Below are 288,358 nucleotides of genomic sequence, written 5' to 3' on the forward strand. Positions count from 1 at the left end.
AAGGCTGGATTTAAGGTTTCCACACTCCGGTAGTGACAGCCCCGAGAGTTGTCTGGATTTGTTCTCTAGTGCCGCCTTCTGGCTGATCACTTCTGGAAAAACAAAGTCACCCTTAAACAGGTGACAACATGTAAAGGATTAACTGGCTTTCCAAAAAATGCATGGAGAATTCCTGCTTGCAGCTTAACTCACACCAAGGATATGGCAAGAATGGGAGAGAGCCCTGTCAGGGTCGTGTAAGCCCCACCACCACAATCAGCCAGGAGAGCTGTTCTGTTGCTGCCTATGGGAGACGTGGTTTTCTCTACCAGACTAAACAGGTCTGTTTCAGCAGTGACTCAAGGACTCAGCTCTGTGGTATTTATGAGGTAACATTTGCTCTGTGGAATATGGCTGTTTGTATTTTGTCCAAGCTGTGTCAAGTACAAAAAATAATGGAACTGTAAAAAACGTTGTTAGAAGTATGCCTCTGATTAAAGAGTATCTAGTAGGTATTGTCATCGCCAAAGTAACAGCAGAGTTTTGTCATTGATACCTTTTTCTGAAGGATAGAGATTATGGGATCTACACTTTATGGTGGCATCGGATTTGTTACTCAGAATACCTCTGGAGAGAACATAAACATGACCGCTTTACACTGTTGGAACGTAACTAGGATGAACATTTTAGGGGCTGGGATGTTGGGTCCAAGGCCAGTTTGGGACTGAAGGCCGGAGCTCTCTGACAGAGCAGCAAGGGCTTAGGATCAGTCTGGAGCTATTATTCTTATGAAATGCAACCTCCGCGACCCCCAGAAGTCCCTAAAGCCCAGCCGAAAGATGGCAAGGGAGCAAATCCCTTGCTGACACGGCACCCTCTCCTGGGCGCATAACCGGAGCCCCTGCAGCCAGGAGGCGGGAAGAGCAGGCCACGCCGCCCTGCGGCAGTAAGGACACCCAAGAGGGCCGGCGGGCAGCACGGCGACCCTTTATTCCTCTAATTTCTTGAGCTGCTCCTGGGAAGGCTGCCCCGGCACGTCGGCTGCTCGCCTCACCCCGCTGAGACCAGCGGGAGGCCGGCGCCCTGCCCCCCGCCGGGCGCGAAGCCGGACGGAACATGGCGGGTCCCTCCAGCACCCGCTTCCCCGCCTTTCCCCGCGCAGCCGCGCATGCGCGGCTGTCGGCACCGAGGCCGTATCCCTCCGCCGCGCCCCTCTGCCGGGGTATTTGTTAATAAGGTAATCCCCGCGCCCCGCGGTAAGTGCCGCGGGCCCCTCCGACGGCTGCCCGCGGGCGGCACGCGCCGCCTCGCGCCCGGGCGCGCGGCTGTCGGCGGGTCAGCACCTCACAGCGCGGCACAGCGCCCCTCCCCTCTGCCCGCCGTGTCCCTCCGCCAGGCGCAGCGGGGACTTTTGTGTGGGGCTTTTGGGCGCCGATGAGCGGCGGCCTCCGGTGTCCCGGGTTGTTGTCGCGGCGGCGGCGGCCGGGCCGGCAGCACGGTAAGCCCCCATCTCCGCTCCCTGTCTCTCCCTCACCCCCTGGGCCGGCCAAGCTTTTCCAGGTCAGTCTGCGCCTTTGTATAGGGCCCTGTTACCGGATGTGGAAGTTGATCTCTTCGCTGGTAAAAAATAATTCCACTTCCCCCGGAACCCGGCGCCGCGGCTCCCTCCGCAGCGCCCAGCCCAGCCAGGATTTCCTGTTGGGGAGAGCGGGCGCGCTGGCCGGCCTTCCGGGGACCCCGCCGCGCGGGGGGCGCGGGCAGCGCCGGCGGCGGCCTGGGCCGTGGCGGCGGCCTGGGCGGCCTGCGGGGCGCGGCCTGCGGGGCAGGGGCTGCTCTGGGGTCGGGGGCCGCCGCGCGGCCGGTGGGGTGGTGATGTTGCGGGGACAGGTCATCTCGGGGCCCAGGTGCCCGCGGCGGTCCCACGCCCGCGGCTGCCGCACTGGCCCGGGCGAGCGCGACGCGCCGAGCGAGGGACCCAGGCGCTGAGGGGCAGAGTGGGCTGAGGGGCAGAGCGGGGCCTGGCTCGTCCCGCCGATATCTCTGCCGGACAGCCCGGCTTGGGTCGCGTAGGGGCAGTCCCGCGCCTCGTGTGGGGCCGGTGGCCGGTTCTTATGGCGGCCCGAGGCGGCTGAGCTGCGTGACGGTGTTTGGCGCCAAAGGTGCCTTGAGAGGAGCTGCGGTGGGAGCGCAGCGCTTCCCTTCTCTGCAGTGTCCCTGCCCGGAGCCTGTAACTCGTGCTTTGGGCTCTTAATAAAGCGTGTGATCGGAGCCCAAACGTGGGATAAAATGTGTTAGTTTGGACTGCAGTTTTTCTCTCCTAGTAGTCCCAGAGTTGGTGGGACACTGGCTGATAGCATGTCAGTGAAACCTCCTGTAGGAAGTCGTCTGTGTTTAGCGTTTCTAACTTAAAGCAGTTGCATGTTGTTCTTGCATGTTGCTAAGGTAGCTTTTATTTAATGGTAAAAGCTGCAATTTAGAGTTAAATGTTCTGAAATTTCTGAATGCAGTGTGCAGCACTTCAGATTGTTTTTTACATTTTTAATTATTCAGGACTTCTGAAGTATCAGACTAAGCAGTTTTGTTGAAGTGTGTATGCATGCTAATACTTGTAGTGGTACATAAATCTGCTGTTTAAACAAGGTTAAGAGCATACATGGCAGATCAGCATGTACACTAGATGTAGGCTCTTGTTCGTGACCCACTTTCTTTGCTGAAAGCAGTTTGTTTTCTCGGGTTTTTTTAGGCCTATGTGCCAGACAGAAACTGTCGAGGAAGGTTCCTCAACAAAACGGATGCTTTAATTAGAGGGACTGGTGCTTTTTGAGGTTATTTTCAAGTTTCAATTAATCTGAGACATACTCTGTATGGCTGTAGTACAGTTCAAAGGCTACATCATTAGACCTTAGATTCTTCATGTCAATCATAGCTGCTGTAACGTAACCTTTTTCGTATCTAGTGCCAAGCTTATCTCTGAAAGCTTTGTAGTTTGTTGGCAGTGCCAACCCAAACCTTGGCGGATGTCAGTGGTTCACCCTTGTTGCATAATAATATTCTTTAGATGTTGCATTCTGTTGCAGTTAATGGCCATGTTTATGCTCTCCTTTTTTAAGGATAAGACTTTTTACCCATCTGCATTATTTAATGGAGTTATGTTGCTGACGGATGCTAATTTAAATTAATGTATGAGCCTAATTGGAAGACAGACCTGCCTAAATACAGGCTTGACTATCTTAACCACTAAGCTATTCAACACTACATTTGCGTTCTTGATCTCTCTATTCAGATCAGGTATTCATCTGGTGCATATGTAGCCCAACATGAAGTTCATGTTGCTGTTTAAACACACTAGAGAGAATTTAATTACAAGCACAACACAGTCATAGAGGAAAGCTGAAAGCTATTAATATATTAATGTAGTTTCTATTATCATAATAGAAGTGTGGGTACTCTAAGCCTATGATATTGAGATTTAAAGTATGACATGCGAAATTATTGTTGAAATACATCTGGAAGGGTGTGATTCCCTTAAGAAACAATACAGGAACTTTCTGAGTTTTTCATGTGTAAGTCACCATAATCAGTATTAAATGATACATATAGTGAAATCATACCAAAGTTTTTAAGAGATCCTAGGACATGGAAGTACACCTAGGTTTAATGCAGACTTTCTGGTGCATTTTAAAGTTACGAAACTTTTAAATAAAAATAATTTTTATTCCAATTAAAAGTTTTTAATAGAAATAAAAACCTTTTTGAAGAGTTTTTCTGAGTTCAGGTATTCTGCTGTTGTATCAGGATGTAAAAACAAAACCACAAGTTGATCCTATTACTTCTAATAATGATCAAAACCGAGTGCTTGATTAAGGATTTAAATAGTTATTGCTAGCTATTTATACACTGTACTTCCAAAATATTTGTGACATTGATATGGATAGGCATATTAGTTAGAAATGGCTATTCTGAATTTCTGCTGGTACTATGCAATGCTGGGATCAGATGGCAGTGTTTCTGAAGGTCGGGTTTTGAGAAGCAGGTTAATCTTGTTGAAATAGGGGAAAGAAAAAGGCATTGGGAAAAGGGCATTTTTTTTTTTCAGATGTAATGAGTGTCTTCCAAGCTATCTTCCAAGTACACTTCTGCTGCATGCCACTTCAGTAGGGAAACCTGTTTAATTAGTATTTTATGAAAGTTTATCTTGGGTTTTTTAGGAATGATTGAAAATCTTATCACAGATACAGGGTTATGGAGTTTATCTTCTGGTAAATTGCAGTGCTGCAGTCCATGCTTTTCTAGCATAAGTGCATCTCTTAGGAGTGTGCCTTGGTAGGGGTACACTGGAGGCTGTGAGATTTCTGTATTGGCAGATGTTCTGCAACAACTGGTTTGTGTCTGTTGATTTTGAGCAGTTGTTCACCACTGCAGTGCTAGAAGGGGAATAGGGCTGAGTCCAGGATCTTTGAGGCAGGACACCAGACTGAAAGGTGCTGCAGTATTTTAAGCCAAACTTAATCTTCTTCCTTTGGACTGCAGACTCTGCTGCTCTATTGTCTTCAGGGTGTGGTGTGGTGTAGCCCAGGCTTCCCAAGCTGCATGTTTTCCAGCTCCTCTCCCTCCTTACAGAGCCCATTTAGCACACAGTTCCGCCTAAACTCCATTCAAACGCTGTTCTGTATCCCTCTGGTAACAGCATGTTGTTCAGAGTTTTAGAGAATGTATAAAACCTTAAATCTGAGATGAACATGAAGAAGCAGAATGATTTCCTAGGTGTAAAATAGCAATAATAATTTGATGTTTTATTTACCAGTTAATTGTGGCACGTAGGTAATGATACTGTGTAGAATGTGCTGCAGTAACAAAATGTGGAAGTTCAGGAGATGATTAATGCAAAGAAGTCCAAACCCAGCAGAAGGTCTTCCCTATTTTACTCATTTGCAGACAAACCCCATTGCTCACACAGTTGTGTAGGAGCTGCTAGAAGTCTGAAAACATAATCCAGTTGCCATACGAATAACTGTAACAGTCTCAGACTTTATTTCAGAGCCAGGGGTGGTTTTATTGTCTGAAAGAATCCTCTTACTTGTAATCATTATCCAGCTGTTGTGCTAGCCAAGCTTGATGGAGATGTCAGTTACTGAAGAGTACCTTCTAGCACAGTTCAGTGGAGTTGATTTGTAACACTTCATAGAGTAGCAGCAGTATATAACTAAGGGTGCTGCTTTGAAATAGAAATCTCATTTTAATTTTAAATGTATGTTATTGTACTATCTATAGTACTTTGCTTTTGATAGTATCACTGTGCTATTGTAGTGTTACTGAGTGATCTCAAGAGAGCAGCTGAAGAACTCCTCTGGAAAGGGAAGAAAGGGAAATTCTGACAATGGAGACCATGGTATGCCCCAGTACTAGCAGTGGAAGGGGAAGTGGGGTGGAAGGGCATGTTGTTACTCCAGGGTTTCTTGACCTTACAATACTGGTCCTTGGAATGGTCAGCCAGATAGAAATCAGCTTGAGGTTAAGTCCTCTTGAGAAATTTTGTGAATGCCAGTGCTCATTGGTTAAAAGTGACAAAATGAGCATGTATTCTGTTGGAAAGGCCTCTTCAGTTGCTGCTGTTAGTGAATTAGTGACACATAATGTGATTTTTATTTTTGAGTTCAGCAGTGTAATTTTGCTAAGTTTTAACTTTCTTCCACTAGATGGCCCAGGCATGCTTTCAAGTACCTGATGAGAACTTCATTTCTAAACCAAAGTTAAAATTCAGCATCACCAAACACACGTAAACTTCTGTGATGCTTTGTGCTTGTTTAAAATACACTTTATATCAACCAAGAGAGCATTGGTTAATGTAAATAATACATGGTAATGAAGGTTATGCCTGGTATGATCATCTGTGTCCCTCTTTTTCCTTGTTTAGAACTTTCCTTATTGCATGTAGTACAAAGCAGTTTAGTTTTGCATTGAGATGGAAACTGATGCACTGTTAGTCTGACAGTGTGTTCAACCACAGTGGTTCAGAGAGACTCTGATAAGGTGATTTTAGGCTGAAGTTTGTCCCTAACATCTCCTAGGAGTGAGGCTTGCATTTTGCAGAGTTGATTTTTTTGCTGCTTGATTTTGCTGTTTAGAGGTTTGGTAACAATTTTGCAGTTTATTTCTCCAGTAGAAATGTGGTCAGTGGGTTCTGAATAGGCGTAGTCATTAAATATATGGACTGTAATTTAATTCACCTGTTTGTTGTCTGTCATACATCATGTATAAGCTTGTGGTCAAGGCTGTTTTGTTGGTTAGTGGAGAAAGATAGATACACACAGAGGACAGCTCTTACCATGACTGTAAGTCAGACACGGGGATGAGGCTGAAGAAGCAGTGGGATGTGCATCCACAGGAATGTCCGAAACTCAACAGAACTGAGCCCAACACAGTATGAATCTATTAGGCCAGCTCTGGCTGGAAGATTGAATTAGGTGACCTTAAGAGGCCCCCTCCAGTCTCAGAAGTTCTGTAATTCCAAAAGGAGGCTTTATTCCTTTTGTCTACTGGTGTTTAAAACAAAATGAAACACAAGGAAAATAAATTGTCTTTCTGAATTAATTCCTAACTAAAGTATTTTGCATTAATTTCCAACTTTCCTTTTGCTTCTGAAGACCTTGATGTGGTGTTATTAGGCCACCAGAAGTGTGTGTGTTGTGTGCTCTTTCACTTCTTAAATTGCACCCCCTGTCTCCCCACCAAGAAAAAAAGCCAGCCATATAAAGGGAGTGCTATATTCCTTCTTTCATTGCTGCACTTGCCAAATACCCTCTCTGTGCTTTTGTTGTTTTATATCATTACTCCTAGTGTCTCCCTGGGATAGTAGGGATAGTAGATTTTCTTGTTTTCCTGTTTCTCTTTTGCTCTTTATGGAAAAGTCAGCTGTTCCTTCCTCTGCATCTGAATCTGTGCTCCCTTTTTCCTTCCTTTTCCCATTGTCAGTATTTGTCCTGGTCTGCCACCTTCCTGCTCCTCTTCCCTTTTCTTGCTGAAGACGAATCAACATGTCTGTGTGTACTAAAAGGATGAACATAAATGGAGTGTTAATTTTGGTGAGGGGATATTGCTGCCTGAAGTCAGTTCTGGAGACAGGTGATCTGCTTCTGTTCCTGGCTCCACTGATGTGTGTTGGAGTTCTGCATTTGCAGTATTTCCATCTTCCTTTCTTACTTATAAAGTCAGTAGCTTTCAACTTATGGAGCAATATACCACACAGGCTTTGCCAGTTGATCCAGGTGCAGAGAACTTGATTTTGTGATAGAAGTGTGTGTTGAACTGGATTTCTTTCTGAACTGATACACTGCAACTTTGTGTAGGAAATTGTAGTCGCATGTAGCTGCAAGGCCTTGCAACTGCTATTATTAGTAATACAGGCTTAACTTCACTTGTGACTGGAAACTAAACTGATGAAAGTAATTCCATTTTTAGCATCTTGGTAGTGGAAACCCTAGCTATAGGACTAGTTAATGATGTATTTTGGTTGGTAGCATGAGAAGATTATCTAAAGAATATATGAGAATTTTTCAGCTCATCTCAGTCATGTGTCAATCAAAATTTTGCACTTACAGTTTTTTGTAACCGTAGACAGTTGAAGCTGGTAGTAATGTTTGTTTTCAGGCAGACATTTTAGTTCATGTATCTGATATGTGTGGTACAATAATATAGGCTTATTGCATCATTTTTGTAGCTAAGGATACAGAAATTCTGGTTTAGTGTGAACAAAATGAAGTGATAGTGATGGGCAAGATGTCAGAAAAGTGTTGTGTTTCATAACTATCTAAATGCATTTACGTAGTGGTACCTCTTAAATGTGTAGGCATTTTGGATAAGTGATTGTAGTGCCTTTGGGCATGTGGCATAGCAGCCATGCTGTAATACGATTTGAAAGCTGGGCAGAGCTGCAGAAAGTTGCAGTATCAGGTGAGAACCTCTAAACCACTTTCTGCTGTAAACAGTATGTATCTGGTTCAGATAATTTAGTTTTACACAGCATTGCAGCTGCTGTGGTTATGTCCTTGTAATACGGACATCTTCACCCCAGTGTCTGTCTGACAAAAGTAATTCTAAAATCAAGCTGCTTATTGCAATCTGTAAAGCTTGTTCTCATGGCTGTAATACCAACCCCAGGTTTTGAACTTTTCAGAGTAGTTCAGAAATAATTAAAAAAAAACCAGTGGCATTTATGTACTAAAATGGCATTAATCTTTTTATTTTTTCTATATATTCATTTATGTCCTTCACTAGATGTCACTAGTAGATTTGGGAAAGAAACTTTTAGAAGCTGCACGAGCAGGTCAAGATGATGAAGTTCGCATTTTGATGGCAAATGGAGCACCTTTTACCACAGATTGGGTAAAGAAAACTTTTTCAGTGTTTGGTACATCTCACTTTTCCTCACCTGCAGAAGAAAATAGGATTATTACAATTAAGCATTTCCATTGCAAGCCTTTAGACTTTCTTCTTGGAATTATGCAGCTACCTCATGTAATGTCTAATCCAAAATTAAAGTTGTCTGTTTCTTCATATGACCTCCTACTGATCTTGGTAACAGACTGTGAATGAGCTCATTCTGGTGGCTTTTAAGATGAACTTTGGAATGGTTAATGAGAGAAAGCAGCAGTCATCCTCCTAGTTATTGTGTTTATGCATTTAGTATAGTAAGAAGTCTGAATTAAGAAAGCAGTCCCAACTACCTAAATAATGTGCAGCTGAGAGTTCCCTGATATAGGGGCTTTGAGTTGTCTTTTGGAGGTGCCTTTTTTTGAATAGGATATATAGGGAGGTCAGGTACCTAAAATTCTAGGGTGCTTGCAAGCCCCTAGGGGCCTTAAGCAACCAACTTTCAAGTTGACTCTGCTTTATGCTGGAGATTGGACTTAAGTGTCTTCCAGAGGTCCCTTCCAATGTTGCTATGGCCTGTTGGCCAACGCTGAAAATGGGGTTAGGCCCCTTGAAATACCACACCTCAGAAAGACAGAACACCATAGCACAGACCTCAAAAATTTGCTTCCAATGTGCAGGTTTTTTGTGTTGTGATTACTGGGGGCGGGGAGGAACTCACAGAAATTTAAGCTTTTTCTTCATACTCTGTAAAAGCCATGATAGCTTTTTTCTCTGAGAATGCAAGGGAAAATGGTTTTGAAGTGGTGCCCTAACACCCAAGTTTGATAGCTTCAGAACAGGAAGAAATCCTTCATACTGACATCTGTTAAAGCTCCACTTTTTCCATTATGTTACAGTTGGGAACATCTCCACTTCATTTAGCAGCACAGTATGGACACTACTCAACAACAGAAGTGTTGCTGCGAGCAGGTGTAAGTCGGGATGCCAGAACCAAAGTGGACAGAACTCCATTACATATGGCAGCATCAGAAGGCCATGCCAGCATAGTAGAAGTCTTACTTAAGGTAAAAAATGTTGAAACAAGGTCTGACACATGGATATTACAACAGTTTATGATCAAATATTTGCAATTTCCTTTTAGTCATGAAAACAACATTGGAATGATTCATATTTATACATGTGCATTAGAGCTTTGTTTTCCTGTTAAACTGTAATTTATTTTAGCATTAATATGATTTCAGGTGGATTATTTATTGCTGTGTCAAAGTAAGACTACCTCCTAATTTGGCATAGTGTGAATAACCACTTTTAGAACCAAGACATGTTGTGTTTTAGGAAGTCTTTAATCCTTTGAGGTGAATAATTTATTTGGTGATTAGATTGAAGTTGTTTTAAGAAATCTGTAAGTGTAAGATAACAAACAGAACGTTACTGACGGAGGAAGGCAGTTTTGGGCTTCATTATGTCACCAGCATTATGTAATTCAGATACTTCTAATGACAGTTCATGCAATGATCTTGTTTGTAGCATGGTGCTGATGTCAATGCGAAGGACATGCTCAAAATGACTGCACTTCACTGGGCTACTGAACATAACCACCAAGAAGTTGTAGAACTCTTAATAAAGTATGGAGCAGATGTTCATGCTCAGAGTAAATTTTGCAAAACGGCGTTAGATATTGCGGTAGACAACGGAAATGAAGACCTTGCAGAAATATTACAGGTAACTTTTGATTCATGATGGTAAGGGAACTTAAAGTACTTGTTTACAGATGTGAAAAACTAAGCTTTTAATCTGTGAAACCCTATATTGATTGGCAATGCTAAACTCAGTCTAGTTTGTGACATGGAAATGAGATTAATGTTAGTAAACATTAGTGACCAAAGAACATTTTTACCACCTACAAGTCAGGGATAAGTATCTTTTATTTTCGTAAATTTAAGTGTTGTAGTACGCAGAACTAGGTGGTATCTTCACAAGCAAGTTGTAAAACTTCCCACTCTGCCAATAAGTTTTGACTGTACCCTGGTGTTCATTTAGCTTTGTATAGGGGTATTGATTTCCTAACAATTGGAGATCAGGAGAGGAGACACAAGAGATGGCAATTTTTCCTGAATTAGAAAGACTAGGATTGAATAGTTGAAGTGATTTGGATTGGTCTTACAACAGATACTTCCATGAGGATGTGTGCTCCACATTAAAGGCAAATGAAGAGCTAAATATTACTGATAAAAGAATAGAAAGCAAATGAAAAATACCATTACACCACTGCATAAATTTGTGTTCCCCTACATCTTAAACTGTAAGAACTTCTACTCTTGTTCCTTTAGTCTCCTTTTCATGGCAGAAAGGATATAGTAAATTAAAGTCAATAATAAGTCAAAAAAACCACAACAAAACACCGAAAAGATGACTGCAATCTACAATCCATAGCAATTACTTAGCTTTCAGAGCTGATTTTCATGGCATGTAGCTGCCACAGCGGCCTCAGTTCTTCAGGCCTCTATTTTATACATGTGAGCTTTCGCATATCTACAAAAGGGCCTTGCCTTAATATGATCCTCTTTGTTCACAATAAATAAATGGTAAGGAGGAGAGGCAGTGTGTCATTATTCTCTTCCACTTCATCAGACTTTTTGTATTTAAATTTCAACCAGGAAAAAAAGTTTCTCATGTCGCATCCTGTGCTTGTGGAAGTACATGATGTGCATATATTGCATGAGTATAATGAGGGAGATCATCACTCTTTGAGTGGAATGTGCAATAATTCTAGTTCTTACAAGGTAAATAACTTCTTTGTACCTACCGTTGGAATGATCTTATTATGTTTGTTTCCTAGATTGCAATGCAGAACCAAATCAATACAAATCCAGAGAGTCCGGACACTGTGACGATACATGCAGCAACACCGCAGTTCATCATTGGACCTGGAGGGGTGGTGAACCTAACAGGTCTGGTATCTTCTGCAAATACATCAGATGGAACAGGTATTTAGATGTCTATAGGATAGGTACTGGGATTTTATACTTTAATCGGTTTTCACCATTTAGTGATAAGGCCTGAGGAAAAGCGGTGGTAAGAATAATTACCATGTTCTTCTTCAGTGTTTATGTGCTATAAATAAGCTAGCTGCTTAAAACAACAATCTTCACAGACATAAATTATCAGAAGTTGTATTTGCTTGAGAAACTTGCTGCAGAATAGCAGAATGTTGCTGAGAACAGTGTGTTAGCACTGGTTTTAAATTTGTCAGCTAACTTTTCTTTTTCCATCCCACCAGATGAAACAGGAGTGTCTGCTGTACAGTTTGGAAATTCATCAACGTCAGTATTAGCCACGTTGGCAGCTTTAGCAGAAGCATCAGCTCCACTGTCTAATTCTTCAGAAACGCCAGGTTAGAAAGCTTAAGTTATTTAACATCATTTAATAAATTAAAAGTACAGAACTTGCACTTTCGGTGATAGAGTTCATACAGAAATGAGGTTACAGCCTTCCTTTTTTCAGCATTAACAAAATTTTTCCTTTATTTTCACCTGGAAGGTGGCCAAATTTATACGTACAATTACTTCTCAATAAGATTTCTGACCACAGCTAGTATTTCTAGGCCTAATGTGAGTAGCATTCATCTTGCTGAAAGCAAGTAATTCAGGAGATTGAATTTAAGTCTTTTTCTACATGCAGTTTGGTTGCATTTGGTGGGAGAATGGGTTCTTTGAATGCTTTCTGTTAATTATTGGGAAATGTCTCCTAACATTGTGAATGCTTTGTCAACAGTTTTCTTAATCTTTCACCCAAAAGGCACAAGAATATTTGGTGATCTTAATGTGCAGTTGGCCCATCAGAGTATCTATGGGTCATCTTTTCAACATTAAGGCATTCTACTTGCATTTATAATACTATGCAGTGATGAGTATGTCCCACTTCAGGCTGGTACGCTTCAGTTAAACATAAGCCTAGCATTATTGTTCTTCTTAGGAAGAAGCAGCCTGCATCCTTCATTGCAGATGTATGCACACTACCTTATTCCATAAGGCCATGACAAGAAGCCAGAAAGGCACAAGGAATTCCATTGTCCCTGGTTGCCGAGTTTTGCATTCTTCTTTCTGATGAATTTCTCACTTCACTTCTGCCCCATGGATCTTTGCCAGTTACTGCTTTGTCTGAAAAAAATATATATCTGTACCCAGATTTCTGGCCTGACAGCTACATCCCAACATAAACCTGAGTTTTCATCTCAGAGTATTTTGAAGTCCTGCAGGATTTCTTCTAAATACAACTCTTCTGCTGCTTCTCAAAGCAGTACTATTCTCAAAGCAAGGAAGTACAGCTGTACTATTTTATGACATTTAAATATTGCAAGTGGGTGATCCAAAACCAGAGTGCAGTGTCTTTTATTATAGAAGAAGCTGTTGATGTTTTCAATTGATACATTTCAGTGAACCTGGGATCTAATTGTAGGAGAGAAACTCGAGAAAGGATTGCATGTTATTTTAGAGCATTAAATGTGTATCCAGGACTCAGTAGTAGGCTTTGGTAATGAACTGAGTGTAATGTTACAGTAAACCACTGAAGATAAAAACTATTAGAGAGGAGGCAGGAGGCAATGGACAGAAGGAATAAGCTTGAAGTCTTGATGCAGTAATTTCACACCTTCAATAACACAGTGTCCGTCATACCTAACCATCCTGTTTATTTTGGAGGTTCTGCTTTGATTTTTACGTAGATGTGGGTAGTCTTGCAGCATCTTACTGTGTAAATTATTTTCTGGGTTCTTACTCCTTTTATGGTTCATAAAGTGTAAAGAATACAAAACCAGTGTATAGTGACATCAGTAGTAAATGTCTTCAAGGTAAAAATAAAAGAAAAACAGCACCATGCACCTCCCTTTTCTTTGTGGTCATCTTGTTAACGAGTCATTTATAAATACTCTCAAAAATTGTAGCACTGAGAATTCTGGTTTTGGCTCTTACCTTGCATTTAGCATTCTTTACTTAAGACTGTATAAACTTGGACAAAGCACTTAGGTTCTGCTTTTTCTATTGTTTTTATGTAGGTTTTCCTCCTCTTTCACAGTTAACTTTACCCTGATCTCTTCCCTAGCTCCTCATGTCCTACAGTTAAAAACACATCAATTTTGTAAAACCAAAGAAAGGAAGGCCCTTCTCACTGGAGCTGAATAGACTCATGCTTTTTTTTTCGTTGTTACTCAAGTATATATGAGGCATGGATGTTATGCACAAATGTGGTGCATAATGTATGTATGGAACTCAGAGTTGGATTAGGAAAAAAACCTGATTTAAGATGTGTATTTGGAAAGCAGTAACTGGTGTGCTTACGTATGGAATTAGGCATATGCCTTGCTGCTTGTGAAGGTGTTCTCCCCATGTGCACACTGCAGCAGAAAATAATGCATATTAATTCAGAGATTCTTGAAAATAATTGTGTTGCATTCCTAAATGACTTCAGCTTTCCTTTGGCATGTGAAGCAGTATGGTAACTAATGATTATGTGGGTATGAAGGAGAACAAGGAAGGTATAAGGACTGTATTTAAGGGCACTTCTTTTTAGACAGAATGTTCATTTTTCTGTTAAGGTCTGAAGAAGTCCTGATAATGTTTCTTTCCACAACTAGAAGGCCGGTGCTGAGTTTGAAACTGGAAGAACAGGGCTGTTTGCCACAGCAGCTAGTATTAGCACTTGCAGCTTGGAAAGGCAGTGAGTGGTCTTTCTTACTGCTGAGCCTGTATGTGGAAGTCAGATCAAGTTCAATACAACACCCCTTATTTATGTAGGACTTACTGTTTTGGTTTACTGAGTAAACACTCTGTGGATATTTAGGCAGCGCTATAGGACAGTAATCTCTGAACATAAAGGACTTCAGAAGACAATGACTGCAGTCATTATTTGAACTACAGAGTGATTTTTTTTGTGTGTGTGTGTGTTATACTGTAATTAACTTAAAAGATGAAAGCTTCAAGATTTCATCTACCTTCTCTCATCTTGAGCATCACAACACAGTCTATAGGATTTTATTTTCATCTCTGTAGACAGAAAGCATTCTAATGTCTGTCATTTAAATCAAAGGCTTTTCTTGTACCCTGACAAATTGAAAATAAAATACAGAGTTAGTGTGCTTGAGTTTCTTTGATTGTGCTACTAGTCATCTTGCTCTTTTGTCTTGGTATCTCATTGCTTTAAAAAAATAAGAGTGGTAGTGTGAGACCTCAGTTAGTGTATAGTGCAAGTGTGGTATGTGTTGTAGTTCTAAATGCAGCCTTACCCTTACCTTACCATGATGTATAGATGTAATGTAAAACTGTGAGAGTTCACTGCTTTTTTTGACACTCATTGTCAAATAATGAATTAGAAATGCCTACTTGAGCTGGAATTTTTTATGTTGATTTTTACATATAAAAATACATACATACAATGTTTATTTTTCTACTTAAGCTCTATCTTTCTCCTTCAAAGGTGTAAAAATGTCAACTCTGCAGAACTTTTCCTTTAGTGCTGTTTCATATTTTGTATAACAAATAAAGTTGTGTTTGTGTTTGAAGTACCCAGGTAGGACAGACAAAACTTTAAGATTCTCTAAAGATCCTTCAGTCTGTTACAGTCTTGAAGACTGTTACGGTAAGCAGAGAAGTCAGGGCTGGGTTCTGAGGTACACCTGGCAGGTCGCTGGTTGAGGAGTAGTTTCAAGCTAGTATTTAAAGTTTGTTTGGTTTATTCTGCCGTTAGTGTAAATTAGTCCAGCTTGTGTACAATGCTGAAGTTAATTGTGTTCTTAAAAAACAACTGTTGTTCTTGCTGTGGTGTTAACACTGAGCCCAAACCATCAGTTTTGAGTGGGGTGTATCTATCAGGAAACATACTAAATAAAAGAACTACTATATTGAGCAAGGTAAACCAGGACAGAGTTCCATGTATATTTCAAAATATTAGTGCCTTATGTTGCCTGGTGAAAGATTTTATTTATTTATTTATTTATTTATTTTTATTAACAGTATAATGTCTTTTAAAATTTTATGCCACTCAGTGCATTATTACAATTTTTTTTTTCTTCTGCTGTAGTTAAATGCATTTGAAATCATATAGTTTAATAAATTGACTTAATTCCTTTACTAATCTGTTGATAGTTGTGGCCACAGAAGAAGTTGTGACTGCAGAGTCTGTGGATGGTGCTATTCAGCAAGTTGTCAGTTCTGGAGGTCAGCAAGTTATTACCATAGTGACAGATGGCATTCAGCTTGGTAATCTGCATTCAATTCCAACCAGTGGAATAGGGCAACCAATCATTGTGACCATGCCAGATGGACAGCAAGGTGGGTGGAAACATGTACAATTTCAGCTTGAGCAACTGTTTTAGTTATAGTTATGATAATGAATTGTTAGGTGCAAATAGTTTGGGTAATTTTGTGTAAGTATAAATTTAAAAACATTGAGTTCTTATACTGCAAAATGCTCAGACATATGAGCTACTGCAGTTCAGTGAGTTACATGTCGGCTGAGTGCATTAGGAGAAAGAATAGAAGAATTATTAATTGTATGGAAGGGAAACGGTACGTTGAAGGGAAAAGTGATAACTACTTGCTTTCAGTAGGCTGGATTCTTGCAGACTTGTTATGAAGGCTAGAAGATGGAGTAAAACAATAGTCTTCTTCCAATACGTAGTTGCTTTGCCAGAAAGACAGGGAGGTGAGGCTTGGAAGTAGAAATCTGGTGCTTCAGGCAAGCTGTGCAAGTCCTATGGAGTGCGTTCTTAACAGAACAAAAGCCAAGTCTGACATGCTTGAGGTCTTAGAGGAGCAGTGGCAGAACCAGTGGAACCAGAGTGACACAAATAGTCCTGTTGGGCCATATGTTTGTGGAAGCTGCTAGTGTCATAAGTGCTGTTTTGTGACGTGTATGTTTTGGGTGGTTTCTTTTAAAGATGTTCTGCCACTGCTATTTAGACAAAAGTTATTCCTTCTCCAGTTTCTTCATGAGGACTCCCAGTGTGGAGTTTGAAGAGCTGTACCCAGAGGACAAGTTATTTGGTTCACAGTCTTGTCTGAACAAGTACAGCTAGTTACCAGAAAGCATGAATGTGTGTAGGTAGTAACTGAAGTGACAGTTACAACATTTATTTGCTAGATGGTTGCATGTCTATATTAAGAGTATGAATTTCTTTAGATCCCTTTTCCTTTAAGGTTAATAACTACTGGATTTTCAGATTACCTAAGGTGTTCTAATCAATCAAAATCAAAAGCCAGTTTTGTATTCAGTATTTGCTTAAGTAACATAAAGATTGTCTGATTTATATGTTAGAGAATTGACAGGCTGGTAACAGCTGCAATTCACTTCCATGTTTGTTTGCTCTGTGAAAAATGGCAATAATACTCCAGAGTGACAACTAACTATTGTAGACCTCAATAGCGAAGAATTTTAAAGTTCTTCAGTAGCATACAAGCAGCCAAAGTTTTTAGTAAATTCTCCTCGTAAAGACTTCGTAGTGCACTTTATTATATAGTTGTGTTTTCAAAGGGAAAAGTCTCTGCATTTTATTGCTGTTAATAAAATTTTATATAGTGCAAATATTGTTTGAAGCAAATGTGTTTATATGTACAAATGTTTTCAGTATTAACAGTTCCAGCAACAGACATTGCTGAAGAAACTGTGATAAGCGAAGAACCACCAGTGAAGAGACAGTGCATTGAGATTGTTGAAAATCGTGTGGAGTCTACAGAAATAGAAGTAAGGAGTATATTGCGTGATATGTGTTAACCAGAGTATTCAGCACTGAATATCTGGTTGTGGGGTTTTGTGTTGTTCTAGAGTTTAATTTTGTGTTACCAGAGACTGAAGTGTGTGAAACAATAACTTGTTCTGTCTTCCAGGTTACTGGAATTCATCTTTTACAAAGTTGTTAAAAGAATGTAGGAGAGCTGTTTGCTTCATCCTCTGGTTGTGCACATGAAAGTGTCACTTCTTTAAATATATGATAACTTAATTTTTTGTTTTTCCTTTAAGATCACCAGCTACTTTTTAAAACGAGGTACCAGTATATTGAGTAACTTGGCATTTTCTGTTAGTGAATGAGAGTACTGTACCCACATCTTTCTGTTATGACCACGTGCTTGTCGTGGTTGTGAGATCTTATTTTTTACAAGGTTTCCTTTCCATTCATTATATCTAAATAACTGTTACTGGAAATGTGAAACAGTAAGATTCTGCGTTTGTCAGTTTGTATCTGCTCCTCACCCCCTCCCCCCCTTTTTTTTTTTTTTTTTAGTCTGGAGCTGTTTACACATCTTTGCCCTATCCTGTTGTGGTTTTGTTTGATTTTAATTATAGTGTGAGACACTTAACACCACTGAGAGCTCTTTTTATATATGAGAAATAGATGTAGCTGTTTGATTTTAAATTGTAGCCTTTTTATATTAGCCACAATAGGTCAACCATCTCATTCCTTCTTCTGTTACTTGTTACTGTGCTGACCAGCTTTGGTCAAAAGTTCATGAAAATTGCTGTTTGCCTTGTCTAGGCTGTAAGTTCTCATTTTGTCAACTCCATGATACTTCATTTATCAAAGACTGTATTCTCTGTCTTTTGTTCACATTACTGAATTGTGCCTATTTGAATTTTTTTTTTTATTGTACAGTATGTGCTATGTTATTCATATCTAATAACAATAATTACCACCTTTCATCACTTGCTTTCCCTGTCCCTAAGTTGTCACATCAAATACTTCTGGGGTTTGCAGCTTTGTGGTCATTACAGATTATCATGGCAGTTGAAAGTTTCTTGCTGCATTTTTTAAAATGTATGACTGTTACAATAAAAGTGTTTCTTTTGTTCACACTTTTAAACATTTGCCTGAATTATTCATAGAGGAAATTACATTTCCTTAAGTATTTTAATAATTCTGTTAGGTGAAAGAAAAAATCCTAGATTGGTTAAGTAATAAATTGACCTGTTCCTAATCGCACATAGTTGGTGTAACAGTACAAATAATTCTTTTAAGGGCATTGCCAGTTTTAGTTGTATGTTTTAAACACGTTTCTCAAATACTGCAAGAAGTTGGTTTAAATTAGTTACTTTCTTTGTTACTTTTAAGTGCAAGTTTTGATGACAGATTTTGTCCCTGCCTATACTCCATCCCTGGCAGTGTTCAAGATCAGGTTGGATGGAGTCTTGGGTGACATGGTTTAGTGTGTGGTGTCCCCGCCTATGGCAGGAGGGTTGGAACCAGATGATCTTAAGGTCCTTTCCAACCCTAAGCATTCTATGATTCTATACAATTGGAAATGCAGATGCAGACCTTGGCCTCTGTTTGGAGGCAAGTTGTGGTTCACAGGGGTATGATGCTCCCTCAGTTTGGTAACAGGGGCATTAAAGAGGTGCACATAAAGTCAGTTCACTTCAAACTTCTTCATCCTAGAAGGTGTTAGATAGTTGAATTTGGCGGGAGTAGGACCCCTCTGCTCATTAAAATATTTTTTTTAATGCAGAAAACCTTTATTGTTTGGTTTCCAGTGATTTATTCACTTATTTCATTATAAAGAGTTGATACAAGTCTAAGAGCGCTTTCTTCAGCTATTTTAATTTCATGGCATGTGAACAGTTAACTGTAATTAAGTTGAACATCATCCCATTCATGTCAGGTGACAAACTTCCCTGTGAAAGTATTGTGAATGACTAAAGCTGTCCTTGTGATCTTTTATTTTTCTCTTCTGCGTCTGTTAAGTTCAAACATTTCAGCTTATTTTGAAGGGTGATGGCAATTTTCCTGATCAGTTTGATATTTTAAATATAGGGTGGCAGCAAAAAAACCCCTGTGGCACAGATACTGTTTTTCATTTTCACACATAAGTCATTAACATGCAGTGATTTTTATTTTCATTCTTGTATTTGACTTTTGTTGCATGCTGTGTTGCATTCTGTGTTGCATGCTTGAAAGGTCACACATTAGAACCAATCATTTCATTAGACTAAAAAAAAAAAAATCATAATTGTAGACTAATTATATTAGTGAATTCATGTCCCTGTTTGTTCTGTTGTTAAAAAGAATGCTTGGCTTGGTTATGTTAGTTATGGGTGTCCTTGTTGTCAATATATAGACTGTTAAGAAAAGTTACATGTGATGAAGAAAACTCTCTGATAAATTGGAAGATTTCTTAAGAGCACTCAGGGTCCTCTAATTTGTTTTTTACCCAAGTAGGTTTTTATACTGATACAAAAGAACTTCACATAATTAGAATGCTTTCTGGATTTGATTATATTAACAGACCAGATACAGTCTTCCCTATTCTAGATATCAAAGGAACCAATTTTCCCTGTTCGATCTGCTGTAGATCTGCATTGCTTCTCCAGAAGCATTGGTTTCTTTTCACTGCCTAGTTAGGCAGTATGCTTGGCCTCAGTTCCTTAGCTTGTTCTGTTGATGTTGGAGCAATGACTGTCTAAAAACTACACCTGTTGGTAGCAGGACTAATGTACATGCTTTGAATTGCTAGTATGTTTGGTAGATACTGGGTTTACCTTCTTGTCTCTGCCACTGAGACTTGTTATTTTAGGTATGGTGTCCGCCCCCTCTGTTTTTCTCTTCTGTGCGAAATACTTTTAGGTATGGTGTAAGAACCCCTTCGCTCCCAAGTGTTTGCAGTCTGCACGCACTCCAAATTTTCAGATGTGGAACTTCTTTTTCATATAAGTAAGATTAGAGGAGCTCTCATTTTATTAGCATATGCTCTGGATGAAACAAACCCCTCCTAGCTTCCTTTAGTTCTTAAAGCCCTGTGTAAAATCAAGTAGCATTTAATATGTTCTATATTATAGCTAGTCTTTATAACCTGTTAATAACATCTCTCCTTCACATGTCATTTTTGCTATACAGATGCTGCTGTTAGCAATGAACTGACCACCTATGTCATTATATTCCAGCACATTCAGCACAGCATGTGACTGCTAAATGTGACTGTGACAAGTACTGAGAACAGTAGCAAGTAGAAGGGAGGCAGAGTATTCTGTATTTTCAGGCTCTGACCATGAAAATCTGTGAGTGCAGCAAAGAGGTGAAGAATAGGGATGCTGTTATGTGGGAGTGGGGGGAGAAAATTGTAACAACTGTTTGAGGTATTAAATGGGAACATGGTACCAAAATGCTGGGAATAAGGTAAAAAGGCACCTTACTTTGACTGGGCCTCAATTTCTGATGAGAGTTTTGTTTTTCTGGGAAATAGCTTGCTTCTCTGACAAATTCCCTCCTGTGCATACTTAACAAGTACAGTGGAAAGAATGATTTGAAATCAAATACTACGTTACTCATAAAAGTATGATGCACTTTAATGAAATGGTATTTGGTTGAAGATCAAACCAGAACTATTTTCCAAGCAAATTGCGTTTTCAATTGGGCTCAGTGCAGCATCAAACAAAATGACAGAACCTACGTCACTGCAGATAGAAGTACATTCTCCTTAGTTCCTAAGGCAGCCTCATAGGAAATGGCATTTCCCATATTATTTTGCTTGGAAAACATTTTATAGCAATCCCCAACAAACTTGTATGCAGGATGGAGTCTTAAGTTCCTCCTTTTGAATTGAAAAAGCGCATCTAGCTAAGTGTCTGTTAATTCATAAAGAGGGGATATCCTTGGGGATGTAATTATACATCAGGATTGCATAGTATTAATCACTTCAGATCACTTCTTTTAGGGAACCTAGTTATGTGTGTATTTTGGTTAGTGGGCAGCTGTCACTTCCCAGTGCAAGCTTCTGTTAGGTAACAGTTTTTCGTTCTACTGTCTGACTGAAAGTACAACAGAACAGGACAATCCTGTTTGATTGGATTCCAATTTACAAGAGTAACAAAGGGAATTGAGTAACTGGACAAATGCTAATATATGATGTTATATTTAATCACTGCGCTTCCTCTTTTTATTTCACTCTTTTCCCATGAAGACTTGCTTGGTATCTTTGCAGCTAAAGAAACTTGGGTTTACTATGGTTCCACCTAAAGCCTTATTGTGGGGAGGTGTCTGGTGTGATAGTTCCTGTCTAATTTACACAGCAGTGCTCGGTTTGCCCGAGTAAGAACTGAACAGTTTCTACGTGATATCCTAACACTTGAGCTGCATGCAAATGCAAAGAATTTGCCATTTTAATGTGTATTTGATACATACTTGACAAAATATTGCTGGTTATGTTTCTAATAGGAAAGAGAAACTCTTCAGAAACAGCTGGATGAGGCAAACAGAGAAGCACAAAAATACCGTCAGCAGCTTCTAAAGAAAGAACAAGAAGCAGAGGCTTATCGGCAGAAGTTAGAGGCAATGACCCGCCTCCAGACTAATAAAGAAGCTGTTTAATAAAAGTGAACATACTGCAAAGCCTGTTACTTTCCAAAACCTGCAGTACAATCTTGAACTGTATGCTATATAGGTACAGACGCAGGATTACATGATAGAGAAGATGCTACAAGTTGATAACTGGACTTAAGCCGTGAGCTCTCATTAATTTCTTGTAACATAAAAACTCTGAATTTAGAAATTGTGAAAAGTATTTAAAATGAAATACTGTAAATAGTTGGTTTTTTTACAGTTTAAAAATGAGTTGATAAATCTTTTTGAAGGGATCCAGAAACACGAGAAGCCAATGTTTTTGTGAAATTTTTGATTTTAGTATGAATCTAACTTCTGAAAAACAGAACAGTTTTAAGGGTGATGTTGTTGATTTAAGCTGACAACTTGAAAATTATGTGACAAAATGATTTAACAGTTATTTCTACATGGTAACAACTTAAACTTCTCTGAATAAGACATTTCCAAGTGGAAATCTTTGTACAGCTTTAAGTAGTTGTCTCAGATTCTCTGAAAACCATTTTTGGTTGTTTTTTTTTTATTTTAGGTGGTGAAATTTTTATATTTAATTTCGGATATATCCAAGTAGATTTACATGTATATGAAGCTAATATTTTTTAAACTTTTCAGTTTGTACATATGCTGCATGTTTTTATAATTTCTACACATGCATCCTGCATAGGTATTTTTCAGCAAAGATGAGGAACATTATAAGGAAAATTATGAGGAAAATGTTTAGCTTATATGTCATTGGAAGTAAGCAGCCAGTTTAATTGTGGATGGTATATTTGTTGAAAGAATGTAATTTGTAATTAAAAACAAAAAAAATCTTAATTTACATACGAGATGTGATTTAAAACTTGGTAGTGGAGGCATCAAAACTTCACTTTGTGTCTTACAATTTTCATGCACAAGCTTTCAAAAGTTCAGTAATGCATAGGAAAGAATGTCTCCACTGGAACACAAATAGTAGTTCTTTTAGGATATTCCTATTGATCTCTTTTTCCCAATAGCCTTGAAATCATTTCAGTGATACCTTTTTTTCTAAATGGACTTTTGCATTTTAATTATGCAATTGGACAAGTAATTTTTTTATGTTATGATGCTCCTGTTACCCAGCATCATTGTTCTTCACTGTGATACTGTGTTTGTGTGTGTCTGTGCAGTGATCTATTATGGTTAGGATTTATATAGCACGTTACATCTTCAGAGCTTTGTAAAATCTTTTAAAGAGCCCTTACTGTACTGCCTGAGGCAGGTAAGTGAGAGTTCTTGTCTCAATTTTATAACTGATACAAGTGCAACACAGGGAGTGTTAAATGACTGGCCCAAGACCACATGGATCTGTGGCAAACCTGGGAATAGATCTCAGGAGTTCCTGGCTTCTAGTCCTGTGCTTAGACTGAGCTGCCTTAAGATTGTTCAGCGCTGTGTTACATTAAATTTTGAACTACTGTGCAGATTCCTTTTTTGTAAGATAAAACTCTTTGTGCTTTGCTTTATTGTTCCATGTTTCACTGCTTTTATGGAATTGTTTATATAAACTTAAGCAAAAAGTCTAGTTTACCTATACTGTACACAGAAAAATTACCCTTAAAACTGTACTCTGGCCTACTTTTTCTATTTTACAATTAAATATCTTTTCCACATATATCTATTGTAGAATCAGTTCCATTTCAATTGTTTTGTATGCACATCAAGGTCAAAGCTGTGCTGTGTCAGCATTCAGAAAAATAAGAAAAAACAGTTTTAGGATTAGAATGGACTTCAGAGGTAGGAGGGAGGTGTGGGGAAAGAATTGCATTACACAGTACTGAAGTAAAACCTTCCTTCTTCAAACTTTGATTTTGGTTTATAGAATTGGCAATTAGGAAAAAATCCTAAATATTCTAGTATTGGTAAAAATTTGGCAAGTTTGATCCCATTTGGAAAATTGGGATCAAATTATTGGCAAAGAATCAAAATATATAAAAAAGGGGGAAAGCTGTGGTGGTGGTTTTTAGAATTATTATTTTCAAGTATGTAATCCTGCTCAGCTGGTACTTGAAGCAAGCGTTATGCAGTGACTAACTGGAAATAGCTACCTTTTTTTTAAAAAACTCCATTATGTCACTAGCGAGTGCAGGAACCAGTTAGTCAAGTTAAATGCTGGTTAGGCATTGCTTCGATTGAATTATTCTATAATCAAAATAATGTTTGTGTCCTCACATCTCACAGACTTAACTGCAGTTTAATCTCTGTGAACTCTTCATAATGATAAGAATTCAGTGTTGGTCTGGGCAGTGATAGTGGTAATGTTCACCTCCAAATGGAGCTTTCCCACGGTTTCAATGGCACAGACCTTTGTAGCAAACAATGAAAAGAACCTTTTCTATTCATCCTGCTTCCTGTGAGCAAATATTCTATTCCTCATTGTCTGTAACAAAATCCTTCCAAGTGCAGGGTAGCTATAACAGAAACTTATCACCAGCAATATTTACCGTACCTGTAATTCATTATCACCTATTTTATTCTAGTTCCGAACAGGACCTGCTGTTTGTTCTCTTCTGCGCAGAACAAGAAACCAGCCTGATGAAACTATCGCCTTTGAGCAGAGGCATAGGGTATATGTCACATGGAGTATTTAATGTGTAGTTTAGCTCTGGAAACATTGTTAAAAGTAATGCTCCTTATTTGCTGTTCCAAATTGAAGTCATAAATGTAATTAGCTACCAGCTTTCCTTGAGCAGACATCCGCATATTGAAGTAATGCATTAGTTACTTGTAATGAGGTACAATCACGGTTTTTGAGAACTCTGAGCTCTTTTGACATCAGTCCTGTGCTTGATGCTAGCCCCTTATCACCTTCTTTGTTACCCTTTTAGGGAGCATTTAAAGTAAAGCCAAGAGAGGCTCATAAATTGATACTTAGCGTGGGGGCACTTTGTTATTTTTTCCCTAATGTTTCCAGAGAAATGTGAGATAAAGCAGATGAATATGCATACAGTATTTTTTTCCTGCACTACTTGCACTTCCTCTTTCAATGCTTTTTATCTTTCTTGTTTTAATTTCAGTATATTAATCTGATGAGCATGTATCAGCATCTTTGTCATATCTATGAAACAGTTCTGAGATATCTAATCACAGCAGAATCTAGGAAAGGTTTTCACACTGTTCTGTAGAAAGTATGCTGTGGAGAAATACGTAACAACTTCCTAGAATAATGAAAGTGTTTGGGCTACACTATAGTACATGAAGCAGAGAACCAAAGCTGCTCTGACTGCCAGTTCTCTTCCATGTGGTGAGAACAGAGAAACTGCTGCCACATATCAGACAAAGGGTCTGCCAAAGCAAAAGTCCTACAAAGGCAGCTATCCTGTCTCAAACAGGGCCAGCCCTAAGCAAGAGCACAGGGTATAGCAAAAATAGGATGAGCATGTATTGCACTACAGAATAATTTCTCTTTCTGGTGCTTAATCTATAAGTCCTACCTCTCTCTTTTCCCAGGGCTGCCTGATGTCAGTGTAGAGCAAGTGAGGTCCTTCTGGTGAAGATAAGTGCTCAACATTTGAGTCAAACCAGTGTCAAAGGTAGTGCTGCCAAAGAGGTCAGGATGTATTTTTGTGTTCTGAAACTGAAACAAGGGGGAATCTACATGGCTGTTCTTCCAAACTGAGAACAGTCTAGTTGGAGGACTTGGAGGAATTCTGGAGATACAAGGATAAATCCCAGTACATATATGAGAAAAGAAGCACAGTGGTGGAAGAGAAGGAGGCATTTTCCCAGTTCAGCAATCTAGGGTGGTACGAGTGGAGGAACATCACCCCGCAGTGTAACCTGGTCTGATCTGGAAGGGCAGGAAATCCACAGAGAGGATCATTGCTGCTTTGTATTGCAGTTCTGCAACTGGCAATAATTGCAATGCCTCTTCTCGCAGCAAGAGACTTGACAGCATAGGTGTCAAATGTGTTAGATGCTGGTGTCTTGTTTTAATGACTACTGTTAGCACAGGAGTTCGGTGTCCTAAAGTAACATGGATGCTTTTATTTGGTTTTGGAAGCTCTTAAGCTTTTTCTCTTCCTCAAGTCTGATGTTAATGTGTCATATATTCATGACATACATTACTGTGAGACTTCTGAAAGATTGTTTAAAAATGGGAATGGGTTAGCGCAGAGGCAGCTCCTCTTAGAGATACACTATCGTACACATCAAAAGAGCACAGATGAGAACATACAAGAGACTGTAAAAGCCCTTAGTTGGGAGGAGTTAGATAATAATCTGCCTACGTTAAACCTTTTCCAGAATGCATGAGTGTGAGAGATAAAGGGAGCTATAAAGGGTGAAGCAGTGAGCAGGGCACCAGACCAACTGCCCGCAGTACCTGAAAGGTTGTGGCCCAGGCTTGAAGAGGTGCTTTTAGAAGGAATCGGTATGGACCCTGAAGAGTACAGACGGAGAGGTGAGTGATCCTCTGTTCTTGGAAATGGATATCATTTGTTCACAGAGATCAGCTGTTGTAGGGCTGGGAGTGGTACCCAAAACTTATATGGGGCATATATATTTTTTATTTGTACACATGTCCTTGAGACTTAGATCTGCTGAGGCTGAGACAAAAATGCCCCCACAGCTGAGTAAATTGTGTCCCAGAGTTGAGTGTAAATTAATGGATTTAGAGTCAGTGGATAACTTAGGGTTTTTGCCCTTATATTTAAAATACTGTGGCACAGCTGCAAAGCTATGATTCTGAATAAACTTGTGATAAGGTGTTGCAGTGGCTCTTCTCTGGCTGACACCATGAAACCTCAGTGATACTGTACAGTTCTGGAGATGGGGAGCAAACGGTGGTACTAGGGCAGGAGGACATTGCCTAAGAGGTGGAGAAAAGGTGTGGAGTTGTCCAGCTCTTTTCAGGGGATGCAAAAGTGGGTATGTTGTAACGACAGGGAAGTATGGGGCATTATGAAACTAGCTTCTGTGAAATGCAGTTTCAGTTATTTTGTAGGCAAGAAAAATCTATCAGTAATCAAAGAAACCATACTTGTACCCTGATTGTATTTTGAAGGTACTTTTGAACTATTCAATGAGGAAACTGAAATAACCCTGTGAATCTTTTCTGTTCCCATGAAGCCTTTTCTAGAAGCTGTGTCCCTATGTTATTAGGTGGGACAAGCAGGATGTAGGAGGAAGATTAATTCCTGTGGCTATCTTGGAAGCAGGATTCCAAGCCATGTGTAATGCTAAGATTGCATGAACTACTAGTGCTACTAGTTAGTTTTCCCACAATTGAAACTCAGAACACGGGTTTGCCTTTTCCAGGGAAAGAGATGGTGGATTACATTTGCCAGTACTTGAGCAATGTGAGAGAGAGACGGGTGACTCCTGATGTGCAGCCAGGTTACATGAGAGCCCACTTGCCGGATGCTGCCCCAATGGACCCAGACAGCTGGGACAGCATCTTTGGAGATATAGAGAAGATTATTATGCCTGGGGTAAGAAATAAAGTATAATCATGACAGGAATAATCTATTACTACTTGGGGTGAACACCAAATCCTGGGAACACATAGGTTCTGCACAACACTTATCTAAACAAGTGAAGCACCCAAAATGTAGAATGTCTTGTAGATAATCCACAGAAGGATTCTGGCTCTTCTGTTGTGTTCCTATCTACAATTTTAGGGCATAGGCTGAATATATTTTTGAAGCATTTTATGTATTAAGAATAACTCATGCTTGTTTAGAAGGAAACAATGATTTTCTGACACTGGTGAGTTTAGCTTCACAAGGCCTGAACTGCATCATCTCAATTTCAGAGATGTGGAAGCTCAGGCACAGCAAGATGAAACATCTCTTGCCCAAGGTCATTACACAAGACATGACTCCTGCTCTTTGAATGTTAATGTCTCCTTCCTTTTGTACATAAATACTGCAGATTCTGCTAAGGGAGTTCATATAACTAATTAAATGGTTTATGTAAGAAGTATGTCTTAAATTTTTCTTTATAGATGCTTGCAGAAACTCGGTCTGATGTAGGAGAGGTGTTCACATTAAACGCGCTTATGCCAGTGTCCCACATACAGGCTCCTTCAGGTGTATAGAGTGGGCTATACAACTGTAAATTGCTGTGTGTAGCTAAAGGCAAGCTGCTTGACAAAGTGAGCAAGAGCAAGTTTGTTGCAAGGATTTCCCTTAAAGATAAATATTTTGATAAATATTTCAGCTGTTGTACCATGTTCAAAAGACCATTCTTTCCTGTTCAGAATCTGTCTGCCTGTTCAGTTCAGATAAATGCTTTTGCTATAATTTGGAATTTATCTAATAATGATACAGTGTTATCATTTGCTGATGCTGCACTCCTGTCAATATTATCTCTGTAGCTTTCTGCTAGCAGATGTAAAATTGCACATATATTGGACATGTTGCTGTGATCCTTTTCCATCACTTTAAACAGATGCTAAACACTACATCTTGTGCAGAATTTTGTGACATTCATACTTCTGAATAATTTTGTTCTAGGTAGTCCATTGGCAAAGTCCACACATGCATGCCTACTTTCCAGCTCTTACTTCCTGGCCTTCGCTCCTTGGAGATATGTTAGCTGATGCAATTAACTGCTTGGGATTCACATGGGTAATTTTGCTGTTGTTACTATTTTAAATATTCATCTCCTGTGTGTATGGTGCAGGAGCAGGTCATGGTCATTCTTTCTTGTTCTGTGAGTCAGTATAATTATTTACTTCAACAACTGTATGTTGTTTGCATAAATGAAAAATGTCACTTTAAAAAATTAAATGGAATATATAAGAGCAAATGTCACCTACTAGTAAGAGGTGAATGAAGAAAAGATATCACTAGAAATGTCTAGTTTCTAATTCTTTGTATATCCCACTGTAAGCCGTGTTTCTTGCCATCTAGTCTTGGTGCCGAGATTGTTACATAAGCACTGCAGGCAATGGAGCAGCCACCATCCACGACTGCAGGTTAGGTTGGGCTCTATTCCAGTTCTCATGTTCCCTTGAGAGAACACATTTCTTATTTTTCCTGTTCTGAAAATAGTTGTTTTGTGGCCTGTTCCAGAATATCTGAGCACTTTGTATCTTCCTGCAGCAGCTACATGATGCTATTTGGTTATGACTTAACATACCTCAGTAGCATTCTAAAGCTGTGGTGCAATTGTTCAGATTTTTAGATGTATGTCTCCATCTAAGAAAGCAGTAGAAACTCGTAAGCCTATAATAAATTGACTGTCATGTTCTCCATGTAGTTTTGATAGATTTCTGTTAAGTTTGCAATGTAAACCAATTATTTCATAAGTGGAAAGCTGGACGCTGCAGGACAGCTTTCACCTTTCTTTTGCTGCTCTTCAAAAAGTCTCCCTAAAAACGTATCAGTGCCCTTTCTTTTAGGGACCTAAGGCACATACTTGGGTGGTGAACTGCAGTTCCAGGGTTTTATCTCAAGTGGCTCATTGTAATTCTAATTTTTTTTAATGACTCTAAAATTATTGATATTCAGAAGCTCAGCACTGAGGTGATGCAGGTAATCTGAAGACAGCCTTTTAAGGAGGTTGCTGAGATACTCTGGTATTCCAAGAGAGCAACTGGTAATGAGCAAGGTAGCTGGAGCTCACCCTCAACTGCAACCTTAACATAGAGGTCTGTATTACAGAACTCACCAAACAACGTAACTTTTATTACAATAGTGTTGTGTTCTGCTAGGTGTGGGCCATAATATTACACAGCTGCTTATATATCCAGTGCTACAAAGCTTGTCATCTGCCTTTGTTGCATCTAGGTGAGATTTCTCCCAGGGCAATTAAAACATGTTAATAGAGTAAAGCACATATCACATTTTAATTACTAGCTAAGGGCTATCCTCCTGCTATGCTTGCAGGGGGAATTACAGCCTGATTTTCTTTTTATTTTATTTTTCTAGGCCTCCAGCCCAGCCTGTACAGAACTGGAAATGAATGTGATGGATTGGTTGGCTAAAATGCTGGGCCTTCCAGATAAATTCCTGCACCACCATCCCGACAGTGTGGGTGGAGGAGTATTACAGGTAGGAGGAATCAGAGATGACCTCATCATGTTTTGTTTTGTTTTCACTGAAGTGAATTTCCTTCTGGGTGATTGTTTTCCTGGAGGAAAAACCAAGGACATTTGCTCTATAGGTCTGATTAGAGGAATATACCAATTTGACACTGCTTTCCCAAATTTTAGTATTAAATATAGTAGATGATAGGAGTTGCTCTTGCTTTTAGTCCTTATTGTTACAGGCAAGGAGCAGGTGCTCTTGTGGCCTTAGTAATGCCAAATGAGAGTCAGATTTGTATCTTTCATACTGTTTCACATCAAATTAATCACTGAAGTGATCCTTCCATGGTTAGAGAAGGAATCTTTGTTACTGTCCTTCTGCCAGCAGTCCTTAGCCACACAAGATATTCTTTTTCTCATGTCTACTTTGTGTCTGAAAGTTGCAAGATCAAAGCCTGAATATTTACCTCCTTTCATAAGGCCTGAGCAAGTATCCCCTGGAATCAGTGTTGAGGGTTTGTATTGTTATAACGAGCTTTGCTCAGGTTTGTGATTTTTATGGAAGATACTACATTTTAGCTGTAGAAGAGCAAAACGCAAATGTGATTTATTTACTCCCCCCAGCTCAGTCCTGCATGATAAAAATGTACAGTAGTTAAAAGGTTTTGTTCTGTGTGGCTGGCCCAGAGAGCTGCTCATCACTAGTGACTTCCCATCACATCCCAGAAAAGTGGTAGTAGAAATAGAAGAGTGCGGGCAGCTGAGCACTTCAGTGACTTCAGTAAATCTCTGATAAAATAGCAATGAAGTGGCAGTATGTTGCAATAAATGAGCAATGTCTTTGCAGAGCACTGTGAGTGAATCAACCTTGGTTGCACTGCTAGCAGCAAGGAAAAACAGAATTCTGGAGATGAAGGTTTCTGAGCCAGACACTGATGAGTCCTCACTCAATTCTCGCCTCATCGCTTATGCATCTGATCAAGTAGGTTCTTAGGGTTACAAAGAAAACAAATTTGCTTCTGCTGCCTCACCCAGGTCATACAATGTGAACTTGCTTTTCTGTTCCAAGGGACGAACACATACAGGAATACTGTACAAGCCTGAATGAATCCCTCTAATGTTTTTTTCTGCAGATGGGGAAACGAAACCTGTGGGATAAGGTTTTGTAGAGTCCCAGCAGTTCTCAAGGCACTGTCTTATGTGACTCAGTTTTGCATTTCCTTCCTGTTTTTCACCAAGCCTTACTCCAGTAATGAGGTGCTAATCTCATGCTGCTTCAACTCATTCTGCTTCACATCCTCCTTCCACTCAGGGACAGGCACGCTCAGAGCATTACCTCAGTGCTGCTCCTGGTTGTGGCCTCCACTCTAGGCCTCTGTGCTTGTTTGTGGAGGAAGTATCTACACAGTACTGTGCTTCTGCCTGCAAACCTGTCCTTGGACTCTTGAACAGTTTCTTCCCCTGTGAAAACTGAAACAGGAGAGATGCTCATGCTGGTTCTTTATTGATATAACTAAAAGGGCTTTTTCTTGTGTGGGAGTAGTGCCAGAAGTAGGCATGCTTCAGGGTGTTTTAATTTTCTTATGGCAGGGTGAAAGGAATAAATTGAGATTGATCCATTTTTAGAGGCTCTTTTAAGATCTGAGTTTTGATAAGTGGCCCTCCAAAAGCAAGATGAGGATGCCTGTGATTACATTTTAGAGATAAGTACCCAAATAAATGGTGTGTATGCATTCCTTGGAATTACAGTGTATTATTTGTTTTAGTTACATGCAAGGAAGAAACTTTCAGACTTGTATTAATATGGATTATTATTATAATATCATCGTAAGGACCTTATCTCTGCTTTTCTTCCAACCACTGTCTTTTATAAGGCCATAATTTATCACAACTATTCAGCTTTACAGCTTGCTTTTTTACCTTTATTTTTTTTAAGGCACATTCTTCTGTAGAAAAGGCTGGCTTGATTTCTCTTGTGAAGATGAAATTTCTGCCTGTGGATGAGAACTTTTCCCTCAGAGGTGAAACTTTGAAGAAAGCCATTGCGGAAGACAGAAAGAAGGGCCTGGTGCCAGTCTTTGTATGTAAACTTTCTGCCTGGGGTACTGACAGTGTTGTATTCTTAATGTCAAGATAAAATTACATCTGAAACATTTCTTACTGTGTTAAAATACATTAGTGAAGGTTAAAATGTATACAAGAATTTCTATTTTATTGAACAAAAAAAAATCAATACAATTGCAGCTGTGACAGCCTCTCCACATTGAAAGTGTTGCATCCGTTTATTAAAAAAATACCAACTCAACAGGTTTGTTTTCTTCTAGGTTTGCGCAACGCTGGGTACAACTGGTGTCTGTGCTTTTGACAGTCTCTCAGAACTGGGGCCAATTTGTAAGTGGCTTTTTTTATTCCTGATTTTAACCTATATTAGCACAGAAGAATATGAGAATTTTTCATGCCAAAACCAATGACAGTAGAAATACTCATCAGCTGAGTTTTTCCGATATGTCTCAAAGATCAGTGAAGGCAATGCAAGACTTTGTAGCGATTTCTGGAAAATTTAGATTAAGATGTAAAAATACTTTCTGTTCAAGATGGATGAAATTTTCCAACTAATACATCTTTAATGTGGTTATTCATGGAACACAGGCTGTACAGTACAGAGTGCGGTACTGCTGTAGGATGGATACATAAATATTTAACATAGAAGGGAGTTTCAAAGGTAGTGTTTGGCAGGGTGTCCTTTGTAGCCACCAGTTCAATAGGTAATTTGTGGTTGCAGATTCTATTCCAGCATAAATCCTGACAAGACCCTGTGGCATTTCTTTCTATGGGTCAGAGCATGGCTTCTATCCCTGGGACCTTTTTGCTTGCCACTGTGTCTTTATTCTGGCTTTGTGGAACTGAGTTATGCTGGGGAATTTCACTTAGTAAAAAGGCAGGTAAGAGAAATCAAACATTAAAAAGCCTCACACGTATGTAATGGTGACTTGTTACAGAGTCCATCTGATTTCAGCATTATCCTGTATTTTGCAGTTCTGGATGCACAATTTTAGAGTAAAACCAGGTTGTTAATTGTTTGTCTTGCTCACTGTCAAGCCATCCACCCCCTGCAAGAAATTGCACCTAGTTTTCAGAGAGGAGAGATTAAGCATGCACTTTGATAACTTATGTCCTTGACATACCAATTCCAATTCCATTAGGTAATGCTGAGGGACTCTGGCTTCATATTGATGCTGCATATGCAGGAACAGCATTTGTATGTCCCGAATTCCGATTGTTCTTGAATGGAATTGAATATGCAGATTCCTTTACTTTCAACCCTTCTAAATGGATGATGGTTCATTTCGACTGCACTGGATTTTGGTGAGTAAAGGCAAAACACAAACACTACCAAAAGGATAGCATGCAAATTGCTCTTTCTCTGCATGATTTTTTTGCTAAATACAGTTCATTCTGCAATTGATAGGGTCAAGGATAAATACAAGTTACATCAAACCTTCAGTGTTAACCCTGTCTACCTCAGACATCCGAACTCAGGAGCGGCTGTTGATTTCATGGTAAGTTATTTGAGTTGATATTTTAAGTTGCATATAAAATGTTCAAACAAACTGCTAAATCCCTCACACGCTGGAGCATGCTTATCTTATAGCTGGTCTCATTACATAAAAGCATAAACCCAATTACACTGAGATCCTAATGCAGATTAAACAATAAAAGTGAGCTCTGGTATGAAAATTAATTATAAACCTGCTTTTAGATCTAGAGATCGAAGTACTTGATTTTTACAGATGGGAATACAGCTTTGCCTTTTGGGATAGAAGGGTCATTTCTGTGAATTGTGTTGCTGAAGTAATTCCTACTGATGGCATTTTAGCTAGGTTTCTTGTATGTCTGATAGGCAGTAATAGAGAGAGAAAGGAATAAGCAAACACCCAGACCCTGGAACAGCAGTAGAAAGAATTACATTTTTCTTTAGAATGAGGTATTCACAGGAGAGCTAAGAAGCATTTCTCCATCTTACAGGAGATTTCAGTAAGTAAACCAAAGGAATATTGTTTCTGCTATGATGTCACCCTAGTCCTGAAAAGATAATTGTTTTCTTGAAATCAATAGTGCTTTTCACTGGGGACTGTGGGTGTACATCAGTGGGTCCCTCTTGTAGGCCCTGCATGTAGTTGTGTAGCTCCGTAGGAGTATTCCTTTACATGCTCTGTCACTCTTTTCCATGCAGTAGCCGTTACTTCCTCTGGAAGAGTCTACCCCTGTATCAGCTCTCACTGTTTATAGTTGATTTGAGAGAACGTTCAGGGTGAAACTTAAAATACTCACAGGAACTGAAATGCACACTCAGTCCTACAGTGTAAACAGACACATCATAACTTGGTAATGCCCTTTAAAAAATAAGCAAAGGTGGTGTTATTAGCTAGTAATTAACTAAAAACTTGAAGCATATCTAGGCCTTAGATTAAGGGGAATACCCAAAATCTTATTTTGGCAAATAATTGAGAAATCTGTAGATGTAGTGTTTCTTTGATGGCTGTTTTCTAGGCTTGGCAGATTTTCAGTAATATGAAATTACTTGTGTCAAGACCCAAGTCTGAAAGAACAATGGTAGCAGTGTAAGGGATGCTCCTTTCTGTTGTTTCTGCAGTCATTGATACCTGTTGTGTTTTCACAGCACTGGCAAATTCCACTGAGTCGTCGATTTCGTTCTTTGAAGCTGTGGTTTGTGATTCGTTCATTTGGGGTGAAAAAGCTTCAAGATCATGTCCGACATGTATGTGAATTCACAATGGAAGCATAACTGTATTATGCTTATTTAGTGATAGCTAAATTGAATAAATTCAGTGATGCAAAGACGAGTAACAGGAATTCTCTCACACACAAAGCTTGCGTGTGAACACTAAATGTATGCTGGATTTACTCTTAAGTAATCTGTAAAGATTGACTGTGTAGACAAAACATTTCCTGTACCCTTCTGGAAAGCAATAGGCAATGAAAAGTGACTTGATAAGTCAGTGCCTTTTGCACATTACTGAGTACTGATCTGTAGAAGCTTTCTTTGAGGCAAAGTGGCAGCTGTTTGGGAGGCAGGTTGAGATGAATGGCTGAACCCATTGCTATGAAAATTTGCATGCTTAAGTCCTTGATGGAGTGTAAATACAAGGGGTCATATTGTGGATCAGCAGTTGCCACAAAAGGACTCTAATCTGAGAACACATTCTGTTTTCAAACCTTCTTCTAGAAAATTCCTGTGTGTAGTCCAGTTACTCTTGTTTCATTGTCAAGGGTTTGGGTAAATAGACTTTCAAATATTGTTGTCATTCTTCTGTTTGCTGCTACTCATAGTCTGGAATGGTATGTTCCAATAAGGAAAGGAATTTTTTAACTACTTAATTTATTGTCTACAGTGGGTTTGACAAACCAATACAGGACTACTTTTTTTCCTCAATTATAGGGTACTGAAACAGCCAAGTTCTTTGAATCCTTGGTTAAAAGTGATCCACTCTTTGAAATTCCTGCCAAAAGACATCTTGGACTGGTTGTATTTCGAATAAAGGTAAAGATAGGGCCTTTTGCATGTTTCTGAAATGAATTGACCATAGCTGATCTCTCCCCAGACATTAAGAACTATGAATAAACTTTCATGTAAGAATTTGTAATGCTGAATTCTTATGGAGATGTGTAGATGTCACTGGCAATTCTAATTATAGTTTGGTTTTTTTTCTTCTTATTCATATTTAAAACAGGGTCCCAACTGGCTGACAGAAAAACTCCTGAAAGAACTAAGCAGTTCTGGCAGGGTCTTCCTTATTCCAGCAACTATACATGACAAGTTCATCATTCGGTTTACTGTAACGTCTCAGTTCACAACCAGGGAAGATATTCTGCAAGACTGGAACATCATTCAACACACTGCAGCCCGGATCGTTAGCCAGAATTGTGGGTTGCATTGCATCAGTTCTGGTGATGGGACAGGAATCCCTAATATGATAGTTGAGCCTAGTTCAGATGCCATTAGTAATGCTTCTCAGCTTTCCCTAGATGGAGGAAAATACAAAACACCTTCCAGAAAAATAGTAGTTCAGCCTAAGAAGCTAGCAGCAAGTCCCAGTACATGTGTGATTAGTCAAGGGGATCCTCTAGATGACTGTTTTCCAGAAGATGCCCAGGATGTTACCAAACATAAGTTAACCTCTTTTTTATTCAGTTATTTATCTGTTCAAGGCAAGAAAAAGACAGCACGTTCCCTTAGCTGCAACAGTGTGCCAGTGACTGGTGGTCTTGAGCCATGTAACCCCAAAGCAGCAGCCACTGACAAGAAGGAGTCTCATGCAAATACCAGAATTCTTTCCAGGCTGCCTGAAGAGGTGATGATGTTCAAAAAAAGTGCCTTCAAAAAACTAATTAAGTTCTACAGTGTCCCAAGCTTTCCAGAGTGTAGCATTCAGTGTGGCCTTCAGCTGCCTTGTTGTCCTTTGCAAGCCATTGTTTAACAAGTGAAAGAGATTGGTCCTTAGGATTACTCCAGGTAGAAAGGGAACCAAAGTTTGCTTATTCATATGCAATACTACATGTTATTTTGTTCAATATGTAAGCATCAGCAGTGACCACTGAGAAAATTCCTGTGCTTTTACTGGTGGAAACTTCGTGTATTTATAGATTAAAATGTCAAATAAATCTTGTAGGCATATAATAATGAAACTCTCTGTTTTATAGACTGTGGTAAAGAAAATGCCAATTTCTGCCTTACCAATCCTGGTAATGAACAGTTTCTAGCTGGCAGGCTAGAACCATTCTAACCAAATATGCTGGCTTCAGTATGGGGTAAACTATGCAGTCCTGTATTTGCACTGTATTTTTAAATACCTTGACTTAAACCATTGAGAGGCTCTGTGTGTACAATGTCAGCATCAGTTCTGAACTGTGCAAAATGAAGGGTGCAACCTCTCAATGAGATTTTGCTGTATTAGGGCAATTTTAAAACATGCCAAGTTTAAAAACAGAGCAGCCCTGCTCCCCTCTCTGCTAATCAGTGACAGTGCACTGGTGTGCAAGAGCAGGGGCCTTTGCTAAGCACCTGTGGCCTCTCAGCATTACCTAAAGGCTGTAAAACACAAGGGCATGAGGAAAGAGACTAGGAATGATATTTCACCCTTTCTCATAACAGAAGAATTAAGAGGCATTACAGAAGAAAGGGTCTCTATGCAGCAAACAAACATTGCTACAACAGGCCAATGATTTACATGTGTTTCAAGAGTAATTAAAAATGGGGGCAGAAAAATCTGTGGAGGGCAGTTTTATACTGTTCAATCAGGAAGCATGATGATTGCTAGGAGGTTATTCTGGGAAAGCACTGCTGAGTGCTTGCTGCCTTCATAGTTGTTCCCAGACACCTACAATCACCCCATCTTGAAGGCAGCATACTCAGCCAGATAGTTTCAGTCTGACAGAGTACAACTATGCTCAAGTTATATAAGCAATGCATCTGGTTAACCAGAACAATTTCCATACCCTTAAACAACATCACCTGAACTCACAGTGGGGTATATTGAAGCATGTGTTACAAGGAGCAGTAAAATTTATTTTGCTAAATTTTTCTAGTAAGAACAGATTTATTTTATTCCATTCTGTAACCCTATTTGCCATTTTTTAAATCCTAGGGAAATCTAAGCCTCACTTTTTTATGAAGTGTCTGGCCTGACATCACTCTCTTTGCACCCAAAGGAAAATATATCTTAGCTCTTATAAATTGTTTTCATTCTGTGTATGTATTATTTGGTGCATGAAAAATAAGAGGACATCTCTGCTGCAATGGAGAAAAGTTAATGTAAGCATCTATGCAGACTTTTTTCAATTAGTTAATTTAGACAACTGTAAGTTTAATGGTCTTTTATAATGAGTTTTGTGGTTTTGACTGAGGGATGTAATTCTTACTAATGCAGTGGATCACCCTTTAATATAAATTATTTGTATAAAGATGTGTGACATTGTACCCACTTTCATATGCTTAGGTGCACAGTATTAACATTCACAGCATTAACAATACTTCTATACACAGTTGGAAGGTAGACAAGATTCAAAGCATGAAGGAGAGAAGAAGCCAGGCTAAGATACAAATAGAGTTGGTGAAGTTCTGCTTCTCACATTCACACTTTATTTCAGATACTGATAGTTGCTAATATTAATAAACAGGATTTCCTGGCAAGGTTACAATAGCAGATACTTTAAAAACTGAGTATTATAACACACAGGTTGTTTTGGTTTTTTTTTTTTTTTTTTTTACTTGCTCACAATTTGAGGTCATGGTTTTTTACTGAGTTATAAATGTCCTGGGTCATTTGTACATACAGGTTTTCTCCGTCATCTAGGAAATATAGGTGATTTTTGATGACTGCTGGATTGAAACTCTCCTCCATTAGTTGTACTTTACGGTACTTAAAAGTTGCTGTAAGTTCAATGGCACTCTAAAACACAAAATTACATCTCTACTTATCAATGCCAGCATATAATTGTGGGAAGTAGATTTCCTAAATTTAAAGGGAATCATATTTAAAGAAAATCCATACAGCACAGAAGTTGAAGCCTCAGTAATAGAGGTCTAAACTATCTGAATTCATCAGAAATAACCCGACTTTGGAATATGTGGGCTGGTAATTACTCTGAATGGTGCGGTAATTACTCTGAAAGTGCTGGGCCACAGACACATTAATGAAAGGCTTACCTTACTATTTGATTTGAAAGAGGCAGGAAAACACAACTTTTTAACTTTTAGTCAGACAGAATCAAGGGGTTTATCCAGAAATACTTAATTATGTTCTCAGATCAAAAAACAACAGATTTTTTTTCTCAGCAAAATGAAGAAAATGGCAGTTGGAGAGTGACAAAGACTGCACTTTATGTGGAATGGCAAGACAAACCACTGCCTTAACTGGTCAACTGTTTTGTTTGTAGAGCTCAAAAGTTTAAGGCTGATTAAACAGGCAGGCATGCTAGTATCTCTGTGTTAGTCCTCTTGAATCACCCCAGTGAATATGCAGCATTTCTCAAAGGAGCAATGTTTATTTTAAATAACTTGAGAAGTATGGTGGGAGTGACATTCTTGCAACATTTCCCTAATGTAAGTTAAACTTCAGTTTAGAATTTGGCTACTTACTCGCTGGTAGAATAAAAATATAAGGCCTTTGTCGCAAAAAACATTCTTGCAAGCTTTTGCTTGTGTGTGGATCTTTGTTTTGCACACAACAATCTGTAGAGGGAGCTACACTAAAGGGAGAACACACCCGTATTACTGTGCTGAAGGAATACAATAGGAAATCTATTTTCCAAGAGAATTTCCTGATTTCAAATGTTAAAATGTGACAGGTATCCTGTAATTGCTCATGCACCTTGATTTTTTTCAGGCTGAACTGAAACATCTGGGTGCAGTTGTACTTTCATATTGGTAAATGACAAGAGCAAGTGAGAGATAAAAGAAGCCTTTTTGAGAATTGCTAGTGTTAAGTAGGAAGTCCATAGTCCTCATAGAAAATAGAGGAAACACAATGCGGATGGACACACAAAAGCTACTTAGGCACATTGGTTTACCTTAATCCTTATAAAACGAGGTCTTGCATGTTTTGGAAGGTGGGTTTTAACGTGTCTGTAAGTACTTTCTGCATTAAATTCAGAGTTTTCCTTTAGTCGAATACATGCCATTCCTGTTCTGCCTTCATAACCTGAAGGAATAATGACAGCACAAAACTATACTTCATACATGAATCTGAACTTCAGACTAAGCTCTTCTGTTTTTGTTTTTTGCCTTCTAAGCCACTTTAGAAAACATTCTAACATATTTTCCTTTAGACATCTAAGTGATTAGATTTTCTTAAGGCTTCACCAGGCTAGATGCCAAACTGTTTTTAAAGCCTAGCATCAGAACTACAGATGGCAGATATTCTGAAAATCATCCATCTTTTGAAAGTCTTTGGAAAGACTCTGGAAAATCAGCTCTTGGTACTCTGAGGCAGAAGTCTGCCTGCAGCAGCATTTAACTGTGTGAGCTAATTTGCTTTACAATACATCATCGTAAACATGCTTATACTGACAAGCTCATCCATGCAGAAATAGGACAAAAAGTAATAATACCAAGTTTACCATTGTTTATTACCACATGAATGCTGCAAAAATCCAAGAACTTCAGATTTTTTTACTTGCCTAACTTCATACTGAGAGGGCTTCTTCTCTCCTGCTTTGGTGGTTGAGGGATGGGATGCCACTTAAACCACAAAACTCTTGGTATTCCCTTTTCTAGGATTACAGGTAATGCAAGAAGAAATAGTTAATATTCTTATACAAAGTTTTACATTACAACCATATGCATGCTTTCACGGAATTGCGTATGGGAGTAAGTGAAAACAGAAAGTAGAATCTAATCCTTACAGAAAAGCACAAACATAAGCTAATTTAAGATCAGGGTTTTTTCAGTTTGAGTTTTGTTTCTGTTTGCCTTTAACACCCTGTACTGCTGACACCTGGCATTCCAATTTGTTTAGTCAAAATCTAGAGTGTTGAATTAATGAGTTCTCTGGTGATAAATACTGTCACCCCCAGTTACCTTAATAAAGTACAAATATTTCTGTGCCATATAAAACAAAGAAACCCCAAACACAGTCCACCCAGTTCTTACACAAATATAAGAAGATAACCTTTTTTTTTAACTGTAAAGTTTTCATAATTGGTTATTAACAGCTCTTCTATGTGGGTGTTACAAGAGCATTGAGAATAACAGCATGTTTTCCTCATGTCCTAGAGTGTAATCTGAGAAATACATAAAGAACTCTAAACCATTTATGTTGTTAGCTTTCTTCTGAAATGTCTCTTAGGACAGATGTATGCTTATTTCTACCACAAAACAGCTGAAAATAAGAGTGATTTAAAGAGAGAGGCTTTTTAGATCAACAGGTATGGCAGAGACATACATGATTTAAAAAAAAGTATTTATTTGAATTAAATTCACTATTCTAATAGATCATCTTTTTTTATGAACAGTCTTTTTAAGCCTCAGAAACACTGGGCATTTCTGTTCTCATGTCTTCCACTTTTAGTAGAAGAAATAGCAAGTGGATCATAACATTAAAAGAATCACATAGGGAATAAATGGTGGATGTAGGAAGAGTGGTGTCTCTAACATGCCTTTCAATTCAAAAATTGTCACTCATTTGAGCCATGTTATGATGTACCATAGTCTAATATATATAAATAATAATATAATAATATAATATAATATAATAATATAATATATATAAATAGGAAATCTTTCTGGACAAGTGTGATACCTGTTAATTAATACTGTTAATGAGTTAATAATCAAGCTGTTACACCTGTTAACATCTGCTACCTTAGTTAATGGGGGCTCCAAAATTCTTCATCCTTCTCTTCCTTAGGCTACTCGAAGGGCATGCAACATACGATGTACCTAGTCCAAACCATTTGCACAACATGATGCTCAGGATTTCAGTCAAATCTAACCTTGTTTGTTTGATTTCAGATCCCAACATTACACTGTGAGAATTGGTTCCATTTTAACCATCCATCACAGTCCAGATGCAGTGAGGAGCTATACGGGAGTCCTGTCAATCTAGATGAGTTAGGAACATGGCCAGGAAGGTACCTCCAAAATACAGGAGACAGGAAAGTAAAGTTCTCTGTTCCCTCTTTTGGCTTCCAGTATTTCTGGGAGTCTGCCTTTAGCAGCAGTGCCTCTCAAATTAAAAAAAAAAAAAAAAAAAACAACCACCTGCCATAAGCGTTTAAAAAGTTAACAAAAGATTTCACACATTTCTGAGTAGAAAACAGGCAGCAAACGTCTCAGAACTTGCATTCCTTAAGATTGTTAAAGAAAGGTGAAAAAGGGAGAAAGCAATTTCTTCCATGCCATCTCACATGTTCTTGTATTCTCCTGGTAGTATTTGTCATACTACTTTAATATAAGCTTTGGCTATGTTTGGTTGGTTGGTTGTTTTGCTTTTTTTTTCTGATTAATATTGCATTTATTTAAATGATGTAATGTATCAATTGTAGCTTATGAAAAGTAAGTTGAAGTAAGGCCACCTATACCCTGCAGTTCCGTATATTTGTATTTTGTTAATGTATTTAAAAATTCTTTTGTTGAAATGTCAAGTATTTCACTCATACCTGAAACAGATACTCCATATACAATAACTTCCTGAACACAGTCAATTAGTCCTAAAACATCGTCAACTTCAGTTGTAGAAATATTTTCCCCTTTCCACCTAGAAAATAAGTAGTTGATAGTCATGATTTTTATGTGTATCACAAACAGAGACCTCCAGTGTTTTAATGTTGAACTTCACAATAGGCTGACCACTGAGCTTGAGATCAGAAAGCACTTTTGTGCTAAAACAAGGAACTTCTTATCAGAAGTAGTAAAAAACATGCCAAAAATTCAACAATGCATTCCAGATTATTCAGATCTCAGAAAAACTTCACACAGTTAGTTTGATCATGCTTAAAATGACTCTAACTAAATGTAACTTACATGTAACTCAGTTGGCACAAGGCAGCCTTATCCCGCAACCAAAAGATTCAGCAGGATTTAGGAACCAAATACTGCAGTTCAGTTTGCTTACTTTGAATGCAAAATAGACCAAAAGGCTGCTTAGTATATTCTTTAGCATTTCATGTGCTAGAGCTGGAGTAATTTACAAAGGGAGCAGGAACAGCTGTGTATTTCTGTAAACTGAAAATCAACTCCATGTTATCCAAAGCTTTGCATGGATGTTACACACTGGAGTGAATTCTATCTACACAAAATAAATTATAGTCTGTCCCCATCAAGCCTGGGATTTTACATTTTTTCATGGGTTTCTCTCTTACACTGCAGGTATTTTCCATGTCCCTGCAGTTCAGCAACTTAAACACTGGGTGCATTTATATAAAAATTGAATGTATGTGTATGCATCCCCCCTCTTCCCAGCTCAAGAGACTGCATAGGGAGAGTTGGCATAGGAGAGTATACCTATGGGGCAGATGCTTTTAACATAGCTGGTATATTCCTCAGCAGTGAGAATTTAACACCGTTGGTAACCTGTCAACCTTTTCTCTTATGCACAGAGAAGGTGAGCATTTCTGTCCTCACTCACAGTAATGACGACACATGTAAAAAAATGCAACAAAATCAAAAGTATCACAAGTACCTGGTTTAAACACAGGCTCGCCTGTGCCAATATACAGCCCCCTCCTATGAAAACTGGTATTAAAATATATCATAACAAATGTATTTTCATGTTTGCTTTCTCTATTGCCAATGGCAAAAAGTTTCAGCCACTGCTGGAAAAGAGAACTGCTTTCTATTTTGCAAATGTTTCTTTAGTGGCATGCTAAGTGCAAAGTCTTGAGAAGAATTAAATAGCTCCTCCTGAAAGTAAAGATCTGTACTCAAAAATGTCAGTGTGACCATTATTAATTAGACAAGTTATTAAAATCTATGTACACAGATGCTGAATTTCCCACTGTACTGTACCATTCTGTTAAGGTGTATTACAGTAGTATGTGATTTGTTACATATTTTCTAACTTGTATTTAAAAACTTGGCATCTTCCCAGATAGAAGTGATGTGAAGAGATGTAATTTAAAAAGTACATACTTTTCTGAAATTTTTAAGGAATTAACTTTTTACCTTTGGGCACTTTTATGCCATATCCATTTTTATCTCGGACTGGTTCGTCTTTCTCTACATCATATTTAATCAGTTCATAGCATAAGATTTTCTAGTGAAAATTTGCAAAATGTATACAAACATGAATATTCAATCTTTGAAAAGTAATTTCAGAATTATACTGCACAGTCATCTTTCTATTTAATAGGAGCCAAATTCATCACATTTCAACTGAATGTGTCGAGTCTAAATCTAGCTGAACTAGCAAGCAGAATCTGTGTTATCTAGCATGGGCAGCTATAGACTGTAATTGAGGAGAATCTTCTCCCTGAACAAACTCGTAACAGCCTTGGGTTCTTCCCAACTTGTCATACAAGTAGCGTGGTATATGCCCATGGCAATATACCAAACTTTGCTAAGAAGGACAAAATGCCATGTTTTGTTGTTATTCTTACCTTCTGCAGGCCGTTTACGCTTCCCACTACACCAATTTTTCCAGTGTAATTAACAAAAGAAATATTTCCTTCAGTTGATGCCTAAAATTCCAAAATATTAGTATTTCCGAATCTTCATACAAACTCACTCCAAACATCAGCCCTTATTCCATTTCCTATGGCAAGTCTGACTTTGTGATCCTGATCATTGTTTCTCTAGAAACAAGAAACAGTCATGAATTCACATTTCTTCTGAGTGAAGGCACAATTTCTACTTCTGGAAAACTTTGAAGGAAACTTTAGGAGTATTGAGCATATTCTGAAGCAAAATTTATGCAAAAATCATTACAGTTAAGCTAATGTTTTTGATGTGGAAATGGAAAAGAAGTTACTGAGCGAATTAGGCTATACATCTAACTGTAGTTAATGTGATTTGGATGAAGACAGAAACAAAAAATTCTATGCAAAAATCCAAAATGAAACTCAGGCACTATTAAACTATTTTGTTTGTAAGCCTTGTGGTGACCATCTGCAGAAGAGTCTAACCCTGAATTCAACAAAGTGTTTACAGGATTTAAATCCTGTAAAATGGTGTTTGGGTGGAAAAAGGAAATCTCTTCTACCATTGTAAGTGCAGGATTGAGCCTGCTTAAAATTCTATTGCCACATTTCATAGCACTTTGAATAGCGCTGTTATGTTTCTGTTTACACAGAGAAGTGATAACCAGTGAGGATGGCAGTCCATTTATGCCTTCTTTTTTGTTTGTATTTATCCTCAGCAATAGGAAGTACTGATCTCTTAATTCATAAACATATCTAATGTGCTAATGAGTAACAATAGACAGAATTTTAGTAAAAATATGGAAAGACTCATTTGTCTCATTTCCTGCCTTTTGCTTCAACTGTTTCTTTTATTACATAATTTAATCATATTTTAAGGCATGAAGAGTGTTTTAAAATATATATTGGCTTCTTGAAAAAAGTTAGTAGTATGCAATGAAATTTACAGACCTTGTTAGGGAAAGTTTTTGCTGGGCTTTTTCTTCCTCTTCCCCTTATGGTTAGATTAAGCATAATATAACAAATATTCACAGCAGTTTAATTAGCAAAGGAAATAAAAAGGCAGTTAATGTTACCTGTGGCATACTGCATAGATACTGAAGCACTTCCCCAATATACTGTATTACTGTCACATTATATTTTCTGCAATCATCCCAAAACTGGCTTGCTGAAAATCTGGCACGCAAAACAACAGTTGCACCTGCGTAAAAAAAAGTAAAACAAGTAAGAGATTGAACAATTCTTATTATATTGTAAGACCATATTGAATTTCTTAGCATAACATTAGAAAACCTGTAGAATTAGGGTTAGATAGCTTTTGAAAGTTCTTTCCTAAAATATACTGAAATACAATCCATGCTGAATGACTGGTTTAAGCTCTATTTCTATTCATCAGAAGTTAAAGGCTATTACTGGGGATGAAACCCAGTACTAATTTACCTTAAACTGTAAAAAAGCTGTCATGTAAGATAGCATTTGTCCAGGAGATGAAATAAAATCTGCACAGGGTTAAGATCTGTGTGAGTCATGTGACTGCAACCAAGAAACAAATGTCTCTTGACTTACAGAGTAGTCAACAAAGTAACAGAGACATGTATAACCAAGTATTTAATCTCAAAGTTTGGTAAGTAGGGAAAGGCTTACTGTATCTGTGATCATGAATTCGGCACAGTAACATCTTCATTCATATTAGTCAAGTGCATGGTACCTTTCATGATACATCCACGGACTCCAATGAGGAGAGCAGAGCTATGATAGAGTGGTAAAGTAGTATACACAATGTCTTCAGAGGTAACATTGCCAGCGTCAAACAAACCACAAGCTAGCATTATGCGTTCATGGTTAATCACTGCAGCTTTGGGAAGACCTGTTTAAAGTCAAGCAAAAAGATGTGTAACTTGAACAAAATCCACGACCAGTCAGTTGCACAAGACCTTAAGACAAGATTTCTCTCATTCACTGATGCAAGTGTTAATTCTAGAGGTATGCAGCTTGCATTTATGCAATACACTGGTGTTTAGCCTTAATACTAATACTATGGTACCTAGGAATAACAAGTAACTAGAGAGTGAGGAAATGAGGTTTGGAGAATCCAGTATGCTGAGCAAAGGAAACAGAAATGCTAAAACAGAGGTTAATCTCAAATCTTGCATCTCTTCTTGCATTACATATCTCCTTGCAGCTCCAAATCACCCTAGCTGAAACTGAAATTCATACTACTAAACCTCTTCTTGTTTTGCTATCAGATACAGTTGAACTAATTACTTGTTGGAACAAGTGCTAGAAGACAAAATGATGGTAGTGCTTGCCTATTCTGTAAGAACAGGTATGTCAGAGCCGTTAACAAGGGTGAAGCTCATTTGCCTTGTGCAGCCAAAATAGGACTTAAGATTTCTACTTCCTCCCTTCCAGTGGAGTTCCGGCTCTAAGAGGCTCAAAGACTAGTATAAAGGCATATGCTATTCTTCCTAATGAAGCTGTACGTTTGAGTGCCTTTGGGTTTTGTCTTCATCCTTGTCACCCAGTTTCTGCTGTGGCTCAGTGCTCTTAACACTAGATGCCTTTATGTAGAACAGGCTGCTGCTTCTATACCAGCTGCAGTTTTGTACAGGGGCCATGACTAGCTGTATTTCGTGGTGCCCTTGCTATTTTTGGTGCTCTTGACACCCAAAAACTTAATGGCCAGCATTTATAGGTCATGATCCAAGTTGGTTGGTGCCAAGACACTGGGCCAGTAGTGTCTCCAAGGATAAGATGTATCTGCTATCTCGTGACCTTACTGATATAAAACTTTCCTGTTTGATTAGCTTTTACTTAAGTCCCTCCCCCCAGATTTAGTGCTTAAAGTCAGCCTATATTCTATGTGATTTTGGTTTTAGTACAGGTATCAAATTTTCAGTTTCCTGGGAGGAATGAACGAGAGAAGGAATTAATGTAAAGTAATTCATTCTCTTTCCTTACTAAAAAAACACAATGTTGTGAGGAATGTATGGCCTGGTTTTGTGAACTTGCATTACCTGTAGTACCAGAAGTATAAATGTACATGGCAGGAGTTTTAAGGGTTACATCTAAACTCCAGGACAACGGAGTAGGTTCATCTGAGGCAGCATTTACTTTATCAAGAAAGCTCTCAACTCCCTCTGTAGCAGATGTCTTGCTTAAATAATAAACTTCAACATTTTCTTTCTTCAAGAATGGTAGTATTTCTTTAGTACTTAAGTAGAAAGTACTTAAGGAGAAAAAACTAGTATAAAAAATTTTGTATTATTCTGTGAACTATACATCACTGCATCAACCTCAAAATATCAGCACAGCTGGCCTGCCTTCTTCCATTCCACCCCTGCTCTCCAGCACTGCAGCGTAAAGCTAGATGGGAGGAGAGCTGGGCTCCTTTGACATCATCAGGCATGAAGTAGATAAAATAAGGCCTTTTATGCAAGTATCTAATGAGCTAGCACCTTTGCAATAAATAACCCCCAATAAACTTGCACTGAAATAAATCACCCTCCAATAAACTTTTAAATTCGTATTTTATTGTAGATACGAGTAACTTTAATAACATAGAAACTGTTTTAATGACTTAAGAATATTTCTTTTCAGAAACTTATTTGTTCAAGCATGTGATGGTGAAGTTCTTTAAGATCTTCTGTGTGGAGTAGCAAAATAAAGGATACAACTTAATAACGACAGAATTGAGGTCCAACAGAAAAGAGCTAGACTTCTTTCCTCTCATGATGTCTAGCAATCACTAATGCAGTCAAGAATGTAGTACCTTTTTATTAATTAAGCTCAATTTTTTCTGTTACTTTTTTTCCTCACAGCTGAAAGTTTTTTTAGAAAATCTGAGGCAAGGATGTTATAGAAGAAGGAAAAATACATTTCCTATTCTGCACAACAGCTTTTCCCACAAATGCTATCTCAAATACTGGTTAATTTTGAAACTTCAGAGATTGCACAGAATTTACTCTTGGCCAGAAATTTATCATAAAAGGACAAGATTTCATTTGAACTCAAGTTTTGGGGCATATAAAATACTTCAGAGAGATGAACTAGATTAATGAGTTCAACTATCTAAGCTGCAATGGAGTATATATTAATGCAGATGTTGTTAACTCTAGGCAGATAAAGCACATCTCTCACTTCCCCTATGGTCAGTCATTCATACCGTATGTATTCATATGCTGTATAAAGGACTGGGCATGAAATAAGGTCTCTGCTCTATACAGAACAGAATGCAGCACTTACACCATACTAATATGTCAAAAGTCTCTTCTATGGAAAAGGAACAGAGTTTGTCTACATGGGTTCATGTCTTTGTTTTTGAACTGAGACCTGCCAAAATCTTTTATATAGACTGCAATGCCCTTTATGTGTTTTAAGTCACTGTGCAGCTGCAGCAAGAAGCTTCTTCTGCATTACCTTGGTTATTTCTACTTTGGACATTTGTGTGAACATAACTGTGATTAACCTTGTTGATTCAGGGCTGGTTTATTTCTAGGTCTTTGTTACCCTCATCGAGCGGCTAACAAGGTATCAGAGCTCAAAGCCTGCACCTTGTAGCCCAAACCACGGTGCACTGTGCAAACCTTGTCCTTTACCCGGCCTGCAGCAACTTCTCAAACCCCTAAATCCACGTTCAGAGGACGGGACGCCATCAGAAAAACGTGTGCCGCTGCTCCAGCACCCTCTGGCACCGCGGGGAGCGACCGAAAACCCCGCGCAGCGCGGCTCTGCTCCGCTCCCGCCAGCGCTGTCCTCACCTGGTGCCGCCAGCAGCACGGTGGCCGCGCAGCAAGGAAGCAGCCCTGACGCTGGAGTTGAGGCACGCCACGGCGCAGCCCAACTTGGCCCAGCCCAGCCAGACTCAGACGTAAGCGGGCTGTTTGCCCACGAGGAGCGCCAGGCAGGCCGCAGCACCGCGCAACGCCCGCGCCTCCTGGCTGCTGCGCCGCTCCACCTGCTCGTAGGTGGACACCTCGTCAACCAGGAGCAGCAGCGGCTTGTGCTCCGTCCAGCAGTGTCTGGGCGGGCCGGCGGGCACGGGACTTGCGTGCCCTCTTTGCTACCCGCGCCATCGTGAGGGCGAAGCGCAGGTCCTGGAAGAGGTAGGGCCAGGAGCAGCAGCCCCGCCAGCGCCGTGCACAGCGCGGGCAGCGCGACCGTGACCATCGCGGTCATGGTGATGGTGATAACGATGACGCCGCCAGCGCCTCGCGCCGCGAGGGCTGAACGACCGACAGCCGCGCCTCGCGCCCGAGGCGGGACGGGGAGAGCCAACGGCCGCGCCTCGCGCCCAGGGCGGGAAGGAGCAACAGCCGGGCCCACCCCGCAGAGCGTCCTCAGAGCCCGCCTCACAAACCCGCTCACGCAGCGTGTCCTGACTGACCGCCCCTGGCCGATCTTTCCTCACCCGCTTCGGTGCCCCAGGCAGCCTGTCTCATTAGATGGCAGTCGCTCGCCACTGTAATTAGGGCGAATGCTCGCTGACTGTGGGGAATGGAAGTGCTGTAGGCGGTGCATGCTGAGGTGCAGTCGCAGCCTTCTGAGCTTTCTCCCTTCCTGCATGCCGTGCCAGTGGTTGGGCCCAGCGGTGTAGCAGAGGAGACGCAAGTTCAGGGTGTAAGGTAGGCGTCTTGAGTTACCATCAGGACAGAGGCTGAATGTGTGGAATACGGGCCACATGCACGTTCGCTTTTGGAGCTACAGTCACCAATAGCAAAGGCAGCCAAGCCTACAGTCAAGGTTCACACCGGGAGATATGTGGGATGAGGTTTTCTGGCAGATTCAGTGGTGAGCTGCCCTGGGAACATGTACCTCTTCTGGTACCAACCCTGGTGCTGTTCTTCACTAGGTGGTAAACAATACCCGGGCGAGTTGAAAACTTGGGGTGTGTCTTATGTTTTTCTTAGTTAAAACTTTTCAAATTTATTAGTATTCTAGATGCACAAAAGGAATTTACAGTCTCAGCCTTGGTCTTGCTCTTGTCTAAAGCTAAGAGACACAGTTACTCAGACAACCTTGAAGCAAACTCCAGGAATTTCATCTTTCTGACTGGACCACATGACGAGAACTCAGTGATTTCCTTGGTGAAGTTCAGGGAGCCATTACTGTGAATAAGGACTGCTTTTTCTTTGTTTTTTTGTTTGATTTTATGTTTTGCTAAGTGCCACCAAGGGGGCAGTTTTCTGGCCTTTTGTTCATGGTTTTCTGCTCCCCTTTTATGTCAGATCTGATACGTTTTCACCACAAGGTGATTTGATTCAGGTCATTGATCTGCCAGGAAACTTTCTTCCTTGCCGCAGGCTCTGTTTCCCCTGCCAGAGGCATTCCCTTTGCTTCAGTTACCTCTAACACAACACAAGTGCTGGTGTCCCAGTGGGGTGGGAGGGAGCAGAGCCGCCTTGTTAGTTAAGCTGTGGTCAGACCTCCTAGGCAGCTTCTGCCCCTGAAACTGGACCTGATGGATTGCAAGTGGCCAGCAGCCAGTGTTGCCTTTCCTGCCCACATCCTCCTGCTCATGTGCCAGAATTCATGGGACTGAGTGATGAGCTTGCTTCAGGGAGCTGCTGCAGGTGGAAATTAACTGATTACGTCTACTGTAAATTCTTACTATCATTAGACTTTAGCTTTGGGATAAATCAGAGGGGCTTTCACAGTTGTTTTGTAACAGAGCTGCTCTTTTTAACTGGTGCCTCAGGTTGGTTTGTTTTGAACAGTTTCTTCGCAGCTGGAAAAGCTGCAGAATATTTTTTAAAACTTGTTTATCTGATGGTAACTGCCCGGGAGAAGTATGAGATTAGTCACCCTACTGGCTACGTTCACAGCCAGTCTTTCCAAAGCATTGTGGAGCTGCCGTAACTAATTCCAGCCTCTTGCTCATAAGAGCCTGTAGCAATATTGTGCTGGGGACCTGCAACAGGCTTTCTGAGGAGGAGTTTTCTTACCTAATCTTTTGTTCTTCAGTTACATCTCTGACTACCCTGGAGAGCTAAGAGCTCCAGGTTAACTGATCATAAATGTGCCTCAGTGACCTTTGGCTGCTCGTTTTTCAGGACTAATTAAAAAAAAAAAAAAACAGCAAAACATCAACCAAACATGTAAAATTTCACACAAGTACTTGCTTTGCTGACCAGCTTTTTCACAATACATTGTTCTTCTAAGCTATTCCTTGAGATAAACGTTTTCCATTGTCCTCCTATTACAGTCTCCTCATAAAGGTTTTAAGCTGTACAAAGATTTCAGGTGAGCTAGCTAGCTTGCCGATCACCTAGCAATGGGGACTAGAATTCAACAGCTTAAACAGTAATTATTTCAGTATTGCTAGGCATTTGGATGGCCTCCAAATTGGAAGCAAACTACACTTCTTCAGTTTCTGTTATTTTCTCTACCATTTGCCAAGCCCCAGCTACCTATGTCTATAGCATTCCTTCTGATGCTTTAGATTTAGCACTAAATTTTATTTTTTTAAAGCCCTGTTAGGAATTAGTCAGCACTGCACACCAGGACAATGTGTTTTCCTCCAGTAATCCCAGAGGGTAAAGGTGTGTTAGTCTGCTGCTAGATACAGTTTTGTTTGTTCAAGTATTTCTCATTGCTATAGCAGTTTTAATAGGTATTTAACTGCTAATTTGTATGTTATTTGAGGTTAATATATCATTAAATGTGTCACATATGAGGTGGTGTGACTTTGAAGTGGCTGGTGCCCTTCTTTTTAAGTTATTTTTGTAAGGGAATTACTAATGTAGGTAGATTATTTTGTGCTTGACTGATGTTATGGACTGCCATATATTTTTACTCAAACAACTGTCACTTTGGCTGTAAATTGCAGTATGTAAGCTTCAGTATTTTCATTGAACCAAGTGTCAATTTAAATATTGTTAAGGACAAGGAATGCTTTTTTAATTGACTAGTTGGTTGCTGGATTTTGTAGTTCAGTAAACCCTATTTAATACCTTATCTTCCTTCTCCCCCCCCCCCCCCCCCCCCCCCCCCCCCGTTAGCTACTCTAAATGCAGAATTTTTGGAGAGAGCTGGTGGAGCTTCCTATGGTGGGTTGATTACAGGAGACGTGTGCTTGAGCCTGTGCTGCTAACAGGTTGAGGGCTTGGCCCGCCATGGGCAGTTGGCATTGCTGCCCTATGTTGGGTCTGTCTGTGGGACCTGGCTTTGCAGAAGGCCTCTTGCCAGTGCCTTCAGAGGCACTTGCCTTCAGGCCTTCAGAGCCTGCGCTGTCATGGGCTGTGTGGATTAAAAATGCTGCTTGCAGCAGCTTGCTGCGGTTCAGTGAATGCTCAGTTAATGAGTTTATGACTTCCCATGTATGCTCATTGCCGGTGTCCTCATTTCCAGCTTTCGGTCTCCTAACGCTTTGAGGAAGCACTTGAAAAAGCACACGCCTTTCTATAATAGCTCCATGATAGCTGACATTCATAGAACTCTTTGTTTTCTCAGCATCAATATCCTCCATGGGGATGGATCAAATGTCAAGGTGCCTGCAGAGGTCACAAGGGACTGTATTTCTTCTTGTGTAGAAGTGATTTTTTTGCTTCATTATGGGGCTATAATTCAAACTTATATAATTAGGTTATATAATAAACTTACATAAATGTAACTTGTATAATGAATGCCTAAGTATTTTGAAATAGAGGCTCCAAAATTAACAATCCAAAAATCAATTAATATTTTTAGCTAAGTACTACTAGCTTTTCCATTTCTTACTGTCACAACTGGAATCTGAGCCTAGTCTTCTGTTCCAGCCCCTGTGAATGATGCTCAGGCTTACCAGGAGTGTTAGTTGCTTAGTATTTGCAGGGTACAATGAGCTGTGATGTGGTGCTGATTATTTGCAGTAATCTGTCACTGTGGCAAGCAGTGCATAGGTTGTCCTTGATTTAACCTATGAAATCCTAATTGCTCAACACTTGCTTATACTCAGCTTTAGACACTAGAATATGTTTTAGTATTAGAAAATATAGTTAATGAGATTTATTCACTACTACCCTGTTTTCTTGGTTTCTTTCTCTGCTCTTTCCTTTGCTTCTGTTTTCAGTTCTTTGTAGGGAGCTTGTTGCTACAGTGCTTGTGTGCACTATCCACAGAGCAGAAGAGGAAGGAAAAAATAAAGCTAAACTTTGCCAGATGCTACAGAGTTCCTTAGACTTGGGAAAGAGACTTCTAATCTGCAAGTTCAGACACTCGAGGCTTTGCAGGATTTGCCAGCAGGCAGGCGTATCTTGCTTTGGTCCACGAGATGTCACCAGAGGGTAACAAGTAACTGGAAGTTTGTATTAAATTGGGTTTCAAGCTTGCTGTACTGTTAGCTAAGGGGAAGCTACATGGACAGGGAGCACTTGAAAGCACAGCACTCCTTATGATGGCTAGACGTAGAATGCTCCAGGCTACGCCACTTTCTGTGCACACATCCTCCTCACTTTTCTGTTCCATTTTCTACTTTTTTAATGGTTTGATGGGAGACCTTACTGTAGCGGTATAAAGCAGCATGCTGCATTCTAGCCAGCTGAAGTGACAACAGTTGTACCACAAGGCAACACTTACCTAATTACTGATGGATGGCAGACAGGTGGGATTCAGAGTGGGTGATTTGTGACTTAAGTGAACCTGTGTAACAGGTCAGCTGAATTTGTTCTTTTCTCACCTGTTTCACCTGACCCTTCCCACTAAAAGCCCCAACTGGGTATTTTTCAGGATTGCTAAATTAGTCTTCAGTTTCCAGTTTTAAGTGCCTTTCTGTCCCATCTTCAAATCCACAGCTGCTATAGTTGCTATTAAAGGATTATTTGCTATATTACATAGAATGGTTAGGGTTGGAAAGGACCTTAAGATCATCCAGTTCCAACCCCCGCAAGGCTGAAATCAGAAGAGACACGTTGTCCTGAATCTGATTTGGTACTGCCAAAAGTGGTGATTCTGTTGCTCTCACCTCCTTACATGGCCTCCTATCTCCTCCGTCTCCCTTGCTGTAGCTCTGGTGCTCTTCTAACATTTCAGTGATGAATTCAGCTCACTAAGCCAGCAGAAAACTGTATTTTGCTGGGTGAGTTCATCTGACTCATTGAGTAGAACTGGCTCCTCAAGGAGTCATATTAATACCGGTATTAGGATTAATGCAAAGGAAGGGATGAAGAGAGAATAGTCCTTGATCTCCCTTCCCTACATGCTACATGTAATTCTCCTTTCGGTTTTTTTCCCACTTGGGAAGGGGTACAAGGCAAAATAATTTTTATATACATAAGAACCAAGTTCATAGTCTATGGAGAGATAAATTGCTGAACCTACTCATGGCAGAGTTCAAGCCTTTCTGTTTTTGTCCTCCCTATCTGGCAGAGGTTCAGGAGATGAAGGTCAGTGAAATACATGCTCTGGCACCACTTAAACTGTGCTAACATCAGCAGTTTATTGGTATTTTTCCAGACCTTTCCCTACTTTCTGAGGGATGATGCTCACAAATTTGTAACGCATCAGGATTTCTAGAAGGTCAGCTAGGTGAGCTGGTCCAATCTGCAGCTGATTTGACAGCTTTGGTCACTGACATACTTTGCAATCACTAACCTCCAAAAATGTCTCCTTCACACTGAGTGAACTGCTCCTGTGACCCTGGAATTTCCAAGAAATCAAGGGTAAGGGTACCTTACTGTACTCTGCCACAAGCTCTTTTATGTTCCTTTATGTTAATTACATGGTTTTTAAAAGACAAAAATGGTACAACCTGGCTGGGAATAAACGTGCCATGACGTGTTAGACAAACAATATAGATAGTCCAGGTTTGTGTGCCATGCATAGAGGTACTACTAGTGTAGACATACACAAGATCTCTTACACTCCATGGAAGGTGAGTGGTGTGTTAGTAGGGGAGCATGAAATGAAAATACCATTACTATGTCTGCAATTAATAACTATGGATCTTAGCTACTCCTCCTTGCATATCATTACTTAGTACCTTAGCCTAGTGGCTAGAAGTGTAAGTGGTATTTTGAGAGGGGACTTGATTTTCAAAAGCCTAGTTGGAGATCCAACCATTTTACTGCAAAGCCAGAAGGCGTGTTAACATACATGTAGCACTTACAGCAGACTGTAAGTGCTGTCTTACCAGCAGCCTGTGTGGAAAACTGGTCTAGAAAGTGAGGGAAGGAAAGGGAACCTTTCCTCTGCTCTGCCTAAATTTATTAATTTGATCTGAAACCTCTTAATGAAATCTTTCCCTTTTAAGAAATGGGCATTTTATAACCAAGAGCTTGTTCTGCTAGAAAATTGCCTACCAAATCTCTGTACAATACTGTGTGTGTTTCCAGGCTATTCAAGTTAAAAATCTTAAACTACTTTGTATTGAGTGGGGAGCTTAGTCTTAGCTCTGCTCATTTATGATTGGCTAAAGAAATTCTAAGTGAAGCTGTGTGATTCGTAGTGAGACTCATCTTTATGTTGCAGAGGTGTTAGAAGCAACTGGTGTGAAATTCTAGGAACAAAATTGTAATGTTCCACAGCAACATGTGAGAGATTCCTGGAGTTGGATGGTAACTAGATTCTTGGCACTGAGCCCATCCTCATCTTCCTTGAGTGGACATGGCTGGGATTCATCAGAACAGATGTAAACTTCAAGATCAGGGAAGGGAGATGTCAAAGCTCAGGAATTACCTCATCTCCTAATACAGGAATTCCAAAGGGGGCCTTGCTCAGTTCTCTTTCATGGAGTTGATAAAATGTTTCCATCCCATAAATAGATTTTGAATTCTCGTAGTTCATTACAGACACACAGCCAAACTCATTCCAGAGCTATGCCAGCAGAAGTTAGCTCAGAGTTCAGATAGTTAGGTTAGTACAGGTACCTCAGTCACTGCAAGTCAGCTACTTGCTCTCTTTGTTGTGGGCTTGTTACCTGTCAAGAATTAAAGTGGCCAAGGGAAGACAAAAGCATAAGGATTAAGCAGAAAACTTAGCTGAGTCTTGACCTCAGGAGAATTTAAAATTGCTCTTTTCCACCAAATTTTGACTGTGCCATTTTTTATTTTTTTTTTATTTGTGATAGAAGAGTAAGTGACATCCATGTGTCCAAATCCAGTGTTGTTTTTTAACCAGTAGCTTTAGGCTTGAATCAGTTTCTGCATAAAACTTGTAGCAAATTTATGAAATCCTCTGAAGGAGACACTCAAAGCCCTACTTGTCTAATTTATATAAGCTATCAAAGCTTATACTTTGCAAACTTTTTAGAGGCTTTACAGTATGAGCAACATTCATAGATGCATCCAGCAAGAGCATCAAGTAATGGAATATGCTTATCGAAATACGCTTATCAAGGAACTGTGTTTTCTAAGAAAAAGGGCGTCGGGAGAGGCTTTATTCTTACAGCCTTATTTACTGAGCAGTAGCAAACCGAACAGACAAGATCTGCCATCTAGTCTAATCTAAGGGTACTCCAACCTCTTTCACATGAATAAACTGCATGCATATGCTAGAAAATAGTAACTAATTGCTTGTCTGTCAAAGGAAATATTCAAAAGCTCAGGAAACTGCACACAATGACTGAGGTTCTGTGGCTTATTTCTCTTGTCAGGAGTCTCTTCAAGGCATTCTGTGTTCCGTGTAGAAAGGAGAAGCAGGGGAAAGCTGGCTTTTGTAGCATTCTCTCTAAAGTAAACAGAGGTCTAATAACCTTGGTGCATTGGGCTGTCCTCTCCTGGAAGCTTGGAATGGATAAGAGATTATTGGAGAGTCAAGGATTCCTGTCTCTTCCAAGAAAGAAAACAAGTGGAACAAATGCTATGTATTGCCACAAAAATAATGCAAAACCCCTTCACATTAGGAAGCCAGCAGCTTACTTGCAGTTGCCACTCATGCAATGATTAAAAGAACCAGAATTTTTGAAACTGTTGTTCAGATGCATGTGATATAGTTGCAGTTTTAACTCCAGTGGGAGTGAGAAGAAAACTGGATGCAGTTGTTATTTCAGGGTCACAGCAAAGTTTTATTAATTATTTCTAGATATATTTTTCAAGAACGATGTGATGAGGTTTTCAAATTTTAAATGGGAATGTTCAAAAGGCTATGTCGCAAGAGCATGTATTTGAGATTCAAGAGATTTCAAATGTCCTGGAGCCATGAAGTTCACTTGGCAACCCTGAGAGAAAGTACTGTCACAGGACTGACCCTAGAAAATGTTGGCAGATCATGTTGCTGTATACATGGAAATACTGGTCTGAATGAAATCTATCCCACCAAGCGATGTGCCTTCTGCTGCATGAACATCTTGCATTTTTCAGTTGTCAGCACTGCACTGCCTCTGGAAATGACAGAGTATAAATGTCATGGATTATGATCACCAAATCCTTTGCCTTCATAGAACTTTCTTCAGCTCTGTCACCTTTCTATAATAGAAATGTAACATCTAAAAATAAACCAAATGTACGTTGGTACTCATGTTTATGTACATATACAGTGTAGCTAGTCTGAATGAGGATTTCTGCAAGCTCTATTAGGGAAAGAAATGAATTATTAAATCAGTCATTTCTATGATGTAACAAGATTTGTGAGTAGCCAGAAGGGCAGTGGAAAGTCCTGTCTTCCTGGAATCAACTGTATTTAGTCATCAAAGACTATTCTATTTGCTCAAAGTTCCAAACTGTTGGGTTTTTTTACTGCTTTTAAGCCAAAAGTTTTGTCTAACAGTTCTCTTGCCAGAGCTCTGGCACTGTGTTTGCCATTTCAATTGGAACTTCTGTCTCCTTGCTGGCCAGTGTCCTGCTCTTCATATGCATACAACTCTATTACCTGTACCGTTTCCTCTGCTCAGTTCCTGAACCTTGTTTTGGGTAGGGGTATATAACTGTGTTTCTCTACATCCTTCTAGTTTTCCAGCTACCTGGTTCCCAAAAAAGAAGTTAAATTATTTCCTACATTATCAGACATGCTTGAAATCTAGTGCAATGCATGTTAGTATTAATACGTTCTTTTGAATTACATATGTTGAAATGTATTTAATTGTATATGTGATTTTGCATTTTACAACGAAATTTTAAAGACATTTTAACAAAAAGCTATGAAGAGCAAAGTTTGCATAAACAGGAGAGGTTTTTTTCATCTTTTGATTTCTTAAAGACAAAGAAGGTTTTAGTCTTGCTTCCTGAGAATATGAGGCTAAATGACCATGAGTTGTGTATGTGTATATATGTCTGTGTCTGTTCCCTCCTTCCCCTCCCTGTAACTTGAACCTGTTGGCTGCTTTCAGACAAATTTGAGAAAGGATCATAGGTATCAATGGTATTAAGTTCCTACATGTTTCGTGATAATAGCTGGCTGGGTAGGAATGAAAAATACCCATTAAGTGCCCCAACCAGCAGAAAGGTTGCAGTGTACCATTACCATACATTACAAGTATGTCCATGTAATGGAGATTCCTTACAAATTCTGACCTCTGATTATGGTAAATACCATCCAGTTTATGATAATGATTTATCATTTACCAGATGAATTGCACAAAAAGAGAGTTTTACTTAGTTCTTGTACTCACAGGAATGTTTCATTCTGTAGTCAAAAGTCTGTTGTAGCATATTGCATCAAGTCTGACAAAGAATGTGTCAGCATGTCACACAGTGAAGATGTCCTGACAACAAAGAACAGAAAATCTTCCAAGAAATCTCCAGAGAGCTACAGGATTTGTCCTCCAATAACTATAAAAGATAAAATGGGCAGAAGCCATTTAGAGTTTGTCAGAAAGTTTAAAGTTTAAATCAGGTTTGGTGAGGCTGAGATTAGGGAGAAAGAATTTCCTGAAATTTTAATTAAAATTAAATGTCTGTCAAAGATTAAAATTAAATAAATTAAAATTAATGTCTGTCAAAGGACTTGAAAACAGCACTTTGTCAGTTCTTATTATATGTCACAAGTTGGAGTGAAATACTTTTTAAATTGTTTTAATTATATGTAACAAAATATTTTTACTGTTTTCAGAGTTCAGAGTTGACTACAAAACTATGAGCTTAAAGGAGAAATGAAAAAAATGTCATTTTAGTATTTTGAGGAACATTTATTCTTCCCAACTGGAACAGTCCAGACTTCTGAACTTCAGGAAGTCTGAAACTTGCTTTCTAAGAAGCATACTGGATTCTTCTATGTTGTTCCTGATAGCTAATAGATAAGGTTTGCTGTGCCAAATTCTTTTCTTGTGGGTACTGGGATTCAGCAAGCAGTATCCTTGACAAGGCACTAGAAGGAACTGAAATCTCTGACATTTTTACTGTTGAACAGAGCAGGTTTCTGTAAGTAAAGAAAAAGTAAGGGTAAGAAAAAATTGTTGAATATATGTAAATGTTATGACCAGCTCACACAGGTATCTTACACCAAATTGTTCTAATCAGTAACACAGCAGAAATACTGGAAAGAAGGGGTAAACTGCTCCTTGACCTTAAACATCATGTCCCTCAAGCACTTCAGGCATGCTGCTATACCACATTACAAATCTAAACAGCAGAAATTGAGGACTTCAATTCCTGAACAGATGAAAATTCACATTTAAACTGCAGTATAATCCCTTGAGACTTCTGTTTCTCTAGTAGAGAGAAAGTTAGAGTTAAAAAGTGTTAGAGAAAAAGATAAGTGAGGCTGAGATCCAGTACTGTCCTGAGACATAGCTGAGGTTTATACTTTGGTCTTCAGTGATCTTGTTGCCAAGGGTAGCTTCTCTCTAATGTGTATCTCCTGTTTCTTTTTCTAATTTTGTGGTTTTAAACTAGAATTTTACTTCTTAATATCTTAATCTCTAATGCTCTTGGGCCAGAACGTTGTTCTTCATTAACCACATTGCTTTAAATGTATTATCTGGTTATCAGAATTAGATGGTTTTTATATAAGCCTGCAAGGCACCTCATGTCACTCAAAAATGATGGATGGAATATTAAAAAAAAAAATGCATAGAAATCCATTAAAAAACCCCAGCAAATAACTTCCTAGTTAATCTTTGTAGGCCAGATCTCAATAGCAATGTGAAGCTCTTGTTCCTATTTCAAGTTAGAATTCCGTACTGAGGTGAGGTTTGCAGTGGAAGAAAATACCTTTACTAGATCAGCATATAATTTTGAAAATAACTGGCAAGCTTTTGGGCTTTTAGGGTGTTATAAAAATTCTAGCAATGATGTGTAATAACATTAATGATGTGATCTTTATAATAAGAGTTTTGATCCAAAGAGCTCAGCACCTTCTTAGTCAAACACATGTTTAAGTAACTTTCTCCTATTTGGATGAATGATCTTTGCTTTATGTATATTTGAATAATCAATACAGGTGCTGTATGATTTATGTCACTGTTAAAATGTACATTGGTAGATGAAGCCCCTTGTAGAAGAGGAAGAACAAAATACAAAGAGCTACGTAGTATACAAAAAGCAAGAGAACTCTCATTTTGATGCCAAAGAGGGAAGTGTGAAGAATGACACTTCTATGCACCATGAATGCAAAGTGGATGAAGTCCATATTGGGTGTTAAGGAATAAAAACATGTAAGCAGAAACATGTAAGTAAGTAACTGCTTTAAGGAGATGAATGAATTCTTTTTCCAAGTGACCCAGAAGATGGTCAAGTGATGAAAGAAGTGTAGGGATACCACTACAGTGCATTTTAGACAGGGCATTGATAGCATTGTAGGTATCAAGGCCCATGTGATGGCAACCTGGGGGTCAAATGACTGGTACTCAGTGAAGGCTGGAAGGAAAATACTATTTGCCATGAGTAAAGGTTTCAAGGTCAGACCACAAATGTGCGACTAGGTGTCCTGGGTTCAGCAGCAGCAGTTACTTTTCTTCCTTCTTAGTAGCTGGTGCAGCGCTGTGTTTTTGACTTTCAGCCTGGGGATAGTACTGATAAAACCGATGTTTTCAGTTGCTGGTCAGAACATTTACTCTGACCAAGGACTTTTTGGGTCTCGTGCTCTGCCAGGGAGGAGGGGAGGCCAGGAGGAAGCAGGCACAGGACACCTGGCCCAAACTAGCCAAAGAGGTATTCCATACCACAGCACGTCATGCCCGGGGATGTAACCGGGAGTAACCCGGAAGGGCATGCTCTCTGCCCTGTCGGGCTCGTTTTCGGTGGGTGGTACCGTGTTCTCTTCCCTTGTTATTTCTCTTGTCATTGTTGGTGGTGGTGGTAGCAGCGGTGGTTTGTGTTGTGCCTTGGTTGCTGGACTGTTTTTGCCTCAACAAGTGGGAGTTACATTCTTCCAATTCTCCTCCCCATCCCTACGGGGTGGGGTGGGGGGGAGTAGAAACTGAGTGGCTGATTTGTCGACTGGCTTAAACCACAACAGTAGGAAAACGAAAGAATTTCTGTTTTCACTGTACTTAAATGAAGATTGGCATATGTCCAGGAGGAGCCACCCCTGAGAAAGGAAAAACCAGACCCTTGAGATATGTTTTCACTGGAAAAAATGTAAGCAGAAAAAATGCAGTCCAGCAGAAAAATATAAAAAATGATGGAGCATTCAGCACAAAGCTCATTGCGAGGATGGCCAGGACAATTTTAGGGACCCTGTAAAGGATCAAACATAAGTAGTAAGTAGAAAAAGAAGTGTTGTGCAGAGTCAGAAAAACTATGTAAACTGAGTTGATAAAGAATGATCCAAAGGTCCAAAACTAGCTGATTAAGTTGAAAAGGACAGAGAAAGAAGCAAGACCTTTGGATTTAGCCACAAGCCAATCATTAATTTTTTTAGAAGGTCAGTGTGAGTAGACCTTAGCAAAATCAACTGAATCAAATAACAAACATTTGAGCAGGACTAGCTTAAACTTAGTTATTCGATATTATTATTAAATAAATGACATAAATTGGTAAGTAGGAAGTAAGTAGCATCAAGAAAACTCCCTTTAAAAACTAAAACCAGAAAGAATAAATCCTTGTATGCTTTTCAATATAAGAATAGTGTTTGAGGTAATTATGTTACAAATGAGTCTTAACAACCCAAGATGAGTGAGTTACAAAGAAGTTCTGCAGTCATCTGAAACAGGGTAAAGCATGCCTGATGTCATGATGCTTGATATCATGCCAACTAAAATAATTAACTTTTCTGAGAAGTATGTAAATTCATGAAGAGAGAATTCACACTGTCCTTTTTTCCCCTGGGAAGGTGCACTGCTTACCTGTGCCAAAAAGGTGAACTGCTGAATGATGAATTACCCAGTAGAATGAAACTTGCTTACTTGTATGGCTAAGGCGTGTTAAAACTGCACCTGATTTGCTGCAGTCTATGACCATAGCTTATGTTTTAATACATGTTACTACTAGTAATGTTTATTTCTTTCCTACTACAGATATGTCTGCGAGTTCACTAATACTACCTGCAATCTTACACATAGGAGTAATGTTAAATACCATGTCTATTCACAGCCATGCCCACTGTTTTAGCAACAGATAATAATGGAGTATTGAACAAGGCTGAAGAAATGCCAGGCACTGCATGGGTGATAAAGGCAGAACCAAAAATAATAAAATTGAAAGAAATATGCAAACTTTTACAACTTTAAACAGACTAACTCAGGAAAAAGTACTTTTTACTATGTCAGGTTTTTACTTTTGAAAGACAAAATCAAATTATTTCAAAGTGAACTTGTATGCAAAGCTGAGAAAATTCAAAATAATGTATCAGGGTAAGGGGGTGTATACGAAATATGAGTAGAGCTGGTAGCAAATATTTCTCATTGTGGACTTTAGTTCTGTTGAGATAGAAATATTTTTGAAGATACTTCTGTTGATTTTGGCATGGAAATGCTGCAGGGAGAAGTATAGGTCTGCTGGGAGGTGACTGGTTTAGGTTTTAAGATTACTTTTCATCATACTGCAATATGGATTTTGAGAAGGCAGAATCTGAAGTGTTTGGGTATCTTTGAAACACTCCTTCTGTAATTAAAATATTTCAGGTGAATCACAAAATCTTTAGGTTGTAGTCTAAAAATCTGAATTCTTAACATATGGATTATTGGAACATTTGGTAAAATGGAATCTGTGTACTGCAGGTTTCGTGAAGAATATGTGTATTTGATAACTAAAAATAACTGAATGATGCACTTGAGTACGCTTTTTAGAGAAGAATTGTAAACCTGACTGGAAATCTTCAAAATCAAATTGCTGCTAAAACGCCGCTGATGGGAATGAAATCCAGGTATGTTGAAAGAAGCCGTTGGAGATTGCCTCATCCAGCTACACCGTCCCGCCGGGGCCCCTTCCTCTCGAACCGAGTTACGCCAGCACCCCGGCCCGGGATGCCGTGCCGCTGGGCGTGCCCTTGCCCTTCCCCTTCCCGCCGGGGCCCCGCCGCCCGGCAGCAGCGCCCTAGCCTAGGCTCCGCGCAACTCCGCGCCCGCTCAGCCAATGGGCAATGCGGGGGGCGTGGCGGGCCGCGATAAAGGCTGCGGGCCGGGTGGGGGGCGCAGTTGCGCTGCCAGTTGGGTAGCGCGGAGCGGTGCGCAGTCCTGCCAGCAGGCATGCTGAGAGTGCGGTGCTTCCGCGGGGGAAGCCGCGGGGCCGAAGCGGCGCATTACATCGGCTCGCGGGTTGGTGCCGCGCAGATCCGCTGCCGGGCTCGGGGCAGGGTGGACAGTGGGGTTGAGGATGCGCTGTTGGGAGGAGGTCCTGTGTGATCTCTCCACACCGGCGGGTGCAGGCGTACGGGGATGCTCCGACAGGTGGGAGCGGGCGCGGGGCGGCTGCGGGCTTTGACTGGGGCTGACCCATGTATCCTCCCAGTTCAGAACAGTGTTTTGTGGCTCCAGTCGCCACTGTCAGTGCTGTGGGCCCTAATGTCATCACCCTTCTAAACTGAATGGATTTTAAATGGCAGATTGTCCCATAAGCATCTAGTAGGCTGTGAATAAATTGGAATGTCTGTAACAGTGTTTCTGTTAATGCTCCGAATAGTGCACATTGCTTTGGGATTACAGTGTAAGGCAGTTGTGGACTGAACCATTGCTTTGCCTTTCTTAAGGAAAACATAATGTTCATTTTTATTTTAAGCTTGGAAGAGTCTTTACAGGATGGGTGCAGCGATCTTTCCAGAGCACCCAGGCAGCTACCGCCTCCCAGAACACCTTTGCTGCTGATGACAACAAGGCTACTAGCCCTGTGCCTAAGGACTGTCTTGTTTGCTCATACAATGAATGGGACCCACTGGAAGAGGTCATTGTGGGAAGAGCTGAAAATGCTTGTGTCCCACCTTTTTCTGTGGAGGTTAAGGTAAATAAACCCAACCTTTAATAGAAAACAATGTGGGCTTTTATCTGTAAATCTGTTTAAGCTTTACAGTGCACACAGTGTGGTGTTTACTCTTAAAGACTCTTCATTCAAAGTAGTTGTTTACGTCTGTGCAACTTTACAGCATACCTCTGTATGTGTGCTGCTTCTTTCCACTTCCAACTGAATTAGCGGCTTTAGCAAGTCAGTAGTAGTGCAGTATGTGCAATCTGCTCCAGTAATAGAGCCTTAATGCTATCAAAATACACACTGTATTTTTTGAGATAGTTGGTAGGACTGCTGAAGGTTTAATTGGGCTCAAAATTCCCTAGGGTTACTACTTTAAAAAAAGTGTAGTTTTCTACTTAGTAGTTTGAAAAAGGTTGAGTTCTGTAACTGCAGACTAGCAGGATGTTGATAATGTTAATTATTTACCACAGCAAATGTTTAAAATATATAGCAACTATAGGGAGCTTCTTGTTAAAGAGAATCGTTTCCTTACAGCATACTCTTAAATTTCTTTCTGAAAAGAGTTTTTCTTAAATGCTGCTACAGTTTCTCAGGTGCTCTCAGACAGCTGTTTAAAAGGTGCATTGAGATTATTAAAACTCTTTTCTGTGTCCTGGCCACGGTACTTCTTGAAGTGTCTAAAATGAGTTTTACGTATGCAAACAAAGGGGCCTGAAATCTCAACCCTGAATTGGAATAAAATAGATTTCCCAGTCATATACCGTCTTCCTACTTATTCAGAAGGTAGGAAACATGAGTGGTGTGATGGTGTTAACTCTTTCTCTGTAGTAAATTTAAGATTATGCCATTGTATTTGTTCAACACAAGTGTCATTTCTCAGGTTTGGCAAAGAGCAGTACTAGAGGACATGTGGCAAAGAGGGGAGCTGTACCTCTTGTGAACTAATGAAATTCAAGTATGTCATGGCTGGCTCTGAAAATAAAGCTCTAGCTTTACTCCTTAGGACAAACTTGTCTCATTAGCAGAACAGGCTTCTATAGGAATGCTAGCAACTTTGCATGATCTGCATGTAGCCACTTTGTATGATCTGCATGTGACTTCTGAACAGCTGGCAAGTCTGAGGTGATCAAATTACCCAAGACCTCACTTAGAGAAAAGGAACAAATTCCTTCAGGAAGGGTGAATGAAGAATTCCTTCAGGAAGGATGCTGGATGAATGAGCAGGACTCTGGTAGAAGGAAGGCCTGACAACTTGCTCACCTGTTCCTGACCCCTTCTGCTACTGTTCCAGAAGGGCTCCATATGCACTTGTTCCTCTGTCATGTTAGTGTTAGCAGAGACCCATCAAAACTGCTGGCTTCATAGTTTATAAATCTGAATTAAGTACTTCCAACAATACACTGAACTGAAGGATCATTGTTTACTTAGATTATGTCTGGATTTTCTTAACCATGAGAACCAAGACTTTATTTTGAATTAGTTTGTAAGAAGACCGTTACAGGATTTCACAAGCAGAGGATTTAGGCCTGTAAATGTTGTACTTGCTTTAGTCCAACCCTGATGGGTGAATTTGTATCTCTTACATTTTCTAGACTTCTGCTATACCTGAAGTATGGCCCCTTCTAGCCAGCAAGGCATGTTGCCTGTAGTTAGGATGGCTTTAGAATCCCCCATGTCACCACTGTGACAGTAGCAAAGTGAGGTTTTAACAAGGTGACTACAAATTTTGGATGCTGAAGGTTGTTTTCATTTAAAAACATGTTTGCTACTCTTACTAAATAGCAGAGTCTATAGTGTTTGCTGTGTTTGTACAGGTCTAGTGTAATAAGGACCAAATCTTCCATGGCCACTTGGCAATACCAGCCACTAAATAACTGAAGTGTAATGTAGTCTCTTGGGTTTCATCTGTGATTTGATAAATAATGATGTTTTCTGTAGGGCTATGGCTAAGGAGGGGAAAAGGCTTCTAGAAATATTGACTACATTATAATAGTATTTCCATCAGTAGAAACAAGTAATATAAGCTACTGTTGCTTCTATATCAAAAAATATGAGGAAATGAAATATCCTGAAAATCCCATCTAAAAGTCCAATTTAACTTGTAAGCGCGAATGAAATGTGTACTTCTCCACACTCCAGAACGGCTTTCCCGTCTTTCCTGCTGTTCCTCAGAGGACTTTTTCTCTTGGGCATCATGCCACATGTACAGTCTGCTATTGGTACTAAGTCTGCCTGATAGTTCAATGAGCCTGCTTAGCACATACAGCTGAAATGAACTTTGTTATTTATGTGTGTATTTGTGCAGACATCAGCCATTCACAACTAGTCTTAACACCTGTATTTTTATAAGTTTAATGACTGGACACATACACATCATAAAACATCTGAATGAAACCTTGCCAATAGTGTGTATAAATAGTAGTAAAACAAAAAATAAAGACAGCAGAGTGCTACCAGGCTAGGATTCTCAACCAGGAATAATCAACCATTTATCTGAAGCACTGATGCTTTTCCTTCCCCCCTCCCCACCCCTACCCCTTTATTTTAGAAGTATCAGCTGGACCTTAACAATTCTTGGCAACTCTTCAGAATATTGCAGGAATCAAATATAAGGCACCCTATGACATGTTAGGAATGTAATGTGTGTAAAATAATGGAAAGTCAGTGAAAGAAGAATAAGAAACTTTGAACGTTAAGAATTGTCTTGCGCATCTGTTTCACTCTACCAAAATAACTGGTGCTTATTCTTTGTCACTTACCTGTCCTTTTGTTTTAGGCCAACACATATGAAAAGTATTGGGGATTTTATCAGAAATTTGGAGGCCAGAGCTTCCCCAAAGACCATTTAAAAAAAGCTATTGCTGAAATTGAAGAGATGTGCAATATTTTGAAAAGAGAAGGCGTCATTGTCAAGAGGCCTGATCCAATTGATTGGTCTGTGAAGTATAAAACACCTGATTTTGAGTCTACAGGTAAATGTTCTTCCCTTCTCGAAGGCCTTGTTTGTTTAGCTCATGTCTAACACATTTTGGATGTCATCAAGTCTGTCTGTCTTGTTGGAGCAGGGTTATTCCCAGTGCTAGATGAAGTCAGTGATGGCTTTGTGTAGCTATGACTTGGAAAATCTCCAGGGATGGAGATTTTGCCGCCTGGTTTGCTGACCCTTTAGTGCTTCATGGATTTGCTAATGAAAGATATTTTCCTGATGCCTAACCTGAACTTCCCACACCAGTATCTGTTCCTAGATTCCCTTGCAATGTTTTCACTGCCACTACCAAGAAGTGTTCGTCATGTTTAGTGACCCTGAAAGTAGCTTAGGATGTTATTGCTTTTTGTCCCCTACTTGCCATGTGAAATAAGCTGAGGTACCTCCACTACTTTTCCCAGGTCATGTGCTGTACAGCTCCCATGTATGTTGATAGCCCTTTGTTGGATCTGTCTTAAAACTATGAAGGTCAAAACTGTAGTTTTCCAGGAGGTTTGAATGTCTCTTTACTACTGACCACATTCCTCCTTGTGTAGCACCATATGGCTTTGGTTACTTGCAGCAAGTACTGGCTCATACTTGGCTTTCCGTCAAGTTTAGTCTCCAGGCTCCTTTCATGTCAGATGTCTTCTTATTAGGGAACAGGCACTGTTAATGAAAAGTCTAACAGGACTACTTCCTGCACTAGTTCTGTGTTCCATCAAATTTTTCTGTGCTATTACTTTTTAGAAGGATAGTATATAGAGAAATGAGGTCCACTTGGAAAACTTGCTATCCATCATCACCTTTTAGTCATCTGAGTAATTCATAAGCATTTGTCTAGTTTATTTCCATTAACCAATTATGAAGCGGAGGCTTGCAGATTGGGGGTGGCTTTCATCTAGCCATGAACTTGTGAGTGAGGCTTTGTAGCAAAAGTTGCACATATTTTGAACAAAAAAAATTACTTTGAAAACCTAATGAAGAATGTAAGGACCTCAAATTATGCACTGGTTTCCCTACTTTGCTACAGATGCTTTTTGCCATTCTCTTGGATAGAGGTAATAGCGAAAAGGAGGGTGAAATGTGAATAAGCTGAAAGAGCTGAGAAGAGCATATTTGTCTCAAAAAACTGATGGCCATTGTTCTTTCAGGTATGTACGCTGCCATGCCAAGAGACATCCTGTTGGTGGTGGGAAATGAAATCATTGAAGCACCTATGGCTTGGCGTGCTCGATTCTTTGAGTATAGAGCATATAGACGAATAATCAAAGATTATTTCAACCAGGGTGCTAAGTGGACAACTGCCCCCAAACCCACAATGGCAGATGAGCTCTACGATCAGGTATTGTTCTCATTTTGCTCCAGAAGTTCAGTTCTGGTTATATAGCATTTTGTTGATAGTTTCAATCTGCTATCTAGGTTTCAGAAGGCAGAGTGGGATACACACACACACACAAACAAATCTGAAAACGTGTGGGTTTTCTAGAGTATGCACACAGTCTGTAGCCTTTCCAGCTGAAACTGAGTGTGTGCAATTTGGGAATAAGAAACAGGAGGTTGTGTCTATTGAATTCAAGTCTGCTTTGAATTGTTTTGATAACTGGCTGTAACTTAGCACTACTAAGGAGGAAGGAATGTGATAAAGACATCACAGAGAGTACTTTAAAGAATTAAGATTCCCTGAGAATGTCCATGTGTCCTAAGTGTATTAGGAAATGGGAAAGAATATATATTTTGTCACACAAAAAAAACTTGTAATCTTTGTTCTGTATGATATTAGAATTGTGAAAGTTACATAAAAGAAATGATGGAGGATCTAAACAATATTTACCTTCCAAATATGTAATTAAATATTTCCTTAATTTTTTGCTATTGTCATAACTTTGACTCGAACAATTTTGGTAGTTTTCTATATTCCTCCAAATGCATTGGGACCTTGGTAAGAGCATCTGTAGTAAGTGAATTAAAAGTGTTTGTGGAATGATTATAACTTTCTGGGAACAGTGACATCTTATCAATGATGTGAAGAAGTCTGTTGAGCTACCTTAGAGTAATCTGTCAGTCTTAGAAAACTTCCAGAGCCTGTTCTAAAGCATGGAAACTACTTATCTGATAGCTTTTGTTTGTACTGGTTTTTTACACTTCATTTTTTCTTAATTGCATTGTTTCACTCTAAAATCTATTTAAATTCCTGAAGATCTACCTTCTGGTTTGAAGTAGTGCTCCATTCTACATGTGGGAAAAGGAGGGAAATGTTTTCTTGGGAAACAGCTTGCATACCAGTGTTTCTGCCACTGTGCAGTGATTTCTTGGAATGATGCTTTCACTCCACTGGCAATAAGTACTTTTGACCCAGAATATCATAGAGACAGTAGCTCTGAAGAGAGTTAACTTCTTGGTGTAACTCTTTACCACCTGTTCTCGAATGTACTTAAAACCTTTTACTTAAACTTCCACATTTATGCTTTTTTTTTTAAATTGTTTTATTCTAGTAATAAGTAAACCAAACCACACCAAAGGAACATTCTAGCTATCAATATAAACATATTTTCTTAATTTCAAAATATTTTTCAGTAGCAAATAGTTTGAAAACTTTCCCTTACCAACTCCAACCTAAAGTTGCTATTCCTTTTTCTATAACTAGGATTATCCAATCCGCTCTGTTGAAGACAGGCATAAACTTGCTGCTCAGGGAAAGTTTGTAACTACTGAATTTGAGCCATGTTTTGATGCTGCTGATTTCATTAGAGCTGGAAGAGATATCTTTGTACAAAGGAGCCAGGTAAACAGAGCTTTCTTCCAACAGTTTTGCTATCTGAATGATTGTTACTTGTACTTAGGTCTTTTTGGATTGCTGAACAGCGTTAAAATAAGAGTGTTGACAGAAGAAGCTGCTATTTGTAGAATGTCTGGTGTACAGGACTGCTTTACAGATAAACAGCTAAAGGCACAACCTTCTATTATTTTGACTTAAAATATTTATTTAAATAAAACTTCAGACAAACTAAGCTTGAATGCAGTTTTTCTAGCCCAGTGCAACTTACTTTGTCCTGTTTTCAGGTTACAAATTACATGGGCATTGAATGGATGAGACGACATCTTGCACCAGACTATAGGGTGCATGTAATCTCCTTTAAGGATCCTAACCCTATGCACATTGATGCCACTTTTAATATCATTGGACCCGGTCTTGTGCTTTCTAACCCAGACCGTCCCTGCCATCAGGTGAGGGTGTAGCAGAATGGAAAGTGTTTTGTTTTAAAAAATTAGTCAACTGGATTAGGTCCCTGATGCGTAATGGCTCATCCACACATTTATTTTGTATGCACTTGAATAATATTTAATTATTGAATTTAAATAGCACTCAGTTGCTCAGGAGCTTAGAGAGTATTTGCATCTTGACTTTAGAACTTTCTCAGCAGTGCAGTGACAGTTGTTCTCCCACAGTTTCCTGCTGTTTCAGAGGGGCGGGTGAAAGGGGGAAGCTTTTTAAAATTCTTTCAGGCCAGGCTGGCTGTTGAGTTTTTGGAATCGGAGCTCCACCTCGTGGTAACACTTGAGCTCTTCCAAGTATTCGCATAATGAATTTGAAAATTCTCCTCAGCCAAATAACCCTCCTCTTATTTTTAACTTAATTGTGTAGTTCTTAGGGACACAAATTAGTCCATACAATGACTTTGTTTTCTTCCTTTTGTTAAATAAATGACATTTTCTTATGAAACGTGATGCAAATATAATTTTATGTGCTGTTTCTGGTGTGTTTGTTTCTGTAAATGGCAATGTAATTCATAATCAATGGCTTTTACAGTCATATGGGAAGAAATAATAGAAAAAATAAAGAATTCAATACTTTTGGGCTGTTACTAATATCTTTACTTCACAAGCTCCAAACTGCATATGTTATCTTTTGTCTTTAACATATCTTAGTATAAAAAGTATAGAGAAAACCAGCAGAAAATGCTAGTGGTATGCAAAGTTTGAAAAGGCTTTAAAAAATGCTTGTATGAAAACTTGTATGAGTTTGTAGATGGAGCTTGAATGAGGGCAAGAGTAGTGGTGAACAGAGGGAAGGGGATGTCATGTATATTGAAGTAGCCTGAGAAAATGTGACATAGGTCGGAGGACATAATGTGATACTTCAAGACTCTAATTAAATTGCTCTTTCAGATTGAGCTCTTCAAGAAAGCAGGCTGGACTGTGATTCAACCCCCAGTGCCACTCATCCCAGATGGTATATTCACTCTGTCTTTTCTAACAATTCCAAGAGTATTCTTAATATAATATCAGGCAACATTGGTACAGTAGAAGGTTCATTCTCATGTGTTTAGATCACCCATTGTGGATGTCTTCTAAATGGCTGTCCATGAATGTCCTAATGCTGGATGAGAAACGTGTGATGGTGGATGCCAATGAGACATCAATTCAGAAGATGTTTGAAAATCTGGGTATGTCCTAACATATTTCAACATATATTAAACCAAAATTATTATGAGACCAGCTGTGTGCATCAGGATGAACAAAGGTTTTGCTTAAAGTAGTCAAAGCAGCTAACACTGGAAAAAGTATTCAAAGAATTGGATTAGCAAGTAAGAATCATTCAGTGATATCTCTCCTGAATACTTCAGTCATAGGAATATGTGCTTTTTACATCTTGTATCCCTACAGATTGCAGCAAATAAAGGTATGAATAGCAATTAAAGTTACTGCTAACATGCTTCTGAATGAGCTTTTTTAATGTAAAACTGTTCAGTTTGGTGGTCAAAATCTGTCTTGGAGAGGCTGAGTGTGCATATTGCTGAGTGATGTAGAGCTGGCTATCCCTCACTGCCAAAATGCTTCAGATTTTTCTAGTTTCAAACTCAGCGTACTTCAAACTGTCAAATTAAGACAACCCACTTATTTCTGCTCATTTATAGAGAATTTCAGTTCTGTGAGATGTAACCTCATGATAGGGTGGAATTTGTTTAGATATGCGGTGGTAAGAGAATAATAATTAAATATCAAACCTGAAAGTCTTATGCACTGCTCACTGCAAAGGCATGTAATAAACACTTAAAAAACTGAACTCATGCATTTAATCCAACTACTTCCACGATGCTGGGAGGGAAAGATGTAGGTAGATCTGCCTGTGGCTTATAGTTAGTAGGAAGGTGGCCAGGTTGCTTGGTGCTACTACTGCTTGCCAGCTGACTATTGCTGCTGGATAAGTACATGGTGATGTGAAACTTGACAGGATAGAAAGAAGACTGGTGGGTAGATGCGAAGTCAAGAAAAGTGAGGGAATCATTGTGTTATAGAGTAAAAGATAATACTCCGCAGTAGCAGAAGACTCCTTTAAAGGGACAAAAATGATGGGAAGGAGAGAATGATCCAAAGGTGGAAGATAGCAACTGTGAACCTAGAAGAAGGGTTGGTGCCATGGATGTGAGTGCACTTACTGAAGCTTCCCTCAAATCTGAGATGATTGCAGGTGAGAACTATGCAATCTAATGCTTTAATCTGTTTTTAAAGATTAGCAGTCCTTAGTGAATCCCTTAGCTTTCCAGTCTTAGGTTGTTTTAATTTTCTGCATGACCAAGGAGCTGAGGATTTATAAATGCTTGAAAGTATTTAAAAATAAGGTTATTGATGCTAATCATGACATATCTTTCATGCTTGAACATCACATTTTGTATCAGTTCTAGATAAACTTCTGTAGTCAGTAAGTTTCTAGGACTGAAATGGGTCTATTGGGAACAAAACTACTGCTGACCTATATGATGGATTCCACTGAGCTGCTCCTTAGCTCTTGTAAGTATCAAGAAGCAAAAAGGCAAGCTTAACAACAGAGAAGTCTTCTGATCCTAGTCCATCTGGCAGGACTTCATATAAGCTGAGCCACAGCTGAAATATCAGAGTAAAAAGAAGTGGGAGGAAGCTTAACCGAGGTAGTAAGTACAACAGACTCTTTTCCCTTTCATGGAAAAAGGGATTCAGAGCTCTGTATTTTGAATGCTGCTTTTCTTGAAAGGCACTTGAAAGAGCACATTCAGTGTCTGAACCATAAATGCTCAAACAGGTTAAAGTAAGTGTGCCTTGGTCATATATTGTAGCAAAATTTCAGCTAATTCTTCACATACTGAAAAACCTGAATTTATCTTTTTACTACTGGCACATCGTAACACCTCAAACACTGGCTGTCCTCCATGTGCTGTTATTCCTGAGGGTATCACTGGAATAAACAAGCCAGCCATGTTCCTAGCTTGTTCTCTGCCTCGAATTTGGGAAAATAAATTCTTAACAAAGGAGTAGGAAATACTTTCAGTACTTGCATCTAGCTATATGATCTGCTGAAGCATTTTCTAATGTTCTGATCAAAGCTTACCACATGCATTTGAGATTTTAACTTTAAAGTATGTGATGTATGTTTCTTGCAGGCATTTCTACAATTAAAGTGAATATCCGCCATGCCAATTCACTGGGAGGTGGTTTCCATTGCTGGACATGTGATATCCGCCGTCGTGGTACCCTGCAGTCTTATTTTGACTAGTTAGGAGCCACATTAGTAGCAATGGTTCAGCTTCTAAAATAGGTGTAGGAAATGAGCAAGTTAACAAAAGTGAAATTAAAATGACTGCATGAGCTTTAGTGCTTGATTCAGTGGTCTGCTAAATGATTTATTCTTACATACTCTTTCAGCAGTATAATTGAAGCTACTTCCATCAGTACAGGTTGTCTGGCTCCCTTTTTGAAAGACATCCTTCATCTTTTCATATTGGCTTTGAATGTAGAAACTCAACAAGATAGCTAAAAGGTCTCGCTAGAATAGCTTGGCCACTAATTTTGGACATCTACCTCTGTCTAGTTACTCTATCAAATAGGCAGCTTGAAATGTTAAACTTGAATGATCTTTTTTATCCATTTTAATCAGTCTAATATATTTGTGTGTAATGAAGTTAAAATAGATGCAACTGTACAGATCTCTTATGGAACCAAGTAATTTTATAATGTTTTTCATGTTAAGCCATACAGTTATTTACAGAGAATTTCCAGTATGAACTAACTTTTAAGATATGTTCACTTGCCATGTCCTCCTGCATTTTCTCTGATACATGTCATGCATTGAATACTTTTTTATATTGCTTTTTTTATTGGTGAAATTGGTTTTTATTTAACTTTTACGTGTAGAAATGACAGCTAATATTCTGCTTGTACAGGTTTCACCCTGAATTGTTTACATAACTTAAAAAAGCACAAAACAAAAAAACCCACTAGCAACACCCCTGTAACCCTAAACCTCTGACAATTTACAATCCCTTCGTCCTTCAACTGTAGCAGATACGGAAAGATGTATCAAACATGCCAGATGTTGGGAAGGAATTTGAGTATTGATCACTGAATATGTACTTTTTATGCTAATAAAGGTTTTTTTGCGTTCCCAACTTGTTGCCCTTCTGAAAATGAGTAAGCATGAAATGTCTGTCTGTGTACATGTTTGTAGAATACAGATGGAAATAAAGCATTTACAAGGATTTATTTTTTTTCTGTAAAACATATAACATCTTGCATATGGCTGAAAGCCTTACATATAGCCTTGTACTGTATTGCTCCTATAGTATGTTTCTGCTCCTGTTTTACACAGATGTGTGACTGGTAGGGGAAAGTAATGCTAACAGGTGTTTCTTACCAGAGTGTGGAGGAATCTGCTAAGTCATACAGTGCATAACATGCTTATATATAGCCATATGGCCCTATTTTAGACAGAGTTGGGTAGGACTAAATAGGTTGTACGTCAACAATCTAGAATGCTTTAAGCTATGCCAGACTGGAAGAACTAATTAGCTGCCAGCATTTGACCACATAGAGATGATCCCTCTTTTCCCTTTGAAATCAAGGCTCTTCAGACAATAAAAATTCATTTGCATCTTCCTATAACCAAGCTTTGCTTTCCAGTATTGCAGATGGAGCTGCACAGCAAGTCATCTTTCCTGTTGTTCTGCATGCTCTAGTGCTGAAATAATGTCTGTGTGTTTGTGCTTGGCATAATGTATCACAAGGTATAGCTGAAACCATTACAAACTCTGGCCAAACACAGATTAGTAGCAGGACCCATGCACCCCTCATACCTCCAGGATTAAGGAGAGTATATTTTCATATCCTGTAATATATGACCCCTACTTGACAGGGGGGTCGTGATTTTTATGAACATTACAAATGCTTTGCTTCATCTCAGTTTACTCTTCTGAAGCAATTGTGGTATAAGACCATCGCAACTTCTGTTTTTCTCCGTAAATTAACATGATTGACCCACAGTGATGGAAGTGCTGCATGTGCCATGACCTTAGTTTTCCCTTTCTCTGGAAAACACACTGCGTCTGCTGTGAAATGATTAATCATTTATTTCTTGTTCTTTAGAGCAATAGGAGAGGAAGAATTGGTGGGGACATCTGCCTGGTTATTCTGATAATAAAGGTGCAGTTCCTTAAAAAATAGCATAGACTGGAGATTTTTGACATCAGAGGGAAACACTCCAGACACATTTAGCTGCAGCATTAGGGTAATCTTAAGTTAATTCCCAACTAAAGTTTTTCAGTTACTACTGTTCATATGCTATTCTGATCCATAGTGTTGAATTGAGGCATGGGTATCCAATGGTGAACATGACTTGAAAACTGTAAAAAAGTTTGGGTAGTTCTATATACCCACATGGGAGAAATGCAGAAAGCCAATGGCCAAAAATCCAATGACGACTGTCGTTCACCCTTCGTCCCTTTGTGTTAAGGTTTTTTTAGCTTTTTCTGTTTTGTATGGATTCTCACCTCCCTGATTCTCAGGTTCTGTTGCTTGTGGGCTATTTCTTTTTAGGGATGTGATGCACTTCCATGGAACCATGTACTCTTTGAATCTACTCGACACTTGCGTATTTTTGTAGGGTTTTAAAGAAGGTGTAGTAATTATTAATTCGATGACAAATATACCAGCTCTACTGCTGGCACAAAGCTGTCTCTACAATAGGCCTGTCTCACTGCTTTTTTTTTTTTTATTTCTTCATTTTGGGAAGCTGAACTAACCCAACCAAATAAAAGTACTGACTAAGAAGTTTAGGCTTCTAGTTTAACAGGAAAGCAGTGCTTTTATTATGCTTTCCTATTTAGCCCATGACAAAAAGTAAATTTTGAAGTTTCTATTGTCATAGTTCAGCTTTAGCCTTCTTATCTGTAATACTCACTTGAAAAGCAGCCTCAAGAATTATTATCACTTTCCTTTCATAACCAGGAGTTTTGTTGGTTTACTTAGGTGAAGTTAATACACAGAGTAGCTGGAATTGGTTCCTTTCTGTACTCTTTTTGGCAAACTGCATTGTGCTTAAAAAAATCCGGGTATAGTCTTATTTTCCATTCATAAAAGAAATTCCATTTAGAAAAGGATATTATTCAGCACCAAATTTAAGTGCCAAAACTCTGGCTTTATAAACATTTCAGCCTTTTCCCAGCTTTTTTGCTTCTCTCTTATCAAATGTTCCTTTTTCATCTTAAACAGCTCACACAGTACCAAGTCTTTCAGTCTGGAAACCACCAGCATGCTTCTGAAGTTGTTAAGGGTTTTTTTTCTGTCAGTAATAGAAGTTCTTTTGCCTAATACATAGAGGTTTTTGAATGGTTTGGGAATAGGCTTGTCTCTTAAGTCACTTTTGCTTCAACAAGGAAGGCAGGGTAGTTGTTACATATGACTAGAGGCTCTGTCCAATTTCAGTAGCCATGTCAGCATACAAACCAGCAATACACACTATCAGAAATGCACTTACGCAAGGTATTGTTACTACCATTGCTTTGAGACAGAGGATCTGGTGGTGCAAATATTTTTTTCTCAAACCTGACTCCTTCCCTGACCTTGAGTTGGTCCATTAGCCAATCTGTTTCATGTAAGTTAAAAGGGAACAACAGTTAGGTACTCTGTGAAGTGTAGCAGTGATTAAACAGTAAGTGCTTGGAAACTGTTCCAGCCTACAAAAATGCTGGAGACTTTTTGGGAACCCTGTAGGATCCTGTCTAAGTCTCTTCCAGCACAAGACCAGGGAGGGCAAAATTTGTATCTCCACTGCAACCACCATTGGAGGGAGGATGAGAATTTATTCACAGATATGTTTACAAATGTCCCTGGGGTATGCATGTCTGTATTACCAAATCTGAAATTACCACGTCTCACAATTCCTTCTCTCTTATTAGTGTTATTTGGCAATATGAGTGTGCTGCTATAGGAGAGAATTTATGAAGTGGACAATGTAGTGATAAAAATTCAAAGGCAAATTTTAAAGCTCTAGTGGTCTGTCTTTATAGTGGAAGAGCTTGAAAAATGCTGATGAGAAGCAACATTTTCCCTAGTAATCCGTTCAAGAGGGAGAGACATTCAAGATGGAGAGACAGCAAAACCTTTAGAGGAATGATGAAGGGAATGTTATGGTATTGTTATGGTCAATAACATCACATAATATTAATACATATAATCTTCTGAGTTATTTTTATTCTTGCAGTGCATGTTACAGTTGATTTTGGTTAGACAAGACCCTGGAAATAGGAATCTACAGTGGGAAACAGAAGGGCTTGAGTTCTTCCTAATTATAAGCAATGTTTTGAGGCCAAATTACATGTGAGCAAGAGGATACTACTAGCCGGAGGAAGCAGGAATGATGGTGTTTGACCACCTCTGTTCCAGGCTTCAGTTTATATGTAAGTAAAGCAAATTAAAAGTGGGTTGGACTTTAATTCTCCCTTATTTGTTTTTCAGAGACTGAGAAGGCTCTAAATACTTTGCTGGGCAGAAGGTCAGCTTCAGCTTTCAAAATAGCACCATCAAAAGAAGCAGCAGAAATACAGACCTGACTGGGAAGCTTAAAATACTGCATCAGAGCCATAAGGAGAGGTGATAAATCTGTTGCCTGCTTTACAGAGTGTGTTTCAGGGTGCGGTCAGCTCATCTGCAGGGGATTAGCAAACCACTCCCTGGGCAGGGTTCCTGGAGAGCTGGTATTTCCTTTTTTTTTGCTCCCGAAACTCAGTTGTAGTATGCTCACCGTTTATGAGAAGGCAGTGTGTTTGTATAGATGCCTGTAATAAAGTTCTTTATGTCTATCTTTCAGATAGATACAATTTTTAAAGTACCAGCACCAAGCCAAAGAGGATGTGGAAAGAGGGTAAAAAAGTCTTTGAGGCAGGGATAGCCTCCTGCTGTAGTTCATGGGTGGGAACATCAAGTGCTGATATGATATGAAGGGGGCAGAATGGAAAGAATCGTTTTCTCTAGTCAGTTGCTTCAGGCTCTGTCTGTGCGAGCAGAAAATGTTTGTTTCTTGTTTCTGTATGTCATGAATGTTTCAGCTCTTAAAATACTCTTTTGTCTCTGTTTCATGGAACCATATGATTAATTACCCAAACTGCAAAGCTTGGTGGACAGTTCTGCAACTGCTATGTTAATCTGAAAAAGGCTGATGTCTACATGCCTCCATGTAAGATTAGTCTTGCTTTTGTCAAAAATTAGGCCCACTGTGGATATTTTTGTCTCTGGTTTTATACAGTGCTGGTGGAAGTCAGACTGTTGGATCCACAGATACTTCTGCTAGTCAAAGATGCTGCTACAGTTTAATTCCCTGTTCCAGCCTCCCAGACTGGCTGAGGCTCTTTATTCCTGCTTAGGAAAGAACCCAGTGTGTTTAGCTGCGCTGAAACTGTCAGAATACCCCTTGGCCTCTGGCATTTATCACTTCCCAAGAGGGTCTGCTGCTTTTTAATTAAGCTCAGAGTGCTCTCTGAGCTTAATTAAGCAGGCAGGAAGTAGCTTTATGATAATGAAAGATGTCCCAAGTTAGTGGTTCATTCATTAGTTTATAGCAAACTGTCACAATTTATGAGTTAATGAAGCCAGGTGTATGAATGAGGAACAGAACCTTCTAAACAATTTCTTACTACTGCATTATTTTCATAATTTTGATGGTATGATTAATTGGGCAGCTCCACAAAAGATAGACTAGCAAATCCAGTGCATGTTCTATAACAGCTTACATTATCTCCCTGCTTCCTCTCTGTCCTGAAGGACAAGAATGAGGGAGAAACTGTTTGATTGAGTCCCAGACAGAATAATATGAAGGTGACTCCAACTGGCAGGGATAAGTAGGAGGAGGAACTGGCAGATAGTAAGGTAACTCCCTCAGGTATGTTCATTTATCTGTTATCTACGTGGATGATTGTTTGGGGACCTGATAGACTTAATTGTGCTTCTGCAGGTCCCCATGTAGAAGAAAGCATTGAAATACTAGTTGGTGTTTCTGTGTTGGCATCTCACTGGTGGTGTTTCCTGACATGTAATATACCTGTCCCACTTTAGGGAGTTTTGTATCTTTGCCTTATCTGTTTGGGATATGAGATGCTAAAGTGACAAACCCAGTATAAGTATAGCTGTGGCCTTGCCACAGTTTAAGGCACTTGAAGAAAGGCAGATTCTAAGAACTGCATGTGGGGCAAACAGAATTATTAGAGCCAAATAATAAAAATAGGTCTGTACTTAAAGATAGACAAAAGCACCTTATGGGGCTTAGATGCACACACATCCTAGCAGTATAGTGGACATGATGATCTCTTGTCTTACCCCTTCTACAGCTCTGACCATAAGATGTGACAGTTGGATCTGAGCACAGATGCAGAATGTCACCATTGCCTGGTACTTCTTTCTGACTGATATAGTAGGATCTCAGATCCATGCTTCCCAGGCACACAGGATAACACAGAGCAGTGTGAGGGAATGAAGGCTGAGTTGTCGAAGGCTTTGGATGGGTGTGTCTGTGTATAGTACTTGAGGCAACTGAATTCCTCCTTGGCTTTCCCTACAGGTTCAGGGAGCGAGGTGGAGGAAGGGTGGTCATTGTGGCTTGGCTGCCCTGCAGCTGCTCCATGACTTAAGGAGAGCAACAAGTGGGTTGTTTTTTTTTTAAAGTCATACCTAACCTTCCACTTCTAAATCATGGTTCTCATCCACCCTGTTCTACATGCTCACTGTTGCCTCTATCTTTTTATTTTGTGTTCACCACTGTGTCACATAAATTTTTAGCTCGTTTATGGACTTGGACTTATGCACCTATTTTATTGTGACTGTGTGCTGCTTTTGGCTGGGATAAGGTTAATTTTCTTCGTAGTAGCTGGTATGGGGTTATGTTTTGGATTTGTGCTGGAAACAGTGTTGATAACATAAAGGGTGTTTGGTAGTGCTGAGCAGTGCTTGCACAGCATCAAGGCCTTTTCTACTTCTCACACAACCTCACCAGCAATAGGCTGGGGGTACACAAGGATTTGAGAGGGGATACTGCTGGAACAGCTGACCCCCACTGACCAAAGGGATATTCTACACCATATGATTACAGGAGCACTAGAGGGTGCTGCTGTAATGTCAGTAGCTTTCCTCCAGTATACCCTAAGGAATGTTTTAGAACAATTTTTGTTTATTCGTCCTGTGTCTGTTGATGTTTTGATCAAAGTCAGTGAACACACCTCAAAATGTTTTTCACATGTAGGTATCATTTGTTTGATCGCACATAAAGTGCTATTTCTCAGCATCCTATATATGTGAAAGCAATTGCTGTGGACTACAAGGACACAGTTGGACATTTGCTTAAGGGCTTGCTGTATTGTTTAGGCTTGCATAGGCTGCCAGATATTACATTAGGGACAAATGAAGCTTGATCTCTGCCTTTTTAAACCTCCTTCACATGGGCTGAGCACCACAAAAAATGTATGGACATAGCCATTAATTTTAAAACTATGGCTCGGAAGCCATACATTGTTGGGATCATTCCCCATTATCTTAGATTCCCTCCTTGGGGTTCATTTCTGCCTCCCTCTCTACAGGAATGTATGTAGAAATGTTGGTATTTCATTGAGCTGCAATACAGGTGAGATTTCTGTGGGTGATGTGGTTTTTCTCAGCAGTTCCTGTTCCCTCAGGTTACAATTCATAATATTTCCTGTGAATTGCACATTATTTCTTCTGCAAGTTGAAATCTTGTCTTGGTAGTACATCAGTGATGTGCTTTTGAGCAGCAAATTTAAATTCAGACACAATCTATCCTCTACTCTTTTTCTCTATATTACTTCTGAGTCAGCAAGGCACTGAAATAACTGTGAGGTGACCTGCTTGACGTATATAGGGATGCTGCGTAGAGTTTGGCCTAGCTTAGCTGTAATACTGAGCAGTGTTCAGTGACCCAGGTCCTGTTACACAGCTCATGTAAAATTATGCCAGAACTGTTGTCTTTTTTTTGCAGCTGACTGGTGAGCAGTAAGGTCACTACTGAGTGTGTGACATCCATGGAGAATAGGAAGTAATAACATTTTTTTAATTTAATACTTTTAAAAGTACCATTGCTTAATACTTTGTGATGTCAGTATCTAATATTTAATGCATGCAAGTATTTGGTTTCCCACAGGCTTTCCTCCCATGGGGGAAAAAATGGCATTGCTTCCTTCAGTATGGTAGTGGCAACAATACCTTTTTCTGGGTGTGTGGGTTTGTTGTTCCCAAGTGTCATCAATTTTGAAGACTGAGGAATTGTACAAACCCACCCTTCCTTTCTGGGCAAGAAAGCATGAATTAAATTGCTTCGATCTTGTGGTGGGCTGGACTTGCCTTGGGATGGCTGACATCAGGAACCTGGTATCTAATGTTGCAAAGTGTTTGTGGTGCCATAGAGAGTTCCTGAAAAGAAGGGTGAAATGGGGTGGCTGTCTTGGTTTGTAACAAGGCAAGGAGAAACCTCATTCTTCTGCAGAGCAAAGGCCTGCTAAGAGTCTCCTGCAGCACCTTGTTCATCATATGTAATGTAGCTTTGTTTTGAAGGGATAGGTCTCCCCAGCTCCTTACTCCAACCCTATTTGCAAATCCCCATTCCTTGGGAGGAATCAAGGGCTATCAGAAGGATAGTAAATACAGTCATGAAAGGAGAAAAAAACTGAATTGCAAAGGCTGAGTTACATGGCCATGGTGAAAGAGGAAATCAAACAAGACATGGAGATAAATAATCTGTCTTCTGGGTGTGTGGCTTGTACTTTATATTGCCATTCTCTTTTCTATATATCCAGTAATGTGTGGTAAACGGGACACAGGCCAAGAAGGAAAGAGGATTGCAGTGGCTGTCCTTATCAATTAGGCAGTTAGGCAGTGATTTCACAATTGTAGCTCATTTTCTCCATTGTGAAGCTACAAGACCGGCTGTACTGCATCAGGACTGTCTGCAAACACCAGCATATCCAGATTCTGCCCCCGCTTTCTGCTCACAGATAAGCACAGTATGATGCAAAATGAGATTTCTTTCCTAAAGAAGAAGAGATTTATAATGGCCAAACACTCAAGGTATGCCTAGCAAACACCAAACCGTAAACCCTTTGCAATGATCTTCAGGATGCACTAATTTCTGTGATAACTTGTGAGTTCAGCTCACAAGCCTTTCCTAACTGGAACAAACAGGTTTATTTCACTATACTAAGAGTCCGTGTTTTCTCACAGCATCCCTGATCCCTGCCTTGCGGCTTATCTCAGGAAGGAAAAATATGTAAACCTTTAGTTTAATGTTGACTAACAGCATTAAAGTTAGAGTGGGATGTCCATTAACCTGTTCTGACATGTTTACTTGTGGCAGCAGCTTGTTACTGACAGGCCAGGGCAGGCTCTGTAACAGGCAGCTTTACCAGGGCTCCTGTAGGACCTGAGGTCTGAGGTTTTTGCTTGTGCCAGCTCTCTGTTCAGCTGAACATCCAGCTCAGTGAGGTATGAACAGTGTTCAGGTGTCACTAATGCCCTGGCATTGCCAGCTCTGGGGCAGCTTGGAATAAAGCCTCTCCCAGCCTGAAGTCAAAGGTACCCATCTCCGTAGCACTGGCAGCTTCCTTCTGGTGGGACTTCTTGATGGCATGAGCTTGGCCAGGATCCTTTTGCTCAGCAGGGTACTTGCAGGATCTTTCATGCCTCCTGGACCACCTATTTTCATGAACCTGACATCCCCTCTCTCTTGAGTTTACTAGAGGCTGGCCCTATTGCAAGGAAATCGGGCAGAGCCTGCAGGTAATACAGTGCAATTTCCTTATGAAATAAAATGAGAAATAGTTTTAGCTTTCCCTGCTGGTCCAGAAGAAATACCAGTCATTTCAGGCATGTTTGTGATGCTTTCTACTTGCCTCTGCTTTAGAAATGCAAAGAGTTCTTCTGTCTATAGCCCCTTCCATTTAACAGCTCCTCCTGCAGAGGTGAGCAGTGTTGGTGCCTGCTTTCTGAGGGAGAGAGCTCAACTGCACCATGCCTCGGGCTCTCCTGAAATAAAAAAGGAAACTGGTACCCAGTTGCAATTACAGCTCTCACTTCCTGATCTCCACTCCTGGACTGTACTTCAAAGCCATCTTTCGACTCATCTGCACTTTCCCTTTTTCCTCTTCTCTCCTTTCCTGGTGGACTTTGACATCAGGACTGCAGATGTACAAATGGGCTGGAAAGTTCAGTTTCTGGCTCGGTACCTGGGGCAAGATCCTCCAGCCACAAGTCACCTTCTGACGTGGGGAAGAGCAGTCACCCTTGGTTTATAGGGGAAAACCACTGAGCTGCAGACACGAATGTCTGGCCTGTCATTGCCCAAGCAGTTAGTGACTCATGTATAGGGAGAGTCCTGATTTCCTAAATTAGTCTGAAGTAAACCAAGCTGTGGGCTATCCTTCCTGTGATCTGACACAACTTGGAACAGATGTCTGGTTTATGCTAAAGGTTGAAGCTGGAAACCTTGTGAGTTTGCTTCTCCACAGCAACCATAGGAAAGTTTATCTTACGTTATGCTGCGTATGAGGAAAGTGTTTCCTTTCATTGCTCTGTTTTAAATTAGGAAATGGTCAATTCAAAACCAAAAACCCCTGTGCAAATTACTGCCACAGAATGTCATCAAAGCAGAAGACGTAGCACGGACACCTACGTGGATAATGAGATACAGTGCTTTTCCTTGCTATTGAGTGCAAGCAAACTTCAGAAGGCTAGTTTTGCCTACTCTGGAACATAGCTAATATGTCACTAAATGGGTGACCTGTAAAGGGAAACCAGAGAAAAAACCAGAATGTAAAGCAATTTGATAATTTGGGCAGGCCCCTTACCTGCGCTCTTTAGAATTCAGCAGGCAATTAGTGATCAGAGATTTTTGCCCAAGAGAGTAAAACGAATCATGGAAATCAGTTCTTGAAGCTGCTACAATAAACAACCCTTGTGAATAACTGGGGCAAAGATTGGTATAGTTCCTGCCCCCACCCTGTTCCCTGTCTTATACCCTGCCCTAGCTGAATGGGGTGGAGGGCGGCCAGAGGCACCCCAGGGAGTCTTCCTGCAGCACTGTGAGGGCTACAGCAGGCAGCCAGGATCCGTTCTGGAGAGGCTGTCCGGTTCTGCACTGTGAAAGCTCTTTGACTGTCAGAAAATCACCTGGACATATAGGATCCCAGAAAGTGAGATTTGAACTCGGTGAATATTTGTAGCAGCAGCCTGTGTGTAGCAGAATCTTCCAGCTGGGAAGGGAGTACCTTGGCTGGTTAGCTGTTCGCTGGGTAGTGAGTTCATGAGTGAGCTTCAAATTACTTCAGACTTGCTGAGCTACGCTGCTGCAGCGGAATGACCATGTGTCTGAGGCCTGGAGGACTGTAGGTTTTGGGTTGGCCACTGGGAGAAGCCTGGGGTGGTGTTACACTAGTGCCCACACCCTGTGGGGGTAAATCAGCTTTGCTTTGCCTTTGGCTTGTGTGGGCAAATGATAGGAGTCTGTGTGCCAGTGGACAGAGATGCAAGTTGGTGAAGATACTGAATATAATCAGTGCACAGCCACCTGTTCTTGTGCTGAGTATTACTAGTCTCGCAGCTCACGTGGGGAAACTGAGGTACAGAGCTTTTGATTCACCTCTCAAAATCACTGAATCAGTGGCAAAGGCATTAGGTTGCTGGTTTCCAAATCTGCACTCTTAATGCTTTGCTGCCTCTCCGTAAAGAGACATCTTTGCCCTTATACTTTGTGCCTGTTTGTTGTCATTTGACTTCACTTCTTTGATATAAATACATAATCAACAACGCATACACCTGGTTTAGAGTTAGTCGTACACTACTCACAGTGTTTGCGGGCCTGGAACTATTCATGTCATAGCCTAGACAGACACTTCTAGTTACCAAGTTTGTAAAATGTAATCTCAAACTCCTTGCAGACCAATTTTAATTAAACTGCTGAGAAATATCTCAAGAAAGTCAATTTGATTAATGAAAAGATCAGTATATAATTAACCATGTGATCTGGAGCAAATCACTTACAGACTTTGTGCTTCAGGGGCAGAAGGAGGCCTACAAATCAGACCACTGTACTGCTGTTTTGTAACAATGCTGCCAATATGAACGTTTGAATAAAGTATTTTATATTTTGACAGAATTAACTTTAATCTTTCTGTATAGTTGCCACCAAAAAAAAAAAAGTTCAGGCCAGGCAGCTGCAGTGAAAATGAAGCCGTGTGTGTCTTTAAATAGATGCCAGAGGTCACAGTCAGTTTCGAAATGTTAGGGCAGCAGCTATCTGCAGTGACACTGCCTGATACGCAGTGTAAACAGAACAAAGAGGATTGATCTTTTGTTACCTGCTTTTATTTATATTTATTGTAACCCCTCTCTATAACACGTATGGTATGTTTGGAGAGAAATGTCATGTTCTAAATTGAGCATGTTCCTTTAGGTACATGGTTGCTCCATGCCCTGAGAAAAACTGTTTGCTTAAGAAAGCTCCCTTAGGCAGCCCTACAGTATAGCCTGATTTCTGCTCACTCTGGCAGGAAACTGAGGGCTATTTTGTAAATTCATCCCTGTTTTACGTAGACTTTAGAGAGTGGAACTTTTTTAAGCTGAACATGTGACAGATGGAAATCTTGCTGGTCCTGGATGGGAGCTGATGGTCTCTGCTGCAAGACCCTGCTGGGTTTACCCACCCAGCCTGCTGGGGCACTTGGGTCTGTTCATCCTAAAAGGGAGACATTCTTAGGGTTTTGACCCCAATGGGATTTGCAAACAGAGCTTTGTGGGTTTGCATGTAGCCCACACCATGCCTTGCTGAGAGCTTTGCATCGAGCAAAATGAATGTATCGCAGCTCAGAACAATCAGCCCTCTGCCATCCATTCAGGGTTTCTTTCATCTAGTAAAAATATTTATTTACCCAAGGAACAAACTGAATGTAAGTTGGCTTTATTACTGTAGTGACGTGGAGTGGTTGGTTGCTGGGTGACCTTGCTTCTGATTTTATGGTCTAGGCCAGCTTTCCCAGCAGAGATGTGTGGCCACGTATTGCACTCTGTTGTCAGGCTTCTCCTGAGATGATCAGAGAGGTTCAGTGTTAGTTCTCCTACAGTCCTGAGAAGCTGTAAATGTTTGCCATTTGTATGTGAAAACCTGGATCTGCAAGGAAAGTCTGGGGGAGATAAATGCCTGACAAGAGGAGCTACCAAGGCTTAGAACAAAGGCCAAGCTGTGTGAAATCCAGCACGGAACTGGGATCTGTGTCCTTGGATTAGATCAGTGACCATAAACGTGATGTGTGGCTTACTGCAGGGCTTTCGCAAACTGGGATACTAGAGCATGCATGGTTTGGTTTGGTTTTGCCTAGAGGGTGATTTAATGTTTTTCATTGGAAACCAAAGTTTTGCAACTGATCAGACATGGAAGAAAATGAAGGTGCGAATATTTTGGAAACCAGCCCTGTCTCTAATGGTCCTTGGTACAAGGTGAGGACTTATCCCCCCTCCCTCCCAATTACAGAAAATATTATCTCTTTCTGCTGTTTACAAGTGACTTCAGAAAACCATTGCCCTCGGGCCAGACTGAACACAACCTTTGCATCAGCCCTTGTAAACAACTTCAGAAATTCCTTAGAGCAAGGTTGTGCTAAAGATTAGAAATAGAAATGAAATGGTAATGTGTGTGGTTAGGCGACTGTCACCCGCCTTGCTGGAAGTTTCAAATATCTGAGTAACTACAGGTTTCTGTGCTGTGGAAACTACCAAAATAGTTTTCTTAGGTGCTTGGAAAATCCAGAAGCTTCTTGTAATTTTAGCAAAGCCACTGCTTTAAGATTTGCACGACAATTGTGTTTAGTGAAACCACAGCAAGCCTGCAGTAAGATAAGCATTAATTTGGGCAAACAAATTGACCATTTAACTGCATGGAACTCAATGTCCAGCAGCAAACTCCTCATGTTCTCCCAGAGCTGGCTTGAGAGCATTTAACCTTCCTACTGGGTCAGCTGTGCTGCTTGTGAAATCCCGGACAATGAGGTTCTGAGATTGTTTTCTGTTTGCTTGTGTTTGTAATTTGATCTCGTGTAACAACATTGTCCTCAGCTCACATACAACCACAGGGGTAGCTCTGACATCCTGTCTGAAAAAAACCTTGTTTCCTGTGCTTCAAATTTGAAAGATTTCCAATTTGGACAGGTTAGCATGTTTATATTCATCTCATCCTGTTAAATGAAATTAAATTATTAGTATTCTGGGAGCTGGGCATTCTACCTCCATTTTGATTTCCCTGAAAATACTGGGGTGTTTTGTCTTCCACAAATTTTGGAGGGGGCTAGTGGAAGTTTTGCTATTGCCTGTGCTGAGGCCAGGATTTCAGTCCAGACATTCATCTTCAGAGAAAGAGTCTCTGGGAGATCATGTGAGGAATGTGCCAGTTTAGATTCTAGCTCAGAATTGCCTTTTCTTGATAGGAATTACTGACAGAGTAAAAGTCATTAAGACAGAGAATTTGGGAAACTGGCAATCTGGTAAATATGTTTGTTGTTCATTAAAAATATTCTTGGTGAATACAGAAACGTGTATCTAATGAAAATATGTCTGGTTTCAAGAGCTGGCCAAGCAAAAGAAACATAATCACCTTGTCCTGGTGGAACATCTGCTTGGCATTGATTGCTTGGTGCATCTACTGCAGTACTGCCCAGACAGTGGCCTCATTAGTGCTTGGGGTCCTACACTGGAGTATCTCCAACAAAAATATGCATTGCTGTTGCTGTTTGCTATTTTCATTTTCTTGTTTACAAAGTTGGCTATCCAGTGAAAAGACAGAAGCAAGCAACACTCAAAAAAAAAAAAAAAAGGGGATGAAACAATGAGAGCAGTTTGTAAACACTGAGGCTGAAAATTATTCACCCCAAATATTTGGCAAGTGGGCAACAATAACACAATATGCTCACAGAACTCCAGAGCAGTTTGCAATCAAAACGTCTGTGTTTTTATAGTATATATTATTGAGCTCAGATCCTGATTTCTGTGGAGGTGCAGAGTTAGAATGTGAGTTCTGGCAGTAGCATGCAGCTGTGCCCCTTGCTCAGACAAACTTCTCTACATCTGCAGGCATGCTTTATTTCAAGAATACTGGCACTTTTTTAGACACAGATTTGAGTTCCTGAAGGCCTGAGCAGGATGCATGGTTGTGGCAGGAGAGAATATATTGAGTAATAATGTGCACTTTCTCATAGCCTAAAAGTTCACAGAATTGGTGAAGTTTTACATACTACTGTTGCATGGCTCATAGAATATGACTTTTCTTCTGTAAACCTGGGGTTTTCTAGTTTTTCCTTTAAAAATGGAAAAAACTTTGTTTCCCCTGGGAAAAACTCAGAGGGTTTTTTTTCAACGATGTTTTAGTTACATTGAATGTGGTCTAAAACATTTTTCTTCAATGTGATAGCACATTTTTCTCAATAAATATTGAGAAATAATGTCATGAATAGCTCATTAACCAGCTACTTCAGCAACTGCCTTTGCGTTTTTTCAAGTGCAAATTTGTGTTTGCAGATAGCTTTTTCTACATCTTATTGTGGGTACAAATATTACTCATTAGAGCCTCTTTTGTCAGCATCCCAAAACGTAGCAATTGAAGATCCAGCCACAGATACTTGCATTTGTGTTCCCTATCTTAGTGTTTAGTTTAAGAGGTTTCAGTCTTGTTTCAAGATGCAAGTGAAAGTGTGTTGATATTCTTTTATTTATGTTTATTGTAAAATCATACAATATTGTCACTCTGTGTGACCAGGCTGTGACTCAGCAGGGGGATGCACGAGCTGCCCTGCACCAGTGCCAGCGGGGCCTTGCTTTCATAGAATTTTAAATGCACTTGTTCTTTTTAAATAAAAAGAAGCTGGTTAGTTATTAACTTGCATAAATATCTGATTTTAGAGAACAGAAGATTACAAAACAAACTGGATTTTCACCAGCTCCTGAAGGGCAAACAGTACACGGCATCTGGAGGGGGGAGGGGGAGGGAAGAGAATTTGCTCCTTGCGTTTCGCTGCAGTGTTTGTGTTGAAGCTTTTGCACTCTCGTAGGACTTGATGTAAATGTTAATTAGTACTCCAGGGGAAATGTGTTAACAAATGTACCTTTGACACAGGTCCACAGCTAAGCTCTGCTCTGCAGCCGCAAGCTGGAAAGATTAACTGGCAAAGTAGCCTGTGCTGCTTTTGAGGAAACTTCAGACCTGAGTTCAGCAGCTTGCTGAACGCTTCTACGCTGTTGCAGCTTGGGGTGTGCTTGCTGCTGTACAGAGGGGTGCCAGGTAAAATGTGAGCACTTGTAAGCAATAAAGAGCAAACTCCTAGAAAAGGGAAACTTCTCGTCATTAACAGCATGCAGGTAGGTCTGCCTAGGCTATAGCTTTCATGTGATGAGGAAAGAACGTTCTTAGCACAGATTTTGTGGCAGAGCTGATTCCTTCTCCTCCCCCAGAGCTGATCTTGATTAGCAATAACTATGGGTGGTAAAGTCATTACCGTAAGGTGTTAGAGTAGAAAGGTAGCAGTAATGCATTCATAAACACATTTACCTCATTACTGCACTTCTTTCCTTTTCCATAAACAGCAGGTCAGAGGTTCAGAAATGGAAATCATTTGGAGGGTGGGATTTTTCAGCAGTTCAAACCGGCCTTAGCTCAGGTTAGCATATAGATACTGTGGTGGTCTCTGGCCAGATTAATTCCTGAACCTGCCATAACTTCTGTGAAAACATATGCAGAGCCATTTTTCAAGATTTGGCTTGTTCAGCTGTTCATTGCTGTGCAATATCAAATCCTGACTTCTCCCTTGTGAGGAATAGCTCGTATTTAATATGCTTACAGTGAAGAGAGTCCAAGGTTACTAACAGCTCTCTGGAAATGAGGTCGGCAGTTTCAGCCCAGCCTGCTCTGGGGTTTGTAATAGTGATGGCAAACCCTGATGGAGGAGAGTGCCTGTGTGGCTAGGAGTGAAGGGCAGTGCTGCTGTTCGGAGTCCTCCCCTTCCCTGGAACAGGACGTCATATGAAGGATGCTGGTGTTACAACATGGCTCTTTCTCAGCTGGTCTGACCCTGGCACCCCTCTCATATCACCCTCAGTTGGTATTTGCAAGAAGCCTACCTTTTTCCTCTATGTAAAATGATTTATTTCTGGCTTTTATGGTCCTGTGAGGAGTTTCAAGCCTGTGAGCTGACTGTTGCTGGTGAGGGGCAGTCAGCCCCTGTTTCGGAGCTGACTGAGGTTTTCAGAGACTTTAGCAAGAAGGAAGAGGGTGGGCAGAGTGTGGACTAGCACATGTAGGGGTGGTGGGTGGCCCTCAGGGCATGGTGCAGGCTCCCCTGGACAAGCCTGACCTCAGACAGCCATGGAGCAGCACCACTGGTACAGGTACAGGTGTGAACCAGGCTTCACAGAGTGTATTTGGGCTGCCTGTCTCACTTTGTGCCTTCAGCTTGCAGGTCGGCTGTGGTCTGGAATAGCTGTGTCTGGCAGAGAGAGTTCATATGAGCACTCTTATTTTGAAGTGCAGGTGAAGGAAACACCAATTTTCTCTGCAGTGGCAGATCTCCTTGTTTTGAATCGCTGCTAGATAAATGTGGCCTTGGTAAGATATGTCCAAAATTACTAGATGGAAACCTTCTGGCACTGTACTGTACAGGGATGCTGCTGCTCAAGAGGAGAGTTATTGTGTTTCAGACTGCTCCCCTCCTTGCCTCTGCAAGGAGCCCAATCTGAGACCCCAGCCATGATCTGCAGAGCTGCCCAAACCTACCGTGTGGTTAGGCACCGAGAGAGGATGGGAACCTGCAAAGGCACCTGCCACCCCATGGCACACAGGCGTCCGAGCCTGCCTGGGAGTGTATGCTGCTCCATTGTCTCCATCTGCCCCTCTGTGGGCATGGCTGGATTTTGGCCTCATCCTATCTGCCTGGGAAGTGGTGACAGAGGTCACACCTAAGCTTCACTGTTTGGTACTGTGGATAAGTCACTTTATTAAGAGTGATGGGCTGGGTTGCAGTCTGACTCTGCTCCTGTTGTGAAAAATGTGATGTGGTAGATGCTGGGTGCTGGGTTTGGCTGCCTGCAAGTGCTGGTACCCAGCATGCTGCCTCTGACACATGTTTTTCTTAAGGCACCAATCTCTGCTTGAGGCCCAATTTGGCCTAGAGTCAAGTGTTTCCACCCAGGGAAGGTGTGCGATGGGGCTGTGCTGGGGACCAGTGAAGTCACAGCAGAGAGACATCCCCTTCTCTTGCAGGCTGTGGCGGGAGGGGTCTCTGCCTCTCCTCAACTTGCCTCTGGCCCTGGGATGAGATGGCACATGGCACCTCCAAAGTCAGGCTGGGGGGAGGTCTGCTTCCATGTCCCACAGTGGTGACAAGAGATAGAAGTAATTTTTATTAAACCAATTCTTCTTCAAACAGCACCCCCCTGACTGCAGTTAGTCTTCTCAGCTGTTATCTATGTTCATAAATTCTTGTCTGCCAGATTTTAGAGAGCCAAAAATAGACCAGCCAGCAATTGTTCATGATCCTGTATAAACTGAATATTTAAGAACAACGGTTCCATCCACAGGGTTACTGTGTATCTGGCTGGCTTTGGTTTTGGCTCTGTAAGTAATCTGACTCCTCAGTACCCAGCCCAGGGTTAAAATTCAGCTCAAGACAAGTACAAAATGCCCTCAGGTTTTGATAACTTGTTTGCTGTCTAACTCGGCAATAATCTGGTTCTTACATTCAAATAAACTGGTCACCCAGCAAGAACTGGACTTGCACCTTGTTGAATGATGAATGTTGCTTTAGTTGCTTAACAGCGAAAACATACAAGAAACGCAGAATTCTTGTTGACTCAACAACTGAAAGTAACATCACAACATTCCCTAAATCAACAGATGGCGATTCTCAAAACAAAATCTGAACAGCTGCCAAAAGCTTATAAAGCAGGATGTGGTACTATGGCCAAACCAAGACCTCGAATCTTCCCTGCCTGAACTGTGGGGATGAGCTGGGAGCTCTGTCTGGTGACGTTAGCTCACGTCTCAGAAGAGCTGCTTGTGCATGAACCTACCTGCTCTGCAGTCAGGAAATTTAATTACTGCTTCCACAGTAGCCCTCACAGAGTACCCACTGCATGAAATATGCATTTATACGTGATACATCCCATATTTTTTTCTGTTTCCGCATACAGAGTTAAGGTTAATGTTCCATACGCTTTGGGCAAATAGTAGTTGCTATGGGTACCATAGCCTTGAATTTCCCGTCTCCTGAGTGATTAAATTCCCCACCTTAATTTTACTTCATTGGTTTATTTCTGTAACTCCTTATTTCCTTGGTTTTCTCTGCTTGAGAGAGCAAAGCAGGACATTTCATAGGCTACTTGTGTCTTCTCAGGCTTTTGCATTTTTCACCTCAGTTTCAGGGAAAATTGAGGGTAGTTTTTCACAAGGTATATATCAAGCAGCAGGAAATACACTGTAGTGACACCCAGCACACGAGAGGCTATGTGAGCCTTGGGCACTGCAGCAGATACACTGGCTTCTTAAAGCCTCTGCTACTGGAAACCCCACAGCCTCACTGGGCAGCCTGCTCCAGTACTTTCATAGCTTTAGCATTAGTGTTTCTTTGTACCATGCTGTCTCCATGCCCTGAGAGCCCTCCTCCTGTCTTGTCTGCAGGAGTATGGAGAACAAGTTTATCTGTTAACCTTTGCAGAAGCATAATGCTGATACCAGCTAGAGCAGGTGGGCAGCCTGCCCGCTGGGATTCACATGGAGAATCTCAGCAGGAATCTGATGGGTTTTCAGAGTTTTTATTTCATGTCCTGCAATAACAGGAGGGCTACGTTTGTCTGATGGGACTTGTGGACCTTTGCAGCATGGCTAACTGCTCTCCCAGAGCCTTACAAACTGTCCAGGTGTTTTAGGTTTATTCCATAATCCTAGCCCTCCAGAAAATAGCATAAAATAATATTGAAATGGGAACCGCAAGCTATAAAAACATAGCCCTAGTTGGTAAGGAAAATGAATAAGTAGCTGTTAAATGCAAAATGAAAAGGCATAAAAGGACAGTGGGAGCTTTTGCTGTTTAATCTGAAGTGTCCTATAAATAAAGCCAAGTTGCTACATATTGACAAAATTGGTCACCCCTGATTTAAGGCAGTGGAAAAAGTGTCCCATAGATCTGACTAATGTGCATAGAAATAGAGAGCAGCTTGGAAAAGAGATGCTATAATGCTGGCATTGTGACTGCAGACCCTACAAGCCGTCAGCTCAATAGCGCTTTCCTCCAGCAGCCGTGTGTAGTGACTGAGGTCGATTAACTGGTCCTGCTTACTTTGAAGTCATGATAATTAAAGCTAGAGTGTCATCTGCATTATAATTAACATGCTCCTCTGCACCTAATTCATTTTGACAGTATAGATTAATATAGATTTATCACGAGATGATTTTTCATTCTACGGGCTGCCTCAGACAATTACAGGAAGTGATTGTTAAGTTTAGGCTATTGTCCTGGTGTAATTGTGCATGTTCATTCTTAGTTTTGTTTTGCAGTAAAACCCATCCAAGGGCTTCATAAAGACTCAGTTATGGTCCCTAAGAGGCTGAGCCACACATAAATAGGGCAGAGGGATGCATGGGCTGGTGATATTGAAAAGTCAGAGTAGTATCCCAGTGCTTGTAGTCACTGCTGATATCAGTAGGTGCTAGGACTGATGAGTATTTGTGCAAATCAGATACTTTTGCAAATGTAATTCTGTTGGAAGGTTGGGGAGTGGGGTCAGCTATGCAGTGAGGTGCCTATCTGGGAATGGTCAGCATTTTTGGTAACAGTACTGTTCCTCCATGTTGGTGCTGGGGTCTCTTCCTGTGGTGTCTTGGGGAGGAAGGACATTTTTCTCTGAAGCATGCTACAGGGCCACGGTAAATCAGCAGTCCTGTCTGCCAAGAGCTGCTGTGCATTTAAACAATAGCTTCAAGACTGATCAGTATTTTGAGTGACTAAAACACACTATGTAAAGGAGATGCCACCTCAAAATGAAGGTACTGAGTTCCCTTCGAGACTGAAGCCTCAGGCGGTTTCAATAGCCCAGCTTGCAGAATCTTGACTTTCAAGCAAAACCGGTCATGACTAGGGGACAACACCATGTCATAATAAGCAGAAAGTCATGAAAAATGATACAAATTAAGTGAAATTTTCCAAAGCATACACAGTGCTCAATCTCTGATTACTTCTCGCAAAAAGTAGTTTCATCATTGCCCTGTCTTACAACAGCTTCCTTGTGTACACAGGGACTTAACCTGGCTTATTTAAGCTGCATCATGTATTGCTGCAAGAATACCTGATTAACAAGATGATCAAAGTGTGCTGTTCCACGTGTCAGTCAATAGGAATTAATATGCAGGAACCTGGTTCAAAAATGTGAGGTTATAGTGGAGATTTGGCTTGCTTTGTACTGGAGTGTTGCTGTGTGAGCGAACAAGTGCTGGTAGGATGAGCTGAGTTCCACTGCTTTCCCTCCCTAAGGCTGTCATTTTTCTCACTCCTTGCCTATTGCCCCATTTATACCCATCCTGACCTCCCTCCAAGGTGTAGTGAAGCTCTTTATGTTTGCAGCAGTGGGCTGAGATTTGTATTTTAAAAGAGAGGGGTATTGCACAGATGCGCAGCAGTGGTATTTTACCAGCAGCAGGTACCTATGTGTGATGGGGGCTTGACATTTTCCCCTGATGCGTGCACAAGTCCTGTCCTGAGAATCATACTGCAGATCAACTCCCCTAACTTGTAGCAAGTACTGATCACAGGCCTAACGGCTTATTCCTTGAGTAAATAGCACATACAGAGGATCTGAGTTGACCATGTAGTCAAGTGAAAGCAGTTCTCCAGTGCCTCTTCTCAGGGCAGGCAGCCAGATTGTGGCTTTCTTTCCTTTGTAGACGAGATGGGCCAGAAGGAAACTAGTGATCATTGCCTCAGAGTTGAATGGGCTAATTCCTACGTGACTACAATAAAGACCTTTGGCACAATGCACAGCAAAACAGCTTCTCTCTAGAGGCACAATAACATGCTGCAGTGCCAGGAATGGCTTGTTTTGAGTACTGAAGGCGACTTTGCAGGCTTTGTTGCTACCTCTGCACACTGGCTTTTCTTTTTTTGTTCCTGACAGTAGCTAAGCAAAGGTGAGGAGAGTGGGATGATAGAGTTAAGAGAAGGAAAAAAAACAATGACCAACAAAAAAACCCCAAAATCCCCCCCCAAACCCAAACCCAAGCAAGCAAAAAAAAAAAAAAAAGGCAGGATAGGCATTTATTACTTAATAAGAGTAATAAAAACCTTAATAATTTTTCCTCAGAAAAAGTTTGCTGTATGGAAACATTTTGGCCAGCTTTATCAGAGACTGAAATACTAAGAGGAGCCAGAGGTTTAGCTGGTAACTCCGAGACTCTTAGTATTAAAACAGGTAAATTAAACCCTTGGCGCTCCCTACCTTGGCGAGAGCTGTTTTATAGTGGACCCGATCTACTGTGCATTGCAGGATCACCCCACCAGGGCCCCAGGCACAATCAGGGGGCTGTGTGTTAGCAAATGAGCCTGGGAGATAGATAGGCACATGGCGTGGAGGGGATGCCCGGCTGCCACCAAACCTGCAGATGCTCGGACACTGCTACCTTCTGTCTGTCCCAGGATGTCCAAACAGACTTCAGTCAGTCTCTGGTGTAGGTGATCTGCCGGTGTCATGTATTCCCACATCAGCCCTAGCACAGGGCTGAACTGCAAGGGTTTTTCAGTGTTCGTAGGGAAAATACTGCTCTGCTTTGCCTGCACAGCCCTGGGGACACTAGCTTGATCCTGGGTGGCTGCTGGTTGTGCAAGAGTGCTCCCTGTGCTACTTCTCTCTGCTCTCTAACTGAATTGTTTCTCTTCAATCAGTAACCACAGGGGATGAGTAAATAGACCCAGGGACACAAGAAAGGTGGGGAAAGAATGAAAGAGCAGAAATGCTGCTTCCTGCCTCCCTCCTCCCCTGGAATAAAATCTATTGGGAAACAGCTGTAATTGAACTGTCCCTCCTTCCCCAGCCTCAGAGAGATGGTGATGAGGTGGCTTTGGAGGGGAGGAGCATGTGGATGAAAGAGGAAGTCTCTGGGGCACCATGGCCATGGAAAAGCACAAAGTTGGTGTTAGTGTTTGTTATTGCTGGCTGCAGAGATGCCTGCTCTGCACCTTCAGCACTGAAGGAGCTGGGGTACATCTGAAAGGGTTTATCATCTTTGCAGTTTTTCCCTGTGAATAAGAAAATAGGGGTTGGGAGCAGAGCTGGATGAATGGTGAGTGTTTTGGTTTGCTCTCTGAGCCCTCCCCCTCAAATACGAAAAATAAACATAGGTCCAATGAAGCTAAGAGCAGAGGTTTCCTTGGAGATAACTGAGGGGGTTTAGGAGGAAAATTGTTAAATTTTGCATGATTTTTGTATTCAGATCCAAGCAGAATGCCTGCTGCTGCTTTAGAAGCTGTTTATTTTTGTCCCCTTTCATTTTGGAACAGAAAAAAATCAAACCCAAACCATTTCATTTAGAAAATACCAAAGCAAAACATTTCACAGAATCATAGAATAGTTGAGGTTGGAAGGGACCTCTGGAGATCATCTAATCCAACCCCTCTGCTCAGAGCATGTTTGAATAAGCTATACATTTCTGGTTTGAATTTCTGTTTCTCAAATTTGGCTTGAATTTACAAACAGGTCTGGACACCCACAAATTGTATTTTGAGGTCAACTTAATACTTACTGATTTTCTATTTTCTTAGGCTTCTGTTTGGGGTATCTGTGTGCTCTCTGCCAGGCTGGCAATGTACACTGTCTTTGGACTCCATATACAAAGTGTTTCCTAGATGTCGTGAATTTCACATAACTCCTCTTTTCTTCTTCCATATAGCTTTATATGGCCACAAGTGTCTGACTTAATATTTGCTTACTACAGCACACTTCTAAGTTGTGACTTCAGATGATGTGGACACTCATGGAAGCAAAACATCAGTACTTGTTATGAAAAGTAGTAATATACTATCTGGTTGGCTTCCTACCTATATCCATACATAGAATCATAGAATTACTTAGGCTGAAAAAGACCTTTAAGATCATCAAGTTCAACCATAAACCCAACACTGCCAAGTCCACTGCTAAACCATGTCCCTAACATCCCAAAATGCTGATCCATGTCTACCAATGATTTACTAAATGGACAAGGTAGTATCTGTCATTTATCCACTAACTTTTCTGTCCAGGTTAAAAGAAAAACAAAACAGAGGGACTGGGACTGACAGCACACGAAGAGCCGCTGGTGACCCAGAAAAAAGAATGACCAGGATGCCTCAGACTTGGATGTCCCCAGAAGTTTACATAAAGCCTAAAAAAAGTTTGCATTGGGAAAGTCATTTGTTTGTGCCCATGACAGTGTCACCTGTGTGCCCTGTGGGGTTTGACACCTCAATTCCTACCAGTTGGGGGTGACTGTGCTGTCTGAGCTGCCATTTGGAGAGAGATTTTTAATAGTAATTGGTGTGATCTGGACATGGGCTGGAGCAATAGAATTGGGTTTTGTCACATCTGTAGTAATGAGTTGCTGTCGGCAGGCCCGAGGAACTGTTTTCCATGTCTGCAGGCTAAGTGCACTAATGTAAAGCTCACGTAAAACAACCCCCTATGCTTGCCTCCATTGCAGCATGGAACTTGTCTGCTCTTTGGGAAATGGAAGGACAATAATGGTTCTGTCAGAAAATGCAGTTCAACCCTTCTATTTTTTTTCTTTTATCTATCAACTATTCTAGTTTCCTTTTCTGCCTTTTCTTATTGCAAATCATAAACCCAGGCTAAAACGCAGGACTTCCTTTGCAAAACTATTCCCTCATGCTTTCAGCTGGAGCAATTTTCCAACATTGACATGAGCTCACAAAGTGTTAGTCTGACTCTAAATAAGATTTTCCACAGTTGGCTGAAGATTTTGGCTTAGTTCTAGAATAAACTTTTTCGGAAACCTTTCTGGAGTGGATTCTGGATAACCTGGCACCAGGTAAAGGATTAAAAAGTCATGCATAACTTGCCCTTCCAAAATACTCAAGGCTTTTATATTTCTCACCCCAGAAATTATCTTTCTTTTCATCAAACGTCAGCTGCTTCCAATTGCTTCATTCTATTTAAGTCACATCTTCACTTTTTTTCCTTTCCATGCATGACTAAATGTCTCCTTTAGATCAACTCGAAACAATTCATTTTTCCATTCATCCATTCTGTTGTGCTAGTTTCTTTTGCCATTGGAATGCTACATGAATGTCATACATTGAAGGAGCAGTATCATCTGTGCAGTCCTGAATGCGGGAGTACTTGGGACCAGTTCTGCAGCTTAATACGTGAAAAACACTAAGACAGCTGCCAGTTTCTGCATGTTTTAACTGGTTTACTTTCTGCAGCTCTTGAGTAGAAATGCTGAGGCCATGGAAGACCCACACAACAGCGTGATGCCCAGGTCCATGGTGTCATGGTGAGCTTGCTAGCTCCTGAACTGGTGGGACTAATTCTGTCTCAGCTCAGCACTACGCTCAAGCAGTCTGGTCCTTTTGAGAGTCAGGCAGACCAAGTCTAGGAGCCTGGCTATGCTGCTCCACTTGTGCTGCTTGTGAGTTGTTCCTGAGCCGTTTCAGTGCAGCACTCAGCTACTGGTGTCAGTGTGCTGGCTTGGTCTAAGCACTGGCACAGGCTCTGAGCTGTGCCCTCCTGCCTGGGCGAATGTGACATAAGAAATAGGTTATGTTATTTTATGTGTAGGTGACTGAACCCCTTGTTAAAAGTTCAGTGAGGTGCAGGTGCCAGCTCTTCTTATGTGTCCATGCAAGTCCTGGATCGAGCTTCAGTGACCAAAGAAGTGTTGCTGCTTCTCAGTCCTGCCAGCTCAGTAGTACATAAATGCAATCTTGGATTTGCCTTGATTTGTATAGCTGACAAGCACACGTTGCTCTTCAGTATCTTTGTTTTGTTGCCCTCAAATTAGAACGAAATTTCTCCAGCCTTTGATCTCTTGTGTAATGCACACACACCCTCCAGATTTCTGATGGAAAATGGATGTGTATGCTATACATGCATTTTCTTTTCTGTTGACAAACACAGGAGTTGAAATTATCCAGAAAAACTGCATCCCAGCTCTAGCTGTGTAGTCACGGTTGATCTAAGCTGCGCTGCAAGCTGCAAGGGAAGGAGTCGGGTCCAGGCCTGCCAGAAGGCCCCAAGCACTAAACCTCTCTGTCCAGAGTAGGGTATGTAAAGCTACATTTCCTCAGGATTGCTGCCAAATGACTAATCTTGGACACTTTCAGGCATTCCAGCATGTCTGGTTAGTGGTTACTCTGGCCATCCTATCATGGTTTTGGGAACCAAATGTCTTGTATGCTAAAGCAAGGTGCATATTATACAAGGGGATGCCTATAATGGATTTAGGTAGAGTTAACCAACACACAGTGGCTTTACATCAAAGATAACCATGTGAAGAGGAAGTATATATATATGTATATATGTATATATATACTCAGAGACGCAGGGGAATCAGAGCCGTTCTACATAGTTTACTTAGGAATCACGGGCAGGGGGGGATAGGTAGGAAGTATTTTTAAACACCAAGTGAATTAATTAGTTCATTAACTTCTGTTTTCATTTCCATGCAAGTGATAACTACCTGTTATGCCCAGAGGTGAGCTAGTGAGACAGTGCTCTGCAGTAAGCTGCTGATCAGACAAGCATCACACTACTTACAGTAAGAAAGAGCTTATTTTCTGCTGAGAGATCTTAAGGTCATAGACTGTTCTGTTCCATAAGCCTGTTTGTTCCAATTTACTAATGGGCTCCCTAAACCTGGACTAACTGGTGGTTCCTTCATTGCATGGTTCACAGAGCTGTCTCCGGGCATACTCCAATGGGCATTCAAGCATCATCTCAAAGAATTCTCCTTTTTCTTAGGTATAACATATATTTCAAAAAACCATAGTATGTCCAGACACTGAATATCTGTGGTACATAGCTCAAATGCTTTCTTTTAACCAGTGCATCTGCTGGAGGCTGCTCCTGGTTCATGTGAATGCTCTTTGGGGTTTCAATGACAAATTATATTGGTTTCCAAAGGTTAATCTCAAGTGCTGTGCAGAAGAGCTGCCCTGTTCAGATAGTATGATTTCCTTTTAATAGTCTTTTTGGATCTAGCTTTGTTCTTATACTATGGGATAATGGGTCAGAGGCGGCACCACGCAGGCTGTGTTGATGAGAATTGAATTGTGCTACAAAATATTCCTTTTGATCCAGTGTTTTCTTCTAAGCTCTCCTGACTCCTTTCTCCCCTCATATGGAATCCCTTTGCCTTCTGTCACCTGTTTGGCATCAGTGCTTGATGGGCTGGATCAGGTCACAGTACTCATGTGTCTGACTGAGACAGTGTGGATATCTGAGGGGATGAGCTGACCTCCACTGCAGTTTGTTATGTGAGGAGGGAGCCATACACTGGTGAAATCAGGTTCCCAACCCCAGCTAGCACACAGCATTGTCCTGTCTTTGTAGGTAACACTGAATCTTCTTATAAATGTGCTAAATTCTGTGGTTACATGACTCTATTGTCTTTGTTGAGAATTACAGTCAGTAACCTGTTGTACCAGTGCAAGGAGCTGTCGTGTTCTAACATGCTCCCCTAAAATACCAGGTGTTTACACAGAGGAGCTTAAAAGCTCTTTGTCAGGGTCCATCCACCCTGGCTAGCTAAGCCCAATTTTAAACTCATACAACTCAGTACTCAAGAAACACACTTCAAAGGAGGACTAAATAGCTGCTTTAAGTGGGAAGAATCAGGGGGCATTGATGGCTGAGGATGTCATCCACCCATCAGTTCCCTGACTGGCTGGCTGGGATGTCTATGGGTTGGGGCTTGTCCCTCTGCATGCCATGTGTGGGGCAATGCAGTGAGCCGTTCTGGAAGGTTGGATGTGCTTAGCCCTCCCACCTCTGCTGTGCACCAGGAAGGAGATGGAGGGCTCTAGCTGCATCCGGCCTGTCTGTCTGGCCACAGGAGGCCCTTGAAGTACATAACAAAATAAATGCCCGCAACCCCTAGCAATTTTCTCCAAAGCTGATCAGCAGGCAGCAGGCGTATGTTCTGTGGCTTGCAGCAGGCAGTTGTTAGTGTCCCAAGATGCCTTGTTTTGATGACTATATCCCAAAGACATGTCTCTGGTGTTTTTCTGTGCCCACAAACAACATTTGAAAGGCATCACATAGAGGACCAAAATCATCTCCAGTGGCTTCAGTGGAGTTGCTTGTGATCCTGGTGATCCTTGTCTGCATACCAGCACCTGAGCACTCCAGGTGATCTGGCTGCAAAGAGCCATGAGCAGGCTGGAAGCCAGCATGCCAGCACACCTCTGTGCCTGCTGCTCATCTTCCTAGAAGTGCTGCTTTTCAAGTCCTTCTTGAACAGGAATCCAACTGTTATGCAGAAAATGCCAGCAGTTCCATGCTCAAACAGGAATTAGTAAGTCTTTTAAACCAGCAGAGTTAAGAAAACAGATGGAGTTAAGAACTGTTTCCTTTCACAGCTGTGGGGAGGTTCTCTGTGGGTTTCTGAGCTTCCTCAAAAGTGTCATGTTAATCCCCACTGAGTAAATCCACTGCACATGTCCCCCAGTGCACCAGCTTCTCCTTTTGCGTGGTTCCCATTCATAACAAAGCTTGCAGACATTGCTTTCTAAGGGCAAACATGCTACACTAAGTGCTGTCTTGCTTGGCTGTTACTAGCACTTCCATGACAACTTGTCCTTCAGAGATGTGCGCTCTCAAGCAGGTATCATAAAGTTGTTGTGATAAAGCCTTGTAGATCATCATTAGACAGTTCAACACTATGACTGACACCAAGCAATTTGTTGCTGGTGCTGATCAAGATGTGCTAACTCTAGGAGAGGCAGAGCTTTACTGCAGAATTGTAGGTTATGTTAGAAGTACTTCAAAAATATGGAATTCTACTTGGCTAGATCAACTGTCCTAAATATATGATTTCCCAGAAACCACTGAAGTTTCAAAAGGTGGATGCTGTGGCAAAGGGTGTCAGGTTACAGCCTTACTTCCAGGCAATGACAAATACTTCCTAGGTGACTTAGGGCAAGTCACTTGATTTATGTTTACTTATCTGTAAGAAGTTAGAATTATAAATCAACTAATATTTATGGTGTGTTCCAGTATGTCTGTGACAGAGCCATATAACCTCAGATAAATGAAAGTTTGCTTTTATTTGCTGCTCAAGAGATAAAAGAAAGAAGTTCTAAAAGAAGTCCAAGGTTTCTGTAATCTCATCTGAAGTTCCTTTTTTCACTGAAGCAGTTGACAGAGCTTGGATGTAGTGTATTCTAATGTACATAATCTAGCTGAACGCTTTAAATTCTTTCAGTGATATGGCTCCGGTCTGTTTTTGTTTTACCTTTTTTTTCCACTGCTGAGCTCCATAATTGTTCCTTTTAGACACAGTCACCTAGGGTCAGGCTGTACCTCACTAAGGAGACGAACTGCAAACAAGGTTAACTAAATCACATGTCTCCAGCCCATTCCTGTTATTAATCCTCCCAGGTTCTGGACCTAGCACTTGGCAGAACAACAGAAGTAAACTTTTTGTCAGAAGTTCACATTCTCATAAGGTGGAAGATGAGCTGGGCTTTATATAAGAAGGTTGTAATATGGAAGCTACCTCTGATTTATTTTGATAATGCAGGGGCACAACTGTATTTAAAGACCCATGTTTGTGCACTGTGAGTTTAGTCTGATAAAATTCTATTTCTCTTTCCCAAATATCTTTTGGAGTGCTTTCGTTAGTAAATATGCTGTCATTGTAACAAATATGATGCTGGCTTTAAACTGATGAAAAAGTGGCCCAAGTATGTGCAGTTTACACTCAAACAGGAAGCTGGTCTGCGTATTTAGGTTTTGTCTGAAATCTACAGAGAATTTTTATTCGCACTTCAATCTATGTCTAGCAATGTCCCTGCTTAATTTACTTTCTTTTCCTGCTGTAATTTTCAGTCTTCATCTCTGCTTCAGTTCTTTGTCTGTTAAGTTCATTGCATGGGAGCAAATTCAGAAAATCTGATTGAGAAAGGAAAGGAGAGCAAGGTGAATACACCTTGTCCCCAGAGCCTCCGGGGAGCCCAGGCGCTGTCAGTACAACCCTGGGCGAATACAAGGATCTAACACAAAATGCTGTGTTGGGGTAAATGTGGGATCAGTCTGCCCTAATTAAAGCACCTCAAATAGCAGCATCAGATAAATGCCTCAAATGGAAAAGCATAATTGTAATTCTTAATGTGTTGATGTTATCAATAGGTCACTGTATAAAGATAATAAAAAATGTTGTCATGTGGCAAAATGGTGATAAAACTTTTTAAAAAATAAAAGTAGAAATCCTAAAAAGGGAGAAAACCAGCAGCCCTCATCACTGTTTAGTCCACATATATATATATATATGTGTGTCAGTATTTACGGACATGTGGGAAAGTGCTTATAAAATATTTTTGATAAATAGCCTACTTCTTCTGAGGCAGAGGTGAGGAGTTACTCAGTATGCTTTGGTGTTTTCAGGCTTCCCTGAGTCCCTGTGACAGCTTGCCAAACTATTTTGCTTGGTACGTGAGTGGTACAGATCCAGAGCCCAACCAGGTCTTGCTGTAATCAGCTGTTGAATATGAATTAGTGGCATCCACAAACAGTCTAGTATAAAGCAGAAATTAATAGTGTTTGACAGAGAGGAAGGGGAATTCAAAGGATGCTTCTGCTGTGGGCTGGAGGTCATAATGATGTCCATACACCTAAAGAAAACATCTAAAGGCAGCCTTGTTGCTTAGAAGTAGCCAAACTATGTTATCATCTGCAATGACATTGAAGTATAATTTCCAACACTGTATCCATAGCAGATTGTCCTCAACAGTCCTGGGACTTTTGGCATGTCCATCTCTTCCTCTAGTGGTCAAAATTTTTAGGACTAACAGGAAGCTTTTAAAAAGGTGGCTAGTGCTCTATTGGGTGTTGCAGCACTGTGCTAATGTACAAGACACTAAAACTAAAGGCAGTGAGCGGAAGTGAAGGTGGCTGTTCTAATGGAGTTTTCTGTAGTAATGAAAATGCAAAACTATAATAAACAGCCAAATAAAGAAGAGCAAATCTGATTTTAAATTATCTCAGTTTGCCTAAGTGTCATGTCGTGACCACAAAGGAGACCTTTACAAGGGATTCTGAGTACTAACCTCACTGCGTTGGAGATACAAAATCAGCAGGTATGAAAATGTCTGGGTTTTGGAAAACAGTCTTGGGGTGAAAAATTGTCTCCTCCTGTTTGATCAGCACTGAAAGCCTGTGACTGTGGCTTGATCAACAAGCTATCAAGGGCTGCAGTGCAGAGATGCTGTTGTGCCACTGTCATGAGGAGCTGTGAGCATCTCCTGGTATAGCTGCCCACCCTGCCCAGGATGCTGTGACAGCCCTGGTCATTGGACAGGTTCCTTTGTGTCCAGGAGTCACCTTTTGGTGGTACTTCATTTCTCTAGTCCACACTTTAAGGAGCAGCCAACATAGCTAATCAGCAAAGGAATAAAGAACAATGTGTTTTACATGCACATGCAATCCAGGGATCTGCTCTCTCTTACTTAAACCTGTGTGTCAGTGATTTCTGTCTTAGTGTCTAATGTTGCAGGTAATTTGTATGGTGATGGATATCTCTAACTATTACTATAGGTTAGTGCCTTTTTTGTATTCTTAAATGTTCAACATTAAAACATTCACTCAGTTGAGGGATGGAATTAGCTATGTTGTTTTTGTCTTCTTTAATTTGTTTTTCTTTTTGATCACCTGCTACCTAGTCAGTGAAATACCAGCAGCTGGACACACGGTTTCAGCTGGGAGATTCCTCCAGCTTTTTTTTTTTTTTTTTTTTTTTTTATAAATTAGTTGCAGGTGTAAGAGTCCTGTTATGTCTCTCCTCTCCACCTCTGTGGGGTGTTTGGTAGAGAGTTGAATGGTGCCTTACTTAGTCAGGTAGGACTTCAGGGTTAATCCACTGCTGTTCTGGGGGAAAACCTGCAAGAGAAGGCAAATGTTTCCTGATGTCCTTCTCTCAGAACTTCCTAGAAATCCCTCTGTAAAGGAGTGAGCCTGGGCAGAGGCCCCAGCAAGGTTTGCCCAGCTGTTCATGGTGTATGGGTTAGTCAGGACACCGAGTGAAAAGTGAGCAAGTAAGATGGAGCTCTGGGTGCAGCAAATGGGGAGCAACACCCCATGCTAACCATAAACAGGTCTCTGGATAATGAGCCACAGCCAAGTACTGCAGAGCTGCAATTGCTGCCTGCCTCTGTGCAGCACAAGTCTGTGTGCATGCTCAGCCTGCTGTGGGTAAGCTGACTTTAGACTGGTCTCTCTTGTAGCATTTTTCTTGAATACCTGTATTTCTCCCCAGTGGAAAACTGATTTTGCTGGGATTTGCTGTTCCTGCTGAAAACAAGCATGACTATGTTTGGAAAAAGCTTTTGTAGTGACGTTGTTTCAAGTGTTTTAGTGTCTTGTGTAGGAGACATCCTTTCTTTTTTTCTTCTCTCTCAAAAGGCCACAAAACTTTTCCCATGTGAATCTGTGAAATAGACAGTTACTAACCTAGTTTTCTTTGAAAAGGATAATCACTTTAGGTCAGATTTTGAAGTTCTCAGCTCTCAGAACTTAAAAAAAAAATAAAAAAGGTTATTTCTTTTGGTGCTCGAGACTGTCAAGAAGTTCACATTCTGAAGATGTAAATTTTAAGTGCTTATGCTGGCTGAGCAATAGTGAAGTGGTCTTCATGGGGAGGTCTGAAGAGATGCCATGTGCATGGGATGATCCTGACCTCCTGAAATGACTCCGCCTAATGAATTTCCAAGACTGCAAGGAGATGGACAACTCTTCAGTTGTTTTGCCAGATAGGTATACTTGTTGTGGTACTGAACTTAGGGTGATTGTTCTGAATTGGTTATTTCAATTCCTTGTAAAGCTAATGTGTGCACTGGCTTCCTCTGAAACTCTCAAAAACCCCAAGTATAAATCAGATTAGGCTGTGAGGAAATCTGTGTTTAGCACTTGGGGCATGTGAGAGATAACAGAAGGAGTGGCACTGCTCCTTGGTTACCTGCAGCTACCAGTGTGAGGCCTTTCTGCAGTGGGATAGGGAGTAAAGAACTGTGCCCTGGAGGTATACCAGGGAGACAAAGAGATGGCATTGCAGCTTATTTCAGGTGAGAGGAGGTTAAAAAGCCTTTGGACTGAGCATGAGGAACCCACTCAGGTACACTGAGTGCAGATCCAGGAGGTCTTGCTGAGGCGGATATAAACCATGAGATCAGCCTCCCTCAGTTTATCAGATCTTCCCCCACCCCATCTGTTTGGAAGTCTCTCATAAGTTTAAAGGATATGTTTTAAAACTATTCTTCACCTCCATTCCAAAACCATTTTGATGACTTTTTTTTTCAGTGCTCACTGCTGTGACTGTGTTGCAGAGCCTGTCAACCCCTGCAGCACCCAGCTGTGCCAGCTGTAACCATAATTCACACAAACTGCCAAGTGCTGTTCTGCTTAATATGACAGATCCTTCTGTGATAGCTGCACTGCAGCCAGCCCTGGTGAGTGTGTTGGGAAAGATGGTGCTCATGTGGGTAAGATTTATGTTTGTTAGGGCTGTGGTGAGTGAGCCTGCAAGTGCTGCCTTCCCCTTTTCAAAAACTCAGAAGATTTATCTCTCCAACACATCCTGAGTCCCCCCCTTTCTCTCTTTTTTAATAGCTATCCCCTGAAAACTTACAGGATTTGGTTTCTCCAGCTGCCCTCAGTGTGGTTTCTCCTTATCTCTCCGCAAAGTTGTCATCTCCTTTTGCAGTTTGTGTGGTGTTGCTCTTCCTGCTGCTCAGCTGGATGTGCAGACAGCTGTAAAATGGAGTTTACAAGACTCATGATCTACGAGCGCTGTGCTATGGCACCGCAGAGGTCGGATTCTTGTACATTCCTCCTTACAGCTGTCTGCATGCAGAGCTGCATGCAGGCAAGTGGCAAGGAACACAAATTCCCTGATGGGAGCTTACAGAAACACAAATACAGTTGGAAAAATAGTGTGAATTATGAATGAAACATTACTCACAGAACTTGATTGTAACGTAGGAACTGGATGTGAAGCATTCCTGGGAAAAGGGGTACATTTGGAGAGAGTGCTAAATTGCACAACAATCTCTGGGCTATCTGATGGTAGGGTATGCTTCTCTTGGTTAACTAAGGGTTCAGCTTCTTTACATACGTAAGGATACTGCCTTCCTCCACAGAAAAGACCTAACATCGGAGGAGGGTACACAGTTAGATACGACTGAGTTATTTAAAGGTATTGGTTTGGCCCCAAGAAAGGAAATGTACTTAAGAATACAGCCAAGAGTTTTTAAGTATTCAGATGAGGTCCAGTTTCCTATCTTATGTTCAGACATGTTTGTAGGATGAAATTTTGAGATGTTTGAGCGATCTAAAAACATAAATCTTGCAGCCAGTATATGGGATTGTTTCCTATTGTGAATACATAATAAATTACTGCTCAGTACAACCATGGATGGTGGATCTGTTCCTTAAATAATAAATTCAGCCCCTGTGAAAGCTATCTGTCTTGCAGGTGTACAGCCTGTCTTAAGGGGTGATTTTAAGGAGCTTTTTTTTTCAGCTCCTGCTGCTGCTATACTGTAGGGATGAATTTCTAGCTTTGTATTTTGTTGTTCTCTTTGCCACTCTTATTCTGTCACTCTCTGGGAAGGGTTAAGGATGCTGGCCCAGAAAGGAAGGCCGCTGGCCACTAAAGTTAGCTAGGTTAGCTAGGAGCAGGCTGCTGGGCAGGAGGCAGTGGGGACCTGGGAGAGGGGAAATGGGGAGAGAGTCAGGGAGAGAAAGTCTGTGGTTTTGAAAGCCTCTTTTGGCTGAGTCTTCCCTCATTAGCCTGAACTCATGTTTTAACTGCTGGCATAGGCTGACAAAGACTAAGAGCTCATCCTTCTAGCTTTGATGACCAAAGGAAACTGACCTACTGATGGAGGAGCAAAATTGCTTGTTTATTTTACTGATTTTCTGTTGCTTTTTCTTAGGGGATCCAGGCAGGCCACAGTGTGATACAGGGTGTTATGGCATCAGGAATCAGTTCAGGAGTCTGAAGGATCCTGAGGCAGGGGTCACTCCTGGACTGAGCCAGAGGCTAACTGGCTACGAGTGGGGATCCAATACCCTTGGGAAGCAGAGAGACAGCAGGCTGTAGGGTGCAGGAGTTTGGTATACCACCCCACCTAAGAGGGATCGGTTTTCTATTGGGAGGACTAGTTCTTATCCTTGGTTTAGTAAATCACAAACCAAAAGGGCAGCATACTGAATTAATGTAAGTTAGTTAAAATACTTAGGAAGAGAGAAGGGAAAATTCTCCAGGAGGGGAACAGCTAATTCTCTATGGTCACAGCAGGCTGCGTGGCACTGTGTATCCAGATAGATAATCCTGCTTGTGAAGCACAGGATAATTATAGTGGAGTGGGTGGGGACGACAGTGCTTTGTTCCTCCCTTCCCCACAAATTTTTGGCTGACTTGAGGCAAGGCCAGGCAGTGGGAGCTGTTGGAGGCTGCTTTGGCAGCAGCAGCTCACAGAGCACTCCTGCTTCCCACTGAGCTTGGGAGTTGGCACTGCTGGACAAGCTGGGTGTTACAGTGCAGCCTCCAGCATCCCGTGGGTGCTGTGTTCCCCAGCAGTGTAGGGCTCTCAGACTCCGGAATTGGAAAGACAAGGCTTTGGTGGTCTCCTCTAGGTGGGTGAGGTCTTGGATACTTGGGTACTTAGAGGAGGAAAAGGCAGGAAGAAGCAAGAGAGACTAAGAAATATGAGAAAAGGAGACAAATCTTTAGGGTAGGATGGGGTTAGGAAAGACTTCTACATTGTGGGACACCAAAGAGGGTAATTGAGGTGGAAGGAAGATACAGTGAGAAGGGGGTTACATTTTTCTCCCAGAAATAGTGTGCCTATCCTTCGGACCACTAAGTAGTATTGAGTGTGACATGTAAACTACAGCTGTGCAAGCCATTTTGACACCAGTGATAATGGCGAAGCTTGTACATACATGAAGTATCTGAGCTTTCGACTTGAATGTGTTTGATGCCAGAGTTGAAAAAGTTGCTGACTTACGCTGTCTTGAAGGCCCTGATTTCCAAGTAGGCCCTGATTTCCAGTTGTCTGTGTTCTGCAATTGCAATTACACAACAGCAGCAAGCCAGACATCCTGGCAGGCCTCCAGAGCAGCACTTCTGACAGTTGCTTTAGGGTTTTTCAGGACATCAGGAAAGTGATGCAGAAAAATAAACCCATTGGATTTCTGTACATCCCAGGAGGTGGGGGATGATCTGTCCCAGGACAGATATTAAACATCTCGCGTAACCTGAAAATGCCCAGTTCCAGTTGCTTATACACAAACAAGCAGATGTACCCTGGCCTGCTTATGGGGTGTAATGCTGATACTAACTTGTGGCTAAGGCAGAATACGGTCCCTGTTTTCTTTTCTAGACTATCTTACAGTCATAGAATCATAGAAGAGTTAGGGTTGGAAAGGACCTTAAGATCACCCAGTTCTAACCTCCTTGCCATGGGCAGGGACACCTCACACTAAACCATGTCACCCAAGGCTCTGTCCAACCTGGCCTTGAACACTGCATTCACAACTTCCCTGGGCCTCCATTCCAGTGCCTCACCACCCTAACAGCAAAGACCTTGAAGCTGGAGAGACGAGCTCTGTCACAGCTTGTGTGTGTCAGTAGTTAGCAGTGTAGAGTTCATTCAGTTGTTTGTGTGCTGGCACATTTTCCACAGTTCCTCCTCCCCACTGCCTCCTTTGCTGGCCTATAGACCAGCAGGATTGCCTAACTTTTCAGAAGGCCAAAAGGCACATTTGGAACATACAGCTGACCTGGGGAGAGAAGCAATTAAACCAATGTAATTTGTATCAAGATTGCTGCCTTGTGTTCACAGGGTTGCAGGCACACTTATGCTGCCATTGCTGAACAAACATTTTTTCAAAGCACACTGATACTTGTTGCTCATACAGGTGTTAGTCCATCATTTCTTCTGTATAATTCTCACTCTCAGTGTCTTGGCCAGTGAAATATTATCAGAACTGGATTTTGGCACCAAACAGTTTTTGCAGGCCTTCATATGCATTTTTGTGTAATTGGACAAGAATGAACTGTCCCAGTACTCTTGCATGAACTCAGTGTGTGCAACAGGAAATGGCCAAAGGCTGTGTGAAATGGATGCATGCTGCTGATACATCAACAGGGAAGTGCTTTCACTTATGAAATTTGGCAGCAGGTAGCAGACATGGGGAGCAGTGAGGAAGATCTGGGTGTCAGTGTGGTTTTCAGTCTTTTGTCAAAAATGCAGGATCCAATGTAATTTGTCTGTGGGATAGATGGGGGAGTGGCTGAATATTGTAATTTTCAATCCTTTTAAAATTTTAAGCTTACCTATTTGGTCTCTAAATACTTTGACCTCCCACAGCACGCACTGCTCTACAGACCAAGCTGATAACATTCATTCCAAGCTCTTTCCTGTCCTTCTTTCTTATTCTTCAGTCCTGAATGAAATTCAACCTTATTCTCCATAAATAACCTTTCTCATTCCCCAGCTGTCTCCTACAGCTAGTTCTCTTCTGACCTCTCACTTACTGACTCTGTACTGACCTTGCACTTCCCACACAGCCCTAATCTGCCAGTGTCTACGCTCCTATTCTTCCTCTGCTATTTTGCATTATTTCTTTTCTTTTTTTTAATAGGGCCTAGCATTTCCTGAGCTGCAGTTTAGCAAATGAGCTTGAACAACCCCCTTTATCCACAGAGCTCACATAGTGTAGTGACAAACAACTACCATTGGCAATGATTTTGATGTTTTCCTCCTTCTCTCTGATCTAGGCTGTGGGTAAATCCATACTTTCAGTTGTATTTTTCTATAGTAATAAAAACCAGCATCAGTGTTTTCAAACTGAAGAGAAACAAGCCAGTGCCTGTGCCGGTGTCTTGTTCAAATAGAAATTTCTTTCTTTCATTGGATTTTCATCAGTGTAGCAACAACTCCAGTGATTTCTCAATGCCTTTTATTAAACTGCTAAGGGGTTCTTCAGGCATTTAATGCTCATCTCATCCTCCCATTCAAGGCAGTGTGAGTTCTCATCTGAAAAATTTGCAAATGGAGGCTTTTTATATTTGTTTGAAATTAGGCTGTAGGTTGAACTAATCAGAAATTATCTCATAATCTGAAATAATCTGTCTAGGGTTAGTTGTAGAAAAACCTTTGAAAAACAGCAAAGAGGTCATGCACGTCATATCTGCATGTACCCTTTGTTGTTTTGTCATGCTATTATAATGTAATGTTGAACAAAGCATTTCTCCCCCTTTCCCCAGTACTTGTTTGTCTGTCATTTGGATAAGCTGAAGTATTGGCTGAATGGGAATTTGTTTGCTTCTAAAGTGGAAAGCAGACATGTTTTAAATACTGATATTTTTTGAAATGACTCCCTGAAATGTACACTTCATCTCTGTGTAGCTGCAAATCCAACCCATTTATTTTACAAAGTAGAAAGCTTAACTCTAGGCGTCAGCACTGCAAACTGAATCTGGAGCCCTGAAAATGAAGTTTTGCTGCCTCTGACTCCTCCGGTGCCACCAGAAATCAAGTGCAAAGCAATTTTGCTGACAGATCCTTAAGGGTGAAGAAGAGGAGAGCCCATACTTGTGGTTAATGGCACAAGTAAGAATTCCAGTATTCTTTTCTCACTCGGTTTCTTTCTAGCTGCACTTAAGTGTGTTCTTATTAATGGGATCTAGTAAATAACATTTAACATAAAGAATGAGGACAAGATCTGTCTCCAAACAGTGCCCACTGTTTAAAGCAGGTATGTTAAGACTTTCCCTCCTTTTTTAAGTGTTTATCTTAAGTGGGCATCGAAAGTGATGAGAGAGCAAAGGAAGCCAACGTCTTTTCTGGTTCTAACAGGCTATACAGATCAGCTAAGTTAATGGGGTGGATGAAGTTTACGTGACTAGTGCTTATACTTGAAACTGCACTGTGGCAGAGACATGGAGGAAGGAAAGACTTGATTTTCCAGCCTTTAAAACTAGCGATTATGACGAGTAAATAAAAGCATTTTGACAGTGCAAGTACTGTGGTTATCCTGAAAAAAACACATTTCTCAAAAGCACTGACATTTGGCTTTGCATCTCCTAACCCTGTAAGGTGTTCTTATTGGCACTGACTGATGCTCTAATGTGTAGGAGTGAAGAGCTGCTTTTTGCCATTCTTGCTGTCTATATTATAGAATCATAGAATCAGCTAGGTTGAAAAAGACTGTTTAGATCATCAAGTTTAACCGTTACCCCAGAACTGCCAACCCTACCACTAAATCATTGTCACTAAGGGCAAACTGATTTCCTCTCAAGATTTCTCATCATGGCTGCCCCTCATGATCTCCACTCACAGCCACTTCTCATCTGCTCCCCATAGTGGCCCACTCTGTATAGTTGCCACCCCTACCTGTCATGGCCACCCCTCACTCACTATGGCTGCCCCTGTTCTCCCCTCATGATCTACCCTCATGGCTGCCCCTCAAACTTCATGGCCACGCCTACTCTTCCCTCATGATCTTCCCTTATAGCCACCCACAACCGTCATGGCTGTCCCTCCTCTCCCCTCATGATCTTCCCTCATGGCCACCCGTCAACCCTTATGGCCATGCCTCTGCTCCCCTCACGACCTTCCCTTACGGCTGCCCTTCAACCCTCATGGCTGCCCCTCTTCTCCTCTCATGATCTTCCCTCACGGCCACCCCTCCTCTCCCTTCATGATCTTCCCTCATGGCTGCCCCTCCTCTCCCCTCATGATCTTCCCTCATGGCTGCCCCTCCTCTCCCCTCATGATCTTCCCTCATGGCTGCCCCTCCTCTCCCCTCATGATCTTCCCTCATGGCTGCCCCTCCTCTCCCCTCATGATCTTCCCTCATGGCCACCCCTCAACCCTCATGGCTGCCCCTCCTCTCCCCTCACGATCTTCCCTCATGGCCACCCCTCAACCCTCATGGCTGCCCCTCCTCTCCCCTCACGATCTTCCCTCATGGCTGCCCCTCAGACTTCATGGCCACCCCTCCTCTCTCCTCATGATCTTCCCTCATGGCCACCCCTCTTATCCCCTCACGATCTTCCCTCATGGCTGTCTCTCAAACTTCATGACCACCCCTCTTCTCCCCTCATTATCTTCCCTCATGGCAGCCCCTCACCACTCATGGCAGCCCCTCACCCCTCATGGCTGCCTTTCCTCTCCCCTCATGAAATTCCCTCACAACCACCCTTCACGGCCGCCCCTGCTCTCCCCTCATGATTTTCCATGTCTAAGTGGAGGCCAGTAACGAGAGGTGTCCCTCAGGGGTTGGCATTGGGACCGATGCTGTTTAACATCTTTGTCGACGACATAGACAGTGGGATTGAGTGTGCCCTCAGCGAGTTTGCCGACGACACTAAGCTGTGTGGTTCACTGTCATATTCATCATTTAACTGCATATTTTGCTTTTAATTATGATGGCATTTGTCTTGTAGTTAAGCTACTGTTCAAAGGCTGACTGCTCTGAATGCACAGCAATGCTCACACCGAATTGGTTTCTTCTGAAACACTGATTCTGATAGGGGAACACAAAAGTGTTCACAATACAAATTTGGAGTAATTTAAAGTTTCCACATGTGATACATCATTTTCTCTCCTCAGACACAGCTTATTGACAGAAGTTGTGTCTCTGATATTTGGTTTTCTCCATGCTCCTAAATCCAAAGTTTGGTTCCTCCCTAAATTGCTGTTCCTTGGCCACTGAAAACAAAGTACCTCAGAGAAGCACCTGTGTGAGCTATTAGAGAGTAAAGGTTGGCAGAATGACGAATGACATAGTAAAGAAAGTGAATGACCCATGCGGAACACAAATAGGGCTCTTACAAGCCCCTCAGTCTGTGTGTGGTCTTTGGTAGAATAAGGTGTTATACATCTGTCACCAAACCTGAGCTGGTACTTCTGAAACATGTACTGCCTATAGCAGTAACTTGTGTGGCACTGGGCATGGCATTTTAAAGGGATTTAAATACTCTGTTTGCTCTCTTACAGTATGTACAGACACCTCTGCTCAAAACTCGTCTGTATAAGGGAGTACCGTTACTTCCATATGATATAGAAACAGAAAAAGTTAATTACATGTGCCAGAAAGAGTCTGTCTGTGATTCATTTTCCAAGCCTTAGGGTCTGTATCCCTCCTTAGCACCATCTTCCCTTTCCAAAGTCTTTGCTTTCAATAATATTTGCAAAGAAATTGGTACAGCCTGAGTTGAAAAGGAAGGTGAAGGGAAATAGCAACTGGCTGTTTCTAGTTCCTCCATCCTTACATGGTGGCAGGTTGCTGGCTTCCCCAGGTGGGCTGCCTGTGTGAACGTGTGCAGGGTACCCGGGCTTCTGATGCTGGGTTAAGAGTTCTACAGATGGAACTAGCCGTTGCATTCAAGCGTCCCGAGGTGGCTGGCGTCGTGCAGTGACACGGGCCTTGCAGCCATGTGCAAGTGCCCCGGCTCCACATGCCGCATTGGAAACGCTTCGTTCCACTCTCATGGCCGCGGCGGAGACCAGGACCCTCGGTTGGGGAACGGCGAGACAGGGCGGGCCTAGGCGCGGGGCGCTCCGGTGACAGTGCTGGCGGCGGTTTGAAGTTCGCCCGCCCGAGGGCAGCCGCGCCGCTCCATTGGCCCTGGGCGGGTGATTTGCATTGACGCCAGCGCCGGCCGGAGGTCAGCGCCGCCGGGTGCTTGTATTGGCTCCGCCGCTGTCAAGCTCCCGGGTGCGCGGGCGGGGGACCGCGAGGCGGGGCGGGCGCGAGGCGGGGCTGCCGCGAGGCGGTCGCGGGGCGGGGCGGCGCGGGGGCTGCCTCGCTGCTGAGGAACATCAATAATAACAAGGTGAGCGCAGAGCGAGGGACGGCGGCTGCGAGGAGAGAGGCGTTTCCCTGCCGCAAGGGATGCAGACATCACGGCCCTGGGAACTAGAGCTCTCGCCGCTGCAGCCCTTTCCGCCGGGATGGGACGCTAGGATCGTTTTCCTTCTACTTATCGCTTCTTCTAATTTTTCCTCCTGTTTTTTAATTTTTGATTTTTCTTCTCTTCGCCGTTTCGCATCGTTTCTCTGACCAAAAAAAAAAAAAAAAAAAAAGAAATCCCCCCCAACATGGAGGCCCTTTGATGCCTCCGGCAGCCGCGCCGGCTCCTCCCGCGGCACTGGGAAGCCCTCCGGGCTGTGTGCCCCGCTTCTCCGAGAGCCGCCTCCGGCACTCGGCCCGGGCGCTGAGGGGGTCTCCCCGCGGCCTGGCCCGCCCCTGCCCCGCGCCCCGCGGGCGGGATGCCGCTGCAGCCTGACGGGGGGCTCTTCCTTCCGACGACGGGAACCTGAATGTCACCCCCGCGGCGGCCGCCCGCCCGCGACGGAGGCGGCGCGGAACATGCCCAGCGCGGCGTGAGGGGCGCAGCCGGCTCCTCGGCGCGGAGGGGCAATCTTCCATTATTCTTGTTACTCGTTTAAATTGTTGGGTTTGGCCCCAAGGCATACCCCGGCACAGCGCCGAGCAGGACCGCGAGGTGTGAGCGCTGCTGGCCGGGACCGCGGAGGACGCGGTGGGGAGCGGCCCCCGGCCCGTTACCGGGTTAACCGGTCACGCCGTACAAGCCCCGGTGGAAAATGCGCTGTGCTTCGGACTAGAAAGGAGGAGATGGTGCAGTGCCCCCGGCCGCTCTGAGCCAAGAAGACGCTGGGGTGCGTGTTTTTGGGGCTTGGGGGACTCCTTGTTATTTTTGCCCTTCCTCCCCCTTTTTTTCTTGCCTTTTTTGTTTTTTCCCTGAAGGAGAGAAAACCCTAGCAAGATTCTCAGATGGCTTAGAAAAATGAATAATAATCTGTGAAAATATGAAGTAGACCAGTTCTTGATTTCACCCCTTCCCTTCCCTCCAGCTCCCCAGCCCACTGCTGAGATTGAGATAAAAGGACCCGTTTCCTGGAGGACGAGGAGAACAAACACATTTCTGGTGTGTAAAAGGGACCGATGGCATTGCTTCAGAGTGTAGTGGAGACCCAGGGAAGAGGTTCAACCTGTTAACAAAAAATTAAGCAGAGAGAAAATACCAACGGAAAGGAAAGATACATATATATATTCATATATATATATATATATACCCAACTTAGAAGTATTCCCCAGGTGGCCACAAAGCATGGGCTGTGTTCCAAGCACCAACCTCTCTGACAGCAGAGTGATCTGTCACAGTAGCAGTGAGTCTGAAGAGTGCAATTCCCCTCACCAGACCAACACAACCATGTCTCAGCAGCAGCAAGGCAACCCCGTCCCAGGATTATTCATTAAATGCTACAACACATCCACTTATGAGGGGAGGACTAATTCCTCTAAGAAAAACAAGAAAGAGAACAGCCAGAGCATGGAGGCAGAGGTCGAGACCATCAGATCCAGTGTTAAGGTAAAAAGGGTGCTAAACATAAACACTGTTTCTCTCAGAACAGGAGCTGGCTGTAGTGGTCTAACCCAAGGAGTCTCCCTGCTGAAGTGATATGTTGCGGGGAAGCTTTTTCTGGCTTGAGCGATTACTTTCATTTAGAAAACTAACCAGTCTCCTGAAACGACTTTATAGATGTACCCGATTCTCTTTCTTGATTCCACAAAATGCGTTTTCTAATGTTGAGAAGGAAATAATTGTAGTCGTCCTCGTCAATTGTTAGAACCAGGGGGACGGGTCTTGCTTCTGAACCGGGAAGCCCCGTCCGTCTGTCCGTCCGTGGTGGGACTCTGCCGTACATGGGACCTGCAGTGCCACTGTGTTCTTTGTGTGTTTTGTGCTGGATTGTCCAGTGTTGCTGTCTTGTTTGGAAGCAGAGGCAAATCGCAGTCTGAGGCATCTGCTAGCCCGGCTGATCGGTTTGCATACCTCTGCCATTCAGAAAGTTGAGAGTGGCAGCGGTTTTTGCTCTGGGTACTGATTTACATTAACAACTTGTTGACCTTGTCTGTTGCTGCAGATAGTGTGTTTTTTGGGAGGGTTTTTTTGAGCGTGCTGGCGTGTGTAGAGATACGACCCACGGCTGTATGAATGCGCTGGGCACATGCTGAAAAAAATTGTAATTTGTGATTTTTTTAGTTTTAACTGAGAGTGGTGTGGAGTGCCTGCTGCTTTGTGTACTTTCTATTGATGGCCTGTTTATGTATAAGCTGTACTTTAGACCGTAACGCTGTAGGTTTTCACTATCCTGTATTTTTGTTGTTTATTTGGGGGGGGAACTATCTATTTTGTAAAAATAAGTAACAGCAAATATAAAAAATAAAACCAAATTGTAGTAGCCCAGGGGATATTATATAACATGGCTGATCTGCTTTGGGTTACCGTGGTAAGAACTGAGGTACACATGCCTTAAATATAAGATACAGGCTTGAGATGCAGGCAAGAACTAGCAAAATGTCAAGCGTTTTGTGGAATCACTGGATCTGTAGTTTTCTTAAGATTTTTACATGCTCATTGAGATGGCTTCTGGAGTATTGACCTGGAATAATTTTGTTAAATTATGTGGTTTATTTTCTTCTGTTGTTATGTGAATTTAGTCATTTCAGTTCATAGGACTTTAAGAAAAGTCTAGAAAATTGGAAGATGCTTTGTTGATAGTGAGTTGGAGGAGGAATTAAAATACCTAAGGCAGAACATGAAAGTGAATGGTTTTACATTAAACTAAATTTTTGTGTTAATAACACTGTACAGGAAACTGAACTTTATGGCCCTGTTCACACATGATAGACATGCTTATGGCATGTTTAATATGATAATTGCATTAAAGACACTTAATTTGTCATCAGAATCCTGACAGTAGTTTTGCTAGTTGAATTTGTAATACTGAATATAATTGCACATTACAGGATCTAAACCGAAAGTGTTCTTAAAATTTATATTCTGTGAATTTGTCTTCTGTGTGCTTGCTTATGGGTTAAAAAACAACTCCAAAACCTGTTTCCAGAGGCACTCATGGGAAGTGGTCTTAATTTTGTTAAATTTTGCTGTTTGATTTTAGGAACTCTGTAAAAATTGTTGTTCCTAAGTTTGGATAATTCAGCCAGATGCTATAGGATGATGCTGGTTTTTATGCAGACTATACTCTCATTGGCAGTCATTCTGATTTTTATCACTCTGTCGTATTTTCTGCCCTTGTCATCACTTTAAGCACATTGCTGTGAAATGATGGGTTTTGAGAAGTGAGAGTGGAATTCTGTTTGTGCTCAGCTGAATACAGAATCTGTTGGAGCCATCGCATCTGCCTGATTTTCATGTGCAAAATCCTATAATACACTTTAGAGCTATAAAGCAACATGGTATTTCATTCTCTGTTTTTATCATTAGTGTGTATAATATGATCAGATTTAGAGTTCTTAGTGTGCTGGATAATGGCGTTGTCTCAGGGGTTGTGCTGGAGAGAGGGCTGTGCTGTCACAGAGAGCAGCTTTCATAGGACACTGAACTTGTTTGGAAAGAAACGAAGTTTGATGAGAACATTGACGATAATGGACAGGAGCCTGAAATTCCTGAAGCCAAAAGGAGCATTGGGCAGGACCTTGTGCTGTTTTGGAGTTAAAAGGATTTTTGATTTGAAGAAGAACTGTAAGAATTAGAGCACTACTAGGAACCATTGGTATGCTTCACTGTGCTTGTAGTACACCCTTTATGGCCCCTGGGGTACCCTCACACGAACACAAGATGCTTTTGTGCTTTGAGCAGTGGTCATGTCATCAGAATTTGTGTGAATAGGCAGTAACCTGCCTGAATGGCATTTGCACTTGGTTTCAGAGCACTTTAATTGAAATTCATTCACAGTCTTTTGCTGTATATGCACAGATTAAAGCCAAGAGTCGTGTGTTAGAACTAAAAACAAAACTTGGCCCATGTGTACATTTCATATTTTCATTTTGGCTGGCATTAGCATTAAGTTTATTAAAATATGTATAATAGTGCAACAACTTTTATTGAATCTGGTTTTTAGCTATAGTGAATGTTTTTCAAGTCAGAAAGTATCATAAAAAAGAAATAACTCATGCTAATTGTAAAATGGCATTACATGTATTGCTGATTAGCCCCAGACCTATTTTGGCTTTATGTTTATGTCTTATTTTATCTTTCTTCTGGTCAAGATGATTTTTTAGATGTGTGGTGTGAGCATACTGTATTCTGTGATTTGCATCAGTTTACAAACTCTAGCTAAAAAAGTTACCTGTTCTTCCCTAACATGGAAATCTCTGAATTTATCCATAGCAGATTTATTGAGCAGTCCTGAAAGTGTATGTGTGTGTGCAGAGGTAAGTGTCATAATACCTGTTTCTGGTATGTACGAGTATGGTGACAGTATGTGAGAAATGGAGGAGCCCTTTTAAGTAATGGTATTTGGCCATAGGACCTGTATCTCCCTCCTTCATTAGAATTTTCATACAGTGCTTTTATTTGAAAATGTAAGAGCCTCATGGAATAAGTGTGGTATCAAAAAGAGAACCACCATGAAAACTCTTCCTTAATTTTCAGTGTATCAATTCCACAGCTTAAAGTCTGCACTTTCCCAGTGAACGATGAGCAAGACTTGGATGCAGTGACTTGGGTTTGATTATCCAGTGCTACATTAAGAATATCAAATGATACTTCCCCAGTACTGTTGCAAAGGAGAGGGGTTGGTTGTCGTGTTTGGGATTTTATGGTTTGGAGGGTTTTTTGTTTGTTTGTTTGTTTTCTTTTTTTGTGGTTTTTTTTTTTTTTGGGGGGGGGTTTAGCTTTAGCAGTTTCAAGAAAGTGGACTTAAAATTGCAGTTGTCTTTCATAGATATTATTTATAGCTATGATTTTCTTTTTCAGACATTTGTGGTGTTGAATGTATGGTAAAGGTACTTGACTTTATAGAAACCTGCTTAAATACCTTGAGAATAATATCTCTGTTTAATCTATAGCATGAGTGGGGTAAGTGCTGGAATGGTATAAGGGCTTAATTATTCTATGATTTATTTACAATTGGCTTGGGTATTCATAAGCATATGCTGTCCCAACATCACGTGTGAGTGTCACTCCTCTTCTGTAGTGCATTATTATTCAGCATAGCACATACATTGCACATTTATTTTGCTCTGTCATTCTTTTGTGTATATGAGATTTCCTTCCTCTTGTGTAACTCTCCCTGTCACGTAGATGTAACACAGAAATATATGCATTTCAGTGCAAAGGGATGAGAGAGTAAATCCAAACTTCCTTTGTTTTAAATTAAAAATAGTCCTAAGCCAGCAGGGCTAAATGAAATAGCCTTTTGATTTATCAGCTGATATGGGACAGCCAGTTTAAATCCGTGGCCTTACAGCTGGTAAGTTTTCTTCATTCAAGCCCTGTGAAATTGCCTGAGAATTTTGCAGTTGCTGCAAGCCAATGGTTACATAATTCTGCACACAGGAGGCTGTATGCTGTGTTGTACCTGCAGCGCTGAAGTGTATCTTGCTTCAGCATTTAACAGCACATTATTTAGTCAGTTAAGCTGTCTTCTCTCTTCCTGCCTGTCTGGTAATTCCTTCCGCTTGGAACACACAAGCCCTCCCTCCCTTTGAAATTCCCACATGTACTGTTCATGCGTCCACTGAGGCTGTCCACTCTCTCTTTATTCCTCCCTGTTCCCACTGACACTGTCCTCAATCATTTCCCTGACAAACCTCCCATCACCGTTTCCCTCCCACTTCCACTGACGTCAGCTCTCCTGTGCAGGCATCCTTGCTCCCACTGAGAGTATTCTTCCCACGCTGAGATACATGAACTTTTCTCAATCTTTACAGCTCCAGACTTCCATGCTGATGCTTCTTGTGCTCTTGTTGCAAGGCATGAACCCTTTTTCTACAGGAGAAGGGTGTCTGATTTTTAAATGGTATGAAGTGAACTGGTGTGGTAACATGTGAGCTGGGTTCATATCTAAGTCTAATTTTTTATCTTTACCCTTTAATTTCTTGTTGCTTGTAAATGGGAAAAAAACAAACTGTAAATCACTTAGGGTACTGCACTACTAGCATAAGCTGTTTTCAGTTCTTAAAGCATTATTATTGGTACCTCTCCTGACCATGCCAGCTAACTCATGCAAAATGTGTCACTGCATCTGAGGGCAATTCCTTGCATGACTGAAAGGTTAAACCCTGAATTTTTTGAGTACTTACTGTTGGTAAAAGCTTTACTGAAACTCCTTTCAGCTGTACATTCATCTGCCAGGCAAGAAACACTGACTTTTCTCTGCCCTTTGCATGGTTCTTTGCTGTCCCTGGTCTGAGCTTGTTTTGTATCTCTTCCCTCGTCATTTTAGGTAGTTTATTTCTAAGCTTTCCCTTTTCTGGTGTCTGAGTGTGTCAATAGAGGAAGTATTAAACACAAGCCTGTATTTCTGTGGTTATAGGTGTTTATCTTACTGTGTTGTAACCTTTGTATTCTTAATTGTATGGCTCAGATTGAAGTGTAAGTACATCCACAGTGAGAATTTTTCTGGTTGTAGAATGTACTTGCAAGTGAGGCAGAAGAACAGGAGGTGATACACTTACTAGCTCTCCCTCCCTTTCTACTATTCCCAATGTTACACGTGGTGTGAAATTCCAGAGCAAGATACCAGCATTGCCTTGCTTTTTAAGATGACAGCAATTCAGATTTTATAATCAAAATGTTAAGTCTAAATATAAGCTAAAGATATTAAAGGGTGAAGTAGTTACAACCACTTGTAGATACTTAATGTTCAGTGTATTTAGAGTATGCTTTCGATCTACGTGAATATGAAGAATGTCTCATTAAGAAAGTTGCTTATAATTCTTCGGAAACTTAGAAAAAAAAATACTGTTTCGGAACTGTTTTGCTTCCCATATTGCATGCTTTAATATCTGCTCCTCATGTTTAAGTAAATGTCAAGAAAATGAGTGGTTTTTGAATGAGAATTATTTTTAACATCCATTGAGATAGTTACATCCAACAGTTGCCACTGCCAACAGTGATAAACTGCTGGTTTACTTTAGTTACATGAACGTTTGTTCACCTCTCTTGGCCATCACCTTGAGAAGGAACTTGAGAAGTTACTTTTTCAGCAATAGTAACAATACTTTGAAAATATTCTACTCTTTTAGCATTCCACTTGGAATGCCAGCTGACTTTCAAATGAGTCCTCAAATAGGAAATAAATATTTAGAGGTATGGACAGCTGAAGCTCTGATGAGCTGTCAGCAAAAAGTGAAAGAAACCTAAAGCAAAGATGGTCATGAGCAGACTGGCCACCAGGTGACTTTGGTTCAATACAAGCTTTATGTAAGTTGTATTTTGTCAGGGAACCACAGAAGCACACCTCACACCTGAGAACAATTTAGCATTGTGTTCTATTTTGGTCATATGTATGGATATACTATGTTCATGTGGTAAACTGCTTTACTAGCCTTGGATGGAATTAAAGGACTGTTTCTGAGACTGCACCTATTGTGTGATTTCGTGTCCTAAGTACAGTTTGCCATGTGAATTGCACCGTTTTATGTGTCAGACCCATTCATGTAGTGGAGCTTCACTAGGAATTTGCCCCTTGACATTCTACACTTTGGTATCTGTCCATTCAGTAACATAATGAGGTATCCCCATTTAACCATCATTTAAATTGGCATAGGATGATAGATGCAAATTGAACAGCTATAATGTGCATGACATATCAAATAGTTTTATTGCCCAGAGTCATACTTTTAAGTTTCCAAAGGCATCAGGGAAGTGGTGCAGTTAAAGCCCTCTGCTTTTCAAAAAGATTTTGGCATTCAGAGCCTTTTAGATTCTTTCTTGAAATCCGTGTTAAGGCCAAAATGTAATAAACACTGTTGGTACACACACTGTGAAACTGAAGTCGTGGAGTCTCTAATTTGTGCAGTCTTCCAGACCATCCCCTTTTACTATGGGTTGAACTGTTGGCCTCAAATCAAACTGTCAGTCCCTTTTCTGCTCTTGTTGTAAAATCTTTTAAGTCTGTCCCTGTACACTGACTAAAAAGCTCAGCATTCTGTAACCAGCTCCCAGATGTACGGCTTTGTTTTGGGAGAAAGGGCGGGGGCTACAACCTAGTTTTTGACATGAAAATGCATTGACATGAAATAAATTGTATTTATTTTGAATGTGGTTGACACGGTAATTTGAGATGGTTTTTGATGGCATTTTAAACATTTAAAGGTAGTCTGCATTTCTATGTAGAGAGTGAATGCCCTTACAAAGCAAAAGAATTTGGAATAAAAAAGGGATATTCAGAAGTTAAAAGCAGTTTTGAGAATAAATACTGTTGCTAGTGAAAAAGACACTGATTCTGCTATGTGGGACTCAAACTAAGATTCTTATCTTTTCCTGGAAAAGGAAGAAATGTGGCTTTTGATTCTACTACATTATTACATGACAGACCATTTTTGAGCACTAGATCCCTAGAAATTAAGGTGACACATTTTTGATGGTGTAAAGATGGTCTCCTTGTTGGCCAGATAGGTGCTTCATTTCTGAGTGAACTAAATAGATACTATTCCAAGGACTGTTATTTTTAATCAGGATAGAAATTCATTTATTTGTTAAATATTTTTAGTGTATTTAAGTTGCATCTGTTTCCTCACTGGAAATGAGAATTCACTCTTTTTGCAAAAGTAGAATTAGTGTGCACATTACTTTGAAAGTTGCACAGGGAACTTCAAGAATTTTATATGCCTAAAAAGGTCAAACCTTTCAAGTAAGAGATATTTTCCTTTATAAATCAAACATTTTGCATAGTGATATGAATAGATTTCTGATTGTTAAGGGAAAAGTGGTAACCTTGAAATCTTTTCATTGGGTTGTTTGTTTTTTTTTTTAGATTTCCCAGTTTCCTAAGTAAATCCATACAAAGAAAACACAGAATTACTCTGCAAATATGAAAGAATGACATCCTCTACTTCCCATTGTTTTTAACTTTGAGTTAGGAGTGACCTTTAGCTCCCTGATGGGATGTGGTGGAAACTTTGAGGCCCCATCTTACTTGCCACTAAAAGATACTGTATTTTTAAAGTTATACATTTACCATTGCTTTCTGTCTTCCAGTTGGAGGTTCTGTTATCTCTAGTAAAATTTAATCAGACAAATAACCTCAGTAAGCAATCAGCAAAGTAAACATTTATAAGGATCTTCATTGAAAAGAACCATGCTCATGTATTAATTAAAGCTCAATGGAAGAACCTTGATCCATTGAATGCAGTCTTCCTGTATTTAGGAGTATCTGTACTTTTGCATCATTGGCAAGATGATGTTCCTCATTCACACATGAATTATTAGGGTTGCGTCTCTCTGATGCTGTAGTGTAGAACTCTGTTTTACAACGCTAGTTTTAATTAAAGATTTTCAATGCACAAATGTATCCATGTGACAGTAGATAGGTCAAAATCCGCTTTCAGACAACTGAGTTTGCAGATGTGTATTTCTTTTTGCAGTACTGTCTGCTGTTTCTTTCAATTTTAAAGTTTTGGGGTTTTTCCTTTTCCTTTCTTTTTTTCCCCTTGCCTTTATTTCTCCATAAAAGTTTGGTGAGAAATTCCACAAGTGGTTGAAGACAACCACACCTACTACTTTGGTAACTGGAAGCAGAAGTGACCACCCTGCACATTGCTGCAGTTTAACTGCCTGGTAAAATTGCACTTTTCCGTGTAGCTCAGTGATAAAATATCTCTGCATAGGATGAATATCAGAATGTAAGTCTGCACAACTGGAATTTGAGCTCTGGCACACACTGAGGTGTGGATGGCACTGGAATGCTGGCAAGATACTTGCATTTTATTTTTCAAAACAGAATTATTTTCAGATCCTGAAGAGATTTATTGGTGGGCCAAATTCGGACTAAAATGACAGTCCTTCAACCCCATTACAATCTGTGGGCCTGAGTGGTGTACCTGAGGCAGAACTTGAGCTGTTGTGTTTGCCTCACTATGGTAGAAAATAGTTCCCTGCTGGTTATGTGGTTTGAAAATAAAAATAGTGGCAGTAATATTTGTAATAAGGGCAAGGTTATTTTCTGTCGTTCCAGAAAGACATCAGTATAGCTCCAGTGAGCAAGTTCCTGCCTGTACTGAACCTGGTGGCAAAGTTATTACAATTTTCAGAACAAGCAGAATTTGATGTCTGGTCTGTAAGCAAAACTTACCCAGCTTCTCTAAAGTGCAGCGAAGGTGTCAACCATTATACTTGGATCCCATATTTTACAATTGCTTAATCCATAGCTAGTGCAAAAAACTACCAATAACTACTAGTAACTTTCTAATGATGGGAGTAACGGGATAGTAAATTGATTTATTTTTTTTCCCCTTAGCTTCATGTAGCAGTGGGGGCTGTTTTCAACCAGTAGCTGGCTGCAGAAAGAATGTAAATTGTTGTGACTTCAGATCATAAACGAAATCTGCACATCTGCTGCTGTTCTTGAGTGGTGACTCTCAAAGTTAGAACTTGCATTTCTAGGTTTTCAACAGAACTTTTGTTTCTATGTATTTGTACCTGTGTAGTTCTTCATTTGCATCTGAGGTGTGTTGGGATGTGTTCTGTTGCCTGATGCTTTGTGGCCAGACTGCCACTGGTTAGCATGTAGCTCTTCAGCCAACTTGGTGTGTATTTCTACTTGAATGCTTGATCTAAATTATATATCAAGCAGGATCAGAGCCATCATATACCCAAGAGCATAAAAGTTGCACCTAGGTCAAACTGTGTCCATGTAATGCTGTGATTTGTTTCTAGCAGCAGTTAGCAGAGTGTGCTTTGGAGAAAGATGCAAGGAATCTATTTAAAGGTACAAAAATGAGAAGAGTTTTTCATGTTGTTCTTCTTCAGTTTTAGCACTCTGATTTACTGCTCTTTGGCATGTAATATGATAATGATATTTTAGCTTTATCTCCTTAAAACTTGATTGCTATGTTGACAAATGCAATAAAAAAATTATACTCTTGAGTGCAATTTATGAATGAAGGATTAATTTGCCAACTAGAGTTAGCACATACTTAGCACTGAAAACTCCATTGATGTGGATCGTTCATGTATGTGTTTCTGCAAATACTGTTGCAGGGACCAAGAACAACTGATGAAAGTGTTTTAAAAGAAAGCAAGAGGGATGAACTGTATCTAAATACAGGTTTGCGTTTTGAAGAGGACTTATATGACCAGAGAACTAGTACTTTTTTTCATGCATAAGGCAGAGTATCATGCCGATGAAAAAAAGCTGAGGGTCATGTTGATGTTTTAGAGGAAGGAAACATTTCAAAGCCAGGCAGAGAGGGTTTTGCAAACCCAAACAGCTTTTGTTTTGTTAACCACTACACTATGACGAAGAGTAAGTCCTGTGAACTCAGACACTCCTTTATGCTTCCACTGATTTTGCTGTAAGTTTTAATTTACTTAGTATTTGTTTTCTTTTTGTCTTTTGCTGTGGAAATGATCCTCTTTTTGCAGGATTTCAGATGAAAGGGCTATTCTGCTTATACTGTCCATTAGTTATGTTACTGTATGTTCTCAGTTCTGGAGATTGTGTCTCGTTCCTTGCTATTTAATGCATGGAACTGAGATCTGTCATGAGACCAGTCAGGTCTAATTCAGTAGTTGTGCTCCCAGTCACAGATCCCTAAGCCTAGCACTGGTACTTTTCCCTGTGTGATTAATCTTAATGGTTTACGTTTAACAAAGTACGGCAACTTTTACTTTGGGGCAGCTCCTTCTTTTTTAGGAGGGTTTTATGTTTTCTGAAATACTATTGCAAGTTACAGCTCTTTAAAATGAATGTGTTAGAGCATTAGCTTGTCAGGAACCAAGTTTTCTCCAAAGAGCAGCTTGTGTAGCCTTTTTACCACTTTTAGAGGTACCAAGTAGAGATAACCAGCTTCTTGGGGATAAGGGAGACTTAACTTTTATGATCCTCATTAATAAGAAGAAAAACTCATGAAACCAATGGAACTCCTCAGTGAGGAAGCTGAGAAGTTCTCACCCTCTCACCCCTGGCTTTGGTGAGAAGGACAAAGACAGTATTTGTCCCTGAAGACAGGCAGTAGTGTCAGCCTTCTGTCTTGGTAGCAAATATTAAAAAATGGAATTTTGGTGGGCATTCTTTCCTGTTGATTCCTAGCACTAAATATTTTACTGAAAAACACAATTCTGCTGTCACTGTCTGTATGTTATAACATTTGGAAGATTTTTTTTTTATTGTATAGTAACAATAAAATCAGTGAGGGTGGGAATGGAGCAGAGGGAGCAAGCCCTGCTAGCAGTTGGCAGGAGTTATGGGAAGTCTAATGGCTTCTCTAATTCTCAGACTTAGCCCCTAGTCACAGTGTGGCCACGGGAAAATTGCCAGGCACCAAATTTCCAGAGGAGCATGACTGAAGTTCACATTCTCTAAAACCCTGAGCTCTCTTGTGAATTCCTTGCAGTGAGGACTGTCAAAAAAATGAGCTGAAATGACCATCTTTATTTTGCCAATTAAACTGAAAAGGATTTCTTTTTGGAGGTTACACAGCTCTGAAGTTTTCTCCTGACTTTATCTTGGCTGTTCCGATTGCTAAGAGCTCTTACAAAGTTCTCTTGTGCTTTTTGGGCAGTAGAAGCTCTCTTTTGCTATGCTGTGCTCAGGTTGTGGGACACTGTTCATGGGGTAGATTTTGCTTTGTAGGTAATCTTGCTTTGTTGGTATATGAAGTCTAAACAAACTAGAGAATTTTAAGGGCTGTGGAAGTGAAATACACATGATGCAGGTTCAAGGAATGGCAATCTTCCTCCATTTCTTCTGTGGGCCTCTGAACTGTGCTGGGAAGTGCAGACTGAGGGTGTTAAGAAGTAGCTTGATGTTCAGCCTGGCCAGGAGTTATGTGGGTTAGGAGGTGACTCCCTGATATATTGCACTGCTTTGTCATTGTCACCTAAATTTAATCATGAGGTCAAGACCAATGGTGTAGAGTGTAAGTGTCCAGTGCTTGACTTTTAAAGTCACAATGGTAAATGGTTTTGCTTGTAGGATTGCAGAAATCTCAGTTGTCTCCACAAGTCCACAGGGACCTTTACCTGGAAAGTGCTTTGTACTAAAAGGTGGAGAAACCTAAATTTTTACCTCATCAGTTGGAGCAAAGACACTGTCTCCCTCAGTTGTATTCAGCAATGAGACTATGTGGCTTCTTGCCCTTTCTCCACAGATGACCTGCAAAGATGAACTATCATCCCCTCTCAGAAAACCTGATATTTTTGGTGAATGGCTCGTTAGATTTTTTTTTTCCCCAGCTGACTGGCATTCCAGCTCACTGATCAGAGAAGTGCCCAGTTGCATCCACTTGTGAGGATTTGCTGTGCCAGTGCTATTCTGTTTCAGGAGAAAGTTGCCAAGGAAGTACATTCTGTTGAGCGTATTTGAAAGCAGAGCAGTGCTTCCCTGGCTGTGGCAAATCACTTTAACTACTTTGGGATCTAGTTTCCTCTTATCCTTGTAACAATACACTCATTAAATACACATGTGAAATATTACCTAGGAATCTTTAAATGCTTCACTACTATTAGCTTCATGACATTTTGTAAGAGTTACAAGGACCTGTAAAGTACCTCGTTGTTGTTTCCTCCCCCCTCATTTTGCAGAGAGGTGGGTGTGGGTGAAGGGCTTGGCATTTTTTTCATCATCTTCCCCAACATCAGGAGGTCTCAAGCCAGCAGGTAGAATTTCTAGGAGATTCTTCTAAAGGAGGGCTCTCCACCACCTGTTCTAAAATAGCTTTATGATTTTTACGGTAAACAAACAAGCCATTTCATGTAGAGGGAAAAGTATGACAGAAGATTGCCAGGGTGAAGGGATTATGGCTAACAGCATTGCTGCAAAGGGTCTTCATATCCTTAAGAGTCTGAGTTAGGTTTGGAAAACCCAAACATCTGTACTGAGGAATGACCTAGGTCCAGTGGTAATGGTTTGTTTAAACACAAGTTCTTAAGCCCAGACTGATTGTTGTAACTCAGTTTGGTTACTACAGCTACTTTTGCCCTAGGGCATGAACAGATCATCCAGAGGAATACATATGTACAGGATGTTTGCCAATTATCTTGCAGTTAATTTAAACAGAACACAAACTCCTGACTTGGTATACCCTAAGGTCTTATTTTTTAATCTATCTTGGACAGGGTCTTTAACAAGTGCTAACCTGGTTAAGGTACAGGAAAGACAGCGGTATGTGTTAAAGTGCTTTATTCAAAGCCTTGAACAACAAGGATGGAAATACATTTAGGGTATATAGAGCAGCTTTGTCTTCCTGACAGTCTCTGAAGTTGTCTGACTTCATTGAATCAGGAAAAAGCTCTTGGATGATGGCTGCTGTGTCAATGCATTCACCTGCAGAACTCAGTACTGTATGCTGAGAGCTTGGATCTTCAGAAGAAGGTTTCCTCAGGAGGCTTGCCTTCCTCTCTCCAAGTCATACATGTCTTTATCCCCAGGGCCATATGCATACGCTTCTTAATTCTCTAAAAGTATAAAAACTTACCAAGATCCCTAATATGCTCGGCCAGTCAGGGGGCTTTCTGTAAACTCTTTGTAAAATAGCACTTACAACATGTGCTCTTAGTTTCTTAGCTCAGAAAAGTGCATGGCACTTCCTTACAGTGCATAGCTGGGCATTTCCAGAATCTGCTTCTTCACACATGGTTTTTGAGAGATGGCTGTTAACTAAACTTTGGTTAATTAAGTTGACAATTTCACAGCTACTTTGAACAGCTCATTAACTGCAGGCTACAGCTTCTTTGCAGCCAAAGCTCCACAATACATCATACAGCGTAACCTGCTGACATGAGGGTACAACTTCCAACTCCTGCTTCAGGAGATCAGATTTATTACTGCAGTCTTGCTTCTTCTAAAACTGGTGAAGGCAGTTTTAGAAGCTAGAACTATCCCCCATTAATGGATAGTGAGAATGCTTTGATCTGTAGTGTAATTCCACACATAGTAGTAGGGCTGTGGATACAACTTCGCATGTTAAAGTAAATGCTGTTTTACATATGTTGCCAAGCTGATAGTGGTGTTGGGGTGAGGACACGTGGCTGTGGCCAAGTTGCATGGGTTGCAGCTCCTGTGTGATACTGATTGAAGATCTACAGGCTTGGGGTTTTTTTCCTCTTTTTTTTTTTTTTTTTTTTTTTTCAAATCATAGAATCATAGAATAGTTAGGGTTGGAAAGGACCTTAAGATCATCCAGTTCCAACCCCCCTGCCATGGGCAGTGAAACCTCACACTAAACCATGTCACCAAGACTCTGTCTAACCTGGCCTTGAACACTGCCGGGGATGGAGCATTCACAACTTCCCTGGGCAACCCATTCCAGTGCCTCACCACCCTTACAGTAAAGAATTTCTTACTTATATCCAAACTTCCCCTGTTCAAGTTTTAACCTGTTACCCCTTGTCCTGTCACTACAGTCCCTAATGAATAGTCCATCCCCAAATGATCATACATATGCAACCCCTTGTTACTCAGCTCACTTAAAAAGAGAGAATAGTACATTGTTATCTGTTTCTTTATAAATTATTTTTGTGCTTTGTCCCTTCCCCCTTTCTCTCCGGATAGTATAGAAAAATCTAGTCTGAGAGCTGTTAAAACACCTGCTTAAAGGCAATGGAGACTGAGCTTGCTGACTGCAGTTTAGCAAGCCAAGTTCTTCAACCTGGCCTGGAGAAAGAGTAAATACTGTTTCAAAGAAATTTTCAAATCTCTGCTGCCTATGATCTTGAAAGCTCCCATCAGCTGTTACAGGAACAGGTGTCTGGGTTCTCAGGTGATGAGGCATCCTCTCACCTCAAATGTTAATATTGCAATGATCTGTTCTTTTTGTTGGTGATTTCTTACTGACGTAGCTAGGGTAAAGCCCTGCTGTAATTGCAGCAATACGGATACTACTGTGCTCATGACAGCATAGGTGTTGCCATTTGAGAGAACAAATACAGTGGTGTAACTTCTTCCACAATAGAAAATTTTCCTGTATTTCTTGGCTTGTGGAATTATACTTAGGACACACTTCTAGTTTACGTGAAGTCTTGATACAGTCAAGGCCAGGCCTGTATGAGGAATGTTACCTAGTCTAGAAATGTCAGTGCGGGATTTGGGGTTTTAATAATATAGTGGAAAAAGTCTCTGTTATGGATGTAGTGGTAGTGGATGGAGGAATGTGCTTTTGTTAGAGTAGCTTGTTTCAGTTGAGGAACTGGTATAAAGTACACCAGTAAAACCAGCTTTGCTAATATTACCTCCATTTGCAATAAGAAAGTTTCCTGGGACACTTGTTATACCTATGCCAAGATTTAAGGACTCTGGAGGTGAAATGGAAATGAAGTGAGACCCCGGTACGGAGTCAGCACATGCCATGCTTTTCATCCTTGTTGAGCCATTGGACTGTTACAGGTTCTTGCAGCTGATGTCTCTGAACCACTTGCCTGCTTTTATGATGCCTGTGCGGTGAGAATTTGTAACAATGAGGGCTCCAAGGAACTCTGCTAGCACTCTGCATGCTGCCATGACAGAGGTGCTTTTTTGGAATTTTTCCTCTTTTGGCCAGATAGATTTAACAGGAAATAGTTTGGCTGAGGTATGAAATCATAATGTGGGGATTTGCAAACCTTTGGTTAAGAAAAGGCTTTTTTTGTCAGCAAGGCTTTGTAGGCTAGACCAGGCAGTAGAACAGAGGGGAACAGTCCTTGAATTAGGACAAATAGATGATTGTTAATGGCCTTTGTCCTCTGTTGCTGTTTGTGTGCTTTTGCTGTAGTGCACTGCTCTTCAGAACAGGCTTGTAAGTGTGTGGCTCTGTGTTCTGCAAGTTAAGGTTATTGAGGAAAAGTTGAACTCTCAATTGATCACATTGTTTAGAACAAATTTAATAATTATCTCATGAAACTAGTCCAGATTCATGCTTGAATATGGGACAAATTATTATTGTACAGAAGATACTGAATAACCAGGTGTGATTTGGTGACAATTTATTGGTAATACAAAAAGGCAGCTTGTGATACCAAACGCTGTCATGCCAGAGCTGCTTTTGCAGCAGAGCTGCCATTTTACTGCCTGTTTCTGCTTGACCTTGTTACTTTGGCTTCCATGGTGGTCTGTAGTTTTTCTTTAACCTGTTCCTTTATATACAGCTGAGGTTTCTTTCTGCAGCCCCTATTCTTCCTTTTGGCATTGTCTTCTATCTTCAACAGCCATTTTCATGTTTCTAATGCTTACATATGCATGTATCTATATTTTTGGGGGTCACAAGTAGCATACATCCTCTCATTAATGAAACTCAGAGCAGCTCCTCTCAGTAGTTTGTTTTGGTTTTAAATGAAATGTTTTGTTGGGTGGAGGTCTTTGAGGAAGGTCTAACTTCTTCCCACCCACTGGCATGCAACACTATCCTAGAAATGATAGAATCTCTTTTGTTTACAAAAAAGCATAGCTAGTAAACAGATCTCTCCCTGAAAAATCTTTAGTTAGTACACACAGTGTACTCTTAATAATTTACACCAAGGTCAGTGGCCCTTAAAATGCCATTCATATAAATCAATCTGATATTAGAGAAGAGTTTTCATAGATGTGTTTGCAAACTCAAGTAAACAAAAAAATCATTTTTTCTCTTATTTCATCTAAAATTCAGTAAACTAATTTCTAATGCGCCATACTAGAAAAAAGTTTTTCATCAGCTTTCAAACTTGCAATGCTGTTCTATGCTTAAAATGTTTTCCTCATTGGTATTTGAAATTGTGGGTATGTTCTTGTGTTGCTTAACCAAAATAAGTAACATTGTGGGGAAAAAACAATTTTGTTTTTCGTAACACAACGCATAATTAGATGAGTGTAAATTATTTAATTATAGTTTGTGGATGTGAATTTTAGTTATTTAAATATGAATAGAGACTGTCATAAATGACATCGAGCACGGACTCCTAGTCTTGTATGATTCAGCTGCTGCTGACAATTTCATAATAAAAATCAGACATTTCCCATCTATTTTTATAACCATGTCAGTTCAGATACTTGCTGTAAAAGGGAATATCTGTATGAACAGTTGTGATTGAACTGAACTTTGATCTGAAATGGAAATTGATTTTTCCTCTTACTGGGGATCTTGCAATGGCTTCCCAAAGTACTGAAGCTCAAACTAGTTTTGTGACAGCTTTCTCTTGGCCAGGGGCTGAGTGGAAGAAATTGTTACTGTTCCTCCAGATACACTCCCAACAAGAGCCATAATTTCATTTTTTTAAAAAGGGTCATGTTCATTGTGTCTCTAGTGTAATTAACTGCTATTTTACATCTTTGCACTTGAAGAATTGGTGACCATTACAGAGATGACTGAATAGTGATCCATGAGTGCCACCTTGCTTATGGAGCTGCATCAGTAGCTCCCTACACTGCAGTCTCATTTTGGCCCCCAGCAGTTCCTCTTCGGTTTCTTGAGAGTAGTGTGAATAGACTGACAGAGGCCTGAATCTCTTCTTGATTGCATTGAGGCTGGGACAAAGTTTCATTTAAGTGGTATTATGCAAGTAAAAAAGCAATGTGCTGGCCTCTGAGGTGAAGCCTCTTGCTTCTGTCTTTGTACACATGTTCTGGGCCAAGCTGATCCTTGAAGCCCATGGAATTAATGGAAAGGCTGGTTTTCTCAGAGCTGTTATGTTATTATTTGGTTTTGGCAATTTTTTTCCTGTCTGATATATCGCTACCAAGACCTGGAGGGTGGGCTGTACTGGCTTTAGCCTACTGAGATCTTTTGGTGCCATGTTGAAGCTCCAGTGTGTGTGCATGGTGAACTAAGCAAACTCAGTCTCTGTGGTGTGCCCAGTCCTCATATGCCCTGGGATCAGGAGTCCCCAGCCTGTTTTCATGTTACTCACATGATGTTGTTTCACGCTTAGAGTACATCTTTGGGTCAGCACTAACTTGCTTTTTAAACATCTTTTTAGAGAAAGAAGTTGCTTGATTCTAACTACTTTTAGTAAAAAATACCCCTTTTAGGGCTAAAGTAGGTATTTCTAATCCTTATAACTCCTTTCCAAGCGAAGGGTAGCATCATAGAATTAGAAATTACCCAAAAGAAACTTACACAGCCACAGCAAATATAGCCCAGATAAACTAAGAGAGTTGCTTGGGAAAAGCCGTCAGTATTTTCAGTGATTATTTTTAAAACCACCAGATTCCTCTTTCAAAAATCCTTGAGATTGATCACATTGTGCCTTGGCAAAGACTTTCTGGATCTAGGGTGATATTTTACTCATGGGTTTCATTGCTCAGACGGGAAGATAAGATGGTCAAATAGAAAAACATTCACTTTGAATGATGTATAATGGCCAGTCAAGGACATTGTATAGCTTGTCTGCTTTGTGACAGATAAGCAACTGTGGTGCAAGGACTACACATGGTTGTTAGTTTAAAAATTCTCATTTAGCTTTGTCTAAATTATAGGAGCTTTTTGTCTGTGACTGGAGCTGTGGTTATTTTTGTTTAATGATACATCTCTGTGTTAGCAGCAGTAGCACACATTTTGTACAGGTTTTTGTAGCTGCTTTTGATAATCAGTCTGGAAAAGTGGAAAGAATCAGTGCTAACAAGAAATTGCATCTTAGAATGTAAGATCACTGGGACAAGGATCATTTCCCTGTATGTTTATAGGGCTGTTTTACACTTCAGTGCTTACGTAGTACAACTGTAAAAATAAAGCCAGCTGTGAAGTTGTCAGGAATTCAACTCTTGGTTAATTCACTCTTGATAAAGACATACACTTTTTTAAAAGACATAAACTTGTTCTTATGTATGCATAAGGAGAGTGCAAGAGTTGCATGTGCAATTAGAAGTAATTAGTTCAGTAATAGAGGACTTGTTCATCTTCTGGTATAATTAATGTTAGCACCAGTATTCAGTGTCCCAGTTACTTACCATGAGAAAATTAACACTAAAGCTATCAGAATGAAGTTATCAACTGGAGGAAAAAAAATCAACGTTATTATATCTAAATAATATGTTGCACACTTCGTATATTTGTACGGCTGTGGTTTTGTAATTAAACATATTTGAAATTAATTTTAATCCCTGATGTCTTAAGGTAAAAGTGGTTTTCCAACAGCAGTCCTCTGTAAACAGCATTGTCCTGCCTGTGGCTGCCCTGGCTGATGATAACAGTGTGCTGCAGATGGGAAGGACAGAGGTGGAGCCCTCCCCTGGAAGGACACAAGGCAGATGGATTTATCTCTTTGTAGAAAGTGTTTTTCTTAAACTGTTGCATTAAGCCTGAGACAAATGAACAGGTCTATCAGAATAAAAAGTATTCTGACATTGTAAACCAAAGCATTTTTTGGTGATTGCTGAACTGGGTGTCTGTTGGGAATGTACTAAACCAGAACTACATTTAAAAAAGCAATACTGCCTAACATTCCTTCAGAAACAAAACCAGGGAACCAGTTAACCACAGCTTTCCTAGTGATGTCGGGTGTTGGCTGGAGCAATCTGCTGTGCATCCTCCCTGCCTTTGCCTTTTTCTTTGGGGCTCTGCTGGCCAGTGGGTGTGGAACAGTAGCCCTGGCACAGCTGCTTCCCAGGGAAGCCTCAGTACTTGAGATGGTAGGTGTAATAGTTAGGAAATAAACAATACATAGAAAATAATTAAAGTACCTGGGGTTTCTTTGATAGGATCTTGGACCCCAAGTGAGGTGCTGGAATCATCTGAAATAGGTCTTGGTAGAGACCTATTGGAGATCCAGAAGTGTGGTCTCAAGCAATATGGTCTAAGTGGCAACTTCAGCTTCTTATAACAATTTCTTCTTTCCTGCCTGAATGGGCAGTGTCAACATATGTTCTGAGAAGGCAGACCCCAAAGGATGAGTAAGGGGGTTGACAGCTCCTTCTGGAATGGAATGGTGACCTTAGAATGGCCTAATGTCCTGGGGAAAAAAAAAAAAAAGTTACTTATTTAGGTTTTAAATTGTGATTAACTCAGATATGTAAAACACTGCCATGTAATTCATGTCCTTGACTCAGTCTGGTGCTGCACAGATAAAATAACTCTTTCCTGGGATGCAGAAAGAAGTCTTGATATAGGCCAAGTGTCAGCGTTCTTTTGTTTGCAGGGGGGCAGGAGAAACTCATGTCTCACATCCAGATGTAAAGGATTGTGTTCATGGGATCTGCTTTTTCCAGTTTGATCCCTCCTCATCTGAACCAGTAAAGATATCTCTCAGTGTATCTAAAGGGCAGAGGTAGAGTAATAATACATAGAGGAATGTGAATTAGTTTTGAATGCCCAGGCCAGCCTGGGTGGCAGCAGCAGGAGAGCTGTGTAAACATCAGGACTGATGTGTGCCAAGTACTGTGGTGATATAGCTATACTGTTTCCCGTCCCTGAGCAAACTAAGTCAGAGCTAACTTTGATACTTGTCATCCTGCTATGTCGATCCCCTCACAAAGACCTGAGGCGATCAGGCCTTTAAGGTAATGGGAGAAGCAGCCCAGAGTCACCTCACACTTTTTTTTATGTGTGTGTTCAGTGCAGCCTATCCAAAGACTCTGTGGCTGGGGCACTCCATGGGATTCTGGGCAGTGTGGGACAGCAAAGTATCCCAGCAGTGTGATAGGGACTGCATGTATAGTTCCTGTCAGGAGCAGACTAAGTCACAAAGGTTGAGGAGTCTACTGTGCAGGAATTCTGTAAGGAGGTTAGCAAGTCCATAAGGGGGTTTTCTGTGCTTCCACTTTTTGGTCTTATGAAGATAGGATAAACTGTATCACAGCAGGGCAGTGGCAGAGCAGAGCGGAGCAGGCCATCCAGGAAGCTACATACCTTTCCTTACCTCTTGGATTGTTCTTATATGTTTGACATACCTCAGTGATAGTTGGAGCTTGTAGCAGTCTTTAGCTTGCTCTTCCAGTTGTGCCTGTAAGTGGTTTGCATGGGCTGGCAGAGAAGAAAGAGGGCAGAGGGTTGTTATTGTACAGCAGAATTGTTTCCAGAAGTGACTGAAAACGGCAGCAGGAGATTCTGCACTTGTTCTCTCTCAGTCACTTTCAGATAAAACTTTGCTTAGTTTACAAGTCAAAAGGTGATTTTTCTAACAGCCAATATTTCAAACTCTCGCATTTGGGTTTGACAATCAAGCTGTTTTCTGTCTGAATCTTACTTCATTGCCAGCAATAAAAATTCCGGCTCGCTCAGCCGTGGTTCTGTTGGTTTTGCAGAGCTAACAGTAGTAAAAACTTGGGTTTTGTCTGCAAAGTTAGCAGATCAGGTCTCAGAGAAACATCGCCTACATAACAGATGTATAGGAAGGTGCCTTTTTTTAAGTAGTGACTTAGCTTGGACCAAACCCTTTTGAAACAACCGAGTCCTTTTACGGTCGTTCATCAGCCTTTATGCATTCCCTGCCTAGGTAAAGGAGATCTTACTTTGGACGTATTGATCAGGCTTATGCAATTTGCTAGGTATTATTGAGTATTCCAAGTAAAATATTGCATGCTACAGGGCGCATTTCCTGTCCTTTCTTGGTTTTAGTACCAGTATTTGCATCTCTGAAGTTAAACCGTGTATTATCAAGCAGAACTTTTTTCTGGTTTTCTCTATTTGAATGCTGATGGGCTTCATTCCTCTTGTGTATCCTCTCTTTCCTATTATTTCTTCAATCATGTCATACTATTACTGTTATAATTAATCTTTCATAGAGGTGACAACTTTATTTTGAAAAAAGAAAAGATGGATCTTTGGGTTAAAGAAAAATGAAATATGTATTTGCTTAATTTTTGTTTCCTTTGCAATCTGTCACCAGATTTATCTGTCTTCCTAGCCTGCTGCTGGTTGTTGTTTTCTTGCTGTTCCAAAGATTTTCTTGCTGATAAAAATGCCCCTTTGAAGTAGAAATGTAATTCCAAAATCTTGGGTGCATCACTCCTATTGACAAGAATCTGTTCTTTTCTCTCCTTTCCCTCCTAACTTTTAGGTATAAACAAGGCAAGTATTTTATAGTGATAAAAATTCCCATTTTAGTATTTTATAGTGGTAAAATTTGTGACTTGAGATCATGTCTTTTGAAGGTATGGAACAAACATCAGTTGTGGAAAAGGCTGTTGCTGTAGTGAAGTGATGCAGTCCCTCTTTGATAGTTACCTTGAACTTTTATTTGAGAGCAGTTGCGTGTGGCAGGTTTTTCCACCTACTGACAGAGATGTCTCCTGGCTGTTTAACCATGGCACTTGTTCCTGGCAGGGCTGGAAGCATGAAAATTGACTGCACCAACCCATGCAAGACCATCGCCTGTGCAAGCTATCCTACGTTACCATTGCAGTTGAAAATAAATTGCTCTTAGCACTGAGAAAAAACTTGAACTGAAAATGAACAAATAGGAAAGATTACAATATTATAAATCAGCACCTCTGAATCCTGAATGTACAGCTTGGAATGGGGGGAGGAGAATTACTTTCAGAAGCTTTTGATACAGACTCAGGCTAGCTCTGGGCCATGACCTCGAGCAAGGCTGCAGCATGGTGTGGTCATCACAGAGCATGCTGCCTTTCACCTGCTTTCATGGGTATCAGACACCTGCAGGCAGCAGTTAAATTGTTTTGATATTTCAGTACTTTCTTTTCTGAAAAGGAGCCTATTTGTTATTCTATGTCAGGAAGTATCCCAGATCATGTGCAAAAACTGGTTATTCATCTGTTAAATGATGGTCATACCTTAGTGCATACATAGATGCTGGCACTTCTTACACTACAGCTGGAAACGCACATATCACATGCTTGAAAAACACAGCATTTGATGCTGTTTGCTCAGTGATGAATGAATTTCTGCATTTGTGAGAAGGAGAAGGAGCACAGCCTTCCAGGGGTTTCATAAAGGCAACGCAGTCCGTACCACTAGAAGGACTTCTTAGTCTGGTTTCTCTGTAGGCTGAAATATGGAGAGGGTGTCCTGGGTATTAGAGGCTCTTCTTTTAAAGAATAACCAACATGTATGTCCTGCAAATTATGCTGACAGCATTGAAATCTGCACTACCCTTATTGAGAAAGGGCTTTTAAAATTCAGTGCATCTTTTGGTGGACATGCTGCCTCATCATGGATGTGGGGTAGTCCCATGAGTATCTTATGGAGAATCAGCAAGCAGTATCTTTTTGTTTGCCTTTTGTAAGTGATGTGTTTCCCCTTTAATCAACTGCAAATGGACTTTCCTAACAGCTGGATGTGCTGTGCTTTCTGTATTGTAATTTATGGAGAGCAGTTAAGAGTCTGAGATGTGTGGGAAAAATTGGATGTTGATAATTTGTGGTGAGAGCAGGGCTATGTCTTACAATGCAGATGCTGTGTACTTTGTATTCTTCTGAGAAATTTGTGAAGACTTCTCCAGTGGGGCATGTTTTGGTGACTGTCAAGTATTTACCACATGGAGTGTCCAAACTATTCAGTCTATGCTCATTAGAGGACAGGCACCCATGTCTTGTTTTGGAGGCAGTGTATCTGTTAATTAGATTCTGGTGATAGTCACTTGAGAGTTAAATATTCCCAAAGGATTATTTCCAACCTTGTTTTTCTTCTGTTCTTTCTCCTCCCTATTGCATTTATTCTACTGAGAACCTGTTTCACCTCATTACGAGGTTTACATGCTACCTCCATGGACACTGTCCTGCTTTATTGCAAAGACAGTAAAGCATCCCACAGAAAGCCCAGCTTGCAGTACAGAGATGATGTGTGTGAGGAGCCTTGTACCAAACAAACTTTGGGGCTGCGTCCCAAGTGCTGGCTGCTAGACCCAGCTCTCTTCTGATTTGGAGCAGGAAGCATTCTGAGATTATTTTTCCTCTGCAGTTTTTACTGGGGAGGTTGCTGGTCTTTGCTGTTGATTCCAAGCCCCATGCAGATCAATAGGGAACACAGGAACATAAACAAAACCAAATTAGACACTGCCAGTTTGAGGTTTCCCCCTCTGCGGGGCCCTTGTGGTTCCTGGGCTCCAACTGTGAAAGGAGGTGACTGTGCTGCCACAGTGATCTCTTATCCCATGGCAAAGGCTGAGTTCTTGAGACTCGGCATGGCCATTGCTCAGTCTGGCAGAAGGAAAGCATTTGATGTGATCCTTCTAGCACTGCTTGGTTTTCCTGCAGTTACTAACTCAAAAGGCCCTAGTTTCCAAGCTCTAGGGAGGTTTAGGGGTTTTGTTTCTTTCTCTTCCTTGCACCAAACGTGCCAAGTGTAAAGTTTTTGGATGGTTAGTGTGATATTTTTTCCTTAAGAAGCCTACACAAAACAGATTTAGCACTAAACAGTCTTCCTTTTATAGTCTCTGTTTGTTACACACAGAGGCCCTTTCAGTTTACATTTGTCCAGTTCCTCACAGTAAAGATTATTACTTTCTTCTGCCTTCTTTTCCCTAATCTGTTTGTTTATTCCCATTTATTTCTGGCATAGTTGATCTAAAGCTGAGAGTTCAGTGAAACTTTCTGGCTCAGAATGCTTCATGCTTCTGTGCAAACTGTCCCTTCATGGCACTCAATTTACTGATACCCCTCCCTTGGAAAATGAATGCTATTTGAAAGATATTTCAGTAGCTACAAGGGTGGACACCTCTTACCCAAGTCCTAAATCATGAAAGGATGCTTACTCCTGGAGAAGTTCTGCAGGGTCCCACTATATTGAAAAATTCTCTTACTTTTTAATGTGCATAGTGGTATGTATCTCTTCTCTTCAACATCCCCTAATTTTTTTTTTTACTTACTGAGTCAAAACCTGAGTGCCCAATGCTGATTTAGGAGATAAAATTTTCTGGATGAAACAGCAGCAAAGTGCAGCTTTTGGTGATCTGTATCAGTGTGCAAGTGCTCTGAATGAATACCTTAGCTCTTCCTTCGGATGCAGTGTTAACCTCTCTCCGACACATTGGTGCTTTCACTGTTATTCAAATGCAGAGAAGTTAAGGAAATGAACCACAGATATTCAGGATTTTGCTGTGCAGTCTCGGGTAACTTTAGGCACATAGGCACTGCTAATGAGATGCAACAGACTTTCTACTTTTCTGTCAGAATTAGGGTCATCTGCAGCAGAGTGGAAGAAGGAAGTTGGTGTCTTAGTTGCCCTGCAGAGCAAATCCTCCTTGATCAAATGATGGTAGAGTCCAGGTACTGAAAGAAGATGGCTTTGTTAAATGAAAGCTTCCTTGATGTTTCCAGTCAGGGACATAAACCTGGCTCCTGAGCCATCTAGGGGGGGGTGTGGAAAAGAAAAGGAATAGTTAGTAGTCCTAAAAATTGACATTCTGGATATGAAGACCTGTTTTCTGGCCCATGCAAATTGGATAAACTTGTGTGGGTTGAGTGCCCTTGTTTGTGTATGTGGCTGATTAGCATGAGCCCTCTACCCAAGATTGTTGGTCTGTGTCAATCACACGTGGGTCTAACAAAAAACGGCATTCTTAAGCCAAGTCCAGTTTCTGATGACTCAGCGGGCAGGGTGTACAGCCAAGCTATGTGCCCTTTGGTGACATGGAAACCACAGCCGCTTGTGGAAAATGGGGCTCTTTGCCCTTCCATAAAGCAAGTGGAGCAAGAGTTTACAAATATGGCATATTTTCTAGATTATAAGCTTGCTTTTTAAGGGTATGTCATGAAAAAATATCACTTTAAAGAAATATGACTAAGAAAAATAAAGCAATTTGTAAGTGTATCCAGTTTGGTCAAGTTCTTCTGTACACAAAGAAGAGATGCAGAACGTCAGTGTGTTGTTTAATGAGAAACCGGTTTAAGAAAGAAGTTAACTTGTAGGAAAAAAAGATTACAAGAGGTTATGAAATGTGTCCCTTTTCTTGTCTTAGAGTAATTCAAACCTTGCTGTTAACATAAACTAAATTGTGTTGAAATTACTGTACCCAGAAGGAGAAATGGTAAGATGATACTTTTTCTAACCAAGCAGAGTAGAAATTTATTCTACACCAATTGCTGAGATTTAAAGCAAAACAGTTTGGATGTAAAAAAACCTGTTGGATGTAAATCTCTAATGCTTACAAAAAGAGATAATTCCCCCCCCCCGCCATCATTCAGTGTTAATAAGGTTTAAATGAAACTGTTTTTGATAAAATACTGGTTTTATATCTGAAATAAGAATGACCATCATTTCAGTATATCAACATACATTTGTTTGTAAATGTATTTTATTGAAAATGGGATTTTAAACAGCACATCGGTCTTCATGTGCATAAACTGCACTGCAGATAATCTGCAGTTTAAAATTTTTGGGGAGTTATTTGAAGAAAAAAAGTCTGTAGATATGTTTAGATAACCTTCAGAACACCAGCAGCAGGAGCGTGTCAGGAGTGAAGAGAACCAGGCTGTGGGGTGAGGGAGGTGGCCTGGATGACAGTGCTTGTGAAGATGGAGCCTGGCTCCTATGGTCAACTCCTCTGTGCCATCCATATGGCTGTCTGTGTCCCACGGGTGTTACAGGTAGCTCGGAGCCTTCCTTCTGGGAGCAAACACCATAGATACCTTGACACAGGTTTCAGGAGGGAGCCCATCTGAGTGCACAGGCTAAGTCACTGTGAGTTGAAACCGGTCTGAGCCATAAAGGCAGTGGTTGGCAACTGGTGAATTCAGGCTAGAATTGTAACAAAGCTACTTGTTCCATTAAGTAAAGGAGAAGCTAGTCCTGGGAAACAGTAGCTATCTCTGCAGATAAGCAATAGAGCTTAAAGGTCGTTTTAAAGTGTGCATCAATGTTTACCTTTAAGGGTAAAAAAGATTAAGTCCTTGGGAGAGTACAAATTACTGAGCTTTTTGAAATTTAGTGGAACCCTGGACAACTGAGTTTTTGAAGCTCTCTATGTTTGAGGTATATGCTCAAACCCGGTGTTGTTTTTCCTTTGGAAAACAGAATGTTTCTTCAAGGAGCAAGAAATCAGAAACAGAAACGAATGCTACCTGGCTGAGAAGAGCATTTCTGAATTAATTTTCTGGGTGCTTCTATAATCACCTCCACCTTTTGTTGCATGTTTCCTGTATAATAGTAAATATTTCTACACAAACTCAGGCAGTGTTCTAGCAAAAACTGAATGTCTTGCTTTCTTAAAACAGCGGATTCTGGCACAAGCCTTTTCTTACTTGTCTTCTGACCTGTCAGCAACAAAGATTTAAGAACTTTCAGGGGAGGTTTAAATGACTGGCTTTCTATAAACTTTGCCACTATCCAGTTGTGTTTGCAGTCTAAGATTTGCTTTGTAACAAAATCAGACTATTTATTTCCTTCTTTTTTAATATTAACAGAGCATTTTTGAGAATGGCAATGTAACATTTTAATACACAAGACTGAGATTTATAGTAGTTTGTGATATTCTTTAACTGCCTTAGAAGTTTTGTGCAGACAACTGAATTATAACTTTTAATAGTAGTGTTACTTATGGCATCTATTTTTAAATTACTACATTTTTCCTTCTGATGTTTTGAACCATTTTGTTTATTGTGGAGACTTCGGAGCTGTTCAGTAATACACCATTAAAATAATAATCTCGGTGGCTTGGATATCTGGATGAGTTTTCTGACTTAAAAATAATAATCCATATTTTTACAATAAGGGATTTTACATAATCTTTCCCATACAAATATTGTGAAAAATGATTTAAAAAAATTGTAATTCTTCAAAGGCAGACAATAGCAAAGCAGTGAATTTGCAAAAGAGCTGAAATGAAATTGCTGTTCTTGGAACAGTTTGCCATTAAATTAGCTAATAGTGCCTGCACTGCTGTCCAGAACTTTGCTTTGTAAGTCTTAAATAAAAGCAGTAATAAAGAAGTTATATAATGTGGTGTTAGTACAGAAGGGAAAAGAGAGAGGTTCAGAAAATACTGCCTTTAGGAAATGAGTTAATGGGCGAGCTTTGGTTCTTAAACTATAATTTCTGAGATGTTTTTGCAGTACCAGAAGCTTCTGCTCCATTAGAGAACTGTATTGTAGGTAATGATTTTTGTCCTTTTATGCTTTTTTAGTCCTTTTATTCTTTCAAAATTGAAACAAAGCAAGGGTGACATCCTTTCTTTTTCTTCATCTAATCTTTTTATAAAGTACATACTGTTTGGCATAGGGTTTTCTCTGAACTAAGAGAATTTTGCTCATGCAGTATGCATGTGGGAAGCACACTGAGACAATGGAAGCGATACAGGTGGGCAGCCAGTTTTCCCAGTATTGCTCCTGTGCAGCTCATCCAAGTCAACTTGGTTTCTGGCACTGTGTGAAAGCCTGACAGAGCTGACAAAGCTGAAACCAGTAATGTTCAACTAAAATTGCACTAAATTAACTGAGGCCAAAGCAGACGTAATTTTGTAGGAATTTATGTTGTGGTGGAGTTTATAGAGTCACTTGCTGTAAATGTTTCCTGACACGGGACACTAGCAAGCTCTGGGGTTTTTGGTTTTATTGTTATTTCATCAGACTTCAAGCACTGGCTTTAATTTGTCACTTGGGGTCTGCCTCAGGGGTAGTTGTTTGGTTGTGTGTGAAACCTTCAGCCAAAATAGTGCCATTGTTTTCAAGAGTGGTGCCATAAAAAATTATATATTTGGGTCATGCAAATGTTCTCTGTTAAAATCTGTAATTGCTTGGGACTGGGAACTTGATAACTATTTGGAGTGTGGTGGATCTGTATTGTCCTTAAGAACCAAATCTGATTTGATGCTTTGTGGAAGAAATAAATACCTCCTTGGTGTGCAGCTCTCTTTATTAGTTTGTTTGTTTTAATTATCTGATTGTAAATATTTTTCTAGCTTATAAATGATGTTGATGTTACATGGAAACAAGAAATGTTTATGATGGGAGGAGAAAATGAAAATCAGATCATTTAATCAAGGCAGAAATTACTGCATATTGTACATTTCAGGAAATAAGAAGCTGTGGATGGAGATGGGAGAAAATGCAAAAGAACTGCAAGAAATCACATCTGTGTCAAATTCCACTGATGCTTGAGAAGGGCATGCACAGTATAATTATAACAATGTGATATTAGTAGGAAACCCACAACTTAATCTTTATTATTTTTTATAGCAAGTAATAAATAAAAGACCACTAAATACAGAGTAATTCTAAGGCTACAAGAAGCATATTTTAAATGCAAATCAAAATGTTGGTAGACAGAAAAGTTATTTTTAAACTTCAGTAAGTTTTGTTTTTCCATTGTTTAGAAATACCCAAAGGAAGTGGCTGTATATAATGGATTAACAGTTTATACATTTTCCTGTCCACAGCTGAAAAAAACCTTAATCATGCATTGGCGTGCAGAATGTCAACACTCAGTGCAGTTACATGTTTCACAGACTTTCATTTGTAGTGATGGTCATAACTTTTCCAGGTATTTCTAATCTATTTTTCCTCTGTGGAATTGTGGACACTTTCAGCCAAAATGTACTGCTGACTGGTATAAATGGTGAGTGGATTTATTAACATTTTTTTAAGATAAGTCATTAAAATATTATAGTCAGATGCCATATGTCTTGCAGCTAAAATTGTCTTAATGTGTCTGTTGAAGCTGTGGGATGTTCCTCAGCCTGCTAACTGTTGTTTTTATCCATTCCGTACTTTGATAACCTCCTATGTTCCAGCCCTACTTGTTTATATTCCATCTCTTCTCTAGTTCAAAGTCTCACCAACCAAAAAATACCCAAAGAGATCCTATACTTTGACTGGATTGCTCTTTGTCAGGAACACAGGCAATTGGAATACTGTTCGGTTCTTTAACCAAATTCAGAAGTTTTTCCAAGATCAAGCTCAGAGAAAGAAGAGCTTTAATAATACTATCAGACTTCATTTGGCTTAAACAATTGGTGCCTCTTCTCACTGACCTCATTAGAAGCTGCCCTGGGCTGTGGGTGTGAAGAGGCTGATCTGGTCTCTCTTCTAGCCCACATTTTGCTTTTCACTTGGGGGCTGCAGTGCTGTTGGTGGGCACTCATGTGTGAATGAGTCCTGAGCCACAGAGAGAAATCCAAGCTCACCCTGCCTAAGAGAGCCTGGGAGTTTGTGGGAATGGATGATGCTGTAGGATTTGAGACCATGTTAAATTTATATAATGCAATAATTGTGGAGCAAAAGCAATTCGTTACCTTTTCGATCCTTGTTTTGAATGCCTCTCTTCACGCTATTTAAGCATTTTATTGAAGACCTTTTGGTTGGTTGCAAAAGGCAGGACAACATCTCTGTAAATGGAATAATAATTGCACTGTGCGCTGGCCAGCACAGACCAACATCTGGATCCTGGTTATCAGTTATCTTTTAATCATAAATATGTAAAATGTCTTTCTTCTCAGATTCTCTTTGCCAGAGTCCAAGGCATAGTCAAAAGGTTAGTTATTGGCTGTGTATTCCTTGTCTGGAAAGTCAGGAGAGATACAGTGGAACAAAGAATGATAGCAGATTAGGATGGCATTTTAACTGCACAAATGTGCTTTTGAGAACTAAAAAATTGCCTCTTGCTTAACAGTGGCATTTTTTACCCTTCAAGGGTTTGGAATAAGTAGAGAATAAAGAAAATCTGTAAGCATAATTTACATGTTAAAAAGAAACCCTTTTGTGTTAATAAAAGGTACGTTCATTGATGGTGAAAATAAACCATATCCTCCTGTTAGGCACAGAGTGGAGAAAGAACAGGTTCTGCTTCATCCCCCAAGGCTGAGAATGGCTTTGCCTCTGTGCCACTCCAAAGTGCTGTCTCTGCTGAGGTGAAAAAGAGTGTTGGTGAGGACTCCTGTGTCTCTTTTAAAGACAAGAGTATGACTGTGTCTTTGAAAGATGTTGTAGTGGCTGGAGTGCAACAGCTTCTTTGTACTGATTTGAGCAGAAAATGAATCTTTGTCTAAGAGTAAGAGTGATAAAACCAGTAGTTCTGTAACCTAGCCCTGAGGCTCAGAGGATTTAAAGCCTTGTAAAAATCAATCTCTAATTAGTGTAAGAATTTTGTTTGGAATATAATCTGAATGCATTCCCATGTTGAAATTTGCAGTTTTGTGTTTTAGGGCTTGCTTTCTCAGTAGCAGAGGGGTTTTTTTTTTACCCTCTATATATCAATGTAACTAAATAGTTCTTCAGCCACTGTCAGTAATGTACCAGCTTGTTAAAGAAGATGATGTTGATTTAGTGCAGTGTAATTTTATGGAAAAGGACAGAGTATTTTCACACAGAATTTAGTTGCTGGCACTTAAAAAAACCCAGTTTTAAAGGCCTGTCTTTTTAAAATGTGACCTTTCTCGAGGTCCTAATCTCGAGGGAGAAAGAGGTTGGAAAAGCAGAGCTGACTTCTGCAGTTATGATAAACAGGCATTTATCAAATGCCGTCTGCCTACATGCTGGGTTGTGGAAGCTCATGGCATCATATTTCAGGTGAATAGAACCCATAGTTAAGGCTCTATCCCACAGAAAATATTTGAGGTTTTTCAGTCTATACAACCCTAAAAGATGCAGAATTCAGCTTTGCAGGAAGCTGACCAGTGCAGGGGGAAACTGGCCTGCTGTGGAAATGGGAAGCCAGCACTTTGAGCATAGTCGGCTCATGTCAGGAGAGTGACACTTGAGCTTGGTCAGCAGATCAGCCAGAAAACACTGTCAACTCTTCCCTTTGGAAGATGTTTGGATCTCCCAGGGTTCCAGTGCCAGGCTGTCCAATGAAAGATGTGGATATACATGGAGAGAAGAGCTTGACAATGTGGACAGGGACAATGAAGAGAGAACTCTGTGGTTACAAAAAGGAAAGAAACCCAAACAGGCAGGGTATTCTGAATGACAGGAGTGAATCTGTGGGAAAGGAAAATGAAAACCGAAAAGTGAGGCTGGAGAAAATGGAGACCAGAGAATTAACAGAAATGCTAAGGAAAGTGGGTAAAGAGCAGGGAGAAAACTGGAGTGTATCAAATGTGCATTACACCCCACATGGAAAATAATGAACCAGGGATTTGGCAGCTGTTGAAAGAAAATATCTGAGCATTTCTGTCTCAGCTTTGGTTGAGGGGAGACCTCAAGCTCTGTCTCCTTTGAATACTGCAGAGCACACACACACTTTTTTGAGTATGTGCCATGGGTAACCTTTTTTCCTCCCTGTGGACTGGCAGCTATGGAGATTCATTTCAAAACACATCAAAACTTAAGGAAATGTGGCTACTTTCCCCCTCTCTCCCCCCCTTTTTTTCTTTTCTTTTTTCTTCTTTTTTTTTTTTTTTTTATTTCTAAATCTGCCGGCATGGAAAATCAGTGGAATAAACTCTTCGGTACAGAAATAAAAAGGATTCTGTGTGACGAGGGATGAAAGCAATTTTTCAAGCTGAAGAGCTATCTGGTAAGAGAAGCTCCTTCAAAGTTCAAATAAATGTGCTTAGATATTAGTGTGTATGGCTAACGGGTGGACTGAAGTGAATTTAGTGTGCTCATGACTTTGTGTTACTAGAAATGCAGCAGCATGGCAAAAACGCGATTGCTGAATGATTTAATGTAAAGAGTCTGAAGAATTATGGCTATCTGATATACCATGAAGAATGCCACTAAGAATTAGAGGCCTAAGTAAAGCTCACTGTCTCCTGCTCTTTGTCATGCTGATTGCTGCCAATTTATTTGCATTTCAAAAAGAAAGTAGCCCAAGGACAGCCACAGAACAGGATTTTGCAAGGACTGGTCTATGAAAGTGCTTTCTGAGGTGGTACTTTCGTGCTTAGAGGTATACATTTGTGTTTATGGTGACTTGGCAAGGCTTTAATTTTCTCTTAATTTTCCAAATTGCAGTCCAGCAATCCCTGTTACATGGGTAATGCTGTTAAGAGTCAGATAAAAGGTGAGTTTATGATCAAGGAAGATTATACAGCCGTGTCTCTGGCTGAGTGGTTTTACTAATGATCAGATTGTGAACTCCTCGGGCTAAAGACTCGTGTTTGTACAGCATGTAGCAGAATGAGCTCTGGCATATGACTGGAATCCTTGGGCTGTGTCACTGCACAAGTAATGAATATTAAGTAAATAAGCAAGCAAGCGGCATTTGTACTGGTTGGGTGCCCCAGGAGATTTTAACTCCTCTTTCATGGACATATATTCTGAATTTCTTTGGCATCAGCCTCAAGATGAAGTACTTCTGTTTGCCCGAAGGAGTTCTGTTTCAGTTCCTTGCAGTACATGAGGCTGAGATCCTCCGGAAGCTTCACAAAACTGAATGTTTCTAGGTGTTGGCTTTGGAAGTGAACAGTGCTGCGATTACCACGGATTAGAAATCTAAGCCCAGGTTTATAAATCAGTGCAAAATGTTCTCCATACCTCATTGTGTTTTGCTGGGATCTTTAGGATTGTATACTGTAGAAGATGGAGTGATACACTTCATTCCAAATTGAGAAGCAACAGTGTATCTTATTGATATAAAACCATCAACAAAGTTCAATGGTAAATGTGACAGTTGTTTAACAAGGTTGATGGCAAGGTAGACTGGATCAGGTACTCAGGACAGGGTAAGTCAGACACCTTGGAAAGACCCTCATGTTGAGGCATGAGGTTCGGAGAGGAACCCCTTGGTTTCTTCACTCAGAATTCTGAGTCTAGGTGCAGCTTGATCCAATCCTAGGTTCAGGCTTGGTCAATGGTTTATGTCTCAAGGATTATATGTGCACAATCAAAAACAGAGTCTTAATAAAGCTTCAAAGCTTAGCAAGCCATTAGTCACTTACTGAGGATTTGTTGTGGCAAGGCATTTTGCAACCTCGAGGGGTAACCTTGAGAGACTTCTCTGCTCAAGGGGAGACCCTGGCCTGCAGCCCATTGCTGTGCAGGACAGCTCCACAGACTGTGGGCTATCCATTGTTTAAAGAGGAAGATGATTGACTTATACTGGTATTTGCATACCAGCAAGACGTCTGGGTTGCTGCTCCAGACAGCCCTTGGCTACTGTGTTGTCATCCATCTCCCCAAAGACCAATTTAAGCTGGATTCAGCCATCATGACCCCCACTAGTGGTTGTTGCTTGGCAGGGGGGGAGCCTGGGGAAACACACCACCACATTTGCGTATTATTACTTTTAATTTCATGCAATTATAAAAATACATGCTAAAATAAGCCCCAAAGCTACTGCATCTGCTGCTTAACATAGCTCATAAAATGAAAAGTAAGATTTATTTGATTCAGCCTTAAAAATAAAATGAGATTATTCAATAGGTAGGAATTTGAAATCCTGTTTGTACTGACTAACACAGACACATGGCTAAGTGTAACTCACCTGCAGGTCAAGTTATATCGTATTTAATAAGAATCTCTCTAACTGCTGTTTTCCCTGTTTTTCCATTGCATGCCATTAAACAAATTGAAGGAGATTGAGGAGTTTGGTGCTAATGCAGCTTTGAGAGGCTACTGAAAGTGTCTTGATCTACACAGGAATGTAACTACAGGGCTGGTTACATGTTGGCAGAGGAAGGGAGAGGATCTGCTCTGTCTGGAGATAGAGCAGTGTAGGCAAACTGCTGCTCCCATTACAGCCAGGTTGGTGTTGATGAATTTTGAAAACAAGTACTGGCACAAAATGACACGCAACACATTCTTGTTTAATGAAAATTGTGCATTTTATCGTCTTTTCGTGGTTCTTTCCCTTTTGATCTATGGTGGTAACCTCACTTAGCCCATGGTTACTTTCTAGTGTGTATTTTCTGCTTAGGATCTTGTCAGTGTTGAAGTCTAAACTGTCCAGGGTTTTGGTTTTATCTTTGGGTTGTTTTATTTTTTTTAAATATATATATATATATATATATATATGTTATTTTACTGACCTGTTCAAAGAACTTGAACATAGCAGGAATGCAGTAGCGACATGGGTCCTTTCCTGAGCATTTTCTTACTTTCTCTGTCCTCTTTTTCCTGGACTGATGCTATTTTGGTTTTACCATTTGAACCTCTTTGCTGGGCATAACTGCAGGGCTCATTGGTCTGAATTTCCTGGATTGCCCATAGGTTTAACAAAAATATATATTTATGATAATGATTATACTTTAGTCCCCTGAAATTGTGGCTGGCTTTTACTGAAAACCCTCTTATTTATGTTAGCAGTTCAGTCATCTTGTAGGAGTTTGGTCACCATATAGAATTTTTAGACATAACTGTTTTTTCAGGCAACTTATTTATATGTATGCAAGTAGTTTATTATTTATTCCTGCACCCTTTCTAATACATATGTTGCTGGGAATATTGTCTTCCCTATGAAGAAAGAGGAAGTCAGGATACATTTTTTTTTCCCCAGCACTTGTGGTAGTGAACAGAATGAAGGTTCTCAAAAATACCCCAGGTCTGCAGTGGCTGCTGTAAGCTGTGCACTTGAGTCTTCAGTTTTCTTCCCCAGTTTGTGTATGAATGAAGGAGCCTTGTTTGCTTTTCTACCAGTACACTCGTCTTTGAAAGCTCCTTTAGCAGCTCCCTCTTAAATATTGCTTGATCCAGAGCTCATTCAGATGAATGAACCCATTCAATCACTGGGGAGGAATGTTGTTAAGTATTGCTCCAGAAGAATTGAGGCTGGGGGTGGCTCTTCAAGCTGTGTTTGTAGGTTGTGCCTAATCATGTCACTGCTTTTCCCTCTTCCTAAAGAAATCTATGATTGAAAGAATCCCTCCCAGTGTTAGTATTTCTGCTCAGGGGCTCTGTGCAGGCAGCACAGTTTGACAGGCACAGGCGCTTGCTTGCTGCAGAATGAGAACTCGAAGTGTTCCTGAGCTACCTGGGCAGCTGGTCACAGCCTGGGATCCAGCAGAGCATGGAAACAGGGGTGACTGTTTGTGTGGTGAGGAGCCCTCGAGGATTAGTGGTGCTCCAGTCCTTTGATGGGAGTCTTTGGTCCTGATTTCTAAGCTGCATTTTAGGACGAGTGAGGCAAAGCATTTGCTTTACATACTTAGTAAGCCTTGAATCAAGGGTCATTCATAAGGCAGAAGAATTTCTGTATGGTGACTTCACTTGTTCTGGACGTTCGGAAGAGAATCCTAATGTCAAATCTATTTTGAGTTTGAGAAGTCTCTTCTTGTCAAGTGCCTTATTCCACACATGGCTGGATGTTTTCTGGTGGGTGCTCTGTCCTTTGAGAGAGTAGCACTGTGACATCTGTATTGATCAAAGCTAAAGAGAAATGGCACTTCCTGGAAGTGGCTTTTCTTCTACTCCTCTTTCCCCCACTCTTCAGTTTTGGATGAGCAGTAAAAACATTAACATCCAGCATGTGAATGTGTTCAGCTTCTGAGAAGAGGCAAACAAGAGGCAAGCTTCCAGAGAGGCTCAAGGGTAATTAGTTAATGTAAACAAGACAGTATCCACTTCTGTGCTGCAGCAGTGGAGGGCAGGATGTCCTGCGGAGCTGGGGTTTGCTCTTCTCTTTGTCAGTTAGAAATGTCAATTTCAGAGCTGTCTCAAATGTTTTAATCCTACTACTCTGGGATTAAAAAAAAGATTAGAGTGGGGGTGGAGGAAGAACAAAAAAGATGAAGATGTGCGTAATTAGGGAAGGTCCCTTTTCAGCTGCTGGTGTAGCTTTTGACCCTTGAACAGCAATGCGTAAGGGCAGGGCTGTGCTTTTGACCCATTCTGGTGTTTACTGAAGGACAAAACTTAGAAAAAATTAATTTTGAACATTTTGAGTGATTTCATGAGTGGTTTCTTAAAAAAAAACTTTGAATGCAATACTTCACATTTCAGCTGCTGGTCACTTGTGTGCTGTGAGGGGGTTTGGGATAGTGGTGGGAGCTCAGAGCGTTTGTCTTTGTGCATGATAGATGCCCTGCTTGTAAAAAATACATACGGCATTGCAGTTAAAGGACCAACTTTCTCCTGTCTCTGCTCTAACCAAGGAAGAGTGGTAAACATCTTTGTGATTTTGTGCCAACCAGGAACAATTTCCCTTTTGCTGGCTCAAACTACTGCATGTGTTTTTGTACTTTGAAAATCTGAAAGCTTAGACATGGTGCATGCCATGAACTGATGCCAAGCTGTGACTGAACAATCTCATTAAAAACGCAAGGTAACTGAAGCAAATATTTCCTTTGAAGAAGCACTATCAGTTGAGTGCTCATTTCCTCTTTTAAGTCTGACATTAAAGGGGCAAAGACAGGTGGGCTGATAAGAGCAAGATAAGGCTTGTTGAGTTAGTTTACCAGCTAATTTGGCAAAAAGTCTTATTTCATGCAGTTTTAAGAGCTTGTGTCACTTGCATTTGTTGTATGAGGGATCAACTGGCTAAGTATCTAGTGTAATTGCGAAATTCTTTTGTGTGTACATGTAACTTGATATATTTACATATTTTCCACAAGATGTAATATCATTAAGATAAGATCTCACCTACACAGTACCCATAATCACTGATGTTAATTCTTAGCCTCTAATAGGCTTTTCCTTTAACCACAGCAAACCCAACACAAACGCAGTAATGTTTGCCTTGGTATTGCTGGAGCTGCACTGGATCCTGGTTAGTGATAGTCCAATCTACAGGCTGCACCAGCTGAGATCCAAAAAAAACCCCCAGCTATGTGAGTCTGCTGTGCATTTCCAAAACATTTAAATCATGCATTTTCTTAAAATAAATGTACAGAATTAAGTGATCTTTCTTAGTGTGAAGTTCCAGCTTGTGCCCCAGTTGGTGGACCATCCTAGGAGGAATTATTTGAATACAGAAATCCAACAGTACTGAAGTCCAACAACAGCCCATATTCTTGTGTGTCTTTTACTGTTTTGTTTAAGGATCTGGTCTTTGAACTTTTCTGTGATACCTGCTGCCAACCATCTCGCTGGTATAGGAGGCAGGAGACAGGTTCTCTGCAGGGTGATGGTTAACTTGGCCTTTACATTCTAGAGCAATGCAATAGCTCCAGGACACCAGTGCAGCTGATGGGACTAATGAGCTGTTTTATGGTAAAGTGAGCAAAATAATTTGCCATCCAGGTACAGAATGAAGTTTATATGACCAAATTTAGTGATTAACTGTAATCCTATCACTTATTGTTTCTTAATTTCTTTCTCAAATAATTTTAAGAGACAGAAAGCAAGAATTTTCTTTTATTTTCTTAACCAAAGTGTTAAACACAACCATGTGGAAGTCAGGAAAACAAACTTGGAAGAGTCCTATAGCAGAACTACTGTGGGTATATTCTATGTCTCAGAGTGTCTCATGGCCATTTTGCCCACAGATGTTACAAGATTATAATTGCAGTTAGTAATAAAAATAAATGCAGTAGTGTAAAGACTAAAGCCTAGGCCTGGAGGGATTCCCATTAGTTTCAATGGGCTTTGGATGGGGCCCTAAGAAAACACACGAGACACTTTACAGAACAGACTAAAATCACATTAATTTTTTTTGGCACACCGCTGGCCTTCCAACCTTTACCCTTTCCCTTTCCATCCCCTAAAAATGTAGAGGTATTTTAATTCCAAGCTATGAAGGTGCTGTGAGGGTCTGTATCCCAGACTGGGCAACAATTCCGAAATATCAGGTGTGTTAGTTCTGTTGACACAAAATATTTTATATCACTTTACAAAACACAGAAACAGTTCATTCTTGCCCTGTAAAGTCCATCAAGTGAACATATAGATTTCTTACTACTCTCAGGGAACTTCCAGCACCCAGTTGTGAGTCATAGCATTAATGTCTGGAAGGAAAGAACATCTTGTATATTGTTTCAGAATTGTCTTTTGCCTCCTGTTTTAGCGGGCTCCCAAGCCTTTCTCTGGGTCAAGATGCATTCAACTTTAGAAGATGGGAACATGAGGAATTACAAGACATCCGTGACTTTTTCCATGAGAAAATAATAATAAACTTTCAGTAACTGAAGGATAAGTTCAAGCTTCCCTCTGGAGACTTGCACATGGATTTTCAAGTAAGAGAGTTCTGATGTCTGCTAAGAAAAAAAATAAATATCTCACAACAGGAAAGAATTTTTTTGGTAGAATTTCTCCTCCGCAGCTGAGCCTCTTAATTGATGTCTGCACTAGAGAAACCTTATACCATGTTCACAGCCTTGCAAACGCAACTTAGCAGAGAGGGGAGCACTAAGGCACATGCATTTCCTCTTGCTATCTGCAGGACCCTTCATGCACGGGGCTGTAATTGCCCAATTCTGTACCTATTAAAGCCTCATGGGAGCTTTGCCGTTTTCTTCAGTAAGGTGAGGGCTCCTTGTAAAGCAGTGGAGAGGAAGCATCAGGACTGTAAAGCCACATACGTTATCTCCTGCCTTTTAATCACAAGGGGTGTATTGGTGCCTCCCAGGGTGAATGGAAAATGGATCTTGGTGAGGTGCAAGAGGAGCCTTCGTTGGCTTTTCTTAGTAGTTGCTTTCTGTGAGAAAGCTGTTCAGGTAACTGCTAAGGTGATGACTGTATCCTTCTCGGAGCACCTTTTTAAAAATCATTCCTGGACTGTAAAATCCTTTGAGCTCTGCTCCCTCCCCTGCCTCATTTTCTTCCAGTTTCCTGGGCTGCAGCAGGGCAGAAAGGAGAGTTTGTTCAGCTCTTGCTGCCTGCCTGTCTGCTTCCTTGCAGTGGTGGGTCTGTTCTGCTTCTCACCCTCCCTGCATCCCTAGCTCTGGGAAGGTGCCTCTCCTCCTGCAAAGAGTCTTTCCAAGTAGCAGTGGGACCATGGTGAGGAGGACTGTGGCAGCCTGCACAAGTGCTTACCAAAGACTGACAGCACGAAGGCCTCAGCCCATCCAGCTCAGAGCAGCAGAGGTAGTGAGTGAGGCTTCTTGTTTGCATTTGTGACTAAGAGCGTGCTAGCTATACAATCCAGAAGGAGATAGCTTGGATCTGAGTGACACAGAAATATTTCAATTTGTGCAAAAGGGGACAACGCTTCCCAGGAAAGCTCTGTCCTGTCCCTGGTGGACAGCAAGGGAGTATTTGGGGCCCTGACATTAAGTTCTCTCCATTTTTTTTTTCCATCACTTTCTGAATGTTCTGAGCATAAATGACCCTTTAATGGAATTGTTTTTTCCTGTGTCTCCTCACGAGAGCTGCACATTTATCCTCATGTTTGGAAAAATTTCTAAATATTCACATGAGTTTCAGCATAATTTATTTTCTTTTGTAGCTTAATAAAATCCTGGTTTCATTCCATTTAGCTATCTCTGGGAATTTACAGAAGGCCAGTGGGACTAAAGCACAGGACTGAACTAAGAGACAAAGGAAAACAATCAACTACATGAATACCTAGAATTTGCTTGGAATGCAATGATGCAGCTCCAGTGCTGCTTTATAGAAAAGTTGGTAAATTATTAATACTTCTAGGAGGAAATGAATACAGAAGTGGTTCTGCAATGTCTGCCTTGCTCTGACATGTAATGTACTTATACAGGCTTCTTCCCCTATCCTGTTGAGGCAAAGTTGTTATACCACATCTTTGCTCCTGAGTTAGATGTGTTCTCACTGGAACGCACCAGTGCTCTGACACATGGGTTGGCAGTTTCCTTGTTTTGCTAGAATGTTACTGGTGTGGGAGACTGATGTTTCAGGAGAAAAGGTTTTGTAGTGAACCCTTCTTCCTTGCCAGTGGAGGGTCTGTATCTCATACAACAAAATCTCTTATCTGGTGAAGACTTTCAGCAAAACAGATGTGTTTGCTCATTAGTAAGAGGTTATGTGTAATGGAATGTTTACTACTAACGTAAATCCATACTGTCTGGTACAAGTTGCGTGAGCACAGAGGAAGTGCATTTATGTACACCCCACTTTCTTCATGCTACAGGAGATTTTCCACTTTATTAGCCCTTAGAATTACTTCTGGTGCTTGGGGCAAATGGATTTTGTTTAAAATACTTTATATATCAGGCAAAGATGATCAAACCCAAGTTTATTTTGTTTTAGAAATTATTACACACCTTTTTAGTAAAATAGGGTGATACTGTGTTCCTTAAAATTGAGACATGCTGGGATTTCTCTTAAAAGAGATGAAATCAGGCAACACAGAGAAGTGGATACAGTAAAAGTACTGGAGTACTTAATCATGTTTTGCATTTTTAAACAGTCTTTACTAAGACATGTACTATACTTGGCAAACGAGATGTGTTCACTTTAAAAGCCCTTCTATTGTGTTTATCAAATCACTGTTACAGTATTTACAATGCTGTACTGAGTTAGAAAAAATCTGAAGCTGTTTTGTGTATTTTCTGTCAAGGTTAAAGGTTTGAATCATGGGATAATGTGTGATATCTCTAGGGCTTCTTGAAACAGTTCAAGAACACGCACAAAGGACTCTGGTTTGTGCTATATTTATGCAGAATTTAACATCATGTTCCTTTGGCTTAAAAGCAAAAGATGAAGATACCAGGAAAATAGCCTCTTCTTTAGCACCACTGTATACATTTAACGGAAAAACCTTGAACTGTTTTGCAAGGTGCAAGAGTTAGTCACACACTACTTTTCTCAGTTGTGATTTTTCTTTTTAAACTTCCCTATCAGCCTAATAGGAGTGAAAGGAAATGCCCTTCAAAGAACGAACATTCCCCTTTTTCAGTTAGAATTTACTTTTAAAACAAACTCTTTATGGCTTGTTTGTGCTATGGCAAATTACAGTATTTAAACTCAAAATCTCCCTCACATTTAAAAAGTAATTGTCAAAGAAATATTTTGGTCATTAAAAAAAACCAAAAAACTGTGGAAAGTTAAACCCCTTGGTATGTATTTGTCAAATATATGTCTTGCTTTTTCAGCTGAAATGTCCCAAGAAAAGCTAGTGAGCTCTCAGATGAGAGTTGTATTCCCTCCTATTAATTATGATTTCTTTTTAACTGCTGGGCAGAGGTTATACAATCCAGCTCGTATTTCCATTAAGAAGCAAGTTAAACTCGTGCTCTGTAGTTTTACAGCAGCATTTGACAGTCTGCAGAAAGCTGGCTGCATCTGCAGAGGTGACTGATTTATGCTGCAGTTCTGCAGCTGCTTCCAGTTGTTACAGGTCAGACAGGACACAGCACCCCAGGTGTGTTTCTGCTCATCGGTTTTATGGACAACAGAAATCCCTCACAAAATAGTGAAGTTACATTTATAAGAAAGTACTTGCTCTTGAGTTCTAAGACCATGTAATTAGCTAGGGGAAATCATCACAGTTCTTGTGTCCCCTGATACTTTCTTCTGTTTATGCTTTAACATTTTCTGTCAAGATTAATGCATTTATTATTTTGTAACTTAGTGCTTTCTGAGTGATTGTCTCCGAGTGGTTTCTGTATGTATAAATATGCCAGTCCTAGAGCTCTCGGGTATTCCTGCATCCAAATACCTCCCTGTCTTTAACGTATTTCTCCCCTGCACCACCCACGAAGCTATTGCTCAGGCGTGCAGGGAATAAACAACTCAACTGGGGCCATACAGAAACTCTGTGGTAGACCAAGAACTTGAACTCTGGCTTCCTCAGCTCCCCAACTACTCTATTTTTTTTCATTTCTAAGCTTACTTTTCTTACTGCAAAAGTCAGACATGTTCCACTTCATGCTTGTTCAGTCATTGTTGTGGTACGTGTGTTGCACAAAGATATGAAGGTATATTCTGTACCCTGGTGTCTTTGTGACATGTTTGCATGACAGCATGAGGTTGGAAGCTGAAGGTTCAGCAGGGCTCAGGACCAGGCAGCCTGAGCCTAAGGCAAAGCCCTTGCCTACTTCTGGTGTGTTTGGAGTCCATGATGTTTGAGAGTGTCCACGTTACGGTCTGCATGGGTGGGTTTCAGCATGGGCTAACAGATTGTGTCTGTGTTTTGTTGTCATTCTAGAGTTTGTCAAGGCCAGGGGCTGACAGTCTGTTGAGTGAGTGTGGAAGGGATGTGGAATGCAGGGGGGTTGGAACTCTCTGATCTTTAAGGTCCCTTCCAACCCAAATCATTTTATGATTCTTTCACTTTTTCTGGCCCAAACATACAGCATTTTCCCTCCAGATATGTGTGATGCTGCTTCTATTCTCTCCTGTGCAGAAACAGTGTATATTTTATGCTTAGGAAAAAAAAAAGGCAAATTTGGACGTCGGTGTTCCTAATGTCTGCAATTTGATACCTATTTATCCTTCACTTGAGTAAAATACAAAGTGCTGGTTTTGATCGTTGTTGTCGTTTTAGGAAGTTGTCTGTGAGCATATTTTCAAAGTCTTTACTGTGCATCTGTGACAGCTTGGTACTATTTACTGCTTTCTAGACTTTGTAGCCTTACTCAAATACTGCCCAAGTTGCTTTCTGGATGTTTTCAAAGGGTTTATGAAAGCTTAATATTGCTGTAGTCTCTGTGTATAAATGATTACATGGAACTGAATATGGTTTATTCTTCTAGAGGGGTTTTTGAAGATGCCACATCCTATTCATATGCTGCAGCCAGTTCTTCAGCATGCTGCATCATGCTTATTAACTTGCACATTTTATGTTGCTATGCATAATCTTTGTTTATCAGGGGAGTAGTCATACAGTTTTAGCCTTGGTTTTGATTGTTTTTCTGTTGGATCTGTCCCTTCAGCAGTTCACCTTAGTTTCAAAAGAGGACAATTGTGCTTTGTGTGATTTCTTCAAATCAACACTTTTTCTGAAATGAAGTGGGAAAAAAAATGCCTATATACATCTTTGATGGCAAAGCCTCAGCCTTGGTGAGCTGCCAGTGTTCCATCAACTACAGTAGAGCAAATGCAGGTTTAGACCAGCTGCAGCTGTCTGCAGTGAAGCGCAGATCTTGCCTTTTAGTGACCTCTGCAGCTTCAGTTTTCATCTATGGCTTCGGAAGTAAGTCAGACTTGCAAGTGGAATCACAGGCTGGTTAACAACCAGACAGTTGCTGAAGAAAGTCAAAGGATTGAGCTTCCATACGAAGTATCTTTCTTCATGACAGTGATGAGTCTTGCTTAGACCATTTTCCATTGCCTTGGCTTATCAAATCGGATATTTGCCAAATGAAACAACATTTTAGTGTTAGAAATTCAAAATAAGGAACTACTTTGACACTGAAGCTATTAAAGTGTATTCTTTCTTTCCCCAGTAACATGGTTTTAATGTAAAACTTGAACTCCCTGTTGGATTCAGTGCATTTGATCTTCAAGAAACTCATAACATTTGGGTTATTTGTTCCAACCTTCTCTTCTCTGTGAAGAAATAATGAAATTTTGCTCAGCAAGATAGAATTATTGTGTTGGAAGAGGTTAGGAGTTAATGTAAGGAAAGGCAAAACCAAGCTATGAAGAAATACTTTAGGGGAGAAATAGAGGTGGCTAATGAGTGAAGGGTAAAAAGAAAAAAAGAGGTCTTGCATAAACTGTTATGCCAATGAGACTCAGAGGCAAAGGTGGCTGAAGAGAAGTGAGAAGCTGCTCTGGGTGCTAAGGAAAGATAGCTGGGAAGGTAAGAGTGGGGACAATGGTACAGAAGAAGCTGAAGGGATGCAAAGATGTAGATGGTGTGGAAAAGATACAGAGCACTCTAAGTGGGAAAGAAGCTTTTTGAGTTAGCAATAGGAACTGGAAACCAGGAGAAATTCAGAGATGTTAGCAGCACACTTTAGGGCGTAGTAGAAGAGTCTGGAGGTGAGGAAGCTGAACAAAGAAAAGCTGGAACAGTCAAGATGGTGAACCAGTAGCAAAGAGTTTTAGCAGTAAGGAGAGTGCAGAGCTTAAAGCTGTTGAAAAGAGAGACAGGACATGCATAGGTACTGAATTTATTGTTTAGTTTCACAAGTTATTTGTAAAACTGGTGAGGTTAAACACCCGTAAGGTTTGCTTTTATCTTATAGGCAAATAGTTTTTAAGCAGGGTCCTCTGGCTTTAAATAGTCAAAACAAGTTATTGTTTGCTTTAACACTGTCATTTTCAGATACAATCCAGCATGTGTTCAGAAAGTAAAGTAATACATGTGTCAAAGGGGAACTGTCCCTATTGTTCACTTGTGGTATGGTTTGTTGTATAGGTCAGAAGTATATAGTATGTACAGTGTTAGATTTCTGATTCAAATGGCCAGCCTAGAAACTTGGCAGTGTTGGCAGTTGTTTCAGTAAAGCCAAGTACAGAAACCAACGCAGGTTTCTCATCCTGTTGGCCAGAGGAGCGAGCTGGGACGTTTCCTGAAGGTGAAACATTTGAGCTTGGAGGGAGGAAAGAGAGCCAACTGCTACAGGGAATGTCATGAGCTGGGAGCAGAAAGAGCATGTTGGAAAAAAAACCACACATATTGCAGTAACAGTGAATTGCAACTCCTTGGAAAAGGACAGCTGACTGTATGATGGAGGTGGGATGGAGAGGTGTCATGGTGCAAATGACAGTTCCTTTGCTATATATTTCCAGAGAAAGGAGAAGGGGCTACATTAAACAAATATATCAGATAAATATGTTTTGAAAGGTATCGTGAGTTCAGGAGCCTTACATGGCCCAGACGGTTTCTTCTGAATTCTGCATTGCTGAGAAAGGCAGTCTCCTTGGAGTCCGTAAGAAGGCAATGTCAACAGGACCTGCTGCAACATTACTGTATACTGGAATATTTTTGGAAACCCAGCATATTCTGGGCATGTGCCATGCTCTTCTGAAGTACAGACACCTCAGAGCCCTCATGGGCTTCAGTTGCTCAGTCAGCAGTTACAAAGCACAGAGAGCATCCAAGCCTTTGAAGTACGATAAACAGTGAAAATGTTTGACCTGTGGGTTTTTTTCTCCAACTATCAGACTTTTTCCTAGAACTCAAGAGAGTTTTCTCTTAAGTTGGTTAAATACAATTTAAGCAAACCTATTGCTTCTGATGCTAACACTGCTTTTGGACTATGACTGGAGATAATCTAGTATAATATAATCTAGCACTAGGATGTAATCCAGTGGGCTTTTCTGTGGTGTGGATTTTTTTGTTTGATTGGGTTTTGAGTTTATTTTGTTTATACCTCCATTTTATTTCTATACATAATCCTGTAAATGGATTTGTTTCCCTTATTATTGTTGTTCCTCTGGTAGAAAGTTACATGTGAATCCAAAGCTTTTGGGAAAGTGCATGGATAAACTAGGGTAATATCTGAATTTGTAAATTTTGAGATTGAGGTGTGATCCTTAACCCAAAGGTCTCTGTCTCCATCTGTTGGAATGAGAAGGGCATAGCCCCAATGGCTGCTTGTTTGGACTCATCACAATGAAATTGTAATTTCATTTTACTGTGTCTCCTTCCACTACCTTCAATCTAACCAACATGAGCAACAGCAGCAACTTGGCGGTCTGCTGTGCCATGGAGGCAGAAAGTTTGTCCTCACCAGAAAATAATAATTATGGCAAGACCTCTTAAGGTGCTCAAACATAGGTTCTGCTTCCTGAAAGACAGGCCAAAGTACCTAGAAATACGTGTGATATAAATTACCCAGGATCCAGTTCAAAGCCCTTCAAACTCAGAGGGGTCACTCTCTGATCTCAGTATGATACAGACCTCAGCCTTAGAAACAGGATAAGTTTCTATCCTACTTTAAGCAAAGTACATGCCGTAGATCCCTACCAGAGGTTTGAGTGTAAAAAGAAGTGCGTACCCCCCCTGGAGTTCTCTTCAGAAGCCGGTTGATAAGAATTTTCCCCTTGGAGACATTTCCCTCCCAGCTGTTAGAGCTTATTCACTGGAGAGTTCTCTACCTCCACCTCTTCTGCTGTGTGAGGATCCACAACATGAACACCATAGGAGTTTACCAGGAATTGGGCAACTCTCTGCAATGCCTGCACTTCCTCTGTTCCTGCTGTGGAGCAGTCCCACCTCTGACATTATGCTGTTGCTTCAGTAGGACAGGATGACTTTGCATGCTGTTCTGATATGAAAGGGAGTTTTCCGTGCCAGTCTGTTGGAACATTGTTCCACAATTTGGATAAAATGTATTTATAAATGTTAAAAGAATCTGTCAGAGTATTTTTCTTCTCATATGATAAAGGGAGAATGCTATTTATAAATGTTGGGACAGGTTCTTAAAGATTGTCCCAGTGAATTTGTTCGGTAAGAGAATTTTAGGCTAGTAAAGATTTAATTATGAAGCTACCTTGAAATCAACTGTTGTGGTCTGTCACCTAAGATCTAGGAATTTGAGTTCAGTAGGCTAAACCTGCTTTTGCTGAATATTGTTCTCTTCTGTAAGAGAAGTTGCTGCTGCGCGGCAGCAGATGTGCTGTGGCTGCTGCCTGGGAAAGTGGCCATTCCAGGCAGTAGCTTGCTCACTGCTGTATATCCTGGCTTTTCCATCTTGCCCTGTAGTTATGTAGCAGAGGAGTCCCAAGGGGATAGCACAGCAGCAGCAGCCTTTGCAGACTGCTTGGTCATTTCTTCCTGACTACAAAGGATCTTCATCCCTTGGGATTCATTTTCCTTTAGAGTTGTTGGTATTTGATTTTAATAGTAGAAATGAATCCTAACTTGGATTGGTGAGCATTTATTATGTTTCTGCTTAGAGCTGTGGACTTGCCCCATGTCCGTTGTCATTCCAATCAGCATTTGAAGACATCAAGGCTCAGTGAACAAGGAAAGTTGCTCTGATGATGCTCAGTACCTTGTCTTGGACTTGCTAATGGTTGGGAAGCATCTGTCCTTTGAAATGGTAAATGTTTTCAATACTGTCTTAACAGTTACACAGCCATTTCAATTTCTTGTTTTGTATGGCATTGTAATCGTCTTTTCCTGTTGCAACTTGAGTTTAGAGTTCATCCAGTAGAATTTACCTGGGGACTGATTTATTTTGGCTTTTCATGAATTTAAGAGTATGTTTGGCTTCAGAAAGGGCAATGTTCCATTTGACAGGTATTCGGAACTCTCTGGTTTAATAGGGTTTTAATGTAGTGCTCATTAGGTTAATTAACCTTCTGCCTTTGCTTAAGCCACTCAGTACATACAAGCTCATACCACTTCTAAGGGAGGCTTTATTTCTGTTAGCAAGCTTACTATCAAGTTACTCAAGAGTAGCATGCCTACTTTATATACATTGTGTTCAAATAAACCCATCAATAAAAACCTCAGTAAAGCCGTCCCACCATGATCTGAGCCATTGAACAGTCAGTTGCAAGGCTGTCAAAAGAAGCTTTGAGATGGCAGGTTTAAAACAAAGATCAAAGATGAGACTCTCTCATGCACTGCATGCAACCAGCGTAGTTGACACTGTCCCAGCTCTTCTTCAGAGGAGAGAATATTTTTTCTGGGCTGTCTCTGTGCTTGGTGGTATTTTTATTCCTCATATAGATTTCAAAACAAAACAAAGCAGTTGTTGCTTAGCTACCCCTCTGGAGCGATCGTCTCTCACCATTTTGCAACTCTCTAATCCCAGTGTTGAATTTTTTGCTTGTTAGAATCTATTTTTGCTGGCCAGTGTTTTACACAGACACTTCTGGAAATTTTTCATCTGCTGGAGCAGGATGGCTGTGTCCTGCTGGCTTAAAACTAGAGAAAGGAGCCTGGTGGGGGGTCTGGGAAAGGTCCCACACCAGGAACCCCACAGCGGCACAAAATTGGGTTTACTTTAGGTTCAGGGATAATAGTACTCTGATGAAATCCCCTGCTCGGGGTGAAAGGGTCTGTATGTCTATGTCATTACCACACACCTCTGTGTTAAGAGTAGATTTCGTTCTAGATGAGGGTAAATATCAGAAAGCAGAATATCTGACTCCCATCTTCTTCAAGACTTCTTGAATGAGAAGCTATAAATTGGCATTTTGAAGTCATGATACTGATTACTGCAGAGCACAGCACAATGGAGCTAGCTCAAGCTTCTATACAGTCAGACACAAACTGAAAATATCTCTAAATTAATTCTCTTGAAAGAAACAAGGCATGACCAAGAAGTGTTACATTTTGGTTAATCTGACCCAGAGGAATGGCTCTCCAGGGCTCTTGCAATCAGAGTTAGACCAACTCTGAGGCTGTCCAACTATGAGAATGTCCATATATGCTTTGACCACTGAGCAGTATCTCTTTACCTCCTCTCTCCATGCACCCCAAGCAGCAGTCAGCTACATTTGCAGAACTAGCCTGGTCTTAAATACAGCCCATTTCCTTTGCTAGGTACAGCTGATGGATTCTGGCATGTTTCTATCAAATCTGACAATGCTTAGTTTACAGCCTTTAGCCACAATACCACTTTCTGGCATTGTTGGAGAAATCAGAGGCTGTTCCCATAAAGCTTGTTACTTGACAGCATTTATGTTGCATGACTAATATGGCAATGGCAGCAATTTGCAATTAGCTGTGTGTCTCTTTGTCTCCCTGCCATGTGCCCCAGAGGGTATGTGTCTGTCTAAGGCCTCCCTGCTTCCGTTTACAATTTGCTTTCTCTAAAATGTGGTTTTTTTAGCTCACAGAGTGGGTTGTGTGACTTGGATACCTAAACAGCTGAATGAAAGCTGCAGACTTTAGATCATCAGTTTAGATCCGACTCTGCTGCAAAGTCATTGTCATCTCCTGCCTCATTAGAGTAATGCATCGTGAGCAAATGGACTCAGAGCAGTTCCTAGAAGGCAGGTTACGCACCCCTGTCCTGCTGGTTTTGTGCTGGGGAGCCTCAGTGGGGAGGCCAAATTATGTGGCCAAATTATGTGAACACACATGAAGAAGAAAAGAGCCACTCATCCATGGAGCTGGCCCCTCTTGGGGAGGGTTGGGGCATTTCGCCAAGGCTATACCAGAGACCTGGTGCTGCCAGGCAGTGTTTTGTATTTGACAAAAAACCCCAGTGTCTGGTCTGGAAACGCATGTGAGTGCCCTGCTCCTTGCTAGTGTATAGAAGGCATCTGTCTCATGGTCACAGGGCATCCTCACCAGCACCCAGAGGATTGTGACATTATCAAACCTGTCTGAAGCCCATGTAATAATCTATATATAATCAGATTCATTCCCTTCGACTCCACTTTCACACATCAAAAAAGACGTGGTGAGGCTAGATGATACTGTAACTCTGTCTGGAAAGATGGATAGTTGAGAGGGTTCTAGGAATAAGGGACCCCGCGCCACTGCTGGAGGGAGAGGGATGGAGACGGATGAGCCAGTGCTTCCAATTCCTGCCTGCCCCTTGCAGAAGCAGCACCAACATGTCTCCCTTCCCCCAGCTAAGGCTGAGATTTCAGAGAATCAAAGCTGTAGAGTAGAATTGAGTCAGAGCCAAGGCAAGACTCTGGCTCAAATCCACCAGCTAAAAATGAGCAAAGCTTTTGAGCCTGACTAGAATGTCTCAAAAAACAAACAAACAAACAAAACTCCTTCGCCAAATCCTTGTTGGTTTCTTTTTTCTTCTTTTTGGTTAAATTATTCATTGCACTTTCATCTGTTTTCCAGATTTTTCTCTTCTTTTTCCTCTTCCTGATTATATATATAAATGTATCCCTGTCCTTATGTATATTTTAGATGTTTTCAGGCAGTTGTGGAAACTGTTCCTTTTTGTGGTGTTTTCATTGAGACAATCAGGGGCAAAGTTCTTGTGGCAGTGCCAGGTCTAATACCACAGGAAGAGCTGTGTCCGCTGGAAATACCAGAGAGAGTACAAAACCCGCAGTCTTTTCTAAAAACACAAGATGGTTTTGAAAGCAAGTCAAATACTGCAAAGTCAGCTCACATTATTATTTTGTCTCAAATTGTTTATTTGGCTTTGTTTTGTTTTTTAAATGGGTGCTGGGGAACATGGCTTACGTTAAATGTGGTTTTACCACTATGTCCTTCCAGTTATGAGTGCAGCCATAAAGTAATGGAAATGTCACAGTTGCATCATTTATAGTCCTTTAGAGATACCCAGTTCAGTCAACAGCCAGGGAGCTGCTCTACCTTGAGGTTTTGTTGACACTGTGTCTTTTTGTGTTTGCAGTCTTTATACTCCAGTGGCATTCAGAAATACAGTTATGGCCCTGAATTTTTCAGACTTGTATCTCTGCATGAGTCCTGCTGAGATAACGCGTGCTGTTTGGTGCACAAGTGCTTGCAGGATCAAGGATCCTAATCTGTAAAAAACATATCATAAGTAAATAACTTCATGAGGAGGTGGATGAGGAGTAAATCTCTGCTATTAAAATGAAGGCACTTCTACCCAGTCACTGCCATAGAATGGGAATGTTTTTGTTTTCCTCTTTCACTATGAGTAGTAGTTTGGGAAACACTAATTTGATATTTTTACTAATTAGCGCTAAGACCACAAGCTATTGAATTAACTGTTTCTTTATAGAACTCTGTATAACAAGCAGGGATTATAAAAATCCCTTTTAATTTTAAAAATCTGGAATAGGGAGGGAAGCAAGCGTTGGATGTTGAGGTTTGGAAATACATCCCTGTGTTTATGGAACAGCGTTCTCCTGCAGGAAGAACAGCCAGCTCAATGTATTAATAAGTAAGCAGTTTCCTAACAACAATGAGTTAATAGTGGTTGTTGTGCAGAGGCCCCTGGAGTGAGTATATACTCCTGGGTTTCAGCTGACACTGTAAACTATAAGAACTGCACCAGTGGGTTGTGAATGGTGCAACTCCGGGAGTCTGTCTTCTCTTGAGACAATCCTTGTTATTGCAATACAAGCCCTGCAACTGTATGCTTTGATTCTAGCTTAGGGAAGTGACTTCAGCTACTTAGCCTTAGATGACAATTTGAAGTTTTTATTGCTTTCCCCAGTACTAAATTTTACTGTTCCTTAATTATATTGCATGTTAACGCTGTTGTTTTTCACTTGTGCATCAGGTTTTATTGTGTGCAGGAACATGCTGTTGGAGCTGCTCTGAACGCTAAGAAATCTCCTTTTGTAGCATGGAACATTTTTTGGATTTTAGTCTAATACAGTGCTTTAAGGATCTGTTGTCCTTTCTTGTTAAAAAATGAAAAGGAAGGACAATTTTACTGTTTACTGTACACCACTTCAAAGACGTCTTGCCTGTGGGGAGAACTTGGTAGCCTTGTGGAAACAGCCAGAGCCAGTGTATAAACTGGCTCTGGCTCTTCTGACCATGGACATCAGAAGACTCTCAGAGAAATCTGGGTGGAGCTCCTGGCTGGGATGTTTGTGCAGAGATATAATCCTTTTTGTGTCTATCTTTAATATGTCGGCATGGTCCGCTCAGGAATTTACAATGCCAGTGGCTCTCTGGAGCTTGTGATGGATCCCTGGCTTTCCCCAGAATTATCCCTTATGAACGTGAAGTCATGTCTGCTGAATGGGGCAGTGTCCTTTTGTGGGAATTGCATCTGAAATCATGTGGATTTCTGAGGGCTCTTGCCATGATGGTGGCTGTTCTTGGGATCTGAGGTGACCTGAGGTCTGTCATGTATCCTGAACTTCAGGTGAGCATGGTGTGCATGTGGACATCTGCAGCACAGTAGGACAGGGCTGCTCTTTTCAACCGTATCTGCCACTTTTATACTTGCTTGTCTTTAAGGGAAAGGTCTTTCTATCTCTTTAGTATCATGTTAAAATACTGTTTAACTGCCAGTGTGTTTTCTCAGTCCTTTCTTTCCCATAATCATGATTAGCAAGATGTGTGTGTACATGCAGATTCTTCCTTTCTAATTAGCTTATTCCTAATGCCCTGTTGATTCGCTGTCATAATCCAGTTTTATGTGACCTCACAATCCTCTTGTGCCTCCTCCATCCAGGTGACACAACACAGTCTACTCCAGAGAAAAGCACACAGACAATTCGGTTTCTAAAAATGCCCTTATTGCAGGTTTGAAGTTGACACATGTCAGCAATAAGCAAAGCCCTCATCTTTTCCCAGCCCACAGTAAATGTGACACTCCTCATTCAAGCCAGCTCAGTCAACCCCTCTGAGTCTGGAAAAACAGGCCTTGCAGGGAGCCCCAGAAGTCAACAAAACAGGCGCTGCTGGACAAATTAAATATCAGAGCAGAAGTCTACAGAATCTCTATGGTTTAACAACAAATCATGTATAGTAGACAGCAGGAATCTGATTATGTGGTGTAAATGAGGCATTTTGTGTGTAGGTTTCTTCAGGTCCTTTAGATATATAGTTATTTATTGTTTTACAGAATTTTCTAAATAAATCCACTCAAATGAGGCAGAGGTAACTAAATATAAATCAAGATAGCAGACAACCACATACGAGAGTCATGGATAGCACACACAACCCCAGCAGGCCAGCTTCCCATCTTGGTCTGTGTGTTGTTTATATGCTGTGTGCCATTTTCTGCCAAAGTAAAGATTCCTATCATCCTGGTGGCTTTCTTTGATGTCCAGTGGGGCAAATGCCTTGTACATGTGGAGGAAACTGGAAAAGTCTATGTCCTGCCATATCCAAAGGTTGCGGTTCTCAGAGGGAAACTTCTTCAGAGTCAAATCTTTCAGGATTTTAGTGTCTGAGAAAAAGTGAAGAACAGTCTTTCCCACAGAACAAACCCTGGTCTTGATAACGAGCTGTGAAGCATTCATGAAGGAATATTTCAGTTTTGAGCTTAAAGAGGACACAGATATTGTGATCTTCTATTGGTTAAAGGAATCACAGTCCACTGCACTTACTGATGTAGACTGTAAGTTTTACATTGGTCTGTGCATGCAGCTGAACAGGCACTGGGGCTGCTGCTGAACATGGAGGGAAGATGTGCTGTCAGGGACAGGGTTTTGAGCTGGAAGGCAGTGGTGCTGGAGGGGATCACAGGTGTCTCATGTGACTGGCTGTGGGTTAGGAAGGGGGAACACCAAAAAGAGGGGGAAATCCCAGCTGGACCATGGTAGATCCTCCTGACTGTGCTCTGCTCAGAGTACCAAAAAATCCCTGTTAATCCCTGGCTGTAGTGGTGGAGCTAAGAAACAAAGGCATGCCAAATGTTAAAATAGTAAAATGCAGCAGGTTTACGAGCAAGCAGCTGCTTCCCTGCAAGGAGAGGGCAAAGTCTGCTGGAGAAGGAACAGGAGCCCTCCAGATCTGTCTGCTCCTGCCTGCTTTCTGAAAGGACTTATCCTTCACAGCATTGATTCCTTCTGTTTTAAACTCTTGGGTCTTCTTAAAAAAGAAGTCATTTCCTTCAAGGGAAAGTTTGGGTTTGTGTATTTGTTGTTTCTGGGTGTGAACAATTCGAAGTTGAGTTGAAAATGTACAGGCAGAGTGGGGGGAAGGAAGACACCTGTGCTAGCAGAGGTACCATTTCAACCTACAGGCACCCACACACACCTCGGATAACAAGTCAGGCCTGCCACTGATTGCAGTAGGGGTACACAAGGTGTGAATGGGTTCAAAGACTCTGCTTCCCCCTATAGTAAATAGAGTTCGTAGCACTGAAGGACTTTACAAGTTGTTCCAAGGTCCATGGATGTTTGAGCTCCTGACTTGCCTTGCAGTAGTGTCAGACTCCTCCCATTGCTCTGCTGGCCTGGCAACACGGACTTTGCTTCAATTATGGCTGGGTCAAAAAGGAATCAGTCCAAAGCTTTTTTTCCCCCTGCCCCAATTTGTGATCCATTACTTACTACTTTCCTGTTCTTGGCAGACCTCCCTAGGCTATGGCTCTTACTGCCTCGTCTCAGAGCTGGGCCCTGTATCTTATGACTGTCTGCTTCCTGTTCTGCTTGTGCCCTTTTTTCTGTAAGTGTATAACCATATGCACTGGGATAACTGCAGATGCTAGTGGGAAAGGTGCACGTTGCTGTGTGCACTGAGTGCGGTGTGCCAATTGAACATACCAATGTGTTAAGAAAAACGTCTTTCAAAATAAAATTCAGTAGCAAACTGCCTGTTATTTCCTACTCATTAAAAATAATCTAACAGTCAGTTAAAAGCTTTGCCAAACAACAACATAATAATCTTTGTAAAACTGCATCATGGTGTTCAAGCTGTATTTTGCCAGAGACCATTACTTGGCTGTGTGTCCATGGCCAAAAAAGAAGTCATGAACCCTGTGAAGCTTTCCTTGCACACTAACAAGTGTGGTTTGTTCCTTATGTTGCAAGAGAAGGAATTTTTATGTTCTTCTCTAAATTATTGTTCAGCCTTAAACTGGAAAATGTGTTTTTTCTCCTGAAGGGACATGCCATTTGGATGGCACACAGCCTTAGGCAGGGAAGAGTTTATAGTACAGATATAACAGGAGAGACTAACTGGGCAGACTTATTTTGAGTGAAGTCACTAGACAGCCTGGGTTGCTCCTAACTCCAGGCAGGCAGAGTGCAGCACTACCTATACCTGTACCGGAAAGCTGCTTTGCTTTGCTGCCAGATGGGAAGTTGTGACCCGGTTACAAGAGTTTGTAGGCAATCATTTTTCAAAGAACAGAAGAATGAGTCAATGCAAGTAACCAGAGGATGTTGAGGTGGATTAAAGAGCTAAGGGAAGGAGTTCCCATCTATGTAGTTGGAGCCTGAGTGGGCCCATCACTGGGACTTCCATCTGCCCAGAAGTGGGGAGAAGAAGGTGCACAAGACTCTAGTGGAGTGGGGTTCAGGGCTGCTGAGCTGTGGGGCTGAAAGTGGCCCACAGAGACACTATGGCAGATGCCATGCCTCAGGGAGATGGATGCTGCTGCTGGGCTTCCTAGAGGCTTCAGCCTTGAAGCACCTGCAGGCAGAAACTAAAGATGAGGGCAGAAAGTTCCTCTCTTTATTCACCATGGTCTATGTGTTGCAGTGTTGTGGGGATCCCCCTTTAACCTTGCTTGACAAGTTTCTACTGATTAGTAATACTGGTATCTTTGTTCCATGATAAAATGAGACGTAGATAGTTTTGTGAATGAGCAAATGTATGCCTTTGATCTGGTAACACTGATAAGGTTCACAAGATCATATGAATGTACTTTATCGATGGGTATGCTTGCCAGATAGATTGTATCTTGTCTACTTTACGGTCCAGGTACTGAACCATCCAAATAACTATTAGAAAAGAACGCAAGAACCCTAGAAGTAAACAGGTTTTGTAACTGCATCTTTTGGTGACCTTAAATGACCACATCCCTGATTAGGCTTTTAGGACAAGAAGTTGCAAATATTTTCACACTGGGAGTCCTTGAAAGTCAGTTTCTCTCCAGCTTCACTGCCAAAACCCAGCCCAACTTCTCTTTCAAAAGCTGATAAAATTGTGAGTGCCTGAACTGGGAAGGAGAGCTGCAATACCTCATGCAGCTGGTATGTTCTCAGTGGGACACTGTAACAAAGAGGTAACAAGCAGATTACTATATATGATCTCAGTTGAAAGTAATTACAACAGTTTTCAAAACTGGGTGCTGATGGAGGAACTTCTGAACTTGCAGGTAGGCAGTTTGAATGAAATACTAAGAAGAAATAAGATAAGACATTCATGTGGCAGAACTCCAGGGTGGACTACATGATTTTGAAGAGGGACTTCATCAGTAATGATTTCTTTTTTTTAACCTAGAAATACTTTAAGTTTTATAGAGGTGCTGAATTATGTCATTTTAATGAGCATGCTGACTGCATCAAAGCCTGTGTGTCTAGTTTAGCTTTGAAATGTCATTTGGGTGCCTTTACAAGAATTCAGAAGCTGCCTTTCAGCTGGGCTTCACAGAACTTGAAAACGGGAAAAAAAAATGAAGCTCCTTGTGCTGGAGACTGATGCTAAATTCTTTGGTTTCTGTGAAGTCTTCCATCAAGATAAATTTTGTTTTTGGTCATTGCAATGTAAAGGAGGGCAAAGCTAAGCTGAGTAAATGTGAAGCAAGGCAGCTTCTTCTGTGCCCGGATGTAGAAAGGGAGCTTTAGTTTTTCCAGAGCACATCTAAGGCTCTCACTGTTTGTGTAGTGCCATGTGAGAGAAGCCGCAAAGTTGGGAATCACACTGCCTGGCCAGGTAAGAAAATAAGCAGTGAATTTGCAGCCCATTTGAATATCAGCTGTAGGAATATCACCTGAGGTTCTTTAAATGGGAGGCACCCAGAACTGGAGGTAATTTCTGAAGTTTTGTTGCGATGCTTGGCTCAGTCCCATTCCCCCTTCAGTATATTTGGGAGCTCTCTATGGAGCAGGAATGACTGGAGCTCTTACAGCATGTTGTAAAAGCACTTCTTGAAAGGAATTCAGCTTTTCTTTACACTACGTGTGATGTCTCTGGGACCACTTTCACTCCCAGCTGGCTGAAAAGCAATCACACCTTCTTTCTTCCCTTTTTCTTCAGAATTAAAGCAACTCGCTTGTGGTTTCCAGACTACCTGTGGAAGTAATGGTAGTATTAAAGGATTTTAGGCCTGGCCATAGGACTACACAAGCCTGTCTGGTATGATGCACTGGCATTCGTGGGGCTGTGCAGGCTGTCCTGTCCTCTTTGGGATGAGCTCTGTGTGCTTCTGAGTGATTGCTTTTCTTCAAACCCCTAAATTCATATGCTGAATTCTGAGATGGCTGTTCAGTCGGGGCATGGTTGTAATTATTTTTAATGTATTAAAGGCATAAAGAGCCAAAGTCAATAATTTTTATGACCTGTTTAATGCCAAACATAAACCAGAAGATTCGATTCCCCAATCACTTTTGCATTTTTCTGCTTTGGAGTTAGGAATGGAAGACTTTAAAAGTTGAATTTCAAATATTACACATTTTGGTGTTTGATATCCTGACTTATTCTATATTTGCTTAATATATTTTCTTGGACTAATATTTTTTCCATACCACTTGTTCAGTATTCCATTGGCTACTCTAGCAATGGATTAAGCACAAAACAAGCATATAGACAGTATAAACAGGGGTTTGGCTTTTTCTGTGTTCTGGGGATATAGGCAGTTACTGGAGTAGGAGGAATGACCTGGGTTGTGAAGGTCAGTCCTCTGCTGTTATGGCCAGCCATAGCATTAAATGTCCTTCATAAATGCATCCTGTACTGTCTCAAAGCTAATTACTTGTCAGCCTATCCCCATTCCTATCAGAAGGTTGTTCCAGATCCTTCCTATTCTGAGGGTTTCTAATCCTCCTTATTTCAAACTTAAACTTACTTATGGTAAGTTCATACCTACTTTTTCTTGTGTCAAGATTTTCCTTTAGCATCAGTAGAAGTTCTTTTATCTGCTTGCTTTTTCCTGATCCAACATTTTCATAGAGAGCAGTCATGTATCCTTCCAGCCTTCATTTTGCAAATTCGTTCATACCCAGGCTTACACCGTGAAAAGTAGGAAACAGGCAGATTGAGGGACACATTTCATGTTAGAAATCCAGGTCCCTCTGTCACTCGATACTTTGGGCTTATTTACTGTTGTGAAAAGTTTGCCAGTGTTGCTGACAGACACAGTGTCAGAAGCAGTTATGCTAACCCAGTTAACTATGGCTCTGGTCTGTTGAAAGTTCTGCCTTCCACTACGGCAGTGCTGTTTCCTTGTGTTACACCCCACTCACCCATCTCCATTGTTCACTCCATGTCATACACTTGATCTGTAACATGTTACCCATTGTTGTGTGTTGTTGATAGGGCACAGCAACATCCCAGTCTATGAAAAGGGCTCTTGGGTATACTGGCAGTACAAATAAACGTGAATAGCAGAGCTGATGGGAGATAAAGCTGAAAAGGCACTTGAGGCTTTCCTGTCACAATAATGTTCACATGGGCCGAATCCAGCAACGTGAGACTTGATTTAGCTTTCCTCATCTAAGACTGTGATCCTTAAACCACCTGGTTAGATGACAGTGTGGATGTACTTGAGGACTTACTCCATTGCATAAACATAGATGCCTGTTGCATGCCCACCGTAATGCCTTGTGGTATCTTCGATCCTCCTGGGCTGCTACAGTGTACATAACACAGCCTATGAACAACCTTCTGGACTAGAAGGGAAGGCCACGTGGAAGGTACCAGGACACCCCAAATGGCACGGAACACCCATGCTTAGACTAAAACAATTGTGGATCTTAAAAGTTCTCTTTTTGGGCATCTTTTTTAGAGTATCAGTATTCTGATGCACTTAATTGAAGTACAAAGACCAAAAGTAAATATGCTTTGAGAACTGTAGTAAGGCTTGCTGTTTTGGGAAGAGGGAAAACCAGGGAGAGCAGGTTAAAAACTCTAGAGCAAACTGAACGGAACTTGCCTTGTGCATTACAGAGCAGAACAGAGCTTTATACAGCTCTCCCTAACGTGTTTTGCAGATCACCATTAATAGAGTTTTTTTCTGAATATGTGTTGTCTATCTTGTGAAGTTTTGATTGTGTGAGTCTTGCATCTCATGTGGTGAGACTGTTCATGTAAAAAAAAGTGTGTTATTGATAAACACTAGCATAAGGACGAATTGAGGGCTGGGTCTTAGACTGCAGAGTCATTGGGGTAGAGGCTAAATTTTTGGACTTGGCATATAATATTAATACTCAATTAATGTGTTACACCAATGATGAGCAATCACAACCGTCTCATTCAAGTCCCTCTCCTTGTATTGTATTTCCTATCGAATTTTATACTAGCCAGTTTTCTTTAGATGCTATGTTTGCCAATTACTAGTATGTGAATGATAAAAAACTGTCCAATATTAATGTGTTGCAGATTTTGTCCCTCACCCTTTCCCCTTGATATGAACTGTTGTTTAATTGAGCAGCTTTCAGGTCTGCAGACTCCATTGATTTATTTCATGCAAGCCCTTTTTAGCTGTCTGTGTTGTTACTATGGAAATAGGGAAACATAAACAGTGTAAATGAGTAATGGTGATAAGGAATTGTTAGCTGGCAACAGAGATGATACATTTTGACCCTTTGTGAATTTTCTTTGTTGTCTAAGGACAAACAACAAAAGAAAGGGATGGATTTCATCTGTTACAGGAATGATATCCAAATGGAGAATAGGCTGAATTGGGAAGGGATGCATTAACCCCAGGGTAGCCTTGGATCTTTGGTACTTGTGACAAAGCCCTAGATCCAAAAAGATGTCTAGAAAACACTAGAATGAAGACCAAGGCTTCATTGCTATTATTCTGTCCTGGAGTATGAGCTGTTCTAGCTGTCATGGATGAGTAGAATGCACCTCACTCAAAAGAGAGAAGCAGCAATATGTTTTATTAAAGTAAAATAATAATTTGACAGAATTAAATAAATTTGATGGAATTTAACAAAGTTTAATGGGGGGTTACCAAGATTCAGTAAGTTTGATGGAAAATTTCGTCTTATTGATTACTGCATGGAAGAACCATACAAAGGAAAATTGAGTTAGAATCAAGTTAGAATGATTCATGCAGAGACTGGAGACATGAAGGATAAGGAATACCCTCCTGTGAGTCACGAGGTTCAGAGTGCACCCCTTGGTGCCTTATGGAGCCAAGGTGCAGCTAGGTCCAACCTTAGTCTCAGACTTGGACGGTGGTTTATGTCTAATAGAATTATCTATACAAAGTATTTAACAATTCAGATTGAATAGCTATATGGACTAGTAATGCTCTGTTAGTATTAATTCAGTGTGCTGTCAGTCACTTACCAAGGGTCTGTTGTCAGTAAGGGATGTCTCCACTTCAGGCAAGGAAGGTTCTCTTAGTTTCAGGTAAGGAATCTCAAACCTTGAGAAGTGCCCCTGCTCGAGAGGAGAATCCCCTGCTGTGCGGTCCAGCTACAATTCAGGGAGAGCTCAAACTGGGCTCATCCTGTTGGTTACATTTATAGAGCAAAGTAGTTGGTTGCTATTAGTTGTAGTGGTTGGATGCTAACAACTGTTGGTGTACTAAAGTACTTTTGCTTCAGAAGATATGGGTTTGAAACTAAATGAACAAGAAACGCGAGATTCAAGACCAAAAGTACTGGAGGTGTTTTTCTTGGCATGGAATTGTAAGTATCTTGAATTATGTTAGCCTGAATTTTATGCCTTGCATATGCATTATATAAGGCATAATAACAATAAAATAACAATAAAAATATTGTTTCTAAAAACTCAAAGCGTATTTATATGGTATAAAACTTAGTTTCCTGCTGTGACAGCTCACAGACAGGACTGAGAGAGCTGTGGCTCTTTAGGCCAGGACTATGTTTACCTTGTTTCTGTTGCATTTCCTGGAACACATCCACTGCGACACTCAGGGAAGCTGCACTGAGGAGAGGCACATGTCTTGCATCTCCTGAGTGGGGACGAGACCAAAGGCAAAGCTCAGAACAGAAACCTCCTCCAGTATCTTGACCCAGTTCATTTGGGATGAAATGCTGAAGTGACTGTAAAGACAGCAGAACATTCTCCACTTAGATTCCACTTAGCGAAACACAGACCTTGTTCATTGCCTGCATGGTGTGCTCCAATGGTAGTGAGATACGTGAAAATGGGAAACTTTGGAAGAATACGATACTGACAATTTCCATGTGATTTGCAGCTGTTGTTTAATGTATGTCAGAGGACAAAGAGAAGGGGTATGGATTTACCAGTATCAAATAGATGTAGCTGCATTTATTTCTTTGTTTCAAGCGAATACTTACCCTGTCTTCTTTGGCTTGGTTGCAAAAAAGTAAATTTGCTGCTTTTGTGTTACAAGGCAAAACCCACAACTTCCTAGCAAGAAGAAATGATTCTATTTTCAACATGGTTGACAGCTAACCTGATACTGTAAATTAGGTACACACAGCTTTTAAAAAACCCAGTTGATCATAGGCACAATTTAAGCTGTGTTGTACTCTGACCCATCCCCTTATAATAAGCCAAGATAAAAGAAGCAGCATTTTTCCATTCTAAGCAGTCATTAGGCATTACACAACTATTTCCTTTATACTTTCTGGTTTGCCAGAGCCTCATTCAAATTGAGGAAGATAAGTGTGGCTAGTCTGTTGTTTTCCAGTAAGCTTTTCCCTTTCCTTTTATGAATCTATGAAAATTGCTTTTGTGAGTTCTTGTGCTCTGGAGATGTAAGTAGGCACTGAGATTTGTATTTCATCCTAAAGTATCTATGAGAAATGTAATTATACTGTTCCCTCCTGCTAGGATTTCTAGTGTCTTTACTAGAGTACGTAGTTAATCCCAGCTGTTGTAACAAACAGTGAAATTCTCTTTGGGGATTGACAGAATCAGTCCGAGTGCAATCCTAAAAGCAAGATGTAATTCCTCTAATGTCTAGGTTGTCTGATTGAATATGAATGTGTATTATAAACTTCCTTGTGTACAACACCAAGCCATGATTCAGCAAGCACTTACACACAAACCTGACTTAAAATTCTCTTAGTTTTAATAAGACATGTTTGTGTGTTGCCCTGGGCATGGTCCTTTCTCGGTGGAGATGCATGGCTTTGGTTTTCAATAGAATAGTTTCCATTTAAGTCAGAGCCTGTACTCTCTTTAGGCATTTCCTAGAAATTGGGATTCAACTGGTAAGGATCATCAGATACATTTTCTGTGTCCAGCTGCTTATCTGTATGTGCCTGCATCCCTCTGTAATCCTTGCCATAAGTTGTGCTAAAACTATTTTGAGTTACTGCTCACAAATTGCACCTTATACAGCTATCATAACAATGTTTACAACCTTTACTTGTGTGTGTTGATTTTTCCTTTTTTTTTTTTTTTTTTTTTTGGTTTTAAATGATTTGACTTAAAGGAAAATAAATCCTTTATTTCTAGAAACTAACCAGCCTTCAAATCTGAAAAGGCTGCTACAGAGTGGGAGGGAATAACACATTTTTCATTTCCATGGTGAATAGGGCAAGAAATATTATGTTCAGCCTTAATTATAGAGAATATTATAGTTTTGTAAGTTGACAAAACCTCCAAACAGAGAGGACAGTGAAGCAATTCAGTAGATTGCTGAGGGAATCATGGAGCTTAAGAGAAGCTTAGGCAAATATGTGTTAAGGGTGACATAAATATATTAATCCTGCCTTGGGACAGACGATGATCTAGATAACCTCTGCAGAGGCCTTCTAGCTTTGTGGTAGGATGTTCAGCCCTGTGAAAGTATAAAAGTATAAGCTTTTCTTGTAGTGTAAATTATTGACCAACTTCTTTGCCCTGTGCAGATGGTCTCTCATCTTTGGCTACATTTTGTTTTGGCTTACCTGTTTCTGTGTTTGCTGCTTTGCCAGTGCATGCAACGGAACCAGCTCTTTCTGCCTTTGGTCTTTCTTTATGATACATGATAGCTCAGGTTACTTCTGTCCATCTGAGACTATTAGACATGTGATAATCAAAATGCTGGTTTTCCTGTTGTATGTCTCATTTGAAAAGTGACAGTCCTGTATTTGGGAATTGAGTGCTGAAGAGAGCTGTCTGAATATTGACTTGAGGGTCTGACTCTGGGCACAGGACGTAATCAGGCTGATCCTTGCCCTTTTACCCTGTTTCGCTTTGCACTTAATGCCTTTCTTGCTCAGATCGAAGTCGTGCAGCAGTTGTAACCCGTTTCTGCTGTGCTAATGCAGTACTGACAGCTCTAGGGGATTAAAAATCACTACGCCAGACAGAAAAAAAATGCACTAAGCTTGGGAATTATTTTTTTTTCCTTTTAACTCCCAGTACATTTTGGTTCTCTGCTGACATTTGGATGTTCGAACATTCAGGAATCAAACTTTCATCTGCAACTGCAAGAGGCAGAAGTAACCTTTTTGCCAAGAAAACCACATTCTCATGCAGTCACATGACCCCAGGAACTGGAACCCTGCCTTTGAGGGAATGATCAATTCTTTTCAGATCCATTAAAGAAATTCTAGACCTGGTAACATTGGCACTTACAAGTGAAGAAATAAAGAAAATGTTATGGGGAGAACATAAAGCTGAAGTACTATGAGGAAGAAAATCATATCCAATACTATTTGGTTTATAGACCTTCTCAAATCAGTGTTTGGACCTCTCCCGGAAGAGTATTTCCATGCTCTGGAATACTTAAAATTATTTCCAGCACGTAAGAGCCGAGTGTCTATGTCATAGACCTATATTCACCCAAAGAAAAACATAAACCCACCATATTTGTGGAGAAATTGTTGCTTCTTTAATATTGTGAGGGATCACTGCTCTCTTTAACTGGATCTTACTCATGGTTTTTCTTTATCACCCTGTCGTGAAAGCTCCCAGCTATTATGTTTTGACACCATTTCTCAAGAGCTCATTTTTCTGCCCTTAATGTCTCTTCACTCCAGTGTACCCTAGAACTTGTCTCCTCCTTAAATTTGCATTCTGTATGTAGTATTCTATCTGCTTTCTAAATTTTCTGTGTAGAAACAATTGCTTTTTACTAGAAAGTTATTTTTTTTTTTCAAGGAGAAGAATGCTTCATTCTGAATTATATATTGAGACATGAAGGATTTTTATAAATCAAAGATGTCAAAGAATGTCCCACCAAGAAAGAATGTCCACAAAAATGATACCCCAGCTTTTTAGTCTGAGATTTTCCAGGATGTTCATAGCAGGCAGTTACTTTAAAAGGTATCAGTCTCCTTAAAAACATCAATTTTTCTCCACCTGCATTTTTTCTTTCTTGCTTTTCAGCTGGACAGGTAAGTGGGGATCCTTCAAGTGTCTGTGCAACTAGGAATTGACTGCTGAAATGTTGTGTTCAGGAAGCTGCTCCACTTTGTTCAGGAAAAGAGAAGCCATTGCTGAAAGTCATTTTAGACAAAAATTATCTTATCAAGAAGTGCATCCGAAACACCCTGAACCCATAAATTAAATCTTTATGTGATCCTTTGCTTGGATCAGCATGATTACTTTGTTCATGACCATTTTTTGCTTTTTAAGTATGGTTAGGTTCACTCTTCATCAGTGATTTTCCTTTCTATGTTCAACTGTTGCGTTTCTCTTGCAGCCTGGAGTCTTTTTCCCTGAAGTAGACAGGTTTCTTTATACCCACCTTTAAATGGTATAATGCCATCTCCTTGCAAGTCATTCAGCCAGAAACATAGATTTGATTTTCTTTTGTTCAAACTCCTCTGCAATGCTGAAGAATTTAAATGTATACATTCCTAGTATATGACCTCTTTGGCTGTATGGTGATTATTAATATTACAGAAGCAGCTAAGAGGAAATGACATCAGTAGATAAGATGAACTGTGCAATAGCAGAAGCTTTATTCACACTGAATACACTATTCATTTGCACAGAAAGATCATTTCTCAATTCAAAGAGGAATATTCTAATTTAAGGTCTAACTTGAGCCATATGTCAAAATCTCTAAGGAAACAAAGCTTACCACTGTGCAGTGATCCTGTAAGAAACACATTCCCCTTTGTGGATGGGCGAATGGTAGGTGCATCTAACCCATGGAGCTCTCGTTTTTCTTGACAAGTACTCTTTTTACATCAGAAAATATTTCAGTTTAGTCCATTTGCTAATTTAACATAAAGTGACTCAAAATAGGTGTAAAATATAGGGAATACTACAGCTAGTGGTCTCCAGGTTAACTCCCCCGTAAACTTAGGTTGGGTTTCTGATACTTGTTTAATCTGATTAGAAGGTGCTTTTATACTGCCCTGTAGAAGTAAAATTTCAAAATACACTTCCATGGAACAAAATCATACATAAAAAAATAATTGAATGTAGGTGATAACGACATACACCAGGCACAGAGAGTTAAAATTAGTTCTTTACTTAAGCTGCACAGGAAAAAGCTGCAAATGGTGGCTTGGCTTGCAAAATCAATCTCAGTGATATGGCATTGTAGAGATAACTGGAAAACATTTTGTATTTGTGTCATACCTGCTAGTCTGGGGCCTCAGATCATTGAAAATGGGGAGGGAAATCCTGTAGGAGTTACTGTCCTTTTTGCCAGACCCTATCAAGAAGAGATAGTAACCTCTATCAGCAGATCGCTCAGCACAGCCACCCACCCTTCCTATGCTGTTCTCGCTTCTGTGCTTGCACACAATAGGATTCCATAGTTTCATTTCTATTTAAAACCACGTGCTGTCTGCCTTTGGTCACCATGTTCACCTCTGTTGATATAAATCAGTGCTTAACAATGGAAGGCCCTGAATAAGTATGCCGTGTAGATGACAGACTTGTGTAGACATGTGACACTCGGGTCATGTCACACCACCGTCATCGCTATTGCTGCAGGTCAGAGCCAGGTCTCTTTCTCTAGACATGTATTAGCCATGAGCCTTAGTGGAGTGGAAGGTTGGAAATGGAGTGTGGTAAATAATGTTTTCATCCTGAAGCCATGTGAGTTTTGCTGTAAACCTGTCTTCTCACAAGATTAACTTCTTGACATTGTTGGCACACCTAGGTGAATATCATTCTCTGATAAATCCTTTGGAGTTACTACAGACTGATTTGCTTATTATTGGAAGATTTTACTAATAATGTATGTATTTTTAATCTTGTCATGTAATCAAAGATAGAGGAGGACTGAAACTGATTGGCTTCAGAGAGGAGTTTGTTTTCTAAGCCCTTCTTACATTCAAACTGAAGAGTTAGGGAAGAATCACAGAACTGGTGCAAAGTCATATTCTGCTGAAATGACGGATTAATTGAAACCAGTAAAATCCTGATGTAGGTAGAGTGAGAAATGAGAAGCAGCTTTGGGGTTTTTGTAGACCTGCTGTTTTTTATTGGCATTTGTTGCTCTTTGGATGTGTGGTTTTATTTATGTATTTTTGTCTAGCCATTTGTAAGCCTGTGGCTACTTGCCAGTATTTAGGAAGAACAAAGTCTGCTCATATCGCTAGAATTATTTTGCAGATAGATCTGGCCCAGTATGTTTGCCTTTTCATTTGAGTGCAGCGTTGACATGGTTATTGGTGTGTCTTCCTCCTCAGGATTACATACTACATTTTTTGTCTCCGAGGAGAGGAGAATTTGGCAAGGAGAGCTGAGAAGCATCTGGCTCTTTCCTGTTGTTCCCTCTCTCTGTTACTGAGAGTAGGGCAGTCTCATGAACAGCTCTAAATTTAGCTGCTTATTTTCATCTTAAGAGTCTGTTCTGCCTAGATTTTGGCTAGGAGGGATACCTGGGTGAGAGGAGAGTGCTGGGATTGTACCTCCTAAATTGCATTCTCCTGGGGAACATCCCTGTGTGTTTTCTGTAAGGTTCCCAAGGTCCTGGTGAGACTGTTTATCAAGAATTTAAGAGCTAACTTGTTTAGAACGTGACTTAATTCTCTACATCACTTTGAAAGGGATAGCTGAAAAGGCAAAGAGGACTTGAATGATGATATGCCTCAGTGGTCTCTTACAAATAGATGAGTGGGGAAGAGAGTTTTTCCAGAGGGTGACATTTTCATGATTCGATTGATTGGAATGAGTAGTGAAGCTCCACATTTGTGGTCAGTGATCAAATGTTACTACTTGCAGTTAAGAGATCTTGAAACTGGGCAGAGATGAGCAGAATGACATTCAGTTAGAGCAAAAATGTCTTCCCCTACGCTTCTCTTCTGTCTGCTATAACCTGTCTTTGAGTCATCATACACTTAGCTGACAGGTTATTTTTTCAGATCATATTTGACATTTGCCCATAGCTGGAAAATATGAGAGCAGATTGCACAAAGCAAACACAGAAATCCAGAAAGAAGATGTCATGCCTACTGTTTGGTTCCACCAGCAGAGTGCTGAGCTTCCTTCATATAGAAGTATTTCAACAATAATATTATATATTATTGTGTATATATATGGTATGTATGTGTAAGACTGATGGTAGTATGATCATAATGAAATGGAGCCTGCATTTCTAACATTGCTTCCCGTTTACTGAAGTTTATCCTTTTTATTTAAATCAGCCGTTTTAAAATAATGAGAACATTTACAAAATATTTAGAATATCAACAATATGAATTCTCAAAAATTATGTTTTCAGGATCATAAAGATCATAAAGGTAAAGACTTGGAGTCAGATCTTAAACAGACCAAATTGGTGTAGTTCCTAGATATCCGGGGAGCAGCCCCAATCTGCATCAGCCGAAGCTCTCTCTCTGTTTCATTGAGACAGTAATTTTCATGCAAAACACACCAGACATCACAGGATTCCAGTAGTTCCGGCCCATTTGTCTGCTGCTGCTAGGAAGTTGTTTACTCTTTGGTATCACTCTCTGCTGACGTCTGCTCACTGAACAATGTCATCAAATTTCCTGTTTTTTGGCTTGTGGAAAGTAGCCTCCCCACCTCATGCTAATGCTTTGCTGCATGGAGGTCTGTGGAGCCGGATGCACCCAGCAGACAGGATGTAAGGTTAAATGCAGCGTAGCTAAATAAATAAAGTAGGTGTTCAGTTGTGAACAAGAGCTGCCTACTTACCATGAGGATAAAGCTGACAATTTAAATACCGAGCAGTGATAAAAACCCACATTTGTTTCAGGTTGTGCATTTTTTTTAATGGCTTTTGAATTCTTTTTTTCCCCACTAGTGTGTTTTCATATCTTCCTGGAACAGCCTGAAATAGTTTATAATGTGGTGCTGTATGATGTATGTGTGAAAACACTTCCATCCAGGTATTGCAAAACATTCTTCAAGCTGTTGACTGTGAAGCTGCTAATGCTGTAATTCTGTAGACAGAGGAACTGTCAACAATGCATTCATCATTAGTTCCTCTACTAGCTAGCACAGCAGTCTGGTTGCTGAGCTCAGGAGTACTGAAACTCTGCTGGGGTCTGATCCCCTCACATTTTTGGTTTGCTTGTTTTTTGGCCAGTGCCACAGGGTTACTAACTTCCACTTGGACAAGAATCAGTGATGAGCAGAGCAGACCTCAGCTCAACAGTTCTTCCAGACAAAGCTTGGGGCAGCTCTAGTCAATAATACTAACATCATCATCATCATGCTAGCCTCCTATCATCCATAGCAAGAGGAAGCACCTATTGCAAAAAAGAAACTACCTTGTGAGTGGTTTCACAGGGCTCGCTGTTTGCCTTATGGTACTTGAGTCTTCATTAGTTCGTCTTATTTGCAGTGGTTTTTATGCCTAAGGCTCAGGACATTATAAATACGGTGATGAGTCTTTATATGATATGAGAAGCAGTTTTAAAAGTTTCAGTTCAGTTAAGATCATCATTAGCTCCCAGTTTTCTCAGAGCAGCTGAAAGCCTACAGTAATAGACCTGGATGATTCCCGCCATCAAGAAAAATGTCTCTCTAGTGCCCTAAGAAGTACAACATCACTTCTTATTGCTCTCTTGCCATTACTGTACAGTACTATTACAGTTTGAAGTGGTGGGGTTTTATGGACCAGGTCTTAAAGCTATTGAGCTATACCTCTTCTGTAGGTCTGTCATGACATACTCCAGATGGCTCTCCCCAGAGTTACTGTCTCCAAACCCTATTTTTCCTTTCTCCAAAGAGCTTGTGTGTTTGGCAAAGAGCAGCTGATTGCTTCATGAAAGCAGTTCTTGTAAGAAATCTTCTAAGGTCCTTTATTAAAACAACAAATAAACAAGCAAAACCCAATCAAACAAAAAAACGAAGCCAAACAACTGCAACCAAACAGAAAGAGATAAAAAAAAATGCAGTTCGGAATATTTGGATTTGCCCTGCAGAGCAGTGAAAAAGTCAGGGAACATCTGATGACAGACAACAGGGTATGCTGGAGAGGTATATAAGGAACTGACTCACCACTGGGGAGGTTAAGTTCATCTTACTTTTTAAGGTTTAAGCCAGAACGTTTTGCCTAGTGCTTTTCTCTGCTAAATTCAGTTTCACTACACTGTCCCAGTAATGTTTTCAGTAACTGAAAATAGTCTGAGTGTATGAAGTACTGAGTGTGGAGCATGTGGTCTGTCACCTCATCGAGATGCTGAGTTCTCTTTGTCTTTTCTGACTTCTTCATACCTGGGTCTGTGCAGAAATGAAAAAAAAAAGCTGTTTTTCTCAGTATCTTCTTTTATGATCAGAAGGGAATATAACTGGTTCCCACCCAGTAGAGTTCCTGTTCTTCCAGCATTCTGCATCCCTAATGTGGCCCATAGTCAGTATGTAATGATCTGGATGCAGTTCATTCCGGCTGTGGATACCTGTGTGAATTTGCTTTTCATCACCAGGTGTTTGGTTGCATTTTCAATGGGATTGTCTCATTATGGTCATACCAATCCCTAAATATGAATATTCCCTGAGACAGGCTGCCAAGCTGGGTAAGATGTGGTCAATTTACAGACTAAAAGTCAGTGAAAAACTTGTACTCTGCAGAGGTAAGAATGGTGAAGTTGAATATAGTGTAGACCTGCCCATAGCACAGGACTCACATCAGTCACCTTCCGATTTGGAGCAAGCACTTGTCTGCACACAGGGAGGCTCAGGAAAGAAGCAGGAAAGGAGACGGCTGCAGACAATGAGTTCAGTGCCTAGGCAAAGGTAACACTTCATCCAAACAATTGGCAGGGGCTTCTCTCTCTTTGTTTCTCCCCTGCCCGTCTTCCTCTCTGTGTATTCCCTGTTCCCTCCTCATTTTCAGAGGTTCATCCTGTACCTTTGTGCCCTCCTATCAGATAATAGTGGTGGTGTTTGATTCTTTTGACCTCTGCCCCCCACATCACTACTCTGTTTGCAGTACTGCCCTCTTAAATTCCTCTTGTCCTTTTTTCCATTCCCCTTCACAGCTTCTGCTGAAGTTTGAATCATTCATGGCATTACAGACAGCAGAAGTAACTTTCAGGGCTGCATTTCCCCCATGGCAAAGGTGGACTAAACTCCCAGTAGCCTGTGTGGACTGTAAGGCTGAATAAAGCACACCATCATTGGGGAGAGGGGACAAAGAGAGCATGCTCTGCCATCCAAACTGCTCTACAGAGCTGTCTGGAGGTTTGCACTGAAAGCTTGGTGGGCCCCAAAAGGCCTAATATGGTGTATTCCTTACCCTCCAGAGGAAGAGGAGAACTCGGAACAAATTGTGCCTCCAGGGCATCTTAGTATGGGCCTTCTTCCTGGAGCCATTGATAGGGGTTGAACTGAAGGGCTCAGAATCAGCTTTCTGCGTCCTGCTCCTGATTAAATTTATTCATAACTTGCCCTCATGGAGATTTATAAGTACAGGTGCAAGCTAAAACTCCTGAAAATATGTAATCCAATTTATTTCTAACAAATAAATTCCAGATGTTTGCCTCTGACTCCTGGAGTGCTGATATAACCAGCTTGAGGTTCCAGTTGTTCAGTTTTGTGTTAGATGACAGAAAGTGAAACAGAGAGTGAAATGAATGCTCTCACCATTGACAGCAGCTTGCAGTCAAAGGGACACAGTTTTTCCAACCTGGGAGAGTTGTGTTGTGAAAACAGCTGTTAGTCACTGCAGTGACGGAACAGTAATCACTAGATTAAAAAGAAAATAAAAATCTTGTATGACAGAAATTCTGGAAATAATGGAACATTACAAGAGGAAAATCATGTTATCATGTACTGTAAAAAATAGGTCTGTACTTACCAGAAGGTGTTTCTTGCTGCAGACTGTGAAAAGCTGCTTACGTGGGAAACACTGATTTGCATAGTGCTCCTTGTAAAGGCTGTAACTAAATTCTCCAAGTTGAACTTGGGGGAAGAAGTGTTTTTTATTGACTGGCAGAGCCAAAAGATTCTTCTTACTCTAGAAAAAATAGCAAGCCAGTCAGATGGTGGTTCTGGTAACTCTGTATGCCATGCAGATTTAAAAATCATAGAATGGGCTAAAAATATGAGAGAGAATTGCAAAGCAAAATCATCAGTTAAGTTACTAAGTTGTCATTAACACTGTGAAATTCTGTCTTAAAATGCAGTCTGAAGTAGAAATGTAGTATGTGGGGTAGGAATTGAGGCATCCATAGTTCCATGTTGACAGTATCAGCAAAATATTATTCCCAAATAGGCATGTTTCTCTTGTAAAACAAACAGATCAATCTTAAATGCTTTAAGTACTACTAGTTTGTGGTTCAAACAAGACATCCTTTACTTTCTTCCCAAAGAGTATATGGGTAGCAGTGTCCGGATTGTGTTATTTAAGAATAAAGAGGGGGCATGAGGCTGAAATGTCACACACGCTTGGTATGCAATGCGTTAGATTTGTCTGACAAAATGATTCACAGGTGATCAGCTGTTCAGCACTCAGGGCCAGCTCCACAGAGATGGAAGGACACAGAGCCGTGATGGACCTTCTGTTTGTATGAGTGCCCTTTTTAGCTGTCATTGCTCACTGAACTCAGAACAGGAGGTGTGCAAGCAAACGCACAAGAGAATTGCTCTTCCAATAGTAGGAAATTGTCAATTGTGTCACGAAACCACTGCAAATCTTGCTTGCTTCATCTGGAAAGTATTTCTGGGTACAACCTCATATTGTGGCCTGCAAATTTTGTTACTCTGTTTTGTGGGGAACATCCTGTGAGTAATTTATGTCTAATAGAGTAGTGGTTTGATGCCACCTCTAATATTTTCCTGCTGTTTCACAGAAGGTTTATTTTGTTGGAATGCATTTGAATGTTCTTAGCAAAATTAGATTACAAAGTATAACTGGATAAAATTTTGCATCTCATAGTATATTCAGTGTCATCCAGAGTTCAACTTATTGGTTCACATTAAGCAGTGAAGAAAAAAAGTAGAACTTTGGTGTTTCATGATAGATGCTTAGACTGTACATGTTAGTGGCTCATAGAGTTAGTCAAAATATATTCCTGTTGCAACATAGTACTAAAATTGCAAAGTTCAACATTTAGCAGCACACCATTTGTTTTGTCTTTAGAGGATAAGGACAAAAGAGATGCAGAAATATCTGCTAACCACATACATATGAATGTAGTAAGAACATTTGTCCTGACTCAAAGGAACATGCAAATGTAAAACAAGTCAAATGAAACTTCCCATGATTGATAAAAGCTTTCCTAATCGAGGACACTGTTCTCTCTTACATCTGTAATAAGTAATTACATCTGTATGTTCAAAGTTCATAGAGGAAGAAAAAGAAATCAGGTGATCTGTCTGAATCAAGAGTTCAATCTACATCAATTTTTAATGAATTTATAGGTTTATTTATATTTTTTTATTCTCCAAGTGACCTGTAGTTTTACTGCAGCTTTATTGGAACTGTTAATAAAGTGAGTCTGTTTTATCCTTTGTCTGCTATATGAGACATTAGACTTTATACTAGAAAACTATTTATCCCTGATATTGAATTTATTTGTAATGTATGTGTTATATTTACTGTTTCACACAGGCTGTCTTTACCACTAAACTGCTTTATAGAAATGCAGTAGGACTTTCACACATAGCAATGGTTTTGTTTTATTCTAGTCTTACAAATTTCCAGCAAGGTTCTGTGTCCTAGAAATCCAGCTGAGCTCGGAATTATGCCATGAAATTGCGCTAGCTTGGATATTTCATTAATAGAATTTTTCTGTTTGTTTTGGATGTTCTTCTTGTATTTCATTGCTTGGGGGAAAAAGGCAAAAGAAAATAAATGAGCACAGTTTGGTTTTTACTCAGCTTTGCTAGAGATACAAAGGAATTTCTCTTTTGTGTGTTGCAGGCAGGTCTGAGGAGCTCTGGGGCTCCGTGGTTTGGTTGTACAGATACTTGCGTCTTCCCCTGGGGAAGACACCGAGGCTTGCAAATTAACATTTCCTGCTAAAATTTCTGGTAAAAGCTCCCTGCCAGAGCTATCAGTAGTCTGGATTACTGTCTGGGAAGAAACACTTGGTGCAGGGGAGGAAGAAGGAAATGGTGACTGTGAACTTATTACTGGTGTCGCCAGACAGGACTTTGTCTATTTTCTCTTGTTTGTTCTTTGGCGTAAAGCTTTCGTGCTCGCGGCAGAAGGCCTAAGCCCATTGCATCCTTCTTAGAAAAAACAGCAGAGTGAGAAAGCAAAAATGTTGAGGGCGGAAACATATTTCAGATAGTTACAAAACAGAATAAATGAGCTTCCATCTTGTCAGATGCCAGAATTTCTGTCTCAAGAGAGATTGGTTTTGGGTGGATGCCAGTTTTCTTTGCACAGGTTGACACCATTTCATTATATAATGACTAAGTGGAGCCTCTATCTTTCTTGTAGCTGCATTTTCTAATTCATCATTGTTATCCAAGTGAAATTAGGATATTGCTGCCCAACTAAATGATGCACCATGAGCTCTGTGGCATGTGACAGAGTGGTCCAGGCTCCTCATGTGTACACAGCTCCAGCACGATTCCTATTGTAGGTCAAGTGTGCGACTCTCAGCTACAACATCAGACCTTTTTAGATGAGCCCCATAGATTTAGGTGTCAATAAAATTGTGCAGAAGGTGGTCCTAATATTTGAGAAACTTCTGCTGCACTACTCCTGACTCTGCTCTGCTCACATTTTAAGTCCTTGCTGTGGGGAGCAGAGAACCTGCATATTTCAAAGATCACACACAGTGCTCTGGTGTTCATACACCCCTGTGGAAGGGCCCACTATAGGGTCTGAGGACTTGTAACTTGAGGAGACTGATAAAGCTTCTGAGAAAGATTTCCTGACATCCTACCCACATTATAGGGAAAACAAGCACTGTTTTAAAATCGCTATCCAAATGACACATGCAACGTCCACATCTGCTCAGCCAAATGCACCTTTTAACCACTGCTAGCTGACTGCTCCTAAGAGTTAATGGTTTTATACAGCATTTATCTGACTATGCAGTTTGCATACACATGTTTAAATTACAGATTTATTTCATGTTTTCCTGTCTTTTCTGCTTAACTCCATGTTCTTATCCCTGCATGTTCCAAATGTTTCCTTCAAGCTTTGTAACTGCAGCAAGACTGTCTGTGAAAGTTTCACCGCCATCATACAACTGGTAAAAAGTATCTGATGCAAGTATCTCAGATAATGTCTCTCTTTCCTGGAAATCTCAATAATTTATATGAGGCTATTTGACATCCATAGATTACTATCTGCATAATTATGGTCCTTGTACTTTATTGGAGAAATACAGTGTACCTGGAGAGAATATATCTAGACAGTACTCATGTCAATGAACTTTACAGTGGGCCGGATTTCATCTTAAGTGAATATTTGATATCCAGAAGGATTTGTTTCCCAGTTAATGACTACTGTGGCAGAGTGCTTTATGGGCTTCCTTGCTGATGGGTTGTTTATTAAAGAGCTGCCTCATGGGAGACTGCTTTACTGAGACCTTGATTGCCACAGCTTTAGTCCCGTGAAACTTCATTAGGAGGTGACAACATATAGATTGCTTGTGTATTTCTAGAGAGAAAATCATGCTAATAATTCATTTTACAGCAGCAGTGTCTTCTTTGGCATATTCAGCAGTACTTTTGTAAAGGAATTGCTACTTGTAGGCAGAATGTGCAGAGATTGCTTTGTATATACTATATATAACAATATAGTTACTTTTTCAAATGGATTTTTTTCTAAGTTAAATAAAATGGAGTGTGCCTACCCCAAGTCCAGATAGATAGAGTGAAATTCTGTTTACAAGAGAATCAGGATGCAAAGTTGCTTTGCTGTATCAAATTCTACTTAATTGCAATTCTGATAATAATGAAATCTCCACTTCATTAAAGACATGGAGAGTTTAGGGGATTGGCAGAACTGTAAAAAGGTTCTACTGTACTTAAGGAAAAAGAATGATCCCATCTACCGAGCATGTAATACTTAATGAGCCTGTGGGCTGGCAGAAGCACTGTGTGTTACTGAACCAGACTGAGCAGAAAACCAGTGTTAGGTTTCGAACTACCCTGTAGGTCCTCAGAAATGAAGAGGCATCTGTATTGGAGGAAACCAGTCAGTCATCCCCTCAGCCAGTGAAGTTCAAAGTGGTCAAAAGAAAGAAGGAATCCCCAGACCTGGAATCCATTTGTCTGTTTTCCTCATTATGATAAAGCCTGGAGTTAACCTGTTGGATTGGTCATTGGCGTGAACCAGCAAAATTAATGCTAAACCTTAGGGTGAAAGAAGGATGCACTACTGTAAACTTCTTGTCATTTTTAAAAAGACCTCTTGAATATTCCTGCAATCTCGAGTCTTCATTTAATGGAGACAAAGTTTTCTATTTAAAAAAGGCTTGCATGCCAAGAACCTCTCTTTTGGTTTTCTCAGATGTCAATAGATGGTTGCAGTCATCCTGGGAAACCTGCATTCAATAAATAAGAATACTGAAATGTTTATTACCACTATGGAACATTTCTCTTTCACTGTACTGGCCTCTGTCCCACTGACTTGGCATTTATTCTACCTGTGAAATCACATCTTGGAGACTGCATCTTTGCTGTCTTTTAGAGCAGGTCCCAAGCAGGATATTGGACAGAGCACAAGTGAATTTGTTCTTACCTAAGATGGGCAGAGCACACCTTTTGGACCATACAGAACACCACATGCCAGTGGTGTCCAGCAGGTTCACAGACACCTGAGTAAGCTATGTAAAGCTGTTGTGTGTGGCAGATGGCTGGAAGAATGGGGAAGAAGAAGAAGGAGGCAGCTCCATGCTGTCAGTATCCAGTCTCAGGGGACTAAAATCAGCTGGCCCATCCAGGATGCCCACATATGTGAAGACTGGAGATGTGTAAGATAAAAAAGCAATGACGGGAGCTCATGTGCAGTTCTCAGTTGGTCTGGAGGGGAAATCTCAGCTTGCTGCCTGCCCAGCTGTGATCTGACAGCAGTTTGCTGCAGGTCATTTGACACTGCTTGGGAAATGTTGCTTTTGTGATAATGGATGGCAGGAGAGAATAAAAATTACTATGGTCAGTAAAGCCTGAACTGTGCCAGTGCAAACGATGGGTTATTCATAACAATAGAAAAAGCAAGTTTGTTCCTTAACAAATGGAAGCTTAGGACAAAATAGAGGTCTTCTAGGAAGCCTAGCAGATCCACTGGGTGGTTTATGCTATTTTTGTGCTGTACTTTTTGTGCTTTGCTTGGTCTATTTGTGGTAATTACAGTATTGGTAGATAGGGCCATGAAAAGTTTGTTTGACATAAAGTAATTGGAAATTTTCCTGGTAAACTGGACCTTCCTTTTAGTCAGACTGCTCAAATCCAGATGGTTCAAAGAAAATTGTCACTGAAATTCATGTGTGTAAAGAAAAAATAAAACTGATAATGATGGAGATCTATTGTATCCTGATATGTCTGTAGTCACCTCTAAAATAAAACTAGCAAGTGGTATCCACTAGAAAGAAGAAAACTAGCTGGTAGATATGAAACAGATTAGTGCTTATTGCCACACTCTGGGATCTTGCAGAATCACAAGAGAGCGAGCAGTTTTAATAATATTAAACAATAGAACTACTGTGCCATATTTAATTCTCCCAGAGTGCCGTGCAGCTCAACTGTCAAAGTGCAGGCAGCAAGCATTTCCCTTTGGGCCAGAAGAATGTAGTATTTGTACTAAAGCTTCTACTCAAGTGGGGGATGGAAAGTCAGCTCCAGCCTGCCTGTAAAATTAATACACCTGAGGCAGCAAGAGGGGAGTAAGAAGTTCCTTTTCAGTTAGACAAAATTGTTGGTAAAGCGAAAGCTGGATTTGTTTGCTTAGAGTGATGCAAACCCCCACATATTTAATGCTCTGGTTTTGAATGTGTGTTGGCTGATGATTTGCAAGACTTAAAGACTGATGTCATCTTGGCTAGCACGCACATCTGTGTCGAGATGCTGGCAGATGAGAGCATAGCATACCAAAACTTTTATATTGATGCTGGTATACGAGGAGTTAACTGGCACTCAGAGCTCGGTTATAGCTCTCCTAGCCTGTGGAATAACCAGACTTGTGTCAAGTGGAGGGAAAAGGGGAGGAAATAGGTCTCTCAGCCTTCTGGGAACTGCTGGAAGCACAATTTTTATGTGACTGCCTTTAAAGCACTTTGTGAGGTCGGGAGTGGCTGGTCCTGATTGCAAGGGGCAAACCAGAGAGGTCTCAAGGATGCTGGTGTACAACAAATAGCTGCTGAAACTCAAGAGAGATGTAATGCCCACACATACATGCTGTTCAGCTGCCTGCAAGGTAACATCTCACAAAGGCAGTCATAACTCTTACTTGCAAGTAACCCCAGAATACCAAGGCTACTTGACTTCAGAGGACATTAGCTCTGAAGTGCAGGGTATTCTAGCTGACCCTTGAATTTAGTCATAAACAAAAAAACCATGGAATTACATGCTAGTGCCTTAAAGATGACCTCTTTTTCATCTGAAGTGATTCAGTTTCTGCATGTTGCACATTCTATTCCTGTTACCCTTAAGCTGGAATGTCCAAAAAGATAAATGCTTAAAAACTACATTTGGCTTTGAACAGCTGAAAATGTTCATACTGCTTTTTTTTTTTTTTTCATTGATAAAAGCAGCAATTTCTGCAATCTATGCATAGAAAACCATTATTATGGGGCTTTAAAATTATTCTGAAGTAGAAGCCAGATGATTTAAGCTGCTGTTTTTCTCTTAGTGCTGGGTATAACTACAAATGCTCTATGGCGTGCCCTCACTGCACAGAAATATTTGGCTACAGTTTAGTTTGCAGCCCTGGTATCCGACCTGAGGAAAGCTCACAGCCTCCAGATGAAGATCTGTGTATGAGCCTGAATGGAGAAGTTACTGAAAAACTTTGTCACAAAGTGGAGACCTTAATGAAGACCACAGTGAACCATGTCAAATCGTCAGGTGCTGAAGGCCTAGAGCATTTTAAGTTCAGTGCTGGTGGGTCTTGAAAGTTCAAAAAGTTCACTGCTGGTTGGTCATTTGGCAAAATGATGGCCACGGGGCACAGACCAGCATTAAGGAAGATTCACATCTCCAGGGTTGTTGTGGAGCATATGATTCACATTTTTCTGTCTTCTAAACAGGCAAATAGATGGAGTTTTAAGCCCTGTGTACTTGTGCATAGCATACAGGCCTTTAAAGGATCTCTGAATCAGGTAGATGCTGCAGCAAATAGAACTTGCTAGGTTTGAATAGCTTTTAATGTGAGGACTGGTTTCCATTCAGTTTTGTTCTTTGGACAGAAAACTGTGGGTTAATGATTAGATGGCTTTCTTTTTCTGACTTGTCTGTGGTTTATTCTGTCTTTTTTTGGTGTGTTGCTCATTGAGAATGAGGCATCTTGTGGAAGTACATAGTGTGAGATTTGCCTAGTCACTTTGCCAGAGTGGTATCTGCTTACCATAGAAGCCTATGATAATGCTGTGGTTACCAAGTTGTAATGTAAATTGTGTTTGAATTATCAGAAACTATTGTTTTGAATTCCAGAAATTGGTGGGTGTTTTCCAGATACCAGGTATTATCAGTGCTCCCAGTGTTACCAGTGCCTGCTGCTGTTGGTTGGCCAGGAAGCAGGGGTAACTGACGCTGTGCCAAGAGATACCGGGGCTCGGCATTAGTTGTGCTGGGACTGTCTCTCTCCTCCCGTCCCTCAGTTCCTCTGAATGTAAAAATGGAAACTGCAGCCATTTCCTCCCTCTACAAGTTTTGAGTTCTGTGTTTAATAGTGCTGTGGGCACGCTAAGTGATAATGACATTTGTTTTATCACTGAAGTACCTTATCAACAGCTAAATTCCCCCAAATTGTTAGCATGGTCCATGTAAAAGTTCTGACCTTTAGCAATGGCAGGGATAGCTGACTGCCTTTTGTCCTGTCACTGTACAACTTTTCCACAGTGGGCCACTCGTCTGGGCCAGAGGCTACCCAGGCCTGACTGCATTACAAATAATAATAAAAGTCACTTTGGTACCACATCATTAATTATTCCCAACAAAATGGAATGATTCACTTTTGCTAGTGCCAGGCTTGCAGCTTGATAACCAAAGTTTCCTGTAAAGAGTGAGAGGAGAATTTATAAATGGTACAAAATAGGAGTTCTCAGTGGTGTCTGAAGTGTGCTAGAAGGCAGCAAGCCCGATTTCACAACAGTATTACTCCAGTTTTGTTCTAATTTGGCTTTACTTATTGCAGTGGAATGACACTGAAGAAATGCAGTGGGGAATTCTGCCCAGAATACAAACAGACAAACATGTATAATAATGGTTGGCATGTGTGGCAAGCCAAGCAATTAGTCAGAAATGACCAGGGTCCTCTTCTGTCCCAGGAGAGGCCTGGTAAAACCAGGGTAGGCAGTGTTGAGCGCTGTGTCCTGGCACAGCAGGGAAGCAGTCCTGATCCCAGCCGGGTATAGGTACCTCCTGGGTAGCTTCCTCAGGACCCAGTTAACCCAGAACTCGCCCCCAGGCCGAGCAGTGGAAGAGGAGCTGTGTTTTAGGAGCCGTAAAGGTATTGTGAGGAAGTCAGGAATAAGAGACTGAGTCTCGTGGCTGACATGGCCAGCAGCCTGACTCAAGAGCTCTGGCAACTTGTTATGCTCAATAAAGCTTTTCTTCTCACAAAACCTGCGCGTTGTCCAAATGATGTGAATCAGAGGCCAGAGTCTGGCTCTCAGGAGCTCATTTATGTAAAAGTGGTTCACAACTGGTACTAAAACTTAAGAAATGGATTCTGAAAACAGAGGATGTGTTACCCCATTGCTTACACTGACTGTTGTATCATTACATGGCAGTATCGCAGATAATTCTAGGAATCAATTTTAAACAGAACACAGGTAAAAGGAAAAAGATGCTGAAACAGAACCTCAGGTGATAGCATGACCAGCAGGTCGGAGGTGATCCTGCCCCTCTACTCTGCTCTCGTGAGACCTCACTTGGAGTATTGTGTACTGTTCTGGTGTCCTCAACATAAAAGGACATGGAACTGTTGGAACAAGTCCAGAGGAGGGCCACGAGGATGATCAGGGGACTGGAGCACCTCCCGTATGAAGATAGGCTGAGAAAGTTGGGGCTGTTCAGCCTGGAGAAGAGAAGGCTGCGTGGAGACCTCATAGCAGCCTTCCAGTGTCTGAAGGGAGCCTATAAGGGTGCCGGGGGTGGACTCTTCATCAGGGACTGTAGTGACAGGACAAGGGGTAATGGGTTCAAACTTAAACAGGGGAAGTTTAGATTGGATATAAGGAGGAAGTTCTTTACTGTTAGGGTGGTGAGGCACTGGAATGGGTTGCCCAGGGAAGTTGTGAATGCGTCATCCCTGGCGGTGTGCAAGGCCAGGTTGGATGAGGCCTTGGGTGACATGGTTTAGTGTGGGGTGTCCCTGCCCATGGCAGGGGGGTTGGAACTAGATGATCTTAAGGTCCTTTCCAACCCTAACTATTCTATGATTCTATGATTTTCGGACCTTATAATATAAATCTAAGTCCATATTGTTTTGTTGACAGAGATGCATTGGTGGGAACCCTATTTAGATTAATGCAAATGCTAGATTTTATCAAAGCAAATTGCACTGAGCCAGAATGCTGCATTATATAAGTTATTGAGTCTGTGACATTTCTGCATATCTTTTATGAAACAGAAATAGAAAAAATATTAAGGGCTGGAATTATCAGGTTTTGTCCATTCAACAGCAGTGTTGGTAAATTTTAATTGCCTTTCAGAACTCTTGTCTTTGTATTTCAGTGAAGAATAAACTGAGCGCATACGGCTTAGGGTCTTCGAGAGCCGGGCTTACCTTTGTCCTTGAATCTGTTGAGCAAAGGCAGAAACCTTGGATGCTTTGTTCCCTCTTACTGTTTACTCAAACTGTTGTGGCCTCCAGACAACAAAAGAAGTATCTGCATGAGGCCAGACTCCCGCTTTATTTACACTGAAGTAAATACAGCATATTCCCTTTGTATTTGGTGGAATTACCCTGAATTTTCACTCTTGCTAGCCAGGTCGGAGTTCAGCCGCTGGACTATAAAAATCATTTTATGCTCTGAACAGGCTCAGCCAGCATTTCATGTAACTTGTACCAATGTTAAGTTTGTAACAAAACAGTTCTGTCAAGGTCTGCAAGGAAGATTTAAACAATGATGTTAAATGTCTAGCAGAAAGTGCATGGAAAATAGGAAGCTGAGCTTTAAATTCTATACTTAAATAGATTTTCACTGAGGAAGAAATAGATAAATGATCATGTGTTGGATGAACACTATAAATGTAGTGTTCATATATTTCAGAAAGTGATAAAGATTGTTATATACAAAGAAAAATGTAAATAGTGAAAACCTGATAGCTGATCGTGTACATGGAGACTTTCTACGAGAGCCACAAAGCCCTCTCTGCTGAGATAGAGGCACCATGCTGGTATGACCTGGGTGGATCAGATCCTGGACCTTGTCATGCCACTTTATACTGAATGAGTCATTTCCTAGCTTTCAGCATCCAAGAGGATTTGGCTATGGTTTCTGAGAAAGGATATTATTATGTAGAATTCAAATTTCTGCTGCTAATAGGTCCTGAATCAGTTGAAGTTAAAGGTATGGTATAAATCTGTGAATTCATTTGGGCTTTCACTCTCTGGGGTTATAAATCTATGCTTAAGCCAGCAGGTTTAGAAAAGATTTTTTTTCATTTGTAAAATTAATCCCTTTTTTCCCTTAGTATTATCAAAATTCAGTTTAAGTTAATAGTCCTATAGATCCTAGCATATCTTGATGATCAAGACTGTCAAGTCATGCTGTGGTAACTCATGTTGATTTATATCAAGTACCTAGTATATGTAGAAAACTCAATTATATTTTTTAAAGTTAGATAAGACACTTTTTTGTGATGTCTTTAAATATGGATCTGAGTAAAATGATGAGTTTTGCTGGCTGTAGTCCATTAGGACTGGTGATGAACTCTTATGTCTAATCATTGTAGTTATCTGTGTCATGTATTATAATGAGTCAGAGCCTTGAGGTTGAAGTCTTTATTTGAAGACACAGTTACTTAGTGTTAAACTACTAACAGAAATTATCTTCTCATTATCTGCTTTCTAAACACAGATGCTAGCTGTAAAGCAGCACATACCATCTGCAATCCATTCAGCTAAAGTTTATGTCACTTCTTTGTTCAAGGTGGTTATGGAAAAAATAAACTGCCACATCTCCTGCAAACTCTAACTTGGAAAAGGTGAGAAGAACAGCAGGCGCAGAAATACTACCAGCTGCTCTTTAGGGGTGTGTCTCCCCCTTTAGAGGCCAGTGTCTGCCCAGACATTCCTGTTACCTGCACAGCCCTATCTGAGGCAGAAAGGAAGCGATGAGGCAGTTGTGGATTGTGGAGGAGGATTTCAGGTGAGCATTTCTGCTCCGCAGGATGCCAGCAGCTTCCAGCCAGCCCTTCTTGTGAGTGGCTAGTGCTGCAGCAGCCCGCAGCCCTAGCTCTGGTGAGGGTTACCTTGGGCTGTGTAGGGCTCTGCTTTAAAACATCCCACAACAGCTTCATAAAAGAAGTGCCTTCGTAAAAGAAGTTCCTCTAGAAGGAATGTGTGTGCCCTCCATAGCAGGAGTATTGCATGAGGTTTAATAGCCAAAGGATTTTTGGGAGGCTGACTCTGCCCTTTTAGGAGGTTTGCTCTTCTCTCCAGTTGGTAATGGTAAGAGAGGCATTTTGGAGAAAGCCAAGATATGAGACCTCTAGCAAATGGGAGACCTGTGGGCTGCTTTGATGTATTCCACATGCCAATTAGGCAGTTTCTCACCATAGAGAGCATGTGGATCAAGCTGGCTTTATTTCCACCCTTTATTCCTGTCTACATTTAGTCATGGAGCAAGTTCATTTAAAGATTTTCTAGCTGTAGGAAGGGGGGAAAAAAAAACCCAGCCCAGCAACCATGAACAGACCATTCCTGTAGATTCTGTTCTGGTAAAATGTGAAGAATGACTCAGTGAGAAGTACTTTACCAGGTTATATCAGGTCAACTCTGAGTTTGTTGTACTTTAATCAGATCAGTCACAGTTGTTTGGGTCTGTCTTTTTAAAGCTAATTGCAGTTGTTTCTGTTTACCAAATGGTCACTTTTCTCTGGTTATTGAAAACATGAAGTATTTCTATCAGCAATTTCGATGTTTGCAACTTGGCTGCTACAACATGCAGATAGATGTAATGTTCTAGCGAGTGTTAAACTGCACGCAGCAGTCAGTAGAAAACTCCCTATTGACAGCTATCATATGTATTGCTAATGGCACTGCTTTGGGACTGATCTCACTTTGTACCAGGGCCAGGCCTGGTTCAACAGGATGGAAAGTAAAGTGTTCAAATAAGAAAGGCAGATTTTGGGGAAAATAAGTGCTACCAGCAGTCAGAGAATGTAAAATGGCTGCAATTGCTGTGTGTGTAAGCATTTAAAGCAGCCTGGAGTTGATTATCTGCTATGTCTCTAAGCAGAGGGTGTAGGCCCTTGCTGCTGCAGCAACAGAGCTGCTGTCTGCAATTAAAGCTAACTAGTAGTTGCTGACCTGCATACTGCTATTACGGGCATCTCTCACTTTCCCAGAGCTTGAGAAGCTGAGCTGCAGCTACTGTGGTTGCATTCATGCAGATGAGCCACAAAGGTTTTGCTTTCCAAAAGACTGATAATTAGTTACTGTTGCATACTATTCTGGCATTTCGAGGTCTTTGAGACCATGACCAGTGGCACCAGCCTGCACTCCTGGGGTGGTTTGAGTGTGGGGCTGCACTGAGAGCAGGCTGTGGTGTCAGAAACCTGCAGCAGTACCCCTTCCTACCCTCTGTTTGATTTGGTCCCTGGCTCCAAGTTATGGGCTGGCTTCTGAGGCTGTTTGGCCAAGGAAGGATTTTCAAAAGACTTGCATTCATAGCCAAGGAGCTCGAAATGTCCTGAACTTGGGGCTTGTCACAGTCACATATATTGTACTTGTGAAGTTCACATCAGCGGCTCTTTGGCAAGGGACCCAGCTCTATCGCAATCCATTCCAGGAACCTTCAACTATTTCTGCCTCTGTCCTCTCATACACTTTCTTACAGGTTTGTGCCTGCCTGGAAGGCTGTCACATGCATAAGTCCTGTCTGTCAATCCGCAAATGTACTTGGGGTTTTGTTTTTCAAGTAGAAAAGGAACTTCAAGTAAGAAGTACCAAAAGGTGTGAGTGAATAAAGATGTGTCTGTGCAGTTACTATACATGTGAGCCTTGTCTGGGTTTTGTTTTATTACAAGTTTGCAGCATTAGAGGTATTTTAAAAGCTCGTTTAGTTCACCCCTAGTTGAGAGTTTCTGCTAATCCTTGCTGAAGACATGATTTTTGACACAGTACTTAATCAGCATGTTACTTCTCAGTGCTACCAGCAGCACACAAAAAGTTGAAATGATTAATCAAGTTATTTGAACAGATTTCAACGGGATTAAGAATTAGCTGGAGTTCACCAAAATTTTCCAGCTGAGATGCAGACCTGAAGTTTTTTTTTGCTCAGGACAGCAAGTTAATGTGTAACAAGACAGTTTAGCGCTTGTAACTTAAGCTTAAATGGTGCATAGACAGCTATTTTCAGTGTAGAAATGGCCACAGGTTTCTGGCAGAAAAATGTTTTTCAGGCTCAGTCCTTCCAATACTTCGATGACTATTCATTCACAACCTTTTTAAAAGAAAGAATCATCTGAAAAGCAGTAACTGGCTTCATCTTATTAAAACTGGGTTTATCTTATTTGTAAACTTCCCCTTGGGCTGGGACTGGTAGTCTAAGAATATGCTGGCCTGATCAAGTGGTTTTACATACCCCCAGACACCAGTGAAGTTCAGCTCTGGATCTGAACCTCACAACTCACTCTTTGGTGAAACAGAAAACACTTGCTGCTTTATGCTGGCAGCTGGAGTGTACAAAATAAATGTTTCAAAATTCAATTTGAAATGTGGTTATGGTCAGAGAAGTGACTGTAAAAGGCAGCTCTTACTCAATAGACATGCTCCCCCTTGTCCTTCAGGCATTTCTGCTGGTCTTACTGACTCAGGACAAGAAGTTAGGACTGTCAGTGCTGCAAAACCAGTAATACTGGTGCAAAGAGCTGGATTCCCTCCTGCTATGTGTGTTATAGGCAACAATATTTGCTATTTTCTAGTGCAGATTTTGAATAATTGGATGATGGGCCACAAGGGAGAATAAAGCAGCTTGATTTTTCCAATTGAAGAGAGATTTCTGGTCTCAAAATTAGAAAAAAAAAATTGACTGAGGAGTATTTAAACTAAGCTGATCTGACCAGGGTGACTCTGTCATTTTAATAACAGCTTTTAGAAGCCCTTTAAATAACACAGGCAAACACTGATTCCTGGCTTGTTTTTGAGGGCACCATGTTGCCATTTTTCCTTGACTCATGTTTCTTTCTTATTTAATGTTGCAGTGATGACTTCCAAGTTGATAAATAAATAAAATCATATATGAGAAACTCTGAGGGCTGAGGAGCGGAGCAGTAAGGGTCTAGAGAGTGGAGTGTGTAATTCTAAAAGGTTTTTCTGTGGGGCATGTTGGTGATTCTTTAAAATTACTTACTGGAAAAATTCTAGGCTGCAGAGCAATAACTGATCTTCAAGTGTGGCTTTACTTTGAAACACAACAATGTAAAAATGCCACCTTTGTACTCATAAAATCTTTGTACATATGAATCCAGAGATGTCTTCAATTTACTGTGTTGCTAAAAATAATTTTATTCTCCTTTTTTACTGCAGTTACCTTTGAAGAGTCTATATAGCTCCAAGGACCACTGGTTGGACTGTTTCCCATTTTGAATTGGGAGTTATTATTCCTGCTTTTTAGTTTTCATTTCTGAGACAAGAAGTGAAAAATATTTAAGCATGTGAAAGTGCAAATACTCGTGGGAATTCCCAAAGAATCTATATAATACAAAGAATCCTATAATACAGAGTCTCCCTCTGTATTTATGTGCTTGACTACTTCAGGAAATCCTTCCCGTACCAGCTGAAGAGTCATTCATGGTCAAGCTTGATTAATGATTAATCATATCAAAGAGAAACAGTTATGATCAGCAGCCCTTCTGGTCATTGACCTCCATTCCTTGAAGTGACAGATGAGAAGGAAGCTCTGTTTGTGCTAAACTTTGCGTGTGTTACTTGAACAGAATCTAATGTGAGAATCACTGGCGTGCAGAAAGCATGACGTATGTCAACATCTGTGCAGGGTTTTTTGAAGCAGTGCTGCATGCTGAATACATGCATCATCAAGTACAAGTATCTGAGTTCTGAAACCTTCCGTGGAGGGACTGGAGAGAAGGGAATGCAGCAAAACACTCTTGGAGAAATAAAATTAGTGTGGTTTTGTAACACCTGTTACCTGTGACATCCTAAGAGCAGAGTTTTTGCCTTTCTTCTGGAGATACAATGCTATTTTGGACTTTAAAAAGAGCAGTTTTTAAACACTGCCATGTTTTGCAGAACAGCTGCAGTGATACAGAGGATACAGAAAATAACAATCTGTCTACCAAACTTTCATGACTAATTCACTACTTTATGCTTAAAATAACAATAAAAATGCTTTGAAGAGTAACTTGTTGATTTCTAACTCTTTTAATGCAGCTTAGCATATAAATTTACAAAAGCAGACTAAGACCCTCATGAAGAAGCCGCTTCATAATGATAGCAATATATCTGTGGGACAGTGATAAAATAGAAAAGCCTTCTCTAACAGAGGTAATCTTTTTTCTTACTGAGGTGTATATCTATTAATATGATCCCATGTTATTTCTTCTAGGCACCAGTAACAGATGTGCAGTTTGGCCCTATGAGACTTCGTCGAGATCAACTTCAGGTAATACAGCAGCTCAAACTGAAGTCTTAATTTCTAAAACATCACAGATATTAGCTTAAAATTTATGACTTGATTTTTTTTGGTATAGAGATCTTAGAGCATTTTTGTCTGGTGATAATGTACACCTGACAGATTTTTATGATGCCATTCTGTGTGATATCCTAAAAATCCTGCCAAACTCTTTCCTCCAACCATCTCTCAGCTCATAAAAGTAGAGCTATCTGCATTTCTTTCTGCTATCAGTTAGCGTGTAATCAATATAGCGTGTGCCTTGTTTTGTATTTTATTGGTAGTCAATTCTTAGTCAAAATTTCATCAAAATGGTACTAAGCCAAATGTTCTGTCAAGGTCTATGACACCAGCATTATTACTAACATCAACCAAATTTGTAGTATCATCACAAAAGATATGAAGTGAGCTTAGCAAAGTATGTTGGTTTTTTTTACTCATTGTGGACTGGCATTAATTAGATCTACTGACTTTCTGTGCTATTGCTGAAAACCATTCTTTTACTTTAAGACTGTTATAAGTTAACTTCACTAAATATAGCCCAAACTGTGACATGGTTTTGCAAACAGTTTTGCAGGCTGCTTTTACAGCTTTTATAGGAATCTGAACTAAATGAGTACAAAGTCCTTCATTCTTACAGAAATATGCACTACATGGAAATGTTAAGATTTGCTGGTAGACATTCCACCAACCTGGTCCAAAGTGTAACCAGCACTAGAATTCCTAAAATCACCCAGAAGATAAAAAGCAGTGGTATGAGTTACACATGTTCCATGTTATTGTCTGACCAAAGCATATATCTAAGTGTGGTTTGATGAAATTACTGGAGATTGGTGTCTTGGGACAATAGACCAAATGCTGGTTTAGTTATTCATCTTTCCCAAAGGGCTGCGTACATCAAGTCATCCACAAAATCAAGACTAACATGCGTTTGTAGTCTGTCATTCTGTGTATTTTTTTCAGGCAAAATAAGTTTTCTTCTACAAAATACTATCTTGATGCAAAGCACAGTCACATTAGAGAGAATCTTCCTTAGCAGACTTCATGTTTATCTTCTGTGCCCTATTCAATCCTAGAAATTGAAATTTTAGAAAGAATTGGGCCTTATCATACTTAGAATATGTAGGCATTGTATTGATTTTTAAAAGGCTCAGAGAGATTAATGTTAGTGGCAATTCCACAGCAAGTTAGAACAGAGCAAATACTGTCTCATAGATTTGACCTCCAGTTCTGGATTTCAACAATGGTAATCTCCTTCTGTAATATAAATCCCATGCTGAGCTTTGCATAGGAGTCACATGGGGACGTACTCCATGTACAGAGGTTCTGCTGATGATTTCAGTCTTCCATGAGTTCATCTTGACCAGCCTGTCTGTAGTTTCCAGGAACCCTGCAGAGTGGGCTGCACCCAGTACTTTGGGAAACCAGAATGAGGTGAAAAGCAAAGCACATTTTTCACCATGCCATTGAAGTACCATTAAATATTAATTCATACAAGGTGACCCATGTCATTCTTTTTCTGGAATATGATCCTGGCAAGAAAAAGAAAACTCGCTGTTATTTCATGTAACCTGTCTGAAACATAAGCATCTGGTACTGACTGATTGTACAAGTTCTTTTTCTAGCTGATGATGGGAGAGCCACTTCCCGAACTTGTTCATCCCATGTTGAAATAAATGACTCTGGCAGACTGTTTTATCCATTTGAAACACATCTACACACACACAATTATAAAAAGCAGTAGTCTGTAGAAAGCAATTCTATTAAAAACAATTCTGTTAAAAACAATGGACTGAGTCTTGGAAGTGGCTTTAAAAAATGTGTTAAGAACAGGCAAAAGTCACAGAATCTACTGTATGTGTGAGACTTGTTTGTAATGATTCACTGTCTACCTTTAACCCAGGTACTTTTAGTGTTTGCTGAAGACGATGACCAGAGTAATGGGTTCCGTTGGGCATGTGAGAAAGCTGGATTTCGATGTAGTATTGCCAGGACACCCGAGTCTGCACTAGAATGTTTTCTTGATAAACACCATGACATTATCATTATTGACCATAGACATTCCAGATACTTTGATGCAGAAGCATTATGCAGGTAAGCGCCATTTCAGTATAATAGTTAACACATCTTCAAAGATTTTTTTGTTTTATATGACCTCTTTATAAAATCTATCAGACATGCATATTTTTTATAATTAACTGGGTTTTTGTTGGTTCCCCCCCCAGTACCTGATTCCTTGCTTGCACATTAAATTAGCTGCAAAGATACCATGTACGACCAACCAATTTAACAAATACATTCATTTCATTAATGTTCTATATTTTTTGAAATGCCATTTGCTGTGGAGTAACTGCAGATACAAATAGACAATGTTTTGCGTGCATGTTTCCATACCTACAACATTTGAAAATCTGTTATTAAGAGTGAAGTTTCAAAGTGATTCCAAAAATACTTTTAGAAACTGCTGCAAAATATGAGGAAAGGGGAAGAGGATTTGCCTTTCTGAGTCTCTCTACAGAGGTTTGACAAGCAGCAGTGCCTCGCTTCAGTGACTTTCCAGTGAAATATCCCTTGGGAATGTGTCTAGACTGAATAACAGTCTCTGGGGTGGAGCTGGTGGGGTCAGATCATGTACCCTGTGTGAGTGTGGTGGGTTCAGGGCACCGGGACAAAGGCTCTTCTTGCTAAACTAAAGTAACAAGATAAGAGCATCATCAGGGGAAGACTAGGTATCAGTGCTGTTCCCCTTGTTACATTTTTACTATTCTGTCCCATAATAAAGTAAAATGTTCCTTGTATGAGTGAGGCCAAGTCCTTCAAGTGAGTCCATTATTTGCCTTTTCAGAGGGGAGAATCTTTGCTATTCCCCTACCGAGAGTATTTGAAGTTGAGATTAATCTGCATTCTCTGTGTCTTTTTTCATGGAGTCTCTGATACTGGTGAATTTTCTTAGTGGTTTGGCCGGGTTGGGATTTGATTTTTTTGTTTTGATGTTAAACTACTTAAAAGAGAAATTTTAGGAAAAGTTCTGTGTGAAGGTTCTATAAAGTCATGTTTTCTGAAATGTGAATGTAAACAATGCTAAATTATTTGCTTTTTATTTAAAGGTCTATCAGAACAACGAAACCCTCAGAAAATACAGTCATTATTGGTGTAGTACAAAGGTAAATACTTGTATCTTTACTTTCCCTTACTTCCATGTGTGAGCAGCAAAATTCCAAACAACCTGTGCAACATCATGTAGAGAACTGTGAAGTGACTCATAGATCTGTGTTTTGAACCTTTCTTGATCCGTCCTTCAGTCTGATTAATCTTGCCACAACCAGGGGATCTGCTAAGTTATGAAAAAAGACACAAACCAATTTGGTCAGTACAAAGTAGCATCCTACCATAGAAGTTTTTAAAGTAAAATAGATTCTATTATGATATCTTAGTAAAGCAGTGCATACGCTTTTTCCTCCTTCTCCATCTGAAAATATAGTTTATATATCATAAAATGATGTAAACACCAGCGCAATATATTTATTATGAAATCAATAGAAGATAATTTCCCTGAATTGGGGAATGTCCATTTCTCAGAAAACTTTCTGAGTTGTTGAAATTTCCCATTAAAAATCCTATTTTTAGAAATCCACCATGATCTCTAGCGAACAAAAGACCCTAATTAAACTTTTCAAGAGATTCCATTGTGAATATCACCTTCAGTTTTTGTATCAGGAAGACTGACTATAGAAACCATTGCTTCTACAGTCAGAATTGTCTCTCATTGGACTAACACAAAAGAAAAGAGGAAAAAAGAAGTAAAAGACAAACAGTAACTCAAGAGCTGCTTCATGTACATCAGAAAGGCAGAAACCTGTGGTTCTTTGGCCAGCAGTTTCTTTCAAAAGTGAGGAGAGCTTGGAAGCTGGGCTTGCTGACTCAATTAGGAAGTTGCTCAAAAGGGATTTTTCCCTGCAATTCATTTTTGTCTTTACAAAATGTTCACATTGTGCATTGGGACAAGATAATAGCCCCCTTTGGTGATACTATCTCAGAAGCTGGAGTTCTCAGACATTTTAGATGTGTCTAGTATCCCAGTCTAGTGGAAGCTCCAGAAGTCAGTTTGCCTTTCACTGGGACTGAGTTGACTGTGTCAAGTTCCCATGTGCTGAACACAAGCATTCTTGAGTTACCATTTAGGATTCCACACAGAGAACTTTCACACGTTTCCTTTCTTGCTGCAAGAGCCATATTTCTGGAAAAGCCTGCCACTTAGCTAATGGCATATGGAGGGGCTTCTCGCTCACTTTCCTGCAGTTCAGTTCATTGGTTCTTTTTTTATTTGTTCCCCCCTTGCCCCACAGAATGCCTGTTTTCTTTCTTTGTGCTTCTGGGAGGCAGCATTACCAGATAACGGGCATGAGGAATGGGGAGATTTTTCTGACAGCTGCTCCTCTCTCTCTGCTTAATCTTGGGTAAACCTTGTACTTCAGCAGGCGTTTTCTTCACTCATAAGAAACAAATGCACAGAAAACAAAAAGAAGAGGTGCCATAAGATACAAAATGTCGCCTATAAATAAAAGCTATTGTACCATCTGCTAAACCTGGCCAGCTTCCATCTGCTCATTTATGGAAACTTAACATAATGGCCTTTCTTCCAGATTCCAGACATACATTCACATATGTTGGGGTGTCTTTTAACAGTTAACCCACAAAACATATGTTTTATTCATAGATCCTGCAAGGATCTAGCCATATTAGCCTTCAGTGTGACATCTGGGTACTAGTGTGTCAATGGCTTGTGAAATTGGGTCTCAGCTGATTACAGAAATAATCTCTAACTTTATAATCCTTCTTTAAAAGGCATGCTGATCGAGAAGAGTCATCAATATTGCCCCTCATCTCTGCTGGCTTCTCAAGGGTATGTATAGGTTACACTCCGCCAGGTGCCCTGACATTTCAAAATTAACATGCAAGAAACTATCCAGAAGTTTGGCTGTCAGTGATAGTTTGTGTCAGTAATCCAACCTGTAAATCTTGTTCGTGCTACTCATTCTTATATACATCCCAATTCTGAACTATTATACACCAGTAGAATTAGAATAATGCTAAGTAGGTGGACATAAGTGGTGCTGAGACTTTTCCTCATACATTTATTTCAGAGTAAGTGTATGATGCTTTGCTTGAAAGGTTGACATGGACAAAATTGACTAGTGACTGTAGCAAAGCAGGAGAGCAGCTTGCACTAAATGTGCTGTGGGAAATTTCTTTATCAAATGCCAATTCCCATCTGTAAACAGGCTTTAGACACTGTGAAGTGCTATTGTCTATTGTTTGGAGGCACCTGAAAAGTGTTACATTGAATCTGTGCCTTGGCAACTATTCCAGTTAAACAGACAAAGTGCTTATTAGTGTGTCAGTTAAGTGGATTCTTCATTGCATTGGGTTGACAATGGAATAAAAACGTGCACAATTTACAGTGTGATTCAGAGTATTTGGTTGCATGGTCACCAGATTTTTTGCTATCCGCATCACAGTCCATTTGCACCTATTTGCTTATTTGAAGTAAGGTCCTAATAACTACCTGAAAAGAACTGTGGCAATTTAGCATGAACAAGATTTAACATTCAGGCTCATGCCTGGTAAATATGAGATGTTTTAAAAAAACATCAGAGATACTGAGGTCACTGTTATCCAAGACCACAAATGAATAATTGTATCCAATGGCAGGTGTATTTGCCAAGAAGTTTTACTTTTCTTCTATGTATACAATTTGGGTGTTAGCAATTGGAAACTCATCATAATCACATGTTTGGATGACCTTAGACCCAATATAATCTTTTCATTGTTATTTTAAAAGCAGCATTGAAAGCATATAACTTAATTAAAAGTATGGGGGTTTTATATGCTGATCCTGCTGATAACCAAAAAGAATAAACAGATTGGTTGAACCTCATTGCCGTGAGGATCTGTCACCTTTTCAAAATGCAGTAACCTGAAGAATTTTGCTAGTCCCCCCAAATAATCTTCTCACATTGCTTGTGTTACAGCATGTTAATTTTTGGTTTACCTACTCCTTTTAATTTTTTACCAAGCAAAAGAAAACAGAGCTTTATATCCTTGAGTATGGAAATGTGTATTCATGAAATATCTCAACCTTTTATTTGCAGCGATATGTGGAAAATTCTAGCAGGATGGCCTGTTACAATGAGTTGATTCAGCTGGAATTTGGACAGGTGCAGGCACAATTCAAACTAAGGTAATTTTTACCAAAAAAAGATCAACAAAAAAAAAAGCCAATTCAGCCACATCCTTAAAAAAGTATTTATTTTACTGTACTGTAATTGTTTGTAGAATGTCAGTTAACTGAAGAAAACACATTAGTCATTACAGTGTTGAAGTACAACTTCATTAGGTATGGAGCTGCAATACCTTATTGTCATACACAATAAGAATTATGTGGATTAAATTTAATCTTTTTTTTTTTTTTTCTCTCCAGGGCATGTAATTCATTATTTGCAGCATTAGAGAAAAGTCAAGAAGCCATTGAGATCACCAGTGAAGATCATGTAGTACAGGTTTGTTCCTGATATTTTTACAAGTACAGAAAATCACTTTGTGGACTCTATTTTATTTCATCTGTAATTACATTTACTCTTTCTTACAGTACAAGAATCTAACCTAACTTAATGGGTCTGAAACAAGTGGATTGAATTTAGTTGTAGAGTAGAATTTTCTCCATTTAGAATATCTTGCATAAATCAAGTCAGTTTTAAGGGAGACTGTTGTTTCTGAATGAACAAGGATTGACTCTATAATTTTTATTTTTTGGATGCATCCACTGGCTTGTATGCATTCTGTTCCAAAAATACTATATGTTAATTTGATGATCTTGAAAAGCAAATCTAACAGTGTTCTATTTAAATAAAGGTAGTACACCTTTCCTTAAATCTGATACTATTTAATGCATCAGAATTCTTGGGCCAATTGTTTTTGAATGTAATCCTCTCTTAGAAATGTCTTTAAAAAAGGCTTAAGAAATTGTGCTTCTGTTTGCAGTCCTGAAAAACATCATCTTCATAAGGGAGTTAGTTCCATCCCTAGCTATGAAGGCTGAAGAGTGATTTTGTTATCAGTAAAGAGCTTGGGTCTAAGCTTCTGGGAGTTATAACATAAGTAGAAATTGTACCCTCTTGACCTGAATGTTGACAATGGCACAACTTGTAGAATGGACATTCCTGGTTTGCCTCATAAAGAAAACAATGTAGGCATCTCTCTCAGGAGCAATACATGCATTTATTTCAGCCTGGGAAAGAGATCCTTTGGTTTAGCAAATAGAAAAAAGGGAGCTCTGCTGTGCTTTGAGTATTTTGATAAATGGGGTTTTGTTTTTATTTCACAGTACGTCAATCCGGCTTTTGAAACAATGATGGGCTATCAAATAGGTGAACTAATAGAAAAGCAATTAACAGAAGTGCCTATAAATGAAAAAAAAGCTGATTTCCTAGAAACTATTAATTCCTGCATAAAGATAGGAAAGGTGAGTAATGCCATTGTATCATTTATCATTTGCTACGTTTTGCCTGCAAAAGTTGTTATTGTCCGGGGATGACACATGATGTAACTTAAAGCTTCATAGACATGTGAAGATTGGCTGAGAAAGTTGGGGCTGTTCAGCCTGGAGAAGAGAAGGCTGCGTGGAGACCTCATAGCAGCCTTCCAGTATCTGAAGAGGGGCTATAGGGATACTGGGGAGGGGCTATTCATTAGGTAGCGTTGTGATGGGACAAGGGGTAACGGGTTAAAACTTAAACAGGGGAAGTTTAGATTGGATATAAGGAGAAAGTTCTTTACTGTAAAGGTGGTGAGGCACTGGAATGGGTTGCCCAGGGAGGTTGTGAATGCTCCATCCCTGGCAGTGTTTAAGGCCAGGTTGGACAGAGCCTTGGGTGCCATGGTTTAGTGTGAGGTGTCCCTGCCCATGGCAGGGGGGTTAGAACTAGATGATCTTAAGGTCCTTTCCAACCCTAACTATTCTATGATTCTATGTAGCATTTGCAGCTTTCTTACTCAAAGAAGAAGAGGAAATAAAATTGCTCATTTTTTAAGGGCTTCTTTATCTTTTCTTGCTTGGAAGAGGTACATGTTATATGAAAACAAGTGACGTGCTGTGTTTCTTTATAATATATGCTCTATGTAGCAAAAGGTGTGGGAATGCCAAAGAGAAACAAGATGGATGCATGTTATCCAGTGTGATGTAAATGAGAAAAGAACCATATTGAAGTATTTCAGCATGAAATGCGGAAGCTGATTTGCAAATTCAGAACATAAAAATATCATGACAGTCATTTGCAATATCGCTTGAGAGTGATAGGCAGTGTCAGCTGGCAGCTGCCAATATCTTTTATTCTCTAATGACATGGGAGCTGTCCCACAGATTTCCATTAGAAATGTTTGTTGCACCAAGGAAGTGCATGGGAAAGTGCAGCTGGCTTTAAGGGAGGTCATTACAGAGAGACATTACTGTTTGCCTGATCACACCATGATGTTCCTTTGGGGCTGTTGCAACTGTAGTGTGAAGATCCATCTAGAAGCTTTCATTTGCATTTTGACAATGAGGTGTAAATGCTTCTGATGTCATTGAACATACCATAGTACCTTATAGGAAGATCATGGATGTTACACAAATAGATTTGGGAACCAGTATGTTTGTTAGATGCATCATGGTCCATGCTCAGTCCTGAGCCAGGATAGCTAGTTGGGTCATACTGACTGTTGTCTGCAGGGAAGCAGCATGTTGTTGGCACAGAGCAGGGAGTATCTAGGCTGTGATGCAAAAGCACCAATGCAAAGTTCAGGCTACTGCCATGAGCATTCAGCAGTAAAAGCTGCACTCAATGGGTGCAGATTGCATGTGCATTTCAATGAGAATGTGTTGCTCTTTTCTACATGTATTGGCCTTTTGGAAGAGATCTGAGCAATAGACAATAGCTTTGATTATGTTTATGGTACTTCACACCTCTGTTGCCTGACTGAAATTGTTTCAGTAAATGTATGTAATACAAAAGTGATGTTAGGAGGGAGTATTTATGAAGTTATAATTTGAACACATTAGATGTGTCAGGCTTTAAATCTGCAACAGCAATTCTCAAGATATGAAGTGAACAAATTTTTAATATTTTAATGTGCTTTAATATTTTAGTGTCTTTAATAATATAAATATATTTTATTCTATGAATGATAGAAATCTAACCCTAATCCATCTTCTTCCTTGCACTTACTTTACTCTTGGCTCTAGAACTTCCAGCTCTGAGGGCTAATGAAATACTACTTATTGAAACCAGTCTGTCAGGAACAGCTTAACCTGGTTTAGGTGGATATATTCTATTTACATGGTTTTTGTATTTCCCTTTGGAAGATTTTATGGCAGTCTATGTAGCCTCACATTTACATGTTAATAGAAAAATGAATTGCAAATTAAATTATTACAGGAAGTATTTATGAGTGGAGGTTAACTGTGCAGAGCAACCTTTGAAATGCTGCAGCTTTTTGAAGGTCCTTTAGTTTGAAATCATTTGTGCCCAGATGTTACAGCATTTTCAGAGGTGCCTAACTTGTCCTTGAATCATTCTGACATGGTCTGTTTGTTGTTTTCAGGCTTGTGATCTCTATATCCTGATTTTAAAAGACTGCTTCTCTTTAAATACGCTGTATTCTAGCTACTGTATGTTGTAGCATACCAAAAAGCCAACTGTCTACTCCTGTGATATCTCCTGTCAACAGGTTTGGCTTTTCTGTTTTAAACAAACATGGTAATATAACAAAAATAATAGAAAGCAAGAATTTTTGATCTTCAGAAAAACGTAAGCTGTATAAAATCTACCTCTAGTCTTTAAATGGAATTTAGGAAGATAGATAAACTCTTGCAGCATCTCCCCTCTTGTGCTGACAAACAGCACTGTGAAGAAGTTCAGTATATCCAAACAAAAGTTCATCGGCATCATCCACAAAAATTGTTACTTGTATGGTACATAGGGATTCTTGGATCAGGATGTTGTTTCTCTTAGCAAATAAACCCCAACTCTTGAAGTTTATTTTTTTGTTACTACAGCTGGCTGTAATTTACAAGAAGCCAGCATTATTGAAAGGCATTTTCATCTATACATAGGCAGTTAAAAAACAAGTTGTACTTCATTCTTCTGTTTCATGATTCAATGACATCCATTAATTAAGATGAAATGTGCATTTCTGACTAGAATTCTTGCTGCCTCTGTTCTCTGCAGTTTGACACAAAGCTCTTTATCTTACTTTTGCTTTTTCTGAAGTGAGATGTATAGCTATCAATATATCAGACCATTCCTCTTGCTCCTTGGGAATTATTTGCAAGAGAGCTACCTTTACAGAGGGTATGGGAGAGAAATCATGCTGTATGATAAAGGGTCTGGGGCAATTCCTCCCTAACTCAGCTTTACTTTCTGTGAGATTGTGTTCATTTTGTTTTGCTCTGTTTTCTACAAATAGCTTGCTGAACTTTGCTGTCTAGTGCAAGAAGCCCCAGTCTAAAAGGAGGACTGAACCAGGGGATTACTCACTATGCATGTAGGAGTCCTCAGTGGATAAATGCATGCCATGGCCTTCTTAATGAAGTTTGAAACCTCAGTGTTGATTCACTCTATAAAAGATTAAACATTTTTTTTACTGAATATGGTTTTTGCTATGCATTCAGTCCCAGCACGCCAGGCTATGCAGAAATGACTGATCACTGTACCGTGTGGCTGTAATATAGGCATAACGATGAGCTTGACTGACAGCACATCTTGTGAAGTAGCTCTTCTCTGTTGGATCGCTGACAGAGGCTCTGCGAGGAGCATATGGTGTTCTTAAAATATGTTAAGTAACGTCCCTGGGAGAGCTTTACCTACCAGCAGGAGTTTGGCTTGGACCTCCTATTTCTCAGAATTCTGCTGACCTTTTTCCTCACACATTTCTTTCAACAGTTTCACATGTTTTAGAAATTCACAAGTTGAAAAATCGATCTGTTGACTAGGAAGAACACATTAGTGAATAACCTGTCTTGGAAAGGATGCGCTTTCAATGTGGGAATTATCCAATCTGCACCTTATGACTTCATCCCTTTGTGTAACCCAGGTTCATTATTTGGGTTAGAGATTGATTACTCATCTCTGCTTCATCCTGGTTGTTAGGAAACTATTGATATGCATACTTTCAATTATGAGAGCATTGAATTTTTTGATGCTTTCATTATCTTCATTTGTATTCCTCATGCAACTCACAGAAGAAGATACTGTGCTCACTTTCACAATTTGTTATGCACAGTTCTTTCCTCCAACAGATCTTCAGAAAAGCCTTTCATATGTTTTTCTGCACAGCCTGTCACCTTGCTGCTCTCTCTGGGCTGGAGTCTTTATTTGCTGGCTCCATCGACATAAATGCAAAACTGTTCTCTCTGTACCTATGCTCTGGCCTGAGATCTGTCAGTTTAACATAAATATGTATTATGTGCCTCATGAAGGTATTTTCACATACGTTTAAGATCTGATCTACAGTCTGCTGAATTCAACTGAATATGTGATATGGAATCAATTATTTATTAATCACTTGGTATTTATTAGATGCCCAGATCAAAATATGCATCTGTTAAAAAAGAACATCGCTATTCTAGGGATGGAAATGTGTGAGCAGGTTTGTAAATTTTGTCAGCTGCCAGGTTACAAAAAGCGGCTCTGTTGGAAGTTTACTCGGCCCATGCACTGCTCTCAGAAATGAAACAGGGAGAACCGTAGTTCCCAAATTTTGCTTTCCCTGAGTTTTCCTAAGTAACGCTGTGAGGAGGCAGCTCCAGTCCAGGCACCACAGGCAAGGGGATACCCAGGGAGGTCCATCAGTGCTGTAGTATGTCTTTGCTGTGGTATTTGTAGCACAGTGTGAGAAGCACCAGCAGTGCAGAGGGGGAATTCGGAGGGAGCAGCAGGTAAGGGGCCCATGCCCTGGCATGTGCTGAAGCTACCTTTAGCCATGTCTGCATTCATCGACATGGGAGCTTTCCTACTGCACAGCATAACTGTGGGCTCTGCTGCGGGGAGGTGGTTTGGGCTTGGTATTGGACCATAGTGGTGCCTTCTGGATTTAAAATCTCTAAATAACAAAAGTGATTGTTGTTACAGTATTTCATTTTAAAGCATGTCTTAAACAGAGGAGAAGGGACATTCCCTAACTCTCACTGAGTGAAAATGAGGCTCTGCACTAGAAAGGAATGTCTCGTTTGCAGAGGAAAAAAGAATTCTCACTGCAAAATGAAAAATTCCTTTCCACACTGTGTTTTTTCCTCATTTATGAATATTATCAAATAACAATGATACAGGCAGTGACAATCTGATACTTCAAAATCTGATTCTTCTTAAATGTGATCCTGAAACCAGAGTGCTTTTAGAGGAGAGACGGGATATGAGAGGCAGAATCCAGGAGTTATTCTACTAGACTGTATTTTGCTTTAAAAAAACCAGGATAAATCTCTGACACTTTTTGAGACTGACATGACAGTGTGGAAAGTAAATGTGCTAGGATAGCAAAATGCTTTTAGTCACAGATACGTTTAATGTTAACCACTGATAAGACTTCCCAGCTGTTAAGGAGAGATGGTGCCATCTAGAAGTGAAGGCAGACAGGTTGGCATTATGGTTTCTCACTGACCTTCCTGTGCTGGGAGAAGTCATCATGGTCAAGGAGAAAGGCAGGTTAGCATAGCAGTCCCAGCCATGTAGTGTGTGGTCCTGGAGCAGAGCAGTGGGGTGCCCCACACTGTTAGAGCCTGCATGCATGCCTGGAGGCTCTGGGGAAATCTTGCTTCAGGTAGGGGCTGGTCCGAGCTCTTGCTCTTGCAGGGGTTGCCAGGTCTCACCCAGTGACACCCGCACCCCTTCCCACTGAGGTAGGACTGGGAAGAAAATACATGGTTCTGATTCCCACAGCACCTGAGGTTCAGCTGTTGTTATCAGGGCACTCACAGGCTGCCTCTCCAGAAGTTCTCCAACCATTGACAGCAGCATAGTGACCTACAGGTTAGTTACGGGGAGAAATTCAAGGGTGAGGACAGTTAAATGCAGTCCTGACTGGTTTTGCATTGTAAGACAGCTTTCAATGAAAAAAGGCATGAAGCTACAGCTTCTCTTCCTGTTTTATCTGAACTTTCATTCATTTGAATTCCTTTTCAGGAATGGCAAGGAATGTACTATGCGAAAAAGAAAAACGGAGATAGCATACAACAAAATGTGAAGATACTACCTGTCATTGGACAGGGAGGGTGAGTATGAAAGCTAAAGCCATGATCTAGGCTCAGTTTAGAGTTCACTTGCTTTCAGCAGACAATAGGGTTACTGTTACTAAGTATAAAGGAAACTTATGCAAAGAAAGGTGCCTCAGACGTCTGTGTTTAATTTCTTGAGGCAAAATCAACTTTACATGCTGTGTGCAGGGAAAGCAAAATTCTAATTCTCCCCAAAAAGGAGCCAAAGATCCAGATGTGCTCACTTGTGACTCTGACTCATCTAATATTCCATGAAGTGCAAGTGTACCCTCTCTTTTCTGTGCCCTGTGTTGGGACCACCAGAACCTATGTCCTGTTGCACTGTGTACACTCCATGCTCATCTACGCATGGCTATTGCTGAGTGTCTTTATGTGGAGAGGTCACTCTGTGCTTTGATCCTGGTCAAAATTCAAGCATGTCCTGAATTTTTGTATTTTTGTCCAACTTGGAGCACACGGGTATAGATTAGTTATTTGTACATTTATGATGAGTCCTTCTGCACTATATTGGAAAACAAAGTGGATCAGACTGCATGCAGCAGTAGTTTCAAAGCCCTTTGAGGCAGCTTGAATGTTAATTAAAGTCACAGCACATTATCTTCTGGAGACAATCATTTAGAAAGGTGTGTCTTCATGAAGGAAAGGCCAAATGCAGCTTCTTCATCCAGTTACTTCCTAAAAAGAAAAGCGGTTTGAGTTGATTTCATCCCTGAAAGTAATTCATCTTCTCTACTCCCCATCAATGGAGTGAAAACATATTTTCATCTTAAGATGCCAAACTTCTAAGACCAATATATCTTGCATACATTGCTTCTTATGGAACAATCTAAACCCATTTAAATCTGGTTTAGAAAGTGTCCCGGTAATCCAGGGTGTGGTTTTCAGTTTGATTGCTCTATCCCTAAATCCTATATAAGGTTTTGGTTGCTGGACTGCACTATTGCATGTTTTGCGTTTATATCATACTTAAAATATCCTACTGTAGCCCAGAAGGAGCTGGAGCGGTGGGAGGAGAAAGAGGAGGAGATAATCTTTGCAAAAGATGCTTCCATTTTGTATTCCCTGTCACATGCAGAACTGCAGGGCTTTTCTGTTCCCAGCTGAGCGTTCTTGCAAGGACAGGATTTGCCCTATGTTAATTTGTTGCTCTTACCCATTTGGTGTATCAGGGTGAATTAGAGCTGAGGTTTGGATGGGAATTAACACACTGTTTTTTGCCTACAGAAAGATTAGACACTATGTGTCAATTAGTAGACTGTGCAATGACAACAATAAGGTAAGTGAAAATAGTACTATGCTTGCTTTAGCTTGAGCCCTAAATATTACAAAATAATGGGAAAGTTCTGACTAACTGGATTTCTCATACTGAATTGTAGGCGGAGAAGACATGTGAATGTATTCAGGCTGAATCTCAGACAGGTATGACACATCTCTCCTGTCCTAATAACCGGAGAACGTACCTGAGGAAAGAATAAAAGCCCATTGTTAGTGATCTGATGGAAAACCACGTTTGCACAAGACAGTCTGAACAGTGTTATTTAGCTGGGAATCCAGCTCAGAAGGCAGGAAAATAAATACAAGCCTTCTGTATCTGCCTCATTTGTTTTAGAAGTGATATAAAGGAACCCACCCTTGAAAACACAGTAATACCAAGTTGATATTGTGGTATTTCTGGATCCACATTTGTGTCCACCTGAGAAGTGTCACATTTCACTTGTAGGTAGTGGATCCCTGTGACAAAATTAGAAATAAGAAGAATGCCGTCAAGTCACTGTGTTGCCGTGGCTGGTCTATAGCTAGTAGCATGTATGTTTGCATTGCTTTTAACTGGGCTGTGGGGTATTTGCACATGGGTGGAAATGAGGATGACCAACACTGCCATTCACCTTTATACCACATATCAACACTTTAATTAAGGAATCCTTGGCATCTGTGCTGCAGATACCTGTTAATTGTAGCCTTGGTAGTACAGGTTGTATCTGTTGGAGTTCATAAGGGACCTAAAATTGCTTATTTTGCTAGCATGTGGTCTGCTTTGGTCCACCAGTTCTTTGTGGCAGTTGTTCCTTGAGTGAACTCAGGTGTGCTGCACGAGTTGTATTCACAACTACAATTGTGTCACAGTGTCAAAAGAGGAACTTTTCCTTCTACGTTGTTAGATCCCTTCTGCAAAAACACTTAGGCATGTTCTGCCAGAGCATGACTGGGTTCATGACAGTGTAATTGGACAGGAGTTTAAAAAGGAGCTTTCACGGGCTCTCATCTGCTGAAGCATTGTGGTAACTGTCACTCAGCTGCTATCAGGCTTTCTCTGAGTTTCAGTTCCTTTAACATATATCTTAGGCACAACTTAATGTCACTCATTGTACAGTATCATTTCTCCACAGATATTCAGACTTGCAGACAAAAGGACATGAGGAAAGGATCACTAGATGTCAGATCCACAACATCACGAGGGAGTGATGGTATGTTAAACAAGTAGATTTTACCAATTTCCCAATATATGTACAGATTTTTATCTGCATACATACATACACATATGAATACAGGTCTGTAAGTGTATATATATGCATACACAAACAGGAATAAAATAGCAAGTCATCAATTCATGAACAACTTCACATTTGTCAGATAGCCCCATTTTCTTCTCTTGAGCTATGTTGAGTCTTTTTTTTGAACCAGTGGAGAATGGAAGGCTATTGTCTACTATTCGGCATGGAAGACCTCATGAGATTCAACACAGCTACTTTCAAGTACAAGTGTCAAAATCTAAGACTAAAAAATTACATTTCTTATCTCTAATCTTGATAAAAATATGAAGATAATTTTTTTTACCGATTTTGTTTTCTTTTCCCTATATTGTATTTTGCTCCATTAGATTGTCCCAAACTTGATAGATGTGTCACATATTTGAAACTGTTGCTGATACTTACATGATTTTGTTAAAGCATACATCATTACAGTCTAGGCAGCATACACTACTGAAGCATTGAAGTAGGTCTGTGTCAGTGAGAATACAATCATGCTCCAGTATAGCAAAGATAGCATTGATTCTTCTTCTTGAGAGCTGCTTAATACAAAGAGTAACAGAGACATGTCTGCATTTTATAGGTAGCAGAATGTAATTATCCAGAAAAATCCCATCTGGCCGTTTTCTTTACAGAACCAAAATTGCTAACTGATAGGAAACATTTGTTTTCCAATTTCCAGTGAATAATAGCCATGACCTCTGCCATTTTAATTTGGCATAGTTATCTTCACTTCAAAGGAGCTTCACTTATTTACCTCAGCTTGGAAGCTGACTCATTCTGACCTGTCATGTTTCATCAGGGAGCAGAATTTAACTACCTGTTATACACACACACCTGTAGTCTTTTACTGAGTTTTTAAATGAATGTTTTATTTAGTTAAAACAAAACAAACCAAAAAGCTGTACTTTTGCCAAGCTGTTACAGTTATTAGTTATATCTGATCAGGAATATCAGTGGTTCAGCAAGCATCTTGTGTGTCCCCAGCATAACAAATAAGTATATGCATTCTGCAGTAGATTGCCTCTGAAGGGCACAGCAGGGTAAGCAGTTCAGAAAATGAATACAGATTTCTTGGCTGAATCCTCCTGTCATGCCTTTTCGCTGAAATCAGGATACAAATTCTGCTTTGTTTTCCACGCAGGCAGCTCACAAAGGCGGCGCTCTTCTATGGCCAGGGTACATTCCATGACTATTGAAGCACCCATCACCAAGGTAATGTGCACTGGCACTAGCTGTTGTCAGTTATGCTGTACTGGGGTATTGGGCACAAGGTTCCCATCCAGACTGAGGAACAAGGCAGCACTGGCCTCTGGTGCAGCTTCTTTCTCTGTTCCACCTGCCCACTGGTGGAGTGCCAAAAAGCCAAATGCTCTGAATGAAGTTTTTCCAGGCTGGGTTAGCAGAGTGCCCTCTATGTGGTCAGCCATTGCATGACCCTTTTCTAAGGACTCTTGCTTATGTGAAGGAGGGGCAAGAGTTCCTCCTTCTTACTTAGGCATTGTAAACTGCCTTCTGAAACCATTCAAGGATTTGGAAAAATCAGCTCACTAATAAATTGAGAGAGGCCGATGGGAGGTTTTATTAAATCTATTCAGAGACACCTTGAGGCTGTGCCTTGAATGGGGAAGTTATTAATAAGACTGTTTTTAAGGTCACAATCTTGTTCCCAGAGTCAGTAGCAAACATCAGTGCCTAATTAACATCCCTTTGGTTTTGGTTCTCCCACATGTGGATTGTAGATCTTGTTTATTTGCTATGAGTTTTCCATAGTAATTGATGAGTGTCTATGTTTTTTCTTAAATAACTTCTAAATTCAAAACATGTTTAATGCTAAACTAGGTAATAAACATCATCAATGCTGCACAAGAAAGCAGTCCCATGCCAGTTGCAGAAGCTTTAGACCGGGCTTTGGAGATTTTAAGAACCACTGAATTGTACTCTCCACAACTGGGGACAAAAGATGAGGATCCACATACAAGTGACCTTGTTGGAGGGTTAATGACAGTAAGTACATACTGCCACAGATGGCTATTGATTAATGTTTCACTGCCTGATTTTCCCAGTTGGTCAATCTTTATTATCTGGCATGTGCTTTACCTCTACAATGCAAATTTTCAGGAAAAACTGCACACCTCTTTTTTTGGATTTCTCCCCACAAAACAAAAATTGTAGCTCCGAAAACAGGAAAAAAATTGAGAAGTCCCTTTGAAGCATTAGTTTTGCTAGCAATGGAAGGGAAAGCCAATTATTTTTCCAATATGATTCATTTTAGAAAGGAATAGATGAGAAAGAAAGAAAGATAGCTAGACACTTTATTTATTAGGGTTAGAATGGCAGGTTTTAGGAGGTTTTCAGTGTACAGGAAGAATGTGTTTTCAAAAGAATACAAAATACATATTTTTGTGGCTATTTCTTGGATTATATTTGTACCCATACAGACTCAAAGAAAGATCAAAGTGCTCTGAGCTAGCAACATGAATGTTCATGTATTAAAACACAATCATGCTCCACAGAACTCATTATTTTAATAAATAAGGCAAGCAAAAGACTGAAGGAAGCATGTATTATGTTGTTACATTGTGAAAAGAGGAATGGGGGGGCATGGGAAGAAGAAGCATTGTACCAAAGTTGAACAAAGGACATGTAGCAAAGCAAGGCTTGAACCCAAACCTTCAGAGCCTGGAGTCTGGCCCTCCTAATAACTAGATGAACTTGGATGAATGTTACCTGTGCCTTAAAGATATGTGTTCCCATTAGTCTGTAGGTTGTGTATAAAAGGCTATCTCAGGAAAAAACCTGACAGTGTTAGATGCAAAAAGGCTCATGAGATGAGCTTTTCAGAAATTTCTCTGGGCTGTTATCATTTCATGCTGTAATTATCAAGGTGTCTTTGCAATATCTATCAGAATCTTGACACAGTTTACATATATTTTTGCCTTTAAAATACCACAGCAAATGTCTGATCAAGAGAAACATATAAGAGACTTTAAGAATTCCAGAAGACCTGAATGGTTCATATAGAGGTGAATTTACTTAATAGTCAAGATATTTATTCTTTTTATGGATCGTTGGTTCTTACATACATTTGTATTCTGGCTGTATTCAGTCCATGGTCCCAGAACATGTAGGTAACAATATTGCAGAATACAAAATCCTTACTAAAAATAAAACAAATACTATTTTATGGAGCAATAGAAAAGCTGAGAAAATCCATTTCAGAGTATGAGGCTATATGGTATAGTATGAGTTTAAAACGATCTGGGTGAAACATTTTTCCAGCAAAGGGTCTGTTGAAAACAGAATCATATTATTCCATTTAACATTCAGAAGTTACGTCTGAGTAGAACAAGTAACAGGTTACTGGATTTGAATTCTCAAGCAGAATTCATGATGGGAAGGGCATTTGGAGTTCAAAGATGGATTTGCCAGATACAGAAAGCCCTGCTATTTCAAGTCTTAAAAACCTAATATTTTATTCTAAATGACAGGCAACATCGTAAATGGTGTCCTAAATATTTGTGTCATAGCAGTGCCATTGAAGAGTCACCATGCCAGTTATAGGAGTAGTACTCCTTTTTAAATGACAAAACTCCAGACTCATTTACTTACAAATGTGAAAATAAGAATGAGATATAACAATTCTTTTAAGGGCAGATATTCCATGTTCAGGTACAGCATCCGCATTTACTTCTGCTTTACTGTGTGTGCATACACATTTTTAGTAGGGTGCATTCAGAAGGATTTTTTTTTTTTTAATAAGTATGTTTTTATGTCATGGGCATTAATGTGCAGTAACTAACAGCTCTATACCTCAGAAGAGCAAACAGGATTTGGATCACAGCATTTAGAAGTATGAGGTTAAAAGGAAATATTAAATGTATCATTCTGTTAGTTTTAATGTTTTGTCTCGGTTTGCACATCTAGGCATCATGCCAGAATTGAGCCGAGGAGGCACTGAACTGGAGAACAAGCAAGCATGCGTTCTTCTTTGATAGAAGGGAAGCCTCAGAGTAGTTTGTTGCTCTGCAATCCCAGAAGCAAAGAATGAGATTCTTATGCTGCTGAGGTGACCTGATCTGACAATACCAGGGGGAGAAGAGCAGAAGCATGTCTCCACTCATTGCCTCCCCCCATCCACCTTTGCTTGTTGATGGAAAGTATGTGGACATACCATGGTTTGTGGTACACATCCAGAACCTGTGTGTGTTGTCCAGACAGAGGTGGATGTGAGGCTGTAATTCCAGACTCCCATCTGCACCTGAGATTTTTAACTGTCCGAGTTCATATTATATCCTGCAGTTTCATGTTGTATCTTGCAGTTTCTCATCCATTATAAGCCTGTAGACCAGGCAAATCTTAACAGTACACACAAATAAGGGAGAGGCAGCTTTGATGACTGTGACAGGTTACAGTCAGATTTCTTTAAAGTCATTGTGCTACTTATTTGGTATCATCATCTTGTAGACCTTTTGTACAATAGCCTCCATTTAACTCTCAGCTTTTATTTAACAGGACGGTTTACGAAGATTATCAGGGAATGAATACATGTTGTCAGCGAAACGTAAGTTTTAACTAGGTTGTTACTGAGATAGTAAAATGTTAAGAAATATAAGAAATAGGAGAAATGTGATCAGATGTTCTTTTTTATAAGCATTGTTTGGTTTTATTTTTATTTAAAAGCATTGTTCTGTAGGATTACTGAGCTTTACAGAAACAAGAGTTGCCAGACAGTATTACAGAAAAGAAACATCTACATTGAATAAAAAGGTTATTAATGGTGATTTGCAAATATACTCCTCAACAGAAACTCATCAGGTTGCTGGCAGTTTGAGCTCTCCAATCTCCCTCAATGACATACCCCCACGGATAACAGAGGCAATGGAAAATGAAGAACAGTGGGATTTTGATATATTTGAACTTGAGGCTGCCACTCATAAAAGGTCAGTAAACTCAAGAGCTCATAAGTTGAAGTTGCTGAAAGCTGACTTAAATGTCATCCTGTAATCAGCTCTTTAATTTCTCTACTTGTGATTTTAAAGTGGAATTATTTTTAATTTCAAAGTCAAATGTTTTAGATTTTCTCATTGTCATTTCTTGTTGTGTATGAACCTATTAAATATCTTCTGTTTCATCATACACAATTTCCTGCAGATTCCCAGTGGATGGAAGTGAAGATTATATATCTCTGATATGGTATAATAACAAAGCAATATAATTTTAAAAGTCTTCCTTTTCTGTTCTCAGTAATAGAAAAGTTCTACAAATCAAATTGTGGTCTTGTGGAGATTCAAATTCAAATTATGGCCAACTGCATACAGAGTCAACATGCTGGTCTTAATTTGATCAGTTGATACAAATCATGTTTTATTTTCTTTCCATGTAATTGGGTAATTTTTATTCCTAAGCAGTTCAAATACAGCAGAATTCCCATTGCCTTTCTCTGGGATTAGAGGAAGGTCTTTATTCTAAAATTTTGGCAGGCTACATATTACATATAAGATTAACTGAAGAATATTTACTCATAAAAAGTAGGGCACACCAATTTCCATTACAGAAGTTTTTAAAAGCAAATCAGCAGTTTTGATAGACTGTACTTCATTAGTAACAAATGTTCCCACTAAGTCTGTAAATTAATCTTTCTGTTTAAATCTTGGCTTTATTTTCTGGTGCTGCTCAACAGTTCTCCTTTGGGTCTAGTTTCATTTACTGTGCTTTGTCTTAGCTTACAGTGTCTATGAGACACTAATTTGAAGGCTAGATCCTGCACTGAATTGACTATCTTAAACCCTCTTCAAAATCCCAGATCTGTAAGAGCTTTGAAAGCTATTAAAAACCAACGTCTAACAAAGATATCAGGCAGTTAGTTAACATGCATGCACTTCATTTTCAGACCATGGGTTTTTTTATTCTTCTTCAAAGTGATTTTATTGTAGGTGAAGAAATTTGCATCCAGTTACTTCAGGTTTTGGTTTTTGTTTTCTTTGTATTTTTCCTTTGCTATTTCTATTCTATTTCTAATGAAGTGCTACAGATACAGTAATTTAAAAAAAAAAAAGAAGGTCAAAATGTAATCAGTTTGTGTGATTTTAAACACCTAATATGCACATTGCAGTAACTTACAAACTAGTTGTCCCAGCCAACATGCATGATATCACCAGATAGGCTTCTCTGTTCTTACTGATTTGGAGAGACCACAGAGGGACAAAAGAACTACTTTGTTGCCTGTCCTTTTATTAAAGGTATTATAATGATGATTGCTTCTTGCTATGTTTAAATAAAGGCAATTCATTATTAAGAGGATTAAAGTGATCTCCAATGAATCACAAGATGAATATGTTGTTAGTATTGTCTTCAAGTCCAAGCAGACGTAGGTAGTAAAGTCAAGATAATTCATTAAATCTAAGCTTTAGTGCATTACAGTTCACTTACACAGAAACCCAGAGAGACCTTTGTCTCACAGTGCTGTGAGACAAAGGGAGGGGATTAAGAAGGATTTAACTTTAGTATATTGTGATTCTAGTATATGACACAGTATTGTTGAGTACTTTTGCCAGAAGTTGTACACCCAACTCTAAATGACCTCACCTCACCTGTCAGGTGCAGCAAAAAATCAGAGTGCTTGATGCATCTGGAATCAAGCAGGAACGTGGCATAACAAAATAAGGATTTAAGATCTATTTTTGAAAATACACATTTGAAAATAATTACCACTATACCTGTTCTTCTTAAGCAAAAAATGCAGTGGACAAGAAAACAGTGACGTTAACCGGGTTTAAAATGAAGTCTAATGGACTGAAACTTGATTTTTTTTAAATTTATTTGCTCTATTAAACGTATTGCACTTTCACAGCTTTCAGATTAGAAATATTCTGTACTGCTGTTCTGATCTTCATTCACCTGCCAGTCATCTGGGTTTAAATTGTGCAGTTTGGCCTGGGAGAAGCAAGAGTACTGGAATACGGTGATATTGGCTATTTTTGGAGATAGTTGTCAGACATGGCTAGCCTGAAGGTTCATCTGGCCCTTACACTCTTCTAGAAATGGCATACTCCAGCCTGGCATTTGCTTCCAGAACACTCCCATCTTTCAACCTCTATTGCATGCAAAGCCAGTGAGCAATAGAAACCAGCAAAGGTGGGCATAAAAGAAATGGAATAGATCTGCAGCACAGAAAGAATAATGATTATGGCATTATATTGTATAGATAGACTTAATCTAACTGTTAAACAAGCCAGTTTAGGAATCTGTGGCAGCAGCAAGGTAATCACCTTCCTCCTCTCATACACAGAGTTTAGTACTTGCTAATCCATCTCATTTTTACTTCAGTCTACATGTACCTAGCATAGACTCCCCAAACCCCAGAATAGTGCTTCATGTAGTACAGCAGCAATATGGGACCTTTTTATATTCCTAGAAGTGTCAGGAACTGGCATGGTTCTGAGTGTGCATATGATGGGTAGGCAGAACATTTCTACAGGTTTAGACTGTAATTCTGTAACAAGTCCTTATACCCAATCTGACATGTCATCGATTAAGAATTCGTACTATTTATGCTATGTACTATTGTCTTAGCTCATTTATTTTAAAACTTTCTGGTTTTTTTCTCCACAGGCCTTTGGTTTATCTAGGTCTCAAAATATTTGCTCGCTTTGGAATCTGTGAATTCCTAAACTGTTCAGAATCAACTCTGAGGTCATGGTTACAAGTTATTGAAGCTAGCTACCATTCCTCCAACTCCTACCATAATTCTACTCATTCAGCAGATGTACTACATGCCACTGCTTATTTCTTGTCTAAAGAAAAAGTAAAGGTGAGTCCTTATTTATAACAAATAGTGTAGGTGGTAAGTAAGGTGCGATCAAAGGAAGATCTCTCAAAAAAAGATGCCAAGAGCCAAATGTCTGCCGAATACCAACAAGTTTGGTAACTCTGAGGTCAAAGAACTGAGCTATTTTACATGAGTTCTAGGATCTCTCTTACAGTACATATGAAAGGGTGGATACTAATATTACAGGAATTCAGCTGTTCTTGATGGGAAAGTAAGAAAACCAGCTTTTAAAACAAAACTTCTTCATATAGTTAAATTTTCCCAGATAGGTGAGCTAATGACACAATTATTTTTGTGACGGTACATGCCAAATACAGATTTAATGTAATAAATCACCATCTTTTAAGCCTTGTGATAGTCATTTTGCAGAAGACTCCCAGGGCAATATAGGCCATAAAATAGTTTTAGTGCTTCTAAAGCTATATCACCCACTGGGCTAGATGCCCTGAGGCTTAAAGAGACTACATTGGAGGAGAGTATTGAAAAAGATTAGTTGTTGAAGTCTCTTGTACCATAACACCCGCTGGCATATTACAGCCACCGAGAACCTGAATAAATCAGGGCAACCTTTGCTCTCACATGGCCAGAGGGCAGACTGGAGAAGGGGAATTACAACAGTGCTTGCATGTGTATGCAGTGTAGTGGCAGTACATATTTCTGATTTTTTGGATAGAAATTCCTACTCTGAATTGGCCTGCATAAGGATTGTGCTAGTGACGGGCATCTGGCTGAGACATTTGCGGCTATAAAAAAGCTTCTGACAGCTCATTAAATCTGTAGTAAGTCCCTTAACCTGGAGCTGCAGCTCATTAATATGCTCTCCAGAGTCTGACTTAAAAATACTATATGCCAAGTGATGTTTTCAGCACCTGATTTGCCAAAGGTTTAGCTGGTCTTCCCAAGAATATCTATGAAAAACAGACAAGATCTGGACTCATTTCAATGCCACAGAAGCATGACTGCCGCCTCCTTTTCCAGAATGTTATTTCCATTCCTCTGTAGATAGAGGAAGAGAAAAAAATGTTGCAGCAGAAGAGAATCAAAGCTCAAAATTCTCTCTGTATCTTTTCAGAGTTAGAGCCCAGCTGCTTTTGTGTTGTCCAGAGTGCAACTCAACCTAAACACAGCAGGCCAGATTCTGCCACTCAAACACTGAGATTCTTTTTCAGTGATTGAACTGGATTCTTGCCTGGGAAAATCTTCTGGCTCCCAAATTGAAGTAGTATTCTCAGAACCGTTTCCACTTCTGTGCCACAGGAGTTAAGATGACAAAGTTAGAATCCGTGACCTGAAGTGGGGGGTGAAGGTGCTGTAAATTTCCCAGGAAGTTTGCTATGTCAGACTCAGGGAGTAAGTGTCAGATACACTGCTGTGGTCCTACAGGTCAAGTATTCTCCAGTTTCTGGCCGTTTTCCATCTGCACAGGTCTTTCTCAGCCAGACTGAGCACTGGTTAGTGTGTACGTCTGAGGAGAGCCTGATCTAAAAATCTCTCTTTCCTAACTTCATACCACAAAAATAAAATCCCATGAGCAGCAGCTGAAAGAAAGAAGGAAGAATCTAACAGAAGGCAGATGATATTTCAGACAATGCTAACTATGAGCCTGGAGTGGAAATAATTCTTTGTCTTTTCTTATTCTCTACAAGATACTCTTGACAGTCCTTAATGAATAATATCCTAGCTGCATCAAGTCAAGTCACTGCATGAATTTCAAGAGGTATAAAGTAGGGAAGGGATTGTTTTTTCACCTACCAAGTCTAACCATTCTGAATGGAACTGTCAAAGCCGGTAGAAAATTTGGACCTTAAATTCAACCTAATTGGAACAGAAATTATCTGCCCTGCTCCCAGATTCAACTGGGAACATGTCTGCTTTTGTGTCTCTTACTTTATTAGATCTTTTTGACAGAATTCTTTCGTATCTGTGATCCTTCACAAAAAGCCAGTGTAAACACAGCATAAAGGCTAGTTTCCAAATGTACTACAATATTTTTCTGAGATGCTTGGTTCTTTATCTCCTTTATGCTACTAATACAGTATTAAAACTGAAGTACAAAACCTTGAAAGTCAAATGGTTTTGTATTTCATTGTAAAGTAGAAATAGTTAGACATAAAGCCATGGCCAGTGTAAATAGACATAAAGCATGGAGCACGGCATGCTAGCAGAATCAGAACTTGATACAGAAAGTATAGAACAGAGTCATGTAATTTTTCCATGGATGTAAACCATCAAGTATTCTTCAGAGAATTCATATTAGCTGTAGCCCCAGGACACTGTTATAGAACAGAATATATGGGAAACATTCCTTACACATTGTAAACCTAGCTAGCATGTAAATGGAATGTGATTAGGATGCATTAAGTTTCCAAAAGAAATGAAGGGGTCTGGTGGAAATAAAGTAATTTTTAGCAGTATTGGTCTTTTTTCTGAGCCAAATACCCTAACTCCAAGTGAAATTGGTTTCTGTGTTGTTAGAAAAAAACCACCCTAATTTATTACTTTGTATTTGCTTAATTTGATGTGCTTTGTCGAAGGTGGGGCTAAGGCAAAATTCAAGAGGCACAAAATGGACAAAAAAGTTATGCAGTGTTCAGTGAAGCTTATAATGAATTTTCCATTGCTCTGTCTAGAACATCTGACCCTTCCTGCAGAGTCCTGGCTTTTATTCCTCAGCAACTTGGCTTAATCTTATGGACAGAGTAGGGTTTCCCATAAGTCTGCCAGGAAAACTAAGCATCCTTCTATTTTCAGCAAACTCTGGATCCGATTGATGAGGTTGCTGCACTCATTGCTGCCACAGTCCATGATGTGGATCACCCAGGAAGAACAAATTCTTTCCTGTGCAATGCTGGCAGTGAGCTAGCAATTCTCTACAATGACACGGCAGTGCTGGAGAGCCATCATGCTGCCCTGGCTTTCCAGCTCACCACCAGGGACGGCAAATGCAATATATTTAAAAACATGGAGAGGTAAGCTTAAAACCCAGGGTCCTTGTCTGCCCACTGACATCTCTTATTTTCTTCTGTGTAACATAAAATAATGCAATCAAGCATCCTAGAGGGGGGCAGTGCCTTGTGGATAACTGTCCATAGCCTTTGTGGAAGTTTGCTTCTAAACAAGTGGAATTGCTTCTTCCTGTCCTGCACAGATTTAGGAGTAATCCCATGGTTTCAGTTCCCCTTGTGGATAAAAAGGCAGACCCTATCTGAGGAACTTAGTGTGAATACTAATGTAAGTCTAGAAGGATCATTTTGTATCATTGGACATAGAGGACAAGCTACGGCTGGGTGGGTAAATGTTTGCTGTGTAGAATGAGGATAGAAAGAGTCACAGAGCATCAGTCAAAAAGTGAATGCCTTGTTTCAATGGGAAGGATAGTGAAGGACCTGTTGTTCTTCTTCCAGCCCTAGAAAGGCATCTAGGGTGAGGATGTGGCCATTGCCTTGGCCCTCTCAAGATACAGTAAAAAAGTACTGCTGAAAACTTGGCTGGAACATGAGCCACTGCCCAAGTGTCTGTGCTAAAAGCCTTGGGAACACGTTGGTGTGGCGTGTCCTGGCAGCCTCCTAAGTAGCTGGTGCCTCTGCTCAGCTCTAGCACTGTTTCTCCTAGAGATCCAGTCATGCCTTTAGCACGTATGTCTCTGCACATGAAAGGGTACTTCATCCAACACAGACGCAGCTGCCCAAGCCCTTATTACTGTTCTTTCCTCCCCCAGCACCTCTCTTCAACGGAAATGGTCTGTAGCATTTTTGTTAGACTTGTTTTAGCAAGCAGCCCTTTGTGAACCAGCCAGCATTCTTAATTGTTTCCTTCTTTAAACAGGAATGAGTATCGAACCCTTCGCCAAGTCATTATTGACATGGTCTTAGCAACAGAAATGACAAAGCACTTTGAGCATGTCAACAAGTTTGTCAACAGCATTAATAAACCCTTGGCAGCGCTAGAAGAAAATGGGGTAAGCAACACTGCAAATCCTCCTTAAAATGATGAGGCAGGGACTGGGGACCCTTGGCAGTAGGAAATGCCCATGTGGTATTCTGGGAAAGTTCACCAGAAATGTGGAGGAAGAGGAACTAGAAATGTGTCTTTCACCTCTGGGTTTGAATGCCCTTCTGCTTAATACAATTGTCACACCACTGAGGGTGAGTGGGTCTCACTTGGATCCTATTAATATTGCAATGTTATGATGTCATGCTTGGGACCAGAACCTTGGGCTGTCTGTTTTCCTGTTAAAAATGCCATTTTGATGAACACAGTCACTCCCATAGAGAGAGTGCTAGCGGCAAGACTTGGCATTGTTGTTGGCCATTTCTGCAAAGAAGGCAAGATCTGGCTCAGAACAGAAACTGAATTACACCCTCAGTCACAACAGGAACCGCTAGTGGTGCAGCATAAGGGCAGGTGATTGACTGCCATATGGTGCATTCTGTGGAAATAAGGGCCCTCAGCCTCCAGCGCTGCCTGACAGCACTCACGGGTTTCCTGTCTGTTTTCTTTTTTAATCTTTAAAATATATGATGGTGGCATTACAGATCACATAGACATAATCGATAGCCATCTGGAACCCCATGGACAAAATGAAATTGCCTGCTAAGAACTCATTCTGAAAAAACGACACCGGTTTCAGTAACAGCTTCAACCAGCAGTTTTGTTGCCAGTAAGAGCAGTGTATAATTTTGTTGGAATGTTTTTTTGCAAGGAGAAGGTTTTCAGAAATGGTTATAAAAGTGTATGGGTGGCAACGTCCTGTAGGAGCTGTCATGGTTTTCTGTGTTTTCTTACCATGGTTTTTAGAAAGCCACATTTACGACTGTTGTGTATAATGGGGGAGGGCAGTCCTTTTATTATCTGAAGTGGGAGAGGAACAGGTCTTGTTCCTTCATCCATAGAAGCAGACTGGAGCTTAACTGGAGAAGAGTACCTTTGTCCACAAGAAGGAAAATATTTCCCTTCTTTTGGTTGGGAGTTCCTTAGTTCAGGAGGTTCCTGTTAAAAGGCGTGTAATATGTGAGTGGGTAAACCAGATCATTTGGTGCGCTTCTTACTAACAGAATAACGCTGGCAGATCCAGTCTAGTTGTATATCTGGTTGCAGCGGCACTGTGTGTTTCTTGGCCTGGTTTCCAGTCATGGAGGTGACTCAGTTTGTGTTTGCAGACTGAGCTGCCAATCGTGTGTTCCAAATGGGACAGTTCCACTTATTTTTTTTATTTATTATTTTTATACATATTTGTTCCAAGAGCCATGCTGAGAAGCTGCTTTGTTTGTTTCCTTTCTTCTTTTGTTTCATAAACTGAAAAAAATCCTTTCCAGCTCCAGCATCCTTTATCCTCCCATTTCCTTTCATGATGTCATCTAAACCTATCAGAGGAAGCCAAAATCTGCCATGCAGAGACACCTCTGCACTCTGAGCAGGATGCTGGGACTAAGCACAGTTAGCACATTTTATTCCCAAGACATCTGCATCTAGCAAGTAGAACTGTGCTCCTGGTTTGAACAGATCACAGAAGCAAACATCCTTTCTTGATTCTTGGTGGTTTACCTACTAGGATATTCTCTGCTATTCCTGACTGAATGATCTCTAATAATTTTATGTGCTTAATTTCCATGCTTGTGTTCCTGGAGCTTCCATCACTTTATTTTGGCTTTCTCTTGCATAATTTTGCCATGTATTTGGAGGTGTGTGCACCTCAGTTTGTTTCCTCCATATTTTGCCTTCCACATATCTAAAACTGAGGGAAAATAATTGGTTTGGAAGTTTCATTTCGGTAAGAACTATAGAGCTGGTGTTTCTGAGCCAGTTTACTACCAAATAATAATTTTTTCATTATTGTCAGTTTCTGCCTTTAGAAAGAACTTTCTTCCCCCAAGAACTTTCTTCTGAAAAATATGTCCTAATAAAAGGTCAGAAAGTTTCTGCTGCTTTGTGTCCACCTCTTCTTACAAAATACTGCAGGAACTGGTGGCACATTGTCATTATCATCGTTGTCGTTACTGTTAACTTCTTCACTGCTCTGACTGTAGACCAAGACTTTGTTAGGTGCCAGAGAAGTCAAGTATGTTCCTTGCTTCAAAGAGTTTCTGTTCCATGTAGATGGTGTTGTAAATTTCTGTATCTACCCATCTCTAAAGAGTCAAGCAATAATGCTGTACTTATAGGTAATTTAAAAGGATATTTTAATCCTGAATCTCTGTCCTTTGGAAATTTACTTCATCAGAGCTCCACAGAAATAGCTTCTAATCTGGATCATCATATTAGCTGTATATTGGCTCCAAATATAGAGTATGTTGACGTGCTTGTATGTGCAGTCTGGGAACCAAATATAAGCTGTGTGGGGGCTGAAAACCTCCTTAGACTTTCAGAGGAAAGATGAGCTTGTTCAGAAGCATGTTTCTAATGTATATATATATATATACACATATATATATATAACTTTAATACTGATAAACTCTCAGAAAGCAAAATTCCCCATCAGGTCAGAGATTGATGGGCTAACATGGGTCCCGTGGAAGGGAGTGAGGGGCATGCCTGGGAGGCAATGTGGGATCTGACTCTCTTAATAGTAGCAGTGCTGTCACAATGATTGATGCTCACACTGATGAGGTTTGCATGCAGAGGATGACCACGCAGTGCGGGTCACTCCTTTTTTTTTAAACCACCTATTCTACTCTTACTGTGCAAGTCCATTAATCCTTGTATTTCAGCAGAGAATTACATTTTTCTGCCTACACAGTGCTCATCACTGTGTATAGTGATGAATGGATCCTCTCCACACTTTTAAGGATGCAGATAAGGCATAGAGGGATTAGATGACTTGCCCAAAGGTGCCCAAAAGATCTGTCACAAAGATAGTGACAGAATCCAGAAACTGGAGTTCAGTGCTAGTTCACAACTGTGGTTAACATTCATAATCCCCCTATAAATTTGGTTGGACATCAAATACGGTAGCCAGTATCAGGACTGATCCGTGTAGGATCAGCTAAAAGCATTCCCAAGGCACAAAGCTTTTGAGTAAGTGCACAGAGCCCTTGCTAATGGATTGTTTTTAATTCTTAAATGTTACAGAATAATGGTGATGGAGAGTCAATCAAAACTGTTCTCAGGTCTCCAGAAAACCGTATCCTTATCAAGCGCATGTTGATAAAGTGTGCTGACATTTCCAATCCATGCAGACCCATAGAACAGTGCATAGAGTGGGCTGGACGCATCTCTGAAGAGTACTTTGCACAGGTAAGGCAGCTGAAATGGGCTGCTCAAATTCCAGGCTTTAATTCCATTTAAATTCTCTTTAAAAGAGTAAAAGAGAAAGGTGCATATACTGCCAGTGTCCCAGAACATCCCAGGCTGCATTACCTAATGTGAAAAATAACCACATTTTTATTTTAAATGATGGGATGTTACTCATGCTGATACAAGAGTAGATGCCTCAAACAGATGAAAGTTGGCAACTTCTACAGCGCAGTTTCTGAAAAATGTAAACTTTCAAGTTGTTCACTTTGGAGCTGGGCTTTTTGAGTTTTGCCTGTAAACCTATTGCCATCACAAGAAGAAGAGGAAGAGGAAGGGTGCCTCGTGTACCCACGTGCTGGCTATGCCTTAAGAATAGGATCATCAGGTCCTAGTGTCAGCATGGGAAAGAATCATCAGGCCCTCGTGTTAGCATGGGAACAGCACTGACCCTAAGAAATGCTGTAGGACTTTAGATCACTGCTGAAGAAAGGTTTTAGGAAGATGAGGAAAAGTAGAGGGCAGAGTCATTATTACAGATGGTAGATCGAATAAATATGAGTTGAGACTTGGTACATCAAAGTGGGGAAAGGAGGATAAAGAGATATTTTGCCATTTCTGAGTTGTACAGATTGTCATTTAATTTCCATCAGACATTGAAAACAGTCGAGCATCTTTTAGCTAGAAAGCAGTCATAACTTAATCAGTAACGTGAAGTTACTTAGGGTCAGCTTTGTGTGTAGATGCAGAGGTAAATACATGGCTTTGTGTGAAACACTGGAAGGCAGCAGTAGTCTACTGTTTCACTGAAATCTAGACAATTAGGTGCTTAAGATTAAATTGCTGCCTTTTCAGATTTATTCAGGTTCCTCTGTTTATTTATCAGTTGGACACTCTAGTCAGTGCCAAACAATCTGCTACTAAAAGAAGCCCGTTAACAGAATGTGTCTTAGATGAATAATCACAAGCGTGTTTTTTGCAGACTGATGAAGAAAGGAGACAAGGTTTACCTGTTGTGATGCCAGTTTTTGACAGAAATACCTGCAGCATCCCCAAATCCCAATTATCATTCATTGATTACTTCATTATTGATATGTTTGATGCCTGGGATGGTAAGCAAAACTCTGCTATATTTCCAGACAATAACTATTGTGTAAACCTTTGAAACTACTGGGATATAAAACTGCTTTCTTATGGCTGTTAAAGAAAGGGGGGGAAAGGGAAGATTTCTGCAATTCAAGTAAGCTTAATAATTTCATTATTGCTTAAAAGTATTTTGATACTGCGACAAGCCAGCCTCGTGGTTTCTCTTAATGTATTAGATTCAGGCAATGTTTAACTTTCTTAATTTTAAACTTGCTTCTCTGTAAAAGAAGAACAGAACATTTTCTCCCTGATAGCACTTTGGGCACAGTCATTTTGTCCATGTTAATATCAGTTATTCTTCAAGACAAATTTCTGCAGTCTGGAAACTGCTCGGGGGAGCAGCTGTTTCCTTCCAAGTGCTGCCTCTGTGGTTAAAAGTGGTCAGAAACGTGACTCTCCTGAATGCCAGATCATGACATGTGACTGAGATTTGAAGAAGTAGAATAATTACAAGCATAATTAGCTATGCCCCTCCTGGAAAACTGGGTCCCTTTGCTGGGACTTGCAATACCAGTATTAAGTAGACTTATAGAACTGTTCTCACTGGCCTGAGTGATACATGAGTGATGAGAGCTATACAGCCAAAACCATTTCAAGTATTGGTGTGACAGATTTAAGCTTTCCTACTTAACACAGTTGCCCAGACATTTCAAGTGATACTTAAGCAGACAGAATCATGTGACTGTTTCAATTCTGCAAACTAAATGCACTCTGCCCTTTCTTCCCTAGCATTTGCAGATCTGCCAAATTTGATGGAGCATCTGAATAATAACATTAAATACTGGAAAGGACTAGATGCAAGGAATCTGCGGGTCCTTCGACCACCACCAGAATAGCAATTAGACCATGGTGTGTAATTTGCTAACCAGATTCATATTTATTCAAGCTCACTTTTATTCATGTGATTTCAGATTTGTTTTGGTCTCTTCAGTATTACAGTAAGGCTGGCCCATGCGCTTGGGGAACTTTCAAATTCAAGAGAACATGAGGTCAGCAGTTGACTGCCACAGACTACGTGTGCGGACTCCAATGAAATAAGCCCACCAAGTGGAATTACACTGGATTGCTGCAGTACTTGTACTGAAGAGGGTTTATTAGTGAACATATTTTTGCGATATCTTCATACCAGTATGTGAAGCTGGAAGACCTTGAAGAATCCGCATTAAAAGAACATTCACTAGAAGACTGTCTGTTAATAGAGACTCACAGCTTTTATGAGAAAGCTACATGCTTTTTATAAGCACTTAAGACAGTTACGTAGAACAATCAGACATTTAAAATGCAATTGTCTATGAAAGAATTTTTGATCTACGAAAATAGATGTACTGTATTTTTTCACATCACAGAAGGTGCAATCATTCACTTCTGAGCACTACTGAAAGTGAGTTCTCTTTAAGAAATTTAGTAGCAAATGTAAAAATAACACAAGAATTTTTGAGGTTGATCGTTAGCATCTATGATTCAAATGTTATGTTTTATTTATTTTGTTAGATGTTCAATATTTTCTATGAATTTATAAATACTTAAAAGCCAAAGCCAACTTTAGATGCATTATAAATTTACATGATTCATACTCATTAATATACATTTAATTGATGTACAGACCTTTTATTTTCATAATGCAAATACAAAATACTATACAATGATACCTTTTTATTGCACTGTAAGGGTAGATGTGTATGTTTAAATATTGTCTGATTTATGTTAATTAAAGTAAGTTTTATTGAAAAGGTCTCACTTGAGAATTGTAGAATAAACAAGAACTGTATGCTGTCTGAGCACCAGAACTGCAGTAGTTCTCCCACAAACCAGTGAAAACAACCTGCTCTTCCCTTGACTACAAAAATAATAATATGTTGGAACTTCCTGTTTTCGCCTGTGAAATTTTATGACTGAATTCCCTGTCAAAATCTGCCTTATTTTATATAGTATTTCTACAAAGCATTCCACAGCATATATGAAGAGTTAATACTAAACATCTAATGAATTTCAACAATTTCTAGCCTATGTATTTTCCTCTGCCATAAAAGAAACAGAACGTAAAACCACCAACAAAACCCTTTAACTCAAGAAGTTTGTAAGGCTGCGTACCTTCACAATTTGAATGAAACCTTCATAGCAAACACCAGAAAATAATAAAATGTATATTTTAAGAAGCGTCAAAGCCATTTCATTTGAAATGTATTTTTACTTTGCAGTTTGCAGACTAACATATATGGAATTCTTTAAAAAATAAGATACTTGCTGTCTGGGACAGGAATATTTGAGGGGTTTGGACTGGCATAAGGGTGATGAAAGGTGGTATATGATTGGCAAGCCCCTGTTTGTGGCCTGCCCTTGGCAAGCCCATCAAACCCTTGTGTGCCATTGGACAAGTCTCTCCACAGCTAAAAGCAGTGCCATGCTGTATTCCACTGAAGGACTAGAAGAGTATCCTGCCAACCTGTAGTCAGAAAAGCACTGGAAGAATGGCTGGCTGCTGTCAGTGCAGAGGCAATTGACTTCAGAGACATTTTGAACCATTCCTGAAGAAGCACAAGCAGGGGAGAGGTGGATGATGGAGCAGTTCAGAGACTGCAGCAGTAGGAGCCTTAAAGCAGGTAAGAAAAAGAACAGGTAACCTCTCCAGGTGTTACCTCTTTCTGTGTTTCTGCTTCATCGCCAAGCTGATGAGACTCATGGGCCACCATTATTTGTAGCTCACTACTGTTCATGTGTGTGTTACGCCTTTCTCCCTTACCCTGCTTGTGTGCAGTCCCTTCCCAAATAAAATTTGGGTTATATGCTGCTGGGGCAGGAATTCCCTTAATTTCCTTTAGTTCATTGAGGAATGTATATTGCCTAAGCCAGTGGGACTCAGATCCTGCCTAGGAGTGCTCAGACCCTGCCACTGTCTCATGGACATAGTAGGACATGAGGGCATGGGGTCCTTGTCAATCTTCCAGGGGTTCTACAATTGATACTGAAGGACGAGACATATTTTCATTGAAGGCTGAAAAAAAGGATGCTCTGTTTTCAAAGGGAACATGCAAGGAGAGAGAGTTGTTTTCCAGATAAATTGTTTTCGTGGCAATATTATGTTGTCTTTTCCTATACATGCACCTACTGTAGTCAGCTTTAATTTCCCACCTGGTGTTAATGTCTTCTATTGCATGCAGGTTCCTGTGCCTAGTTCAAAGAAAAGCTACGCTGGCTGCATTAGAAGGAAGCTACATCACACCATCAGTATCTCCTCCACTTACCTGCTGCAGTGAGGGTGGGAGAGGGAAAGTAACAGCATATGGGCCCAGAAGACGTCTGCAGGAAGGAGGTAAAAAACATAGAATCACAGAATTGTTTAGCTTGGAAAAGATCTTTAAGATCATTCTGTTCACCTAGCATTGTCAAGTCTACCATTAAACCATGTGCCCAGGTGCCACATCTACACATCCTTTAAATACCTCCAGGGATGGTTACTTTACCACTTCCCTGGGCAGCCTGTTCCAATGCTTGACAACCCTCTTGGTGAAGAAATTCTTCCTAATATCCAATCTAAACTTCCCTGGAACAACTTGAGACAATTTCCTCTTCTCCTATCACTTGTTACTTGGAAAAGACAAACACACACCTCACTACAACTTCCTTTCAGGTAGCTTAGAGAGAGATAAGGTCCCCCCTGAGCCTCCAGGCTAAACAACCCCAGTTCCCTCAGCTGTTTCTCACCAGACTTGTGCTCCAGGCCCTTCATCAGCTTTGTTGCCCTTCTCTGAACATGCTCCAGCACCTCAATGTCTCTTTTGTAGTGAGGGGCCCAGAACTGAACACAGTATTTGAGATGCAGCCTTACCAGTGCTAAGTCACTTACCTGGTCCTGCTGGCCACACTATGTCTGATACAAGCCAGGATGCTGTTGGCCTTGGCTGCCTGGGCACACTGACAGCTCATTCAGATGGTTGTTGACAAACACCCCCAGGACCTTTTCCGCCGAGCAGCTTTCCAGCCACTCTTCCCAAGCCTGTAGCATTGCATGGGGTTATTGTGGCACAGGTGCAGGATTGAGCCTTAAAACTGGCCTCACCTTATCAATCCAGGCTTTCCGGATCCCTCTGTGGAGCATTCCTACCCTCAAGTGGATCAACACTCCCACCCAACTTGGTGCGCCCACTTACTGAGGGTGCACTCAATCCTCTTGTCCAAATCATTCATAAAGATACTAAAGAGAGCTGGCCAGAAAAAATACTTCCCTCATAAGCATAGTTAATATTTTGGGTTATATTAATGCATGGTAATAAAATGCCTGATGCATCATCATTGAAAAGATGTTATCAGTGTGATTAATTCCCTGAAATTCACAATGCATCGTTAATGCTATCACTTGGAGTGTAGAGTTGTGCTCATGAACCCTCTGTATCAGCCAGATTTATGTCCACATTGGTGTACAATAATTTCACTTAACATAAAACATGGATTTGCAGCTACTGAATGCAGCTCCATTCATTCTGCCGTCCATCTAAATTTCGCTGTTGCCAGAGCCAGATTGTAATTAAAGTCTGGAACTACCATGGCTGATCCTCACCTAAGATCTCATCCCACTGATCTTCTCTCTACAAGCTACATCTCTTAAAAGGTGTGTGCAGTTCAGTGGTGGCTGAGCAGGTTCAGTGGGAATGATTCCACGCTGCTGCCCATGCAGCAGGAAGGGCCTTGCTGTGGAAGAGTAATAGCTCTAATGTGATATTCATCGCTCCAGGATCCAGATGTTTTTCAGTCCCATTGCAAATTCTTCAGATATTCCAGATCCCTTTCATTTCTTCTCCAACATTACACAGTAACATCACATGCTCTGTGCTCTGAACCCTCTACAGTTTAGTATCTCTTCCCATGCTTTTTGAAATGTACACTCAGTGTCTTAGGACAGAAACTACAGCTTTACTGCTTCACCATGCAAGGGAGAATGATGGAATAAACTGAAAGAGTATAATTGAAGCTATTCCAAATTTCAGACAGCCTGACAGTCTTACACAGTGTAATGCTTTTCATTTGTTCTTGTTCTAATACTAATACAAGAGTAAATTCCAGTGTAGACATGATTAGGGAGAGGTCCTTTATGCAGCTCCGGGGTTTTAATCTTAAAGCTTTGGGGTTTAGAACTGAAAATTCAGCAATGCAGCATTAAATGACCCATTCAGAATGACTGACTCTATTTTCCATGCTGCATATTTTCAGTCAGGTAATACTGCTGCTAAACCTCCGTATCACTTTAGTTGCTTCCAGGCAAATCTGAACTATTATACTCTGGTAAAAAAAGAAGTTGGCTCCTCAGCAAATTGCCCTGGATTAATATCTTGGTCTCTTCAAGGGATAGGTATAAAATTCTGAGTAATAATTGCTTATTCTTACACAAGGAGAAACCATCTGTTGTGCACAGCTACCTTGTCACGGGTCTGAAGATGGCTTTCATACTATGATTTTCCCTGTGGCTATATGCAAATTAAAAATCACTTGAAATGGAATGAATGCCTTGGTTTTCATTGCAGTGCTTTTTGCTGTGGCTGCCTCTGCTTGTCTCAGTAGAGCCATCATTGATATGACACTCAAGAAAATGTGTCATGAACATGAAGGAATTGAAGCAATCACAAAGCCATTCCTTACACAGAAGAAGGGATAATAAATATCTACTAATCCCTTACAAGATGCTCAGAAACAGCATAGGGAAACTGTAGTCAGTTGTGCCCTTTTGTGAGACCAGAAGGGTTTGAGTCATGACTCTGCATGGAGCACTTTGAAATAAAGCCTCAGAGCTATTCACAAGCTTCAAAACAAATAATCTCTCTGTTGATGTGTGACATCATGCCTCCCAGGTACAGTGGTCCCAGGGGTGCTCGTTAAATGACAGCAGAATGGATTGTATTTCATCCTGACATCATGTTTGGACGCAGAAAATGAGCTTTTAAATTACTGCCATGTATGTCCCTGTGCAGCCTGTGCTTCTGATTCAGAACAAGGGGATGTCCAGGTGCTTCAGCTATTTTTTCTTCTGCTGAATCTATGGCTCTGTGGGCAAAGGACATCTGTATTGCAACTCCACTGAATGTTTTCTCTCTGTGCTTGCTTTGAATGTTACTAGGGCAAAGTGTCTCAAGCTTTCCTTTTTTTCCCCCTGTTTAACATCTTTAAGAATCTCTTCCACACTTCCCACACAAACCTCAGTGAACACAGCTTTGCAAATCTTGTGAAGCAATGTGTTAGCATCCTCTTTAACAAGCAAGACAACTGAGTTAGAAAAGGCCAGAGGACCAAGGGCCACTAAGCAAAAAGGATTTGAGGCTTCAAAACATCTTGGAAGTCCTGGACCTTCAACCCTTGCCTGATAAGTCTTTCTCAGGCCAGAAAACAGTCTTCTGGTCATCTGATGTTCCGCTTTTTCCCTCTCAGCTTCTCTATCTTCCATTTTTCTTCTGATCCAATTTGCTGGGAGTTCTTCCCTTAACTTCCACTGGTTGTGGATCTCCCTCAAACACATAGCCATAGCGTTAGGACTAAATCCTGCCTTTCAACTGACTCTTGCTGCTTACAACTACTTCTACCACAAGAAAATCTTTTTCTGATTCAAGTTAAAGCCTTCTTACACCGGTATCCACAGGCAGAAGGAGGATACAAACATAGTTAACTAAACCAGCTTATGAGTGCTGCATTGCTACTGCATACAGTATGACTGCGTATGCATGGTCTTTCATATTGCACTCCCACAAGCAAATCAAAGTTCAGGAGTGTTCGCAGGCACAGCTGCCTTAGAGGTTATGTTAGCAAATACAAGCACCTGTGGACACTTGATATCTGAATCTTTCCTTGGTTTGCTTGCTCCCCCCCTCGAGTGGTAAGAGTCATTGCTAGAGCTAAAAGTAATCTTAGTTCAACCCATGGTAATTAACAGAAGTTACTTTGTCTTTTAATCACATACGATTCTCTTGAGGTAGTGAACTAGCACACAAGGCATGCAGTTTTAGACAAGAAGTGAAAAGGTGACTGCTGGTTTTCAAAAGAAAGGAGGCATTTAGACAGTATGTAATTATTCAAGTGGGAAGTTGGTCCTGTCTGTCTTTAATATTCCAAAGTGGTATTTGATGTAAATCCTTCCCCAGAGTTCATTACATTAGCTCTTAGCTCAACCTGAGTGTGCTGAGTGCCAAGTTCAGCATGCAGAATGTTCTATAACCAACTAGAATGACGTCAGGCTGGTGATCCTGCAGCTCCCTGCTCCCCTGGGAGGAGGTATGGCTCTATCTTCAGCCTAAAGATGAATATGTTTGATGAGACTCCCTTTGTATTTGCAGCGCGGAATGCATGAGAAATTCTGCTTTGCACCTCCAGCAGAACTGTCCCTTCTTGCCTAAAAAATTATTAAAAAAAAAGTAAATGTTACTTTGCTTGTAATATTTTTCTTTACAGAAGATGAAATTTTTATTTTGCAGATCCCTAAGTGCATTACAAGAAGACCCACAGAGCCCTTTTGCAGGTGGGTAAAACAAGTTGCAGGGAAACAAGGACCTGTGACACTCCATGGCAAACCGTGGCCTTTCAAAAGAAGTGGGAAGAGAAATTAGGAAGCAGGTGCTTTCATTACAGTTTGTCACTGCTGCATTATAGAGATCCTGTCACAGCTCCCGAGAAGCCAGAAATGCGTCCTCCCTCCCCACTTTGTCCTGACCTCAGTGAGACCTGCAGGAGTGCCGAATGCCATCAGCGTGTGTGCACGGAGTCCCAGGGCCTGTCCCTGGCAGTGGGTGGTGACAGCTATTTCAGACGCTGCTTACCGTAAGTCAGACTGCAATGATAGAGCATGAATGTAAGTGCTAAGGAGCAGGCAAGATGCCCAGCCACCCCACCGAGACTGGGCTGGGAACGGCATGCATAATAACATCAGGCACTGCTTTTGGGGACAGTGAGGGAGAAAGACTCCAACTGCATGAATAGACAGTTTTCAGGACATCGGGAGAGCACAATGCTCCTCACCATATAACCAAACCCTAGAAGTGAGCAGCCTCGCCTAGCCCCTGAAAATTCATGCTGCCAGCCTCAGTGCAAATATGCTGTCCCCAGTTATGACAAATCTCTGACAAGTCAGGGTCAGAAAGCAGGAAGTTTTAGCTGCTCTGTCATGCCAGGAACAGAAAAAAGAAAGAAATCAAAAAGCTTTGTCTTAAAATAAGCTGTTTTAAATAAACAAGTGTTCTTTGAACCACATCAGAGTACATACCTAACAATTTTTGTTAAGTAAATACCAGTGACATGTTTTAAGTCTGGTGCAGTATGTACCAGCAAAGTGGTAGTTGTATTGATTTTGTTGTAACAAGAGTCAACAGTGTTTCTATAAAGTAGTCTGAAAAAAGGGACTTTTGGGTTGTTCTTCCCACTTGGCATCCCACAGAGAAACATCTGCCAGCAGCAGCCCCACCTCAGGACTTTCAAATAAAACCCCTTCCCAACGCATTGATTTGGGTGAGGTTAAACTTCACTTTGATTGGCTTAGCTCAGTTTACAGTCTGCCTCTTGGATGTTATTTTTTCACCCATGATCCACCCCCCTCTTAGATCATTTTGGCTTTCTGAAGGAAAGCTGCCCTGAGACTGGTTGCAAATACATGGTCAGATAATTAGTCTGTACCTGAAATGCCACGATGCCATGGCTGAGCCAGGTTCAGGCTTATTCCCACCTCTTCTGATCAGCTGCTCCCTGAGCTTAGATTTCCTTCCATTTGATATTAGTGCTGTAAGCACAGAGCCCCGCGCTCAGGCCTACTTGTCAGAGCTTCCCACCCAAGCTGACCCAGTGTCACCAAGATACACTAGCAGTATACAGAAAGACTGAGAGACCAAGAAGGCACCACACAGCCCACAAGCCAATGGCTGCTTTTCCATGTGCAGCAAAAGGACAAAGGAATATCCATTTCTAATTTAAACAGGTCTTTGTATATGTATTTGTATTTTGGTCTGCCTGTCTTTTGACCTTTCAGCTTATTTACCTGTTTTAAGAGCTAGATACCTCTTTTAAGAGCTAGCTTTTAAGGGCTAGCTAACAGGGGTTAACACACAGAGGAAGGCACAGAAAGACAACAGGTTGTAACAGTGATGCTGAATTGGAAGTTCTTCACCAGGAACAAAGGTTTTCCTTTAGGTCTGACAGGCTGTGAGGAAGTCAGACTTCTTAACTGTTCTCTCCTGTATGTCAATACAAGTGATCTCTTTGGGCATGCTCAGAAATTTGGGGCTTAATAAATAATCACTGTAGAAAATGTGCTTCCACGTATGGGAAACAATGTGACTTTTTCTCATGGCTTTTGTGTGGTGTTGGAGAGAAAGAAAGGTCATGATCTGTGGAACCCACAGAGGAAAACTGTCATTCATAAATCAGGCTTGAGCTATCCCAAAGTCAGGCCATTGAAGTCACAGTGAGGTTGTGCAGGCAAAAATGACAGCTAGGCTTTTATCGTATGCCATGGCATCACAGGTAGTCAATACTATGACTTCTTTCCCTTCTTTAAAGCTCTCATGTCAGAGGAATCAAAGCCCCCTACCTCCCCTTCCCAAACTGCCTCCAGTTAATAATAGCATGAACAGTAGTTAGCCCAGATTTGAGAGGCTTTGACAAGATACTGCTCTTTGATAAGCCATTTCAAGGGTAGGAGGCAAAGTGTTTACTCTGCTTGGAAGAGGAGTCTGCTGAGCAGTTTGCTTTGCTTCTGCAGCCAAACGGAGCTTTGTTATCTCCAGCACACGGAGCCCGCAGGGGTGTTTAATGACTCCTGCTCTTCACCTCTGGCTATTTCTTTGCCTTATGCAAGAATAAAACCTTAGGAAGGAAGCCCAGCCGCCTGTCCCTACCTGTGACAGTGCCTCTGTGCTAAGCCTCAGCAACCATCCACTCCCCAGCTCTCCCTTCCAGGGCTGTTTTTCCTGCCTTTGGCTGTCCTGGGAGGCCCTGAGGAATGAAGAGTGTGGTGAAACCCAGGAGTGCAGTTGGTCCAAAGGAGGGAATGTCTGAGCCCTCCTAACCGTAAACTGCAGCAGAAAGGGGCAAACGTGCAAATAAGGCTTCAGGTTGGGCTGGCCAGCCTGACTGGTGGTGTGAAATCGTTTCACCTCTAAGATCTGAAATGATTTATTCTGAGGATACTGAAGCTCTCCCAAGGACTGGGCCCATACTGAAGGTACCAGGTGCTTTCCAGGAGGCAGAAAAAGCCACACCACAGGAGTGAAGGCAAGCAGGGCTGCTACTGACTCTTGCTACAAGAAAGCTTTTTAAACTCAGATTATAAATGGCAAAGCTCTTGTATGTTCATTTCATGAAGAGTTTCTTGCATAGGCTGTGAAATATATCCAATATATGACTCTACCTGCACAGGCGCAATAAATAGGTATATTCCAGCATCCTAGCTGAAGCTTTCAGGTCAGCATGGGCATAGGACAGGGCAGGAGGTGCTGGGGTGGCCCCAGGCATCTCCTGACCATGTGTTTTCCAGCACTTTAGATGGAACATGGGGAATTTTGTTTAGAGATTGAGAGAAAAAGTGCATGACTCCAACTGGCTGCAAATAGCTGTAAGTAGAGGGATCTACAGGCTACTTTTGGCCCAGTCTGGGGGATGGGTGTCCATGCAGGTGGTTTTGGGAGCTATGGACCCCAGGGATTGAGCTAACTCACAGCTTTTCTGTGGCCCCATTCCTGCTTCGAGCTGGTGGCTCCCATTCAGCCATGCCAGAGCTGTGCCTGGAACAGAGCCCAGAAAGGCGTCGCTCACCAGACCCAGCATCAGGATGTTATTATTCACATCGCTTAAATCTGCAGGATCAAGCACTTGTTATCGGAAGGAGGCAGACAAGATAAGCACGTGTTGCACATGATGGTGGTGTTTGAGAGAGGGCTGCGAGACGAAACGAGCTATGGACAGAGCACCCGCTGCCCGGCCGACAGACGGGTGCCGTGCGCGGGGACTCGGGCTCGGTCAGTTACTGCTCGGCAGAACGCTGCGTTACCGACCCGAGCCGGGCCCCGAGTCAGCCCCGCGGCCGCGGTTCCTGTGCCGTCCCGAGCCAGCCCCCTCCTCAGCCGCAACGCCGGCAACTCCCACCGGCCCTCAGATCGTGTCTATTGTAGCAGCGGAAGGGCCGGCCCCCGCCCCGCCCGCGCAGGAAGCGGCTCTGGGCGGCCTCTCCTAGCGGCGCGGAGCGGGACGCGGCTGGGTCCTGCCCGGAGAGCTCCGCCCGCAGGAAATGGCGGTAGCGCAAGGGGACGTCTCATGGCGGCGGCGGGTGCTCGCGGCCCCGGGCAATGCTGCGCCTCCTCCGCCCTGCGCGTGGCCAGAGAGCAGAGACCGGCGGAGCCCTCCCCAGGACCGCAGGCGGCGCCACGTGGTGCTTGGGGGCGGCCTCCGTACTCCGCTCGCAGGTCACGTAAAGGCGGCAGTGCGGGTGGTAATGTGCCACTGGGCCGGGCCGGGCCTCGGGCGCGGAGACCCGCTCCGGTGGGGAGGAGGCGCGGCCCGGTTCTTGCCTGCGGCTGCCGCGTGGCTGCGCGGCCCTGCAGGATCTGCCGCCGTCACCATGTGCCTCGGGCGTGGAGGTCGCAGGTAAGCGCTGAGCGGGCCCTGCGTGAGGAGGAGATGCCGTGGGTTTAGGAAGTAGCGGAAGACCCCGCTCTTGGTTCGTGAGACTGCCCAGGAGCTCCTTACGGAGGGAGCTGGAGGACTAAGAAAGTGGAGCCAGTGACATTATATTGGCTCCACTGATACTATCCTCCTAAATTAAATGGTGGAGGAACAAGGCCTGCCTGTGAGAGAAAGTCAGGGCCTACTTCGTCTACCTACAAGGTTTTAACGGTAATGAGAGGGAACAAGTCACAGCTCGGGTATTTCTGTAGAAAATGGTGAGTGTGTCTGGTTTGAATTGAACACAATAAACAGAATTTCAGGGTCGTCGTTTTGCCTGTTTTATCTGTGCTGTGACAATGTTTTACCTGCGTGTTTTCGCTAACAGGCTCGTGCGTCCCTTTGTTCCCGGCTCCAGGACTGGTTGAGGACCAACGCTGGACACGCTGAAGGATTATGGTAACCAGTTTGGAAGCTGTACCCATCTGTTCAGCCCCACGGTTTATGTAAACCTGCCTGATAACCCGTGCAGCCTTGCGGTACGGTTTCGTGTGATGCCCTCCGGTGGCCACAACGTGTATTTTAAACCAAGCGGGAACAGAAGGGGTTTGGAAAAAGTGATCCTTTTTGCCCACTTAAAAGGGTTTTGAAGGTAACTCCTTCTAAGCCCAAGGGCCTTTGGGCAGCCAGTCCTGGCAAAGTCCCTGGTTAGCTGATTTGGGCTATCCTGGCCTTGGGCAGCTCCTGCTGCTGTAATCCCTGCAGGGGATGCATGTACCAGTAAATGCACACAGTGAAAAGGAAGAGGAAGAAAAACACCGACAGGTAGCAGGAAAAATGCATCTTGCAGCACATAGCTTGCTGTCAGAGACAAGGACAGCTCATTTTTAACTGCTGTTGTGCTTTCACAGTGAGCCAGAGTTTCTGTAGACAGGCCAGAGATGAGAAGTGGTTTAGCTTCAGTAGGAAAATCCCCTTTTACTGTCAGATACAGCTTCCAGTTCTGTGCAGGCCTGGCCCTTACTCAGAAATGGACAACACTTACCCCTGTCTGGTGGACTACACAGAAAGATGAGGTCAGTGTGAACGCCCAGCCTGGGTGTACTCGTCTGATCAACAGACCTTGTAGTGGAAGTGGTGGCTTCCCTGTAAAGGATTTATTTACAATACAATGACAGCTGATTTTAAAGAATGAAGGCTGTTCATGCCTTTTCCTTTGTTGTATAAATATTTTAAGTGACAGGGCTGGTATTCCTAAGGGAGGAAGTGCTTGGGTTACTGCTGACAGGTGAAGCGTATATTAAACTGAAACATGCCAACTCATTCTCTTATTGTTTTCAACCTAGTAGCCAATTACTGTTTATTTGTTGCTTTTTCAGATAGTCCTGTTCTGCCTTTGCTGTCCTGTACCACGGCAGGTGATGAGCACTGGGCCGTGTTCTGCTGAGCCCAGCTGCTCCATGCTCAGCCTTCAGGCCTGTGTTCTCCAGCAGATTCATCAAGCTGGTAATGTAATGACAGAGCTGTTTGATACCTGTAGTCCCACTCCCAAGAGTGTCCAAGCACCTCACATTCAGCTCAGAAAATCTGTCCTTGCAGCAGTCCAGCAAGAGGGTTGTGACGTCCCAGTGGAGGTGGTGGTACTGCTCACAGCAGAACATGTGCTTCCATCAGAATTGTTGGGTTCACCTCTAAATGCGTGTTGGGAGGTTCAGACATCTTCCTAGCTCTGCTCTGATACTTGTGTATCTTACTCTTCCAGATACCTACTCGAAGAGTGCGGCACTTGGTTTTGGGGCGGATAAAGGTAAAACGTGTTCCAGTGGGTGAAAGTTGGACTCTGAATCAAGGCATACATTTTTAAGCAAAGAACAGAGCTTTTCCACCACTGCAGTCCCTGCAGAGGAGCTGTATGCTTCACCTGCTGTTCTCTAGTTCAGCCTTGCCACTGTCAGCAGTGCCCCCTGCATTGGTGGTGGTTGCTGGTGGAGTCACCCATTTCTGGTAGACAGCAGCTGTTGTGACCAAAAGCCAGTGCAGCTGCAGTCTGTGGCCTGCCTTATAAGGGAGTCTGACACTGACCAGAACAACCCTGGAAATCTCTGAATTCTAGTAAACTTAAGAAATGACCCTGTACTTGCCTAGCTCAGTGTCACTAAACCCATCTTTTTTTGAGGCTTGTGAAACAAACACATAGACCAGAGAAGATGGTACTGATGCATGACACGTGTTCAGTTCCTCATTTTATGGTTTCTGCAAAACCTGTTTTGGGGAGATGTTTTTAAGCTATTTGGGGAAGAACAGACGAGCTTTTGGCACACAGTTCTACATCAAATCTCAGTTGCCAGGCTGTGTTAGACCTTGTATATTGTAGAGGCTGCTGCCTGTGCCCAACCATCCCCTAGAATGGAAACTTGAACAAATGATTTTTGTAATGAATATGCAATAAATCTGTGGAAAAGCTGCTCTGTTAATGACTCTTGATTGAATTCAGGTAGTTTTGACATACATGAATGAGGCTGTTAAGAGCTAGACAAGCCTGTCTGATTGTCTGCTGTCTGGAAGTGAAGCCTAAGCAAGGACATTTCAGCTGTGTGCTGGGCCAGAGCTTCTAGCCCCCATGGGACACCCAAAGCTTCAGGGGCGCAACATTGGGGTGAGAATTCTTCAGCGGTGAGGAGGAGAACAGATCTGTGAGTGTGGAGAATACACCCAAGTGGAGGTGAGCATAGCCGGAAAGAAACAGCTAAAAATGATGCTTTAGATTTCTCTGCAGGGGCAGTGAACTGCAAAAGGCCTTGGTTTTGTGAATGAAGTAGAGGCGTGAGCATTCTGTAAAAATGTCTTTTATTTCTTGAGACCAGTGCTTGTCAGAAAGCCTCCCTGTGCATGGTAGGCACTAACAGTTCACACACAGGGGAGGCGTATTTGGTTATCTTGTGTCACAGACTTCATGTAGCAACAAGACTACTTGATTGTGAATCAGCTTCATGGTTGGAGTATTTTCGGCTCGGTCTAGCAGCTGTACTGTGATTATGCCTTTTGCTATGTTTGGTTTTCTTTGAATTTTTAGCTCTTCAGCAAACACAAGAGTGGGATTAGTGAATGCTCTGGAGCAGGGGGGTTTGCTGGGCATCAAATGGGCACTGGGGGAACCACTGATCCAGCTGCCATTGCTGCATGGTGACAGTGTCACCTCTGAGAAGGATGGTATCCATTTCCAACTGGAGAATTCTGGGATGCTGATGGAATTGTGACCATAATGGTTTGTGGCTAAGATCCTGCCCAAGAGGACAAATTGTAAGGGCTTAGGCCTGGCAGCTGGTGTGGGTTAGGGTTGCTTTGCTCTTTCTTGGGACACAGCTGGTTTATAGGGAGTGTGATGGAGCAGTTAGTGCTTGAAGAGGACATTGCTCACTGCAGGTTAAATGTAGGTATGGTAGCTGTAGAACGCAGGTTATGGGAGGGCAGTCCATGGGGGTACTGCAATTCCAGTACGTATCCGTAAGATACCGGGTGTTTCCAAAGCAAAGCAGGGGTGAACATAATGCTGGAAGTGTGAGTTGAATGTGTGCAGGTGCTGGGCAATATCTGCATTGAAAAATGACAGTCTGCAGTTCTCATAGTCCAGCAAGATGCCAATCCTTCTAGGGGGGAGAGTAATTCTGATGTCTGGTGTCATCCCACTGTGTAGGAATTCATATTTGTGCCTGTAGGCAAGAAATTGAAGTAAAAAAACCTGAGGGCACTCTGGCTGCTCTCAAAGGGAAGTGCTTTGTGCACATAGGTGTGTTCAAGGCACGCTTCCTGCCAATTCAGCTTTCCCCAGAACAAAGCTTGCCGTCTCCTCACCTTGCCCCAGGATAGCTGTAGGCCCTCCCAGGGAGGGACCTGCTGAGACGGCTCAGTCCTGTCCTTCAGGCCCTGCTGTGCTACTCACAGGTTCCTCTGTGGTACTGAGCCTCTTTCCTGCCAACCTTCCCTGCAGCTGTAAGAAACTGCAATCCCTTGGGCAGAGCCTGCCTGATGCACAGTGTGGCTGGCATCCTCCAGGCTATGGGGCATCATTTGTCAAATCCCACTGTCTAAATGACATTTCTGACTGCTTTTCCTACAGGACCTTCCTCCTCAGCCTGGGTGGTGTTGGTGGGGAAGTTCAGTCTTCGAGTTCATTTACTAGAGGGTGACATCTTTTAATTGTGATTCCTGGACTGTGGGTTATTGGAGGCCAGGAAGGTGCTCCATAGGTAAGCAGCTTTGTCACGCAGGGAGCCCTCTTCCCTATGCAGTCTCTGTTCAAGCAATGCTGGGGTCCTTTGACAGTTACTCAAAGAATTCTCCCTAGTGTGGCACGCTGCAACCAAGATACGTGATTTCTATGGGAACATGAGCCTTTCTGTGCAGAAATGGGAAGATTTATTCAGTTGAAGTGATGAGTTATCTGGTATTTCATAAGGCCCAGCTTCTTCACTAACTGCCTCCACCTACACCACTCAAACCTGAGACTTCCCTGTGGAAATGGGTATGGCAATGACTCAAACTGAGCAATGGCCCAGCTCCCTTTTCTGTCTGAAGTCCATGCTTGTTGCTTCAGAAGAATGAGAGTTTCAATGTCCTTCTTAGCTCAATGTAGCAAAGAAACCAAATTGCCTGCCTGCAGTGTATGTGGGAGTCATTAGCTTTAGTGGGTTTGGTCTCCCTCATGAAGCAGCATTTGTGGCTGTGTGGGAGGTGAGTGCCCGCACTGCTGATAACTGCCTATGCAGCAAGCAGCTGGGGAGGAGTGTGTGCTCCAGCCAACTGGAGCATCTAAATCCTCCCTGTGTACCAGCAAGCAGAGGACAGGCAGATTTGGGCTGTGCTGTGCTACCCTTATCCTTTACTGACTATGCATGCTGGGGGCACTCAGGTGGTGTCCAAGGGGGCCCAGCAGCACCCTGTCCACTCCTGACTGAGCAGTAAGCCATTCAGACAGGCAGTGGGCAACACTCAGGGATGCTTGGGGGTGTGACCTGTTTCTTGCTCCTGGATGCCTTGAAGAGTGCCCAGACCTCACAGGGGAGTCAAAGGACATCATGTTGGTATAAGGGTATCTGGGGAAAAGCCAGCAGGTTCAGTCGGCATTTCTGCATGCAGGTGTGGCTGCTGGGTGCTTCCACAGGTAGAAGAGTGCATACAACTGGGTTTAGCCAGATAACGTAGATTGATAGGTTATGTGGATCGCTGTCTTCCCACTGGGGTTTCAATGACCTAAAACAAGGCCTTTACAGCTCACTTCTGTAGTGCAGATTTTATTCAGGTTAGTTCTGGGACTGCCTATTTCAATGTGAGAATGTCATTAAGCAGGAAGATTTGCCTAAAGGTTCCAGTATCCTTCCAACAGCTGTTCACAGTGCCAGTGGTGGAATGTCAGAGACCCCTTATTAAGTGCTTGGTCTGCGCTTTGATATAAAATCTTTGGCTGCTCTACCTGCAGGTGTACAGCTAGGGGGTATTCCTCTAGGAGAACTGTAGTTTCCACAGCCCTTACCTTGATGGTGTGATGATATGCCTCATGCACCAGGATGAGTTGTTTGCCCCCAGATAACCATGTCTTGGAGTGTTTTCAAAAGCCACGCCGATTCTGTACTCTGTATCTTCCTCAACTTCTACCTCCCAGTAATGCTTTCCTGGAAATGGAATCAGACTGCCCAGGATCCCAATGCACCTGTGGGAGACAGACAGCAATGTGTGCTCTGGCAGGGACTCTGCATGCTGAAGACCTGACACACAACCTGCATGTTTCTTTGTGACACCTGCCCTGTTCTCACCTGTGGGAAGCTTTGCGGTTCTGAAGCAAGAAAGTTGTGCAAAATAACCCCTGCCAAATGCTTCTGAAACACCGTAACTGGAATTAAGAGGGCAACGTGAACCCTGTAAGACTACACCCTCACTTTTTCTCAGGAAAAGTACACAGTGTGTTAGCTGTCATTGCTGCATCACAGGGATAGTAGGTTTCAAAACACACCTTCAGTTTTGAATGAGGGGGTCACACACACAACCTGTATGTTTCTGTGGTAGGGTCTAATGTTGTAAATTACAAAGGCAAAGGATGTTGCTGGCAGACACTGAGCTCATCTACCTCTAGGTAACGCCGAGAAAGAGCTGCGCTCAGCTTTTGGAGGGCCTGATGTGTAAGGATGGGCACACACAGCAAGACAGCTGTACTCTGTGCCACCTCATCAGCAATCCCTTAAAGCAAATGTACAATTCACTGCAAGTCCATGTAGATGTCTTGGGAATACCTTAAAGGCTGCTGAAATCAGGGCTCAGAGAGGCTGTGTTGCTACAGCTTGAGAAGGAAAAGGAATGAAGCAAAATGGATGGGTAAACATCTGTGAACAAAACATTACCATAGTAATGAGAGCTGCAAAGCCATCAAGGCAAGCCTGAGTCAGACCATAGGAGCTGCTGTGGTTAGGAAACACATCAGCCTTCTGGAGATCACAAAAACTTCAAAAGGGTTTGCAATGTAATTTCCTTGTAGTGTGAGTGTTAGTCCTTTCAGCTTGGGACCTTTTTCTTCTTTCTTTTTTCACAGTATCTTTGTATAAAAGAGGCTTCTGAAAGTTCACAGTAGCATCAAAACCTCAGCCTCAGAGTTCAGAATGAGATGAGTGCCAGCTCTGGCTGTTTATGTGAAACATAAAAGCACCCTGTGGAAGTGGGATGAAATCCTATTTAGGCTTACCATTATGACTTTAATGAAGAGAATCATCTGCCTCCCGGCTCTTTTCTACCGTGCCTTCTAGTAACATTGCTTTTCCACCATGGGACTAAGTTGTGGGTTTGTATTATTCTGTGGTCACAAATGCCTGTCCTGGCTATATGTTGTGAAACACATGTTTCAGCAAGCTAAGTCTCATTTCAATGGCAAAGGGCCTAATTCTTTTTTGGAAAGTAAAATCTGTTGGCCCAAATAGTATCAGCTAGATCTTTCAGCAAGAAGTAAGTATTCAGATTTCACTCCTTTCTGTACCATTTGCTTTGGCACTTAGATACCTGTTCAAATTCAGCTCAATGTGACTAACATGTAAGCAGATTTGTATGTAGTTGTGGCTGGCTGCATTTGTAATCCTCTTTATGAACTCCCATTAACTTCCAAGTGATGCTTAATTTTCAAAGAGCAGCTAGAGAGAGATTGAGATTTAAACTCACAGAATCAATGAGAGCTGCCAAAAGCCCCATTAGACACTTCCTTGCATCTATTTAAAAAATCCAAACAGATCAACTGTGCATGGAACTGCAAAAACCTCTTTCAAAGAGGGTCTGGAGCCCAGAGCACCAATAGGTTTTTTTGCCCACTGTGTAGTATTTGCTGTAGTGAACAAGTTTTACATAAGATGAATGTTTGGTGGTTTCCATTGGACAGAGCTATATAAAAGCAACACCTAAATATCCACATGTGAAAATGACACCAAGGAAAGATGGGCAGAGCCCTCTGCACATGATGTGCAAAGCTCTATCAGCCTGGCAGCTTGCAGAGAAGTGGCAGGAGAGAGGGAGCAACAGCCAGCAGAGAGGAACAGCTCCTCAAGTCTTAGAAGTGTGCAAGTGCTGATCACTGTAATTAAAACACAGCCTAATAATTATGCCTTTTTGTTTTTTTTTTTTATCCCACAAGTGCTATATTAAGAGTATCTGGAGTTTGACTGGGTTTTTTATGTGTGTGTAACATTTTTCTAGGAGTTTTGGGCTCTGTAAAGAACTAAATGGGAAGAAAGTTTTGGAATTTAACAGAGATCTGCGCACACATCTTGCAAAGGGATATCTTGTAAATTATATGTATTAGTCACCCTAGAAATTCTCAGAAAAGAGCAGCAAGCCAGACAGAGTTCAGTGATGGTGCCCAGGAGCAATAACCCCGTGAAACTATGGGGCCTGAAGAAATGGATGCAAGGTCTTACTCTTCGAGGACTTACGGGAAAGCCTGACATTTCAAACTTACCTTAGGAGCCCAACTTGAAATACCTTAAAAAAACCCTGATTTTATAAAAGATGACTAATCCATATTTTTAAAGGACAGATAAAGGTGTTTGCAGTGGTTTAAAACTGAAGACAATTATAACCACTTATCCAAAAACCAAGATGGATAAAACACTATACATTATACACACACATATATAGTCTGGAAGTGCTACTTCATTGGTGCGTGGCTTGAAGGTAAGGAGAGCTGCAATACCAGTATCACTTCTCAGTGGATTTAAATTTCAGTGCAGGGGTGTTTCATAGGTGAAGCAGCTACAAGTCACATGCATTAGTTGCAACTGAAGTTCTTCAGTTTACCTTGTAAAGCTGTTATCATAGACGGGCAGATCACACTCTGGGTTTTCCAGTTCATCGCATGCAATTGTAAATCCATCATCTAGAATCGCCAGCAAAGGATGGGCTGTGTCCTCGTTAAGGCAGAAGTAGGTGCCTGCAAGAGAGAATGCATGAGGATAACTCCAGCAACTCCTTTTGCAGCAAAGAGTGTGGTGAAATGTCATTGGGGTCCACAGAAAGATTAACCAGTGTTCTGGGGAGAACCTGTGGCTGACACTGAGAAGACAGAGTTGTCCATTTGGAGTTTTTCAAATAAATGGGTGTTTTACAACTTAACACTGTTTAGTTGCAGCCCTGGGCAACCCTTGCAGCAGAAAAGGGCCTTAACCTTTTCTTAGCCTAACCCAAAGCTGCAGGCATTGCAGAGAAAGTAGCTATTCAAAGACGAGGGTTTGTCCCTACAATGGACTGTCCAGTTTCAAACCATCTTCCTCAGAGATTAAGTAATCACTGAAAGGAAAAGGGGGCTTAAAGACCTGTTTCCATGGCCTCACTCTTCCACAAAAATGCTGGGCACGGTTTGAAAAGAAGGATCTCTACAAAGGTGCCACATGCAGCATGCCTCATGCTTCACTACCCCCTAACCAGATCAGCCCTCAGAGAGGTGAGTAAGTGAGCTAAGCCAGACCAGGATTAAAGTCCTTTTGCCTCTCCCTGTTTGGAGAGCTCACAAAGCAGCTCTGACGTGCTGCACTCTGATGCCCTGCCATGTGTGTCACAGCTGGTGTTTGTAGTTGGTGTTTGTGTATCCACCCCAGTAAGAATCAAAGGTCATTCCCAGTGTTGGAGGTGAGCACTTGCAGCAGACAGGTCAATTTGCATTAGCTGTTTGCATAATGTAGACTCAGAGAAGATAAATCTCTCCATGCTAATCCCAAATGAAATCATTATAATCAAACTGCAAGTTACTTCAATGCAAATACAATACAAACAATGACAGGGCAATTACAAGCATGTGCTGCTGAAAACAAACACATGCTGTGCAAGCAGAATTGGCAATTTCAAATATTGAGTTTGATTTAAGCAGCTGAAAAACACACCAACAATGGGAACACAACGACAGACTTCCTCTCCAGGGATTTAAGAATGACCGTTTCTTTTTCAGCGGTGTCACTGCTGTGTGGCAGGCAGGTTTCTTACTCAAATATGGCTTTTTGCAGATCAATGGGTGCGCAGCCAGCTTGCTGAAAAAGCACAGTTTGCAAATTACTGAAGGTAAGGTCACAAGAGACCCAGGTGTGTTGTTAACCACCTGTGAGTGATGTGGGAGGTTTGAGACACCCCAGTGAAGTTGCAGTGGTGAAGGTGAAAATAGGTGGCTACCTATAAGTCATTAAAATGAGCTTTGATTAGATGGTTGGGAGGGGAAAAGGCTTTCAATTTCCCTTTGGGGGGAAGGTTAAATCTTGCTCAGTGTGGTACTGAGAGCAGAGATGAAAATACTATGTCAGTTACTAAAGCAAAGCTTCCAGCTAAAAGCTGAATTACCTTTTTCCTAGTGAATAAAGGGGAACAGACCTCATAGCTTCCCCAGCCATGCTGAAGATGTTAATAGATACAGAGGAAGATTTTGCATATCTAAATGACTCTAGAAAATGCTGACTGTGTCTGCCATGCTTTCCAACAGCAGGATCATGATAAGGTAATCTCTGAAGTAAAACTGCACTAAAACTTTCTTCATTGGTGGGTCAGTATTTGGCAGGCTGGCAACATCTTGGGGGTGTTGGGTTGATGCTGTTTTAAAATGTTTAGAATTCAGTATCATTTAAAATGTTTATAATTTCAAGCATCAAATATACTGGACGGAAATAATTTTAAATTACAGAGCTAAAGCAGTGCACTTACTGGTACAAAAAGAGGGATCTTTTTCTTTCCTAAAATGTTATCAGATATGTAGTTAGATGTAAGACATTAGGACCTGATCCAGAGGCCACTGAAGCCAGCAAGAATCTTTCTGTTGAGATAACAGATGCTACAACAGGCTGCTGGAGTTGTCCCGCACTGTACAATACCTGTGGTGTTTATCAGGACAGGGTGACTTCTTTCACTGGAACCACCCAGGTTTAGGGCTCTAACACAGATGCGATAGCTTTGTGTTGGCTGAAGGTGAATTAGGACTTCACAGTTAGGAATCCCCACAATTGATCTACAGAAAATAAATCGATGAAAAATGAGAGGGTAGAGAACAAAGTTGGGCCTTTGAGGTTATTTTCCTGAACAACAAAGGAAAAATAACATGATCGGCTTCTCTTGTAACCCATCAACAACACTTTACATTGTACAGTTGTCAGTATTGGGAGCATGAGATAGTCTGTGACAGACTATACAGGTTTTTACATTTGCTTCTGCCCTTTTCCCATTCCCTGTGCAGTAATTTACATTTACACGATTAGTTTTACTAACAGAAATATTTGTAAAGGTAGATTCATGAAAGGCTTGTGGATGCTTTCTTAATGCTATCTGACACCACATGACTTGAAATGGTTTCATCTCTCCAGGTCATTGACTAGATAGAATAGTGACTCACTCAGTAATAGTATCACCGTTTTCCTCATCTGCCAGCCTGGACAATTCAACTGTGTAGGAATCAACAGGGTTAATGTTTCCGGATTCCCAGCACACCAGTGCTGCGTTTTCACAACTTCGAATCTTTTTACTCTTTATGGTAGGTGGTGAAGGAGCTAAAAAGTAGTCAAAAGAACAATTCTAAGCTGTTGCTTGAAGATGTTTGCAACAAACATGCTTTGACAACTTAAAAGATAGAACAAAGTTGTGAACTAATACTAACTAATATAGTTAGAAACCTGTTTCTCCAATGGACAATAAACAGCAGGCAGAGCAATAACAGTACTATTTAAAGAGTTAATTTGGACTATAAAGGTACCAAAGAGAATTAATTAGAGAAGTAACATAGATCAAGCCTGATTACAGTATCATTTTCTTTCTATGATTGCTTTTATCTTTGTCATAAGGGTGCCTCTCTTCTCCAAGATGTCAAAGACATCTGGAATGGGTCCTTGAAGGTCTCACTATGACCTCTCTATGTCAGGATTGCACAAAATGTGCTTGACTGAACTGCAGTTACAAAGGGCAGCATAGCAGGTGAATCCACAAAATACCTGCAGGCCAAGAAAAGGAGAGCTGGCATCCACCTGGCAGAACTGGGAGACTTGAGCCTTATCCCCAGCTCTTCTACGTGCTTGTGTTTAAATAAGTTATTTTGTGCTTCTGTTTCTTCAATTCTAAAACAGGGACAATTGGCCTGATAGTCTCTCAAAATAAAACTAGGAAATTCCCATGCAGTCAATAGACTTGCACCAGAAGAAACAAAATGCAAAGAAAGAATTACTGGCATAAAATTCAGAGATGACCGTGAATTTTGCTATGAAGGTTGCATAACTGTATGAATAAGGTATTTTTACCTGTTACATAAACTGTTCTTTCACTTGGTGGACTGATACCAGAGGCATTTAAAGCACTGACCCAAAATTCATACTGTGTATTCGGCAGCAGATTAGTAATGGTGCAGTATGTTTCTTTGACTTTCAGCGTATGCTCTGAAATGAGAACACCACCACGTTTACAGTGCTTTTACAGAGTTACCCACTCCTCCCCAAAGCTGCCTCAAATAATGGAGTTGAGGTGCATTGTTGCGTCTGCTGAGTTCAAGAAAGCTCCTTGTGCTCCATACCCTTCGATTAGCTGTCAGGCTGCTTCACCATGCCTTCCCCTAAGGAGGCATAAATCAGATAACACAGCAGCTTCTGAAGGAGCCACATCACTCAGAGAGGAAAAATCCAAGAAAACCCAGAGAGAAAGGTCACCCACCTGCCAATGGATCTTTTTCTAAAAAGATCTTGCATGCTCCTACTCCAGGGATGCTCTCTGGTCTGCTCTGGTCAGCTCAGCTCAGCTCAGCTCATCGCAGCAGCGGGACAAGAGCTTAAATTATTTCACTACTAATCTCTCATTCTTCATCATAAATTTGAACAGGTTCTGCTTTTCACAGAATCATTAGGAAGGGACCTCTGGAGATCATCCAGTCACACCCCCCTGCCAAGGCAGGGCCACGCAGAGCAGGTTACACAGGAACACATCCAGGTGGGTTTTGAATGTCTCCAGAGAGGGAGACTCCATGACCCCTTGGGTAGCACAGTTCCAGTGCTCTGCCACCCTCAACATAAAGAAGTTCTTCCTCATGCTGAGGTGACACTTATGTTTTAGTTTATGCTCCTCATTGCTCCTCATCCTGTCACTGGTCACCACTGAAAAGAGTCTGGCAGCATCTTCTTGGCACTCACCTTTGAGATATTTATATACGTTAATAAGATTTTCTTTCTGAACTGTCCATTTGGCACTCAGCTGACTTCCACTTTCGCGGAAGTGACTGGGTGTTCTCAGTCTCCAAGATTATTATTAGCAAAGGCATTTTTGTCACAACAAAAAGTGGGGCATTTTAGGATGGTCTGTGGTTCTTTTTCTCTGTGTGTGGGTGATGGGGAGTTACAGCCTATTATTAACACTGAGATAAACTGTAGAATGACTGTGGGGGTTTCAGTGACATGCTGATAATATGATGATTTGCTCTCTAAAAACACTGTGCTTTGCAGTGGATGCAGCACATATGTGTCTAACACACTGCCCACCTTCCAGGAAAGGAAATACTACTGTTGAAACCTGGCTCTACCCACTGTCCCCTTCCCACTCTTGCTACTCCAGCTGCTGCCCCATTGTGTTTTTGCTCCTGTGCTGGGTCCTGCTGCAGCTGGCAGCATGGCAAACCTGGCAGGGGAAGAGTGATAGAGCCAGGAGGAAACATGCTGGCAGATATGACAGGTTTGGTGTTGGAGAGGGTGAACAGAAAGTGTACTGGTTGCCACAGCAAGTCCAGAGGCACTTTGGAACCAGCTGGTTTTCCCAGTGGAGAGCTGAGATGTCTCTTTGAGTCCAGGCCTCCTTACCTGGTTGTTCGTCACTGCACCTCTCATTGTTCACTGTGTTATAGCACAGTTGGTAGCACTCGACAGTGTCATCTGAGAAGAGGCTCCAGCAAACTCTCAGTGAGGTGCCAGTTGCTGCATTGGGAGCCTGGGGATTGATCACAGGGGCACAAGGAGCTGCAGAGGGGAGAACAGGCCAGGTTTTGAATGTATAAGCATGGTGGGTTCACAGGCAAACACCTCTCCTCTCACAAAGCTGTTTGCACGAAGCCTAGGCATTGAATAGGGTTATATTGCTCCCACATGGAGAAAAGTGAGGAGTTGACCCTGGAAATACCTGTAGATAATAATCAGGTCACTGGTGTATGGATTAGTCTTGTTTCAAATCAAAACAATAAAATATATAAGCCTCCGCCAAATCCTTCTCTTGACCTCCCCTGCCTCTGAATACTGCTGTATGCTGCAGAGCAACATCTGAGGTGCACAGCACTGCTGTGGACCAGCCCAGGGGCTGAGGAACCTCTGGAGGAAAGATGAGGGAAAAGCTGTATAACAAGGGGTCATCAGCACAAAGCAATGAAGTAACAAATGCTATTTTACTTTAAGAAAACACAATGTAAGGGCATAAAAGCTGAATATTGTTGTTTCTGTCCACTTGTGGTGTGCTAGAAAAGATTTAAAATCTTTCGTATTTTTATTTTTTCGTTATTAGAAATATGTTTAGATTTTGCTCTGTTTCCTGTGGATAATAGGAAAAACGTTTGCTAAATAGCAGAGGAACAAGCCACTGAAATCTGGTTATCTAGAGAAGCTGTGCAGGCTATTTAAAGCAGTCTGGAGTCCTATGCTTTATTCAAGCAACTAAAAGTTAAGACAAGTTATCGGCAACAAAGTATGCCTCACTCCTCAACAGAAGGGGGTAGTCTTTGTGAGTCTTCTAGAAAATCACCCAGCAAAGCAGGGAAGGCCAAACTTGGCAGTTTTGGTAATTTTATATTGAAAACAAACTGGGGGGAGTGGGGAATCCAAAAATAGATTCCAGTGTCTCTCTATATATAAACAAACAAATCTGGAGGGGAAAACAGATGCTAATTCAGCTTTTGCAGTTCTCTTTTCAAATAAGTAATGGAATTCTGTTTAATACATATTCTTAATTAAATGTAAATAGGTCTGAAATAATGATCAGCTGGAAGAGTACCTGAAATAATATTAATGGAGTTCATTAGTTGCTCAACTTCAGAGAAATCTATGACACGCTCTTCAAAGTCTGGCACTGTTGAAAGCTCTAAATCCACTTCTTTCTTTAAGAATTCTTCCAGCCTGTAATTGTAAGGGAAAAAAATTTGTCTAATTGGAAGTACCGTAGGGTTGGAGATACCCTTCTATGATACCTATTGGTAAGAGGAGAAGAACAGCAAAGTCTAACTTAACTGCTATTTCCTTAAAATCATGTTGTCATAGTTGTACAAAGCTCAGTCTCCCATGGCCTTTGTGCTCCTATCGAGCAGCTGAGTGAGACTTCTCCAGCACCCCTCTATGGGAACCAAGTCATTAGCTCCATGACTTTCATTATTTTGAATTTACAACACCATTATTAATTCAGGATCTCTTGATTCGAGGTGTTGTAAATCTGAAACAAAGGGCTATCTTCTCTCTGTGTTTTCATAAATGATGAAAGTCAATTTAAATGTATATTTTTTTCACTTGATTTAGTGTGCTTAAGACTTCTTCCAATTGCTCCAAGATCTTCCAGTATCTGTTTTGAGCTCCCACAGCTTGACTTTCTATCCATCTGTATTAATGCATAAATAAGCCTGTTACTAATCTATTTAGGGAGCTCAGTTTTAGTCAGATTTGTACCCAGAGCATTTCTTTCAAGATCTTTAGCAATTGCAGCCACTGAAATTAGTTCTTCATTACTAAGCTAAAACCAGTGACTTATTCATGCCCTACCTCTCCTTTTGGGTTTTGTTTGTTTATGTGTTTGTTTTTTTAAATGAGCTCAAAACTATTTTTGAGTGTTAAACTTCTTAAAGCAACTTTTCCTGCTGCAGTTTAAACCAGAAATACTAAAGATTTCAATAGCTCTAATAGCTTAAGTAACATTTGTGTGCCTGAATAGAGTCCAGAACATGCAAGTGTCTCCAATAATAGGTCCCATTAGCAGGAAGAAATATGACATAAAATCCCAGACTGTGATACTACCTGTCAACCATGGTTATTGCTGCCTGTAGAAAAAAGAGAGAGAATGTGTTAAAGATAGAAAAGATACATTTCTTGCATTAGTCCAGAGTCAGACTACATCATGCTGTTGATCTGTCTTACATGAATTGTCCCAAATGCTGCCCTCAGAGTGAATTAACTGGCTCCCACCCAGCTCCGAGAACAAAGCTATGCCTAACTGTCCATTCCCATGGACAGATCTTGGCTGAATTTACAGTAAGATAATGTGCAGTATCAGGCAGTGACCAGTGTCTACACAACTGAGCTGTATCCTTCCTCAGTTGTCCAAAGTGCCAATAGGCCCCTCACAAACAAAACCAACAGCTGGGGGAAAGAATTTAGTGACATTATCTGCATCTGAGCAGTGACTGTTACTGGAAGACAGATGTATCATCCCTGGAGAAACCTAAGCAGCTGAGAGCTCATGACCAAGAACTATTCACTTCTTGGGGAATAATGGTTCCTAGGGGTGATGTTAAACTGTTTATGAGCTAAGGAGAAAATAAGGAGAAAAGGTTATTCCAAAGATGCAGAGGAATGGGAAAAGTCAGCTCCTGTGAAGAACTCAGAAGGATGGAGTGACACAGCAAGCTGATCTGCTAGAGCAGACTGGAGGTGGTAAAAGACTGGTTTTACTGTCTGGTTCAGAAGTTATTGTGGCTGTGCTACAGAAAAACTCCCACCTGCCTGAGTCACAGGACAGCTCACATTAGAGCAATCACTCATCAGCAGTGAAAATTCTTTTTTTTTTCCCCAATTATTTTTCTGCTGCCAAAGCAAAATAACTTCTTGAACCTCCTCAACAGTGAGATGCACCCATCACTTTGCAGGAGCTTCTTATATGTTTAGTTCAAAGCCTCCTGTTCAACTGAACTTTCCAACAAAATGAGCAAGAAGAAGAAATATCTTCTAAAGTGGTTGCGTCAGCCTGCCTGCTGTGAGCCTAGAATAGAGTAAGAGACCTGAGCCTGCAGGAGGCAATGAACACTAAATGCCTCCAGAGTATCCTGAGAGAAGCTTTTTGGTGAGATATCTTCTCTCTGAACCCCAGTGAGATGCACAAATCATTGAGCATCCACATTACAAACTTCTGCTGCTGCTTCTGCATTTTGGTCCCATTGTGTTGCCCCACTAAGTCAATGCCATCATACCAAGCACCTGGAGCAATGATAGCACCATGGATCAAGCACCCCAAATGCCCTTTAGCAGTAAAGCCACTTGTGGCTTTGCAGCTGAGGACTACTTGCAAGCAGCAAAGAGCAATTAGCAATTAGCCTTGCCAGTTAAAGTTCTTTACCTTCATAAAACTGGCTTTGTCATTTTCCAGGTAAAGCTCCTGGGTTGTGTCTGTCAGCTCCTTGCAGGTGTCAAGATGTTCCCCACAACTGACCAGCTGCCCATATAATGCTTCCAGCTTCTGCCTCTTTTCTTCCCCCAGTGCTTCCAACTGTTCTTCATACTTCTGAGCAAGCACTTGCACTGCATCGTTGTAATGCACCTCAAAGTTCTCCTCCTGCCTCCCAAAGTTTTCCTGAAAGGCATTTGGGGGTTTGTTCATTGGTGTCAGGCCTGAGAAAAAACTTACTCAGGTCTGCCTAAAATCCTCCTTGTCAGGAAGGTAATGCCAGTGCACAGAAGCTGTAATTTGACTAACTTGCATTTTTAGGGGTTTATTCTAATCATTCACCCCCCACTGAGGCACAAGAGAGTGTTGGATTTGGTTCCAAGCATAACAGCATCAGAAATTATAATTAAAAAAATGATGCAAGGCAACTGTCTGCAACCTAAACCCAAGGGAGCACAGCCAGGGGTATATCCTTGCCATAATCTCCCAAGTATTTCTACCAACACAGTCAAGCACATCCTTCCACGAGAGGTCCATGGATTCTCACTGGGGGAGTTGAGCAGCTAATGCTGGTGTCCTCACTTGCTGCTGGAGAAAGCATTAGGAAGAAAGATTTAAGGAGCAGGCAAAGCTTTATTGCCAGCAGCTGCCTACCGCTTGGACACTGATGTCCTGTGCCACATGTGGCAGAGAAAAGACAGTAGGTGCCTTGAGTTACTGCTTTTTTGACTTGCTGCCAGCTGGGACCCTTCTGCTGGTGCCAAGTTGACATCAACTGAGCAGGAGCACAACCCCTGCCATGTTGTAGATCAGTGCAGGTGCTCCAAGGGTTTGCCTATACCTGGCATCTGTAAATGAAACTAAGTGAATGTAAGGGGTAGGCTGTGGATGGACTAGCTGGATCACAGGTCCTTGGCCATTTAAACCTAAGTTAACCTGAGCAGGGGTCCCTTTATTTCTGAATGCAAGTGTCTGTGCAAATGCTCAGTGTGGTGTTACCAGCCCAGTTAAAAAATTCATTAGGATGAATTTTCCTAAGTACCTCAGTCTAGGCAAACCCCAGGGTAACTCTGTGCTCTGTTACTTTAACTACTCACCTCATTAAGAACACTATGACTGTCAAAATGATTTTAAACCCAGTACCACTGTTAGTTAGCTCAAGAAAATATAACTTACCTCTACAGTGATGAAGATTTCCTCCAAGTGACTGGCAAAGTTTTCCATCTGAGCAATCTGCTCTTCCAACTTGCATATGTTTTTATGAATCTCCTCCTACCAAAACACCCAGTGTGATTCTTAATATGTCTGAACACCGTTATAGAAGCACTGCAGTACACTTGTATTACTCTTACCTTTTCGCTTTCCATGGCATTGGGGAGCTTAGTCACCTCGTGATCCTTGTGCTCACCAAACAGTTTGTCAAAAGCTCGGATTGGTATCTTGCAGGTAGAACAAAAAACATCCCCTGATTCCTCCTCCTCACTGACGGCCTGACTGTTCCACTCATCTGAAATGCCACTGCTGCTAAGCCCTTCTCCGGACCGTATGGGGCTCTCGGCATAATCTTCTGCTCTGGCTTTGCTCTCATCTTCATCTTGAGAAGCCTCACCAGGAAGTCCCCATTGCTTTGTGCTTCGACTTTGATCTTTCACTGAAGAGCTGCTTTTTGATGCATTACACACAGAGCCTTGTGGCTTTGCTTTTTCTGTGCGAGCAGATGGCCATCTGCTCTCTGCCATCTCCGGATGTCCTCCAAGAAGCTCAAGCTCTTTTTCTCTATCTTCATCGAGTCCATACATCTTAGCCAATTCTGCAACCTCCTTTTCCAAGTCATATCCAGCTTCTTGCGAGTGCTGAAATTTTTCACTACTCAGTGCGGTTTCCCTTCTTGTATCCCCCAGGGATCTTTCTCCTTGACCAGACAGCTCTTCAGGAAAGATATCAAACCTCTCCTTTGAGCCATACAGATCCATGTGATAAAATATCAAGCCTCCAGCCTCAATCTCACTAGACTCTGGGACTGCTGGGGCTGCTGAACGACCAGTCGACTGGTCACTAGTTTCATACTCTCTTCTGCTGCCAGATCTGGATGACATTGGTATCCTCAGTGAGGCTTTTGAGCTGACAAGTCTCAATCCTGTAAAAGATAAGAAAGATCCTTACCTACATACTCAGATATCAAGCATGAGATTTTCTTGCTTAAAAATATATGGATGGAATAAGTTTGGTGAGGACTACTCAGGGCCTGGAGGTAGACATGGGAAAGATCAAAGCCGGCAGCTTTACTTACTAAGTGAAGCTTCTGAAGTAAAGCCACAGGTAGCTTGTTTTTTCTCACCTCCATGCAAAGCAAAGCAGAGAGCTCTCTCTAGCGTGCATCCTGTGTTTTCTGAGTGGCTCATTTGTGACCCTGATGTCTGATTTCCAAACTGTGGGGTACTCCTGTTCTTGGCTCAACAGTGCAACTGTGCTTCAAGCGCACGTAGCGCTGTTCCGTACAATTGGAGATGGCCTGGTTTGAAGTCTGCCCACCCTTCAGCTGCTCTCAAGCGCTCTTTCTGAACCATCAGTTAGGCAACACTGCAGGATATCCTCTCTTGTGACCACTGATGCCACATAACACCCTAGGAAATGTACTGAAAAATCCTGTTCTGGATTTTTCAAGTTGCCATTCTTGATATTGAAACCTGAGGTTTCTTTTAACACTACTATAAGTCCAGGTCTTGGGTCCTTTCTATAAGACAAGGAAAAATACTGTTCTTTGGGGGTTCTCAGGTGCTGTGAAAATACATGTTTTAACATAAATGAAGCTCAGAAAAAAGATCAGTGATGATCTCCATGATAAAGCATACAGTAATGAGGAAGCAAGGTGGGTCACTGACCCCTGAATTGAGAGAAGTCTGTTCTGACCTGAAGCTTGCACACTTTGTCCATTCTGTGCAATGTGGGAGGTGTGAAAAGCACATGGATGCGAAATGCAAAGGTACATGATAAAGTAGATGCACATGCATGAACCTTAAAGGTGCAAGGCAATTTTAATGCTGACTCCCCAACCCCACTCTTTCCACCCAGCCTATATTAACAACAGCACATGAAATAATAGGAGTACAGAGGCAGTTCTCAGTCAGAGCTGCGAAGTCCCTGCAGCCCCCCACTGTTCACCAGCACAAACAAAATCATACCACAAAACCAGTCAGGTCAATTTCATCAGCAGTTTACTACTACAGGCAAAAGAATTCATGGCAAGATTTCAGCTGAATATTAATGTATCTCTAGTTACATCTAGTCCTAGTTAAGTGAAGTATATGAAAGCTTTAAAACCACTTTCTCACAGAAAAAAATCCAAAAGGTCAGCCAGAAATCAAGGTTATCAGAGCTTCTGCAGAATCTTTTACATAAGCTTTGCTTTCAAACTACTTTTTATGGTCTTTGTAGTTCTGAGTACTTGCTATCAAAATAACGTCATCAGTATATTACCAATATTCCTGATTACTTAGCTAGGATTACTTAGCTAACAAAGTTAACACAGTCGGTGACTTATTAGAAAGCATCTTCTCAAACTGGTGAAAAATGCTAAGAAACTTCCCACTCTCTGGTTTCATACCAACAGCTGAAAACCATCCAGCCTACCGATAGGTAAGAAAACACACACAGAAGTCCTTCGTTTGTCTTCTGGCACTGCAGACATGGGTGTGGATTCTACAGCTAGCAATATCTTACTATAGACAAAAACACTGAAGTTAGGCAGAAATAGTATTTATGCTAAAGGCATACACATATTTATGCTAAAGGCATAAATAAATCATGCAAATTCTAACATATTAAACAGAGAAAAAGCCTTGACACATACCAGGAAATGTTCTCTGGCCCCCGTGAAAACTTTTTTCTCCATAATTATAACAATAAGGCTTGCTTTAGAAACTACTACTAACCAGAGAAGTGAATTAACAAGTATTTTCCCACTAAAATGAAATTAAATTACATAAATTAAAATTAGCATAATTAAACTCATCTGGAACCCTGCTGCCTAAATAAGATTTTCAGATGATTGCTCAGTTTACAGGCACAGATACAATTACAGTGAAGAATGTTCAAGTCAGTAACCATCAGTTATCAAAAATATATAATAAAGAATGTTACTACCTAAAAACTTGCCTTCTATCTTAAGACATCATAAATTCTTCTGATAGCTCAGATGGCATCAAACTTCACATTTATTTCCCCTAGTAAAAATTAATTCACATGAAATCAATTCACTGCCACTTTCATATGACTGCAGTTGGAAGACATTGCTGTAACCCTAGACTGCCTCTTTGCTCAGATAGGGACATGCCAGCAATGAGCAATGGAACAAATATAGATGTGCCCCAGCTGTCCTTCAGCAGCATGCTACTTGAGTGTCACCAGGATGAATGTCATACACTGAGAAAAGGCTCCAAACACTGATTCCTGGACCTGAAGTACTTGGAACAATTATAGAGAGCTTTTGCTAAGGCCAGAGCACCCTCTCACTTTCTGAGGTGGTATTAATAAACCCTGCAGAGTGCAGTCATTGACTTTAGGTGTGGTTTCCAAAGCTGTGGTGTTATGCAGGCAGAGTGTTGTGTGTGGGATACACGAAACATGCTTCCTGCACAAACTGACTTAAATGGCTGAATGCACACTTACAGCATTGCTACACAATTAAACGGAAATACCTGTTCTGTTCTTTGCAAATGATTAATGGCAAAGTTATTTTCTCTGTTAAATTAGCAAAAGCTTTACTCTGCTAATCAAGATCAGAGTCTAGAATAAATACTAAAATTCAGAATTTAGAAGAAATCTGAAATCGTAGTGTTGTAGAATCGTAGTGTTGTAGAAATATACATACACATACATCCCACTGTGCAGGTGTATGCTAGACCTCTGGAAAATTATTATAGCAAACAACATGGCCAAAAGGCCCAGCTAGGGTGGGTGTTCCCATAAACATATCCTTTCAGTCCACGCTCAGCAGCAGTTCACCTGATAAAAAGCAGGCTGTACATTACCACTGATTATTATGATTACTGTAGCTCTTGAGCTTTATTTATCTATCTGCTCAAACCCACAGCTGTCCAGCATACATAACCTTTTGCTTGTGAACATGCTACTGAGCCAGCCTTGCTGGCAAGAGCTTTTTAAGTATGTCGGAGAACACTGCATTATAGACATCTTGAGCTCTGGGGCAGCACAAGGGGAAACATCTATTGGATCTTGACACAGCTCTGCTTTTTCCTCTTTTTTTCCAATTACACTTGGTGTCATTCTCTCACATTTCTAGCAGCACAATTGTTTGCTGTTTTGCTAAGGGAATACAAGTTAATTACCCATGTAGTCATGATCTCATTAGTGCTGACAGCGCCTCCATCAGCTGTGAGATCAAAGCAGAAATGTTTTAGCAGAAATGAGGCAGCCTTTGCTGAAATGTTAACATTTATGCTGCCAGACAGATTTTATTACTTTTTCAACTGAGAACTCATTTTTGCCCTTATGCTGTTAAGCTGCACTATCTTGCAGGCCTTCATTTATTGAAAAATTAGTAGTGTCAGCTTTGCTTCCAATGGCTAGAATATAACATTTTTGCTATGAATTAAATTCAGCCTTGCACACAAGGTCTGAATAAGAGATACATATTTTATGAAAACGCCTTTGCTCTCCACTCCCCTCAGAGGCCCATGAGGCGGTGGTATAGTAGGTATGACCACCTTAGGACTTAGTTGACTTAAGGACAAGCACCATTTGACTGCAAGGTGGTTTGTGGCTATGGCTTGTGGCAGTGGGGGCCTGCATTCACACTCTCTCCTGTCCATCAGTTCCGTAATCCCATCATAGAAGGCCATCAAATTGGTGAGGCAGGATTTCTCCTTAGTGAAGCCATGCTGGCTGTCACCAAGCACCTCCTTGTTTTTCATGTGCCTTAGCATGCCTTCCAGGAGAATCTGCTCCAAGATTTTGCCAGACACAGAGGTGAGACTGACTGGTCTGTAATTCCCCGGGTCATCCATTTTCCCCTTCTTGAAAATGGGGGTTATATTTCCCTTTCTCCAGTCGTTGGGAACTTCACCTGACTGCCATGATTTTTCAAATACGATAGTCAGGGGTAGAGCAGTTGATGTTATCTACCTGGACTTGTGCAAAGCATTCGACATTGTCTCGCATGGCATCCTTGTCTCTAAAGTGGAGAGACATCAATTTGATAGATGAGTGTTATCAGTGTTGTTCCCAGGCTGAAAGTCAAAAACACAGCCCTACCATCTGCCATGGACTGATCCAGACTGCACTGGAACACGAGCAAGCTCCAGAACACCTGCAATACATTGATGACATTATCATGCGGGGTGATACAGTGGAAGAAGTTTTTGAGAAAGGGAGGAAAATAATCCGAATCCTGCTAAAAGCCAGTAATTGGCTTTTGCCTAGAGAGGAAATCTGCTTGGACAATGAAGTCAGCTGTGCTTCTCCATCAACATTTGTATTGATTATACACATACTGATTGTTCAGCTGAGGGTCATCAGCATTCAGTTCCTCAAATAAGTTTCACAGCAACTTTAGTGAAAGCATTTCTGTTAATAATTTCTGAGTAACAAAACCTACCTGGCTGTGGTGAAACTTAGGCAAAGGAGTAGTACAAAAGATAAAGATCCACTGTTTGCTGTTTTCTTTTGCCTTTCCACTGATAGCTACTTTGTGCTTGTACAGTCAGCTGTGGTTAAACTTGCAGATATTAGCAGTTAGGGGCCTCTGGGCCTGAGGCCACCCGCCACCCCCATTTCAAAGTGTGGGGAAGGTATGCAAGGATTCATTGGGCTCAGAGAAGGCAACAAGTTATGAAATTTAGCCGGGAATTCCCGGGAATGATGGCTAGGAGAAAAACTGCTGGGACACAGGGCAGCTTTCCCTTAGCCCGTGTAGCCAAGGGCTCAGGCCCTGGGGTGCACTGAAATAGCGGTGGAGACTCCCTGAGGTAAGGCCCGTGCTCCCTCCCGCAGGGCTGTGTGCGCCTATGCCCCCAGCCCGCCGCTAGCCACGGAAATAAATGCTTATTTCACAAAAATCACCGGTTTTTGCACACCTGGGAACTTTCCACACGCATCGCGCACACCGCACCCCCAGCCTAGTGTTTATTTCTGTGGCAGCCACGTGAGCCCGCCCGCCCCATGGCGTCTTGGTCCCGCCCCTCGGGGTGACGTCCGCCAGTGGGCCCGCGAGTTGCCGGCGACGTAGCATGAGGGGCCCGCGCACTCGCCGGGTGCGCGCTGTGTCGGTCGGTTTCTGTTTCGTTCCTCAGGAGCGCCATCATGGAGCCGCAGCCCGACAGCCTGGAGGGGTGGGTGGCCGTGCGGGATACCGCCTTCATCGAGCCCCAGCCGCCGCCGCGGCTCCGTTTCCTCGTAGCCTGGAACGGCGTGGAGGGCGCTTTCGCCGTGACCTGCCACGGCCGGGCGGAGGCGGCGGCTCAGGCCCCGCAGAGCTGGGCCGGTCTCTTCTCGGCGCCGGCCCTGCGCGGCGTCCACCAGCAGCTGTCAGCCGTCTGTCCGCGCCTGGAGCCCGCATTCCCCGCGCTGCCGTCCACGCTGCCCGGTGTCGCCACCGGCGGGCTATGGGCTGTGCTATTCCCCGGTGGCACGGTGCCGAGCGAGGCCGAGGTGCAGGAGCTGTGCCGGGAGTTGGAGCTCTATCTGGGCTGGGCCTTGGAGCTCTGCGGCGGCCGTGTGGTGCTGGACACTCTCTTCGCCGCCGACCGCCGCTGCGACGATGAGTATTTCGAGAGTCTCCACGAGCTCCGCGCGAAGGCCCTGCGCGGCCACCTGGCCCGGGCCAAGGAGGCCTTGAGGCGGGTACGGGCCCTGGGGCCGGGCGGAGGGTGGAGAGGCCTGAGCGGGGCAGCGGCCACGTCCGGGGTGGGCCTGCTCTCCCCGAGGGAGCACAGCGGGGTGCGGGTGCTGCAGGGCAACCCCCTGCTCTGCTGCAGGAAGAAACGAGTTTCCCCTTGGTGTAGGTCCACCTTGACTGCTTTGTGCTGCAGCACAGCTCGCACGTGCAGCTCACGTTTTAGCATCTCTCTCACCTGGGAGGCTGGCAGCCTCTGCTGCAGGAGCTGCAGTCACTCAGATCACACGTTTGGGTGCTGTGAGCAAGGGTGACCAAGTCACTAATGTTGTCTTGCTTATAGTAGTGCCCAGTGTTCACATTAGTGCTTACACAAACACTTTTTTATTGTCTGGAAACCAACAAGTCAACATTCTCAGGTACTGTCATCAGTCTTTGAGTGTTTCTTTATTAAGTGGGGAATAAGCCAGCGCCGTTGGGCAGTCTATATAAGACATTGGGTCACTTACTTAATCTGCGTGTGCTCCTGCAAAAACCACTTTGCTAAAAATATCCAGCAGTGTTGTGCAATGGGTGAGATGGAAGTTGAAAGGGAGAGTACAATAATGCTCTCATCTTCTAACCTGTGAAGGTCTTGCACTGCCTGTTTGCAGTAATTTCTTTAACTTGGAGATTCACAGTTTTTTACTAAAAACAAACTTAGCCATTGACCTATGCCAAACAGATGTTTTGTAGTCAGAGAAATTGTGTGTCAGATTCTGGCCTAATGATTGTATGATCAGATGCTGTCAGTCCTTTCTCCCTTTAGTGCCATAAGCTGCTTCTTGTTGTAGATGTGTTCCTGCATTTTTTTTCCCTGTTGTAGTAAGCATAATTTTAAAGGATGGTATCTAGTAACATGCTTGCAATTAGGACATTGGTATGTTAAAACAAGAGCTTACAAGTACTTTAAGCTCAGCAGTGTGTGGCTGCTGTAGCTTCTTGCAGTATCTTTGCAGTCTATTTCATGGCCAAGTAAGCTAAAAGGTATTTTATGAAAATGCTTTGGAGAAAAGACAGTTGGCTTTAGCCTTCTGTTTCCTATTTCACTTCAGTATTTAACAGCTGTAACAACATGATTGTTTCAGAAAGACACTTTAAAACCACAACTTTAGCTTACATAAACTTTATGCACAGTCTTGTATACAAAAGCTATAGTGTCTGTAACTGATTATAACAGTTCATGGCCCTTGCAGGCCTAACAGGGACACAAATTAATTGCAGTCTAGACCAAGTTATGCAGGATTCAAGACATAAACCCTACCTCATTCGGTTCTAAACTAGCCTTAAGTATTGGAGCATCCTTATTCCCCTTCTGTATCCAGGTCCTTCTCAAGTACTTCTATCCTCTGGGCCAGGAAATTGATTCTGAAGAATGCAAAAGGTGTTCGTACAAGATGGAGGAGTGTAGTATTGTGTAAATACTTTTTTGCATGTGTAATGCTTTTTTTGCAATACATACTTTGTGTTCAGAGACAAAGTAAAAACCCAAGTGCAATACTGTTACATCAACCAGAGGAGTCAGGCTGGTGGTGAACCAGAATTCTATGAGAAGAATGTCAGATTGTGTGACGGATTATATTCTAAAACAGACAAAATGCTATGCTCCCCTCAACCCCTTGTAATGAATAATTGTCTCATGAATTGACTTTGAAATTTCACTAATACTTCCCCTCTTAATTGCTGTAAACATCTTCTAGGAGCAGCATGACCCTTGCTACTGGCTTGGAGTGTGGGAACCAGAAAGTGAACTATTGTGTTTCTATTTGGCTTTGATACTGTGGACAGAAAAGCAGACTGTTAAATTGCTGCAGGCACATTTAGGACTGTCTGATCTGCCATGAGCTCCTAGGGAAGCCCAAGAGGCCACAGGACTTCTGGGATTATTGGAAATGTTGCAGTTCATGTGCTCTTGTTTCCCTGTCCCCTCTGTGCCAGGCCTGGAGGGAGGATGGGTAAGAAATGCTTTTGAGCTGACTTCCACAGAATTTCCTTGGGAAATGCCTCCACGGCTGGGAACTTTGCTTCTGCTGGCTTACCTAGGCTCAGCTGGCAAGAGCAAAGGTGGTTTAACTTGAGTGCTTTTCAGTTGCCGCACAGTCTAGCTTATGTTTCTAATGCTTTTTCTCACTGTTGTAGCACCAAACACCCCCTATTCCCTTCTGTCCTTACAGAGCTGTGAGCAAATGCAGTCCTTCCAAGATGGTCTGTGTTTCTCAGTGGAACTTAGTGGTGTTCTCTCAGCTGGCTCACTCTGTCCTGGCAGATAGAGCACACCATGGTCTCTGCTAGCTGCTGTCAGGAAATCTTTGACACTTCAGTTGGTGCCAATAAACAAATGTAGTTGAGGGAAGTTTTCAACTTTGTGTTTTGTCACAGAAGCAAATAAAGACCTTAAATAAGGACTAGTGTATCAGGAAGGCAGTTCTTCCACGGAAGACTTACAAGTTACAAAGTATAGTGTCACTTCAACTGAGATTAGAATAACCTATTCTAAATTATCCATTTGTTTAACTGCATTTAAGGAATTTAGCTGCAGGGTATATCAGAAATAGAAATCAGTTTCTGAATTTTTGTTGTTAAATGGCAGTTTGATTTTTCTATGCCCAAAGTCAGCAATTCTGGATCCAGAAATTAATTTCATACTATCAGACATTTACTAATTGTGGAAGCAATGCAAGAGCTAGGTTAAGAACACTTTCCGTGTCTTTCCAGTACACGGATTTCCCCAGTTTCCCATTCATGTTCATAAAAAGCAGCAACAAAGTCATCCGCACACAGTTAGAATTTCTGTGGTAGAAGCCCTAGGCATGTTACTCCTTGCAGTCTCCCAGTGCAATGTGCAGCAGTTGGTGCCTTTTAACAGTGAGATATTAAAAGATATTTCCAGCTAGGGGTGGCTGCTGAATGCCTGGTGTATGGCTCCTGTGCAGAATTAAGTCTTCCCTGCTCATTGAATGACAAATGGCAGGGCCTTTCCACCACAGCTTGTCAGCAGTCAGCACACAAAGCAGCTGAGACTGATTTACCTTTTATCCTGTTAGATTCTTCAGCAGCATAAAAGTGCTGACACAATGGTGGCTTTGATGAAGGTTTATGAAGAAGAAGACGAAGCTTATCAGGATTTGGTCACCATGGCAACACAATTCTACCAGTATTTACTGCAGCCCTTCAGAGATATGCGAGAACTGGCGACACTGTACAAACTGGAAATCCTGGTAGGTCTGCCTTTACAGAGCCAAAGGCAAAGCTACATAGTAGGGCATCAGCTGCTTTTGGAGCAGGTCAGACTCAAATCACTTAACAGTCTGTACTTCTGTCTGTACCTACTTTTTTTTCCCTTGGCAAGCCATCAAAAGTGACTGAGAAATTCTGAGTCAAGGCAGAAACATTTTCAGAGTCCATGGTACTGGCTTGAATAGAATTGCAGCTGTCTTCCCACCTGTGCCCCCCTTACCTCTGTTTTGAGAAACTAAAAGGAATCCCCAGGCTCCAGCTGTCTGGGGTTTTCTCTCTGATAGACTGAATTTACAGAGATCTAAGTAGCCTTTATTGTGGCACTGAGAATGCCATCCACCAGCAGCGCTCATACACCAGATTAGTTGTGATGGTAGAAGGCAGAGGAGACCTTACCACACAAAGCAGTTTTCTATTAGTGCTATAATCTGCCAGAAGTATAGGTTAAAACATGTCAGTTGTCACTGATTTAATTTAATTTTCTGTGCATCTTAAACTGGAAGCCCATACTGAAAATTATGTCCCTGGTAAAGACAGCCATCTACTTTGGTTTTAGTTTTTGGTTTTTATTTTTTCCTTAAAGAGTGTTAAAGTGAGCTATTAGTGTTTTTGAAAAGAGTAGAACAGTTTTAAGTTCAGACTGAGGTTCCTGTATACTGAAGGTCTAAATCTGAAGATAAAATGTCCAGTATGCTGTACTAAAAATTAAACTGAAAATTGGAAGGGGTTGAGCAAAGTCTGTTTCTCTATTTAAAAAAAAAAAAATTAAGGGGTATTTAGGCTCATGTGCACTTTGTGAACTTGAAAATACTCTCTTACATTTCTTTCCTATACCCCTTCCCGTGTGAAAGAACTGCCAGACTGAAGAACCTGGCAGGGCAATGTGCTGTCAACACAAGGGGGAAAATAGAAAAGAACATTGTACATAGAAGAGTGGGTTTGAGTTTTAGTAACAACTAAAAATACTTGCGTTGGACATGATTTTTAAGGGATAGTTTACAAATTTTTTAGGAAATAAATTCATCCAAAGTTTAGGGTGAAGTCGTGATTGGTGAGCAAGGGTTCTGAGTTAACCTAGAGAATGAGGAACAAGGTAATACCATAAGCATGAGTAGTGATTTGCTTTGTCACAGGTGAGGGAGAGGTCATGTTTGCCGCTATGCTCTGCCTTGCTTGAAAAGTGTCTGCAGGCTGCACCACTGGGTGGCAACTCAGACTTTTGTCTCCTTGCAGAAATCTTTGCAGTATGATAATTTGGGGCCTAGAAGAGTAGAAGCTTTGCAGAAAGATGCTGAAGAATGGACTAAGCGAGCTGAGAATGCTGTGTGCTCCATTCAAGATATCACTGTGAACTACTTCAAGGAAACTTCAAAGGCTCTGACAGGTAATTTGGGTGATTTACACAAAAGGTTCTGTATATACTTGACTTGAGGGACTGAGAGCTCTTCTTACCACATTTGTTGGTCTCTCTCTGCAGACCCTGAGGTTAGGATAAGTGTCCAGCTTAAGAAAGAAGCATTTTATTCACTTAAGATTCGTATCTTATAACCAGTTTGGTTTGCAACTTGCATTTGGCTTGCATACAAATATTATCAAGGCCTGAGACTTATGGCTGCAAGGCTCTGAACAAAAACCACGTACGCTTTTAATGCTTGATATCCAGGTCTCAAGGAGTGAATTGCTGTGTAACCGTTAAGGTATGTTGCCATGGTATAGTCAAGTATTTTACTTACATATATAAAATAAATATAACCTTTTAGTCTTGAAATTTCTAAAGAGCCTTCAGAAATTGTTTAATAGCATCATCATTTTAAAGTACTGTAGCTATAGTGGAGACACACAAGGGATATTAGTAGACTGCATTTCTCATAATACTGCAATGTTTTAATCTGCAGGAATGCACAAACAGATGGAACAAGATCAGGAAAGATTTGGTAAAGCCACCTGGGCATCAGCTTTGCCACGACTAGAAAACCTGAAATGTATGTTAGCTAAAGAAACTCTTCAGCATCTGAGGGCTAGAGAGTTGTGCCTGAAACACAAGAGAGCTGGCATTCAGAAAAACGTAAGACCTTGCAAAGCTGTCTTTTCTGTCACTGTTGTGTGAAGGGCTGGTCAAAATCTACCAAAGTGGTCATGGATGTAAACTTTCAAAGTCTTTGTGAAATGGCTTAGCTTTTCAACATGGCTTTAAGTTGTGGAAAAATGCATGTCTCCAGTTTCTTTTAAAATTGCTCCTGCATGTTCGGGATACTGAGCAAAAGTTAAGATACATGCTTTTACAGTTCAGATGTGATGTTAGGATTTGTGATACTAACCTTTAAAATTGTTAGTTTTAGGGAGACAAGGACTAGATATTATTTTCAGACAACACTGCAAAATAAAGATACTTACTTAATTTTAATCTTCTGATGTTCTTGATTTGATGGCATCTAACTGCTGCTAAGAAGACCTGATACTTATTTTTCAAGAGTGGTGTACTGTACCATATATGATTGTTTTCAGGAGCAGTATTTTTTGTGTGGATTATAGTGAAGTCTTTCCTGGTAAAGTTAAGATAAAATTACAGTTTAGGTAAATAAGACTTTCTGCCTCTCTGAGTTTCTGCTCCAAGCCATTTCTAACATTCTGCTGTTTCCATACCAAAGCATCTAAGTAGCTGCCAGTTAGGCCAGGCTCCGTGCAGGTACTTGTGCATCCATGCATGTTTCATGTTATGTATTTTGTTATTAATGCTTTTTATTTTCTATAAACACAGATGGAGAACCTCAGTGAACAAGAAGACAACTTAACTGTAGTGGAGGAGCTGGAAGTACAGTATTATGAAGTGCAGCTAGAATTATATAATGTGCAGCTTGAAATACTGAAACATGAAGAGATGCTGCTTATTGTACAGACGGACACTTTAAGGAGACAGATTCAAGGTAAGAAGAAACAAATATTTAAGCACATATTCAAAACACAGGAGTGAGGTAGCCTGCTCTGTTTTCATTTTTCATTTAACGAAAAAAAACCAAAGCTGGTTTATTATCATTGCTCAGGTCTCAATAGTAGAAAGCATCACTGGGAACCACTGATGACATGGCACCATCTTATATTTTGTCATCTGACTAATTGGACACTAATTTGATAACATAAGTTAAAAAAAAAAAGCTACACTGTTCACTAATACTGACAGCAACTGTGATATGTGCATGCACTGGTTCAGCATACGGAATAACTTATTCACAGGACTTAACTGCTCTCATAGTTACAATGCCTATGCATAGAAACTTTGGATATCATGACCTGCTGAAATGGGTCCTGAAATGCATCACAAATCTGTTATAATTTAACATGTAGAAATTACAAGATTACATCCTGCAATGACAAAAATAGGTGATTATAGCTAGATGGTACTTGAGTACTCCTATATTCCTGTTTCAGTGTCTCTTTGTAACATGTTTATGATCAAATCAGGCACTGGTCTTGTTTATGTTTATTGGTGCTTGTGAGTTCTCTGTTACCGTGTACACTGGGATGGAAACATTGCTCCTGCTTGTTGCATAATTACAACCTGGTAAATAGTAAAATAAGTCACCCAGTGTTCATCAGAACAGTCTTCAATTTCCAGGAAAACTCTAGCTGTTGAAAGTAGGAGTTAAAGCACAGAGAGACATTTGAAAGAGGAAGCTAAATAACAACAAATGCTAACAGCATAAATTTGATCCTGCAAAGCACCCCTGTGAGTAACATGACATGTTTGCATAGGACTTTGAAAGACCAAGCTCGGCTCTGAAGCATTACATGTTCTAATAACTAACTCACTGCCCTCAGTGGCTTTTAAAATGTCATTAGCTCTTTAAATGTTTAAATAACTGTGGCAATTTGGGGGTTTTTAAAAAAATGCCTTTTTAGAGAAACAGGATGAAGTTGTTTACTATGATACATGTGAAAATCCTGAGGAGCTCAAGGTCATTGAACAGACAATGGGACAACATTACGCTAACTTGTCAGAAATGACGATGCTGAGGCAGAAGACTAAGCAGTTGGAGACAAAGCGTGGAACTGTCTGTGCGAGGAGAGCCTACCTCAGGAACAAAAAAGTAAATGCAGTCCTGGAGATGTGCATTTTTTTTAGCTGATATCTTGACTCACGAGGGATAGACAGGAAGCAACTACGGAAACTTTGGGTGGAGCATACAAAGTGATTCAGTGCCAAGGTGTCCAAACAGAGAGAAGGGGCCATGTGATTTTAAGTCAGCTTTACCACACTCCACTGTGTGGTGCAAGTACCTCTCTAGCTTATTAAGGCAGCATAAATTTACATGGGGGTGACCCAGGAGGGGTTCCCTTATCACCTAAACCTCACCAGAGCCCTGCTGTAGTCAGCTGGAGCTTTGCCCTGGCAGCCTTTACAAAGCAGCTGCAGTACAGGAGGAAACCTGGCCTGCAAGGAAGGAAGCTGCAGTGACAAAACAGCTCACACAGAGTTACTTTACCTTTGAATGGGAGAGAGGGGAAACTTTAACTGCTGTAATTCTCTATCCATCCTCTCAGTTCTGTGCAAGGGACAGTTTTTTTCTGTTGTTTCCCATTCAGAGTAGAACATGAGGAAGACACAAGTGAGATCACAATTGATTCTTAACCTTCTCAGTGAGCTGAGCTTACCTTACACCTGCACAGTCCTGCTAGGGTGGAGAGCAGAGTTTAGGCTCCCATCTGTCAGGGCTTTTACTCGTCACTAGCCTGGACAAAATGTGAATGACGCTGGAAATGTTTTGTGAGCCATCATTGTCTCTTGCTTGCAACTGCTTCCTCGGCAGACACTTCCTTTGCTTCTGTTTTCATTCACTTAATTGCTGTCTCTTGGTTACATAACACTGAAGCCAAATACCAGATGATTTGCAAATGCTTGCCTAGCCATGTGGATAATCCCCCTCTGTACAGCGACAACTAGCAACTCTCAGAGAAGATACTGAAGCCTGCAGCTTCTCTGCAGCACTTGTTACTAACAGAAGGAGCCCCTGCTAGGCATTCATTGTGCTTCCCAAACCTTAGCTTCTGCTTCACTGGCTTTTGTACTTGGGAAAGTAGCCTTGCATTTTTGTAATGCCCTGCTAACTTCCCTCTTGCTGCCACCTTCATGTCTTTGCACCCCTTCCCTCCCGCTGGTACCTGGGTGAAATTTCTTCAGACCTCGTTTCTGCCTTCCCCCCCACCTTTTTCTCTTGTTTTTAGCCTAAGTGTAAAACAGAGGGATTGGTTCAGATCTGGGTATGTTTCCTTTGCAGTATGAGTAACCCTGTCACTAATTAGGAGAGCAAAAGATTCCATTGGCTTTAGTCATGAAGGAGTCCCACAGACTTCACTTTCAGGGTCTCACATCTGCCACTAGTTGAGCTTAGCTGCCCTTGGCAGAGCCAAATACTCAGCCTTGGTCACTGTTTAGTGGCTTGCACACAGGAGTTAATGGCATAGATGATGCACAGTAAAAGTGAACTAACCAAGGGTTGCATGAATTGTTGTGTTCTACTAGGATCAGTGTGAAACAAACCATCGGCAGAGATTGCAACAGGCAGAAGAGAGCAAAAGACGCTTCCAGCAGCATCACAGCATACAGATAGTGAGTACTGAATAGCAGTCTTCGAGAATGTGGTAGTTGCACGTTTTCACACACTAAGACTCACTTGTGTTTTAATGCAGAAGAGAGACAAGCAAAAAGAGGAGGAGAAAAAGAAAAAAGCGTGGATAAGCCAGGAACGTCAGAAAACGCTGGAGAGGCTGAAAGCATTCAGGGAGGTAAGTACTGTAAACTACAGTAGTCCTAAATGGTGTCAAAACACAACAACAGAAAGTAGCTATAGCTCATGGTCCAAATCAGGGACAACTGTTTGGATAGCTTATAATAGGGTTGCATGTAATGTGTCAAGAGGGTTAAATCCACTAACAATAAAGTTTCCAGTTGCAGAATCTGTTGCAAAAAACATGAGGAAACGGCTTTGAAAGAAATACATTGATACTCATTTAAATTTGTTCAGGGTTGAATTTTCTGCTTCAGTAGGTGAATGGTACAGGTCTGTACTCTATGGCTTTTTGACTCTTTTAGGGGTTGATGTTTTGGCCAGTCCAATGGAGATGTGACCTCCTGCGTTATGATTTGTTTTACAGAAGTGTCCAGCTCATGTTGTTCTGAAAACATCTCGTCCTCTGCCTCTCAGTCCCAAGTTGCCACAAAGCATTACTCAACAGGTTGCAGTACGGTCCCCTCCACCTTTGTTGAGAGCAAGGGCAGCTCCAGAACAGCCAAAGAGTATACTGCTAGTAGAAGCCCAGGAATCAAAAGCTTTGCAACAAAATACTCCAGGAGATACCCCTGTCCAGACTTTTGTTACTCACGGTGACACAGAGGAACAGAACCACAGTGAGGGATTGATGGACTCTCTAGCCTCACCACCATCACCACCACCTCCTCCATCTCCTCCTCCTTTGCCCCCTTCTCCCCCACCTCCCCTCTTACCTCTTGAACTCCCTCCTCCCCCACCTCCCCTACCTCCCTCACCTCCTCCCTTACCTTTCCAACCCCATCTTCCCCCCCCTCCCCCCCTCCCTCTACAATTAAAGACACCATCAGCAGCAGAGGATAAGCCACTTCCCCTCAGCTCCCATAACCCCACAGAAAGCCCTGCACTGCACAAACAGGATGACTCATCCGGGAGGTCTATAAATGATTGCGTAGGTAAGAAGGCTCACACTGGTGTCTTTGTTTTTTATCTCATTTCCTGTATTTTTCTGTTCTCCTTCCCTCTGGCTCTGGACAGGAATAGTGTGCAGTCTTGCTTAAGAGAATGAAGCTCTTGGAAAACTGAGTCTTAAGAAGCCATGTACAGTAACACTGACTATAACTCAGGATATTAAATGAGTAACAATGATTTGTGTATCCTGTGTGATACACTTCACAGGGTCCTGATACTCAGAGAGTGTGACTGGAGCATTTTTTGGGGACTGCTGTCAAATGGGGCAGGTCATTATTTTAGGACTTTTGAATCTCTGCTGTAATCCTATATTAAGTACAGCCTTACAAGTTAGTTTAAAACATACTTAATCACAGCAGTACTTGTTCTGTGGAGGTCTTGGTTCAAGACCTGCATTTCTCTTGACACTTAAATTCCCATTGCTGTAAGAGGTTGGAAGGTGTCAGAAGAAATTCCAAGGAGAGGGGGTTTATTAATGTTGTTTGGTGAGAAGCAGCTTTTACTACCAGGTTTGTTCTTGCCACGGTTTTACAACTTGTGAACTGAAGGTGGTATTTTGGTTGAGGATTAATCACCTGCCCAGTCAGAAGATCCCTGTATGCAAATCAGTAGTTGTACTAAGGCTACACTTAAGTGTTCTTGATTTATGTACTACAGAGCTAGCAGTTGGGCTGTTTGCGTTGTAAGGTATGCACAGGCTGTGTCCACTTACAATCTGTGTGGTTTCTAGATGAAGGTTTCTTAAGAGAATTAATGCAGAAGTCAACCGGAATTTGAAGGGCAGATGGATAGCTTTGGCATACTAACATCCTCAGGGCAAAAATTCTGTTGTATCTCTGCTTTGTTAGCAAGATCATGCAGGTGTAAGTAAGTGGAGGCTGAACTCAGCGATTGAAACAGTAGTTTGAATGAGAATAGAACTCAGCTATAGGCTGCACTGGTTACATCTGAACAGGCTTATTTTTATCTCTAAAGCAAGCAGATATTTTGACTATGTCAGGGAGATTGATCTGAGTTGGAAGGCAGCAATTTTGTCATTTTTCAATGGAGCTTTTGCTAGAATGAAGCGTGTCTTTAAATGTGGTACATTCCTTTTCCTTTTCATATGTTTTGGGATTAGTCTAAGCAGTCTTTGTATCCTCTCAGTTAAGAGGCAGTCCACAGGCAGAAACACCAAGGAAAGTTCAGCCTTTTCAGAACGAGCTGGAAGTACAAGCAGTTGAGGGGCTGAGACACAGTCAAGTTACCATGAGGAACTACTGTGCGTGCAGCCAGTGGATCAGTGTGAGGACTTCAGTCTGAGAGGTCTGTGGAATAACTACCACAGACACTCTGAAGAAGCTTTGATTAGCAACGGGAGTTGTACACCAGAGTAATCTGATTGCTACTGGAACAGCCTTGCTAGTAGCTAATATTTACTACCGTTCACAGCCTAATGTTAATGTCCTTTCATTATTCTTGGATAAGAAAAATCCCTTTAGTTTATTGAAGTCTTTATTGGACATATCTGCTTGGTTGTTTACACCTATTTCATGAAGGAAACCAGCTTGTTAATTGCTGTAATAGTAATTGATAAAATACTGCCACAGGAACTTACTGAAACAGCTTTGTAAATGGGTTGGTTTTAGTTACACATGAATTACTCATGTCTTTGTACATGAAAAGCCCGGAGAGTTTAATATTCTGGTGTTGAAAATACTGTCTGTAATGAGTTAACATACTTTCCAAGGGGAGCTTCTCTTATAATTTGTTAGTCTAGCTAGTCTTTTACCAGGCAGCCTGTTTGATCAATAGACTTAAGACTTTCTTGCTTGAAGGCTTGGTGCATCTTCGCTTGATCTGTTCTGGCATTTCAGTCTCTGAAGGTACCACAAGATTTAGCAGAATGTTACGTTTCAAGTGCTTGATATTAATCACATAATCTTAGGTACTGTGCATTGCAAGAATACTTCCAACTGTGACGCACAGATGGTCTGGACCTGTGGCTGTAGGAGTCGACTGCTGTCCTGGGAAACTTGCCTCCCTGTCCAGCAGTCTGAAGCTAGCAACAAAGAATCTAACAGGAGGAGTAAAAGGCAAATTACAGCATGTATAAAGAGAGCTAGTGGAAGCTCTCTCAGTATGGTGTCCTTTGTGGTCTGAAGTTCAGAAACATATGCCTGAGATTTAAATCATGTTGTAAAATGGGAATTATATTTTCAGTCTATACAGAAAAGAGCTGCCTGGCTGCCTGCTTAGGGTCTGATCTGGCTCCCACTGACTTCAGTGATGCAGTTTCAAGCCCTTCTACTCAAATCTCTTCTTTTTTCTCTTGGCTGAGCAGAAATGCAATTGACAGTCCCAGCAGGCATCTGAGCAAGCTAGGAGGAATGGTAGATCGTTTCTAATGCAGAATACAAGAGATTTTTTGGTGCAGTGAAATTTTTTTGAAAGCCCATAAAGTTGTAATGAAAAAGAAGCATCCTCCTTTGTGTATAATTTTTTCCTTAGAGCACAACCTTGTATAATGTTAAAGAGGCATTGGATTCTCAATTCAAGATATAAAAGCTTTAACTGCTTTTTAAAAGCAGTTCCAGAGCCTGGTGTTGCAGAAGCTTGAAAGTGTCTGTGCCAGAACGGACCATTTTTCCTGTCTGTAGCAAAGACAAAAGGAAGAACCCTGAACACTTGGGTAGGGTTTTGTACCTCTAAGTGTGGTTGTCATTTTTTTTCTGGTAACAATAAATTTATCTGTTTCAGGTTCCATGGATGAGGTTTTGGCTTCTCTAAAACGCGGTGAAGTTCATCTTCGCAAAGTGGAACAGCCAGATCCATATGCCTCTGTGAAGGACAACATCCTCTCTGCTATAAGGCAGGGAGTTAAACTGAGAAAAGTGAATCGACATACTGAGAAAGATGTCAGTAAAAGACCCCCTAATGATTTTGAGAGAAGCATTAAGGCAGCCATCCAGAGAATTAAGAAAGTGTCTGCTGATTCTGAAGAAGAAGAGAACAATGATCAGTATAATGGAGAATGGGACAGCTAGCCAGTTCAGCGAGATAGACTTACTGACTGGAACAGAGTGTGTGTCTCATTTTGCACATTTTAGAAGACTGTCTCTTTCAAAATGAAAGAACAGTGTGGTTGTGTGAGTGCTCTTTTCATAGTCGAAAATGTCTAGTAAAGTAAAAGAATCCTATTGAATTTCTATAGGACCTGCAGATTCTTACTTTTACGTGAGAAATCATACTCCATTTTGTGCTTGCATTAATAGCTATTTCTGGCTCAACCATGTGTGGTTTTCACTTCAGCTATCTGAAGATCAGCTGAAATGTTGGATTGAAATGTACATTGTTTATATTGTTACCGTACAATAGGTAATGCTATCACAACAAAGTTTAAAGAGTGATAACTGAAAGTCTGTTTTGTCAGATGGAAGCAGAACCAAATTTGTGGTGACAGAGGCAGACCAGAAAACCTTGCATAATCTGGAACCTCTCATTCCTACCTCCATTGCCCAGAAAATTCTTTAACATTTTCCTTGTCTAATACATCTCACTCTCAAAGAACTCCATGGATACTCCATTTATCATTTTGTTATAAAGTGTGTGTTTATGAATAAGGTTGATAATGCTGAATAGGAAAATTAGTATGAAGTTTGAAATAAACACTATTGTAGTAATTACTGGAAAGTTTACTTTCTAGCTGGACACTTAAATACAGAACATTTTTAAATGCTAAATGTTTTTCCTACATCTAGAAGGAACCGTTGGTAGGAAAGAGCCAAAATATTGTATATAGTATTTTCTGGGATCTAGCCCTGTAATGCAGAGCTGCATTTCTCCACTCAGCACATCAATATGTGTTTATAGCTACTCTCATGAATTTAAATTACCTGATAGCCTTATAAATGTCAGGAATGTGCATTGTGCCTGTGACCTGACTATTTAGAAATTCAGCTACGTTCGATTTAGAGCATGTTTCTGGGTGGATAGTGATAAAGATTCAAAGTTTCTTTGGGAGTTTATACTGACCCTTAATAAAAATATATCCTGATGGAAGGAGTGGATTCAGTGTGCTGTTATTTTAGGATGCAGCTGTGAACTGAGCACTTAGCCCATGGTATTCTGGGTTTTGATAGCAAGTGGCAGCTACACAGCAACTGTGCTTTCTCACTAATGGTATATGTAAATGCCCTTATTTTCTCAAATATTTATGAATTGTAATTTGGTAACAAAATTGCAAATCCAGTGCTTTAATTCCCTGTTTTACTGTAGAATAGCAAATCTGTTTAATCAGCACAATAAATATGTATGCAATAGTTTCCATGTGAGAAGCAGCAGCAGCTGGGGGTTCATTTTTTACTGTATCAGCACTTAGTGCTGTTAGGAAGTCAGAAAAAAATTACCTTTTTCTTGTCTACTGCCATCAAACCAAATGGAAGCAAAGGCAGTGGCAGCACAGGTCAGTTCTTAAAGCTTCTGATGTGATGTCTGTGCTGAACTGAGGGGAGCAGGGGTGAATTCAATGCACGTTCAGGCTTCAGGATCTCAAATGCTGCATGCTTCCCATAGACTGGAAGTGAAAACTAAATCTGGCCCTTTGAGAGTGGAGTCCTTTTCCCCAAGGATACCATGGGCAGAGGGGGTGTTCAGAGGTGCAGGAAGGGCAGAGAAGCTGGTGCTGAGGGCTGCCCTCTTGCAGTCTGTGCCCTTTAGTGCTGTGGTTATTTAAAGCTGAGCAAAAGGGCGCAGAGGCTCAGCTGCCTTCCCATGGCTGATACCTCTTGCCAAGTGGCAGCTCAGAGTCCAGGGCAGGGCCCTTTGCTGTTTATTATTATGGTTAAATTTTCAGCTACAGTGCTGGTGAGTTAAATGCAGCTGTTAAAGTACGCACAGAATAAGTGAGTTGCAATTTCTCCAGCTAATCATACAGCTTTCATGTTTAACAGCAGAGATTTTATTCAGGAGAGGCCATTTGAGTAACAGTGACACTGGACAGTGATTTCTCCTTCCCTAGAGTTTTCTTTTGCAACCATGCCAGAAGCTCTGCTGGGGGCTGATCCTCAGGTGTGTAGCAGAGCTTTCTATATCCCAGGCTAAGAAATGTCCTTAAAAGCCCACTCAGAAGCTGTCTGAACCCACTCATTTTCTGAATCTCACTTCATTTGCTGCCTGGCCTGCTCCATGGAAAATGTGCTGCAGCAATTTTCTGGTTGGTGTGGAAGATTCCACCTCTATCAGATATATTTACCCTCTGGTTCACTACCAAAATTTAAAGAATACTGCTCAGCAGAAAAGTGTCCTAATGGGAATATGGCTCTGAGGATGCAGAGCAGCCCCGGCACAGCTGCAGTGCCACGAGGGTCCTGTCTTTCTCAAGGGCAGAGCTCCTGGCGAGAGGCAGCCGCTGGAGCACCAGCATTCCTGGGCATCAGAAACATGGCCAGAGAAAACACCAGAAGCACTGGCATTAACCTAAAGAAGAGAAGATGAGAGAGCAGTTTTCAAATGCATTAAGAGGCTGCTGAAGAGAAGAAGGGAGTAATTTGTTCTGCGTTCACAGGGAGATAAAGGGCTTAAATGATAGCTGGAAGGACTCAGGGTAACGGTAGCAAAACCTTTCTAACAGAGCAGGGAGGTGCAGGGACAGATTGTCTGTGGAGGTGGTGGAGTTTCTGTCACTGGTAATCTTTAAGAGCAGGTTAGATAAATAAACCCCGGGGTGCTGCTGGTATTGCAGGGGGAGGTTTGCAGCCTGTGGCCTGCGGGTGCATGCGAGCTCCTCCTAGTGCCTTGAGGCACAGTTTGCTCAGCAGGGGCAGCCGCATCTCGTTTTCCGAGAGATGCCCAGATGTAGGCAGACTGGAAAGACTCTTCGTGAATCACCCTCTGATTTTTCTTTTGACTATGGCCTGCCCTGTGCCACCAGCACGGAGCTGTGGAGGGAATGGTGGGTAGGAAATAGCCCTGGTGCCGTGCGGCTGATTTACTCCAGGTTGATGGGGCACTCAAGCGAAGCCATCTGTGAGTATCAAGAGGAGACAGGTCTCAATCTAGATTTGAGCTCAGGCTTCCTCAGGTGCCTTTGCACCTCAGCACGCTAGGGTAGGTTCGGTGATGCTGCTTTCAGCAGTGTGCAAGGGCTGATG

At 41.1% G+C, this 288,358-nt stretch overlaps 7 protein-coding genes and 1 long non-coding RNA gene across 17 annotated transcripts; 6 read left to right on the forward strand and 2 right to left on the reverse strand.

The window, feature by feature from the left end:
* Window positions 1-1,193: 1,193 nt before the first annotated feature.
* Window positions 1,194-25,674, forward strand: GABPB1 (GA binding protein transcription factor subunit beta 1). 6 transcript variants are annotated; one of them, XR_013957752.1, is made up of 11 exons: window positions 1,194-1,477; window positions 8,254-8,361; window positions 9,249-9,416; window positions 9,880-10,074; window positions 11,192-11,339; window positions 11,633-11,746; window positions 15,492-15,677; window positions 16,973-17,088; window positions 21,548-21,833; window positions 24,208-24,294; window positions 25,178-25,674. XR_013957752.1 is itself a non-coding variant. In XM_080626484.1 (9 exons), exons 2-9 carry the CDS (start codon window positions 8,254-8,256, stop codon window positions 21,698-21,700), a joined length of 1,188 nt encoding a protein of 395 aa, XP_080482610.1. In that variant the 5' UTR covers window positions 1,194-1,477; the 3' UTR covers window positions 21,701-23,356. The 6 variants fall into 6 exon arrangements, 5 of the variants coding, with proteins under 5 accessions (XP_080482610.1, XP_080482612.1, XP_080482613.1 ...); XM_080626484.1 differs by lacking the exons at window positions 24,208-24,294; window positions 25,178-25,674 and having other exon boundaries at window positions 21,548-23,356; XM_080626486.1 differs by lacking the exons at window positions 24,208-24,294; window positions 25,178-25,674 and having other exon boundaries at window positions 11,192-11,303; window positions 21,548-23,356.
* Window positions 25,675-25,838: 164 nt separating this feature from the next.
* Window positions 25,839-36,311, forward strand: HDC (histidine decarboxylase). The gene is made up of 12 exons (XM_080626594.1): window positions 25,839-26,129; window positions 26,987-27,159; window positions 28,186-28,299; window positions 29,605-29,727; window positions 30,550-30,684; window positions 31,639-31,782; window positions 32,027-32,093; window positions 32,906-33,068; window positions 33,172-33,262; window positions 34,384-34,482; window positions 35,164-35,265; window positions 35,456-36,311. The coding sequence occupies exons 1-12, from the start codon at window positions 26,102-26,104 to the stop codon at window positions 36,200-36,202; spliced, it is 1,986 nt and encodes a 661-aa protein (XP_080482720.1). The 5' UTR covers window positions 25,839-26,101; the 3' UTR covers window positions 36,203-36,311.
* A 1,216-nt stretch (window positions 36,312-37,527) lies between these two features.
* On the reverse strand, window positions 37,528-49,028 carry SLC27A2 (solute carrier family 27 member 2; the record flags this gene model as incomplete). The annotated part of the gene is given in 14 exon segments (XM_080626751.1): window positions 37,528-38,173; window positions 39,294-39,424; window positions 41,883-41,980; window positions 43,380-43,477; window positions 43,821-43,901; window positions 43,905-43,934; window positions 43,938-44,015; window positions 44,936-45,060; window positions 45,568-45,726; window positions 46,877-47,103; window positions 48,620-48,723; window positions 48,727-48,868; window positions 48,870-48,980; window positions 48,982-49,028. Coding segments are annotated over 14 exon segments (1,608 nt in total). The 3' UTR covers window positions 37,528-37,996.
* Window positions 49,029-63,336: 14,308 nt separating this feature from the next.
* Window positions 63,337-73,548, forward strand: GATM (glycine amidinotransferase; the record flags this gene model as incomplete). Its single annotated transcript, XM_080626785.1, has 9 exons — window positions 63,337-63,405; window positions 63,866-64,084; window positions 66,828-67,023; window positions 68,171-68,361; window positions 69,664-69,801; window positions 70,080-70,244; window positions 71,187-71,250; window positions 71,348-71,464; window positions 73,436-73,548. 9 exons carry the CDS (start codon window positions 63,337-63,339, stop codon window positions 73,546-73,548), a joined length of 1,272 nt encoding a protein of 423 aa, XP_080482911.1.
* Window positions 73,549-116,760: 43,212 nt separating this feature from the next.
* Window positions 116,761-236,899, forward strand: PDE8A (phosphodiesterase 8A; the record flags this gene model as incomplete). Its single annotated transcript, XM_080626786.1, has 23 exons — window positions 116,761-117,021; window positions 203,765-203,821; window positions 205,734-205,924; window positions 206,938-206,994; window positions 208,676-208,733; window positions 209,983-210,071; window positions 210,312-210,390; window positions 211,215-211,352; window positions 217,045-217,133; window positions 218,361-218,412; window positions 218,513-218,555; window positions 219,524-219,601; window positions 220,809-220,879; window positions 221,507-221,671; window positions 224,180-224,228; window positions 224,472-224,607; window positions 227,279-227,477; window positions 230,247-230,464; window positions 231,321-231,453; window positions 234,564-234,728; window positions 235,708-235,837; window positions 236,601-236,720; window positions 236,803-236,899. 22 exons carry the CDS (start codon window positions 116,761-116,763, stop codon window positions 236,705-236,707), a joined length of 2,565 nt encoding a protein of 854 aa, XP_080482912.1. The 3' UTR covers window positions 236,708-236,720; window positions 236,803-236,899.
* Window positions 236,900-247,157: 10,258 nt separating this feature from the next.
* LOC308225322 lies at window positions 247,158-249,845 on the forward strand. 3 transcript variants are annotated; one of them, XR_013957723.1, is made up of 4 exons: window positions 247,158-247,475; window positions 247,882-247,952; window positions 248,873-248,999; window positions 249,256-249,845. It is a non-coding gene; the product is annotated as an uncharacterized lncRNA (long non-coding RNA). The 3 variants fall into 3 exon arrangements; XR_013957721.1 differs by having other exon boundaries at window positions 247,882-248,032; window positions 248,873-249,845; XR_013957722.1 differs by having other exon boundaries at window positions 248,873-249,845.
* Window positions 249,846-250,950: 1,105 nt separating this feature from the next.
* Window positions 250,951-266,461, reverse strand: FSD2 (fibronectin type III and SPRY domain containing 2; the record flags this gene model as incomplete). Its single annotated transcript, XM_080626187.1, has 12 exons — window positions 250,951-251,203; window positions 253,024-253,200; window positions 255,819-255,951; window positions 257,870-258,003; window positions 258,385-258,538; window positions 259,280-259,414; window positions 260,819-260,974; window positions 261,996-262,117; window positions 263,003-263,025; window positions 264,318-264,551; window positions 265,542-265,637; window positions 265,718-266,461. 12 exons carry the CDS (start codon window positions 266,459-266,461, stop codon window positions 250,951-250,953), a joined length of 2,361 nt encoding a protein of 786 aa, XP_080482313.1.
* Window positions 266,462-271,615: 5,154 nt separating this feature from the next.
* WHAMM (WASP homolog associated with actin, golgi membranes and microtubules) lies at window positions 271,616-286,236 on the forward strand. Of its 3 annotated transcripts, none has more exons than XM_080626711.1 (10): window positions 271,616-272,225; window positions 275,301-275,474; window positions 276,727-276,877; window positions 277,389-277,558; window positions 278,252-278,417; window positions 279,391-279,578; window positions 281,012-281,098; window positions 281,179-281,274; window positions 281,644-282,211; window positions 284,967-286,236. In XM_080626711.1, exons 1-10 carry the CDS (start codon window positions 271,686-271,688, stop codon window positions 285,251-285,253), a joined length of 2,427 nt encoding a protein of 808 aa, XP_080482837.1. In that variant the 5' UTR covers window positions 271,616-271,685; the 3' UTR covers window positions 285,254-286,236. The 3 variants fall into 3 exon arrangements, with proteins under 3 accessions (XP_080482837.1, XP_080482838.1, XP_080482839.1); XM_080626713.1 differs by lacking the exon at window positions 271,616-272,225 and adding an exon at window positions 272,551-274,211; XM_080626712.1 differs by lacking the exon at window positions 275,301-275,474.
* The last annotated feature ends 2,122 nt before the right edge of the window (window positions 286,237-288,358 follow it).

The sequence above is a fragment of the Psittacula echo genome (assembly GCF_963264785.1).
Source record: "Psittacula echo genome assembly, chromosome: 10".
Lineage (NCBI taxonomy): Eukaryota > Metazoa > Chordata > Aves > Psittaciformes > Psittacidae > Psittacula > Psittacula echo.

Coding starts and splice junctions, on each gene's coding strand:
- GABPB1 (XM_080626484.1), top strand. CDS start 8,254: ATGTCACTAGTAGATTTGGGAAAGAAACTTTTAGAAGCTGCACGAGCA. Junction 10,075..11,191: donor ACCTTGCAGAAATATTACAG/GTAACTTTTGAT, acceptor TTTGTTTCCTAG/ATTGCAATGCAGAACCAAAT. Junction 11,747..15,491: donor TAATTCTTCAGAAACGCCAG/GTTAGAAAGCTT, acceptor ATCTGTTGATAG/TTGTGGCCACAGAAGAAGTT.
- HDC (XM_080626594.1), top strand. CDS start 26,102: ATGGACCCTGAAGAGTACAGACGGAGAG. Junction 33,069..33,171: donor TTCGACTGCACTGGATTTTG/GTGAGTAAAGGC, acceptor TGCAATTGATAG/GGTCAAGGATAAATACAAGT. Junction 35,266..35,455: donor TGGTTGTATTTCGAATAAAG/GTAAAGATAGGG, acceptor TATTTAAAACAG/GGTCCCAACTGGCTGACAGA.
- WHAMM (XM_080626711.1), top strand. CDS start 271,686: ATGGAGCCGCAGCCCGACAGCCTGGAGGGGTGGGTGGCCGTGCGGGAT. Junction 279,579..281,011: donor CCTACCTCAGGAACAAAAAA/GTAAATGCAGTC, acceptor GTGTTCTACTAG/GATCAGTGTGAAACAAACCA. Junction 282,212..284,966: donor GTCTATAAATGATTGCGTAG/GTAAGAAGGCTC, acceptor TATCTGTTTCAG/GTTCCATGGATGAGGTTTTG.